This window comes from Podarcis melisellensis (assembly GCF_964234715.1).
Source record: "Podarcis melisellensis genome assembly, chromosome: Z".
NCBI classification, from domain to species: domain Eukaryota; kingdom Metazoa; phylum Chordata; class Lepidosauria; order Squamata; family Lacertidae; genus Podarcis; species Podarcis melisellensis.
The window spans coordinates 31,790,682-32,079,039 of NC_138547.1; the positions used below are offsets into that span (position 1 = coordinate 31,790,682).

The following is a 288,358-nucleotide window of genomic DNA, read 5'->3' on the forward strand; positions in this document are numbered from 1 at the left end:
TGATACACTATTATTGCATCAGTGACACTTTGCAGAATACACCCATTAAAATACAGAAGTCTAGAAGGGCCCGTGCTGTGGGAGATGTGGGCTTTGGCTATCTGTTGGAATTTCAAGCTGTGTCTCTCTCCATCAAAGCTTAAGCTGTATATTCGTTCACATATGCAAATATCACAAAGAGACAATAAGCCTCCAGTGATCTCCTTCCACAGGAAACCTAACTTCATCAGGTGACAACTCCTGGAATTTTTCACTGCTTGTGGTGCTCTGCAAACAATATTCTGTGTTTGTAAAACTGCTCTGTTAACACTGCAATTTTGTGACTGCTTTACTAGCAAGGAAAGCACACACACACACACCACTTACATCCTTCTCCTTGAGAACAAAGAGGGAGAACCAAACAGAGGAGATCAAAGGTGCAGTAGATAACAGCCAGGACTGATGGGAGTAGTGACACTGGCCGTTTTCAAAATGGAAAGAAGGAATGGGGTCCTGTCTGATGTTTGGATCATAAACCCTTCCCAGCAGCCTTTTGAATGGGGACTGAAAGAACTCGAGAATGCCCACCAAAGCCAAGACTGTACTTGGATTCCTCTGATCTCACCTGAGCATCAAATTCAAGAAGGATGCTGACAAACTGAAAAGGATGCTAAGAAGATGATAAGGGATCTACAAAGCTAAATCCAATGAGAAAGGGCTAAAGAAGCTGGATAAGATTGTCCTTCAGACTGAAACTCAGCTGTCAGAGAATATGAGTTTTTTTGCTTCTTCTTTTAAACACAGCGGAAGAAGACTTCAAAAGACATGGAAGTACTTGCTTCAGCCTCGCAAACCGAAGAGGGGATGAGGGCTAACCCTCCCCACTTAAGATGCAGGACAAGGCTGTAGAAATATACAATTCTTCTCAAAATATCTAATAGGAAAAAATATATCCAAAATAAGGGTAACACACACACACATACACACACACACACAGAGCCATAAGGCTTCTTTGACTGTAATCATGCTGGAGACTGCCAGCATAAGAGAACAAGGGAGACGTTCATGGTGAGTTCTGGCACCGCTTTTTTTTTAGAAAAACAGCACTGAATGGCACCCATTCTAAATATGTCCTTTGGCATAAAAGGTGTGGCAACCGATGCTCTATGCTAATCTCTTACAAACAATAGTAAAACTTGAAAGCCATTCATTTACCAGAGCAAGGTGGCTTTTGTCAGTTATCCTTGTGATTACGCAGAAGAAGTAAAAAGATAATAAAGGCCTGGAGTTATTCTCTCCCCCACATTTCCCCTCCACTATAGAACTGCCAATATTCCTTCCAAGAGAAATAAGGAGATAGACATAGACACTCATTGCAGACATCCTTCCATAGTTCAAAAGCAACTCTCACTGCAAGATGCTCACACAAGAGAATTATCTATTTCCTTGTCGACAAACTCATCCCTTCCGCCCCCATGAAGCATGGTCAGCTACTCCTTCCCATGCCTCAGTATCATCAATTTATTAAGAAGTCCACATAACATCTTCAAAAGGTATGGCATCCCTGGGGGGAATTAAAATTCATCCCCTTGCTGACAACACAAGAGGCAGCAGGTTTAATCAAGACTGGGGATTTCTGGGTCACTACAACTAGCTCTGGAACGCAACATGTAAATGCAAAATGCTTTGCAAAATGTCCATTAGCTGCAAAGTCAACATTTTCAGCCATGCACCTGTAATGTAGCTGGGCAAACATCCCATTATCAATGGAACAGATGTTTTCCGCTTTGTAAATTGGCCTATTATCAGCACGGTAAAGAGGTTTAGTCACTGCTCACTCAATAATTCTGCTGCGTTTCCAGTCAGCCCCTAAGAACTATGTCTGAGCACTTCATGGGGGACTCATATAGTCAGGTGCATAGAACAAATCTGTGGGGGGAAAGAAGGCAAGAAAAGGAAATAAAGGACCCTTACTAGTGACCAGAGCTGTATCAAAGTATAAGATATTGGTTAGGTTTTTACTGAAGTGGCTATAAGAGAACTGCACTGACATCATTGTCAATATGTGCTTGTACAGTAATGCCCTGCCAGTTGGAAGTTGCAACAATGGAGACATTAGCAGGCTCACATGCTGCGTTGTTCAAAACAAAACAGAAACCAAACATAATAATTTATCCTAGAAAATGGTGGAGCAAATCAGAGCATTCCATGGCAGACTTCAGGGCACTGGAAAACCCCAACTTCATGCACTAATGTAAACTTAATGAATATCTCTGACATTCCTATCCTAAAACATTACGCAAAGTTTGGAAGCTTTTGCTTCCACTTTTTATTCACCTCACCTTGCCATGTAATTTAAACAAGCTGGACAAAATGTGGTTGATCTTAATGATGGTTGGCGGAAACAAGCCAATTTCAAATCACAATTTGCAAAGCTTTCCATTAACCATAGCTAAGCTTTACATTAACCATAGCTAAGATAAACTTCAGTTTATCTCTTCCAAAGGAAGATTTCCTTTTCTCTGTTTTTATACTTGCATCAAATAATTTTTTTTAAAAAAATTGTAATGCATGTGTATTAAAATTATTCATTGAAAGTTTTGTCAGAAATTGGTGCAGGGCCTAAGCAAATTCATTGCTCACTATTAGGTTTTACAGCAGCAAAAAGTGGCTTGTTAATCTTTCCAATTTTACTTTCACCAAAGTCAGTAGTTGAACCATAGGTTCCAGCAGGTTGATGCTCAGTGAAAAGAGGGCAACTTTGTTCCTAGACATTTCAGGAAGGAATCCTCACATGAACATGTTGCAAATTGGCCAAGATTCAAGTTAATGGAGGATATCAAATACAGGTCTCCAACCTTGCAGCAACAGGCCAGAGGACACTCAGCTGACCTAGTTTTCAATTCTGTGCCTGGCAGCTTCCTCTTGGGCACAAAATTGTATTTGTGGTAAATTTGCTGCGCCTCCCTGCTGATGCTTTTAGGCACTCAAAGCCAGCTCAGAGGCTGCTGGATGTTATAGAAGTGACTAAGGAGTTAATTTTTCTCAAGACTAAGTGATGGAACTAGAATCTGGGACCCAGAAACAGCATGTTCAATTAAGCAGACTCAACCCGCACCCCTCCAGAGAATTCTGTGGTGCTGTCCGCTAAAGCAGGCACAAACACACTGGCATGCTTCTAGAGTTGCTGGTTCGAATCCCCACCCCTTTCAGGACAAAACATGAGGGAAGGATTGTAGTGGAGTAGCAGAGCACATTTTTTGCATGCAAAATGTCCAGGCAGGACTGGAAAGGCCTTCTGCCTGACACCTTGGAGAGCAGTTGCCAGCAGTAGCCATATGTCAGGGACCGCCTGGATGAAGAGGAGTGGTGGGAGGGCAAAGAACATCCTAAGGAAGCAGCAGTGGTGGAAGACTCACAGCCAGGATCAGGGTGCACTGGCGGAGGAACAGGGGTGCGGGGGGAGCACACCGCTCCCCGCAGTGCGATCCCGGTGGGGTGCCATTGCGGCTCCCCCCCTGTGCACTGGGCACCATGGCCCCACAGACGGCACGCTATACCCACAGGACACACGTCACATCCCTGCGGGCAGCACACCACGCCCCCAGGATGCACACCTGCCTGCTCTCCGCATGAAGGTCCGTCACTGTCAGGGTGGTGGGATTCTGAAGACAGGTCAGAGGAGGAGGAAGGCTGGGAGGCGGAAGAGGTGACAGGCTCAAAGGAAAGAGAAGAGCCAGAGGCAGAAAGCGCTTCTAGGGCAGCACAGAGTGCAGAGGGAGACCTGAAAGAGAGGAGATGGGGACAGAAGCTGCAACAGCTTTGCAGCAGCTGCCTAGTCCCACTGTAGTAAGCTGCCCTCTCCATTTGACTCCAAGGTCCCACAGGACTTTGCATGTAGCTGAACAGAAAGCTCAAGAAGCCTATGGGGGGGGGGTTCTCCCCACCAGAGTTTATTCCAGCTTGGGATATATCTGGAGGAGGAGGAAGCAGGGGGTCCCAAGGGCAAGTCTTGGCAATGTCACAACTGAGTGCAGCCATGCCTGTGCACTCGCTGCTTGTATACTATTTTCTTGAATGAAACACTGGCTTTCCTTTGAGTCTCTGAGGCTCCATTCTGCCCTGCCCTGACATCAGAGGGCACAATTTCATTAAGTGCCCACCCTGCATATCCAGCAGTAATATGAGCATTGGCTGTGCAGCAAGTATGATTTCTGGAGTGGCGGGGGGCACCTCCCACTTGCCCAACTCATATATTTCTGGAAGAAGCAACGTGTAAGTGAGAACTACAGCAAAATGTGGTGGTGTGGAGGAGCGCTCATGTTCAGAATTCCAGGCCGATAGCCATGCTCTTTTTCGGGACATTCCATTCCACCATCACCACTACCAGTTTTCCATTGCCTTCCCCCAAGGTGCATCATTCAATGCCTACCAAGCATGCTTGGTTCTCATCCAGCTGTTCTGGTCCCCACCCCACTGGGACTCCCCGAACTCAAATATTTTGTGTGTGGTATGTCTCCAAACCATGGTAGTCCTCATAGCCTGCTGCTATGGATGTATCACGGATGGTGCCATTTTGATTACATAAGGGGTGTATTCAGACGTAGCAATCTAGGATAGCTCAGTTGGTAGAGCATGAGACTCAGAGTTGTGGGTTCAAGCCCCATATTCAGCAAAAGATTCCTGCATTACAGGGGGTTGGACTAGATAGCCCTTGTAGTATCTTCCAACTCTACAATTTTGTGATTCATATATGCCAATAAGGGTTTGAGAATGCGAGATTCCATGATTCTATTATTACAGTGATAGTTTTCCTGAATATACTGCTAGTGCTCCTATCCCAAATTCTAACTTTCCTTCCAGAATGTAGTTCCTGTTGAATGATGGAACTTTGACTTTTCAGTTGATATACTGTGCCATCATATCACACTAAATTTTAATTCGTGGGAAGGAACTGTGTGCTGGAATACCGTACCAAATTTCAGCACGTGAAAATACAGTGCAAAAATATATATAATGTATGCGGTTTTGTGGGTTAATGGGCTTGCGTGCTATTTTTGTGTCTTCTGGGAGCAAATAACACAGAAATAAGTATTTAACCTCCTGCTAGATTCAGCTTGTTCTCCAGAAGTGTTTGTGTGAAAGAGCACATAAAACGTGGAAATTATTATATAAGGGAATGTTGAGAAAATATTGAGTCTTTTAATATAAAGGATATATGACTATCACCATAAAATTCCCATTATTCTTCCCTAGCAAGTAAGCTGACGTGCTAAAATATTAACTGAAACTTCACATAGTTTAGGGCAGGCATCGGGCAGGGCTTTTCCAGTCAGGGTCCACATACCCTTCTGGCATGCTGGTGGTGGACAGTGCCAGAAGCAAAAGTGGGCAGTGCAGCCCACCTCAGTCATCCCCCCAAAGGCCTTAACTTCCGGAGGGGCCTGCACAGCAGAGGACAATAGCAAACACAATTCCAACAGCTTTTCCGTACTGCAATATGCAGAAGAGTCAGCCAAACAATATTATTTTTGCATTCGCTTGGTGAAGCTAATGCTGACAGACAACCCATCATCTCCCCCTGATCTGTTAGCGTATTTTACTGTCTTGTTAAATCTCACAGATGTGTTTGCATGTCACTGTTAACAGAGGTTTCCTTCGGGTTCCGATGGGTTGAGGAAGAGTTTTGAGTTTCCACCCTGGCAGGTGGTTGAGGTTATTATAAAACCTTGTGAGCCACAGAAGGTTGCTGAGAGGGTTTATGGTTTACCCTACAACATCTTTCTTAAAACATCTTTCCTCAAAAACAGGAAAATAACACCAGTCCTTAACACACCCACACCCACACACCAATTTCTTTCAGTAATGACCCCCCTCCCATCCCTAACAATAGCTTTAACTACCTATTTAGCAGCAAACAGTAATTATAACATATAAGTGAACCACTTACAACCCCTCCTGCAAACAAGAAGAATTCAGATAAAGGACAAGAAGGGGAAGCAGGGAGCAGCTGGGGGGGGGGGAGAAGTTAGATGTGTTGGAACATAAGAAGTTGGTAAAAGACTCTGCCAATCTAGCAGTTCAAAAGCACGCAGTGCAAGCAGATAAATAGGTACCGCTCTGGCGGGAAGGTAAACGGCGTTCTTGTGCGCTGCTCTGGTTTGCCAGAAGCGGCTTAGTCATGCTGGCCACATGACCCGAAAGCTGTACGCCGGCTCCCTCAGCCAATAAAGAGAGATGAGCGCCACAACCCCAGAGTCATCCGCAACTGGACCTAACGGTCAGGGGTCCCTTTACCCTTAGAAGACTCTGCAAAAATCCATAGCTGGGCAATATATGGATTCTTTCCCTCCAATAATTCTGGACACTGCAGTTCGCCCTTCATAGAGTTTCAAATCCTAGCAACACTTAACAAGCAATAGTGCTCAGATTTTTTATTTATTTTTTTTGAGGGAAATAATGTGCTTTAAAGGTTTACAGTGGTACCTCGGGTTAAGAACTTAATTCGTTCTGGAGACCCGTTCTTAACCTGAAACTGTTTTTAACCTGAAGCACCACTTTAGCTAATGGGGCCTCCAGCTGCCGCCGCACCACCACCGCATGATTTCTGTTCTCATCCTGAAGCAAAGTTCTTAACCCGAGGTACTATTTCTGGGTTAGCGGAGTCTGTAACCTGAAGCGTCTGTAACCTGAAGCGTCTGTAACCCGGGGTAACACCAGCTAAAGGCAGACACCATAGCTTCTCTATCAAGGCAGCTTTTTCTCCCTCCCCCGCCTCCTCCCTCTCCTCTTCTTTGCGCTGATGAAGTGTTGTGGAGGACTCAATTTCTTGCTTAGCATTTTGTGACATTTTGATTGGCTCTGAGTTAGGTCCTGACTCATATTTAGGAGGGGGGGATAGGGCATTCAGAAGTGGAACAAAATGGAGGGGGTGGATGGCAGGAGGTGCCCCTCACTTTGAGTACCAATCGTCAAGTGCTAGCTTTGTGTGACAACATTTGCTATACTGGGACCCTGCAGAGTTCGATAGTGGCCCACCATAAGATATTATGATAAGCAGCCATATCCTGGATGACATAGCAGCACCCACACAGCTTTCTTAATTACTTATATCTTCATTATTAAGGGCACCCTTGCCCACCTGGAGATTTAAGCCCTCCACCTGCCACCTGAAGTTAGCCAAGCAGACCTCAAGACTTAATTTACAGAGCCTCCAAGTGTCCCTATTTTGCAGGGACATCCATGATTTAGAGAAGCTGTCCCTGTTTCTGATTTGATCCCAGAATGTCTCGCTTTTCCTTAGGATGTCCCTATTTTCATGGGAGAAATGTTGGAGGGTATGGAGTTATCCGACCCCCGAGCCATCTGAAGGCAATCCTGTATAGTAGTGGTGTCCAAACTTTTTCAAAAAGGGCCAGATTTGATTAAGTGAAGGGCCGGGAAGGCCGACCAAATGGCCAACTAAAGTTGTTAACCTTTTAACTTTTTTTTTTAGGATTGAAGTAGTTGAGGTTTAGGATTTTACCCCAGGAAATAAACTGCCACAGGGGTCAGATTAAACCAACCGGCGGGCCAGATTAGGCCCCCGAAACGGACTTTGGACATGCCTGCTCTAGGTTGCTCTTTTTCTCCCAGCCAGGCAGAGAAACGTGACAATAGGCAGACAGCAAGGAGTACATCTTTGTAAGAAGAAGCAAAACATGAAAATTAAGTGAAGAATTAACATCGGAATAGTTTATTGACTAATTAAGAAATGCAATGTGATATTAGATTATTAGCACTCTGCGAAATTCAGAGCTTGGGAAGCCACCCAAAGATATAGAATTTGGCATTTATATTTGGCTTTTTTATTGTGTTGTAATTTGGAATGTTTTAATGTGGTTCTTTTTGGATTATTAAAATGGAAAACAATAAATATTATATACAAAAATAAATAAATAAAATAAATACTCAATGACCTGCCTTTCAAATAAGCAGAAATGAAGCAGCTGGTTGCCATGGTGAAATTGTGATGACACTGTCACTCTGTAGTGGCAGTGATGAAGTCATAAGTCAGATCAAGGGGGAATTTTCCTCCAAGACCCTGCCTACCAGTTAACAGTGACATGAAATGATGCACACACTATATCTTGTTCATGTGCTTAGTTCATAACTTTTCTCTTAGTTAAATAAATAATAATGATATTTTATTACTTATCCCCAGCTACTATGGGCGGCTTCCAGCAAAATATAAAAAATGTCAAACATAAAAAACTACCTGATACAGGCTGCCTTCAGGTATCTTCTAAAAGTTCTGTGGTTCTTTATCTCCTTGACATCTGATGGGGGGGGGAGCATTCCACAAGGAGAGCGCTGCCACTGAGGAGGCCCTCTGCCTGGTTCCATGTAAACTCACTTCTCTCAGTGAGGGAACCGCCAGAAGGCCTTCGGCACTGGACCTCAGTGTCTGGGCAGAACGATGGGGGTGGAGATGCTCCTTCAGGTATCCTGGGCCAAGGCCGTTTAGGGCTTTAAAGGTCAGCACCAACACTTTGAATTGTGCTTGGCAATATACTGGGAGCCTTTAGGATTGGTGCTATATGGTCCCGGTGGCCACTCCCAGTCACCAGTCCAGTGCTGCATTCTGGATTAGTTGTAGTTTCCAAATCACCTTCAAAGGTAGCTCCACGTAGAGCACATGGCAGTAGTCCAAGCAGGAGATAACACTTGTCATCTTAAGCGCTGTGCTTCTTTCTTCCAGTTCTATGCGGTGAATGCGGACTATGGCAAGCTGAAAAAGGAGCACCCAGATTTCTGAAGAGCAAATGTTCCCCCTCTACAAGCTGCACAAGATGAAGTGGTTTAGATCTTCCAGAAGCCATCCGCACAACTCATATGCTTAAATCATCCAGGAAATCTTAAAATTGATTGCACAATTTGCTTAAAGTCAAAGAGTTCAAGAGAAGCAGAGAAGGGAGTGCTGGATACTGACTGCTGGATACCCCATGCCGCTTCCGTTAGAAAAGGGGCATGGTTTAAGTAGCCCGGTCGCCCCGCCCCTTCCCATTGTGCCCTGCCCCTTTCCCTGCAAGGGTTCAGGTGAGTGCAAATCGCCTTGGGGTGCAGCAATCTTTGGGGGAGGGGAGGATGCAATGCCAGTGGGATGATGGAGGGGGAGATAGCAGGCAGGGAAGCTGCTGGGTAGGTGGGGGAGGGAGAGCGACCCTCCCCCCCCCCAAAAAAATGAAGGGAGGTGGAAACAGGAAGAAAGACTTTGTATCTCATGCCATTTTGAAATGTCTTAACTTGAAATGCCAATAAAGGTATTTGTATTGTATTGTATTGTATTGTATTGTATTATGATTAACATGGGAAGTGGAATGGTAAAATGTTAATGAGGCGGACACGATACTTCTGTAAACTGGCATGCCCCTTCTTGTGGGCGTGGAAGGAGGGACTTGCGGGTGGACAAGCGACTTTATAAGATGTGTTTTTTCTGATGAAGCTGCGCCTGATCTTGGGTTACCCCACTTGCAAGTGTGTATAATAAAAAGGTTTCCTATTTCACCCATTTTGTCCAGATCACTTTATTTAAAAGGATCGAGAGACCTTAAGTCAAAGGAACCAGTTTATTTATCTCTCACAAAGGGCAAAATAGATAAATAATACCAATCCCTCAACTGCCAAAACAAACAGTCTTGCAGCACTGTAAAAACTAACAGATTTTGGGGAAACTTTTTAAAAATGGGTCAGGGGGCCTTGGTGGGTGCTAAGGAGGGTTTCTGAGGGTGCCATGGAGTCCACACGCCACACGTGTCATAAGGGGGGAGGGGCTCCTCAGTCATCATTTCTTTATTAACAAGTGCCGCCCCCACCCTTGAGGCCTAGTTTCCCCAGCCCTGTCTATGTATGGTCTCCTGTGATGTCACAAACAGACATAGCAACTGAGGGGAAAGAAGCAGTTTCTTATTCTAGAATTCCAAACACAGGAGGGCAGGAGGGGGACATTTTTCAGCCCAGTGGTTGCATTTCCCTCCACACGACACTAGTCAAATGTACAAATGAACAGAGCAATGAAAGCAAGCCTTATCTTTGCACAGGAAGGTGTTCAAGGAATGACATGCAGAGAGAAAGCACCAAACTCAATTAAACCTATTAAGAAATAGGTTGTCCAACCCACTGAAATTCAGGAAACTCAGCTGAAATTTATGAAACGCTTGTATTTCTGCATGTGTTTATAGCATCCATATTGCTATTCGGAATACTCTAAATGGGGGTGGGGACCTCAGCTGCACACCCACCTCCCTTCATTTTTTGGAGGGGGTCTCCCTCCCCCACCTACCCAGGAGCTTCCCTGGCTGCTATATCCCCATCCATCATCCCACTAGCATTGCACCCTCCACCAGCCCCAGCCAAGATTGCTGCGCCCCAAGGCATTTTGCACTCGCCTGAACCCTTGCAGGGAAAGGGGCAGGGCACAATGGGAAGGGACAGGGCGATCGGGCTGCTTAAACCACACCCCTTTTCCAACGGAAGTGGCATGGGGGGGTCAGTATCTAGCACCCCCTTCTCTGCTTCTCTTGAACTCTTTGACTTTAATAGGGAAGTTTTATTACAAAAAAATTTTTATTATGTTTTTATATATGTTGGTGCAACCCAGTAAGATGTGTGGCGTATAAATAGTAAAATTATCCTTATGGGATGGGACGTCCCTATTTTCATCAGAGAAATGTTGGAGGGTATACATTTCAGACCCGGAGGCTTGGCAACCCTAGTTCCCTCAAAGACTTTTGTCTTCACCTGTGTATTGGGGAGGTGAGGAAAATGACAAAATGGCACAGAATTCCCAGGCGCGAAAGCAAACCTTTCTGATCCTGGGTGGCAAGTGAGCTGGGGAGGCCGCCTTTCATGGGGTCGAAGATCATAATTGAATCACACAGTTAGCTGGCCACCATGAAAGGAAGGCACAGAGAAAACCTCAAGACATTAACGATAACTAACCCCAACCCGGTGATCATTAATTTATTCCCTCAGATGCTCTCCCCGCTTCCCTGCCCCAACTGTGGGATAGAAATGGCCTCATCTGCATGACAAAAGGAGTTTGTGTGTTTTGTGTTTGTGTGTAAGGGCATCCAAGCAAGAGGGGTAGAATTAAAATAGTGTGGCATAAGCTCAGCTTTCATAATTGGCGAACTTGGCGTTGTTGGGGCCTGACAAGCTGGCAACGTGTGAGTAATTATCTCATTAACCTCAACCAAGCGAAGGCAGTGAAGGGGAATCAGGAGCACATTCCTCCTCCTTTAACTAAAGATTCCCTCCTTTTTCCCAGCAGGTTTTTGAAGGGCAAGTGCTTGCAGGGTGTGCAAGAGAGGGAGAGGAAGACTGTTCAAGAACCCAAAAAGTCAAGGGACAGCTGACTACCTTTTCTGGTGTGTGTGCTGTTTTGGGGTGGGGGGTGGGGAAGGCAAGAGGCCTCACAGGAAGCAACCCACAAGGGCAAGTTGGGAACCCGGATGAGGCGCCTCAGGGCATGTTGACTGCACAGGAGGATTTTATTTGTTTGCTTGCTTGTTTCGAATACTTGACACCCCGAAAAGAAAACTTCCAGGGCGACTTACTCTACCTCGTTGTTAAAACAGTAAATGGATATAACACTAGTAAAATAATGGTGAAAAACAGCAGTGTCTGCCTTATGGCTTTGTGTGCCTGCGTGTAAAATGATCCAGCAGAATTAAACAGCTCTGGGGTTTACCGCATCTCATCTCCAGTTAGATTAGAATGACATATATGGGTCTTTTTTCCTCCTGTTTTTTCTTCACAACAACCCTGAGAGGGAGAGTAGGTTGAGAGTAATGGGTCACTCAGAAAGCTTGGTGGCTATTTGAGCTCAGGTTTCCCCGGTCTTTAGGTTATTTGCACATTATATGGCTTGAAACACAGTGAGGTTGCTTTTCCGTTGTGTGTTTCAAGTTCCATTTTTGTGTTTCCTGGGGGGGGACAGAATATGCGTGTTTTCAACTGATGCCCATTACTTGCATTGCTTCCCCATGCTGTACTGTAATTCACTGAAGCTGAGCATGTGCGATGGCTAATTTGAAATGTTACACATCTCATAGAATCATAGAATTGGAAGGGACACTGAGGACCATCTAATCTAACCCCCTGCAATGCAGGAATATGCAGCTGTCCATTATGGGGAATCGAACCTGCAACCTTGGCGTTATCAGTACCATGCTCTAACCAACCGAGCTATCTGGCTTCTACTTTACCACAGCTTATATTATATTATCATAGTGAATGGAAGCTGCTATGAAGGGAAACGCAACAAATAGCAGCATATCTCAAGAAGCCACATCTGGATGGTTGGCTAATGTCATGTGTATCTCACTGCAAACACCAGTGGTGGGAGCACACTGGAGTTAACAGTAATGTGTACACAACCACAGCTCAACACTCTTAATTGCTCACCATATTGGCTATAACGTAAGATTTGGTGCCATGCAAGCCTCTCTGAGGAGAACATAACAGAGCTGAAAAGCATATTACACTCAAAACGAGTCACCACTTGCTTCACCTGTGTAAATGTACCTTCCAGGGAGAAGCCTCTGGAGATCACCAGGTTGGACAGGTTTACGGATAGTAGGTTGTATCATTTGGGCATTGCAACACTGGGAAGCTGCCTTCGGCTTTAATAATCCACTATAAAAAACAGTGTGACATAGTGGTTAGAGTGCTGTGTTAAGTGTCTGGGAGACCAGGGTTTAAACCCCCCATTTAAACCCTAGCCCCTGGCCCAGATAAGATCATGATTGGGGGAACCTGGTTTTGCCTCACTAACCAGCAACCTTCCTTTCCAAATTTCTGAGACATTTGAGGGTTCGGAGTACCACAAATACATATGATTCACATTGTGGCTGTTAAATGTTCAGAAAAAGTCATAAGCCCAAGGCAGTATAAGTTCCTCAACTAAGCTTATTCAACATTTGTCACTGACAACAGCTCACTCATAGGAACACAAGAACCAAACTGACTGGACAATGCAATAATGATGCCAAGCATGAACTGACCGTCAATTGACAGTTGACAGTTGAAAGAGCATGCGCTTGCCATTAGAACGTTCATCTACCAACGTTTCTACAATTGGTTAGAACGCACCTTGTAACATAAAATGCGTTAAACCCAATACATAACAGTGGCTACAGCTGCACACTACGCATTCAGTTCGCATGCAAAGCTATGTGCATACCAGCCCCATAGCCTGCAAGTGTCCTGGAAAAAGCAGGATATCCAAGTTTTTTCCTTTGAGAGCACAGCAGCCATTTGGGACGCCACGATTTTGCACCGAGATCTTTCCCACCCACCCCAAAAAAGCACTTTTCAGAGCCGCAATATCATGGAGCACTCCAAAACAAATGTTTTTGGGCAATGTGAAAGCATGCTCCCCCCCACAAAGTGTGCCTTTTGGGCTCTATTATCTCACATGGGTCATGTGACTTGTGCAGGAGCACGGACAGAAAGACATGAGTCCCAGTTTTGGAATTCAACATGTTAGGAGGGTATGCAACACCTGTATGGGTTCTCTGATGTGAAGTTGTACACACATGCATCAGTAAACACAAGGAGCCCCTTCACACACCAGCCGACTGTGTAGATCAGAGCTTTCAACACTCTTCATGTTGGTGACACACTTTTTAGACATGCGTCATTTTGTGACGCAGTAATTCAGTTTTACTAGCAAAACAGAGGTTAAACGAACCCCTTTCCCGCCCCGGGAAGAGCATGGGGAGTGTTTGCACGATGTAGCTACACACTGCAGCTGACACACTAATGTGTCATGAAAGCTCTGCAGTAGATGGTGGTTGGTGTTGCCACTGCAAACACTGGTGACAAAGGTGCAGTGGCGTAGCATGGGGGTGCAGGGGGGCTGGCCACACCGGGTGCAACATCTGGGGGTTAGGGTTAGGGGGCGCAAATCCACGGGTTAGGGGGCGCAAATCCATGGATTAGGGGGCGCAAATTACTTGCCTTGCCCCGGGTGCTGACAACCCACGCTACGCCACTGCAAAGGTGATCCACCCCCCACAAAACCACCCACATTTTATTTCATTGTATGCTGAGCGGTCACTGGACTCCCCCACTGCAGTAAAATGTAGTGATGGCCACCATTTGTGCCAGGTCAACTCCTCAGGACAGTTTCCCCTTCCTTGCCCCAGACAGCAGCCATCTTGGTTCTAGTAAAATGGCTACTAATGATTCAGGAACCTAAGCACTGTGTATGGCATCACCCCCACCCCACCCCACTTCCCCAAACACTCATTTAGAAAAACAGGACAAATCTAACCTTCTCTTTTCCATACTGGGCCCGGCATCATTAGCACACAGTGCAGTGTCCTGCAATAATTGAGTCATGCATTTTGTGTTATGAGTAATTCTTTTCCCAATTAAGAGAGCTTTGTGTTTGCAGCTTGTTATTGGGGGTAATTAGCACCTTTCCCTGACTTGGCTTAATTAACTTCTCATGCTTGCTTCCATGTTGAGTATTTTTTTGCTTCAGAGACAGGCAGTATTGGGGCTCCCTGCAGCATTTAATTACCTCTCTTACTGCACTTCAGAACGGTCCGTTCAATAGTTGCCTTCCTCGTTCCTTTTTATGTACTTTAATCTTCATTTTTCTTTTCACCCTATAAAATGGTAGATGTGACATTCCTAAGGGCACATAAACATGAAATATTGGGATGTGCATAATCTGGATCAGTGTGATGTCATAATAGAGACATGCTAAATTTAAAAACAGATTGTAAGTGTCTCTGTGGAAGCAGCTTAAGGCTTGAGACAATAGCTCTGTCTCTTGATTTATTTACAAGAGTCTTTAATCACCTCATGGCTCATGTATTGTAAACAACTGTTTGATGTACAAAACCAGGGATGCAAACATGAGCATGAAAACTGCACAGCAAATTAATAAATCCAGATTAAACAGCCAGCACGTGAACCTTTTGTTTCTAAAGCAAGTCAGCCCTACGTTAAATTTTTTTCTACATGTAGCTACATTTTAAAGTGTTCCCCTGAAAGCAGGGCCATGGAGAATAAGTGAAGTTCGAAATGACCCAAAAGGTCATCCAGCCAAGCCCCTCCCGGTGCAGAAAACCTGCTCCTACAACATCCCTGATAGGCAGCCATCCACCTTCTTATTAAAACCCTTTTAAAAACCCCCCAATAAGAATCCATAACTTTTTGAGGCAGTCTGTTCCACAGTTCCCCAGCTCCTACTATCAGGAAAGTCTTCCTAACGTTCAGCCGAAATCCCCTTTCGTCATTTGAACCTGTGATCCGGGTCCTAGGCTCAGGAAACCAAAGGAAACCCATTTTGCTATGTGACAGCCTTTGGGATTTTGAGTATTGTGACTCTGCCCTGCAATGTCTAGTCAATCAGTCCAGGCAGATTAATCAGTGTTAAAACTTGATAAATGATAAATGTGCCCCTAGTTAATCAAGCATCTACCTACCTACCTATCTATGATAAAAATTGCAAAGGGCAGGATTTTCCTCAGAATAAACATTCCTCATATTTCCACACACAGGAGGCAACCGTGCTTGTTTCAAATGGGCAAGAAAGATTTCCCATTGGGAGCTTTTCTTTGAACACCGAAGCCCTGCAGAAAGCTGAATTGACCTCCCCGTGCATTATCAGATATGTGGGGAGGTCAATCCTGCATTGTTTTGGGTGCAGAAGATTCCCAAGCACCCAACAGCCCGCTGGCACCCCTTGGAGTTTCTTACTGCTTGTGTAGTGTGCAACAACAATTTTATTGTTGCAACTGCTTCCCTTTCATTGTGCCTGCATCTGCTTGGCCATGATGATACTGCCAGAAGCTCTTTTATTCCCTGCTGCCTGTCCAGTCTACCTCTGCCAGCAGCATCAGGATTTGTAGGGCCAGGGCTCCCCCCCCCTACCCCCCACTAGAATGACCTGGAGCGCAGTTCTGGCGCTCTTTTTTTACCCTGCTTTGTCCAAGAAGTCCACTCACCCAGCAAAGAAAATCCCCGAGGTCACATGGGCACAAGGGGCGGGGGCTGAAGTGGCCTGAGCAAGGGGGAGGAGCAGTTAGCCCAGCGTCTTTGGTTTCAAGATGGCGCCGGTGTCTGGGTTGGCAGCTGAGGCAGTGAGTTCAAGCCAGGGATATGGGCCGTGATGAACCAACTGCTTTAGTCATGGGTTGGCCCTCTGAGTCCTGGGGCAACTGTACTGTTAGGTACAGTCATACCTCGCGTTGAAGTAGCTTCGGGATGAATATTTTCAGGTTGCACTCTGCGGCGACCCGGAAGTAACGGAGCGCATTACTTCCGGGTTTCACTACTCGTGCATGCGCAGACACTCAAAATGACATCATGTGCATGCGCGGAAGCGCCGAATCGTGACACCCGCAGACACACAGACGCAGGTTGCGTTCGCTTCTGGATGCGAACGGCCTCCGGGACAGATCCTGTTCGCATCCAGAGGTACCACTGTACTAAGCTTGGATCCAAGAACAATCGGCAAGTAGGATCCTAGAATGCAACAACTGAATGCCTTGCAGGAATAAACCAATCAGGCTCCAGGAGGAAGTTAATCAGCCTATTAGGCTGGTAGGATCATAGAATGCAACAACTGATTGGCCTGCAGGAATAAACCAATCAGGCTCCAGGAGGGAAGCAGAATCAGCCAATCAGACGGAACTCATTGTGTAAATAATGTATATAAAAGCCTGAGGTTTGGGTGGGAATTAAAATCAGTTTGCAAGCTGCAGTAAAGAGCATGAAATCATTACAGGACTCTGAGTATATTTCATGTACATTGTTTCCTACTCCATCTTCAGGAGCAGAATGATTGTACCTCTCCATTACAGTGCGAGTGCTTTCCAGGGAACCCCCCTGACAGCGTGGCACTGAGTCTGTTGAACGGATGGTTCTAAATGGGGCAAAATAACTGTGGGACATCAGATGTTTCCAACTGCCACTTGATTGCACAGCCCTGCTTCGTTTGCTGTGGGCAAACTTTGAGCTTTAATTACCTTTCTTCAGAATCGCCTCTCTCCCTCATGTATATCTTTTTATTTAAATTCTTGCCGGCCAGGAATAAGTGCTGCCGGATTCTGCTCCCAGCTTTGGGGGGAATGCACAGGAAATGCTGGTCATGGAATCCTCATGAAATACCACCCTCTGTATACCAAAAGGAAACCGAATTCTATGAGTTCCAGTCCTTAGGTAGCTGAAATAGTGCTATCCACAAAGAAGCAGGTTTGGGGGAGAACCCAAAGAGTACAAAGGAAATCTGTAGGAAATAGACTGTGGGGATGTGGGGCTAAGGCAACAGACCAGTGGAGACTGGTCTTGCTCAGTGGAAACTTAATGCTGACTTTTGGTGATTGTAAAATGGTGACGAACAGGGAGGGAGGAGGAAATGTAATGGAGAATACTTAGCAGAAGCATCCCACAGCTGCAACATTTTGTTGCAGATCTGGCTTGTTCCCTCTATTTCCAGTTTACAGGATGCAACTGCCATTGGTTGGGTTTGTTTTTTAAGCAAAAAAGCACATGGATCAATAGGCTTTGGGGATCACTGAGGTCTGTAGAAGTACTAGAAAGCTTTAAGAAAGCTTTAACACTTCAGGCAAAGTGATGCAACAAAAACAGCTCATAAAGGACCGAGTGTGCTCAGTGGGAGTGGGGAGGAAAACTAAGATGTAGGGGGAATGGGTTTGAGCAGACAGGGTGGAATCCTGAACAGGGGCTTCTGGGTGCATCTGGGAAGAGAAGGAGGTGGATAGACCCTGAGTGCGTCTTGCACAAGTCCTACCATAGTGCTGGCCCCAGGTTGTGTGAATTGCACAGTGACAACATTTCCAGGCACTCTGAGCCCTGCCAACAGGCTCTCCTGGCAAACCTGACACTGGAATCCTGAAGCTTAAACAACTCGCTCCTTTGGCATGGCTTCCTTGCCCTCACCTTGCGCTCAATTCCATTAAGTAAATACTCCCTTCACAGCCCGCTGGCTGAGGGTGACATGCATTTAATGAACAGCTGCAGGGCCCCTAATCACATTGGCAATTAGGGTTGTAATTAGAGCAACTTGCAAATGGTTTCCATGCTGATAAAACATGACAGAACGGAACATTTTCACTCACTGTCAGCTGCCAGACAATCTGCTATCCATCTAATGGCAATTTAATTACTATTCCATCACTACCTTTGTTTTCGACTGCCCTGCTCTATGGCTTGGGTGGGCTTGCATGAGCACAATCCTATCTGACAGCAGGGCTAATAGCTGTGAATGAGAAGCACGGGACCCCCTCCTTGCAGAAAGCTAGGTCAGCAGCTTAGGTTGGGGATGGTGATTAGATCTATCAAGATGCCTGTGCTCAGACATCAAGGAGGGCTGTCGAAATGCGGAGTTCTCCAGAAGGGTGAATTAAAGAGCAAGGGGAGGGATTCTGAAATGTCTTTGAAAGCAACCCAGTTGGAAGGCGGTGTAATGTAATGACCAGTTAAGGCCAGGTAAGGTTACTAATGGACACCTATGTTTTTAGGAAGCAGCATTAGCTTTTGGAACACATTATGATCAATGCCACAAGAACCACCGGTTGAAAATTTCAGGGAAAGCCAAGTTGAGGAGACATTTCCTAACACTGAAAGCTTTCCAACAGTGGAATAAACTAACACCAAAGCCGCCAATAATAATAGTAGTAGTCATAGTCATAGTAATAATAATAATAATAATAATAGTAATGTTGTTGTTGTTGTTTAGTCGTTTAGTCGTGTCCGACTCTTCGTGACCCCATGGACCAGAGCACGCCAGGCACCTCTGTCCTCCACTACCTCCCGCAATAATATAATAGTAATAATAATAATTTATTTATACCCCGCCCATCTGGCTAGATTTCCCCAGCCACTCTGGGCGGCTTCCAACAAAGTATTAAAATACAGTAGTCTGTTAAACCTTAACAACTTCCCTAAAGAGGGCTGCCATCAGATGTCTTCTAAAAGTCTGATTGTTTATTTCTTTGACATCTGATGGGAGGGCATTCCACAGGGTGGGTGCCACTACCAAGAAGGCCCTCTGCCTGGTTCCCTGTAACTTGGCTTCTCGCAGTGAGGGAACTGCCAGAAAGCCCTCGGCGCTAGACCTCAGTGTCCAGGCAGAACGATGGGGGTGGAGACACTCCTTCAGGTATACAGGACCAAGGCTGTTTAGGGCTTTAAAGGTCAGCACCAACACTTTGAATTGTGCTCGGAAACATACTGGGAGCCAATGTAGGTCTTTCAAGACTGGTGTTATGTGGTCTCGGCGGCCGCTCCCAGTCACCAGTCTAGCTGCCGCATTCTGGATTAGTTGTAGTTTCCGGGTCACCTTCAAAGATAGCCCCACATAGAGCGCATTGCAGTAGTCCAAGCGGAAGATAACTATAGCATGCACCACTCTGGTGAGATAGTTTGTGGGCAGGTAGGGTCTCAGCCTGTGTACCAGATGGAGCTGGTAAACAGCTGCCCTGGACGCAGAATTGACCTGCGCCTCCATGGACAGCTGTGAGTCCAGAATGACTCCCAGGCTGTGCACCTGGTCCTTCAGGGGCACAGTTACCCCATTCAGGACCAGGTAGTCGTCTACACAAGCCCACCTCCTGCCCCCCCAAAACAGTACTTCTGTCTTGTCAGGATTCAACCTCAATCTGTTAGCCGCCATCCATCCTCCAACCGCCTCCAGACATTCACACAGAACCTTCACTACCTTCACTGGTTCTGATTTGAAAAAGAGGTAGGGCTGGGTATCATCCGAATATTGATGAACACCCAACCCAAACCTTCAATGTCTTCAAGATACAACAAAGGAGATTCTGACTAAACATTGGGAATATCTTTCTAACTGTAAGGGACTGGGTTGTTCAGCAGTGGAACAGACTCCCTTGGGAGGTTGTGGAAACTCCTTCCTTTGTTCTTAATCAGAAGTTGGATGGCCATCTGCCATGGATGGTTTAGCTGAGATTCCTGCACTGCAGGGGGTAGGACTAGATCAGGGGTCAGCAAATTTTTTCAGCAGGGGGCCGGTCCACTATCCCTCAGACCTTGTGGGGGGGGCAGACTATATTTTGGAAGGGAAAAAAATGAATTCCTATGCCCCACAAATAATCCAGAGATGCATTTTAAATAAAAGGGCACATTCTACTCATGTTAAAACATGCTGATTCCCAGACTGTCCGCGGGCCGGATTGAGAAGGCGATTGGACCGGATCTGGCCCCCGGGCCTTAGTTTGCCTACCCATGGACTAGATGAACCTCAGGGTCCCTTCCAACTCGACAATTCTATGATTCTGTTTTGGGAGGTTGGGTAGGTGCAAGTTCACTGGAGGTGTATAAGCAGAGGCTGGGCAGCCATACAAGGGAGCTGTATTTGCGGATTCTTGCATGGACTTGATGACCTCCAATGCCCCTTTCAAATTCTTCAATCCAATTATTCTAATACTTACCAGGAGAACCAGGCAATGCTGTTTCCTGTCATTATCTATTCTCACTCCACCCCTTTGGTGGTCAAATTCCAAACCTGTTTTACTGCAGCTGGAACATTTGCAGAAGCAAGCAATGGGGTTTATCACTTGAGCCTGAAGCTGTTGCCATCAAAGATTGATGGTGTGTGTGTGTGTGTGTGTGTGTGAGAGAGAGAGAGAGAGAGAGAGAGAGAGAGAGAGAGAGAGAGAGAGAGAGAGAGAGTTTGGGAGAAAGAGCTTTCTCCTGTCAGGGCAATAAGCCACAGCAAGTTTTTCTTTTCTAGACAATAACTGCTGCTAACAAACATCAGCCCAGTCCTTCTGTTCCATTGCAAAAGCCCAGTGGGGGCATCTGTCAGAAAGCCAGTCAGAGTGTGTGAAAAGATTTAAAAACCAGGGATGTGAAGAAGCCACAGGGAAGACAGCGGAGGGATTGAAGAGGAGCGATGCCTTTAACTGACATCAGTCTCACTGTATCATCCACCCAGTCTTCTTCACTTCCTCCTCCAAGCTTAGGTCTGCTCCAAGTTCAGTGGGCAGATTTGGAATTAGAATTGCTTTGACAAATTAACAACCATTATGGGCGCAACACAGAGAAGAGGCTTGGTTCTTCCACTTGCAGAGGCTGTGCTTTATATAAAAAAAGCTGCCATATGCTCAGTGCTATATGGATCATCCAACAGAAAGTTCAGGAAAGGGCAACCCAAAAGATGGGAGTGACTTCCCTGTGAAGAAAGGTTGCAGCTTCTCAGACTATTTAGTTTAGGGGGAAAGTGAGGAAGATGTGAAAGGTTAGAAATGTGTAAACATTTGCATGGCAAGGAGAAAGTGGATAGAGAAAAGTGTCCCCCCCTCTAAAAACACCAGAGCAGGGTTCAGCAACCTTTTCCAGCTGTGGGCAGGTCCACCGTCCCTCAGAGCCGGACTATTTTTTTTGGTGGGGGGGGGGAATGAACAAATTTCTGTGCCCCACAAATAACCCAGAGATGCATTTTAAATAAAAGCACACATTCTACTCATGTAAAAGCACTCTGATTCCCGGACCGTCTGCAGGCCGGATTTAGAAGGCAATTGGGCCGCACCTGGGTCATGGGCCTTAGGTTGCCTACCCCTGCACTAGAACTTGTGGACTTCTAATGAAGTTGCATGCTGGAAGATTCAGGACAGACAAACGAAAGGACTTCTTCATGCAGTGAGAAGTTAAACTATGGAACTCTCACATGAGGGAGTGATAGCCACTAACCTAGAAGGCTTCAAAAGCGAATTAAACAATTTCCTGGAAGAGAAACCTATTGATGACTACAGTGGTACCTCTGGATGAGAATGGGATCTGTTCCGGAGCCCCGTTCGCATCCAGAAGCAAATGCAACCTGCATCTGCGCATCTGCACATGCGTGGGTTGCAATTCGCTGCTTCCGCGCATGTGCATTACATCATTTTTACCGTCTGCACATGCACGAGCAGCGAAACCCAGAAGTAATGTGCTCCATTACTTCTGGGTCACTGAAGCGTGCAACCCAAAAATACTTATCCCGAAGCTACTGCAACCCGAGGTATGACTGTACTAGCAATGATGGCTATGTTCTGCCTCCATTGTTGGACACAATAATGCTTCTGAATACCGGTTTCTGGAAATCACAGAAGGGAAGAGTGCTGGACTCCACTGGACTCCAGCAAAACTATACCAGAAGAAAATAACAAGTGCAAACAACTGCTGGAGATGTGGGAGTAAAAATGTGAACTTAGTATATATGTTGATTAACTACCTGATGATAAGATCATTTTGGTGCAAGGTGAGGATATTTATAGCAAGAGTAATAAAAAGAAATTGTTACTTAGCGGAATTAAATTTAATTCTAAATTATATTCCGGAAGCGTGGGAGATTTCAAGGGGTCAAAAAAAATGGATGTACTGTTCTATATAGAAGCAAAAAAGCTTGTTTTGATGAATTGGAAGAGCCGCAAAAAGATTCCATTGAGCACGTGGACTGATAATATGGACAGATTAGCTACATAAGAACGAATTGCATGTTGACGCAAAATATAAATGGATAAATATGAAGAAATCTGGAAGGAATATTTAAGCGGTAAGGTGGATAGTGGTGGGAAGTAGGGGGAGGAGAGAGAGGCGGGAAAATATTGTTAAAAAAGGTGTAGTCATATACCTAGTCATAGGTATATCAGTGTATTCAAATCTGAATTGTCAAATTGTGTTATTAGTGTTATTATGGTTTTTGTTGTATGTGTCTTTTGCGGGTGATGTTTGTATCAAAAAAATGATTAAACAAATTTTAAAAAGAAGAAGGGAAAAGTGCTGCGATTTCCCCTTGGGGCATTTGGTCGGCTACTGTGAGAACAGGATGCTGGACTAGATGGGCCTTTGGCCTGATCCAGCAGTGCTCTTCTTACATTCTTATGTTAACAGGCATGGGGTGCTTCCAGATGACTTATTTATTGAGCTTTTTTATGTTTGCAGGGAGATTATATGATGTTGGCTATTTATCCTTATTTGTCTCTGGGCAGGTTAGATGATGTTGTGTCAAAGCAAGTGTTATGCAGTCATCCCCAATGAATTTCCCTATCATTTTCTTTACCACAAAAATATTTTTTGGGGAAGTGGGTATGTTGTGCCAGGCTGTCATAAGCAACATTAATTGCACAATGTGAGCTTGCTAACAAGTGATGGAATCCCACCCCAAAATAGTGACAGTCTGGAAGCGCCCATGCTGTGTGCAGATGGAACCAAGGAAACTCTGCTCACCCCATGACAAAAGCACAAGTTCCTACTGTTCCTACAGTATAAATTCCTACAGTATAAATGTGAAGGGGAAATGGAGTCACCAGAAGACTCCAACATTTCTGTTGGGCCCGCCACTGAACAGTGGAACAAACTAAGGAGTACATACTAGATAAGAAGAGTTACTAAAGCAGGGGTCGGCAACCTAAGGCCCATGGGCTACAAGCGGGCCATGGGGGTCATTTAACCGGCCCCCAAGCCGCACCCGAACTGAGCTGACCACTCGGCGAGTCCCCACTAAACCAGCGCAGCACTGCACAGGGACTTGCTTTCACGGCGCTGAAAATTGCGCCTGCACAGATGCCGAAAATCGCATCTGCACAGACGCAGACGCCGGAAATTGCAGGTGCGCATGTGCTCACGATCCGGTTCACGGAGGGATCTCCGCTAGAGTGAACAGGCCCAGGCAAGGTAAACCATGTCGACCCCTGTACTAAAGATGTCCATTCTTACAGTTTAAGGCAGGAGCCAGAAGTGCAGGGCTGCATGTCACCTCTTGAGGATATTTATTTATTTAAGTTTAGTTCTTTAAGTTTCTGAAGATATGCTTGCAAATGTATGAGCAGTTTCTGGTGGAGATAGCTTAAGGACCAAACAGACAATGATGGGATGTCATTGTTCCATGCAGTTCTTGGTTGTGGTCCCTGAAATCCATTACATAAGAGATGCCAGGAAATGAGCCTTGGGCCTTCCTTTCAGAAGGAAAGCATGTTCTCTGGCACTTAAGTAAGCAGCATGCTGTTTGCTATGCCTGTCGTCCAGCATTTGGCCTGGGTCCAAAACACAGAAGCTGCCACTTGCACACAAAAGGCGACTGATTTCTGATGTTCTTCAATAGCTTTGTTGGAGGACTTATTTGCTTGGCCTATTCTGCAAGGCAACAGCAGCCAGTTGCAAAAAATGCATTGCTTCAGAATGTCAGAAGAATGAGAACAAGCACTCCGTCCTTAGAGCAGAGACAGATTGCAGGAGTTGAATCATTCATGCCAAACTGTTAGGCTACTCTGAGTACAGACCAAGCCCAAGAATGCATAGTAACTGGGAAGCTGGCTTTAAGGGCCTGGGATGAATTAGATATTATGGAAGGTCATATGAAGCTGCCTTGAGTCAGAACATTTGCCCCTCTGTCTCTGTATTGTCTACATTGACTTTCCAGGGCCTGGAGATGCTGAAAACCCAGTCATAGAAACTTCATGCATGTTGCCTTGAGCTCAACTGTGGAATAAAAGAGGAGCAGTAGCTCAGTAGTAGAGCATATTTTTATTAGCTTGACATGATAGGCTTGTTCACACATTACACTTAACACAGGTACCACCTGTCTTAACACATCTACAGGTATTTGTGTGAAAGAGTTTGCACTTATGTGTATAGTTCAACTGTTGCGCACACTTGTTGAATGCTACATATGAATAACTATTTTCGTATGAAGGTGCACAAATTGTGCACTCAATAAATGTAATGTGTGAACATTCTTATGTGGCACATACAAACAAGGACACTGAGAGAGGTCTCTGCAGTGGCATGAGGTAGCAACTTTCCCTCATACACCTGAGTTTTCTAATCTTAGGAGTGAAAATTGGTTTCCTTGCAGTCAGTGCCAGGCATCTTGCCAGGAACCCATGAAATAATGGGTGCCCCAAAGCTTATTTAGAATGCTTTTTGCTTTTGCTGAAGAACCTCCAGTCCCCAAGCTTAAGCAGAGATGGGCAAAGGGAAGAGATCCCTCTGCCACCTTTGGGAAGGGCTGCAGCTCAGTGGTAGAGAATGTCTCACACGCAGAACTTACCAGGTTTAGTTCCCAGCATTTCCTGATAGGGCATTCCCAGCTGAAACCCTGTAAAACCATTGCCAGACTGCATAGACATCCATTCCTGAGATCATTGGTCCAATGGTCTGTCTCATAAGGCAGCTTCCTATATTCCTATGTTCACCTCTTACTTTTAGAAAGAAAGTTTGGAGATGGCTCAAAGTTACCTGGCTTTTTCTATATTAATCCTTCTTTGCCCATCCCCAACCAGAGAGAAAGGGGTTGAAGTAACCCCTAACATCTTGCCACCCCTATGCAAAATGTGCAGTTGGGTTCTTCATAGCACAGGAGCCTCATTTGCTGCTGTTCTGAGCTCAGCCCTACAAACAGCCTTTGAAAATGCCGTGGATTCATCCCAATAATAGCAGCAGCTATTTGATCCTTTGCCTCATCTCAGAGATTAATGTTTCATGGGAGAAAGCCCTGAGCAAAGAATAAAGAAGAAAAAAATGTTTTATATTTTGTGTGGGTTTGCACCATATGTTCCCAACTTTATAAATATTTTACAAACTTATGTTCAACCAGGCTTAGGTGGCATCAAGGCATCTCATCCCCCAAAACAGCAGGAGCACCACTTCTCCCTCCCTCCCTCCCTGCTAGCCAGCCAGCCAGCCAATGTCTCATCCAGGGAAGACAAAGTTCCTTTCACTGATTGCTTGCATGGCAGCCACAGCCCAAACAGTGCCTGGATGGTTTGGGAATGCCATCCAAGAATATTTGACTGAGCAGGGATGTGACCCAGGAACAGCACCATCTGCATCCCCAAACACCTGCATACCTGTGAGGAGGACAGGATCCTGTCAATCAGGTCAAGAATCTTTATTAAGCAAAGGTCTCCTTGTTGCTCAGAACAGCCTGACAGGATCTTTTATAGTGAAAGTGGAGAGTTACTCCTTATCATATATCTTTCTCTGGCCTATGTCTTTCTCTGGTATGTCCTTCCTCCTCTGTGGCCAAGGAATGGTGGTGGCACTCTGATGGGATTACAGACAATTGTGGGCTCAAGAACAAACTCTGGCTGGTCTAGGTGTGTGTGTGTTGCCGTACCTGCTCTGGCTCTCATATGACTTTCTGGGGCACCTCAAGCTCAAGAGCTCAGATGCTGTTCTTTGTGGTTATGCTGGTGTATACATGGGACAGTACATTAAGCAAAGGTGGAATGTTCAGCCGGGTCAGGGATGGGGGGACCTGTGGCTAACCAGTGCTGTGGGATTTCAACTCCGATCATTCTCAGCCAGCATGGCCAATGGTCAGGGATGCTGGAAATTGTACTTCAAACAGCATCTGGAGCGCCAGAGTTTTCCTGTCCCTGAACTAGGTGAATGGAGAGGAGGAATAAAAAATTAAAAAATAGTCCAGTAGCACCTTAGAGACCAACTAAGTTTGTTCTAGGTATAACCTTTTTTGTGCATGCACACTTCTTCAGTTATGAGAGAGGAGGGTTCATCCTTGGATTAGGATGGGCGAATAAGTCAATTTTGGTTTTTCATTTTTCCAATCTTAAATTCAGTTCTCCACTTTTCACATCAGTCTAAGACATTAAAAAAGGCCATGAAAAATCATCATTATTTTAATGCAGATTTCTCCTAATATACACATTTGTACATAATTTTGTCTGATATACTCATTTTCCCCCAGCGCCATTTTCCCTAAAATAATGCACTTTTGTATGTTACTTTCACCAATATGGGTATTTTAATGCAAATTTTACCCTAGTAAATGCATTTTGCAAGTGCACATTGCAAGGCTGGAGAACAACATAGCAAAATCCAGAGAGGTACAAGTTTTGAAGGATGGCTGTGTTTCAATACTTGTATTGTTTAAGAAAGTGTGGAACAGGTAGGCTTGCCTTTAAATTCAAAGTGAAACAAATTTCCCCACCATTCCTCTCTTAGATTAGAGACAAGTGAAATCATGCATCCACTTTCTTGTGCAGTGTCTGTTATTACAGAGGGTGGCGATGCCAGGTATGATTTGACACTTGCAGAGCCAGAAATGCCCAAAAGCTTTTAGTGACACCGCCCATCTTTGGGCACCCATTAGTCACCTTCATCCCAGCAGGAAATCAAGGAAGGATACATGGAGTAATGTACATTTCAGTGGCGAGTCTGAGATGGAGGCACACTCAATATGTCTATGAAACGTATCATATTTTCCTCTGGATCAAGCTTAAGTGGAACCTGTTTTTGTGCTACAAGCGAGATGGGTTTGCACAGCTGACCAACCCTTGCATCAGTCCTGAAACTTCCTACTCTTGTCCTCCGACTAAGGCTGTGCACCCTGTTGATAGGCTGGCTCTTCTGTCAGTCATGGTTCCAAATGCCCCTCCTTCTGCGAGAGGTTGTGAAAGTGTAACCAAAACCCATGCACATTCTCTGTCTCTCCCTCTTGTGTGTGAAGCCCTTTTAAAAAAGCACTAAACAAAAACATGGATGCAAATAACCAGTGCATGGAAATAGAGCAAGCATAGCAAATAACCCCCCTGGAACATGAAATGGTGTGTGTGTGTAACATCTTTTGATCTTGAGGCTGTACATGTGTCAGTACAAGAGGGAAGAGAGGGAAAGGCAGAGCTCTTCCCATAGGAACAAACCTACACCTGTTCTTGTCTCCTGGTAAGCCTGCATGTAGGCTGTTTCTGCCAGCAAGATCCAATCCCTCTTCTCCTCTGTGGCTCTCCTATGTGTGCATGAACAGGGCTCTGAGACTGGTGGTGAGGATTTTTGAGCATGCATCTCTTGATGTGTGAAAATGTACACTAGGCTTTGCGAAAAAGAAGACCAAAACGACTCCTCTGCCCTCATTCTGTTCTTATATGAGGAGCTTCTCTGAAATTACGATCCAGCTATGGAGAGCACATTCAAAGAAACATCTATTGGGAGAGACATATCCTTTCCCTGCCCCTCCCACCCATCCTGTAAGTTCCAAAGTACCCAAAAAGAGATCACTTTGAGCAACCCTCACACTTTACCTATGGGCTTCCCTAGGGAACCTGGTTGGCCACTGTGTGAGTTGGGATGCTGGACTAGATAGGTCTTTGGGCTAATTCTGCAAGCCTTTCTTAAGGTGGGCAGAGAACACAGCTTCATGTATCAATGCTAGGGGAATTCAGATAACCACACACCCCTGTATGTGAGCAGGATGTGTGCCTGGGCTAGCCCTGCACCCAGTAGTGCTTGGTGTGGAGGGGCAGTGGCACATACTTAAAGGTCCCATCACTGCAATGTTCTAGGAGGGAAAATTGATGGGGTGGGAAGTGCATGATGCATACATGTGAAAGGGAGTACTGTGCCAAAATCCCTACCACCTCACCTCTGACAGAAAGGACTAGTGACTCGTGATGGGAGGTCACGTAAGCGCTGCTGCCCTTGCACACCAGCTGCTACTGCCAGCACCCTCTCACCCTTGGTTGCTGTGCTTCTACAATCCAAAGCATGTCAGGAGCAGTTCAGTGTGTGCACCAATGTAGAGCTTCTCAGCACAAGTGGGGAAGCAGGTGGATGCCCTCTCCTGCAGAGGAATTCTACATGTGCGTACATCAAAACAGGGCGGCTTACGGAGCTTTATCCAGCAGGCCCTAAATCTCTTGCCCCTTCTCCTTTTTTAAACTTAATTGTATGTGTGTGTATTTTACTCTGCCATATGGAGCAGTTGGGGACATACTGCAAAGTGCAGTGCCCCAGGCATTCACCATATTATTTTCCCAGAAACATCTATAATATAAAATAGTACAAGCAAATTTGTCTCATGGGCATCGTGCCCTTTAAGTATTTAGCAGCTCTTCTGCATCAATCCAAACATGGAGCCCCTTCTGACATGCTCAAAATAGGCTGTGCTGCCACAGGTCACATTGAGCCAGCATGAAAAAAACACCAGAGTTGTTGTTGATTTCAACACGAGGCCTCTGAATCATCCCTCCTGTTTGGATACTATCAGATGTTGACTGTGGCTAGGGGTTGGCAGAAGGAAATTTGCAGAGTACTCCAGGGAAAGCTCAATGATGAGAAAAGTCCCAGTACTCATATACTAAGAGGTAAGGGCTCACTAAGACCTCTTTGAAGGAAAAAGATTTGGTGCTCTGAGGACACTCCTAGTTGCCTGCTCTGATCTGGGGATGGGGAGTCTGGAACAAGAAGGATGCTATGGATATTTAGGAAGCTGCTTTAAACCCAGAGCTGTCCATTTACCTCTTTGATCCCGCCAACATGGAGTGGGCAGAAGAACACAGGAAGTGTTGAGAACCAATTGGCGAATGTGTGTGTGTGCTTGTGTCCACACAGTCCCATTTAACACTGGTTAATCTTGGGCATGCCTTTTGCCAGCAGGGGATGAAATGTCTGCACCCGAAATATAACCACACAATTTAGCCCAAATGCCCAATGTTCTGCTGCACACAAAGACACACCTGGAACGTATACATATATATTATATATTTTATGTATATATATATATATATATATTTATATTTTATATATACACATTAACAAAAAAGCTGCAAAACCCCCGATTATGTTACATATGAAAAGAAAGTCCGACAGGTTTCACGGTAACCAAAATTTCACCACATCCCCAAAATCAGATTACAATGCAGCTAACATGATACAAGTAGCCAAGTGCAGCACAGGGTCAGGGGTCAGGGAAGAGCCAATAGATGTCTCCAGGGAGAAAAGCTCTTTAAGGGGGCTCCAAATTATTCCACTTCTTTGACCCTACCAAAGTAAGCAGGGGTTGAATGCAGAAGTGCACCCTGTTATGACTGCAGGAAGCACTGAGGGCCTTGCTATTGGCCGGGTGGTGTGGTGTGGTGGTGCTGTTTCATGTTTAACGCTGGGCTGTTTCCACCAATCAGACAGCTCCCTAAAGAGTGGGCTATGCACTGCTTGATCAATAGCATGAGTCACTTTCCAGTGGTTCTGCTACATGGAAACGCCATGCAATAGTTTCCCCCCCCCCCCATGCCAATAGTACACAGCCCTCTGGTCCCAGGGATTTCTGTCATGGACACAGACTCTCTCATAATCACCACTGGGTGTTTCCACGTCAAGAGGATGCTACATGTTAGGTGTGGAGCAATTAACATGCAGGCTGGCTGTTAGGGACTGAGGTTGCACCCACATTTAAAGCACATTTTACATGGTTTCCCCCCAAATAATTCTGGGAACTATAGGGTGCTGAGAACTATAGCTCTGTGAGGAAGGGTAATCAAGAGCTTCCAGGATTATTTAGGGGAAACCACATGCTTTAAATGCATGGTGCAGTTTTGGCCTGAAGCTATAAAGCCAAAAGCCGATGGAGAAATAGTGATGGAGGAAGACGCAGGTACCTTTCCCTTTCCCTCATATATTTGCTGGTACAAAACACAGCTGCAGCTTGGATCCCAACAGACAAGGCAAAGGAAATAGGCATTTCCTACTAGCTGGACCAAAGTCATAAGCATCACCACTCAGCCATCACCACCCATTGCCTCTTCCCTTCCGCTACCTGCCAGAGGACTGGCTCTATCCAGAGCCACTTTAATCAGTGAAAAACTGATCAAGTGCCATGCTAAATGATCCTTGTGCTCAGGCCCTAATGGAGGCCACGTGCCCTCTCTGATAGTCCTCATCAGAGCTGCTGGGGCGATCAGAAAACAAGGCTGCCCTGTCACCGCAACCTCAGCCAGCCACACATGCAGGCATTCTGAACTGGAATGTTGTGACCAGGCGCTCAAAGAGAGAGAGATAGAAGACTTGAAGCACCAGGTGATTTTTATTTGTTCTCACTGCATATGGCTGGAGAAGGAAAGAGGAAGTCAGGGTGCAAATGGTTGTGTGACTGGCTTGTGATGCTTTCAGACGCCCAGCCTGTTCCTTCTCACCAGTGGTCTGAGCAGATGTTTATTTCCCAAAGATGCTTGCACACAGAAACACAATTTCCCAGCACATGACAGGGAGGTGTCATTTGCTTGCAGCTGCAGTGTGCTCTCCTGCTTTCATTAAAGTAGCCAGCCTCAAAAACTCTTTAAGAGATGTAGAAAACACTGTGCAAGGGAAGCGCTCCAGCTCGTTCTGATCTCCTGCTCCCAGGAGAAGCTATTATCACCCTACTGCCATTAGCACAGGCAATTCAGAGTTGATGAAAAAGCATCCCTCACTGCAACCACAGCAGCCAGCTTCAGAAAAACATTCCCCGCTTGCCCCGAGAGCTGGAATCAGTCGAGGCCTTGGGTTGGACTCTTGGACCGTTTGGAGGCGCTCTAAGGCCTTCTTAGCCAAAACCCCAAGAGCAGCTGCATGGGCTGTGAGATGCTGCAATGGACAAAAGAGGCAGAAGGACAGAATGACAAAAATGGGGTCCCAAATAAAAGTGCCTGTGATGTAGGGAATCAAGCCTCTTGCATGGCAGAGGGAAGACAGGCAGTGCAAAGCAGTCCAGACAGGTTGCAAAAGGTCATGTCAGGACCCCCATCACTGGTCACCTCTTGACTTTAGAGCATGCATTATCTACAGTAGCAGTCATCTACACTGCCTCTTTTCTTGTAAGCCCAAGCCTTCAGTAAAGCAGCTCTAGTGTTTAGGTATGGGGCTGTGGCTCTCCAAATACTGCTTGACACCATTCCATCAACCTAGACCATTGGCTCTGAGGTTGATGGAGTCCAATGTTTGGAGTCCTGCATCCACCCCCCCCCCCCCCCGCGCAAAGAACCATTCATTGAGGTTGTGAAAACCAAGCAAAATACAGACTGGGGCTTTCTTTAGGATGACTCTCCCTTCCCCCCAACCCAGGAAACCTGCCGGTCTAATTAATCATATTTTTCAAAAAAAAAAAAAAGTTAAATAAATGGTAAAGCATATCTTTTCCTGTAAAGGCCTTTAGTGTTAATCTGCTCTTACTGGGCAGATAATTCATTCTCCCCACTGCAGTGACAGGCTGCTTGCTATGTGAGCTGCACTGCTGTGGGCCTCAGGTAGGCAATCCACAAAACAAAACAGAAAACAACAAAAAGAAAACAAAACCAAAAGAAAAAACCAAAACAAGCATGTTAGAGAGACAAGTTCTGGCACATTTTTTGTGCACATCCAGGGAATTTGTATGGAGGGGCATTTAGTCCATGGACTCACCTTCCAAAGTGGTACTGCCTTAGTTAGGATTGCCATATTTCAAAAAGTGAATGTTGAGCTTTTTCTTTCTTTCTTTCTTTTTTGACAAAGCTGTTGAGCTTCCAAATGCAGTATTCCAGGTATGTCTGCAAAATTCCGGGTGTATGGCAATCCTATCTTAGGGAGGTCACTAATCCATTCCCCCTGGGAGCCAAGGATGGATGAGCTGGAGGTCACTCCTGAATCCTCCAACTTGGTCTGCTGGCAAACAGAACACTCACTTCTCCCACCATGCCTGACACACACCTGGAACGCCATATTGTGTTAACACACAGTAGAAGGGGAGGGGCAGGGAAAGAGAGCAAATTCTTCCCTTCAAGAAGAGAAAATTTTCAGGGGATGGATGAAAAGGAGAGGAGTGGAACACCCCTCAGCACAGATGCTGCTGTTCAGATAAGATATCCAACTCCCTCCCCACAAACTCTGCATAATTTACTCTGACTTTAGATTGTGCTGTTTCTTGATGCAAATGCATTATTACGTTTGAACAGAGCACTTCCTTATCTTGCATAATGTCCCAGCTTTAGTAGCTCAATCCTAGCACTGGGAATTTCCAGAAGGTGTTCTTTTTTTTTGGTGTGTGTGTGTGTGTGTGGCAGGGGAGGGGAATGTTCCCAGAAAGTGGGTAATGCAAGGAGACATGAGGATCTGTTGTGGTCCAGAAGCACAATTGGAGGACACACAGCAGAGAAAGAAAAGCCAAGAATGAGTATTCTACCTCTCAAATTGTGGCAATCTCTGCAGATTTTTTTCGCTCCCATGCTTTCAAATGTTTCTGTGACTACTATTTGGTGGCTAGTTACCCTTTTATCCCCCTTTCTCAAAGAAAACTGAGATACTCAGAAATTCAAGCCAGATTATTGGATTCTGTGCAAAACCATGCACCATGGAATTGAAGGTGATAAAAGAAGAACTATATATTAGCATTAAGGAAGGTGATCCTGGATTTCTAAATGCAAAATCATTATGGGGAAGTGGATTCTTTTCTTCTTCTTTTGGCGGGTGTGTGTGTGTGTGTGTTTTCTAGGTTCACTTATTCCCTAGGTAAGTAGTCTTCACCTTTTCCAGACCCAGGACCCATCTTAACCCAAACATGCATTTGGGGATTTAAAAAATAATAATCTATATATATCTATATACACTGTCATTTATTTGCATGGTACTGGTGCTGCTGTTGTGACCCATCTTAGATCAGATCCAAAAGGGAATCTCAACCCACCAGCTGAAAACCAATGCTCTAGGTCTCCTTTCTGGAGTAAACAAAACAAAACAAAACAAAACAAAAAACAAACAAAACAAAACAAAACAAAAAACACCTCTGTTTTTAAAGCTGAGGTCCATATCAATAATACAATTGAAAGAAAAACTTGGAAGGCAGTCATGCCTTGTGAATCTGGCAGATAAATTCAGCAGCAAACACAAGAGCGTGCCTCAGGATCCTGCCAGTAGCCCTGAGGCAACAAAAACTAAATTTACTTAAGCCCACTTTAAGGCCATCTAAGCACCGTTGCTCCCATCTTACAGTTACCAATTTCGCAGAGAGGAATGCCACCCACTTGCTGGGCACAGGGTCTGAAACTGACAGGAGTTGAGCCTGTACATTCCACTCCTAGGATTTGTTTGCTTTCTTCTACTGCTACAGGCCACAGAACCAACACCAGCCACTCCCGAAAAGAAAGCATAAACAATGCCATCTTCCCTCCGCTTACGCTGGGCAAAGGGGGAATACCTTTCACTCTGCTACATCCAGTGCTTTTGCCTAGAATTCCCACCCAAAGCCTCTTCTTTGGGTTGCTGTGTCTTCTGGCACAACGTCTCTGGAAACAATAAGGAGCTCCTGGCTGTGCTCTAAAGGCTCTAGTTTACTCTTTGCAGACTGAAAGCCAATGACGACATTTGCTACACACAGGATATGGTCTTGAAAGAAGCAGGTGCCACTGGACAAAGAAGTAGCCTCTACCAGTTGGGATCCCATATTAACAAGTAAACCACTGGACTAGAGTGTGCGCTAAACTTTCCTTCTTATGTTTTAAATGTGCGCGGGTTTTTTAAAACAACCACCTCCTTTCCCCTGTGATGAAGCTCCTGCCAAACTCAGACAGATGCTTGAAATAGTCCCTGTTGTCCAGGGAGCAAAGGGAGACACCACTGCATCTCAGAAGCCAGATATGGCACAGTAGTCATGGTCTTTCAGGCTTCGTGGACTGCGCCACCCCTTTTCTGAACGTAGCATGTTCCTTGTGATACTATGGACTGTTTCATACGTTCACAAAACCCTTTCAGGAAAGGCACTTCTGCTCAGGGAACAAAATAAATCTGCCAGTAAAATTCCACATGGGATCACCAGAGCCTACTCGGGGTGAACATGCACGGACTTGCTGCGACTCGCCAAGGCTTTCCAGCATGTACACATTCCATTTATACAATAATCCTCTGCAGATGATGCCTCCATGTCTTTTATCACAGTGATGAGGAAACTGTGGCTTCGCAGAGGTCGTTGGATCCCAGCTCCCATCAGTCCCAGCCAGCATGGGCAGGGATGTTGTGAGCTGTCATCCACCAAATTCTGCAGAGACACAGGATTCTTATTCTCAGTACAGAGCTCTTTCAGATGACTGGGTGATGTATGGAAGATTGTATGTAGGACTTTGCTTGTTGGTTCTGGACCTGAAATGGCGCACCCCAGGGAGGTGCTTGCCATATGCATGCTCAGTGCAATGCCTGAGGAGCCAACACAGCAGTACTTGTGTAGGTCCTCACGTGATCAGCGCTCCAATGGCGTAGAAGGCCTATGGCCCTTTGCAGACCATGTGCTGAGTTCCCAGACTCAGGTATATAGCATTGTGAGTGGGTATATCAGCTGTGGTCCCATTTCCTCCTCCACACACAGTCCAAACGCATGGAGGCAACACCTGCAGGTGGGCAAGACGACCCATCTCTAAGATACCTGTGACGCTAAATATGTGTGACAATCTTGTCTTTTCTAGGTAACAGCTTGGGTTCCAATTCTGTTTGGCACCCTCTCAAAATGGCGGGCTGGGAACTACTAGGTGTTCCAAGAACACTCTTTCCACACAAAAGAAAAAAGAAAAGAAAAAAAAGAGAAAAAAAGGGTCTTGCTTTTCAACTTCCTGGCAACCAAGAAGGGACCGACCCACCCAAAGCCCTGCCATGACACCCTTTTCCCCACCAGAAATGAACAAGGCATGCCAACTCCCATCGGAGAAAATTCAGTAGTGCTACCAAACAAAAACAAAAACAAAATCCAGTTCACGAAACACCACCCACACTCCTCCAAGAGGGTGTGCCAAAGAGGTGGGTTTTCCTTAGGATATAAGCTAGCTCAGGGTGGCAAGATGCTGCTCACCACGATAGGAAGCAGAAGCCCACCTTCCAGCCTAGTTGCACAGAAGTTCCTGAGGCTTGGGCTGGAAGGGAAGGGCCTTTCTGACTCAATGGCAGGTTTTCATCCCTGATACGTATGGGGACTCTTGCGGTCGGCAGTTGCATTCTTGCTGCCCGGGGTAGTCTATGAAGTCTGGGGCGGGCAGACCTGATATGACCATTAAAGATTTGTTCCAAATCGTGAAGGTAGGGCAGACCGGCAGGATGAAAGATATCTCGAAGGTGTGCAGGTGGAGAGAGTTGGCTGGGTCGTAGAAGGACAGCACATTGTTGTCATAGTCCAGGAGGATGCCCAGGCGCTTCATCTGTGGGTGAACGTCCACCAGCATCTCCTTGTTGTTGTGCCGCACCACAAAGTTGTTGTTGCAGCGGGAGAAGACCCAGGAGGAGGAGTTCTTGCCAATCCACTCATTCTTGGGGGCTGATTTGTAGGCGATGCCAATTGCATACCTGGAGAGGCAGAAAAACAAACAAACAGTGGCATTCAAGAGACTAGCTGAAACAAGAGATAAGAACCACCATGGGCTGGTGATGCAATCTTAAAATTAACCATGTCTACCCAGAAGTAAGCCCATTCAAGTTACCTGGTTTACTTCCAGGTAAGTGAGTAGGGTATTGCTGTCTAAATCAATTCAATCAGTCTGGCATAGAGTCTAAGGCTGTGTACACACCTTACAGTTAAAGCATATTATTTCCCTTGAAGAATTCTGGAGATTGCTGTTTACCCCTCATGGAGCTGTAACTCTCAGCACCCTTAACAAACTACAATTCCAAAGATTCTTTGGGAGAAGTCACGTGCTTTAAACATATGCTGTGCATGCAACCCAGGTGCTGGACTTCAACCAGGGAAGACCAGATTCTAAATCTCCACTCTCTTTTTGAAAATGGAGAACCATCTCAATCGTGCAACTCAAATAAGCTGCTTGCTTTCATCCAACTGTACTGTTGTCGTCTCACCCGGCCCTACCTGGAGATGCTGGTAAGTGAACCTGGGAACTTCTCCATGCAAAGAAGACGCTCTGCCACTGAGCTGCAGTCCTTTCCCACTCTAAGCCTTTGTAGGCAGGTTACAAATCAAAACCCATTGATCAAACTTACCACTGAAGCAGCTAGCTAAGGCTCGGTGACAATACATGCAATGAGAAGCCAGCCCTTAAGTCAGCAAAGTGTAAACAGTGGGCTTGCGCAAAATTTGAAGTGGTTCTCTGGCCATGGACCAACCAGGTAGAACCCAGCACTTTTTGTTTCGGGTGGGGGGGACAAAAGAAGAATGGCTGCTGGCTCAGAGGAGGGCAATTCAATTGGAAAACTGGTGTGTGTGTGTGTGTGTGTGTGTGAGAGAGAGAGAGAGAGAGAGAGAGAGAGAGAGAGAGAGAGAGAGAGAGAGAGAGACTATGTTTCAGTGGTAACCATTGGAAGATGCAAGTCCACCCCCTGCCCACCCCCCACTGTGCCTTTGATCAATGCATTTCTGTGTGACACATGCCCCGAGGCTCGCTTTGAATCACAGCAGCCGTTCCCTGGCTCAATTAAATGTGCCCTCCCTCCCTGCAGCGCAGAGTGAGCAGCTCCGAGGCTCACGTACCTGGAAGAGTACACACACAGCCTGCGCTGCTCTCGCTGCCGACGTGTACTTTTAAATGAAGCCCTTCAGCAAAAGAGACTTGATGAAAACGGCATTCTTAGAGGTATGCGTTTTCAAAGCAAGAGCAGTTCCCAACAGCTTCTGCTGCCCCTACGCAGGTGTTGCAAAGTGGACTTGGCTGGCAGGGCCATTGGGAAGTAGCAGGTTCCTTGCTGATGGGCACAATAAACCAGCAACCTATGCCTCGACTATAAGTCTGGGGACTCAGCTCTCCGAGTAAACGAAAGGGAGACAGGCCCACTCCTTCTTCCTCCCGGGCACCGTGCCATGCTTATTCTAGTTTAGGCTCAGCACCAACAGCAGAGCCACTTACCAGGTGGAGGAGCCGACTGTCACTTCCCAGTAATGGCAGCCGCTGTCAATGAAAATGTTGCCTGCGGCACCATAGCATCCTGTCCCGCTGAACCTCTCGGGAGTGTGGCTTTTTTTCAGGGAGCTCTCGTCCTTCTCCATTTGGAGCCCATCGTTGGAGATCTTCAGCTTCTTGTGTGCCATTTTGGGGTCCAGTTTGAAGGGCTGGCCTACGAGGACCAGAAAGAGAACGAAGGTGATGCAGGGCAAAGAGAAACTTTAAAAAGGTACAGAGGACCCCACCCCTCCCAGCAGCTTGCTTGCTTTGCTTATTTCCCACTTTCAGAGCCCAAAAGAGGAACCCAGAGCTGCTTACAACCATAGTAATAATTATAATGATAAGTTTTATTTTAATTGATTTTAAGCTACTCAGGGAGCCTTTTGGCTGAAGAGTGGGGTACAAATATTCTAAACATACATGCATGCATACATACATACATACAAAAAACAAAACCAATTTAAGAGAAGATAGCTTACTAAAGGTTGAATAATCATAAACATGCTATGGGGATAAGACAGTAGCATAAATAAATAGGGGTAATACAGTATTTCTGGAGGCTGGATGAGAAGGCGTATGAGCCTCCTAAGACAAGGAGTTCCAAAACTCCCAGGTTTGTTTGTTTGTTTCATTTCCAATCAGAACTATTGTCCCTGTTGGCTTGGCTTTAAGGAAGGGAATGCAAGTGCCCACTTTAGGACTATAGAAGGCTCCCTATAACCAGCAACAATCTGGCTGCAGGTCTTTGAGCCAGCTGAAGTTTCTGAGCACTTTTAAAAGGCGGCTCCACATGTTACAGTAGACCAAAAGGATGTAACTAAGGCACGCTGGGATACCTCAAGTCAGTAGAGCATGACACTCTTAATCTGAGGGTCATGGGTTCGAGTCTCACGTTGGGCAAAAGATTCTTGCATTGCAGCAGGTTGGACTAGATGACCCTCATGGTCCCTTCCAACTCTACAATTCTATGTGTCAATGTGGCCAAATCAGGCATCTCAAGAAATGAGTGCAGCTGGCACACCAGCTTTAACTGTACAAGTGCATTCCCAGCCACCACAGAAACCTAGGCATCTGTGCTCAGGGCTGAGTCCTGGAGCAAGCCCAAATTGCAAGCCTGTGTCTTCAGGGGGAGGGCTACCCCATCCAGCCTAGGCTGAATCCCTATTCCCTGCTCTGCCTTCCAGCTGACCAAGAGCACCCATCCTGTTCCATTTGTTCTCACATTTCTAAGGATCCTGTCCACATCCTCAGGCTGTACAAATTGGAATGTATCATTAACACTGGACAAGCAGAGGCCAAAGTTACATCCACCAGACCTGTTCAACTATAGTGTCCAAGCCTGTCCAAGCCAGAAGGGTGATTTTGTCAGAGAAGTGCTGAGCAAATTGTTCACAGAAGGCCTTTGAGTGGTCTAAATTCTCCTTATGTGGGCCAGAGTGTAAAAGATCCCTGAGCACTGAAAACAGCTGTGCTGGACAGCTCCTCACTGATGCAATGGAGGCATAGAGAAAAAGGTTTATTCACAGTTCACACTGCTACAGAATAGGTCTTCAAAGATACTCCAGCCTGCATTCAGTTGAACTCATTCTGAGTTTTCCACCATCACTCTAGTTGCCGTCTCATGCAATTCATTGTCATTAGCTCCCCAGAGAACCAGGAAGCTGGTTTGGATCTACTTCATGAGAGGGGATGATCAGAAGCGATCATGTCCACCATCCTGGTCATTTCTCCATTCCAGAGATCCAACAGGGCTAATATATCTATCAAATCTTGCATGTGGTCTAAGTTTCATCCAGGTGGTCCACATGTGTCTGTTGATTTGTAGCTGAAGAAGGGAGATGGCACACGCCCATTGTATTAAACATTAATGTTGATTTTCAATTGTATTTCTATTGCTTCTTTTATTTCTTCCTGGCAGAAGTCTCTCCCCACCTGGAGATGCTGGGGACTGAACCTGGGACCTTCTGCATTGCAAAGCAGATGCTCTGCCACTGAGCTACAGCCTCCTCACATTTTTAAAGAGAGATCTTTCTGCTCTGGGGTTGCTAACAGACAGCCAGGGAGATATTTGTGCAAGGGACAGAAATGGAGATGGAGACCCAGCAAAGCAGGGGGAAGTCGGATCTAAGTGAGTTCCTTAAGGGCTTTATTCTCTATTAACATTAATGGGAGTTATTCAGGCACATTGCAGGGAGAACACAGCCCCCTTAAGTGCTGGTGTAATAGTCTTACAGAGCGGCAGAGACCATCAATGCATCATTTAGTTGTTCTCGCCCACATCCACAGTCACTCCCCACAACAGACGCTCTGTTATTACATCCTACAGGAAAGCACGCCTTTGCGGCTTCACAGTAATTTTTCCAGCACCGATGGAAGGTCTCGCCTTCAAGGGACTTTTCCTCACACGCAGGCTCAGGCTGCAGAAACCAATCAAAGGCAGAAAATGAGGGGCTTTTTTTTGTAGATTCTGCCAGGCGACCGTGGCAAGGCTCAGCCCTCAGCCATCAAAGTACACACTTTTCAAACCTGTGCAGAACACTGGGAGGGGGGGAATACTCCATTGCTTAAGACAGTGGCCCCGTCTGCACTACACATTTAAAGCAGAATGATGCCACTTCAAACTGCCGTGGCTTCCTCCAAAGAATCCTGGGAACTGTAGTCTTCAAAGAGACTATGAAGAGTCCCTTCATAGAGTTAAAATTCTCAGTGTGGCTTAGCCCCTCTTCCTCAGCCTCTCTGCTTCTAGGTTGTTCTTTTGCTGCATGCCTGGCACCCTTTCTACTTCCAAGTACCTGCTTCCTATCCAGCCACTGGGAGCTGAACCTCTTGAGCACTCAGATCCAGGCTCCTAACAGGTGAACCACATCACTTGCAGAACATTCCCTTACCGGTTCACTCATAAGAGCAGCTTGGCTGCATTAGGCCAAAGGCTCATCTAAGCCCAGCATCTTAGGTGGTCAACCTATGGGAAGTCTACAAGTAGGATCCGAGATCAACACAGCTCTCCTCACTTGTCGAAACAAAATAAAAAAATTCCTTCCAGTAGCACCTTAGAGACCAACTAAGTTTGTTATTGGTATGAGCTTTGTGATTACCAAGCTTTGTGGTATGAGCCTTGTGATCACTTGTGATTACCAGCAACCAGCATTCAGAGACATACTGCCTACCACAGTGCAGGTAGAATGCAGGAATCATGGCTAGTAGACAGGTGACCATATTCTTCATGAATTTCTCTAGCCCTCTTTTTAAAGCCTTCCATTAAGAGACAGAATGCAACACTGGTTGGAACTTTGGTCAGCTCCAGTAAAAGAAATTCTCATGACAGCAGTGGGGAATCTCCAGCACATGAGTCTAAACTATGCCCACCTGCCCCCTAAGGATGTAAGACGACATCATTTTCAGGTCTGTCCTGTATTCATGGCATGTGGCACAGTTTCCATGCCTCTGCAGTTCGTCCTCCATAAAAATCCACTTTATTCATCTTGCTGCCTGCTGTGGCAAAGTTACCTAACCTATGCAACTTATTATAGAAATTCTGTTAAATTACATTGCCATTGCGTTATTCCACCAAACTCATTTCAATGCAAAGGAAACACAATGCAAATAATAATAATAATATTGTATTGTTTGCAGAAGGCAGCAACCATAAATACCAACTCTTGTTTCCATCAGAATTCTATCTGCTCCGCACCTGACGTTGGTTCATGGGGGTGGGGCTGTTGGGCAGATCTATTTCTCCACCCACTTCACAAGATTCATTGCAGCCACCATCTCCACTGCAATCACTTTGGGAAAGACTGTGCAACCTGAGGAAAGCACCACCAGACAGGCTGTTCCAAGGGGGAGGGCGGGGCTGCCGCCCATCTGCCGGTTTTGGCCATCTGCAGCTGCACATCTCAAGAGTTCCTCAGAACCTATCCTGGTTAATATGCCACTGATGATAACGGGCAGGTCTATAAGCCCAGCTGGCACTGCAGCATGCCTGTTCCCCCTCGAGGGTGTTCTTGAGCTTTGTGGAGTTACTGACTTCAGTCGTAGCCAAGTTCTGCAAACTCTTGAACATTTATATGACAGGAGAGTGTACATGTGCATTTTCTGGAGGGGCAGTAAAAGAATACTTCTATTGCTCAACAGAAGCAGATGTGCAGACAAAGCCCACCTGAGCATATCTCTGTTGGTTTTCTGTGGGGGTGGGGAGCTGTCAGACTCATCTACGGAGGGTGGGGGGCTTTTGAGCATTAAAGCTGTTGAATGTTTATTTTATGTGTTTTTTTCTTCCTGTTATCAATGGCTTTTACAGACTTTTGATATTGCAAGAGTGCTTGTGCTCACACTCTTCCCTGGAGTGCAGGGAAGACAATATTTTAGGAAAAGATGAAAAATACTAAACACATAAATGAATGCAAGCCACAAGTACAAAAACAGGAGGTATGTGGCAGGATTGGATGACAGTGATTTATTTCAAGGAGGGGGAAACATATCTTCTAAATATGATGATAACTAGGTATCCTTCTCTCCCAATTACCAACAGCAAGAAAGATGTGGTGGTTCAGCAATAGTCACAAGGTGGCATGCAGAGAACAGTTCAAAGTGCCCTGCCAATTGCCCATGCATAATTCAAATCCTGCCTTCTGGGAAAAGCAAGCACTGGGAGTGCTTGAAAATAAGGCGCAGGCAAGCTTTGGGCTGGGTATGAATGGCTCAGTTGAGCAAATCTTGCTCCTTGAGTTCAGAATGGTCTCAGTGGAACAACTACTCTTTGCTTTCTATCCAGTTACCCCGACAGAAAATCAAATGCAAGCATCTGCAGCCCACCTAGGAACATCATCCCAAAGGAAAATGGCCAAGCTACCTATCACAAGATCCTGGCATCTGGCAAAGTACCCTTCTTTCTTGCAGATGTGTCCTGCAGGACCCCTTGGAACAACTTTAATTAAGAGGCCGGGTAACATCGGAGAGCCACAATAGTGATTGTGCATCTCTCCATTCGAATGCCCTTCTACTCATCCCCTCGGGGGCTGGAAGATGCCAGTACAGTTTCAATGGCCAAGCAATCTTCCTGGCGTGACAGAGGGGTGGGTGGGGGTGAGGAGCAGCGCTGTTTCTGCAACAAGACTCTTTATTTCAAATCAGCAATATAATCGCTAGGCTTGGAATTTCAGCAGCACGTTCTTGAAATCTCTTGCTCCTTATTTGACAAGCGTAGGAAGTCAAAAGCTGACAGATCCACAGCAAAGAATCTGAACCAAGCCTTTGATTGGGTGCTCAGTTAATCTAGCAAATGGAGTTTCTCTGTGCAGAGCACTTAGCTGCATCCTAATCTCTCAGCTGACTGGCAGAAAAGGCGGCTGGGCTAGCCACCCCACCTTACCCATATCCTTAATTCTCAGCAATTTATTGACGCATGTTTACTCCCCTCCGACAGAGGTGGTCTGTTAGCACTCGGCTTATCTGTCAAGCTAACAATTCAATCCTCTTTGGAGCCCACGCAAAAATCCAAGTGATTAAAATCATAAAAAGAGAGTGAGGTCTATGGTTTGGTTTTTCATCAAAGCTGAGCCATTTGTCTGTAACATGCGGGGCAAGTTTTATTTGGTATTTATATCCACGCAATGTGCCTTCTCAGGGAGGGATGGGAGTGGTAGGAAGCAATAAATCATTTTAAAACACCCAGTCAAGTACAGCAGGTAGGACAGGATTGAAACATCAAACAAAACAGAGAGAGGCAGAGCTTCTGGGAAATTAGGGGGGGGGTCCCCACACAAAACTCAGCTTCTGCTGGCCGTGCAAGGCTGTGCCAAATTATAAGACAGAGCATGGCGCACCAGAATTTCTTGTACAACCTGACACCTTCCATCTCTGCCTCTGTTCTCCCTACGTGCATTGCCTACCTTCACACTAGTGTCAAAAGTCTAGTGACTTGGATCCTCTTATAGATATTCATAGAAGAAAAGCTTCCTGTCTCCTCTTCCCCCCCTGCAGCCAGCTGTGACATCCCAAATGCCTCTGTGGAGGAACTGGGGTCCCTATTGAGTAAAGTGAGATAGGGAGTGGGGGAATTCCTGGAAAGGAAGGAGAAGAGGAAGGGCCAGAGCTCTGTGGTGGAGCTTTGCATGTAGAAGGTTCCAGGTTCGATTCCTGACATCTCCAGGGAGGGCTGGGAATGTCAATACTGAACTAGATGGGTTAATGGTCTAATTCAGTGTAAGGCAGCTTCCTACACCCCATGGGAAACGTCCCTCCCATGAACTTCCTTAATTTGAGGAAGTCAATATCATAATAATGGCACAATTACTGCATCCATCTAGCTATGTGCAGAGACCCTTGAACTCAGCCTTCCCCAACTTGGAAACCTCTGGATGTTTTCAGCTACAACTCCTATTAGCCTAAGCCAGCACTTCCACTGAATGGGTCAGAGTCTGGAACCTAGAATGTTCCAAGTGGAAAATTATGGAGAAACAGCACTATTTTCACCATCCTTTTACTCATGCCCAGTGTATTTCAGGCCCTTGGATTTCAGGCACCATGCATCTCTGTTCCCCTGGCGATTTCATCCCCTGCCTTCCCATCCCCTTTTGCAGCCAGCAGGGGTATCTTCGCCCTTGTCCCCACCTTGCTTTCGTCTACCATAAAAGAACTAGCAAGCCAGCAGTTGGGGGCCACAATCATCCTGCCAACAGAAGGAGCCCAATGCAGCCTAAATCAAGACACTAAGTGAGCCCAGCCTCCCTACACAGAGATCCATTGTTCATGGAGCCTCAGTATTGGCCAAATATCTAGGGACCAGGGCATCTCTAGGAATGAGTTCTGAATAACTGGCCACTTTGTAGAAATTGCCGAGATGGACAGGGTTCCCTAAAGGTGACACACACTGCAGCTAAGACTACAGCTGTGAGCAAACCATACATCTGTAAAGGAGCCTTGAATGCAACCCATTCACACCCTGACTTCCCCTCCTCATTTGCTGCTTGGAAGAAAGGCATGCCTGGAGACACGTACTGTTTGTCTTGAGCCTGGCGGGTTCGCTGTTCCGGCTGCCAGCCTGGTTTATCGCCTTGACAAGGAAGATATATCTTGTGCCACTCTGCAGCCCATGCACTGTGTAGTGATTCTGCTTGATGTTGGGGACGATCATCCAGCTGTCCATAGAATTGTAGAGGCCTGCAGGAGGGAGCACAGAGGATATCAGAAAAGGTCTGCAAAAGGCCCATTGAGACTAGCATCCTGCCTCCTACAAGGGGCAACAAGGTGGCTTTTGGAAGGAAGCAAGTAAGCGCCAGGTGCCCCTCGGTGCTCATCCCCCAGCAACTGGAATTCCAAAGCATCCTCTCTCAGGATACAGAAGTTCCAATTAGCTAGAGAGGGACTGATCAACCAGTTTCCGGAGCATGTCAGTTTTGCAGGTGTTCAACCGTTAAGTTATTTCTATCCTGTTTCGCACCCATCCCCATCCTGCTTTTAAGCCTGCACAAAAACGAGCATTTACATGGCACACATTTTGCCCCAAAACGTGCATTTTGTACACATTTCTCCCTCAATGCAAGATTAGCCTGCAAGATACGCATTTTGGAACACTTTTTGTTTTTGTTGTTTAAAAAACCTGATACCTGCACTGGAAAATGTGAAGAGTGCCTGCACTGTCAGTATGGGAAGTGTAGATTAAGGCTGGTTCACTTAAAAACATAGACCAAATTACATTATCACCAGCATCCCTACAGTTAGCTATCATGGCCACTGCCTGTTGCTGGAACCTACCCCCCCCCCCAATAAATCTGTCTAATACGGAGAGTGGTCTAACATCTGGTAACAGAGACAGAAAGCAATGGAGGAGGCAAGTGCAAGGCAGGCTGAGAGTGTGCATCTTTTCAGCTGATTTAATCTCTTGCCTAGAAGGTTCAGAGGAGCCTGCAGGAGGGAGAGCGAAAGAAAAGAAGCAGCGGAGAGTGGCTCGTTTCATTATGCCATGGGAACTTAGCTCATTAAGGCCAAGCTGGCCCAGCCTAAAGGGCCCCTTGGTGGCCAAACAGGCTGGAGGTCACATCATTGGCAGCCTGTTGTCGTAACTCTTGCTTGAGAAGAAAACATGCAAGAGTTCTGGAGACGGATCAAAAAACATTCCAGGGAGGGCTGCTGTTTCCATGCTCTGCTTGGGAGGCTCCCAGAAACATCTGGCTGGCTACTTTTGGAAACAGGATGCTGGGCTGATCTAGCAGGACAGTGAAGCATCTATGAAAAGTCGGCAGGGAGATAACAAAGCCAAGAAGAAGATAAGATGTGCAGGCTAAATGCAGGAAGTGGATTATCTGGCTCTGCCTACAACCTGAAGGGCCCTGGAAGAAGTGCAGCAATAGGAGATAACAGCTGTATTATTAACTGCCTGGGTTAGCAGACCCAGCAATACTAATTTCTTCCTTCCCATTGTAACTCTGGATCATAAAACACAGTGAGACCCAGAGGGTGATACAGCCATCAAGCTATGTATGCACCTAAAGGAATCCAAGATCTGGGTGAGTTCTTAGACCAAAAAAAAAAAAAGGGACATGCAAAAAACGTACAAGATTTTAAACTGCAAAATGGAAATTTCAATACGATTTTAAAAAGCCTGTTTGTTTGTTTGTTTGTTTGTTTGTTTGTTTGAAAAAAGCAACATCTGCATCAGTAGTATCTTAGTGTTAGGCAGCAAAAGATCCAGTAGTAGCTTAATACTGATTTCCCTGTCAAAGGTTGAAATACTAATGATGTAGGTATCTTGAAAAGAGTGTGATTCTTCAATTCTATTCCCATTTATCTAGGATTAAGTCCCACTGCACTCAATGGGGCTTAGTAGACATGATGCATAGGGTTGTACTGTATCTCCCTTTGTTCTCCTGGGCACAAATGGATGAGTGCAGCGTCCTATGTAGAAGTAATGCTGCTCATACTTTCTCAAGGCAAAGGGATATGGGATAGACACATGTTCGCTTTTCAGCCTGGGTGCAAAATTGTTTTTATCTAATTCCCAGAGCCTGTATCTAATTCCCAGAGGCATGGCTGCAGGAACTGTACATAAGTGAAGCACTTTATTCCTTAAGTTAAAGGTAAAGGTAAAGAGACCCCTGACCATTAGGTCCAGTCGCGGACGACTCTTGGGTTGCAGCGCTTATCTCACTCTATAGGCCGAGGGAGCCGGCGTACAGCTTCCGGGTCATGTGGTTAGCATTACTAAGCTGCTTCTGGCGAACCAGAGCAGTGCACGGAAATGCCGTTTACCTTCCTGCCGGAGTGGTACCTATTTATCTACTTGCACTCTGACGTGCTTTTGAACTGCTAGGTGGGCAGTAGCTGGGACCGAACATTGGGGGGTCACCCCGGCACGGGGATTCAAACCGCCGACATTCCGATTGGCAAGCCCTAGGCTCTGTGGTTTACAGAGAGCCACCCACATACCATTCCTTAAATTAGGGTGGCATAAACACTCATGCAGGGTGTTTGAAAGGTTGCTGCAAATATAACCTGGGTTAATAATGAGAGGGTGTACAAGCTGGAAGAGTTCAGCCTTGGCAAGGAGACAAGCCTTAACCCAAAAGTAGGTAGTCCAAAGCTGTGTATTCAGATAACACAATGCTGGGCTCCAAAGCAGACTGGCAAACGCCCCACTGTAGTCGTGATCCAGAACTGCTATGTCCTATCTGGGAGGCAGTGCTTGTGTGGCAGAAAGGCCTGCATGGAAAAGTGCTGCTTTTGTCTAGCACAGCATTGCTCTGTGTAAAAGAAGAAAGTATTTCTAGAGAGACTTGATGTTTGCTAATGTGCGCCCACACCTAGGAGCTGTAGTTTGTTAAGGATGTTGGGAACCGTAGCTCTGCAAGGCTTTAAACTACACTTCCTAGGATGGTTTTGTTTTGTTTGTTTTTTTGAGGAGGGATATGCTTGAAATGTGATCTATATGTATGCTATGGGTATTAAAAGTTAATGGAGCTGCAACCCAATTATCGGAATGTTAACAGTTATATCAATTAAATTAGTTATCAATTAAATTGCACAAATTTGCATGCTAATAGAAACAATATTTCTGAAGTATTTTCTTTGTTTTCAGGTGGTGTGCATGTACAGGAGGCAGTTGCTCGTCTGGCAACAGCTGAGAGGTTGCCTCTAAAGATGGCACTAGCTACTTCCAGTTTTTATAAGCACTTGCTTAAAACATTTTTCTAAAGTCCCTGCTACTTGATTAAACGGGAACACCTTTTCAGCCATTCCAAAGGTTTTTAAAAAATTGATTAACCCAACTGGTAGGACACTGAAGTCCCTTGTTATATATTGGGTTTGAACTAGCTTTGCGGCTGGCTCTCTTGCAAAGATCAAGTAGTAAAACAAAATAAAGGGGCAGATGTCGAATTCTGTTAAGGGATCTGCTTTTTTTAGTCAATTAGACTAGCTAATTAACAAACTGATAATTGTACACACCAGTGTGCCTGGAGTAAGCTTAGTGGCTCACAAAGGGGGTGGGGAGAGATTCATTGCCTTTCCTACAGTACTGGCAGGGCAAGTCACAGCTTTAAGTGGAAACAAAGAACTTGGCTTGGCTTGTGCGTATATTTTCTGAAAATTCTCACCAAGCCCTGCTGAGGTCCTCTTGGGGTTCTGTTGCAATATGACATGAGATTTCTCGGAGGGCGAAACTGGGTTCCACAACAGTACCACTATTTTTTATTTTGCTCTAGGCTAGGAATTTGAAACTTGGGGGCTTCCAGATGCTGTTGACTACATTTCCCACCATCCCTGGCCATAGGATTGGCACACTAAGGGAGTTGTAATCCAATAACATCTGGAGGTTCACAGGTTCTCCATTCCTGCTCTACAAGGCTGTGGGCTCAAGAGACCCAACGGGAAATTTCACACAGGTAAGTGAGTGGCAGAGAAAGACGGAGTGCTCTGTTTCTTCCAGAGAGGCACAAGTTCCCCATCCGTACTCTAGGTCAGTCTTCCTCAACCTGGTGTCCTCCAGATGTTTTGGACTACAACTTCCATAAACCCCGACATCATGTCCAAGGGTCAGTTACAGATCATTCTCTGTGCCAAGCTGAGAAAAGCTACAGTGGCCAGAACCCTTAAAAAAAAACAACTACAATTCCCAGGATTCGCCATGATGGTTAAAGGTATGAGAGTGCTTTCAATGGTGTGGATATGACCCGAGCTTCAGAACAGGATGGAAAATGGGTTTCCTGGCCTGACAAGGTAGAAGGTGACTGTGGTCAAAATTTGGGACTACAGAAGTAGAGGAAAGTCAGCCGATGAAACAGTCCTGTAAATGGAACTACTGGCCATACTTTTTGCATACCTGCCTTTCTGCCTCCCCAAATATAGGATACAGAGATCAAGACATGGAACCATAAGGTGCTAATTCCTTGCTCACAGGCTACATAGTATGTTAAGCGATGAGGCATTGACAGCTGTCACTTGCAACCTCTTGTTAATCCCTTCCCTGCCAAACAAAGTTTCCGCAGGAGTAATTAGACAAGAGAGACATTTTCTATAAGAATTGTGATGTGATTCGGGGAGAAAAAGTAAATCGATCCTATTATTATTAGCTGACTGTAAGCGCACCTCTAAATGGGCTGTAATGCATGCTTGCTAGTACAACTCCCTGAACGGCTGGTCTCCAGAGACTAGGTTTCATTACATGGAGTGATTCACTGGACCACCCACCACTGTGTACACGCAACAATTAAATTGGGTTGTCAACCCTTCAAGAAGCAGAGTGAAGAGCAGAACTTCAGACTCTTTCCTCTTCTTCATCTGGCTGCTTGGATTTGCGCTCCCTGGAACCCTTATTGAAGCTTCTTCCAACCTCACACTTCCCCTCACTAACACACCCTCTCTGCTAAGGTTGCCTTGGGAGTGGCCAATCATCAATGGAACAGAAGGTATGCAATCTTTCCACTGGTGGAAAGAGAGAAAGACAAGGAAAGCATAGAAGAGGGTCTGTTCATTCCCACAAGTCCCAAGTACAATCTGTTCCCAAATATTGTAACCATTATTTCCTCGCACTAAATTGGTGTACTGCTCTACAATGTTATGTCTGCACCACAATGGCCACATGCACACCATACAATTAAAGCACATTCCCACCTCCACCTCCAAAGGGAAGTGGTGCCGGGAATCGCAGAATTCTTTGGTGTATGCACAATGGATACCTAGTCAATGTTTCAGCCAGCCAGCCATGGATTACACACAAGCGTTCAGGAAAAAAACGGTACAGACATTTCAAGAATGTGCCATTTCAGAATGCAGATAAGAATTCACATGTTCAAACACTTCTCCATGTTGAACCTCTCCTTGAATACAGGAACATAGCAGATCGGGGTGAGGATTCAACCATGTGGTTTACTCTACCTATAGTCTAAAGCAATATATTCTTTTGAGGACGACACTGTATTAATTTCCTCCTGAACATCTGAACTGACTTTTTTTTTAAAAAAATAGTTTTTATTAAAGATTTTCTTGTATAACAAAGAAAGAAAAATACATATGGCATCTTTTCACGTTATCTAAAGTTTGCAAATGAAAAGTTTGCTTGCTTGCTTAACGAGAAAGATTTTTAACTGATGAGAGATAGGCAAGGAAGGGGAGGGATAAAAGGGATATGCAATGATAGAGTTTGAAGCTGGCTGTTCTGTGGACATGTTTCATTACCGATAAACAACAACTGTCTTGGGAAATCAACATTCCTGCCCTCTCTCCATCACATCCTGTTAACCTGCGGCCGCTACACTTCTCTGCCCAGCAGTTTAACTCCATTACTTTCTTGATGGGCTATCTTGGAGACAAACTATTACAGACCAGAAATAAAGCAAGCTACTCAGAGATTTGCCTTTACAATATTAAGTTAAAATTCTTACGAACAACACCACCTTCTTTCCATTCTGTAATCACAGTCATGCAATATTCTAGCCTTGCTAAGGGGCCGATTCACAATCAAATTGCTGTGCTGAGACTCTTGAGTTGAGTGCAGAAGCCACTGAATGATGCCAGCTTCTCCAAGCGCCAACAGAACTGTGTTTACCACAGCACCACTCAAGTTTTCAGAAGCTCAGTGATGGTACAGAAGGACCAGGTCAAACAGCAAGCCTCCGACAATCCCTTTTCCATGTGTCAAACTTTGCATGCACCCCCCCTCAATCCACTTTCAACATGCCGATATTGTTGGGTGAATTTCCTCTGGTTTACACAGCACAGAATGTAGTTAGAAAATAAATAAATAGACAGCTTAATAAAGAATACCTCATGCGTTTTTAGGTTTGCTTCAGATATTTATTCTAGTCATGCAGTTGCTCTGCGGGCTTTGCTCAGAATTGATATCTGCTTGTATAAAGCAGAAGAGACATGGCTCAAAGCCAATTTTAACCATGGTAAGTAAAGATTCCCATAGGCAACCATGTTGAGCAGATAACCTTCAAGCAGATCCTGTCATTGGGCCATTGAGGGTAAAGGTTTACTTGGTAGTCTTGCTAACACTCACCCTTATAGCCTGACCCAGGGCTTCCTCCGAGTTTATATACTCCAAACCTTTCAGTGTGTTTCCCCATCATCATCATCAATCATCATCATTATCATTGCCACCACCAAAGGTTCACCCACACTTCCTTTTATGTTGCATTTCTAGGCGCAGGTCTGGGTTTCCCAGGTCCACATCTAAGTGAGGTATGGTTTCTTGTTGTTGTTTTTTGATCCCAGAACTTTCTCTGGGAAAACCTGTGTTTTACCACTGACTGAGAGCAAATGGAAATCAGGTTTTGAGCGGGTTGCTGTTGCTCCAATTCAGTGGCAAAACACAGCTTTTCTGCTCTAACTACTCAAACATAGGCCTGGAAAGCCTTTGCCTAGGAAGTGCAGAGCAAAGCTAAGTGTGGCTGAGCAGCAGGACTTGAACTACTTAGGGGTGGGGGAGAGAAAGACTGTTCTACTTAAGATCCCTTGGGACGTCCTTTTTATTGTGCATTCATGATTATTTGTTTTCATGGTTGCATTGGGTCAGTTATACATGAAGCCACGTTCGATACTGTTTGTGCCTGCAAAGGTTTTTGGGGTACACATACAGTATTATTTCCAAGTGCTGCATGCCACATAGCCTCCTGCTGAAATCCTGACACACACCATTCCACTGTTGTTGATAAGCAGTGTCCAGTGCACAGCGGAATGATGAGAAGTATGAGCCAACATGCTCTATACTACTTTATTTACAGTTCAAAGCTGGTAAGTTACAGAAAAACATTTTCCCTCTGCCGGAGCAGAGAAAGCGTCATCTCTCCTCTAAGGCACGGAGAGAATCACAAAGTGAAACTGCAAAGAACAGTGAAAAACAGGAAACCAGTGTACGTCATATCCAGTCTCCCGTTCCCGTGGGAAAACCTCCAAGAGTACAGACTCTGTGGAATGTAAACACCTGTCTCGTGACAAGCACTTCGCTGCACAGAGAAGAAAGCAGAAACCAACATCCTCCCCCTTTCTGTGAACATCTCTGGGCAGCGTGTTCGTACAATATCAGTACAAACCCAACTTCTGCACATAGGTACAGTGTTGATCCCTTGATACAATCTTGGACAATACATCAGCAGGAATTTCATTACCTGGCATATAGGACACCGTTACGAGTCCCTTCTGAATATGTTCCCTAGCATGTTGCAACTTCAATTGCAAGTGCTTCGTGCTTTGCTTACAACCTTCAGAATTCAGCAAAGCTAAACATGCTTTGTTGTCCTGGTAAACCTGGATTGGACATTTGACAGGAATTTTCATGTCTTTGCACAATTGTAACAACCATTCACAATCCCTAAGTGAATAAGACAGTGCATTCAGTTCAGCTTCACAAGTACTTAAGCTAACTGTTGTTTGCTTCTTGCATGACCAATCAAATAGACCCTGATTGTACTTATAGCAAACTCCAGACGTACTTTTCCTGTCTGTAGAGTCACTTCCAAAACTTGCATCTGCAAATATCTCAAGACCACCAGACTTCTGATTGTTAAATCTCAGCCTGTAATGCATAGTGCCTTTCAAATACCGCGCTATGCGTTTCAGAGCTTTCCAATCCTTAACAGTAGGATTGTTGACTTGTCTGCTTAGCAAATTACAGCTTACAGCAATGTCTGGTCTTGAACATCTGGCAATGAAGTTTAGCTTGCCTAGCACACTTCTGTACAGTGTAGTGTCAGAAAATGCTTCTTCAGTGTCACCTACCTGATAACCTGTTATCATCGGTGTGTCTACAGGGTTAGCATCCATCAGGTTTAGCTTGCTTAACACATCAGCAATTTTCCGTGACTGGTGTACTAGAATGTTACCATCTTGATCTCTCTCTATTTCCAGAGATAGGTAGTTGTTTACCTCACCAAGATCTTTCATGTCAAAGTGCTCTTTCAGTTGAGCTAGGGCGTTATTGTACATTGTGACATCTTTCCAAAAGAATAAAAGATCATCAACATTAAACAAACAATACAGTTTCTTTTGCCCCTCCTCTTTGACAAATACACATGGATCAGCTTTCCCTTGCTGAAAACCTAGAGAAAACAATACTTCAGTGAGTTTTGTGTGCCAACACCGTGCACTTTGTTTGAGACCATAAAGGGACTTTTTCAGAGCACAAACAAATCCCTGTTTTACCTGTACGCCATCAGGTGGAAGCATATAAAGTGATTCATTTAGAGATCCGTACAGAAAAGCTGTATTCACATCATGGTGACTAATGTGTAGATTTTCTTCTGCAGCTAGCTTGAGCATAAGCCTAATGCTCTCATACCTCACTGTGGGTGAGTAGGTCTCATGATAGTCTTCACCTGGTACCTGAGCAAATCCTCTGGCTACCAATCTGGCTTTGTGTCTGACTATCTTGCCATTTTGATCAGTCTTCGCTTTGAAGACCCATTTGCTTCCAAGCAATTTCATTCCTGGAACTACTGGAACTAGGTCCCATGTTTTGTTCCTTTCCAAGGAATCAAGCTCAGCCTTCATGGCATTTAACCATGGCTCAGCTTCCTTTGAATCCAAATCCTGGATTTCTTGGAAACTTGAAGGTTCAAAAACCTTCTTGGAGCTTTTAACAGCTGTTACTGCTATCTTAGCAAACTCATCAGCAAATCTCTTTGGAGGTCTGCCTTTTGTGGCTCTCTGTGACCTACGAATTAGCCTTAAGTCTTCAACACTCTCCTCTTCCTTCTTAGGAGAAAAGTGACCTATTGTGAACAATGGTTCCTCCAATTCTAGATCAGAGCTTTCAGAGGGTCGCATAGAGGCTTTCGCACTCTTGAAATCCTCTGAATCATCCGATTCAGTTTCAGTTTCAGACTCAGAATCAGAACCTTCATCAGTGGGTGTGGGTTGTTGCGGTTGCTTTTGCTGTTGACTATCCTCAGTCTCATCACTGTCATCAGGATAACATTGGAAAATTCCCACATTCTCCCCCCACTTGGCATTGTACTCAACACTTCTTGTGAGCTTAATTTCCTTAGAGTCAGTCATCATTATTCTGTAAGACCCTTTCTGATAACCTAGAAAGATACCATGCAATCCACGCTTGTCTAACTTGGAGTGTTGTGGTGAGTGAACCCACATGTCCGAACCAAAAATTTTCATGTGTTTGATGTATGGCTTCTTGCCAAACATCTTCTCATAGGGGGTACAACCAATCGCTGAAGATAACCTGCGATTATAACTGTAAGTGAAACATGAGAGAGCTTCGGCCCAATAACTCTCTGGAAGATTTGCATCATGCAGCAAGGTTTTTAACCCTTGAAGCAATGTTTGATTTACTCGTTCCGCAAGTCCATTCTGCCATGGCGAGCGAGGACTAGACAAATCGTGTTGAATTCCTTTCTCAGCCAGAAAAGCTTCAAACTGCTGAGAAGTGAATTCTCCCCCGCGATCAGAGAAAAGAATTTTTATCTTCTTACCATGCACATTTCCCAACCAAGCACAGAATTCCTTGAACCTAGGAAAAGCCTCTGATTTCTGCTTGAGATTGTACACATAAATATATCTGGAAAATGCATCAATAAGAACCATGAAGTACCTATTCCCACCCAAAGAGGGCGCTAGTGGTCCAACCAAATCAGCATGAACAACCTGGTATGGTTCTGTAGCTTGCCTACTAGACACCTTACCTTTCGCAGCCATTTTCACCTTGTTTGCTGCGCATGCCTTGCACTTCATGTGGTACCTGCAGGGTTTAATAGTCATACCTTCAACCAAGGCAGGCATTTTCGATACTGCCTCAAAATGCAAATGACCAAATTTTCGATGAAAATCGTGAATACATTCTGCATGCAAACTTTTGTTAGAACCTGCAATGCAACAAGTGTCATCCTGCACAACATCATCATAATACAAAAGAAACAAACGACCAACAAATTCAGCATACAATTGATAATCATTTTTCTTGGTGATGATGCATCTATTGTTCTTAAAGGAAACGTCAATCTTCCGCTCCATCAGCTGTCCAACGCTAAGCAGATTATGTTTCGCGTCCGGCACATAAAGCACGTCCTGTATCGACAAGTCCAAACTGTGAAGAACAACAGTTCCGTAGCCTTTACTGGGAATTGTGTGGTCATCCGCCTGGTGAATCGCACCTTCCTGCGGTGTAAAAGACACGAACAGTCGCTTATCGTTGCACATGTGATGCGTTGCAGCTGAATCAACAACGAAGAAAGATCTAGACGTCTTCTGGACCTCTGCAACCTCTGCAACCTTTGCAACCTTTGGAGCGTAGCGTGAGACCATTGCCTTGTGCTGCGTTGTCCTGGACACCGGACCTTTGCCTTTGCTCTGGCCTTTTCCACGCGATGAGCTTCCACTGCGCTGCTCTGTCTTGGCCCTGGGATATTTGCATTCCCTCTTCATATGGCCTAGACGTCCACACGAGTAGCATTTCACTGCCTTCAAAGCTTTGGCGCCATCTGGTGGTTCCACTGCACTATGGGATGACGACTGTGAAGTCTCCCCCTTTCCCATGCAGCCAGCACCCCGCCGATCTGCTCCATTCTGAATCATGGCAGTTTCACAGGCTACTGTGAGTTGAGCATTTGGCTGATCAGTGGTATCAAATTCCCCACTTGCTTCATCCAGCCTTCTGCAGCTAGCCATTACTGCTGCTTTAAATCAAGCTGCTTTAATCCAAAGGCAATTTCAAAACAGCCTCTGCCTTTGAGCCTGCGCCTTTCTGTATGCTACGTTGCTTATCTGCAGCTGTTTCAAACTGCATTCCAAAAGCAAGCTCAAAAGTGAAAGTCCCCAAGTGCTTTCTCTATGCTGTGCTAAATTCTTGCTGCGTCATAGAGCTGCAGCTGCACTTTACTTTCGTTTTCCCCCAGCACAGCGTCCCTTTGAGCCATTTGCCTGTGCCGCGGCAAAACCGGCTATAAAAGTTCAAAGTCCAGCCATAAAGCCATTAATTAGAAGCTGGCAGGCTGCCCGGAGCAGTAGCACATACCTTCATCAATCATTTTGACGCGCAGAGCAGATACCGTGCGATCCGTCTCTCAGCTGCTTTTCCGATACTTTGCCGGCACTTTGTCTCCTTGCTCCTTTGTTCCTCTGCCAGGAGCCCGACTTCTGAAGTCCATCCTCAAAACACTGCATTTTTCTGGGCCCATAACCAAATGTTGTTGATAAGCAGTGTCCAGTGCACAGCGGAATGATGAGAAGTATGAGCCAACATGCTCTATACTACTTTATTTACAGTTCAAAGCTGGTAAGTTACAGAAAAACATTTTCCCTCTGCCGGAGCAGAGAAAGCGTCATCTCTCCTCTAAGGCACGGAGAGAATCACAAAGTGAAACTGCAAAGAACAGTGAAAAACAGGAAACCAGTGTACGTCATATCCAGTCTCCCGTTCCCGTGGGAAAACCTCCAAGAGTACAGACTCTGTGGAATGTAAACACCTGTCTCGTGACAAGCACTTCGCTGCACAGAGAAGAAAGCAGAAACCAACATCCACAAATGTTGTGGGGTTTTGAGGGTGGCGGGGTTATATCTGTTGTATTACAGTGCAAGAGCATCCTTCTAGATTACAATAATGTGGCAACACTGAGTAGTCACTTAAGAAAAAAATGTGGACATTCCAGTATAAATCCACCACTAATTTACTATTCGTCAATGGTACGTTGCAGAATATACCTACAGAAAAATCAGTCTGGAGGGGCCCTTAAAGAAAAGAGTCACACATACTCCATATACCCTTTCTCTCCTTAGGAATCCCTAGTCGCTTACTGAATCTCTTACTGGACCTCTGTCATTTCAACAGCTGTTTGCTTCAGCAACAGCAGTCCTGACCTATCTCAGTTTTCTGAACTATAGCCTTGGTTGCTCTGGATCCAGAGGATTTGCAAAAGGTGTGATAAGGTGAAAGTATAAAACACAGGAAAATACTGCAGGCCTATCTATAATGAGTTGAACTTCATGTCCAGGAAATAGATGCTAGCCAACAGCTACTTACTGATGAAGTTTGCCTGGCCAGTGAAGATGGTGTACTGGAGCTCATACGAGCTGACGCTGAACTCATCATCTGAGATCCAGTGGACAGTGATGGTGTCATGAGAGGCAGTGCAAAGCTCTTCACGAACCGATGGTGGGTTGGGTGCTGTGGGGGCAACAGTTGACATAAGAGGCAGAAAGTTAGCAGCTTCAGTGATGTGCTTTGACAATGCCTTAAAGAAGTCATGTTAGCCACCAGAAAATATAAAAAGCACTAGAAATGGAAAAAAAGGTTAGAAGTGATCCACTTTGATCAAGTATGTTATTTGAACAGCCCAGCACTGTGGAAATTGTAATCAATGAGTCAAAAGTCAGGTGAGCAGTTTACTCTTGCAGATTGAGTTCAGGGAAGACTTGTTCTGTCAGACTGCAACAGAAGCTAGTTTGGTACAGCACTGATTGGCTTGCAACCATTCCATAGCAACCCCCCTCCTGCTCTGCAACTCTTTTAACATAACTTTTCCTTTTTTTAAAAAATAAAATGATGGACAAACATTTAACAAAATACATGAAGGACTAAAATAAAATATAAGGGGTGTCCACAGTAAGTATATAGAGGTGGGGAGGAAAACAGAGGAGTGAACCATCATGATGGTGGGGGAAGAATGGGGCTGCCCTCTCAACAATTCTTCAGAAGGCTGCAGGTAGCTGGGAATTTTAAGTTCTCACAGGATGTCACTTTCATTCACAATGATAAAAAAGACTCATTTAAGCAATGCTGCTCTATGTAATTACATGCTCCTTTAATCAGTTAATTGACAGGCTCTTCAGCTTCTAAAGCTAGACATCTAATTTGCTTAAAGTTGTTTAACTGGCAGATTTCCAAACATATCATTTCCCCAAAGACCTTATCTTATGCCATTGTTACCTGTGATATGTAGGGATAACACAGGGCATTCAGACACCAGAGGAGAAAAATCCTAATGGCATCCTGTATGTCCTACTAGTTAAAAACAGAGCACAATGCCCTGGGAAGTTCTCCTGTGAAAGTCTTAGTGAAATGAACAAGAGCTGTGCCAGACTACCATTGAGCAGACCGGCTTGTAGCTCAGTTTAACATGCGGAAGGTCCCATATTCAAGCTCTGGCATCTCCAGTTTAAAAAAAACACCCGAAAATCAGATAGCAGGTGATATGAAAGACCCTCACCTGAAAACTTGGAAAGTTACTGTCAGCCAGAGGAGCAAATACTGCATAAGGTAGGCCAGGTATAATGTAATTCCTGTGTTCCCAAAAGATTGTGTCCTTGCCTCAGCATTGTCTGAATTTCTCAATAAAGGGGGTGAAGAATTTGGGGCTTCCCATGTGGATTACTGCAATGCATTTCATGTGGGGCTTCCCTTGCACTTGACCCAGGAGCTGCAGTTAGTAAATAATGCTGCAGCACAGTTGTTGAAGAGCAAGACCCTTTAACATCTGTGCTCAGAGACCTGCACTAGTTGCCTATTTGCTACTGAGCCAAGTTCAGTGTGTTACTCTTGGTATATAAAGTCCTTAGGGAAGCGGGTGGCGCGGTGGTCTAAACCACCGAGCCTCTTGGACTTGCCGATCAGAAGGTCGGTGGTTTGAATCCGCACAAGGGGGTGAGCTCCCATTGCTCTGTCCCAGCTCCTGCCAACCTAGCAGTCTGAAAGCATGCCAGTGCAAGTAGATAAATAGGTACCACTATGGCTGGAAGGTGAACGGCGTTTCCGTGCACTCTGGTTTCCGTCACAGTGTTCTGTTGCACCAGAAGCAGTTTAGTCATGCTGGCCACGTGACCTGGAAAGCTGTCTGTGGACAAATGCCGGCTCTCTCAGCCTGAAAGCAAGATGAGCGCTGCAACACCATAGTCACCTTTGACTGGACTTAACCATCCAGGGGTCCTTTACCTTTATATATACCATATTTTTTGCACTATAAGATGCACTTTTTTCCTGCTAAAAAGTAAGGGGAAATGTGTGTGCATCTAATGGAGTGAATACAGGCTGCACAGCTATCACTGAAGCCAGCAGAGCAAGAGCAAGAACTGTGCAGCGCCTCTTGTTCTGCTGGCTTCCCAGCAAAGCAGGATGAGGGATGGAAGGTGCTCCGTAAGGGCTCCCTTCCATTCCTCACCCCTCTTGCTCTTGCTCTGCTGGTTTCAGCCATAGCAGCGCAGTGCCTCTTCAGCGAAACAGGAGGAGGAATGGAAGGGAGCCCTTACAGAGCCCCTTCCATCCCTCATCCCGATTTGCTGGGAAGCCAGCAGAACAAGAGGCGCTGCGCAACTCTTGCTCTGCTAGCTTCAGCGATAGCTGTGCAGCTTGCTCTGGCTTTTCAGGGAGGTGGGAGAAGGGATGGAGGGCAGCCCGTCTGTCCCTTCTCCCACCTCCCGGAAAAGCCAGCAAGAGCCACTCTATCTTTAAAGAGCTGCGCCGAGTGAGCATGTCTGCGGCTCTTTCTGGCTTTTCTTGTTTTCCTCCTCTAAAAAATAGGTGCATCTTATGATCGGGTGCATCTTATAGAGCGAAAAATATGGTATATATAAAGTCCTTCATAGCCTGGGACCAGATCATTTGCCTTACCCCATATATGCCACCTTGACCCCTTTGATCTGTAGAGCTGGCATTGTGACAGGTGCCACATAGTACTTTTTGTCTACCACATTGTCATCAGGCAGGCTTTATTTTCTGGCTTTCCCTGGATAATGCCAGCTCTCTTAGCCACTTGCTTCCTTTCCCAACCCCTCATTGGTGGATCTACTACCATCCATTTAACTCCAGATATTAACACACTGCTTAATTTTCTCTCTCTGCAGCTTCAGTCCACTGGGAAATTTCACCAGAATCCATCCGTGGCCCCTTGCATAATGCGACAGATGGCTGGGAGGGCCTCCTGTCCACGAAAGACAGAGAGATCACATATTAAGGCTGAAACAATGAAATCCGACTCAAGACATTTGGACATAATCAGGTTAATAAACTAATTAAAGCCAAGCTGTCCTGTCAAAACTTGTGTGTGAATGTCTCTCTGTGTGTGAATGTGTGTGTTTTAATAAAAGGAATTTTAAAAAACCCTGGGAACAAGTCACATTCCTCTGCACTATGCCAATTCTTACATGCCCTGCTACAATAAACTATTGGATTTACAGACTGAGAGGCCTAAGGACTTCTGTAGAATTTCTCCTAAAAGATGCATGCTTTTAAGGGAGCCATAGAGAGGCTGCACTGACTAGCAGTGGCTCTTCAGTGTCTCAGGCAATGAGCCCTAGGAGATGTCTTTGACTGAATATGCGACATTCTGCATGCAAACAGGTGCTCTGTCAGTGAGCTATGGCCTTGGTCAATGTCCAACAGAATGAGGTGATATGGTAGACTGAGCACAGGCCCCCTCAGAGGCCCAGAGAGACCCGGGGCCACGTACAGTTTTGGAGGCCCCTGATCATAATAAAAGCTTTTTTAAAAATGGCAGCACTTGAAAACAAAATAAGGCACCAAAAAAGAGTAAATAGCTTGTTTACATAATCAGCTGATTGAGAAGACATGCTCATCACAATCTTGTGCCATTGGAAGTGACTTTTCAGATCAAAATTTAGAGACATTTTTAGCTCTTTAATACGACAAATTCTACATCAGTTTACAAAAAACATGTATGTTTTTTACCAAATTAAAATGTTTGCTTAAAGCATTTGCTCATATTTACAGTTCTAAGCTGACAGAACACATCATGTTTTAGCTTGATGTGCATAAAAACAGGTTGCAAAACTTATTAAATCCCCCCACATTAAGAAGTGTCTAAATTTGAGGACCCCTTTGAGGTTGAAACCTAGGACAAATGACCCTCTTGTCCCCCTTGAGTTGGCCCTAACTCTACCATCTCAAGATGAAAGTGAGGAAAGACCCATTTTGAAATGCTCCTATGCAGAAACCCAGCACAGCAAGAAGAGGACTTTGCTTATAGTATTCTACTTGCAGGAAGTATTATATGTAGGGAAGGATTCAAAAACACCATATGCCCACCCATCACCTCAAGTAGATGCAGGACATTTGCATACGTGGACCAGGTCCTGCAGGCCTGGATAATGAACTTAAGTGGCACCTGCTGTTTGGAGTAAACATCACCCACCTACTCCATTTCTTGGCTAACAAATACAGCAAAGGTGTGTGGCTATGAAGCTGCTGATGTTACCAGCTCTGCAGGTAAGCAAGCCTCCTCTGCTTACCAGAAACCTATTGCTACTACGGCTGCCATGAAGCAGAACAGAGTCTCCTCTTAAGGATGAGTCAAAAGACATTGTTAGCCAGCCCCTGGGACTCTCTTTCTCTCTCCATTTGTGCTTGAGTCTGGTGGAAGGGAATCTTGCCCCCTTCCACAGGATTTCAAAACAAGCAGAAGACGAGTCAGATAACATTGTGTTCTGCACTGGTGGAATCAGAGCCCCCGTGAAATGCCAACTGAGCTGTAACATTGGTATTACCCAAAAAGCATAAGAAAGAAATGATAAGGAAGTCATATCCCGCCCCCCAGCCCCCAAATTTCCACTGACAGGTTTACAAAGAAAGCAGGTCAAATTGGGAGTGGGGGAAAGTTTGGGGATGTGCGGAGGGTGAGCTGGGATTGCAGAATCGGCACAAACCTGTTAGATAATCCAGCCCCTCCAGCAGTTTCTTCTCTCTGGAAAAATCTAAAGCAAAGTTTTCAAAGGCATCATTTAAATTGATATCGGGTATCAAAACTTGAGAGGATGCTGTTGCCATGGCGACCCTGAAAGACAGAAGAGAGCATCAATATACATTAGGTGGTGTTTGTAACTCCCAGGCGGCACTTTGATTTTTGATTAAAGAGCTGAAAACAGCCTGGCAGTGATATAACCACCAGCAGGAAGAGGAGGGGAGGAGAGACGCCCAGGCTTCAAATGCAGGACCTCAATTGCCCGTGCAAGAGTCTGGTAGCTGGAAGATTGTGTAATGAGCTCCCCTCCCCAATTCCCAAATCCTTCCTTGATCTCCACAAGAGCCATATGCATCCCATTCGCTTGGAGAGGTGGCAGAAATCAGAAGCCCTTGGAGGCTCAAATCCTCCAGATCAGTAACCATCACCTTTTCAGATCCTGGTACCACATTTAACTTCAACCTATAATACTTCACTTTTAATATTTTTACCCTACCTCTTCTGTGCTTCTCCTCCTCCTCCTCCTCCTCCTCCTCCTTCTCTCTCTCTCTCTCTCTCTCTCTCTCTCTCTCTCTCTCTCCCACAATCTTTCCCACTGTTCCCCCATCTTTATGTCTCCCTTCCTCTCCTTCACTTAAAAACTTTATAAAAGAATATAAAAGAAGAGAGTGACCATGGTGGAACTCATCTTAGAGCAGGTTATGACCCAGTTTATTTAGGCATTTGGACTAGATGACTCTCAAAATTTATAGCAATGTCAAATACTTGTCATGTTCCCCTTCCCCACCAAGCTCCCAATACCTTAACCCTCACTATGGGATGTTTTGAATCCCTATATTTGAGTCCTAGCATTGACTACAGGGGGAGGGGCACCTGCCTTGCCTTCAGAAAGTCCTAGGCTCAACCCCCTGGCAATGCCAGTGAAAAAGGATCTCGAGTGCTGGCAAAGCATCTGCCTGGAGGCAGAGGAACCTACCACCAGTTAGAGTAGAATAACTTTTTCCAACTTGGTACCCTCTGATTATTATTTTTTTACTACAATGCCCATCATTTCTGAGCACTGGTCATGCTGGTTGGAGCTGACGGGAATTGGAGTCCAACAGCCTCTGGAGGGTACCAGGCTAGGGAAGGCTGGAATACATATTGCTGGATTTAATGGGCCAGTGCTCTGGGCTTCACGCATAGGCTCCATCTGTGCTAAACATGTGCTGCTTTAAACAGCCATGGCTTCGCTTCAAAGTCTCCTGGGAACTGTTGGTTAAGGGTGCTGAAAACTGCTAGGAAGCCCCTATTCCCCATCCCAGAGCTACAATTCCCAGAGTTCCCTGGGAAGAGAGATTGATTGTTTAACTATCTGAGAACTGTAGCTCTGGGAGAGGAACAGGGGACTCCTGTCAACTCTCAGCATCCATAGCAGACTACAGTTCCCAGATTTATTTTTTGTGGGGGAAGAAGCCATGACTGTTTAAAGTGTTTGATACTGCTTTAAATACATAGTGCAGATGAAGCCATATTTTACATCCAGGGCCTGGGACTGATTCAAGAGTGAACCATGTCTCAAACTAACCCATGCTTCAAAGAAGAACTGCAATCCAATGGACAGCAAGAGTAGCCATCCCAAAATCTGTGAACATATGAAGTTAGAAGGAAAAGGAACTCTCAGAGCATTTACCTTCTCACAACACAGGATAACTAAAAATCACTCCTATGTTCCAGGGGTATAAGGCAGGGTTTCCCTGTTCCCTAACAGCCTCCCAGAAGGTGTTGAACCCCTACACCTTTTTTGTTTTTAGATACTACCCAGCAACTACTGTGGCATGCTCATGGGATGACAGTGAAGAGGCTGATCCTGTTTGGCAGCAATCAGCCTAGCATATTCGCACTAGCGCTTGCGGTCTCTTTCCCCGGCCTGATGGGGGGATGGCCCACTTCTGCATTCTCTCTGATCTCTTTGGCGTTTTGACGCTGCTGCAAAAGCAGCTCCCACTCCAAGCTGTTAATTTGGCCGAGCTGGAGGCGCTCTCGTGTACTTAAAGAAAGTTCACATTAAATCTGTAAATAATTGAAAGCAACAAAACCCAAAACTCCTCCTTCCCTTGTGTGATAGAGTCTGGGGGGGAAAGGAGAAGAACTGAAAATAAACCGAAGTGCTTGAAAAGATTCAAGGTCATGTACATACATCCGTGCAAACGTGGATACCTGCCCAGAGGAGCCCACTACTGCCACTGGAGAAAACTCTTGTTGCTATAGTATCACTAACACTAGTGATTGCTAAGGATCACTAACACTAGTGCCTGCCCTCTATGCAGCTTCCTCCCCACCCTTCTTCAGATTCAGTCCTTTATTTCTCTAGCAAACAGATGAAATCCGCCAGGGCCCCTGGGGGAGGTAGTCTCTGGTGGGGTCTCCTCTGCTGTCACTGGGCCTGGGTGGGTCTTGTGGGACACTTAAAGGGTGGTTAGATGTAGCTGCCTGATGCTGCTGAGTTCTGGGCCATTGGCGGGCAGGGCAGGCAACCAGCAGTCCTGGCAGCTGCCCAAGGATGGCACGTGCTGATGCTGGTTCTGAATCCCTCTAAAGAACACCTGCAGCTGCAGCTGTCATCCCAAGACCATTGTGCTTTGAACCCTAAGAAAAGCTTTAGGCCCTGGGGCAGGCAGATGAAACACAAACATTGAGGCCGCCGTCACCAAAACAGCTGCTTTCAGTTTTAACGGATCTTGAGCATTGCTTTAATTCCTGTGACATTCTGTCTGAGGCACTGGGTCAAGGTGAGGAGACAGCAGGAGTATGGGATTCTCATTAAATCAACCATTAAATCCTGAATCGATTTGCAAATACCTGCCAGATTCTGCCACTTCCACTCCCTCCATCTATGGTGGTTCCATCCACAGAAAAGGGGCTGTAGGCTCAGTGTTTGAGTGCATATTTTTCATGTAGAAGGTCCGTTGATCAACTCAGGTAGTGCTGAGAAAGACCCCTTCTTGAAACTCTAGACTAAGAGCAGCCAACATGGTGCCTGATCACAGGCTAAGTATCTTCAACCTTTTCAGACCCACCTTTAACCCAAATGTCCACTTGGGGACCCATTTCTTAATCCTTTGCCATATATCTGTAGGGTGCTAGTGCTCCTGTTGCGACCCACTAGTGCAGCGGTTCTCAATCTGTGGGTCCCCAGATGTTGCTGGACTACAACTCCCATCATCCCTGAGCTCTGGCCTTGCTAGCTAGGGGTGATGGGAATTGTAGTTCAACAACATCTGGGGACCCACAGGTTGAGAAAGGCTGCACTAGTGGGTCCCAACCCACCAGGGGAAGACCAGTGTCATAGGCCAAGCCAGCTGAGACTGATGGAAGTTGTGGCTATATTTGATTTTTATTTTATTTATTAGATTTATATACTGCCTAAAGATCCCAGGGCGGTGTTCAATACTAGCCTTGCCAGCTGGGACTGATGGGAACCGCATTCCAATAACATTTGCAGACCAATACATTAGTTATCCCTGCCCTAGGCACTGTGTCCTGAGCTAGATAAATTAGTGGTCTGACTTGAGGTAAGGACTATTTCTATGTTCAACAAGAGGGACAAAGCTCACTGGTAGAGCATGTGGGCATTATTTTGTGGGCAAGATAGGTCTGAATGCTGTCCCAGTCATTTTAAGGAGTAAAAGGCCATACCTCTCTGCCACGTTCTTTGCTGTCTGCAGGAACCGTGCGTGGTCATTCTCCTTCAGGATGTGGTCAGCCTGGTTGATGAGGACAGTCGACCGCTCCAGGCACTGCCGGCAATTGGCTACCTGCTGGGCCAGCTTCCTCAGCTTCATCACCTTGGAGAAATGGCCAGATGGGGAAAAAACAACAGGTTTTGCTGAAGCAACAACCGAAGCCTCATTAGTGCACAGGGAAGCAGGCAGGTGACATTCAAAGGCAGTGGCTTATATCACTGAAATACTGGCAAGCACATCAAAAGTAAAAACCATGGGGTGGGGAGAGAGAAATGAAGTGACCTCACAAGGGAGGTTGCAGAATGAACAAGCAGATGAAAAGAACTACCATGGGAAGAGGGGAAGTATTGTGGTATCCCCAGGCAAGGTCTTTCTCTGTGAGGAATTTAGGCCTTGGAGGCCCTACTGAAAGAACAGCTCTTAGAGGCTCTGAGGATATCCGCATCTATATGCTTGGAATCAGAATAGGCCACCTCAGCCCCCTGCTGCTCACTCAGTGTTCATCTCTCCAGCATCTTCAATGGCAATGCAAGTCAATAGGACCAAAATTGTATAGGACACAGCTACTCCACCACTGGAAATCAACAAGAAGAAATACATTGAAATGGTTGCTGTATAAAACTGGTTTCCTTTGCCCATTTCATGCCAAATTTAAGGCCAAAGAAAACATGGAACTATTCATGCACCTAAGAACCCCCAACCCACACTTGCTATTTACATTTAAAATAAAGCAGTTCAAGTGATTGCTAATTGTGCGAATGGTACCACATCCTAGTCTAGCCTTCTGCCAGCCTGTTCAGACTGACTGACCTTCAAGTTTCATCCTTCCTTGGCTGCCTTAAGCTCAAGCAACGTAGCTGGATCTCTATCGTTTTGTCTCTCCCTTTTAGGCTGTGTCTTCTGTGTTAATTATTCATTATGCTCAATTAATTATGTACATGTGCCCAGAGGCAGCTGCACATGAAGTCCATTTCAAGGAAATATGGTTTAAAAAGAGAAAAGTTCTGGACACACACCTGCTGGAAAATAGCTACAGGTGCACAAACACCGCACGATTTTTTTAAAAAAGTACTGACACTAGAAAGTGGACAAAGGTTGGATATGAGCTGCCCAGTCATGTCCCTGGGAGACAAACATGAGAATTCTCTTCCTGCTGCAAAAGAACTCTTGTCCCATTCATGCAGCAGTTTGGTACATTGGTTAGAGGGCTGGGCTTGGAACAGTGGAGACACAGCTTCAAAATCACCCCTTGGTCATGAAGATTCCTGGATAGCCTTGGGCCAGTCACTACTATCGCGTAGTGACTTTCAGCTCCTCAAAGGAAACACAGGATATAAAACAGGTGGAGAAGCTATTTCAGCCCATGGTCTGCATTTCCTTATGCAAACCGGTGTCCTCATATCAATGGTGGGCAGGACGAGAACTGCCCTACACCCTCCCTTTCTGACACACACATGGCCCCTCCCCATTCAATTATTTCTCTTGTCCCCTTCTCTCAATAAATCCATCCTAATGCTGTCTATTTTTTCAGACTGCAGTAGCAGCTGGACAGTCTGAATGCTGAAAAGGGATGCACTGCTTGACCCACACGAATGGCTTGTTCTGATTCCCTCCCCTGAATTATTTGGGTACTTCTGTGTGCCGTGCAGAGCCCAACCAAGCCCAAATGATAGCAGCTCTCAGCGCTCTTCCCTGTCAGCTTCTAAATCAGAGCTGGAGTAGCTGCCCTGGGGCAGCCTGTCAGTTTGAAGCCCTTCTCTGACAAGTGAAGGGAAGATGGCAGAGCCCCCACCGGTGATGGGCAGAAATGCTGCAGTATCTCTCCCTCCCATCCTCCCCGCCCCACCGTCTCTCTGGATGCCTGTCACTTCCATCAAGAAAGGGTATAATTAACCCCTACCCTGATGCCAACCTCATCACCAGAAATCCATTCCAAGGATGCACTTCCGCTGCACTGATCCAGCTTTCTCTCCTTTTTTTGCACTCTCCTGTTCAGGAATTTACATTCGGGTACCCAAGATTTGCAAAAGCAAGAACGAACCACCAACATTTCCAACTTCAGAAGAGTAAAGGGCAAGAAGGCGTGCTATATCCGATCCTTCCTCACCAGTCCTCAAGGGGACCACCCTGTAACAAGAAATGCTGTCTACCTATTACAGCAAGTGGGGAACCTTTGACCCAAGGGTCATATGTGGTGCTCCAGGCCTCTCTACCCAGCCCCTGGGGCTCTCTGCTCGCCACACCCCTTACACAGCCTCACTCTAGATCCTCCAGGAGTGTTTTTGCCTGGCTGGAATGTGTCCTTGAACACTGATCATGCCTCATGCTTACCTGGATGGAAGTCTGAGAGTCTGAGAGGTATGTATGAGTGTGCATTCAAAACCCATGACTTTTGCATGGCTGGAATGTAGTCTGCTGTATAGAGGCAAGAAGCGCATCTATTGCCCTGCCTGCTTTTACTGCTGGCTCCAGATAATGGTCATGGGGGGGAACAGCCCTCAAAACAGAAAAGGTTTCCCAGCCCTGAATTACAGAGAATGAAATCCCCAATGCAACACTAGCACAATACCTTTTTTAGGCTGAATATGTATGTCACAAAACAGTGAATAGACTTTAGAATTCACATATATTCCACCATCACATTGTGATAGTTTAATATCTAGCCTGGGAAAGAGTGCTGCTGAACTCAAAACTTGCTTAAGTGTTTGTCTCTGATAAAAGAACCAACGAGTGCTGTTTTTGGATTAGCTCTAAAAACAGAGATGGGGATCTTGTGGCCCTGCAGATGCTGCAGGAATACAATTCCCACCATTCTGACTATTGGCTATGCTGGGGCCTATTGCTTATGCAGAGGTAGCTGTTAGCGCACAAGTCATGGTTGGAGGCTCAATAAATCCAGTGGGTGGGGGACAGGGAGCTAGAACCAACAACTGAAATGTCAAGAAGCATTTAGTACGGAGAGAGGAAGAAATAATATAGGGGGGGGGGGGAATACATTAAACAATTGATTAAACACTAAAATCACAAACACCCAAAGAGTGCAGGCAACACATATACTAAGAATCTTACACAGATGTAGAATTTAAATGGGGAAACCTCAAATCTGTGAACTTCTTCTAGGCAAAATAGCCCTGAAGCCAACAGACTCGGGTTCGACCTAAGAGAAACTTCCAAATTACAGTTCAGGTTTCGTAAAGGTCTCATCTGGTTTGACTCTCTCTTCTCACACACATCAAAAGAATGGAGGTTGAACTATATCAAAACCAGGAATAAACCACCTCCAAGACATGGCACTAGTGTTAAAAGACCTGCTACTGGGCTCCATTCAAGGTTCTTGTACCAGTGTACTAAGTCCTGAACAACTTAGACCAGGATATCTTAAGGGCTGTTGTAATTAAAACTGGGATATAAATTCTTTAAATAAATAGATTTGCCTATGATGATGATGATGATGGATGGGACCAAACCTTTGTTTTTATTGCATGGGTTCATCCCACAGTTTCAACTTCCAGTTCAAAACAGGGACCATACTGCCGGGGAATTCTAAGATGTGACTAAATAAATAAGCAAGCCTCACACGCTGCCTGAATCCTTCTCTTTCAGAGTGAAGGATGCATGGAAGCAGGCACAGGTTGTGCTGATAGCGGATGTGCTCTGGGATCGAGCTGTGTTCACACCAGATGACAAGTTTGATTTATGACTGATATTTCTGCCATTACTTTGGCCTGGGGTAACAGTGCTGCCCAGTAATAGCCCTGCCAAACTCAACTAGCAAGAATTTCATACATGCAGAGTCACTGGCTGTTAAGTCAGAGCTGTCTTGTTCGAGCTCTGAGATGGAATGAACGCTGGTGTCAAATGTGCTGTGAATTCGTAACTGCGTACTGCAACACCCCTGGAGGGTTACGGAGGAAGCAGCACAATGGCAGGCTCCCAAGAAAATGCTTGCCGGCCACAGGACTGTACGTCCTCCACCACCATCACCACTGTAATGCATTTCAGCTCAGCAACAGCACATGCAGTGATGGTTTTCTTCCTGGAAGAGCAATTCCTTTGCAGGAAGGAAGTTGCCGTATCAATGCCTGGCACTAGACTAGAAGGAAGGTGAAAGGGAGAACCTCTGCTGGACAGCTACTGTCAGTCACTGTAGGCAACCCTGGGCTGGATGGACAAAATAGTCTAGTGTGGTATAAGGAGAAGTCTGAATTTACAGGGAGCAGGGCTGTACTTAAGAGCTTGGGCTTTCCTTTCCTAGGATATGACCTATTTTATATCCTGCAGCCATCCCAGCTTGAAGGTGCTTTGCATCAGCAATCACCACTGGAACCACTACTGAATGTTGTCTCTACTACAATAGGGTTCCAATGATTTGGGGGGGGTGTGCTTGAGGGTGTGCAGCTCCCCTTTCTGAGATGACAGAATGGGGAGGAAAAAACCCAAAGCTAGCTAAGTGCAGAGGTGCAGAGCAATTAATGCCTTTCCCATCTCCTTGCTGCCACGCTCTGCTCCTGCCAATCTTCCCCTGCTCACCTTCATTCATCATTACTGGAAATGTCAAAGCCGATGCCAAGCAGGAGCGAGAGGGAGTGAGAGAGACGCTCATTCCAGCTAGCAGCAGGCAGACCAGAACTTCAAATGGTTGTTTGCACAAGGAAATGACTCTCCTGCTGGGATTTAATGGGCTGATGGATGGTTCGTTTATGCCCAGACTCATCAAGAAAACGATCAGAAGGAAAGAAGGGGGGAAGGAGGGCTTCCAAAAAGCAGAGGCTGCAAACACCTGGCATGGTGAGGAGGTGAGTGGCACAGTGCCCAGCTCTCCCTCCTCCTCAGAGTTGGGTTGCTGGGCAGGGAAGGCCCTGCAAGAAAGGTAACAAGGGCAGAAGCAAGAGTTTTTGCCTTGTCATTTCTGGAGCATCATAGGATTAAGTGTTGGACATTGCAAAGTTCGGATTTCTAAGAATCGAGGTCCAGATTCCTCACTAAAAGGCAGCTTCTTAACTCAGCAAGTTGCTACTCAAATCAAAGCCAAAGCACATTAACCCCCAACCAATCTCTCACTCTGTTTTTTTTCCTTTGCACCATCTTCACATATCAGAGCTATTTTGCTATGAAACACTACTCAGGATCAACCAGCAATCTCACTGAGCCTCTAGGGATTGCTGATCAGAAGGTTGACAGTTTGAATCCCCACAATGGGGTGAGCTCCCGTTGTTTGGTCCCTGCTCCTGCCAACCTAGCAGTTCGAAAGCACGTCAAAGTGCAAGTAGGTAAATAGTTACCGCTCCGGCAGGAAGGTAAATGGCATTTCCATGCACTGCTCTGGTTTTGCCAGAAGCGGTTTAGTCATGCCGGCCACATGACCCAGAAGCTGTCTGCGGACAAATGACGGCTCCCTCGGCCAGTAAAGCGAGATGAGGGCCACAATCCCAGAGTCGTTTGCAACTGGACTTAACGGTCAGGGGTCCCTTTATTTTTACCTTTACCCAAGGCCAGGTTGATGTATGCATTCCCAGCTAAAAGACAACATAAAAATCCTGTGCCAACTCTGCCCCCCACCCCAGCTGAATTCTGCAACTTGGATAAATTATGCATTTTTTTCTTAATTCTTTGTAGACTTTATTTAATTCATTTTGGCTTTGCTAGTCATGGCAGGGAGATAATAATGGGAGCTGAAGCCTAGCTCATGACCACTGTCAATCTTATTTAGCCAACCCTCTGGCTCCTGAGATTCTACTGGAAATTCACATGTAATTTCAATCAAATCTTTGCATTCATAAGGAGTGTGTGTGTGTGTGTGTGTGTGTGTGTGTAGCTATAGATATAGATGATATAGATATAGATATAGATATGAGAGAAAGTGATGAGAGAAAAAAACAGAGTTCTTTTCCAATACACAACCTGCAATTTTTGGGTACTGTCTATATAATTAGGGGACACACACACACACACACACACACACACACACACACACACAAAACTCTGCTCAAGGCCTCTAAAAGCACTGTCCATGGTGGGGGGAACAGCCTGTGACAGGGCTTTTATGTTTCTCTCCTCATCCTTGTCATAAATTCACAATTTTAGACTCTGCAACATATGAGGTGTAATGTCCACCCAATATTGCAGAAGGATTAAAGGAAGAATAAGATAATGTTTCATGGACTGTAAGCAGCTACTCTTCTATGAAGAAAGGGGTCCTGTGCACTTAATTAATAAATATGCACCTTCTTTCTTTCTTTGACTTGCAGCCCACTCCATCACAATGGGTTGATGTGGGTCTCAGAATGCTCATTATTTGCTACCTCAACCCACCCTTATCTCTGGCCATCAAAGGCAAGTTTGATAGAAAAGATCTGCTACCCTAAATATGAGTCTTAAATGCTGTGTACACACCATATATTTAAAGAATCCTGGGAACTGTATTTTTTAAAAAATAACTCTGTTATTGGTAAACTACAGCCCCCAGGATTCTTTGGGGGAATCCATGTATGGTGTATCTTCTTCTTCTTTGGCGATCACTCATAGCCAAGTAAGATTGTCTTCCCTGAAAAAAAGTCTTAACCATGTGTCCGTAAATGACTGTGGAGGTCAATTCTGGATGATGAATACACAGCCTTTTATTTCCACCTCAGTGGGAAATTTCGAAAGATATACAGCCACTGAAAAATAAAGAAATTAATTACACAAGCAAATGGTTCACAGAATTAAGGGTGACGTAACAGGTCATACCAGAGTGCAGAGGGGCAACAGTAAATTAGGCAGCATGGTCCTACCTTTGTCTCTTTGATCTTGACGGCAATCACTTGCTTGCGCTGACGGATGATCTCCATTAGCTCGTCGCACTCCTCCATCAGTTTGGCCTCATGCATGGCTGTGTTCACCTAGCCGAAAAACAAGCCAAATGGGAAGAATGGAACAGGATTTTGTTTCTCATCTTCATGGAGCAAATGCTTCAAGGAAGAAAGCCTTGACTTCAGGTGTTATCCAATGCACTCATTCTATTAGCGCAAGGATTTATGCTTGCTGAGCAGAACTTTCACCCACTCTCCAAATCTGCTCCATAGGATTGGTATTGGGGAACCAGAACAGACTGGTTGTGTGCCTGTACAGGGACAGGAAGTTCCACTGCACAAGTGTGAACCATTGTTGATTTGGTCTTCTGCTAGAGTCACAGTCTTTTGGTTAGAGGTCATCAGCAGCATAAATATGGATCTGGATACCTCCTTGATATTTAGGGCTTATCCACACTTACAATTTGCCCTGCTACTTTCATGAGAGCTCCCATGATTTGCCCATGCTTAAACGTTCTGTGTCTGAGCATTGTTCCTTTTTTGCCCTGGAACTCTCCCTGTGAAAACCTGTTCTTTAGTGCTCAATTGAAACAAATGTCAATTTGGGTTTTCTGCAGATTGCGATTGCCATTTGCACTAACTGAGATTTAAAGAGCAAGTTTCCATGGCAAAAGCTCTGGAGCAAAAAAAAGGGGGGGGGTACTCAGACATGGAGCTTTAAAGTGCAGATTGTGCCTGGAAAGAGTGGAGGGAAAGTAACTGGGCATAAGTCCTTACAGCTGTTACTACACTACTGAGTTACATACCAGTCCTTTGGAACTTGTCTTCTAAGGGACTGGCTTCTAAGAGCACTCATGGTCTAACATCTAACCATTAAAGATAACAAGAAAGAGCCTACTGCTGTGATTGTGCAGCACACAGAGGACAGGACTCAGCTGGCAGCATATGAGGAGGTGACCTTCTGTAAACACAAGAAAATGGGAAGATATATGGACTTCTTATACAAAGCTATTTGCTTGAATGTCTGAGTACTGGGGTGGGGTGGGCCACCAGCCATTCCCCCCTTCTCCCCCTAACTCGCACGCATAGTACACATTGTCTTGATTTATTCAGTTTGTATTTTTTGACTGCAATTGTTTCTGTTTCCTTTTTGGAAAATTCAATTTAAAACTATTAATAAAAAGGGGAGAAATCCTTGTGCCAATGGAATGAGTTACTTAGTGCTACATGGGATAAAGTCTCTTCCTCCCACTTTTTGGAATGGATGGACAAACAGACAGCTAGGGAAACAAACAACCTACATAAGCCTTGGCTTGCCACTGACGCATCACCACAAAAGGGGAATATATCAATAGGACAAAAGAGTGTGTACATTTGGATGATATTTGCATGTATTTATTTTAAATGTATTGATGCAAATTTAGAAGAATTATAATTTAAATAGAAATACAACATATCTCACCATATTGGCGAAGATTTTGACCAGGTGACCTGTTTTGCTTGCTCAGTTTGCTGTCCAGGTGCTGTTGATCGAGAACTTCAAGACTCTTTATTTTTAAACCAGATTTGGAGCAGACTGCTCTTCAAACAGAGGACTGTCCTCAATAAAGCAGGACTCATGGCCACCCTAGATAAGGCTCAGGAGGTGGTTATTTTGAGCAGAGGAGTGGTGGGGGAGAGAGAACTCTTCACTCTTTCTCTACTAGCTGTTTTCCACACTCAAAGCTGTGCAATGGTACCCCTGTGGTATATTCCAGAAGTATGTGTGAGAGTGATTTTATTTGTTTATTCGGCACTGTTACAGGTGCCACAAAACATTCATCTGGCTTACACGAAGTCAGTTTTTTAGTGTGGCAGTAACTGAACTTTCTAAGTTCCTGAAATTTTGTCTCCCTGCACCTGCTGAAATCCATTTTTATTTAGGTAAGTCTATCCAGCTATGCAGAAGTTGCATGTGTTTCATTTCTTTGAATTACTGTTGATTCTAATCATCTTTTGAATGCCTGATTTTAACTGTTTCTTATCGATAATTTAAATGTTCTATTTAACATTTGAGGATGTCTTACAACTTTGAGGGTGCCTTACAACACTAAAATGGTATATAAATTTAGCTAGGCAAATAAACAAATGAAATTTAAGGTATTCATAAGCTGCTTTTCAGGCAACCCTAACATCAACTTTTAGTGTACTTTTTTAAAAATATTTTTTAATAAGAATGTTTAAAGCATCAATCAAAACTGTATAATAAAGCAGCAAGATGAGGTACAATGAAAAGAGCCGGGCTCTCTCTGCCCCTTGAGGAAAGGTGCTTCTGGAGTAGCCCTGTGGCAGGAATTGGGGAAGTCAGAGGCCACCAAAGAGCCCCTCGTTTTATTGTAGGTGCATCCTGTGACAAATTCTTGACACAATAATAGTGCATTCGTGGTGGATTATTTCTGTTTTAGTTTGCTTGCTTGCTTGCTTGCTTATTTATTTAATGTATCTATATCCCTCCTTTCTCCCGAACTGGGATTCATGGCGGCTTACAGCATTTAAAAATGACATTATAAACTGCAAAGTAATAAAAATAAACTAGATAAAAACAATAATTAAAATACACCAGAACACATTTAGAACCAGAAATTAAAATACAGTTTGCCCTGACAGCAACCCAGTGATCAGCACCGCCTGCACCTTTCATTTTCAAAAGCCTGTCTGAATAGGAAGGTCTTAGCCTGCTGGCAAAGGGATAACAAAGAGGGAGCCATCTAAACTCTCTTGGGAAGGAATTCCACAATATGGGAGCAGCCACAGAGAAGCCTCTCTCTTGTGTCACCACCAGCAGTGATGCTGATGTTGGTGGGATTAAGAGAAGGTGCTTGCCCAAGGACCTTAGCACTCTGGAATGTTTGTATAGGGAGATGTGATTTTTCAGGTAGTTTGTTCTTCAAGGCTTCCCCAATGCTACCATATTATTGGTGTCTGGAGGGGCGATAGTGCAAAAAAGTGGGGCAACACCACCACCCAGAACTTTTCTAGTATGGTTAAGTCACAGGAAGTTACAGGATATGCACTAAATGAAAATGAAGCAGTGTGACTACCCCAGAACTTTTGCAGTCACCAATAGTGTGACCCAAATAGCATCATGACCACATATCATGAATGCACAGTAAAATGGACCTCTACGGGGGCCTTCCATACGAACAGCATAAGTGAGACAGGGGGCCAATCTCTAGGCTGTTCTTTCTATCTTCCCCCACAGGGCAATAGATTTTGAGCCATTGGGAACATCCCCTTGTCCCCCACTGCCAATCTGCTCAAAACTGCACTCCCCCATGGCTGCTTTTCATTGAAAATCAATTTGTGCTTTGTTAGACACATTGCTATGTAATGTTTAGTTTGCCTCTTAGCCAGCTTTTCATTGGTCTTCTTGTCAAAAGTTGAGTGCTGAGGGGAAATGAGAAGGCAGTTACACAAAAGAGGTTATTTTTGTTGTTGTTGTTTTGTAGTCATTTCTGCAAAATGTGAGAGAAGAGAGGGTTTTCTTAATGAACACTGTGGGCTATGGTTCTGGCTCTTACATAAGGGCACTAAAACATGTCTGAACCTCTTCTACCCCACTTACATGACTGCTGAAAATTTCATTCATTCATTACATTTTTAGGAGCAATCCCTTTTACAAGGTATCCCTGGTGTCTATCCTACATTTTGTCCTCCCAACAACCCTGTGGGTAGGTTAATCCAAGACACAACATCTGATATGAGATCACCCAGTGAGCTTCATGGTTTGCTCAGGTCTCCCAGGGGTAAGTCCAAAACTCCATCCACTACACTGAATTGACCCTTTTTCCCAGACATAATGTTCCTGGTTATTTTCCCAATTTCTCAACAATGATTATTCAAATGTGAATATGTGAAGTTCCCTGTCGCAGCCCATGCACAGCTTTGCATGTTCTCTGCTGGTGCTCTAGCTTCAGTGGCAGATAGAAAGCCATAGTTTTATATGGGTAAAACATGGATGGCTCCTGACATCACATTTGGAGCCAAATTAGCTGCAGGAAAACAGGAAGGTGCCTTAAACCAAGACAGACCATTAGCTCAGTAGTGTCTACACTGACAGTTTCAGGCAATGATCATTCCTAGCTCTGCCTTGAGATGCTGAGAATTGAAATATTGGAAGACACAAGATTTACCCACCCAGGAAGAATGGCAGATGAAGTTGATGGACTACATGGAATTGGCGGAAATGACTGGCAGAATCCGAGACCAGGGAGAAGAGTTGGTGGAAGAAGATTGGAAGAAATTTAAAGCTTACTTACAGAAATATTGCAGAATTAATGAATGTTAGAAAGATGTTGGAATGAAGTTACATGGCTTTAGCAGAAATGCTATAAAGAATTAAGTACAATAGATTGTAAATGGATTAAAGGGGAAAATAAGGTTAGAATGTATTAAGATAAATTATAGGACAGAAAATTGAGGAAGATGAAAAGGATTTGCTGAAACAATTAATTGAAGTGGAATACAAAAAAGGGAGGTGTGAGGATGTCGCTGAAACAAGTAAATGAAAGATAACAATATTGAAAGTATTGGATGTGTTTTCTTAAATGTTTTTGTTTTGTTTCATTATGTATATGTAGTATTTTTGTTTTTGTATTGTATTGTATTGTTTTGTTATGTTTAATTCTTTTTCTTTTCTTTTTGTAACTTTAAAATTTTTAATAAATATCATTTTAAAAAAAGAGAGAGATGCTGAGAATTGAACCCACAGCCTTCTGCTTATAAGGCAGATGCTCTACCACTAAGCTACAGTCCACCCCCACCCCACCCCCCGGCAGGTGTGCATTAACATGGCTAAGTTTGCTGATGACACCCAGTTATTCAAGCTGGTAAATATAAAGTGGGATTGCAAAGAGCTCCAACAGGATCTGTCCAAATGGAGTGAATGAACCTTAAAATGGCAAATGGGATTTAACGTACAGTGCAAATAAAAAATACTTCCTGATGCCATGACAATAAAAGCATCTTTGAATTTAACATGCCCCCGCTGTGTGTACTCACACGCTGATAATTATCGGGACTGGAGCAGGCAGAGAAGTGGAGTAATCTTAAGTGTGGTATTGATGAAAATTGCTCATTTGAAGCTTCTGTTTGCATCAGGAAGTAATCCCACACTGACCTTTCATTATATGCTGTGCTTAATTGACCAGTGGACAAAAAATTAAATGCCAAGGCAATACTAGTCTGGAATAGAGAAGGTGCAGCAAAAAAGGGAAACCAGGTGAGGGGAAGAAAAGGGGCAGGAGAAAAATAATAGCATAGCTTTGTGCAATGGAACAGAGAAGGAGCAGATTCGGCATTAAGGCTTCACCTTCTCTGCAAAGGGCGCCTAAATCCAAAGTCAGGTGTGGTTGTCGGGTAAAAAGCAGTAGGGGAAATAAGAGAATTAAATTATTTTAAACTGTTATTGCACCTTTCCTCCAAGTGGCTCAAGGTGGCACATATGGTTATCTTCTTTTTACCCTGATAACAACCCTGTGAGGTAGGCTAGGCTGACAGAATCTGCCCAGCCCAAGGCCATCTAGTTAGCTTCATGGCTGAGCAGGGATTACAACCCAAGTCTCTCAGGTCCTAGTTTTAACCACTACACCACCAAAGAAGCAGAGATACGTAGTGGGGTTTCTCCCCAGCTTTGAAGATATTTCCTGTTGCCTCATTTTCTGCTGGCTTTCAGGCCTTTGCATCCGACAACTGGCAAGATACAAGCTCACTAAGATGGAAAATGTGCATTTCCTTGGCTGCACAGGCTGGAAGGCGTGATTGGCAGAGCTTAAAGCTTCTAAATGAAATGGAAAAATGCAGCCCGGGGTTGGAAGGGATTCTGAAACTTCCCAACTGAAAGAAAATAGCAAATCCCATTTGGTGTGCTCCTTATAGGTCTTCAGGCAACATGCAGCATCTGGTGCATGGGAAGAAGCGGGGGAACATGCATGTATGCACTCTCTTTCAATGTAAGTGCCCAGAAGTATCAAATGTTAAGGACTAAAGAGAGATTTGGCTGCCTAGTACTTGCAGAGGGAGAGTCAGATATTCAAGTGATGCTTGATGAGCAACATGGGCCCTGTATCTTCTCAGGAAGGGCCTCTCCATCACCTCTCTGCAGAAGGACAGTGACACAGTGGCAGAGCATCTCTTTTGCAAGGTCCCAGGTTCAATATCTGGCATTTCCAAGTAGAACTGGGAGAGAACCCTTTAGAGTCACTGCCAGTCTGTGTATGCAGTGCTAAGCTAGATCCATAGATGGATTTGCGGATTTGGATTTGGATAAGCTAGATCCATAGATGGATTTGTGCAATCTACACACAACAGGATCAATGGTCTGACTTGATATATGGCAGCGTCCTATACTCTCTGCTTCTGCAATTAGGCCAAGCATCCTAGGAAATTCGGCAGAGGGCTTCAGGTTGCACTTCCCTGGAGTAAGCAGTCCTTTAGACCAGTGATGGAGAGTCTCGATTCCTGGAATCAAATGTGGCCCTCAGGCCTCTCTGCCTGGCCCCGGGATTCTCCACAGGCCACCCCCCTCAGCAGTCCTGTTTTGTACCCCTTTTTAGTGTTTCTGCCTGGCTGGAATGTGTCTTTGAGCTCTGGTAATGGTCTTGCTTGCTTGGATGGAGGATAGAGAGCGGTCTGTGAAAATGGGTTAAAACTACCTTATTGCACAAAGAGAAAAAGTATGTTCTTTGCTCTGTCCACTTTTGCCTCTGCCCCACTCACTACTGGCATGCAGCCCCTAGGGGGCTGCCCAGAAAAAAAGTTCCCCCACCCTTGCTATAGATGCTATAGTGTTTTGTGGTCTGGAGGGCAAACCCTGTCACTGGAAAGCTGATTCCAGAGTTGAACTCTGATGCTCAAATCAATCCTACCTTGCTAGCCTTCCCTTCTCTTTGTCTGCCACAAGTGACACGGGAAAGCAAAGGGCTAGCACTGTTGCCAGAATGAAAACAGCTTCAGAAGCACAGCTAAAAGCCAGAAGCAGTTAAGAGGGGGGACTGTTTCCCCTTTGGCTAGGCTGCCCTCTCAGCAAGACTAACGAGAGGAAAAGGCTGCTTGGATCCCTTTCATCTGCTTCGCTTTTGATCAAGTTGCTGGGTAAGCAGAAACACAAAGTGCGGCAGCCGCTTTCAATGGCAGTTCATGGCCCAGGACTCAGAGCCACTGGAAGATGATGCCTCAGCAGGAGGAAGATGAATCTCACAGGTGGCTCGGAAAGCAGCTGAGTAGGAGGCAGTATGACCATATATATATATATATATATATATATATATATATATATATATATGCTTTCGTATACACATACACACACACACACACACACACACACACCAGGAGCTGCAGATGGAAGGAACCAGCAAGTTTTAGTGGCAAGAATGCTGAAATCTGGGGGGCAGTAGCCAGGGTTGAAATCTTGCTCAGCTGCCAGGCCAGAGGTGAGTCAATGTTCCTTAGCCTGGTGCAACATACTGTTAAGGGTTTGTGGGCACCCTGACCTCTTCTAGGCTCCTGGGCGCTGGGGCTTAATCAGTGCTTTGAGAATTAAGGTGAGATGACAGGTGTTGGCTTTAGCAATGTGGAAATGCAGACTAAGCTGGCCTTTCCTGCTGGAGCAACACCTGGGCATAAGCCATTAAGAAATGCAAAGATGTTGATGCCCAGTCTTCAGCACATCAAGGGAGGACCCTAGAATCTGTGAGTTGCCAGGCTTACAGTGGGCAGAGATGGGTTTAGGATTCCAGCTTGCATGACATAGGCTGAAGGAAAACGAAGAGTGGCTGCATGGAGCTTGGGCTGTCTTCCTTTTGGGAAGAGGATGAATGGAGCGAGAACACAATGTGTGCTGAGTGGGAGAGGCTGCACCACTGTGCCTTGATTTTCTAACAAAACAGTCTTGGGTAAGCACCTGGACTCTCAGCAGAGATTCAACAGCAATATCTCAGCAGAGTGCAACAGCAATATCTTATGTTAAAATAGCCTTCCACCAACTTGCTCTCCTCCAGGTGTTTTGGGCTATATTAAAGTGTTGTCTGGGGCTGATGGGAGTTGTAGTCAAAAACATTTGGAGGGCACTGGAAGTGGGGATTGGTCCACTGGTATAAATGGAGCACCATCCCACCAATCTCAGTCCGCCCTCGGCTGGTCCTCACATGCGTCTTACTTGCAACTAGACCAAGCGGTGGCATTGCCTGTTAGCTTCCTCCACCGTAGTCCCAATCTTGACTTAGAAGTGTAGGAGGATGGGGATGAAACTTGAATGTTTAATTGCCTTGCCTTGGTTCTGGTTACACCAGCTGCCTCCCTGTCTCTGGGTACCAGCCACTTGATACCTAGTTGGAAGAGGCTGTTTTAAAGAAACCGCTGTACCTCTGTGAACAACTGCCCTGTCCAGTATGCCCAGAACCACAGATTGAAGCATCTTCTAGCCTAAGGCACTGAAGTATTCTCAGCCTCTGGATCTGTGCCCTCCACCCAGGTTGGCTATTGAACCTTTCTGGACAGGAAGGGCTATAATAAGACTTCCCGTCTGGGATAGGACTTTGCTTGAGAAACAATGGTCTTCCTAGATGTGGTGGTGTTTTGATGTGCTCTTTGACTCTGGCTTGGCTCTGACTCCTGAATTGGTCCCTCAACTCTTGACTCCCCAGCACAACTCTTGGCTCCTGGTTTCCAGCTTCTGGATTCCTAAGTCTATGACTTAATCCTTATACCTTACAGATCCTTTGTCTGGGAAACTAAAGTCTTCCTCTCTCCTTGATTCTACTCGTCTATTTTTCTCTCTGAGTGATGCCCATCCAATATGCAAAAAACCATAAGAATTACAAAAAATACAAAAATAATAAAACCCATTCAATTCAAAATTTTAAAACCCATTGGCCAGAAAACATACCATAACCAATTCTACCTGCAATCCAGCCAGAGGAAAAAGAGAAATTATTCAATGGAAGCCAACTGAAAGAGACCTTCCAAATGTCTGGAGTCTAGCAACTCACTGCAAACTACAGGAAAGGAATTCCAACACTGTGGAGCCATGACACCAAATGTCCTGTTTCTCATGGCCACCAACTCCACATATCTAGGGGATGAGCACAGGATGGTACAGGTGCAGACAGCTTAACAAATAATTGAGGCCCAAAATGCTTAGGGCTGACCATTGGCCTTAGCTAGCTGGGACTGAAGGGAGTTGTAGTCTACAACATTTGGAAGACACAATTTTGCTTACCCCTGGGCACACCTTTCAGGATATTCTTATCCTCCATGAATTTATCTCATAGTCTTTTACAGCCACTCAAATTGGTGGTCATCACTGCCTTCTATGTGAGAGAGTTCTATAGTTTTTTCTATGTGAAAGCGTGAAGTACTTTCCTTTTACCTGTCCCAAATCTTCCAAGATTCAGGTTCATTGCATATCCACAAATTCTAGTATTATGTGAGAGGGGAAAACTTTTATCTATCCCCTTTCCCCATGCAGTGCATAATTTTATGCAACACTATGATGTTGCCTGTTGCTTGCCTTTTATCTAAAGTAAAAAGCCCCAAATGCTTCAAATGTTCAAAAAAATAGTAATTAAACAAACAGAAAGCGCAAAGGACTTTACACCTGGAAGATACATGTCGGGGAATGCAACTGAGCAGCTGAATTTAAGTATGGGCAGTGCACAGGAGTTAAAACAGCACAGAAGGTTTATTAAACTGAAATAAGCAGGGAAATGTTGCCAAAGGCCACTAGGCTGGCTCAATATAAGGCATTTCCTTATATTTCTATAAACCACACCACTTCAATGGCACATAACTGCCCTCCTGTCAGTAGCCTCTTGGGGCCAATAAATTCGTTTGTGAGATTTGAAACTGCGTGTCCTTCCCTCCTGCTTTGGGCTGGCACTTAACGATTATTTCATTTACTGTATTTAGCTTTACAGCCTGCCGAAGGGTCTCGGGACACACATTTTGACCACTTTATGGTGAGAAGTTGGAGAGAGTTGGTGAAGGGGAAATGAGGCTTATACCTCTTCCACGACGAGCTTTGTCTGAAAACGAAATTGCTGCAAATATTAAATCCTTTCCCAGAGGACAGAGTGGCAGAAACTGGGAGATTTTTACTAGGAGGGGACTGGCATTGCTTTACAAGAACAAGACATTCCTCAAGGGAGTGGTGGGCAGAGACAGTAAAAACTGTAGTGGTGGCAGAGATAGCACTGACATCGAGGAGTCTTGTGGTACTCCCATTTATTTTGCACCCAGTGCACTCCCAGCACTGATTTGGGAAGCAGTGTACACCCAACATGAGTCGCAATCCATATCCATCCTGCAATTACCTGGGTGTTTCTTAGGAAATATACAGATGCATTTGGATGCGTGTTCTCCCAAGCCAGCTTCAATCCAAATTCAGAAAAGTAATTCCCTAACTGCATTTTAAGGCAGGAACGCATACATAGCCAAACACGTAACACATTTATTGAGGCATAAGGTTTTGTGAACTACAGCCCATTTCATCAGATGCATGAAGTGCTATCGTGAGTTGCAGATATAGTACATACTATAAGTGGGGAATTGTAAACAGTGAAGTCAGAAGTAAATGCAAAAAGAGTAAAGACAGCAATAATTACATTATTTACGTGTTTACCCAGAAAGAAGCCCAACTGTGTTTAATGAGGCTTACTCCCAGTTAAATGAGCTGAAAACTGCAATTTATGTTGATTAATCCATTAGATTAACAGCTTTTTGACCAACTAAAAAGGCATATATATATTTGTTTTTAAATACAACTTATAAACCTGCATGTAGAACAAGTATCATTTTAAGGAGAGTTCTGTCCTGTGCTAAAGAGAACATGCAATGCCTCTGCTAATAGGATCTTGACTGAAACAAATATGTGCACTGTTTAAAAAGTATGCTATCTTCAGAACTATCAGTTTTGCCCTGCTGCATGCAAATCATCAAAATATCTACAACCAAACTGATTTAAGATTTCTTTAATTGTGTGACAATCCCTAGGTGTTATTTTAACAGTGCTATCATTGCACACTGAGCTTTATAAGGCAAGGGAAGACAATGTTTTTGCTGCTGGACTCCAAATCCCATCAACCCCTGCCAGCATGGCCAAAGATATGGGATAATGGGAGTTGTAGTCCAACAGCATCCAGAGGGATGCTTACTACCCCAGTTATTGGGTAGGTTAGAAGTGGAACAGCAGGACCTTAAAATTTAAATGTTGACAATAAACAACAACAACAAAGGAGAAGGAGGAACGGGATCAAACTAGGTTAGAATGTATTGTGGTCTTTGTTCCTGGTGGGAAGAAGGATTAATTGGTCATGACAAAGACTTTTCAGGAAAGTTGTGTTCTGAGGAAGGATTTGGGCAGAGAGAAACATGGAATCACGTCAATCAGCCCACTATCCGCCAAATGTTCTTTAAAATTTACAAAGTGAAAATGAAGACTCTGGATCTCTTGACAGTTAATGTATCATTGGTCTCTGTTAAAGTGATCATGTGTACCCACGCCCTTGGCATAGAACCTGTGGGGCCGTCCAGACTCAACTCCCATCAAATCCCAGCAGCATGGCCCAATGGTCAGAGATGATGGGAGCTGGAGTCCAGTAACATCTGGAGGGCAACAGATTCCTCATCCTTCTCAGACAAAGAGCATTTTTTTACCACAGCCCCAGCAACCAACAGGCATTGGGTAGCCTACTGGAAACTGACCAGTGGCTGACCACTGGACCACAGGCTACTTACTTACTTTATTTATTTATTTGCAGGTTTATAAACTGCTTCACTGAACAAAGGTCACTGAACAAGCAAGATCACAGCGCAGCTTCATTTGATATACCTCCGGTTACAGATGCTTCGGGTTCTGTGATTTCAGGTTGCGCACCGCACCAAACCCGGAAGTACCGGAACGGGTTACTTCTGGGTTTCAGCGCCTGTACAGAAGCGCTAAATCATGACCTGTGCGTGTGCAGATGCTGTGGGTTGCGAATGTGCTTCCCGCACGGATCACATTGGCAACCTGATCGTCCACTGTATATATTTTCTCTATCCACTTTCTTGATGCTATGTATGCTTTTATGAACATCTATTATGTCACCTCTTACTTGCCTTTTTCCTCTAGCACCTCTCCTTCCCGCCTATCCTACACCCAAGTATCTGCCACTTGAGGCAGCTGCCTCACCCTGCTTAATGGTTGGGCTGGCCTTGTTAGGAAGATAACCAGTGGGTGTGCATGCAGAGGTGGGGAAGGTGGCTTCTCCAGAGGAAACTAATTCAAGTAAACTAAATAACCAGTTATCGAATTGGATTCCACTGCAATAGATCAGTATCTCTACTTCCATTATTAAAAAGAAGAAGAAAAAGCAGCAGCTTGTTCAAGGAACCGCTTCTTAATTTAGTAACTGAAAATCAATAGCCCATTAAGAAGAAACTAATTGCTATGGCTTCTCCCAGTGTACTGCCTTGGTAAACAAAGCAGCGAACTAATTCACTATTAATTGTTCTGCCTTTGGAAATGGTACAGCATTAAAGTGCTCTCTTGCCTTCAGATGTACTAGATGAGGGTTCATTGTTGATGAAGTCATGGCTCTTGCCGCTTAATAGCTACAGGGAAGTATTAATCTGTTGGCATCTGGTTTTTACAGGGTGTAATGAGAGGGCTGGGAGCAGCTAGAAAAGGCATGTGGTAGGGGAGACAAGACACCCTTAGAAAACCAAACAAAAGGTGCCTGATTGGCATCTTCTGAGACATAAAGGCTTTCAGAGGCTGCCTCCCAGAGCCCTCACACCTCCTTCCCAAGGCCAATGATACCCACTCTCCATTTATGTATTTGTTCCCCCACCTCACCCCCGTAAACCTGAGATCATGTAAGTGAAAGCGGTGCAAGTTCCAAGTTTACTATAATAATAAATTTTTTAAGATGTTCTTATCATGTCCATATTTTATTTTAAATTGCATTGTTTTGCTGCTTTACTGTCTGCTGCCTTGGGCTCCTTTGGGAGGAAGGGTGGGATAGAAATTTAATAAAGAGTAAGAATTTCCTCTTTCCTCCCTTCCTGCTTCGCATGCTGCTGCCTCCCTCTTGCCTTGCTGTCTAACCAACTTCCACTCCCATCTGAGCCTACACACTGTGTAAAAAGGAAGGTTCTGCTTCTCACGTCTGTTGGTAGCACAACTCGTGCCTTGTGTGCCAAGGTCCCTAGTGTACTCTACAGGGTTGTTGTGAGAAACGTAACTTCTACCCTGAGCTCCCTGGAGCAAAGGAGGAGATATAAACGTAATATATTTACATAAGGACCGCCAGCAATGGTAGGAGTAGAGCAGCAGCGCTACAACTGTAGAGCAGGCAAACTTTCGCCTTCTCTTCCTGTTCTACATTTGCTGCTGCTCTCCCTGCAAGGAGAGGAAAGCCCATGGATGATCCCTGGATGAGGACCCCCCCCCACGCTGATTCACAGCAGCTGGACTTGTAAAATGTGGGTTGTTTTGTTTTGTTTTATATATTTACTTACTCTTCCATAATGGAACCTGAAGCGAGGCACAGGTCCATCCAGATATTGAACAGACCTGCTAAGCTTCAGCAAAGGTGCTGGCCTTACATCCTGGGTTACTTGGAATATGTTCAACAGTTGTCCATGATGGTGGAACCAGCTTGGAAGGGTGTCGCTTCATAGTCTTGCATTACACTGCAGAAAGTCTGGTGAGTGGTCTACAGTGTAGTTTTATTCCTACCCCCCCTCAAGCAACTGCTCTCCCACCTGATCCGCAACACACATACAAGACACACCAACATGCCCTCACCATCGCGAATTTGCAACCAACACATACCTCCACCTGCTGACAGATCTGTATCAGTTTGGCCATCTGATTTTCTAGTTCGCTATTGCGTTTAACGAGGTTGGTGAGGTTCATCTCCAGTGTTTGCTGCAGGCACAGAAAGGAGAGGGGAGACAAAGGGGGGGGGGGAACAGAACAAAGAATAAACATCAATAAGTCACAAACAACAAGATCAATGAAACAATGAGCCCTGGAGGCTCAAATGCAGGGCAGCGAAATATGGGCAGTTATATACAACAAAAATATGCATGTCTTCTTAAAGCTCCACTTTCTCCTGCTATTGGCTGAGCTGCTGTAATGGAATATTCTTTGGATGTGCTAACTTCTGAGGGTAAAGGTTTTCGAGCATTAAACAATTTCAGTTCTGGAAGGAAGTGAGGGGTCAGTTGGCAAAGGAGGGAAACAAAAACCTACACAATGTCATATGAACTGTGGGCTGAGTGCTAGGAAGCCATGTAAAAATGGTCCAGGAAGAGGACAGGGATGTCAGAAGCGAGGAAAGGAAACAGAGTAGACAAAGCTTTGAGAAGAATTTAAGAACTCCTTACAAAAAAGAAGTAGTCAAGATGACTGAACTACGTAGCCCCCCCCCACTGTCTATTCTGACGGTTAGTCTCAGCAGAAGTTCTTTTCAACCCTAATTAGTCCCCTTCTGACCTACAGACTTCAGATTCTCCCTGGATCAAAAGATGTGATGAAATTACATGGTGTAAAAATACAACGTAATAATAAATGGATCTGAGATATGCTTAATTGGTAAGATTGAGGGAAAGAGGGAAGGACAGGCAAAGGAGAAAGGTGGTCTGAACCTCTTCTTTTTTAAGACTTCTCAAAAGAACTAAGAGCAGAAATAGGGAACCTTTGGCCCTCCAACAGTTGCTTTGCTACAATTCCAAGCATAGACAATGACCAGTTGTAATTCAGCAACATCAGGAGGGCCACAGGTCCCCCAGATGGGGCCAAGAAACAGGAAGGAGTACCCCACAACCTGACAAGGCCCAACACTGATACCTGCCTTGGGTCCCCATTTCAGCCTTCCTCCCCCACAACACACACCAGGCAGCTGAGTTTAGGAGTGGCCATTTTATTTCCCACAATGCCCCAGACAAGGCTTCTCCTCAAGAGAGTCTGGGAGTTGCCAGTTAAGTTTTCTCACAATCCCCTTGATGCTATGTCATGTCTGCTCCATTATGGTCCTTCCGCTGCCTGACACTTCTGAGTCACAATGTACGCAGAGTTAAAGGAGATTAACAGAGGGCAGTTTACTGAGAGCTCCCTCAAAATTTAGAGTCAGCCCTGCTTTGATGCCTGTGAGTCAGGAATCCACAGGAATCAGAGGGACCCAAGGGAGATAAAAGGCGAATCTAGTTTTTGATCTCAGTCCAAGGCTGCAAACACACCATTCAGTGAAAGTGCAGTTATAGCATACCCCACAAAAATCCTGGAAACTGTAAAGGTAAAGGTACCCCTGACCATTAGGTCCAGTCGCGGATGACTCTGGGGTTGCGTGCTCATTTCGCTTTATTGCCTGAGGGAGCCGGCGTCCCGCTTCCGGGTCATGTGGCCAGCATGACTAAGCCCTTCTGGCGAACCAGAGCAGTGCACAGAAACACCGTTTACCTTCCTGCTGGAGTGGTACCTATTTATCTACTTTTACTTTGACGTGCTTTCAAACTGCTAGGTTGGCAGGACCAGGGACCAAGCAACGGGAGCTCACCCCGTCGTGGGGATTCAAACCGCTGACCTTCCAATTGGCAAGCCCTAGTCTCTGTGGTTTAGACCACAGCACCACCCGTGTCCTCTGGGAACTGTAATTTAGCCCTAATAGAGCTGCAATTTCCAGGATCTTTAACAAACTACAGTTCCCAGGATTCTTGGGGGGGGGGGTGCTTAGTATGTACAAAGCCCAAGCTAAGCCTTCTTTAGGTGCGGAAATTCCACAATGGGTGGAGGCATGTAGGCCTCAGCCTCTCACCATCACTCTGGAGCGGGTGGGGATGAGGAGTTTGATTTTACTTGTGCGAAGTAAAAACAGTGACATGGGGTGGGGGTGGGGAATCAAGACCCCCTCCCCAGTTCTTTAATTCTTTCCACAGAAAATGTTCCATTTATATGTAAAAGAAATGAAACATATCAAACTTGAGGATGGGGGAAAGAAACAGATTTCAGGTTTTTAGGCACCTCCCTTCTCCTGTGTTACCATCAAAAATGTTGGAAGTCGGTTAAGGCACAAGAACTTTTGAGTTTGTTAGCAAACCTGGCTGTGATTCCTATGTTTAAATAAGGGGTTATGTGTGGTTCTAGTGCTGTAAAATATAATTGCCTCCCATTTGTTGCTGTAGAAATTGCTTAGCATTCATGCTTTGTTGCACCAGTAAATATTCAGATTATGCATTTTATTCCTGTCTGCCCCCCAGCTACCAGAATGTGGTCTTTGCATTCCTGTTATCTCCAGTCAGGGATGTATACACAGTGTGCTAAAAAGAAAATAAATTCTGCGCCAAGGCAACACAGCCTTTGGTTTCCGCCTTGGTAAATTGTTTTCTTTTCTTCCACAAAGCCATAACCCATCAACCTTCGCAAATCAACATCACAAATCTGATAAAGCAGAGTATTACCTAGGAAACTTCACACTACAATGAACCAGCTAGCTTCCTCCTTTTTATTTTTGAGATTATTAATTGTAACGCAAACACATCAATCAGAAGAAAACCTGCAAGGTTTTTCTATCCATCTTTTACAGCTCTGATCTTCTTCCATAAAGAAGCTCCTCCCTGTTAAGATACTTTGAACCTTGGATACATTTAGGCACACTCATCTATCTCCATAAACACCACAAGAGTTAATTTAATGTGTGGAAAAGAAGAAGAAAGATGGAAGGGCAGAAGAAAAGTAGAGAAGAACAGAAAGAAAGAAAGAAAGAAAGAAAGAAAGAAAGAAAGGAAGGAAGGAAGGAAGGAAGGAAGGAAGGAAGGAAGGAAGGAAGGAAGGAAGGAAGGAAGGTATTACCAGATGGTCCTCAATATACTACAACTTTTATTCATTCACATATTGAGTTAACATTGATAAAATATTTAAAAGCCAGCTTCAATTGCCATGACTGCAAGAAATCCAGCATCTGTCAGGGACTGGGCAGAGAAGAAAAGGTGGAGACAGCCTCTGCAGCCTGAACCTTCCAGAGAAGAGGAAGAAAGTATAGATTTACAACAGTGGTTTGCAGGAGGTCATACCTCAGAGGTAGATGAGGGGCAAAGATGGGAGAGGAGGAGGGGGAGGCAGAGCCGGAGCAGCTGGCTGACATGTTACCACTAGAAAGCATTCCAGATGCCCCTTCTCCCAGAACCCGGGGAGCAATAAAAGTAGGAGAGCAAAGGGCTTGGAGACAAATGTCCCTATGTGGCCACCGTAAGGTGAGTGGTGCTGTTGACGATTGAGGAGAGAAGGGGTGGTGGTGATTATTCGGAGCATCATCATTACTCCAAGAGGCTGCATTTCTAAGCCTCTCTGTGTGAATATTGAATAAAATACCTTGGTAAGAACTTTCCTTGTCTATCTATTTCTGGCAGCCTATCATGGAGGGATCTGATTCCCTGATGCCTGACAGCATCACATGGATCTGCCGTCTTGTTCATATTCATTACAAAGGGGATAGCCATCTTGGAGCCCTCCAGGTAGATAGTGCTAAACTGCAACACCAACCCATCAGCCCCAGACAGCCAGGTCAGTTGTTGGGGTGATGACACATACATCCCAAATTAATTTTGCTTTTAGCTCAACAGATGTTACTACTGAAAGCATTGTCAATCTAACAAAGCATTTGGGTCTGGGTAGAAACAAAATGCCGACAAACTATAAAACACAGCAAGGTGTGAAGATGAGACATGCAGAACCAGCCAAGAACCTAAATAATCTATCACAGATGATTTTGAAAGGGTAGGAAAGGAAGAGCAGAATGACTGACTGGCTAAAGCAGGGTGATTTCGGCTCTGACTGGTGAGGAAGACCAAAGCAGCCTACATAAAAGCTCCAAAATGGAATCATCAAGTATTGCTAACACAAGAGATGAATTCCAAGATCAGCTTCCCCTCTGGCCCCCCACCGATCCGGAAGACATCCATGATTTGATCGTTAAACTCAAAACAGGGAAAGCACCTGGGCCAGACCTGATCCCGGCAGAAGCTATAAAATACCACGCGGACTGGTGGGCCAAAGTCCTGGCGACCATCTTCGATGCCGTTAACAACTCTGGAATGATCCCGGAAGTATGGAAGGACGCTGTTATCGTTCCAATCCACAAAAGGGGCTCACCAGATGACCCGGGGAATTACAGAAGTGTCAGTCTGCTCTCAATAGTGGGGAAACTGTATGCCCGCTTCCTGCTGAACAGACTTATCCAATGGTCCGAAGAGAAAAAATTAATTGGGCCCGAACAAGCTGGATTCCGCCCCAAACAGTCAACAATTAATCATATTCTAATTTTACAGCATCTTGCCTGGAAATATTCCACCCCAAAGGGTGGCCAACTCTGTGTGGCATTCATTGACCTAAGGGCAGCATTCGATAGTATCCCCAGGAGCATCCTCTGGGAAAAACTCACCCGCTGGGGCATCGACAGAAGGCTTCTCTGGCTAATAATCAAACTCCATGAGAACTCAGCGGCTAGAGTGAGATTCACCCCGGAGGGTGATCTCACCAATTCAATTCCCATTAACAGAGGTGTCCGACAGGGTTGTATATTGGCTCCATTCCTGTTCAATTTGTTCATAAGCGACATGAGGACTCCCCTAATAGAGGCTCAAGAAAGGATTCATGCACCCCGCCTAGCACTTTATCGCTGCCCTTTGTTACTATATGCGGACGACGCAATCATCCTTTCCTTTTCTAGAGTAGGTCTCAGGAGGGCCTTGAAATTTTTTGGATCATATTGTAACGCAAATTCCCTTACAATTAATTATGGGAAATCTAAGATACTAGTTTTCTCAAAGAGCCGGAAACTCCATAATTGGAAAATTGATGGGAGAGCCATCGAACAAGTCTATAAATTCCAATATTTGGGAGTTTGGTTACAACATAACCTTAGATGGAAGGCCCATGTAGCCTATGTTACAAATAGAGCCAAAGCTATCTCCTTGGCGATCTTGCGATTCTTCTTCACCGATGGGGCCCTTCATATCCCATCGGCGTTGAAAGTCTTCAAGGCCAAGGTGATTCCGACAATTGCTTATGCCATCTCAATTTGGGGGACTTTTGTCAATCTATCTCACCTAGAGGTTATTCAAAATCAGTTTTTAAGAGGGATATTGAAACTGCCCAACTGTGTAAGTAATACAGCGTTACGCATGGAACTTAACACTGTATCCCTGGAAAACGCTCTGTGGAAGCACATACTTTGTCACTGGTTATCTCTATGGCACAATCTCCCAAACTTGTACTTGATACAATGTATGTGGAGAGATGATTTCCAGAGCCCATGGGTAAAAAATTTACAGCTGAAAATTACGGCAATGGGAATCTCCCCATCCAAATTACTAGAGCAGGACATAGTTCCAGCTAAAAGAACAGTAACCTGTAAACTAGAGGAGATGGACTTGCAGCAGAAAATGGTCTTGGGCAATGGTACCTGCTCACCTCTAAACCTTGGTTTATTACCCCTCTTAAGGCTCCCAAACTATTTGAATTCCTTAACTTCTTCGGCTCATAGATATGCCTTTATAAAGGCAAGATTCAACACCTTCCCATCGAACGTGCTGAGAAATAGATTCTCCAATGGACAGTTATCGCTCTTATGTGATTGTAATTGTGGGGCACCGGAATCGTTGCATCACATAATTCTTGATTGTGCTTTTCACTTATCGGCCAGGAGCAAGTTTCTTGCTCAATATCTTAAGGGAATTGCCGATGATACGACTGAAGCCAAACTGAGATATCTATTAAATGATGATGACCCCCTAAGATCACTCATGGTTGCCAGATTCTTGATCAGCGTCCTATCCCTAAAGAAGAGAAACGGACTCTTGTGTGGTTCGGATAATCCCTTTAAACCATGATCTATGTTTTAGGATGTATTTAGGTAATATCACCATTGATGTCTTCTATTAATTTATGAGCAGAGAGCGATGTTTATGTTACAAATTTATTGTAATGTATGATGTTGGTCTTTTGTTTTTGTTTTGCTTTGGTTCTTGTCTGTTTTTTTGTAAGTTTTGGAGGTTTTAAATTTGGAGGTTCAAGTACATTATGGTGGTATGGGAAACTGTCGTGTGATGGGCCAATGGCCGTAATAAAGATCAATCCAATCCAATCCAATGGAATCATCAAGGGGTGGGGTGTCTAGAGAATCAGTGTGTTACATATTCTCCCTGTCCTTCGTCTTCCGTTCCATCCAGCACTTCCTTTATATCAACCTAACAGCATCAACAGATGGGGATGAAGGCGCGCGCACACATACACACACACTGGAACAGGGAAGGTTGGATAAGGATAGCCAGGCCGAAAGTTCCCCTGAAAAGGTTTGTGCATTTGATTGCTGCTCTAATACCACATTCCACAAAGCTCCTTCGTTAAAAAGAAAAAGCTTTTATCCCTTCAGGTGGTGCTGGGTGTCATAAGTAGGAAGAGTGCTATTGCATTCAAGTTCTGCTTGTGAGCTTCCTGTAGGTGTTTGGACACCATGAGAACAGGAAGCTGGACTAGATCTAGAAGGACTCATCTGACATTCTTAACTGGGAGACAGACATTGCAGTGAAAGGGAGTGTGCATTTGGCCTGTACAAAGAACCCCCAAGCATAGTTTCTATGGGGTGCTGAAGTGTGGCAAAGTGTGCTCCTGAATGCCAGCTGTTGGGAATCACAACTGCACTCAGGTCTTGCCTGTGGGCATCCCAAAGTCCCAATTTGGCCACTAAGGTAACAAGGATGCTGTACTTAGATGGGTCTTTGGCCTCATCAGGCAGGGTTCTTAGGTTCTTACGTAAAGCATGTCCAGTTGAGGACGGCTCCAATAGCCAAAACATGGACCAATAAGATGACTGCTGTCAGAAAAGATAGGGAAGGCTGGGACCAACTCTCCCTGACACAATCTGTACTTGAATAACAAAAAAACATTTCAGTGTTATTTAAACACTGGAAGAAGCAAAAGGAAGATGACATTTGACTCCCTTCTGCAGCTCACTGTCCAAGTAAGCCAGGCATGTAGAGACAATGAGAGCTGTGCATTCTGGGTGCCTTGTCTTCCCTGATGTCGTTCCACTTTCAGTATAGAACTGTGTCTCCAGTAAGGAGCAACTCTGGGACAGATTCAGACCAGCAACTGAGGGGGTAAAACAGATGTATGCAAGTGGTGGTCATTCAAGGGAAACAGAGTCCTGCATTTACTCAAGTAAGGTAAAGGTAAAATGTACCCCTGACCGATAGGTCCTGTCATGGACGACTCTGGGGTTGCGGCACTCATCTTGCTTTATTGGCCGAGGGAGCTGTACAGCTTCCAGGTCATGTGGCCAGCATGACTAAGCTGTTTCTGGCGAACCAGAGCAGTGCACGGAAACGCCGTTTACCTTCCCGCCAGGGCGGTACCTATTTATCTACTTGCACTTTGACGTGCTTTCGAACTGCTAGGTGGGCAGGAGCAGGGACGAGCAACGGGAGCTCACCCTGTTGCGGGGATTCGAACCGCCGACCTTCTGATTGGCAAGTTCTAGGCTCTGTGGTTTAACCCACAGCGCCACCCACGTCCCTTATTTACTCAAGTACAAACAAGCAATATGGCTTGTTGTCGATATCATCCTGCCTAGCCAGACCTTTCTTTACCCATGTTTCCATGGAAAACATGAATATCAGTCTGTTTTTAGGGGGACACCCATAAATAAAATATTCACAGGGTCCCTCCATTTGTTGTGCATTCGTGATTATTTGTGCTCATGATGGTATTGAGGTAGTTAGACGTGAACCCACGTTTGATACTGTTTGCGTCTGCAAAAAAATTGGGGCGGTCATATGGCTTCAATTCCTATCAGTGCATTTAGTGCTACTTCCTGCTGAAATCTTGCAACTTTTCTTGCCACAAATGTTCCAGTTTGGGTTTTTGGCACCACTTCATATACTGTTAACATTTGGTGGAGCTGGTCTGTTTGCTTGCTTGTTTTCAGCAGGGGGCTGGTCCACTGTCCCTCAGACCTTGGGGGGGGGGAGAGAGACTATATTTTTAAAAAATATATATGAATGAATTCCTATTCCCTACAAATAAACCAGAGATGCATTTTAAATAAAAGCACACATTCTACACATGTAAAAACATGCTGATTCCTAAACCACTCACAGGCCAGATTTAGAAGGCGATTGGGCCTTAGTTTGCCTACCTATGTTCTAAAGCTTGCATTTGACACAGGTGAACACTTTGCTACCTGCACCATCTTTCTGAAACCAGTTTACTGAATGTACACTGGTGTGGGCTCCCTCCAAAACAAACTACATATAACTGTGCAGTAGAATATGAGTCACACCAACATGGAGAATGCAATGGAACCATTTAAAGCAAGAAGGAATGGACAGGAGGAGGTGCTGAACCCTGCTTCCCTCCAGACATTTCCCCCCCCCCCCAAAAAAGGAGAAAAAATAGCAGGGGGAGACTATTTTGGTGTGAAAAGCAGAGCCCCCCCCCATTTTGCCACCTGTTTTGTAGGAACTTGTCACCAACCCAATTCTAATATATGGCCTTGCTATCCTTCAATCTAATTAGCTGGTGAGTGGGTGGGTGTAATTACTCAGATCCCCACATCTGGGCTTTCCAACCTGGTTCCTTATTTCAAGGAATGACTTCCTTATTTATGAAGCTTCTTTATTTCTGAGATGAATCATATCTGCAAAAAGCAACTTTAATTTAATATGTTACTAGGACTGCATTTTCTAACGAAGTGCTGTTAAAGTTCTGAAACAAGTAATGCATCATTTTCTTGCATTGACACGAAGTATTTCTTATTTTGGAGCTCTTCAAGTAACAAGCCTGCCCACCCGTCTAAACTTATAATATTTTTCTTCTTTGAAAACTAGTGACTTTTCATTAATTACTGCAAAGCTAAGATTCAAGCACGTGCAAATAGAAATCAAGATTTTCTTATGTTGCACCTGTGTTTTATGAAGTCCAAATAAATTTGTTTTAAAAACAAAAGCAATCATTTTTTGATAATGTGAGCCTGTATAGGCTTTGCTTAGAGTTGATCCATTGATATGAATGGCCACCTCATGAGAAGAGAAGGCCACCTCATGAGAAGAGAAGACTCCCTGCAAAAGACCCTGATGTTGGGCACAAGGAGAAGGGGACGACAGAGGACAAGATGGTTGGACAGTGTTCTCAAAGCTACAAACATGAGTCTGACCAAACTGCGGGAGGCAGTGGAAGACAGGAGTGCCTGGCGTGCTCTGGTCCATGGGGTCACGAAGAGTCGGACACGACTAAACGACTAAACAACAACAAGTCAATTATGTCCATTAATTTCAGTGGATCTACTCTTGAGTACAACTTGGGATTGGGTACAACCCTGCTTTTTTATCTAGCTTTGCTTAACTACATTGGCCCATGCATTAGTAGCCATGTGACTGGATTATTGCACTATGTTTTGTCTGAAAGCTGCAACTACTGCAGAATGCAGCAGCACACCTTTTGTACATAATGTTTGTGGGATAACCAGTCTCACATAACCAACAGGCTTAAATCTGATTAACACACAAAGGGATTAATACCTTTCACGGCTTGACTAGATCACTCCCCCTCACTTTGGGAGGAAGATAATCAAGGCCTTTGTTCACCCTCAGTCAATGCTTTCCCCCCTAGAAAAATAGGTGCCGGTACTCGCCATGAAGTTGTCACAGTAAGTGCCACATTTTTAACAACAACAAAAAGAAGTGCTGGTATTGCATACCCTTGAGTACCCCCTGAAAAAAGCACTGCCTGAGAAATGCTCTGTGTAAACAGATATGAGCTGGTTGCTTCAAGCTCAGACCACATGACTCTAACAAGCCACTATTGAGTTCCTATACAGTGGTACCTCGCAAGACGAATGGCTCGTAAGACGAAAAACTCACAAGACGAAAGAGTTTTTCATTTTTTGAGTTGCTTCGCAAGATGAATTTCCCCATGGGCTTGCTTCGCAAGACGAAAACGTCCTGCAAGTTTGTTTCCTTTTTCAATGGATTGATTTTCAATGCATTCCTATGGGAATCCGTGCTTCGCAAGATGAAAAATTCGCAAGATGAAAAAACTCGCAGAACAAATTAATTTCATCTTGCAAGGTACCACTGTACCAATAATTTAGGAACTTTCACCACTTTGTAACTAAGCCAAGATTTATTGCCTATGTAACTTTTTCCTGAAATGCACATAGGAGAGTTTGTAAGTAAATCATTTTTAACTTACTAAATGTGTGTGGGGTTTCTTTTTCTGTGCTAAGGGAAGAGGAGGACTTTGGAAGGAACTTAGAATGGGCCATTTTATAAGTCTAACAGCCTATATATTTCCATGCTTCACTTTGCTGCATATTTTGTTATTTTAAATCTCTGCTGGTGCTCTCACCAAAAAGTACTTGCCCCAAACTTGGATCTAGGCATCCAGGAATTCTCCTTTTACCTATTTTTCCCCTTGCCACCAACAATCTGGGGATTGCACTGGCTTCCTACACATTACCAGTCCAAATTTAAGATTTTATAGTTAGAGCATAAAGTCCGGAAAAAATATAATTGGAACAGATTACACGTTACTTGGCCTTTCTCACAAACCTTGTCTCCATAACAACTCAAGGCCCTACATGGCTTTCATCACACTTATTTCTCTTCTTTTATATATCCCTCCCTGCTTTTATATCTTCACTCTTGAAACCTCACCACCTTCCATTCATCGAAGGTCTCTTGCTCTGTCAAATGGCATTTTCTTCCTTGCTCCTCTACGTACTTTGAGCTACCCCACATAACACTCTTGAGATCCCTTCTCCAAAGCCTGTGGCACAGCCCTCTTAGATCTCATGCCTTACTATAACTCAGACTGTAACTAAGTCTAAGCCAGAGGTTGGCAAAGTTTTTGTGGCTTGGGACAGTACACGGATCCGCATATGCCATGGCGGAATCGGAGTGTGTGTGTACACGCATGCGCAAATGCCATTTTCGGCACTCGTTCCGGTGCGGAAAAGGTGTGCACAGCTTCCCATTGGCTGCAGGAGCTTCCTGCAGCCAATGGGAAGCCGGCCAGCATCGCGGAAGGCAGTCCCCGCTCTATTCCGCACCGGTTTAGCACGGCGCACAGAAGCTGACTGAGTGGGCAGCGGGGGTCCCTGAGCAGGTGTCGGGGTCCATGGACCGGTTAAACAACCCCCATGGGCCGCTTGTGGCCCATGGGCCTTAGGTTGCCCACCCCTGGTCTAAGCACATGCAACTGAAACAAGCTTCATTGTTTGCCCTTGCCTCCACCTCCATTCCTCTGTTATGTCCCCTGTACTGAATTTGAGACTGTAAGCTCTTCGTGACAAGGAACATGCCCTCTTGAACGCTGTAAGCACCATGCTGACCGATGGCACCAAATAAAGAATTAATAACTACACACAGACGCACTGGGGATCATAGAATCATATGATTCTCCTCCAGTGAAGGAGAGGTCTCCATCTTCTGAGGGAGTCCATTCCACTTGTCAAACAGCTCTTACCATCAGAAAGTTCCTCCAGAGGTTTTACCACTGTACTTGAAGATGCCTATCACATATCCTTTCATAAGGCATACACTCCAACTTTCTGTCTCTCTCTCTCTCCCCCCCCCCTTTCTCTGACACACACATACACACACCTACAAACCATGACAATTGCATTTCTCCACAAAAAGGGAGCCTGGGGGTATGAGATGTTTGTGACTCATACCCCTCCTGGCTCAAAGTGGCTTAAGCAGAAAACACTAAGTAAGTCTTGCGCTGTTTTATTCCAGCCTTCCGTCCTGAGTGACTAATCAGAATAAAGAGTCAGTCTCAGGTAAGGAGTGGGGGGGGGGGAGAATATATATTCAGTTCACGTTCAAAGGCAAACCAACCTAATTTGCACTTCCTGAAACAATACACAAAAGAAAACACAGCCGTCATATGAAATATGCGCTTTGTGGTTTTCTCCTGCAGTTCTACAGCCAAGAGGTATGCATAAACATACACATACCATGGTCTGGTGTACACAAAGAGGCATGTATTAGCAAACATGCTATACAAAAATGCATTATATTGGGGGGTGGGGCTGCTTGGCAAAAACATGTGTATTAGGGAAAACTGCATACAAAAATGTGCGCATTAGGAGAATTTCATATTAACATACAGATAAATTTTCATGAGGGGTATTTAAAAATCAGTCTGCAAACTGGTGTGGAAATGGGGGGGGGAATTGAACTTAGGACGGGGAAAAGCGAGAAACTAAGAGAAACCAAATGGTAAGCATGATAATAAACTCTGGGGGGAAAGCACAAAGCAATCTGTTGTCAATAAAAGGTCCAGGGCGATCCACCTTCAGGAGATGGAAGGCAGATTCCAGGCTCGCTTCTCTCTAGCGCCTTTTGTGCGAACCACTGGTCGGCTGCCATCTTTCCCACGGAGTGCTCCTTTATGCAGTATTAATGAAGCAAAAATGCAGCCCAGACTAGCATGGGAACAGCCCATTTGAAACAATTTAAACTATCTGCGGACACACAGTGGACGTGTATTTCTAGCTATCAATAATTAAAGTGACATTACATTTCCATTTTTAAAAAATACACATTCCACTCAGAGAGAGAGAAATACATTTTATAAGAAACCACTCGCAACCTGTTGTGCCATGTGTCATGAAAACGATCTCTCATTAATATTGCATTGTCCAGAGGCAAAGGAGGATTTCCCTGTGGAGGTTTTTTATTTTAATATACTCAAGTTTGTATAGAATGGAGGCTCTTCAGTTATGCCTCCCAGCCTCCTAGCAAGGAGACTCCATAAAGCAAGGTAGACTGTAGCTTCAATTCCTGGCATATTCCACTATATTAAGTAGGAGAGCTATAGGCCTGCTCTCCTGCCTCTATAATTAGGGGTCTTGGCGATGGATCACATGCATAAAGAAGGTTCCAGGTTTAATCCTGGGGTTTTATAACCTCTGATTGTGAAAGAATAAGGTAATGAAAAAGATCTGCATCTACTGGAGAGCCACTGTCAGTCTGAGCTTACAGGACTGAGATAGACAAATCCAGGACTGCTCTAGAAAGTTGCTGTTTTGCAGGTTCTATTCCAGGCATAGGCAAACTTAGCCCTCCAGATGTTTTGGGACTACAACTCCCATCATTCCTGACCACTGGTCCTGTTAGCTAGGGATGATGGGAGTTGTAGTCCCAAAACATCTGGAGGGCTGAGTTTGCCTATGCCTGCTGTATTCAGTCATATACCAGCCAATTCAGGTTGCACAATTAAAGTGGATTTGGTGCTCTTGTGCAACAAACTGTTTGCAGAAAAGAATGTGATATGATAATGCCCTCCCATCATATGTCAATGAAATAAATAACTATATGACTTTTAAGAAGACATTGAAGGCAGCCCTGTACAGTGGTACCTCAGGTTAAGTACCTAATTCGTTCCGGAGGTCTGTTCTTAACCTGAAACTGTTCTTAACCTGAAGCACCACTTTAGCTAATGGGGCCTCCTGCTGCTGCTGGAGCCCGATTTCTGTTCTCATCCTGAAGCAAAGTTCTTAACCCAAGGTACTATTTCTGGGTTAGCGGAGTCTGTAACCTGAAGCGTATGTAACCTGAAGCGTATGTAACCTGAAGCGTATGTAACCTGAGATACCACTGTATAGGGAAGTTTTTAATGTTTGATGCTTTACTGTGCTTGATGTTTAAATTTGTTGGAAGCCTCTCAGAGTGGCTGGCACAACCCAGTCAGATGGGCAGCATCTAAATAATAAATGATGATGATGATGCAGTAAGCCAGTGTTTCCCAACCGGTGTTCCGCGGCACACTAGTGTGCCGCGAGACGTTGCCTGGTGTGCCGTGGGAGTCACTAAGGCCTGTGCCTCCGCCCCGCGGAAAGCCTCTGCCTAACTTGGGTCTCCTCGCTGGCGCTGGCCACACACACTCACTCCGAAGTAGGACACGGCGCCATCTTTCCCCCCCCGTCGAACTGCAAAGGAGAGAAGAGGCTGGGCTGGGAAGCGGAGGAGCCCTCTGGATCCGCGCGAGGAGGAGGAGGAGGAGGAGAACGCAATCTGCACGGACGCTTAGAAAACAAAACAAAAAAATATGGGGGGGGACATGCTCGTTCTTAAGCTGGGCGGGGGAGTGTCTGTGGATCGCGGCGCCCGCCCGCAGGAATCTCTGCGCACGGTGCATAATTCATGGGCAGAAGGTTACCTATTCCTTCCCGGGCGGTGGGAGCAGCAGAGCGAGCGAGCGAGAGAGAGAAGCAGGGAAGCGCCTCCACCCACCCCGCGCCCTCCTTCCCCCCCGTGCGCACGCTTGGGCTCCGATCACGGGAACGGACGGGGTGGGGGGATGGACGGTGGCGCTTAGCCGCCTCGGAGCCAAAGGGGGCAGCCGCCCGCCCGCCTGCCTCCCTCCGCCGTGCGTGCGTGATGACTGCCAGCTTCCAGGGGCTGCCGTTTAGTCACTGGTGTCACTGACGCGGGAGGGGGAGAGGCGCGCCGTTTAGACGGGCAAAACGGCCAGGAAAAGGAGGTTTGCACAAACATTACGGAAGTTGCACCCAAGGTGATTGCGGGGCGGGGTGTAGTTTGAAGGACGATCTTGCTTTCGGGGGCCCAGGAATTTCCCATCTGCTTGCTGTTGGCGGGAAGGGGGGGGGGCTTTTTGGAATCAGCCAGTCATTTTAAAGTGCTTCCCGACAGAGACAATTTTTGGGTCGGGAGGAAGGGGGGGGCTGTGGCCCAGGTTGCGCACTGAATAAAGTATTTTATAATTTTTCATATTTCTGTTTACTGACTATTTCATAATAAAGTAATTATAAAATACTTTCTTTGTGTTTATTTGATTCCTATTAAAGAGAGTTACTTTATATATAGTCAATATAGGCACAGAGTTAATTTTTTAAACATTTTCTAATGGTGGTGTGCCTCGAGATTTTTTTCATGAAACAAGTGTGCCTTTGCCCAAAAAAGGTTGGGAAACACTGCAGTAAGCAATGTGGAAGTGCCTCCCATTAGCTCTGGTTCTATCTACTTCTGGTCTCCGTACCGTCCACCCCACCAGTCACAAAATATCCTGGTATACAGTGTCGGCCTATGTGCACACCTAACAACTGAAAGTAGTGCACTAGGGTGGGGACGGGGACATCAATCCATTTCCAAGGCTGCTAATAGGGTTGGGAACACTGTGGTACTCCAAGCAAAATCCTGCCAGCCCCAAAATATCAATGTCAAGTCTACACCAGATTCAGGAGGCATGAGTCATGACCTGTCACCACCCTGGAGAAAGAAGTGAGGTCTCCATGTCCCTAGGCAAACTGTTGTGTCAAACTTCAGAGGTGGGGCAGGAGAAGAGAGGAATACACTGGGCTCTGAAACCTTCTACAATAGCTTTCCCCATCCTGTTTCTCCCACCTGCCAATAAGTTTTGGACTCATCAGGTCAAGCTAGTATAGTGAATGGTCAGAGATAATGGGAGCTGCAGTTGAACATCTGGAGGGCATCAAATTAGGACAGGTTGGTCAAGAAGACAATACATCATTTGTGTAATTATCAGGATTCTCTCTGATCCTTGTTCCTGTTCTAATATGAATTATTTAAAGACTTTGCCAACTCTGTGACAATGTTTAACCAAGTGTATTTATTTAAACATGCCCCACGCAAGCAAAGGGGTACATAGTATGTTTGCTGTTTTCACTGAGTTGAATCTGCTGTTCTAAACAAACCAATATTGATCTCCCCCCCCTTTTTTTAAAGCCAGCTGGTTACGGTCCTTTGCAATCATGTTTTCTTACAACTCAATGTTATTAAGTGCATAATTTGACTAAAAACACTGAACATTTCACTTGCTAATTATCTCTCTCATCGCCAGCTTGGCAGCTCAGAAGTTTCAGCTTTGAAACAGGGACAGATATTCTTTAATGTTCTAATGCAGCTAATGAAACAAAATTCGTGGGGAGCATTCTCCAAGAAGCAACATACCCAGGCAAGCACACAAAAATTTGCAAGGGACCTGCTTTTCTTCATGAATGGCTTAGTGCAAAGCAGCCTGTTTTATGCTGAACAGCAATTCACTGCAAGCTAACAGCCGTTTTAATGAAAAACAGATTCCTCCAAGTTGTTTGAGGCTCATCAAAATCAGAAACAACAACGAATCTCTCTTTGGGAGTTTGTCTCACTGCTCCACATATAGTACAATTCTCCTTGCCCAAGCGCAAGGAGGGGGAGGGTGAATTCTGTCACCATCTATCACAAATCTAGGGTGACCAGATGTAAAAGAGAACAGAGCTCATCTGCATTTGAGATAATTTCAGTGTGAGATTGCTTAATTGAAATTGCTAGTGCAGTGGAATTGCTTGCGCAGAATTCTACGGCCAGATTGTTGACTGGGACCAGAAGGTCTGAACATATTCCACCAATTATGTTCTGATAGCACTCGGTACTGATTAGCATCTGGTTCAATTCAAAGTGCTAATTTTGACCTTTGAAATCCTATACAGCTCAGGATTGTAATACCTCGAGGACTGTGTCTTCCCATATGATATGAACCAGCCTGACCTCTACAGTCTTGATCAGAGGCTCTTTCTCCATGTGCCATACATGAGGGAAGTTTGAAGCGTGGCAACATAAGAAGGGGCCTTTCCAGTGGTGCCCCCGCCCCTGTATGCATAATTGTTCTCCTGAAGGAGATGAACATGGCACCATCCTTGTCAGTCTTCAGGCATCAGGCTAAGCTCTTTTTGTTCCCCATGGCTTTCTTTGCCTCCTTGGTGGTGTTCACCTTTTAGAGGAGGTGGTAAGACTTGTCCTTATTTGTGTCATTGGGCAAACGTTTTATGTACAGTCATACCTCAGGTTGAATGTGCTTCAGGTTGAGCGCTTTCAGGTTACGCTTTGCGGCAATCCAGAAGTAACGGAGCACATTACTTCCGGGTTTCGCCGCTTGCGCATGCGCAGACGCTCAAAATGACATCACGCGCAAGCGCGAAAGCGGCAAAACACAACCTGCGCACATGCAGACGCACCGTCGCATCATACATTCCATTCAGGATGTGAACGGGGCTCCGGAACGGATCCTGTTCGCATCCCGAAGTACTACTGTATTGTGCATTATTCACAGTTTTAACCCCTCCCCCCTGTTTTGAATTGCTTTTGTTGTACAGGCAACTCCTGTTTCGTGCGCATTCAAAGAATGCACAGCCATACATGTGCGGGACATTTTTGGACATTTTCGAGGGTGTAACGGGGGCAGAAGACTCCCCACTGCAGACTGTCGCCAATTCATGGAAGGCACTTGAGACAATTGGGGGGAGGAGCAGAACTAGCGCTCTCACCCCCACTGTGATTACTCGCACTAGGATTGTAACGCCTATGTAGGGCTACAGTCGCCTCATAAACAGAACTCTAAAAACTGACAATGCTACTTGACCCATTTCACCCCAGAGGCTTGCTGCAATGTGAATTCTCGAAGCCGTTCTAATTTTCACAGCCATCTTTCAAGGTGCTTCCTCAAAAAAAAGAAAAGAAAAGACACTGTAATAATGAGAATCAACATTTAGTTCTCAAAAAGGGCTCTAGGTTCTCCTGATTGCATATAAAAACTCAAAAGCACTGTTCCAGTAACACCTAGAGGCAAGTAAAAAGAAGACTGATATCTGTTTCTGAAATCTCATTATTTTGGGCGGCAGGGTGCGGGAGTCTGCCTTGGGGGTTTGGAGCTTTCAAGAGCGATAGCGCTAAAGACTTCTCTGCGTGCTGAGGAAGGCAAAGAGATAAGAAAATATATTCAAATCCTTGAGACTGTACTCAGGTGTTTAAAAATAAAGAGGCACCTAAATATTATTTAAAAGAGCTCCACTGGACTGGCGACCAATTTATTCCCAAGCTCCAACTTGCTGTTTCCTTCATAGCCCTGAACAGTTTGGGGCCAGGATACCTTAGAAGACCACCTCTTCACTTATGAACATGCCAATCCCCCTTAACATCAGCTGGTGACCTTTCCTCTTGCATTTCCCGCCTATGTCTGAAGCACGTTTGGCTAGAACATCCAGGTTCCTGTCAGAATTATTTTTATTTTATTTTATTATACCATATTTATATGTTCACTCACAATACAGCAATCCAATACTGTATTTTCTCTAGGTGGCATAAAGAAAATTAAAGTAATAAAATACAGTTTCAAAACACCATAAAGCGGTTCTTTTTCATAAGGAAGAAATAAAATGGGAACGCAAGAATAGACAGAGAAGCCAAGGCTATAAAAACATAGGTTACATGAAAAATTTGGGTGAATAAAATTATCTTGGCCTGGTGCCAAAAACATAGCAATGACACCAAGTTAAACCCTATGGGATGGCAATTCTAAAGCTGGGGTGCCATCACTGAGAAGGCCCTGTCCCTAACAGCTATCTGCTTTACTTCACTTCCTGCCATCTGACACCATGGGCTGGTTCAGACATAAACCCAAAACAAATAGCAGATTCCAATTTTGGCACGCTGGGAAAGCAACGAATCAGTTGGCCAGTTTTAATGAAATACAGTGGTACTTCTGTTTACGAACTTAATCCGCCCCGGAAGTCTGTTCTTGAACCAAAGCCGTTCTTAAACCAAGGTGCGCTTTCCCTAATGAGGCCTCCTGCCGCCAGTGCCCTTCCACCATTCCATTCTTAGACCGAGGTAAAGTTCGCAAACCGGGACACTATTTCCAGTTTTGCGGAGTTCGTAAACTGAATAGTTCGTAAACAGGGCTGTTCTTAAACTGAGGTACCAAGGTATTAGATTATATTTTCCGGCTTTCTTAAAAACCAGGAAGGGAGACAGGGAACTGTGGCTTACAAGAGCATGTGAGCCTAGGGTTCCTTAAAGAATCATTCACATAACCATGGTTTGGCATTCATGTCTGAACCACCTCTGTAAGTATTTTGTCCTCAAATGCTCACACGGGTGGGAAACCATTATCAGGCTGCGTTAATCTACAGGAAGTCCCATTCCAGTAGCCGGCAGGGTCAGAACCACACCCACATACAATCACAAGCAATCACACACATATACTATATCCAATGCACATAGAAGTCCATGTTTAATTATTATAATCTTCACCTTCCATTTTCTTCATATGCTTTTTATGGAGTTTGTGGTTTGTTTATTCCTTTAAAAAAAAACCTCTCCTTTTTTCTGCATCAATTGTGCAAGAGGCAAAAAGAAGGCAAACTCAAAAATGCAATTGTATCCCGAAAATTGCATGCATCAAATTACAAAATGCATGGGCAATTTTTGCATATTTGCAAGGAACCTAGGTCTCTGCTGAAGCATTTCACTATTGCAGAGGAAGGAGCTACATTTGAACACTTTGCACAGCATCAAAGGCCTTCTCCTTCTCAGCTGCTGACCGCTGAACAGCTGACGGGCAGGAAGGGGCTCCGAGGGCACAGCAATCCTAATAGGTTTATCCCACCAAAAGTGATTCCTGACAGTCTACAGACACTTAGGGACGCCATGAGAACCTGCAGCAAGCTTTGTCACTTATAAATAAAGGAGCACCTCATCTGCTGGGTGTTAAGCACACATTTAGCACATCACAGCAGACTGTTTGGAAGCAAAGAGTTGTAGCCAACATATAACACTTGCGAGTTGGGAGACCGGCAGGAGGGACCAACATTAATAAACTGCCAGTAACTAAAGCAATGGAGGTTAAAGAGAAGTGCCAGGACTACAGCTGAGAAGGACTCCAAGGGGACTGTCGGCCAAGCCTTTCCAGCAGAATGTCTGGGAGGAAAAATATGGCTTTAATAAATGCAATGACATGGCCAGAGGATGCTCCAGTAAGTAAGACCAATCATTTTTCAGGAGCAGAAAGAAGGGGCCTCCAATATATCACTGGCTCGTAATTTAAAGAAAGGGAAGAGCGCTTTTGTACATTCTCCTAGAGCCCTTTTGGGAGAGGCTAAATGCACAAAAGAGGGAGACCAAATGCCTTGTGTGCTGTGAGGCAAGTCTGTGCACATTACACCCTGTGCTTTAAACATATAAATTGGGGGCACTGGGGAGGGGGAGTTACACCTAGGAAACCCAAGCTGTGTGCAAACGAAATACAGGTCAAGTTCTGCCATGGGTAGAATTAAGACACAGTAAACCAAGGATAGATGTGTTCTCTCTCACTGCACTACTCTGCTTATTCCGAGGTATGGGGAGTGGTCAATTATTGCAGGATATTAAATAGCTCTCTGCCTCCTGTCCATTGAAAATCCTGCTCAGGCTCCATTTGGCGTCTGACATTTACAGTGCCTCCATATTCCAACCTCTCATCATGAACTTCAAGACAATATCCATGGGGGTTCCTATGTGGTTTCTCATCCAGGCAGTGATCAGACCAAGGCCTGATAAATTTCACAAAGGAAATTTTAACATGTGCTCCCAGACCATGTGGCCAGAAGCAGCTCACACCACTTCAATCCTAGGGACTAGAAATTAGAATGAGAAGTGAGTTTCTCAGGACTTTGAATTAGGTACCCTGTATCATTTTCTGTACTTGGGTGGTACAATCACAGAGTACATGTAAGCCTGGCTTATGGGCTTGGTGATTGCTGAGCAACATCCAGCTCCTTTCATTGCTTTTCTTTAGTGCTTGGCAATAACAAGCTCTTCCCCCCAGTAGTTGCTCCACTTAGAGCTTCTCCCTAGTTTGTTTCTCACTTGAATGCACATGCTTGAAGCAAAGAGAGTGCACACACACACACAAACCAAGAAGGAATCAGATCCACGACAGCCAGCTCAAAATGTGACTACATATTTCAGCATCCAAACCAGAGAGGTATACCCACGCCCTCCTACTAAAGCCAACAGTTTATCTCCATTTCCCTGACATTAGGGATGGGGAGAAATAATTCACTTTGCATTTAAAGGCGAACTTATTGAATTTGCACTTCCTGAAACAATATGTGAACCAAATTGCTGCCACCTTCTCCGAATTTTGCACCTTCTCCAGCCAAGTAATGTGTACAAAGATGCATATCCTAGGGGAAAGTGTGCAGATTGTTATAAACCACCCCACTCTCTACCTACTGGTAGCAAGATTCCAGCAGTCTTGACACTTAACCAGGGTTTGTGGTTCTTTGGAATGAGGCATGGCAGATACAGCTGTGTCTTTATAAAATATGGTTTATTCATACATATTTACGTCTGACGAAGTGGAGAACTTTACACCCAAAGAGCGTCTCTTGTTGTTCCTCTCATAGCTTCAGCAGGCTTGGTTCCAGAGTGGAAGCCACGTATGCTACTCAGCCTCTCCCAGACAGAATTGAATGGAGTTCTGGCTCCTCCCCCCTTCCCAAAAACCCTTGCTCAAAAACCTCTGTTTAAAAGGGCACATTTTTTCCTGTGGTGACATCACACCCGCTGTCACCCTGGCAACTGACCCCTCCCAACTCTACTATTGCATTTTGCTAACTAACATTGCAGCTAGGGGAGGAACTCCACACACCCTTATTGTCTGATGCTGAAAGTCTCAACTTTTGTCAGGGTAATGAATCTGTCATCACCTGTCTTTGCTCTTTGATGACACCTCCCTAAGCCAAACTCCTGCGGAAGCTGCCTTGACTTATTTTTTTAGGCCTTGCTAAATCGGTTGATCAAACCCCACCTTTATTAATTTCAGAAATTATGGGGAAAACTCGGGACCCAGGAATTTTCAGGTATTCTTGCTCCCCTGCAAACCCAGTACAATACAAATGCATGTTACTGAAAATAACATTAAAAATGCATTAGGGAAACTTTGCAAAAAAAAATGTGCATATTAGGAGAAATGCTGAAATAGTGCTGAACAACAACACAAACTGAACTGGAAAAATGAGAAATCAAAATATCTACCAAACAAGGGCAAAGTCTGGTGCAGCAACTATACATGGGAAACAATCCTTAATGAAAAGGCAACTCCATCTGCACTCCAATGCAGTTGTGTTTACACATGTGAAGTAGAAGGACAAAGTTGTGGCTTAGTGGAACAGCACCAAGGTGCTTTTTTTTTCATGCAAAAGGTCCCAGGTTCAGTCCCCAGCATCTCCAGAGATTCCCTGCCTGAAACCCTGGAGAGCTGCTGGTCAGTGCAGTGCAGAAAACTGAGCTGGATGAACCAATGGTCTGACTCAGTATAAGGCAGCTTCCTATGTTCTTACAAGCATTGCAAGGGATGCTGTCAGTATGTGCTTCATGTCACTGGGGAATTTGCCAGTCAAGGTGCTACCCATCTAGGGCTGTTTACCCATATGTACAATGTAGCTGCACTGGAATGCAGAATGAAGCAGGAATTATTCTGTGATTTATTTATTTTTTTAATCAGCTCTGGAATGGACAACATTTCTCAGCTATTTTTGCTGTGATCTCAAATACCACTCGAGAGGGCATCTAGGACTGCAGGTTAAAGAAGAACAGTAGCTGCTTCAAACCAAATTCGCACCTCAGCAGGTAGCCACAGGTGTCGCAGTACCTTGGGAATTAGACTTCCCCATAATTTTTGGAGGCACTTGTGTATCTTGTCATGTCAATGAAGTGCCTTTGAATTGAAATTGATTTTAACAGGGCAAAGAGGAGAGACAAAGAGTGAGAAGCCAAAGCGTTCTACAGAATGGCAATGTTGTACAGGGTGCCTCATTGAGCTTTTGACTAATTAGCACATATTGGATTTTTGTCCCATTAGTGCTTTCCATACAGTTTCTGCCAGAGAGCTACCCAGCAGTTCCATTCTTCATCCTGCTTAAGTCAGAAAATGCATGCCCTTCTTGATATTGGGTCCGGGTGGGAAAGTGGGGAGATAACAGACTCTAAAGTAGGAATAGGAAACTCATGACCGTTCAGACATTGCTGTACTACAACTCCCAGCATCCCCGATCACTGACCAGGCTGTCTGAGGCTGGCGGGCACTACAGTCCAACATCTTGAGGTCCACATACTCCCCACCCTTGATAAGAACGTAAGAGCCAGTGGCCTGATCAGGCTAGGACTCCCTCCTAGCCCAACCTCCTGTTCTCCAGTGTCTGAGTGCAACAGCAATACCCTGACATGCATTCTAATAAGCTGTGCTTATTTGTTGAATTTATGTTTTTACCGCTAAGTTTTGTTTGCTTTCAACACCATATTTTTCAGATTCATGGATTATTTTCTAGATTGCTGGATGACCTGCTCTGTGACCATCTATGGTGAAAAGCACTTGGAAACGAGTATCTCATAAAATAGATCCTCATCTCCTGCACCCCCCAGCCTACTTTACAAGATTGTTGGAAGGATTATTGAGATAGCGTGTGTGTAGCATTTGGAAACAAGCTATGTAAATGCCAGGTATAAAGTCAACAACTGTCCTTATTTGCTGCTGCTGCTGCTCTGGGAAGCGCAGAGCAGTGTTAACCCTCCTTTCCAACCCCAACCCCCCAAAGTGGCAACTTCTTAGGCATTCTATCGGGGCATTCAGCTAATTAACTGCACAGCTCCCAAACCATGTCAATGAAAGCAGATGGGTTGGGAAAGCCAGATGGAGCAGTTCCCAAAGTGCAAAACCCGATTTATCTCCTCCTCACGTGGCAGCGAAACTGAGTAGTTCTCCTGAGCACCGTTTCCCTCTCTTTTCCTCCCCCCTGCCGCCCACTCTGGCCCCGTTTTTTATTTTAATGTTGTGCCTTGCAGTCTCCCACACCCTCCACCCACCCACCCAAATTAGCAGCAGAGAAAATGACATATCGATCCACCTGAGTCTCACAGACGGAGGGGTCAATTTGATGCAGGCTTATTTTTTTTTCCCCTAGTCAGATTCCCCAGCTACTCGGAAGAAAGCCAAATGCTGATATAAACCACGGCATCAATAATCTTGCTTCCTTTCCAGTTAAAGCCCGACACTGAGCAACAGTTTGCTGCCTTTCTGCGTGACTGGCTCTTACAGGATACAGAATTAAAACAACACACCACAAAACTGGAGGAAAGCTCCAAATGCAGGCAGAGATTAAGGGTCCCTCCAGACATCGCTTTTATTGTGCATTCACAATGGTTTGCGCTCATGATGGTATCGGGGCAGTTATACACGACAGTGCTTTCAAAATTTATTTGCACCTGCAAAGGTTTAGGGGTGGTCATGCGCCTGTTTCCAATCAGTTTGTGTCTGTTCCCTTTTTATACCACAAATGTTCCAGTTTATCTTCTGCCCTGCTATAGTACAGGAGTGACCCTCCAGAAGGCAATGATGGGGTAACATTGGGGAAGTATCACAGAACAACTAAGAAAGTCAAATGATGTGTGGATGGTCCAACATAAATCCATGGCTAAGGCACTTCTATTGCCCTCTATCAAGCACTCATGGTGAATACCTATTTATCCAGCTGGGAAAGCCTGTCGAAAGAAACTGTCTTCAACTGTTTCCTGAAAGTGCAGAGAGTGGGCGCCTGTCATATATCAACAGCAATACTATTCCACAGAACAGGAGCAGCCACACGTAAAGCCCTGCTCTGCGTTACTGCAGGAGATTTTTGGAACTTGCAGAGGAAACTCTCCAACAGACAGAAACAATCTACTGGGTTAATAAGGGATAATAAGGTGGGCTTATTATCCTGTACTTGGCTAAGCTGTACTTGGACTGCATTGGGACTTCTTTCATATTTCATAATGAAAATTTTCACAAGCCGAAATTTCATTCTGAAGTGTCAAGATGCTATGAGATCTTGAAACACCTTTGATTTGTGCTTGGAAAAAGCCTCCCACAACACTACAGTCCAAATCTTGTTCCCTACTGCCTGCCCACAGCTATTTTAAAGAAACGGGAGATTTGATCTTGAATTTCAAATGCCACATCTAATTCTGGACTCGAACCTCATATATGCAAAGCATTTGCTGTGCAATGGCCATATGGTTGCATGCGTTCAATATATATAAGGATGCCTTGCTTTCTGTACTTCCCATTCTTGTAGAATGACTTCAGGGTTATCAATGGCCCTTCCAGGTTTCTTTTGTACAGCAGAAGGTTCAGGAAGGATCCTTGTGGCTGGAAGCACAAGCAAGGGAAAAGAAGCTGTAAGCCTTTTATGTTCAGATGCTGCTGCTGCTGCTGCTGCTGTTGCTGTAAGAGCAGCAGCAGCAACAACTACTCTGGAGCTAAAACTTGTGAGCCAGAGCTGATGCTTTCATCAATAAGCAATCTCATCAATGGGCTACTGAGCTGGCACATCTGCTGTTAAAGAAATTAGACCATCTTTGCACATCATGAAATATGGTTGATTGATCACCTCTCTAGAATCTGGCAGTTCTCCAAGGCTTAAGCACAAAAGAGCCTCATATTTGAATCAATCATTTGTGCAGGAATGAATACACAGTCATGAACACTTGAGAAGGTGAGAAACATAGGTCAATAGCAGAACATATGCTTTGCATGCCTTAGGTCCTAGAATCAATCTCCAGCATCTCCATGTAAGGGACCCAGTAGCAAGCAATGAAAAGACCTCTGTCCAAGACCCTGGCGAGCTGCTGACAGTCAGAGCAGACACAACTGGCCTAGAAGGACAAATAGTCTGATCTAGTACTGTAGATGGCAGCTTCCCAACAGGGGACTCTGATTTTGAAACAGAGCAGATTGCTTTATGATGCCCCCATGCCCTAGTTCCCATGCGCATACATAACATGTCAGCAAGTTGCGTCTCACTTTCATCTACTAATTTGTTGAGACAAAGACTTTACTATGAGAATAGCTGAAAATGCACATTCATTCCAGGAAACACCATGACTCTGGCTGCTTCTCCTGCTGCGATTTCGGCAGTTCCAAGAGGATACTGTCAAGGATTGCAAAGACCTCACTCTGGAAGATGAAGGCAGTACTCACGCACATTAAAGCGATAAGCCACTTCAGACTCAGAGCACATCCTTTTTTGTTGTTGTTCAGCCAGGTCCACAACACTGTCAAGCTCTTTGCAGATAAATTTATTCTCCCTTCCAAAGCAGAACTCCAGATTTACACCTTAGAGGTCAGATCTAGAGACAGCCACAAATGGCATCCTGTCCTTAAAATTTCTTTGGAAGCCCCATCTTTTGTTAAGGTTTGTCTCATGGCCAGCTCTGGATAGTGATCTGATAATATTCCACAGTACAATTCCAGATCATTGCCCTATGATATTCTGTAGGATGTAGTGCTATGAGCACAATTTCCCCCAATGTCCTAAGTGATTTTATAGGTCTCTACAAGTGCAAGCAATCTTTTGGGTATCCTGGTCCTAAGTTGTTCAGGGTTTTGTATGCTAACAACAAGACCTTGAATAATGGCCCAGTAGCTGATCTGCAGCCAGCACATTTTCCAGAGCACAGGTGCAATATGTGCAGACCAACAACCTGGCTGTTTATTACAATAATAGTAATACACAAATTTGATGTTTCCTCCTTTTGGCTTCTGCAAGATCCGCTTACAACAACTTGGCCGAAAGACAGCAGTGAAGCTATCAACAACAGCCTGATTCCAGGCAGCTGCAGTGCCTACCCAGAAACAAAGGTACAGGACGCTGAACAACAAAATGAAAGCTAAATCCCACTTTAGGCAACATTTCTGCTGTGAGTTTACCCTGGACTTTTGCCTGAAGGCCTGGGCTAGGGGCCGAAGAACATATAGCCTTGCGTTCTTTCCAACCACACACCCTCGGCAGTTAACAGAGTGTCCTGGGCAAGAAACACTTCATTAATCAGCTTGAGGGAGAGTTGGCTGGCAGCAACACAAGGGGACCAATTATGTTCCTCTTAAAGTCTGCTCATACTTTTGTTTATTGGGTGACACTTCAAGAATAGGGATGCCCAAGGGGTGCTTAGCAGAATCTCATTACCTAAAGTGTGGCAGTTCGGATAGCAAGGACCTCCAACCTTCTTCCTCAAACAGTTGGTATTTTTTCCTTTATGTTTTGGAGTGTCTTTTTCCTGGGGAGGGGGCATGCATGGGATTTTTTTAAAAAAATCATTATAAGGAGAGAAAAACAAGACACAATTCACCAATAAGGGGGGGGGGGACAGGCTGTGGAGCAACGATAAGCAGAACATTCAGCTCCCGCCACAAAATCTCCTGAGGTTCTGGAGAACTTGACAAAGTGCTCAAGTTTTGTCAGAAGGACCAAAAGAGATGCCAGCTACAAAATTTACTTAGAAAATAAATCCCCTGGCTTGGCTACTCCAAACACACCTCTAGGGACCCTGCTCTATCCCATTTGAATATAAGCGCATAAGAACAACTCTGCCAGATCAAACCAGTGGCCCTTTATCCTGTTCTCCAGCAGATGTTCACTCCACATACCCCCTAAAATCTGTTCTGGGGGTTCCCTCGAACCCTCTGGAGTAGATCTGGGGAGGGCATAGGGTGCATATGTGGAGAGGAATAGGAAGGGGGAGTATGGGTTGTGAAAGCATAACTCCTTGTGCTAACAGAACAAATACACTGGCTGACACCCTGAAGCAGAGAGTCTCTCTATTGGTGGAGGCTGCCCACATTATATATGATCTCAATTTTGCAGGGTTCTAAATCAGGTGGGGTGCCTCCACAGACAGAGGAGGCTCCATGTTTCAGACTTTGCAGTCCAACCTATGTAGAGTGGTGGGCATAGCAACATGGGGCAAAGTTGAGCATGCTATTCCTGCCTTGCCCTGTTCATGAATAGGACATTTGCAAGTCCTGACTTTCCCAGGGCTTTGGAGCTATACTTTTCTCCCCGACGCATCAAGCAGGTCCTGCTAGCCTTGGAGCAAAAAGACTAGCAAGTCATAGAGTAACTCCACAAGAGTTCTAGGGTATATTTTCAAAAACAAGCAGCTGCTCTGTTGGGACTGTAGAGAAATTATTCTGTTAAAAAATATATATATCTTGGAAAATTAGTAGTGGGTGCCTTGAAAGTCATTGCAGTGGGGTGTTGTTTTGAATGTTGATAGGCCTCAAGAAGGCTCGGAGACTCCAAAACCAGGAGAAGAAGGGAAACTGAAACTTCGTAAAAGAGATCAAAACCACATTTGCGTAGTTTAAAATGCACACAATGAATTGGAGAGCATGGAATCAAAGATACGAATAAGACAGCTGGAAGGAACCAGGCAACGATGAAAAAGTTTTGGTAATGAAAGTGAAAATCATCTTGGCAGGTGAAGTCAATGAAATATTTAAAGGGTTTATGTCAAGACTATGAGAATTTGCATGCACGTGACAAAGAAACCAAGGCTGCATCCGCCGTGCCTATTTATTGTGACATACCCATATTTAGTTCACTCAGTTTTTACAAGCCAATTACACGAAGCTGTGAAAAAAACACTCTGCCTCTTATCCCCCCGCCATTCAGCTTCCTTCTTCCCCTATGCCCCCAAGCTCAGAAAATCCAACTTTTTTTGTTTTAACACAATGGGACAGCTGCAAAATCTCCCCAGATGTAGCTGACCAGTTGAATCACAGAATCATAGAATCACATAATTGTAGAGTGGAAGTTCCAAGATGGCGAACGGCACTTAGTCAGCGTGAGTGTGAGCTCCCTGATTTATCTTTTAAGACTGTTTTAATGAGTTTTAATGAGTATAGAAACCTATTAACTTTTAACTTTAGTTTTTAGTTTTTAGTTTTAGTTTTAAATTAGTAAGTAGGAGGACGCCTCTTTCTATCGGGGAGACAACCATTGACCTTGAAACTGCGGCGGCTGCATGAAGAGAGAAATGACTAAGCAATTATACAGCCCTGCTTGTGGGAGAGGAACTGGGAAACGTACCAGAGATTCTAGAGATTTAGACGACACAGAGGAACTGAGATGCCTGCCTCTTGCTAAACAAACGAAAATTAGTGAATCTGAAGGTACAAAGGATATTTTTAATGTTCCAGTTTCGAACTCTTTCACACTGCTAGCAGAGATGAATGGCGAGGAGACCATTGTGAGAGAGCCTTTTGATAACCTGCCTACTAAACCTTCAAGCAAGGATAATGCTGGTATCCACCCGAATGACTGCGCTAGAGCCCGTGAAAGCTGCATTGATGAGATACTATTTGAACACTCGTCTACTTTAGAGCTAGTTGCAAAAACGGTGGACTATATCTTCAAATACATAAAAGACATCCGAGGATCCTTGGAGAAGATTATCTCGCTTGTATCCCGAACAGGTAAAGACAGTTCCCCTGATGTATCACCTGAGATGAAATCTATACAATTGTCCAGAGCACCCGTTTTACCTCACACCTCCTGTACAATTTCTCAAGTTGTTGGCAATCAGAAAAGTGAGCAAAGTGAGCAAAATATGAAGGAACAACACTATGCACCTCCTTACAAACTGCTGCTCCAAGCTACTAAAATTTGCTTAACGGTTTGCCCCTTTAGAGGCAAGGTTATAAACTGGCATTATAAGAGTGATATAAGGAGACACCTAGCGGAGCTCCTGGGGGTAATCCCTAGCTCTATTGACCTGAAGCATTCTGTCCATATTAGCAGCAGACCTCAGAGGCAGAGAGTGCTGCTCTCCTTTAAAACTAAAAAGCTCCCTGTACTTATTATGTCCTCAAGAAGCCTTCTAATTAACTATGGAATCTTTGCTACAAGAGTCTTTTCCAATACCAAGATCTGCCCCCTCTTACCAAACTGCCTGCTCAAAAAGGAAGCAGACAAGTCTGAGGGTTCGCCAATTGCCACGACTCCAACTCCCCTGGCCGCAGATCTAATTAGCTGGACTGACCCCCTCCTGCCTCCACTGACAAAGGCTACACATCTGGAGAATTCTACGGAGCGTGAGTTACTTCTATCCTTCTCCCAACTGCCAAAACTGGAGCGAACGGAGATAATGGACAGATTGGATGAATTGCTACTCTGTCTCCGTAATTCAGAAGATCATGTTCAGGCAAATAAGATGAATTCCTCACCAATTGAAGAGCAGTCTACACAAGCCCAAGTGGAACCCGTTTTAACGACCTTTGATCGGCAACCTGGCTGTACACGGCCTCGGGATGTCAAGCCTGGGCAGGATATAGTGAAAGATTCGACAACCCTCTGGTCAAATTCGGAAGCTGTGGCAAGACTGAATGCTCTTTTGGAGGCAAACCGAAAAGGATGTCTTCCACCTGCCTTACACTGCATGTTCCCTACAGCAACCGCTGACCCAAAAGGCCCACCCCTCTCAATTTTAGAGCATACCTTAAATGCAGAGTCTATGGACCTGTCGCTAAGTGATACCCCCGTGCACCAGAACCCATCCCCGCAGCCACCAAAAATTAAGCCTCAATCCATGGCTGCTGCTGCTGCGGTAAGTGGTGTTTGGAAATTGCCGGGTAAGCAAGCTACAATTACTTCCTTCTTCCAGCCTACTGCCCCCCCTCGCCGCACGCATTTCCAGGTGGATTCTGCCGCGTCGGCTCCGCAAGGCCCAGCATGACTCGAAGGGGTGACCAGGAGATCACTTACTTTCTTATCCTGGAATGTAGCTGGCATTAAACCTAAGCTGATGGACCCATCCTTTGTCGCCTACATAAAAGGCAGTCGTATTCTTTTACTGCAAGAGACCTGGGCTTGTGAGGGCTTCTCCCTATCAGGGTATAAGGGCTTTTACCTGAATGCACACCAGAATTCACTATCACCTGGTAGACCACAAGGTGGACTGGCTACCTTTGTTTCTTTGGCCTTAAATCTGCAGGTGGAACAAATCGACATCCAGTCGTCATCCATGCTGGGTGTAAAGCTACAAACAGCGGAGGAAGTGTTCGTGGTGATTAATGTTTATTTGCACCCAACCTACAAGAAAAACCTGGTGGACCAAAGATGGAGGGGAATTCAACTGACTCTTGAAACTCTCCTAGAGAAATATCCTGAAGCCTCCTTCCTAGTTGCAGGAGATTTCAATGGCCGATTGTCTCACTCTGATAAATCATTATTTGCTAAATATAACAAATATCCCCCACTACCCATTTTAACCTCAGACCTTTTACCCAGGAATTTTAAAGACAGTGTTGCTACATACGCAGGTTTTAAATGTAGACAAACTTTGATGTCTCTTAATTTTCACCTTTTAAACGGAGCTCTCAGTTCTGACTACCCTGCCGAATTTACTTTCTGGTCAGGCTCCCGAGCCTCTACCATAGATTTTATTTGGACATCAGTAGACCTAATTCCCAAAATTTCTAACTTTAGGGTGGTAACGAGGCTGGAAAGTGACCATTTTCCATTAGAACTCTCTCTGACCCTGGATGGAGAATTGGCTACCTATTCCTGTGTGCCTATTACAAATAACCAGCTTCAGATGAGGCCCACTGCCTTAAAATGGACCGACAATTTGGCTCAACGGATAAATGAACTCCTTCGGTCTGACCAACTGCAAGAGACAAGGGACTCCCTTGTCCAGGCAGTTGAGCCACTGCCAATGTATGACAAATTAGTAGATCTGCTAAAACCTTCGTTGACTAAGGCCTCGGTAATGAATAGTAACCATTTCTCTCATAAAAAGTGGTTTGACGAGGAATGTAGACTCTTCAAGAACAACCTATATAATGAATTCTTGGCATATAGGGCATCAAATGACCCCGCACCTAGCAGTCACCTTATGAACCTCAAGAGAAGGTATAAAGCACTATTAAAGGAAAAGAAGCTTGCGGCAGAAAGAAATGATTGGAACAACCTTCTAAAAGCTGCAGAAAATAGAAATCCCTTCTCCTTTTGGCACCAAATTTCTCAATACCTGGGTAGACCGTGGTCAAGGATAGAACCCCAAATTTCAGCTGACACCTGGGAAAGCTTCTTCTCCGATTTATATGCAGCTCACGCTGCCAGCGGAGAAAGGATAGAATTGGCCCCCTTGCCTGAGTGGGATCCTGTTACCTGCTCTGAAGTGGAAACACTTATAGGCCAATTTGAGGCGGGCAAGGCACCCGGAGACGATCTTATCTCCATAGATGTTATTAAAGCCAATAAGGATTGGTGGTGTCCACCCTTAGCAGCTCTTTTTACTTATATAAACAAAACAGCACAATTTCCTCCAAGCTGGAACTCTGCACTGATTGTGTTAATCCACAAGAAAGGGCCACGCACAGACCCGGCCAATTTTAGACCAATTAGCCTGCTAAATGTTATTGGGAAAATCTATTCAAGATTTTTACTTAACAAATTAACGACCTGGATGGAAAGCAACAACATCATCGCAGAGGAACAGGCGGGTTTCCGCCCTGGAAGATCAACAACAGACCAAATCTTGATCCTAAATCACTTGGCCACCAAGTATGCTGACAATGGCCTAAAAGCCCTCCACGTCGCCTTTATAGACTTTAAGCAGGCCTTTGATCTAATTCCCAGGAACCAGCTATGGGCAAAATTGGCAGCGACATCTATCGACCGCCGCCTTCTCCTGCTGATTATTAATTTGCATACAAATACCTTCCTGAGGATTAGGCTAGATAGCAAGGGGCTAGTCTCCAATCCGGTTGCCACCACTAGGGGGGTAAGACAGGGCTGTTTGCTTGCCCCTGCCCTGTTTAATTTCTATATTAATTCGCTAGTGGTGCATATGGCAAATACTGATTTCCATCCACCAAAATTGGCAGGACGAGCCTTGAATGTCCTGCTGTATGCGGACGATGCTGCCCTATTAGCTACGTCCCCCATCGGATTAAGGAGGATGCTTCGAGCTCTTCATGAATATGCTACCCAACATGAGCTCCAACTAAATTATGCCAAGACCAAAATAATGGTCTTTGCCGCTCGACCGAAACCTAATTTATGGTCAATTAATGGTATTCCTTTAGAGCAGGTCAGCTGCTTCAAATACCTGGGTCAGGTTGTTAGATCAAATAGGTCCTTCTTGGCGCACAGAGAATACATAGCCTCGAACGCATCGAAAGCAGCCTTGGTGATTAGAACCCTGTACTCTAAGAAACAGGCACAAACTGTCAAAGTTGCCCTGCGACTCTTTAAAATGAAAGTCCTCCCTCTTCTACTGGTGGGCATTGCCTTGGGCTCACGTAGGGACTTTGAAAAATTGGAATCTATCCAAACCCAATTCCTCAGGGCCATACTCAGGATCCCCCCCTCCGTGGCAGGTGCGATCATGAGACTGGAAACCGGTTGCCAAGCCTTTAGGTATGTGGCCCTGAAAGCGAAGTTATGGCTTTGGCTTAAGCTTTGCTTCAGACCGGTGGGTTTGGCCCCCTTGATTCTGAGGGATAACTTTAAATCTCCATGGGAAGGGGAGATAGTGGAGGAAGTGCAGAAGTGCGGGTTGTCCTCCCTTTATATAGAGTCCATGACGTATAGCCACGCAAAGGCGATGATTGCCCAAAGATTAAGGGATATTGCGAGACAGGAGGACATAGCCCGTGTAAAACCTGGGCTGTTTCTGGGGGAGCAGATGTACCGAGCTACTCCGGCTCGCTACCTGGCGGATATCCACTACGTGGAATACCGCAGACTATTTACCGCGGCAAGGCTGAATGTTCTCGACTCGGCGGTTCTGAAGGGAAGATATGGAGGAGTCCCATATGACCAGAGGTTATGCCATTGTGTGTTGGGTGAGGTAGAATCCACAGAGCACATTTTAATGAGCTGTCCCTTCTACAATGATTTAAGACAGTATCTTATAACCCCATACTTACCCCAGCTTAGTCCCCGACAAAGAGGAAAGCAGACAGCATATCTGCTAAATAAGCCTTCTAGGAAAACATCTTTGTCAGTGGCTAAATTCCTTTTCCTGGCACTCAAGCGTCGGAAACGTACAATTGAATGCCTTGATGTGGGTTATCTGTGAGAGGTTTAGTGCTGTGGCCCTACCTTATTCATGTACCCCTATGATGTTTTAGTTCATAATTCTGTATTGTGTTTTATTTCTGTGTTTTTATTTCTGACTATCGGTCGAATAAAGAAATTGATTGATTGATTGATAATTGTAGAGTTTGGAAGGGATCCCACATGGGTCATTTAGTCCAACCTCTGCAATGTTATTTGGATTCCAAAAGTCTAGAAGCAAGAGTTGCTATTCCACTTGCAGATTAAAGCGCAACAGCAATGCTCAACTGTGCCTGCTAAACTGATAAATTGTCCACCTCTGGAAACACCCAGGGATGCTATCTAGAAGAGAAAGGCTGCTATGAAAAAATTAATAGCTTCTACAGCCAGAAACTCGGCAAGTTCAAGATGTTCACCTCCTCCAGGGGAAGCCTGGAAATTTTGCTAAGGAAACAGAAGACCAATTCGGCAGCTACTCTGAGCAGGAAGATTCACTTGGAAAAAAACAGTCCCATTGATTAGTACACTTGGGAGTCTGTGTTATGTACATGCAAATCTATTTCACAGCTATAGAAGAATTCATGGCAGATTCTGCAAAACACAAATGTGACAAGGTAGCTCAACAAGCACAATCTAAGACCACATTTGCCGCAGCAAAAACAAGCTAAAAGAACAAGGTTGTGCAAAGCTTGCAAGAGGGCTTAACTGTTAAGGTACAACAGCATTACCTTCCCAAACCTTCTGTGGCCAAGATAAAGAGAAGTGATTAACCAATCCCAGACTCAAATCTCCCCTGGAAACGTGGCCCCCTTTCTCCCATTTGGCCTTATTTCCAGACTCAAAGCCAACCTTGTGGGCAGGGACATTACTTACAGGGGAGAATCAGCAAGTTAGCAAGGCTAATAAACGGGGATTTGCAGGAGAGCATTGGTGGGTGGACGGACCCACTCATTCGCCCCCTGCAAATCTCCATCCATCACTCATCATTCGCCTTACAAAGCAAAGACTACAATCAGGTCTCTGTGACACATTATTCTGCCCCAAGAAGTATAAAGTTTTTGAGTGGTCATGGGCCAGAAGGCAGCTGCAGTAATGTCCAGGGGATCAATTTTATGTTATTTTAAATTTTATTTCATTTTGCTCCTGCCCCTACTCTTGAAATTTGCGAGACATTTGTGGTAAAGGAAGGTGGTACATTCTGCAGATCAATCATGCTTGGGCTATTAGGAGCTAGACAGTCGACTGACAATTTATAGTGTTACAGTTTGGCTTTAAAATATGGCTTTATAGCATGATTGTCACTACTTAGGCTTTTTGTTTTTTTGGCACTGTCCCTGCCTTCTCTAGTTTTACTGGATTTTTAAAATTCATGCATTACAGCTTATAAATTGGCATTTCTTTCTTTTTATGGTATTTTAATATGATGGCCTTGTGACTTGCACCATTAATAAACTGAACCAAATAGCCTCTCCTCCAGAACAGAGACTGAGCCAATAACAGAGTTGGAACTTCTTTCTTTAATCAAAAAGTACTTCTGGGTTGGTTGGTTGGTTGGTTGGTTTGCTGTTGTTGTTATTGTTGTTTTTTGCCAATGCCCAGTTTTGCTCCCCTACAGCAAGGAGTCAAGGAGGAGTTCTTCACCCCTTGCACATAATATCTCTGCCCCATCCAACTCACATCCTTTGGGGCATTAGGAGCTGACACACAGGTGTGGGGGTAGGTGATGGGGACTTACTTCTCATGCATGCAAAGACAGGCTGTGGCAGATTGAGTGGACAAGACCAACAGTGGGTCCAACGATCAAGAAGGTGCTTTCTGCAAATGCCGTAGAGGGAAGATGGGGCTCATCAACCTGGGAAGGTAGTCCATCTAGGAGAAGGAAAACTCTGATCCTAAACCTTTGCAGCTAAGGACTTCCATGCACACTGCTCAGGCTTGCTAATGCAGTGGTTTGACTTCACCCCCAGAGGCACACTCCATTGTCTCTTGTGGCAGACAGATGTGAACAATATTGGCTAGCTAATATGCTGGCTGAATAAATGGTGCTCCTTTCCTAAAGCCATGAGTGCAGCAATCAAAGGCCCCCTCCCACCTGAAGAGGCATTTAATGAAGGGCTCTGATGTTATACATCTGCTTGTCAACATGTGATGTGCCCACTGCACTTTTTCAAAAACCAAAAAGGAAAAAAAGAAAGAAAGAAAAGAAAATCCTGGAAGATGACTCAGAAAGTACAATCTTCTCATAAACAATAGGAAGCCGCTCTGAATTAAATACACAAATTTAGCATGGGGGGAAATGTAAAACTCATGCATTTTAATAGATTGGGTTGAGCGTCAATGAACAGCGACAAAAAAGGTACCCTGTGATCTGGTTGCAGATGCTCTGAAGGAAGCTTCCTTGCCAGGGGAACCAAGGCTCCTCTTACTACCGTGCCCCAAAATTCACCTTTCTTGGATTCAGCATGGCATACCTTGAATTAGTCTTTCATACACTAATTAGCAACTGATGGCACCATGATAGTTCCTGACTGACTTTTCCTTAATGTTACTCATTAACTGCAGACTGGGGGGAAGAACAGAAGCCAGCCTCAACCTCACCTCTTCTAATAAAAATGACTGCTTCATAGCTGGAAACAGGTTATAGTGCCCATGCAATTCAGAACCAGCAGGATTCCCTGCAACGTCTGAAAAATGACTTTGCATAAGCCAAGAGAATGGTCAAGCTATGGAGGCTCCTAATATATTTATTTCTCTCTTATTTAAAACGGGCTGGATTGCATAAAGGGTGGACCTCCCTCTTTGCCAATTCCCCAGAAACAAACTGCCCTACGCGCACACAAGCTGCTATCTGCCATGGCATTAGCAGTTGCATGGTCTGTATTTGGCTAATAGCAGATTACTGTGGGGGCTTGCAATGGGATATTGGCACAGGGGAAAGAGTAAAAGCAAAAACCCATTCCTGCTTGAAATCCTGGTGAGTCTGGTGAGCTGGTCAGTGTAGACAGCAATAAACTAGATGGACCAATATTCATATAAGGCAGCTTATTGTGCAAAGTGAAGGACACATTTTTGCGCAGATAGCCATACAAGTGGGTTTGAAAAGGAAGGAAAAACACACAAGTCAAAAAGCGTGGCCCATCTGCAGGGGGAGGTCCAGCTCAGAATCCATACATGCATCAATTGAGAGGCAAGGGCAGAGAAGGCAAAAAAACCCACATCTGTGCACAGCCTTAGAAGCCAATTGTGTGGTGATGTGGGAGCACCTGGAGATCTCTCCCAAGCATAAGCAGCTCCCACAATCCCCACTCTTTTGTTTGTTAATTGTTTTAAACTCTGGTGAAAATTGCACCATTGCTCATTCTGGAATGCAACTGAGTCCCGCTTCCTTTTGTTCTATAAATATGCAACCTTTGCATTTTATATTGTCAGCGCTCCCACAGCAAGAATGGATGGGTGAAAAAAGCAGGAGGGGAGAGTCCAACCAACCAGGTGGCTCTGACAAACTCCATCCACAAGTAAAAGCCCTAAGCCTGATGGGCAGGATTCTGCTCACACAGCTTTTTCTTCTTCTTGGTAGCAAAAGGATCAGTTTTAACAAGGAAGTTTGCCCCTCTTCAGTCTGGTTCCATTTCAGCAGAGCAATGCTAGGCCTTTGTGGACCCAGATGCTGTTTGTGGACACAGATGCTATTCTTGTGCTTTTGACGGGCAACATTAGGATTGCATCTAGCTCAGACCCTGTAGGCCCTGCAGAGAACCCACAGCAGTGCAAAGCCAACCCAAAGAGACCCATCTCAGGAATGCTTTGTCTGAGTACCCCAAGAAACACTTGGATGGCATTCCAAGCCGTGCCTTGATCCCTGATGCTCATCTATCCCCCTGCCCCTGGATTTCAGCAGCAAAGAAACACAGGAAGCTGCCTTATACCGATTCAGAGCACTGGTCCATCTACCTTGGTACTGGTAGTGGCTGTCCATGGTTTCACGCAGGACATTCCATGACCTACCTGGAGATGCCGGGGATTGAACTTGGGACCCTCTATATGCAAAGCAGATGCTCTTCCACGGAGCTACAACCCATCCACTCCAAAACTTATTGAAACTCAGACTTACTGAAGTAACCAGACTCCTCTGTTGCCACAGGTCTACTTGGGATGGCAGGTCTATACTCTGAAGGAGGAGGAAGACCCACACAATGACCCAGCAGAAGACCAGGCAGAAGCAGAATTAGCAGTGGCTATGTAAATCTCTGTTTCCTCCGAATCTTCGCTAGGTTAACAGCTCCCTTTTGAGGTTATTACTAATCTCCAGCACCTTTGAACCAGTTTTCCCCGGCTCAGTTTCTGCTCCTGCTCCACCTTCAGCACCTGATCGTGAACATGAGGCAGTCCACCTCCCACCATCACTTTCCAGAGTGTGGATTTTTTCTCTTCCCTCTAACTAGGTCATCCAAAGAATCTGATTTGTAGGAGATTCAGGACACACAAAAGGAAAGCCCTCCTTTTCACAATGCATCATCAACTTATGGAACTCACAGTCACAAGATTTGGTGACGGTGGACTTTAAAGGCAGGGGTTAGATAAATTCATGGAGGAGGGTAGGTTGAATCCATCCAGGCTTTTAAGTGCCTATAACGACCCTTCAAACCTCAATTCCTTCCTGCCCATCACTGCTGTCTCTGCTTGTTTCTCTGCTGTTACTGTGGTTGGCATCCCTCTGTCTCAGGAGACAATGGAAGAATGTGCCTTCAGGGGTGCAGATACTCAAACCGTACCCCCATCAGCAGATGTCAGCATCTTAAGAAAACACAGCAGCTGCAATTGGGACTGCACATTCCACAGGTGATAACCTGCCGCCCCGCCCAACAGGCTGCAAGTGAAACATGTGTGCTGAGGTGACTTGCCTGAAGTTGAGCAATGTTTCCCAACACTGGCAGAAAGAGCAGTGGTGGGTTTTAAGAGAAGCTCAGAGTGTCCACAGAGCAGGTCCCCCTGCCCGCTAGGTGGCCTCTTGCATCTGTATCAGGAGAGAGGCTTTGCTCAAATGGGCAGCAATCACAGCTCAATCTGAGTGCACATGTATGTAGGAGGCCCCAAATTATATCCAAAGCATCTTTAGTTTGGGCAAGTGAGTGTGCGTTTCTGTATTTCATCGTACCTGCAATGGTTTATGGCTACAAGCAGCAAATATTTATCATACTATAATCCTTCATCTACTGTACCCCACACTGTTCAGTGAACTTCCCCGTCACTGAAAAGCCCCTCTCTTTTTTTTTAAAAAAATGTGAATTTGTGCACAGGGACAACAGAGCGCTTTAATCCACTTTAATTGCAGAAACCTACGTTTCCTGGTATGTGCTTGAATCCATGCTGCAAAATATTGACAGGCCAGAGATGACCTGATTCACTTGGTATAAGACAAGCTTCCTGCGTCCTTTAAATGCCTAGCTATCTAGGAGGACAAACATGTCCTTTCCTGGCACGCAACAAATAAGCTTAGTGGCAAGGATAATGTCAAACGAAATTACGCCGGTTTTTAAAACAGCAGAGAGAGAGAGAGAGAGAGAGAGAGCGCACATGCTAAGCAGACGTGTAATTACAACTGTGGCGCCTTGATCAGATTATTAGCAGTGCTAATTAAGCAGATATAAATAGCAACATCAGGCTCAGTTTTCCAGGGGCAGGGAAGGGGGGCAGGGAGGGGGGAAGTCTTCTAACCTGCAGTCCTCCCCTTCTATGTGGAGACATTCCATGCTACATAAGAATAGAGGCATACGCTTTCCTTTGAGCACCAGAGATTACCAGAGAGGCACTCACTGTGCCAAGTGCAGGCTCCCACCAAGTGCCAAGTGCAGGCAATACAGGCTCCCACACGCTGCTGCAGCTCAACATCATCACTTATTCTAGTCGGAGGAAATACCACAGAGCTTGCGCCTATCTGGGGCTCCCCACCCCACCGCCCTGCAAGACTCTGCTAATCTCAGAAACTGTAATGAGGTAGATAATGACCTGATGTGATCTGGAGCTAGCTAATGTGCAATAGGAATTTTGCCTGATGTGCAGTGGAGCGGAGACAGAATGCTAGCTCCCTTACATTGCTGGATAAATCCAGCAGGGGCATTTCGGCACCCACTTCCAGGCTACATTCGTCCTGCGATGTATACTGTATATAGAATCAGACGCCTACTTCCCAGAAACTCACGCAATGTAAATGTGGCCACCCTACACAAAATCACACAGACTGGGGGCCCATCAGCAAATGCACAGAGGAAGTGAACACAAAGCTATCTCCTCCTCCTCACTCCTATATGCAGCCTTTATATAGGGGGGGGGGAATGGTGGCTTGAGATGGGCTCTTTCTCATTTATTTATTTAAAGCATTTTTGCCTTGCCAAAAAAGGAACACAGACAAGTTTATAGATCAATAAAAACTGCAAGCACCAGGCTTACAATCTAAAATAGACAACACAAAAGGAAAAGGGGATCAGGAGGGAGGAGGAGAAAAAGAAGCACCACCAAACTCCACCCTTGCAGAGGAGTGACTGTATCCCTCAGCTGGAAACCAGCTACAGTTTATTTATTTTAAAGAATTCTGAATGACCCTTCATCCAGACAGATTCCAGGAGGGCGATGGACGGAATAATGAAATGAAAACAAAGAGCTAGAGCTAAAAATCCAGCAGACACAAGTAACCCCCAATTGTAGGGGTGGGAAATCGGTTCCAATTGACGAGCCAGTTGCTCCCTCTGCTGCTGCCGCTGCCAAACACACGGTGGGCCAAGTATGAGAGGTGGGCAGAGCCACCTGCCTGCCAATCCCCTGGCATCACATTGACATCACGGGAGATGCTTTCATCAATGTGGTTTGAAATTAAGCCACACAGGGACAAGCTCCAACAACCAGCTGATCACTAGGGTTTTGCAAATGCCACAGATCAGACAGCCCAACCCTGTTTTTACCTGCTCCACAGTTTATGTTCTTCGCTGCTGCCTTAGTGCCCGGGCAAGCAAGCAAATGTTAACTTGGTGCCAGAAATATTCATGATAGCAGCTAATAGCAGAGCCACCTTTTTTTTTGTTTAACAAATTTATATCCCACTTTTTCAAGAGATGTTCCTCGGACACTAAAAAGAAAAGAAAGAAAAAAACAAAGCAAAAGAAACCTAATTAAATGTAATTTAAATTCAGAATTTAAAAACGGGGCCCTCCCCAAACTGAAACTGACTTTCCTTTGTAGCCAACAAAACAAAGTGTGGTGTGTGCTTTGTTGCAGAAGGGCACGTGTGTGATGCCCAGGACAGTTTCTCTGTTTTCCAGATGTGTCCATGGGCTCAGAAGAGTTGGTGACCTTTGACTTAAGCATACAAAATTTCTAAAGCTCCCTTTACAGTTAGCTAGACTGCGACAAAGAAATGGTCTCCAAGGCCCATTTTAAAAGTATTGAGGGTTGGGGCTTGCCTGATCACACAAGGGACTGAATGCCACAACTGTAGGGCCACTACCAAGAAGGCTCTATTCCATGTGGCCACCAGACAACCACCCAGGAACCTAGGCAGAGCCTCTGAGGGCCCAGGCAGGCTGATATAAGTGCAGGCAGTTCTTAAGTACCCTGGTTCCAAACCATTCAGGAGTTTAATCAAGCCCATACATGCACTGGCAACCAGAATTACCAGTACAATGTAAATGCACTATGCTCCAAATGCCCAGCCCCAACCAGCAGCCAGGCAGCTGTATTTTGTTCTAGGTTACATTTCCAAACTATCTTTGAAGGCAGCCCCATACTGCAGAGCACACTGCAGTAGTTCAGACTGGGTTCCACTAGTCCATGGAAAACAGACACAAGGTCAGTTCTCTCCAAACAGGGTTGCAGCTTGGACTGTTATATACTCTACCATTATGTAATGAAAAGGCAAAGCTCAGCACTCTGAGAATCCTGGATTCCAAAATTAAGAAGAGCAAGATGGCAAAGGTGGTGTCAAATGAACGCAGGCATCTCAGAAGTAAGGCTTCTTTCTAAAAGTCATCAGGGAACAAGGCTCCAGTACCCTACTTAATTTCTGTTGTCCTCCCCCTCACTCCCTTTAATTCGTAGAAATACAATAAGCAAACAAAACTGCATTTGCTAGGTGGAAAATGTAAATCAGTCTTCAACTTGTTTCAGTCCAGAATGTTTCTTTATTTGTACTAAACAGGAGTGTGCACAGCTAGACCTGGCAAAAAAAGGAGATGGGGGCTTTCAGCTGCAGAGACAACTCTGCTACCCTCATTTGCATCTTTCCAGATTGTTTATTGCTGCCTGATCTCCGATCCAAAAACAAGAGTGCCTTTTACTAAAACCTTCCTACTACACACAGTGGCTCAGGAGAACCCCAAGAATGAGTTAAGAAGAGGATGGATTCCTGTTTGTTAATTAGTGCCCTGCAAGAAATAAGACTATGACAAAGAGGAACAATTATGCCTAAACTATTGAAGGCCCCCCCCCTGGGAACACAGCCTCAAATCTGCTCTTGCCTCTGCAAGGCTACCCTTCTACGTGCTGGGAACTGTTGGTTCATCCCAGATGCAAAACACCACATTAGCCTAATTTGTGTGCAGACATGTATCCCCTGCAAAGTAGCTCCAATGAAGTTGTTTCAGATATTGCACAACAGGGAGCCTAGGCTTGCCACAGAGTGGGCTCTTGACAGTGACTCGCAGGACCCCCTAGAGACTGGAGTTGCTTTTTGGCTTTCCCCACCACCACTACACTATGCAACATGTCACTGATGAAGTAATGATGTGTTAGCAACAGATTCAGATTAGCAATGGGCAGTGCATTAATGGTGGACATCCCATGTATCTCATTCTACTTTGTGAGTTGTTGTATGATGCCTCCCCCAACAGATGCTGGACCAAAAAAAATATAAACATGGACATTTGTGATGTTAAATGATTTCAGCAGGAAGTGACGCAACATGTCCCGATTGGAAACAAAGCAGAATATCTGCCCCCAAACCTTTTTCAGGTGCAAACAGCATTGGAAGAGGTTTCATATCCCCACTCTAATACCATCATGACAACAAATCACGACGGATGTACAGTGGTGCCCCGCAAGACGAACGCCTCGCAAGACGGAAAACCTGCTAGACGAAAGGGTTTTCCGTTTTGGAGGTGCTTCGCAAAACGAATTTCCCCATGGGCTTGCTTCGCAAAACGAAAATGTCTTGCGAGTTCCTGCGGGTTTTTTCCCCTTTCCCCCCCTTTTCCTAAGCCGCTAAGCCGCTTATCAGCTGATCCGCTGATAAGCCGCTTAACAGCTGATCGCTAAAAGCCGCTAAACCGCTAATAGCGCTAATCCGCTAAGCTGCCAATGGGCTTGCTTCGCAAGACGAAAAAACCGCTATACGAAGAGCCTCACGGAACGGATTACTTTCGTCTTGCGAGGCACCACTGTACAATAGAAAGGGCATCAGGAGGTGTGCTCCCTTACATTTTTGCATTATATGTTTGCTTGCTGCACTCACACATTTCAGATGAATATTTAAACAATGTAATGTGTGAAGAGGCCATAGGAAGCAATTAGAACTCTTATGCCGCCATCTCCTCATAGAATTGTAGAGTTGAAAGGAACCCCAAGGGTCATCAAGTCCAAGCCTTGGCAATGCAGGAATCTCAACTAGTTCATACATGGCAAATAAGCATCCAACCTCTGCTTTAAAATCTCCAAGGAAGGAGAGTCCACCAACTAATAAAGTCCATATACATGCTGATGCCAAACAAAGTTTCCTCTGTAATAAAGCAATTCCAACTTGTCAACGAGATCAAATCTGATTCAATCAATCCTCTTATTTTTGCATTATTTATGCTTCTCAGGATGAAGTTGCATGAACTGGCCTTCTGGATTACAGGATGCTGTGTTCAGATTTGTGGCAAACTAAGGCCCTTGCTTACAGTAGTAGGGTGGTATGGAGGCTGTTGGCAGATCTTCAAATGGTAAAGCCCAGTATGCTTCAACCCTGAGCATCTGGGCATCTTAAATGCAACGGCAGAACATTCAGTTGCGCTGATTGCACCAATCAGATCTGGCCTTGCTGTTCTTGCATTGTCTTCTGTTGAAATCTCTATCCTGACAGACAGCCAAATTGAAGGGAAAAAATATATTTCTTTATACCAGAGGCAAGGAAGCTTTTCTGTGCTTTTCATGGGTTATGTATGAAGCCAGGTTTGTGGTTTGTCTCACTCTCAACAGACAATGAACTGTAACCAGGTTTTTCTTGCTTTATCCCTCATTGTGTCTGGGCATAAACCAGGAGCCTATGTTTGCATGCAATGCTAAGGCAAGCCATGGCTTAACTCTGTGCAGTCCAGCAGCAGAAGGATTAGGGGAAGAGGGAAGTGGTCATGATTTTCATTCTGAATACCCACACATTTGCTTGTTCTCACTAAGTCACAGTTTAGCTTAGTATTACTTGTGAAAGAGACCACTGTTCCTTTCCCTCTTTGAGCATCAGGCACTGGGCAGAAACAAAGACTCTAAGGATGTAGTGTCCCTCTGCAAAGTTAGCAAAGTCAGGAGGCACACTTGGCTGGTGTAATTTAACACAGTTTTGTCATTTTCTGGGCAGCCACCCTTGAAATCCAGACCATTCCAGGCAATACGGCTGGCCAGCTCCAGTGCCACTTCCCATCCCCATGCACTGCAGGAGTGATGGCTGCAGGTGGACAGGTTTGCCGCCAGCCTAGGATGAAACCAAGTGTGCCTGTTCACTCGTGCGCACGCTCACAGTGTTCTTTTGCTGCTGCATAAGAGACTTGTCAGCACAGGAGCGTCAAGATCAGGGAGAGGAGCCCCGAGGCTGCATGCCGTTCGTGCAGAGCCTTGCCTCTTCCCACCCTGCTTTGCGGATATGCTACAGAAGCACACTTGGCAAACACCCCAGTAGGAACTCATTCAAAGTGTAGAGATGGCACTGGCACTTCCTGAAACCAGGGACCCTTGGTCACCTAGGGCTGTACCAAGGCTGCTGCCACCTTCTTCCTCCTTTAAGGCATTATGCCTTGCAACAAAAACTATCTAGTCCAGAGGTGAACATACCTTCTTCTATTGACAGCTACATTCCCCCAGGGGTATTGTGCTAAATCCACAGAGGACATAGCTGTCAGCTTACAGGCTTGAAAATAAGGGACCAGCAGCCTCAAAATAAGGGATCAGCAGCCAAAATAAGGGATTTTAGTCAACCAGCAGCTAGACAAAGCCTCAAGCAGTGGTTCCCACAGCGCAGCAACCCGGCAAAGGGGATGCAGCAAGGAAAACCACCGTCACCTCTCCGCTGGGAAGCGCTGAGCAAAGGCGAGTCCCCAGGCAACGTGACCAATTTGATCGGCACAACGCATGCAAGCTCCACCACCCAGTCGTTCTTAGACTCCTTATTAGGTGAGCAACGCAGCCAAGTAACACAGTTGGAGCCTCCCTCCTCCCTGGCCAGCAGGGAGGGAGGGAGAGGAGCCGCTTCCTTTGAAACCCAGGAAATTTAAGGGACATCATCAATCTGGGGCAGAAGCAGGAAATGGCGCTGGGATAAGGGAGTTTCCCGCCAAATAAGGGACGGTTGACAGCTATAATGAAGGATGAGGCCACCAATGTTCCCCTCTCTCGTTCTGCAATCCCCTTCCTGCCTCCTTACCATCCCCATGAAAGCAGGCCATTGCCTGCTCCTAATTTACTCCCCAGGTACACCACCACTAGAAAGAAGTTCTATAACACCCTGCAGCTCCTCCCCACCAACCCCCATGAGCGATGGCACAATAACCTCCTAGCTGATGCCACAAAGACGTCATTCACATCTGGATGTGGCAGGTATACCTTGATGTTGACCTCAGTTTCTCTGCACAGCCGGACGGCCTTCTTTCCTGAGGCGGGAATGGCCTTATGATGTCCAAATAGTGAGGGGAGGAACTCTGAAAATGAGAAGTCTCCTGGAAAGCAATTAGGCAGGATGCCTTCTAATTCATGCAGCATCACTTTCCATTACCCATGTTGCTTTAATGGCCCACTGATGCATACAATGAAGGAGCCAAGCGGAGGAGGGAAGTTCAACTCCCGCTGCAGCATCGCACCACCACCCAGGCATAGCCCAGAGGAGTGCCAGAGTGATTTCCAGGATGCCAAGCCCTGGAGTCCATGGACCGCATTCCCCTGCAAGGGACACCAGCTCTTATTGGGAGAGGCGTTTCCTAAATATCCCAGAAGTTAAAATGATATTATGTGGGCTGGCACAGTAAGATGCTAATAAGAAAACAAGAGCAAAACTGTATATATGCAACACGTTAAGTGGACCCAGGTTTCTCTTTTCAGCATAGTTGTGTTTTTATCCCGCGCTTCCTCCAAGTTGCTCAAGGCAGGGTACATGATGTTGCTGCCCCCCCAGTACAATTTAATCCTAATGAAAGCCTGTGAGGCTGAGAGAGTGACTGTCCCAAGACCAATGAGTATGTTTCATAGCTGAGCAACAATATGAACCCAAGTATTCTAAGTCCACAAGCAAGCCAACACCATGTTTGATGCTCGCTACAGAAAAAGAACAGGTTGGATTGTCTTCCTTCAGAAAGAAATCAAGAATAGGCAATGTAGCACAATGGTCTAAGAAGATGAGCTGTCAACCAGGGAGACATGACCATGTTGGGTGCATTCAGGCATCATTCTAAACCATAGTTTAGTTAGCATGATAAAAACAAGGAGAAGTGAACCTCGGGCATTCATGCTGCTGCCTTTTTCTAGTGCAACTGCAAAGAGAAGTTCAGAAGCTTTCTGTTCCATCTCAGATTAATTGCAACCTGTCATGTCATCCAAAACTGACAAAATATGATTAATCTTAACTATGGTTTATTCTAAAGAAGCAAAGTTAAATCTATGGGTTATGGATCTGGCCTGGCACACTAAACTGTGGTTAATTGTATGTACTGGCAGATATGAAAGGATGAGGAATTTGATTCAGTTGGCATTTAAAGGTAACTTAATCCAATTTGCACTTTCTTAAACAGTATGCAAACCAAACCAAAGACATCCTTTGAAATTCATACTTCTCCAAATTTTACAGTGCAGTTCTTCAACCAATTACATATACAAAAATACATATACTGGGGTTAAGTGTGCATATTAGTGAAAATAGCATGCATATTTGCATTACATTAAGGAAAACTGGTTTACAAAAATGTGTGTATTAAGATGAAATTGCATGCAGTTGAAGAAATGTGCGCACAAAAATCTGATGAATTTCCATGGGGATTTTAAATAAATTGCTTACTAATGTGGAAATGTGGAGAATTGAAGACTGGAAAGATGAGAAACAGTGAGAAAACCAGCACTGACATATTCGCCCATCCCTACCAGCAAAGTGAAATCTGACAGCAAGTAGCCAGTCCATCTCCTGAGACATGGAGAGACCGTCATTTCAAGGTACGTCTCCTCTTGACTAACCAGTGCAGTTTCTCAATGCAGAAGCTGCTGTGGATTTCCTCTCAGTAGGGAAATTGATCAACAGAATTACTCTACACAAAATATAATCTTCATCTGTTCGGAGTTAATCTTTGCTAGCAGGGATTTTTTTTTGTTTTCTCAGGCGGCACGCTAATGTGCACACTGGCAAGCAGGGCTGCGATTCTCTGTCTTTTGTTGAAATAATAAGAATAAAAACCTAGTGAGGCTTTACAACGCAAGTCCCTTGTTCAAGAAGTCAGCTTTCATTTTTTTTTCTTTGAGAAATACTTGAAATCTTTTTTTTTTTTTGTAAGAACACTATGGAATATATCTCTTGCATTAGGGATACATCTGCACCACAAATGCAAATTGGTTTTATGGTTGTGTCTTCTCCTAAAGGAGGTGGGGAAATAGTTCCTGCAGCTTCCTCAGCTGAAATGTTCATGATGGTTGTATAAGGCCTCCCAGATATGTATACCCTGCAGACCTGCCCTTTAGTGCTGTTTATTAAAATAATGCCAGGAATCTATGAAGGCGGAAGCTGCTCGGGATCTGCTTAAAGGAACAAGCAACTTAAGAAAGAGAGAGGGTTGTGACTTTTCATTGACTCCATCCCTCCTTAAAAAGAGACATATTTCCCTCCCCAAATCCGCTGAAAACTTAATACAACACATACATACACACACACACACACACACACACACACACACACAGCACCTCAAATCCCATAGCTTGGAGAACAGAATTCAAATCTAAAAGAATAGTCCATCATTGGAGATTCTGAGCCTAACTTTTGAGATGATGAAGAGGAGGAGAAATGAATGAGGCCCCATCTGTACTACAAACTTAAAGAAGTATCACACCACTTTAAACAGTAATAGGTTGCTCTGAAGAATCCTGGGAGCTGTAGTTTAAGGGTGCTGAGAAGTTAGAAGACTGCTATTTCCTCACAGAGCTACAACTCTCAGAGTTCTCTGGGAAGAGGTGTTGATTGTTAAGCCACTCTGAGAATTGTAGCTCTGTGATGGAAACAGGGGTCTCCAATAACTCTCAGCACCCTCCACAAACTACAGTTCCCATAATTCACTTTCTAGTAGAGAAGCAAGAAGCCCTTCTTTTGCACAATCCAATTTGATCTTCCAATATGGCCTGCGTTAATCAGCTAATGCCTCTTTGCAGTGAAAGGAAGAGTATATGCTTTCTAAGCTAGTGAGTTTGCAATGCACAACTGTTTGCTGAGCTGGTTTTACATAAGAACGTAGAACCCTGCTTTCTTCTGAGCCAGACAATTGGTCCTTCTAGTTCAGTACAGTCTACACTGACTGGCAGCAGCTCTCCAGGGTTCCCAGTACCCCCTGGAGATGTCAGGGATTGAGCAAAGGAACTACCTGCATGCAAAGCACAAGCTCAATCACTGAATTACTGCCCTTCCTCATTTTGGGGGAGCTCTGTGCTGGCTCCAAAACTTGGGAGCCCTCAGGCATAGCATCTACAGTGATTCCCCACCTGTAACCTGGGAGAGGGTATGGAAAGTGAAAATTTACTTCAGCAAATTTGCTTTCTTTAATACTCTTTGTGACGTGGAAATGACAGCACTGTCAGGGCAGTGAATCCTCTGCAAATGATCCACCTTCACCCTCTAAAACCAGGCCCAACAGCTAGAGAGTGAGGAAAACTGAGTGTGCTGAGGTTGAAACAGTGTTCTCTAACCTGGTGCCCTCCAGATGTTATTGGACTACAGCTCCTATCATCTTTGACCACTGGCCATACTGGCTGGATCTTATGGCCACTGTAGTCCCAAACATCTGGAAGGCACCAGAATGGGGAAGGCAGAGTTAAAATAGCTCTCTTCCCTGAGCACTGCGCCTCCCTGCTTAGCTGTGAAATGCACAGGCAAATCCTTTGTTGCCATCCCAAAAACAACATTCTCCAGACTACCCACAACAAGGACTGCCAAACCTCTAATCCAAGAATCCAACCCTGCCAGATCCCTTTTTTTGGGGGGTGGGGGGATGTGTCTTTATTTTCACTTGCTAATACACAAAAAGCAGTAACAACAACAGCAGAGAAGAACAAAGAAACAGAAAAGATTGGAGCAAGAAAGGAAGGAGAGGTGTTGCGCGGTCCCTTAGAGGTTCAAAAATGTCTGTTGAAGAGCTCCTATCTCCCTTATGCACAGGTCTGTTTATATTCTGTGCCTGTGACTCACAAGCACAGATCCAGCATAAATTCAGCGTTAACCCTTTGGTTCCTTTTGGAATTTTTTAATGATCTGTTTACACACGTAAGTTTGTCCTGTTTAGATAATCAGACAGGCACACTCACTATGGTTGGTGTGTGTGTGTGTGTGTGGTATTATATTATTTCTGTTTATAACTCTGCAAAGAAGTCCGTGGAGTTACTACCTCACTTGCATCTGCAATTTGTGCCACGCAGAACAGGTAAACAAAGAGAAGAACAAAAGAACCTGACCATTGCCAAAAAATAAATATATCCCAAAATAGGCACCATGAGTGATTTGGGGCTGATTAATATTCCAAAGCCTTTTAAATGTGCATGTTTTTTTGGGGGGGGGGGTTATATTGTTTTGTTGTTTCTGTTTTAACTATTTATTTGTGCTTTTATCTTGTGAACTTCCCTGAGATCTTTTGATGAAGGTATATAAATCCAATATAACCATATAACAATTTGCAAGCTGGATCCAGCATTCTTCCGGAATTCCTTGCTTTCCAATTCTGCAACTGACATTGATTTCCAATGAAACAACAATGCCTAGTATTGCCACGTATGCTCCAGATAAAAACTCCTGAAAGGTGTTTTTTTTCCTCTGCTACACTAAAAGAAAGAAAAAATGCTGGAGGGGATCCACTTTGGCCACTGCTAGGCTCAAAAGTCGTTCTCCAGCCTTTTTCCTGATGTTCTTGATCAAAGTTGAAAAGTGTGTTTGGGGAGGAGGGGAGAAGTTGCGTTTACAAAACTCGTTTTCCTCCCTGAGCTGCCAGCAAGCAAGTGAACCGTTTCCACTAACATCCTTGAATTTGGATACAGTGAGAAGAATTTTGGGCCAATCAATTAATTCCCCTGCATTCCGCAGATCGCTTGCAGTGCTCAGAATGCTTAATGCAGGAGACACAAGTCTGCTGAGAAGTCTGCCATGCTCTGAGTGGAGGCAATGTGCCTCAGTGTGCTCATGAACAGACACACTGCCCATCTTTTTGCTTGATTACACCTCAAGCCAAGCTGCCTGTCAAATCAGTTAACTATTAACTGAAAGGTGCCTACACTACCAGAAACAGACAGACAGAGAGACAAATGACTGCTTTGCATGCATCCACACGAAAACCTAATACAGATGCATGTTTTAACAACCTGTCCCATGCATTTCAACAAGCTTTATTCTCAGTTTCTGGTCAACCATGGCAAATTAGCTGGTGTGTTAATCATTTGGTTTCAGAACATTAACACCACCATATACAGTTCTTTCCTTTAGTCAAATCTAGATTCTGAATATAATATTGTTGTATGTTGATACGTTCTGATGTCCTTCAACAAAGCAGTCATGTGTTGAATGAAATCAGAACCAAATCATCAATATGCAACAACAATTCTCAGTTCCTGAGAAATTCTGTATACTAAATTTAGTATGAGCAAGAGATGGGACCTACATACAGATAAATATGGTCATAATTTTCATCACACTCTAAAGCAGGGATAGGGAACCTATGGTCCTCCAGATGTTGGACCCCCAGCTTCCATCATCTCTGACTGTTGTCAATGCTGGCTGGGACTGATGAGAATAGGAATTCAACAACATCTGGATGGTTACAGGTATCTCACCCCTGCTTTAAAACATATTAATGTTAATGCCAGATCCTATTTATTATAGTCTTAGCCCCTTCCTCTAAAGACCTTATGGACCTCACATACTATCCGCACAATGGTGTAGGTTCTGCTGAGAAACAGTGGCCTGGTTCATATATCATAGTGTGAACACAGCAGCATGCAGGCTCCAGGAGAGGAAATCACTGCCATTTTTCTCTTTCCCAGTCATTCTGCTGTGGTGCTGCTTTGAGCTAAGCCATGGTTTGGCTTAGGGAACTGTTGAAACCTGGGCTCATGGCTTATCATTCCAGGACAAATGATGAGCTCTTAACCATAGGGCAAACTTTTCTTAAAGCTCATGGTTAGGCAGGAAAGGACTAAACCATAAGCCTGGAATTGGCCAATATGCTAAGCCATAAAATGCTTTAGCACAGCTGAGCAACAGAATGACCAGGGAAGAGAAAAAGCTGCTCTGATTTCCTCTCCCAGAGCATATGCATTTGTGCTAAGCTGTGGTTTGGCTTAGCATGATGTGTGAACCAGATCACAGAGGTCATCCAGTAAATCTCATGGCTGAATGAGGATTTGAACCCAGGTATCCCCTGTCCACATCCAACCCTTGATTGGGGGATTCTTAGCTCCTGGCTCTCTCTACATGCAGGGAAAATATCCAGGCCAATTTACTAATCCTTCCAGGTGTCCATTTGGTGTCTTCCATCAACTTTGGCCACCTGGCACTGCCGATGCTTGTCTGGCAGACAGAAGGTAGGGAGGGAAGTAAGAAAGAAAGAAAGAGAATGCTGGTTGCGTCGATAATTTATGAGTCAATTTATTCCAATGATGCGCTTGACTGCAGCACCTCACAGAGGGCTCTCCTATCAGCAGAGAAGCACCAAGCCTGATGTATGAAACCGCAGCAAAGGACTTCTTGAAAATAAAATGCAAATATAGCTGTAAGGACGATGGAAATGGCAAAGCGAAGGCAGCACAGCTTGGCTGTTTCTGATGTGCTGTAATGGGAACAGGCGGTTCCAGCTGCTTAAAATGAAAAGATTGACCCACATTAGCCGTGAGTGAAAGTCGGAAGCTGCCCAGTGCACCTAGCTCAGTACTACTGTCTTCAATAATCCACAGTCTTGGGTATTTCAGACAGAGGTCTTTCCCAGCCTGGAAATACCAGGGTTTAAACCTGAGACCTTCTGCATGTGACACATGTACTAAAAACCACTATGACCTTCCCTCCCTGTTTGTCTTGAGAGGAGTGTGGATGAGTGAACAGCAGCTGGATTATCTCAGCCTATCTAATGCTATTTCTCTAGAAAAAGAGGTGCCGGAACTCAGCATGAAGACCTCCCTTGTTCTCTTATAATGGCAATGGTGTCTACCTGGGAGGTGCCGGAACTGAGTTCCGGTGAGTTCCGGCTGAAAAATGCAATTTTCCACGTCAGTGGCAGATGTGCCCACAAACACCCAAGCACCCCAAAACTCTCCATGCAATCGGAGAAAAGAAGCAAAGAAAAGGTCAATTAGGCCTGGGGCTTTCATTTGAAGCAGGCTACATGGGATGGGTACTAAGCCAATTGTTTGCCATGCATAGGGTACCCAGCAGGTCTCTTCACACGGTTCTGGATCCAATCTTCATTTAAAAAGATCTCAGATAACAAGGCTGGGAAGAACTTAAAAGGACAACTCACAATCAGACTAGGTAAAACAAGACTGCATTTCAGGGGGCTGGAATAGATGACCCCTTGGGTCCCTTCCAACTCTACAATTCTATGACTCTAGTCTAGACAGATGAATGATCCAGATCAGGACAATCTATGTATTTAGTTAAACTTTAAATTTTTAAGTGTTGTAACCCCGCTTTTTAAACTCAAAGGCTCCCAGAAGGCCTTACACCAGGCATAGGCAAACTCGGCCCTCCAGATGTTTTGGGACTACAACTCCCATCATCCCTAGCTAACAGGACCAGTGGTCAGGGATGGTGGGAATTGTAGTCCCAAAACATCTGGAGCGCCAAGTTTGCCTATGCCTGCCTTACACTTCCACCCAAAACGATACTGTCCCAGCACTCTGCCTCATGATCTAAAAAACACAACGTGAGAGGAGAAGGAAAAAAATCAAGCTTGGGCTTGCAATTCTTATAATAACCAGCTGGGGTGGAAACTGTGCAAGGAAGGCAGATAGAATATGCTCTTAAGTGACCGATGAGGGAGAGAGTAGAAAGCAGCTAGTCTTTCAGCAAAGTTGGTGGAATAGTCCTGGTTCTTTTTCCTTCCTCCGCTCTGCAACCTGATGGAATAGCTGCTACTCGGTGACAGATGGAGAGCCAAAAGCAGCTGGTTCCAGCCAATGGAATAAGCCTGCTTCTTTCTTCTCCATCCGTTCTGCAGCCTGATGGAACGGCCTCTGCTAAGCACAAGGCAGCTTCATATGCTCTAATTACAGTCAGACTGGAGATGTGTCATGTAGGATACAGTTAGCATGTGTAACTCACCCTTGAGAGACAAGGAGTTAGCAGAATTCCTCAGACAAGGCCTCAACAGCTCCAGTTGCTGGGAATACAGCAAAGGGAACTGAGTGCTTACATACTAATGTGGCCTGAAGCACATGAACAACAGCTGGAAAACTGCTAAGTGAGAGCACTGGGAGAACTCCTGTTTTACACACACACATCATCTGTTTAAAGTTCATCAAACCACAGACACTCTGGTCATACTCCAGTTAAAAAAACAAAAATCAATTAAGGCACTTTAATTTGCTTGGTTAGCATGTTTATTTTGATTGTAAAACCAAGCCATTCTGCTTGGAGAATCTAGTATTTCCCAGTGCAGAAATCTAACGCTTCTGCTCTGGCCTTCGAATGGCAGAAACAGAAGCAGAATGCTAACCAGTGCATGATATAATGTGAACCCCTGAAGGAACCACTCCTTGTATTTTGATGGTGAGGAAAGAGGTGCTTGGAGAAGCTGTTTGCTATTTCCAGTTTTATGTTCGCAGGGCCTTCACCAAGTCTATGCTTTGGAAAGCCACGCTTCTCAGAAAGATATGGAAAGACAGAAAGAAGAAAGTGTTGAAGGGGAAAGAAAGAAAATCAGAGCAGAGAAGAGCCAGCTCCCCGAAGTCAAATCCAAAGGGCTGTTTCCAGCATGCTTACAGAAATAGGCATCACCGGAGTCAGTTCCCATTTCATTGCATTCTTGAATTTCTGGGGCTGCTCCATTCCTACCACCTTGCCAAGAGAAAGAAGAGATCCTCGCAGTCTTGCCAAAAGGTGACAAAACAAAATGAAAACAAAAAGGTGGCCACAGCCAAACCCAGAGATTCACCTCCAATCAGCCAATCCTTCTGTGAGGACAATCTCCTGGCTATTCCCAGGAAGGAACCAAGCAGAGAAATTGTTGATTTTATGCACATTTCTAGTGCCAATGAACAAACCATAGACAGCCCACCATGTTTCTGCACCCTATTAAGAGCTGAAATACGTGATGAAGAAAAATGACTCTCTTGCCAAACTGTACTATTTCAAATCACAAGTGGGAAGAGATGGCATGCTTGACTGCTTCCCACGGAAGAACCTTGCTGGATCATGCCAGTGGCCTACCAGTGGCCATGCAGAGGCTTATAGGAAACTCAAAAGACGGACCTCAGCACAACAGCACTCTTCCCACTTGCGACTCCCAGAAACTGACATTCACAGGCACACTGCCTCCGCCGGTGGAGATAAAAGTCTCATTTCACAACAAGAAAAACAGGGAGCAAAATATATCCTGCACTTGCAAAACTAAGATGCTGAGGAGAAAGAAGGTTGAGCAATGTAGCCTCCCTCCTGATATGCTAGCTCACTATGTGCAAGGAACTGGACCAAGATTGGGGAGTTTCCAACCCACAGATGGGATGCAACCCTCTGAATTTCCCTATCCAATCCCCCAGGCCACACCCCTCACTGCCCAGCTCTGTGCCCTCCTTGAGGCCTTTTGTGTCCTTGAACTATGATAGTGTTTCAGCGTCCTTTAACTGTGACAGTGCTGTGATAAGGCTCGCCTGAATGGAAGAAGAACAGGTGTTGTTACTGAAAAGCTCAGTGCAGGTGGAACTTTGCACATGCCCATTAACCATGTGCATCATTTACCTTTGCTCTGAGCCATAATGCTAGAACAGGTGTGGTAAACCTTTGGCCCTCCAAATGCTCCTGACCGTGCTTTCTGGAACTGATGAGAGTTGTAATTCAGCAGCATCTGGTGGGACAAAGGTTCTGCACACCTGCAGTAGAGGATCACCGTGATGGACAAAGAAAGCTCAAGTGCGTATGCTAGCAATAATTTCAACTGAGCAATGCAAGCAGGGGATTGCAACCTGGCCTGCTTAATTCCAGCATCCAGAACACACCAGATAGCAGGTGCAACAGGTGTTGGCAAACTGATATCACCATCCCAGAGGCAACAGGCCTCCGTGCCCCCGAGCTTCACACTCAGAGGAGTTCTCTTCAGCAAAGTGCTTTCACCCGCCCTGCCAGCTCAGCTGAACGTCCTCCTGTGCTAATATCAGAGGAGCAACACATTGCTAGAGTGAGACTAGCCCTCCAGACTATAGCCTGTGCCGGGAGATGCATGTGTGCATTTGAGGGCAGCGGTTGCCCCTGGGCTGTCAGTTCCCATCACAGGCAGCTGTTACTAGGCATGTGGGAGATGCAACAGAGATGAATGCAACAAACACGCTCTCTGCTCCTAAGTAATCACTCAAGTCAGCCTCGCTGTAGCAAACAGAAAAGAAACACAAGCTAAAGTGCCCACCGATTCTTCTGTGCATGATGGGAACACTTTGCTCACCCACACGCACACCTTGCACCACAAAGAAAACAGTAGTCTCATAGGAGACCAAAGGTTTGCAGAAGTACAAGAACAAAACTTTTTAAAAGTGTGGAGGGAGGGAAAACCTAAACACCCACTGAAGACCAAGCATGCTCCTGGCTTGCTGGGACCCTGAACAGGAGCACTTTTCACTCCTGACAAAACAAAGTGTTATATCACTGTAAAATGCACACTGCCAGCATTGACTTACAAGAAGTCAGAGTAGTGCTTCAATCAACACCATTCATCATTTAATCTGATCTGGACCCACACCAGGTTGGCAGAATTCAAAGAACTGGAGGCTGGTTCATTTGGTCAGATAGGGGCACTGCCCCACCAACCTTCACCTGCTCTCGGCCAACCCCTACCTGCCTGCCTTCTTACATACCACCAGCTCAGGGGCGCCACTGGCTTATCAACTGTTGTGGAACTCAGGAGAGAGAAGGATGGGGGCAAAACTACAATCAACTGGCTCTGCCCGTCATTGGCTCTGGCTCCACCTACTGTGGGGCTGCCCACTTCTGAACCTAGCAGTCCCAAGAAGGGCCTGTCACCCCTGGTTCAAAGAGGTGAATGAGAAAACACCACTGCTCTGCACATGAGGTTGCCAGACTGCCAAGCTTATCACCTTGATTCAAATGGCACTGAAATGATGGAGGATTGCCATCCTCCATCATCTCAGGGTGCTGAAAACCAGCCTTAAAGCCTCCACGGCTGTCATGAATCCCTCCTCTCTGCAACTTCTACTTTGGAACTAAAGTCAGTGGAATTTGGGCTGATCTTTCTATTTACCTGGCTGAGGGAAAGGGAGGGGGGAACATGCCAAACAAAGGAGCAGAGCAGAGCACTTGACGTATCGATTTTCTGTCCCAATAATTCTGAGACTAAAGGCTTTAAGGAATCATTTTTTTGAAGTTGCCCACACGGACATGTTTTAAACCACAACAGCAAGCTGCTTTTCCAAACGCCAACCAGGCAGTGAAGAATGACTACACAGCAAGAGGCAGGTTGAAAGTCAACAGGCAAAGCAGGTTTGTTTGGGTGTAACCTTAAGGACACACACTGTGTCATTCGTTAGCACAGAGTGAAAAGATGGGGCAGAGGAAGACAAATTATGCTGCCATAGCTATCAATGGTTTTAAACAAACAGCCTATGCAACCATCCAGATATTATTGGACTACGATTCTCATCAGCCGGTGTGGTGTAGTGGTTAAGAGCGGTAGTCTCGTAATCTGGGGAACTGGGTTCGATTCCCCACTCCTCCACCTGAAGCTGCTGGGTGACCTTGGGCCAGTCACACTTCTTTGAAGTTTCTCAGCCCCACTCACCTCACAGAGTGTTTGTTGTGGGGGAGGAAGGGAAAGGAGAATGTTAGCCGCTTTGAGACTCCTTAAAGGGAGTGAAAGGCGGGATATCAAATCCAAACTCTTCTTCTTCTTCTACTGGCCTTTCTAGCTGGGGCTGATGGGAATCGGAGTCCAAAAACATCTGAAATGAATAGGTCTCTAACATATTGTTATTAGCTGCTTTTGTTATACTGTGTGCATTGCCTTGAGATATATATCATTACCCAAGAAGGACTCCATAAGAGTAACTATTCCACTGGAGGGCTAGAAACCTATTTTAAAATTCCTTGGCACAAGCATCCTTAGCCTTCACAATAGTGAGTAAGGCTTAACCTACACTAAGAACTCATCACAAAGGTTAAAATGCTCAAGAACTGTACTACTTTAGGACCCGTTCTCTTTGGATATTTGCAGGCTGCTACACAGCTGTTTCGAATGGGACACGGGTGGCGCTGTGGGTTAAACCACAGAGCCTAGGACTTGCCGATCAGAAGGCTGGCGGTTTGAATCCCACAACGGGGTGAGCTCCCATTGCATGGTTCCTGCTCCTGCCAACCTAGCAGTTCAAAAGCACGTCAAAGTGCAAGTAGATAAATAGGTACCGCTCCGGCGGGAAGGTAAATGGCGTTTCCGTGTGCTGCTCTGGTTTGCCAACATAGCTGTACGCTGTACGCTGGCTCCCTCGGCCAATAAAGCAAGATGAGCGCCGCAACCCCAGTCACCCGCGACTGGACCTAATGGTCAGGGGTCCCTTTACCTTTACTTTACAAAGCTGTTTCAGATAATGTGAGAAGCCTCCTGTCGCATGGTCCACCGTTCCCATGACAGTATCGCTCCTCTAGCCAAGGCTACCAAGGGCAGAAGCCACAAATGGGTTTCCCCAACATAGCCTAGTTCTTCTTAGGAGAAAAGGTGCCATGTTGCAGAAGCTCCCACGCTGCCAACACAAGAGGAAAACATGGCTGGGGGAACTCTTTAGGCACGGGAAACTGAATCTGATGTTGCTGAGTATACCCAGGAGTTACCTTTTCCAATTAAGCAAGAGATATGAAAATCCTACCTATGTTTCAGAGAGTCCATACCCATGCCAAATCCAACACCACTTTACAAAAATAAGTTTGCTTGTTAAAGGGTTCTATGAGCAGGTTTGGCAAAACCAAATGTTTTCCAAAACAAGGGCGTGTACTCATCCCTAGGAACTAGCATGACATTTCTCAGCATTCCAGCAACCAGGTCCTTAGGGCTTTTCCAGACCTATTGCTGTAGCTCACTTTTTTTTTTTTGCATGACCCCTTTTTACACAAGAGTAGAGCTGCTTTGATGAAAACTGCAACAGAGCAGATGGCAATGATAGGTAGTCCACGGTGGCCACTTGGCAGGGAATGAGAAGGTAGACTTGGTAGATTTTCTACTTTTGCTGAAAGGTAACATGCCTACAACGAGACTGATTATATAGCAGCAAAACAACTGGAAGGCAGAGTAAAGCCTTAACAAAAATGTATGTATTCTTCTCATTTACCTACTTTCGGAGCAGAGATCACAGGCAGGCGAGAAAAATAAAAATATTTGATTAAATTTCACTGTGCTGTGATTTCCTTTGGCAGGTGCTCTCCGCTAGATGTTGAGAGCCAAAGCACCCCGCACGCTCAGGCTCCCTTGTTTCCCCACTGCTCAGCATGCAAACACACAAACACCGATCAAAGCTCCACATGTCTTTGGGGAACTTTTACCCTACATTTCCCAGCTGGCTCAGAATCCATAGAACAACTGATTGGTTTCTAAAATGAATGCAGCTGAAGGATAACACAACTTTAAATAGCATAAGACTTTTAAAAAAGAGAGAGATGAGAAATCTTGAAGGTGGTGCATTTCAAGATGGCATGAGGAAGGGGTAGAAGGAAAAGTGAGAAAAATAGTGCCAAATGTTCCAAGGCAGGACTCCTGCAAGAGGACACTTGCATATTTTATTCCCAGTACCCCCACCAGGTAGGTAATTTTTTAAAGCATCCACTACTCCAACCCTCACCAGTGAGAAATTCTAGGGACAGGTTTGGCTTCCTCTTGAAGAGGAGATCACTGCCAACTTATGAAACTGCTGTAATATTTATTTAATCAGATTTATACACCATTTAATAAAACAAAATATTCTGAACAGATTACCTTAAAAATATTAAATATATAGAAGAAAATACAGATAAAAGTCAACTCTGAAAATAAGCATGCATAAAATTCATCAAAATATAGATAAAAGCAACAGGTTTTTAAAAAGATACACATATGAAAATTATCTGTATTTTGCCTAAAGATTCTTTCTCCCAGCAGGTAAAGAAAACAATACAGCAAAGGGGCAAATATTAACTCGGCAGGGAGTTCTAAAGAGTACTGAATGAGGAGTTCCTTGCAAGTGAAAGAAAAATTGTAAATCTTGAAAATTGCTTGTAATATTTGGTTTATTTACAAATACACTAGGAGATCGAAGGTAAGAGGCATGCAATATAAATACACCCCCAGCAGACCCTCTATCAGATTCCATCAGATTCCTGCAGCAATACTTGCCTAATTATTAGTTCATGAAGCAAGTGATGTCCACAATGTTTAAATGGGCTTTCTCAGGATACAGAGCAGTGCTGGCCAAACCAGGAAGAAGGAAGAAGGAAGAAGGAAGAAAGAAGAAGAAGAAGAAGAAGAAGAAGAAGAAGAAGAAGAAGAAGAAGAAGAAGAAGAAGAAGAAGAAGAAGAGGAGGAGGAGGAGGAGGAGGAGGAGGAGGAGGAGGAGGAGGAGGAGGAGGAAGAGGAAGAGGAGGAGGAGGAGGAGGAGGAGGAGAAGGAAGAAGAAGAAGAAGAAGAAGAAGAAGAAGAAGAAGAAGAAGAAGAAGAAGAAGAACACTTAGACAGATATTAAGCTGGTAACACTGAAGGTTTCTCAAGACAATAACCAGGAGAGCTTTAACTAGAGCTTAAAAAATTTTTAGATTGCAAGTCATCTGTTCAACAGGAGTGAAGGAGGAGCTGCTCAGCCCCAGAGAGAGTGTGAGAGGCAAACAGAAGACCTCAGGCAGGAAATACAAAAAACTGGGCATCTGTCCATCTCTGGTAATATTTGCATCAATCAGGAGGACTCTTGTAATGTAGAATACAAACTATTCAAAAAAGGCAAGTCATAACATTAGGAGAGGCAAAGATGGAAATCAATGTGAGTGACAGGATAATTTTGATCCTGCATAATCAGACGATAGTATTATTCCCTCCACAAAAGAGCACTAGAGGATGGAAACGTAACTCCAGAGAAGGAAGGAACTCTTAAACAGAATAACATTCTTCTTGGGCTAAACATCCCTCAGATCAACAGAACAAACAACCCAACCCAAAGGATGCACTTTTTGCCTAATGTGGGATGCCAAACAAAAAAGCTGGAGTGAAGCTACACATTGGAAAACATCAGCGCTCAGACTGGCTACAGAAAACTAAGGCAGACTCTCTCAAAATACAGGGTCAGGAACTGCAAATTAGAAAGGTGGAACTTGCAAAGTGAACTGACAAAGCTAAGGGAAGTAGAGGAGGCATCTGAGAAGGGAGTGAAAGAGGCAGACCTGAGAGAGGAAATCACCAAACAGGATTTGTTTATTTATAACCTAACCTTATTCCAAGGAAGTCAAGACTGTGTATGCAGTTCTTTCCTACCCCACCCCTTTTATCCTCACAACAATTCTTTAGAGGCATCCATCCATCCATCCATAGATCACAGGGCAGTTTGCCAAGTTTGTGTGACTGGTCTAAGATCACGCTGTGAGCATTTTGACTGACAAGGGATTTGAATCCAAGCCTCCCTGGTTCTAGACCAATACTCCAACCACTATGGAGTGTATCCAAATTGCCCTCAGGGTAGGCCCTCCAGCTGCTTTAGAACTACAACTCCCATCATCCCTAGCTAGCAGGACCAGTGGTCAGGGATGATGGGAATTGTAGTCCCAAAACAGCTGGAGGGCCAAGTTTGGTCATGCCTGGTTTAGGATTAAGACAAATTCATGGAGGATAGGGCTATCGGTGGTTATGTTCTCTCTCAACTGCTGGAGGCAGTATGCTTCTGAATGTCAGTTGCTGGAAACTGCAGGAGGGGAGAGTCTACATCACTGCTTGGGGGGGTTGTGGGTGTCAGCAGTGGGGCCCTGCTGGGGTTCAGGTCTCAGCAGGTGCCCAGCAATGCCAATTCTGGGCACTGGCCCTGTCTTTTTGTCTTCAGTTCAAAGCATCCTTCAGATGCCATGGCTGTCAAACTTCAAGATCTAGATTTTCTTCCCGTGCAAAACCTAGATTGCAAGAGCTCACTAAAGCCAAGAGAGCATACTCATTGGGAAATGAATCATGGGGTAAAAAGATTGGCCTTGAAATGGAAGTTCTCAAAATCCAATCTGAGCCATTAGCCATGCTGAATTCAAATAGCTCCCTAGACAGGGCTACACTGTCAAGGTTTCCTTTACGCTTCTACCACTTGGTCTGAGAGACCTCAAATATCTCCCAGCGGTCCAAACTTTTGAGTCTCATAGTCTTAATTTGCTTTTCCCCAGTCAAGCGTAATATATAAAATTCAGTAAAACAAATGGCACCAATGAGTAAACACGGCACTGAAAGCACTGAAATGTGTACATTAAAAATTACCAATCCTATTTTTTCTCCTTCTGAAATTTAAACAGGGTTATCATAATTACCTGCAAAAGCTTCCCAAGTTACTAAAGCCGGGATAAACTAGAATGAGATTTTGCCCTACTAAGGTAGAGAAAATACAGCAGACATATAACTTTATAGAAACTTTCCTAAAATTTAATTAAAACCTTCCTTAGTTGGTTCTCCACAGCTGAGAGATTGCAGAGCCCAGGAAGAACAAATACAAAAGTTCATATTGAGTTCTGTTTGCTTGCCTCAGACGAAGCATAAAAGCAGAACACCCAAAACAATAAAATAACCGATCGGCCAGTAAGCAAAAGAAATGCACACAAAGGAACCCCAGAGAGAAACCACAAAGGCAAGCAGTGCTCAGTGACAAACATCATCAATACAATGTACAATACGGGAATCAAAAGTGTATTTCATGTTCCTTTGCAGAGGCCCAAACAAAAATAGCTGCATCCAATTGCATGAAGCGGACAGCCCCAAATTTCAGCTAGCCAAACTTTTAAGATTCCCCGCTGTTATGCTCACAGGCTACAGCATGCGCTGTAAGAGGGAGAAGGGAAGCATAGCTCTCCTGTGGTTTTTGCTGCCGCCGCCACCAAGTAAACCCTCTTTAGCTTCCCTGGATGCCTTCACTAAAACAGCTCTTTTATCCTCTGCTAACTTTCTTACTGACCCAGCCAAGCTTGGGGAGTGTGGAGAAGCAATTAGGTGAAAATAAAGGCACCAGACCAAGGTTAAACCAATAATGAATTTAGTTTGCATTCTAACAGTTTTTGTAAAGCAGCACAGCTTTTCTGAAATATTATTTCTAAGTGGGTGAGTGGGGAGGGGACAGGTTTTTTTTTTAAAAAAAGAACAGTTCTAGCTGTTAAGTGTAGGACCAATGTTTATTTATTTACTGCCCTTGTGTATTGCCTTTCTGCCAAGGAGGCTTACCAAAGGGATTTTGGCAGGTGGGAAAGACAAAAGCCACCTGTCGATCACATGATGGCATAAGATGGACTGGTGGGTTGTCTCGCCCAACTAACAAGATTGTCCCATGGGATGGGGTCAGATTTGGCTTTTGGGGAAACAAAAAAAAGGTTCCCCACCTGTAAACCACAGATTACCTTAAAGGTAAAGGTAAAGGGACCCCTGAACATTAGGTCCATTTGTGGCTGAATCTGGGGTTATGGCGCTCATCTCGCTTTATTGGCCGAGGGAGCCGGTGTACAGCTTCCAGGTCATGTGGTCAGCATGACTAAGCCGCTTCTGGTGAACCAGAGCAGCGCACGGAAACGCTGATCAGAAGGTCAGCGGTTTGAATCCCCGTGACGGGGTGAGCTCCCGTTGCTCGGTCCCTGCTCCTGCCAACCTAGCAGTTCGAAAGCACATCAAAGTGCAAGTAGATAAATAGGTACCACTCCGGCGGGAAGGTAAACGGCGTTTCATGCGCTGCTCTGGTTCGCCAGAAGCGGTTTAGTCATGCTGGCCACATGACCCGGAAGCTGTACGCCGGCTCCCTCGGCCAATAAAGCGGGATGAGCGCCGCAACCCCAGAGTCGGCCACGACTAGACCTAATGATCAGGGGTCCCTTTACCTTTACCTAATCACAAACACCCTCTTTTTTGGGGGGGAAAGGTGGTGGACAGAGTGGTGGCAGAGCAGCTGCAAGCATCCCGGCATGACATGGATTATTGAGATCCTTTCCAACTTCTGTTCAGGCCTGCCCATGACTGCCTTTACAGAGAGCAGGACAAGGGAAGTGAGACCTTGCTTTTGCTTCTTGATCTCTCTGAGAGTTTCAATACCCTTGACCACTGCATCCTCCTGGACCGTCTCTATGGCATGGGAACTAGGGCCACTGCTGTTTTACAGAGGTTCTAGTCCTACCCATGGAACGAAGTTCAGATGAAAGCACTGGGAGAATGCTTTTCAGTCCCTTGGTGGTTACATTATGGGATGCTGCTGGGCCCCATTTGATCCCCAATGCTATTTAATATCTATATGAAGTCACTGGGAACAGCCACCAGGAGTTTTGGGGGTGGTTGCCATCAATATGCAGCTGACACTCAACTCTACTTCTTCATAATATCTGAATCAGGAGAGGCCACGTGCGCCCTGGACCAGTGCCTGAAGACAGTGGTGGGACGGATGAGGAAAATAAATTGAGCTTGAATCCTGGAAAGATGGGAGACGCTGTGGGCGAGTGATTCCCATGTCTGAGAAAGTGGTCAGCTGTCCACTCTGGACAGGGTTTCACTCCCCATGAAGGAGGAGGTATGTAGTCCGGGGGATGCTTCTAGATCCAGCTTTGTCACTGGAGGTCCAGGTATCTCCAATGGCTAATAGACCTTTTACCAGCTGTGACCTATCTTGGACTGGGGGAGCTTGACCATTGTAGTTCAGCCACTGGTGACTTCAATATTGGATTACTGCAGTGTACTCTTCATGCAGTTTCCCTTGAGTTTGATCTGGTGCAGAATGCTGCAGTGTGTTTGCTGGCAGGAGTGAGACCCTGTCAGCATGTAATAGCTCAAAGATCTCTGCAGGTTGCCCATTTGCTACAGGGCCAAGTTCAAGGTGTCACTATTAGAATACAGAGCCCTTAACAGCTTAGGAGAAGAGAACTTGCAAGATCGCCTTAACCCCATAGGTGCCCCCTCGACTGCTTTGATCTGTGGAACATGCTTTGTTGCAGGTGCAACACACAACTCATTCCACCCATGTAAGAAATTCTTTCAGTGTGGTAGTACCTACAATTTGCCTACTGATACCATGCAACTGCCATCATTGTGTTATTTTCAGTGCCTGATTAAAGCATTTTTTCCCTAGCCAAACGTATCCAGACATGTACATATTGACATGTTTTGATCTCTTTCAATTTAATGCTGATTGTAATTGTTTTTAAAGCAATTAGTGATGACTTTAATATTTCCTGTAAACCACTTATCAAGGTTTTGTTCCAATCAAGCAGTATATAAATTTTGTTAAATAAAATAAATAAATAAATATCCCCATAGCAGCAGTAACACAATTCTCCACTATAAAAGCATTCTTTTTCTTTTTAAACTTGCAGGAAGTGAAGAAGAAGAAGCAGTGGCAAGAAGAGAAAGGTGAGCCTTTAACATCTCAAGAGAAGTATGAAAAGTCAGATTAATCAAGGCTACAAGGTTTAAAGTAGTGCCAGCACCTTGGTCATAGCCATAATTAAGCAGACCGAGTTCAGGATGCCCAGTTCGGGATGCCCAGTTAATGTGCAAAGCTAAAAAGCAAACAGCATCCTGCTTTGTGACCCATGCAGAGAGAGCTGGTCTTGAAAGGCAGTCCTCTACAACAGCATGGGCGGGTGGGGAATCTGAAGGGACTATTGCTTTCAAGAGATACAGGAATGGTCGCTCTCTCACAAGACTCCCTGTCCAGCTGAGTATGGTTCTAGGTCTAGAGCTGTGGTTCCCAACATGCGGCACACGCTCCACAGAGGGGGACAATTTGATTTTTAAGGGGGACAACTTGGAAGCTTGTTTAGACCAACTTAATGGCCTTTTAGGCTTCCTCCAGGTGAACAGGAGTTCACTTTTTGAATAATAAGACTTATATGTCCCGGGGGGGGGGTCAGGATTTTAGAGATGCTTAGGTGGGGCATGGCCAAAAAAAGGTTGGGAGCTACTGGTCTAGTGCATGGAAGACAATCTTACTTGGCTATGAGTGATTGCCAAAGAAGAAGAAGGGTCTAGAGCAGTGTTTTTCAACCTTAGGGCCCCAGGTGTTGGACTACAACTCTCATTGTTTTGAGAAGGTTAGCCAGTGGGAGTAGTACAACAACGTCCAGGGACCAAAGGCTGAAAAACACTTGGTCTAGAGCAGGCATGTCCAACTCCCAAGAGACTGCGATCTACTCCCACTATAAAAAAATGGCAGTGTTGAGCTTTTTGGGGCAGGGTTGATCAGTTGTTGAGCTTCTTTTGGGGAGGCTTCATCAAAGTTGTTGCACTTCTTTGGGGGGAGCGATCCATCATGATCACACAATCAACCGCGATCGACCAGGGACGCCCCACGATCGACTGGTAGATCGCGATCAAACGGTTGGACAGACTTGGTATAGAGAATGTATGTCCAACGCGTTGACCACAATAGACTCAGGGATCATGCAATGATTTTGGTTGATTGCGGCCGCCTCAAGCACCCCACTCGGCCGCTGGCTTTGCCCAACGCCCGGTCAGCTGGCTGGCCAGAAAGGCATAAGGCACCTGCCTCCAACCCCTGCAAGCTGCAGCCCCAGCAGGGAGGTGAAAGTAAGCCGCTCTCCCTCCTAGTTCTGCATGGATGCTTAACTTTCCCCACCTTTCCAGCTCCAGCCTAGCTGCATTTATTTGAAATTAAGCCGCTACCCCCCCCCCCATGGAGTTCTTCCATCCAGTAAAGGGGGAATTGGACGCTTTGGGACATGTTGGCTTCCAGTGTGCACCAGTGGCCCTGAGAGGGGACTGGTGTGGGGGTAATAATTTGTTATTATTTTTATCATAATCATAATTTATTATTTATACTCCACCCATCTGGCTGGGTTTCCCCATTGAAATATAATATGGTTAAGTTGAAGAATGACAAAGAGAGAGTGTGGTAGATCACTGCCAGTTTTTTATATTGGATGGTGGATCGCAACCTGTTGGGTGTTGGACGTGCCTGGTTGAGAGTGTTTCTAGAAAGATTAGGGATTCTGCTGCTTTAAAGACCATCTCTCTTGCCCAGCAGTCTCCCTGATAAAGTGTGAGCCCCCCACCCCATATAAAACTGGTATATATGCAAGTCAGATAGGAGCTAGGTTAGAATTTTCTCCCTGGTATGGTTATTTTAAACAAACATACATACACTCATTTTCTTGCTAAGCTGACCTTGTCTGGATTTTACCCTCTCCTGCCCCCAAGTAATTATCTTCCCCTCCTGTAGATTCCACGAAGGTAAGCAAGAGACCAATAAATTAATGTCCACAGAGCTTGACCAAGTTGCAGAAAGGCTTCTGAAGTCATGCCACTCTCCACATGAGCACAGACCATCTCCCAAGGGCATTTGCTAATTGCGCCACTTAAAAGGAGATTCACAGCATGGAACAACCAATTATCCCAGTCATCCTCTCTGGAGGCAACCCCCCCCCTACATATCTGGTTCTTCTGCCATTATGGAAGAATCCTTGACCACCACCCAACGCATACATGCATGCAAGCATGTGCGCGTGCACACACACACAAACACTTTCCAAATGCATACCTGTTATTCTTATCCTTGTCCCATCACCAGCACTGCCCAACCCCACATCAGCCATGGGCTGAAAATAATGCAGTGTGCCAGAACATAAATATATATGGCTTCAGCCAAAAACCACCTGACAGTTTAACTACTGCTCTGCAAACATTCTTCCAAGCCTCCTTTCTCAATTGCTGTGTACAACTGACAAATTCCGCCCTACCTGCCAGCAATGATATGGGTCAGAGGGGAAATAAGAATGTTTGAAACCAACATCCATAAACCGGGCTTGAAGCTGTTGTAAGCCATGCCAGGTTATCTGTGCTGTACAGAATAGTATTTACAGGTTGTGTTGTAAGAGTGATCAATGGAGCCAGCTTTGTAAGAAAGCCAACTAAAGTTACTAGCCTACTAAGAAGCTAATAACCTTTGCTTCCATACTGCCTGCAGAGGAGCAGCCAGCTATGAATTGCAGGCCACTAGCCTCTTAGCAAGCTATTAAAAATCGGTGGACTAGCAAAGGAGATATGGAGCACTGCATCCAGGTTGCTGCATTTCCATGCTAGCTGCAGAGGAAGCAACTTTATTTCCTCTGAGGCAAGAATGGAAACAAATCAGTCTGGCAAAGGAAGGGTGGAGGAATCCTTTGAAAGCCTGCTCAGTCACATGGAATTCCAGTCTGCCAGGCTGGATCGAGCAAGCATCCTAACTGCAGAGACTCCAATAACCATCTTAGATGCACCTGCTGTGAAAGTCTGAAAATGTGGGCAGAGACCTGTGAATGTGAACCATTATTTTGTAAACCAGAGATATCAGCAAGAAAAAAATTAGACACATACAAATGTCATTGCAAATTTAACATTAGCTGAGGGTATCTCCATGTAGGAAACTATTTGTGAAATGCTTGCTTTGTGGAAATTTACCTTTCACCAAAACTATTCTACGTGGCAGTGCAGTGCAGCAGAAAGTGACGGAAATCAGAGATTATGTGCAGTGCACATCTCCAAACCAGTGGCGTAGCGTGGGGGGGGGGCAGCCACACCGGGTGCAACATCTGGGGGGGGCGCTCGCACTCGAGTGCTAAAATCCACAGGTTAGGGGGCGCAAATTACTTTCCTTGCCCCGGGTGCTGACAACCCACGCTACGCCACTGCTCCAAACTAATGGCCTACTTGTATCCGTCACTCCTTAGACTTGCAAATTCTAACAATGTCGGGTAGTCACTTATGCAACAATACTGGAGGGGGAAAGAAATGCATCCTTCAACATGCAACTTGGGTCTCTTTTCCCTGCCAAACAGTACAAGAATGAGATTTTTGTCTAGCCTTCAATTGTTCCAGCTGCTGGTTTCTCTCACAGATTAATGACCCTATTACTGTTTGGTTTCCTCTTTCTTGTAGAGATACTTATGCACCATAATCAAGTTGCCTCTTATCCTTTTCTCAAGACTTTTTCTCAGCCCTTGCCTTGCACTTGCAACTTCTCTTAGCAACCTTTTGACACTCATAGCATAGTGGCTTAGAGATTCAGCTGTGAATCAGGAACTCCATGATACAAATCTCGCCTCTGCCGTAAACTCGCTGCGTGGTGTTAGGCTTTCCCAACCCTCTGCCACCATCTGTAGTAAAGGAAATAATAACACTAACCTGCCTTATAGTGTTACTATAGGGCAGGGTGGGGAAGCTGAAGCTTACCAGCTCTTGTTGGACCACAACTACCATCATCTATTGTTCATGCTGGTTGGGGTTGATGGGAGTTGGCATCTAACACCATCTGGAGGACCACAGGTTGCCCGTACCTTCTGTAATAATTACAACTAGAAAATATATGCAAAGTGCTTTGAGCATGCAAAGCTTCATACCAAAGTTGAATATTAAGCATTATCACAGGAACTTCAGGAATCTGTCTTACAGTAAATCAGACTGTCCAAGATACCGGTCTTGAAAGACCTACACTGCCTCCCAGTACGTTTCCGAGCACAATTCAAAGTGTTGGTGCTGACCTTTAAAGCCCTAAACAGCCTCGGTCCAGTATACCTGAAGGAGCATCTCCACCCCCATCATTCTGCCTGGACACTGAGATCCAGCGCCGAGGGCCTTCTGGCAGTTTCCTTGCTGCAAGAAGCCAAGTTACAGGGAACCAGGCAGAGGGCCTTCTCGGTAGTGGCACCCGCCCTGTGGAACGCCCTCCTACCAGATGTCAAAGAGAAGAAGAACTACCAAACTTTTAGAAGACATCTGAAGGCAGACCTGTTTAGGGAAGCTTTTATTGTTTAATAGGTTATTGTATTTTAGTGTTCTGTTGGAAGCCACCCAGAGTGGCTGGGGAAACCCAGCCAGATGGGCAAAGTATAAATAAATTATTATTATTATTATTATTATTATTATTATTATTATTATTATTATTATCATCATCATCAAGAGCCTTTTTGATCAGGCCAATGGCCCATCTCATCTAGCATCATGTTCTCATGGTGGCCAATCAGATGCCATGGGGAAGCCCAAAAGCAAGCTTGAGCACAACAGCACTTTCCACACTGCTGATTCCCAGTAACTGACATTCAGAGGAATGGTGCCTCTGACGGCGGAGGTATAACGAAAGCTTCATTCTCCATGAATTTGTCTAATCCTCTTTTGAAGCCTTCCCAGCTGGTGGCCATCACTACTTCTTGTGTGAGCGAATCCCACAGCTTGACTGCTCACTGTGTGAAGAAGTAATTTCTTTCATCTGCCCTGAATCTTCCAACCTTCAGCTTAATTGGATGTCCCCAAGTTCTAAAGTTATGGGAGAGATCGGTGTCGTTTACACTGATTAGAAGTAGCTCTCCAAGGTTTCAGCCCTACCAAAAAAAAAGCTGTAGATGCACAGCACTGCTCCGCATACAAAGCAGGTGCTGGAGCAATGAGCTATGGCCCCTTCCCCTCTTACTGTGGATATCAGACTCAAGGATACCCAGCCCTGATAGAAGGAGCCCATCAACAGCATTTGAATCTGTTTCTTCTCCCTTTTTCATGCATTCCAAGATCAAATCTCCTAGTAACCTCATGCTGCTCTTAGCTTCTGGGCAATCACAGATACGAAACAGAGCAAAACAAGCAAGTCTACTAAGTAATACAGATCAATATCTCAAGATCAATGGAGCAGAACAAACAAGGCCAAACATCACCAAGGGGAAAAAAAAGGAATGCAGCACAGGATGTAGTTAACACTCATAAAAATAATATTGTGTCACCTTAAAGGCTTAATAGATTTATTGCGGTATCCGTTTTATGGGCTACAGCCCACGTCATTGGAAGTGGAAGCTCTGGTGTTTTCAGTTGACTGTCTCCACACACACACACACTTTCTTTCTTTCTTTCTTTCTTTCTTTCTTTCTTTCTTTCTTTCTTTCTTCTCTCTCTCCCCCTCCCTCTTTCACACACACACAAAAAATAGAAAGTGGAGGGAATGTACATTGTGAGCCCCAAAGGTCTGGAAATGAAAGAGGTACAGGCTGCGACAATTCTGTTCAAATGTTTGCATGATAAGAACCTAAGAAGAGCCTTCCTGGATCAGGCCCATGGCCCATCCAGTTTTGAGAAGAGATGCCTGTGGGAAGCCGAAAAGCAGGATCTGAGTGTAACAGCACTCTCCCCATTTGTGATTCCCAACAATAGGTATTCAGGGTCATACTGCCTTTGACAATGGAAGCGGAACATGGCCCTCATGACTAGTAGCCATTGAGTCTAAAAACGTTAGTTGAAAAATGAGCATTTATGAGAGCAGTCATTGATGACAGAGTTTCTAGCCTTGCTAAGTAAATTCAGTACCTATTTAGCGCAGCGGGGGAAACACCACACCACGTCACGCCACACCTGAAGGCTTAGTTCCCACTTACCTGGCTCTATCCCTTACTTTGATTCACCACTGCATCAGCTCAGCCTGCTCTCCCACAAACCGTAGCCCAATTTTGACACCAGCCACCACAGGTTCTGGCACATGTGTGTGCATGCCCTATACTAGTTTGGGGGAACCCTTCACAAATTCACTGCTGGAGTGGGCCAAAAAGAACATTTAGTCTTAACTCCTTTCCCAATGTATTCTCCAAGGATTCTTCATCACATTCCCTGAGATCATTGCAACAAACCGAACTAGGTGTGTGTGATGATTTCAAGCGAGGGGGCCTGAGCTATATGCTACAGTTTTTTTGGGGGGGGGAATTAAAATGTGCTAGGTGCAAATTCATGCAATCCTTTCTCCAGAAGCTTTATCAATTGTGGACTTACAATATCTAAATCCAAATTGGGAGAGGGGGGAGTGGGAAGCAGAGGTTTTACCTCCTCATGTGCTGTGCAAGAAATTCTTTTAAAAGCATGTCAATTTATCTGTCAAAATGACATTCAAATTACACTTTTTAAAGATGCATGTCACTGTCAGACAAGTCCCCCAATGTCACCTGCAAATCTGGAATGGCACAATAAGAGCCCTTGCTAGCAATTCAAAGCCCTGAACATGAAAACCAGGCTGTACTAACAAGTGGGGGGGGGGAGTGGGGGGGTTGCATATTGATGAGATTTCCCCCTTCCTGATCCTCCACACTCCAAGTGCACAACAGACCTGGGCAACTCTGTACCTCTGTGATGATTCTCAAGAATGTGGTGGTTTTTGGAATGCCTCCAGTTGCGACCCATTGCAGAATGAACTGCAGCATGCTAATTTGCATGCTGAATATTCATCATTGCCAGTAAAGAAGCATCTTGAATATTAAATCTCATCTATTTATGGCAGGAATATTAAATGCTTTATCAAAAGCTGAAGGTGGTAAAGCAGCCCAGAACACCTGGTGCCCTCATGGTCTCATTAGGAATCCCCGCCCTGCTGCAGAGCAAGAACGAATTTCCTGCATTGCATTCTTCAGTCTCTGCAGATTCTTTTACCCTTGCAGATATGAACTGGGGATGGAGGAGAAGAAATTTGTTTGGTCTGCATTTTAAAGCAAACCAATTTAATTTGCCAGCCCGACTTATGTGTGGATTCGAACACATAGATTATGCACTTTTCCTAATTTTGAAGAGGGGTGGTTTATGTGCACAAAAATGCCTGTTTTGTGGTGTTCTTTTCTTTCTTTTTTTAACAAAAATGCTGATTTTTTAGAGGGAAATGCTTTGAAAAGTATTTTTAAGTGTGTATTGTTATTGTTATCATTTATAACAAAAATGGTCTCAAAGCTACTTCATAGTAAGATATAAAGCAAACATTAAATCCAAAAAGAAAGCAATGTACAACACAAAACTTCTATATACAACAAGAAAATGAGGACAAGTCCTCCCAACCTCTCCAAAAATTGGTCACCAGAGCAGAAGGTAACTTAAGCTACTAAAGGTAAAGGTAAGGGTAAAGGGACCCCTGACCATTAGGTCCAACTCTGGGGTTGCGCACTCATCTCGCTTTATTGGCCGAGGGAGCCGGCGTTTGTCTGAAGACAGCTTCCGGGTCATGTGGCCAGCATGACTAAGGTGTTTCTGCCGAACCAGAGCAGCGCATGGAAAGACCTTTTACCTTGCCACCAGAGCGGTACCTATTTATCTACTTGCACTTTGACGTGCTTTCGAACTGCTAGGTTGGCAGGAGCAGGGACCGAGCAACGGGAGCTCACACCCTCGCGGGGATTCGAACTGCCGACCTTCTGATCAGCAAGTCCTAGGCTCTGTGGTTTAACCCACAGCGCCACCCACGTCCCAACCTACCAAAAGCCTGGGTTAAAAAGACAACAAAACGTAGCCTGGCACCTACAAACTGACAATGATAGTGACAGCAAAACTTTCTTAGGGAGAACATTTTACACATGGCAGGGAGATGAAGCCTGTTCTTGGGTAGCCAGCCTCGACACATCCCTCCGATGAGGCACACAGACAACAGCCTCTTACAAAGACAGCAGGGAAAGGTTGAATGCAAACTTTAAGCATACTTTAAGGGAAAGCATATCTATATTAAATACAAATTTACCAAGCTTGTTTTAAATAAGAAAATAATCAGCAAAAACAGAGCAGACTTATGACTGAGTGCACACACAACTGACATGGAACAGAAAACAGACTGATCCATCCTTAATGTGAACCCAGCTTTGCTATTTTTTATTCTAGGGCTCAGCAGACGTTTGTTACCAATCTGACAAACATAAAATGCAGGATCAGCTCTCTAGTCTTGACTCTTCGAACTTCAGACAAACTGGTCCGTCTTGTTGATTTTTCTAAATAACATCTGAAAGAAGTGTATGCAAATGTACATACATATATGTAAAAAATCTGCATTACAACAAACAGCGAATATTCGAAACAAGCGCAAAATTATTTCAGAACTTGGGGGAAGAGCAGGATGTGACACCGCAGGCACCAGCCAATAGGCACGCAGCTGGCTTTTCTTCCCCGATATGCTAGAAATTCCAGTATCATTTACCCCTTCGCGCATGTGCATGCGTGCACGCACATGCATGTGCACCCACACATCCCTCGCACCATAATAGCAAAATCTACGGGCGGCATTGGAGCAGCAAATGAGTTGTTTTCAGCCTACCTCCACTGCTTTCTGGGACATTTATTCCCAAGCAACCACCTGCAGTTCTGTATCTCACAATTCAGAAGAAAAGCCCACATTCTAAACCTGAGGAGGCTAACCGATGGCCCCCCCATATATTTCTGAACTACAACTCCCATCTGCCCCTCCCAGCATAGCCAACAGCCAGAGAGATGGTGGAAACACCTGGGCTGAACTTAGCTAGGCCAAGCTAAGTGAAATTACCATGTAAAATGGAGGCAAACTGTGCTTCCCGCGCACCTGGCTTAGAAAGATATGAACAATGCAAGAGTATTAAGTACTGAAGGGTATGGCACAGCAGCAACAAAGTCACATTGGGCCATTATGCTAGACAGCACAAGTGATGGCATATTCCTCCACATCCTTGTTTTTGCCATAAACCCTTCAGAGCAGGACATTCTTTTTACTCCTGGGTTCCTGCTCCCACTCTTCCCAAAAAGAATCAAGGGGTCCTAATCTCCCTCAAGTCTGCCAAGAATTTAAAGCTGGGGTGGGGGAACATTTGGCTCTCAAGCATATTATTGGACTGCAACTCCCAGCTGCCTTGACTACTGGCTATGTTGGCTGGGGATGATGGCAGAGGTGGTTCAGAAGCATCTGGAGGGTCAAATGTTCACCACCTGGACTTAAAGATAGAAGGAGTCAGGGAAGGGCGGCAATCTTCACACAAGGCACTTCCAAAATCAATCAATCAGTAAGTAAGACACAGTAGTCAGAAGATGCAAAAACTGTGCCAGAAGTCTAATTGCTTAGGAAACGGAGCTCCTAGCATCAAAACTCCCTTGCTCTTCACTTCCTCCCCTAAATTTTCCAGAACAGGAAATTTAACCCAACCAAAACCTGGCTGTTTTGCCTGTCTCCTGACCCTTACCACTGACTCCCACATTCCTGAGAGGTCTTGCTCTCATCATCTGTTCAAAAAAAGAAAGCATCAACTCAGTCTTCTCTCACAGCCAACACACACACACACACACACACACACACGCTTTGCCCCCAACTTGACCTGGAAATCAGGACTTGAAATTCCACCCCAAAACAATCCCCTCCCCAGAGATGCAGGGCCTTAGTTGCTGCCAGCATCAGAGCAAGCGTGGGATAGGAACAGACCCGGAATAATACCCAATCAGGGAGAAGTTGGTACACTATACCACACAAACACCACAAGGGACTGGAAAAATATAACAGGAAATAGCATTATTATCACCATAGAAAATTAACAGCATAACAAAAAGCAAGTTGGCTGCAGTCAAAGCCTATAAAAATTTACCAGCGGCTGCTCAAACATTTCCCAGCGGAAGGCATTGTTGGTACCTTGCCAGAAAGCAAGGGCTGAAAATATACCCAGCTTCCTGGTTGCTCAGAATCCCCCAAAACCGAGTTAGGCAATTTGAAATTTGATATATATTTTCAGCACTGTACAGGTGTGGATGCTAAATATTTCAAGTTGGCTACTACAGAAAACGATGCTGATATCTAGGTTTTTGAAATAGGTTTTTGGGTCTTTCAAAACCGCACACAGCAGCCCCCCTGCCCTCCTGACACTCAGGCCCATCCAGATTGGTGTTTTATTGCAAGTGTATACTGCAACATGCTATTGACACAATAATAATGTATTACTGGTGGATTTACCCTGCTTTATTAGTTGTTCTGTGATGCTTCCCCAATGTTATGAAAAGTTACAGGATATGCACTGATTGGAAATGACGCAGGGCCCCACCTCCAAACCTCTGCAAGCACAAACAGCCCTGAAAGAGGAATCATGTGTGACCGCCCTGAAAGCATCATAGACACAAGTTGTCATGCACGCGCAATACGCTGTTTGTGTGGTCAAGCAAAGAATGCTAACTCAGGACGGAAAGCAGAAGGCAATCGCTTTAGAATGAAGTCTGAGTTTCAGTAAATGCAGCCTGAGATACGCATTACAGGCACAAGAAATGCTGGATCCATTATAAAGGGTGAAGCTAAACGTCACACACAAACACATCTAGAATCCCCAAAGTGTTTTTGAAATGAAAAGGAGCTTAAGAAAGTGGCGATTTTTAGTGGGAAACAGTGACAAACTGCTTGGCTGACATAGGATTCCCAATGCACATTTCCAACAGTAAACTAAATATACAGTACATTTAGAGTCTGAGAAAGGGTGAACTGCAGCCTAGGGGAGATTTTCAGCAGAAAGTCAGCAGGGAAAGCAGTGTTTCTCAAACTTGAATCCCCAGCTGTTGTTGGACTACAACTCCCATCATCCTTGACCACTGGCCCTGCTAGCTAGGGATTATGGGAGTTGTAGTCCCAAAACAGCTGGCAACCCAAGTATGAGAAACACTGGATGAGAATTTAGGAAGAGTGTTTCCTTGTCAGGGTATCTTTTGCATATGTCTTGGTGTGCTTGGTCTAACTCCACTCCTTCAAACTTTCTGGCACTGCTCATATTTGACGAAGTCATAAAGACTTCCTGTATTGCAGCGGGGTTGAGGTTCCTTCCAATTCTACAGTTCTATTATTCAATTACTAGGTGCCTAATAAACAAACAAAACCCCTCAAAACTTCTCACAACACAGCTTGGTATATAACCTGCTAGCAATTAATGACATCACTTTCTACTGATATTCATTCCCTATTCAGAAGTTACTACATTCTTTGCCACAGTGTCTTCTTTGCCATAAGCAGTTAAAGTTAAATCCAGTGGCACCTCTAGCTACGGACTCGATCCATTCTGGGGTGCCATTCACACCCCAAAAAGTCTGTAACTAGTGTGCTGCTTCTGCGCATGCGCGGTGCGATAGAGCGCTTCTGCGCATGTGCGAAGTGTGCAGACCGCTTCTGCGCAAAGAACGCTTCTGTGCACGCATGTTTAGCGGAACTTGGAAGTATACACTTCCGGGTTTGCTGTGTTCACAAGCCGAAAAGACGCAACATGAACCTAACGAAACACAAGGTATGATTGTGTAGACATTTGCACCTTTACTCAGGACGTAAGGGGTTGCTGGTGTCGCTATTGGTCCAACCAAAAGTCTGAGACATCTGGTCAGACATCTGGTCAGACACATGGTTCAAAGAGAAGAGGAAGAGAGGAAGAGAAAGGAGGGGGCGGACAAGAATCAGCCCTCACTTTCTCTCTTCTCAAAGGTGAGGGGACATGACCTAGCCATGCCTTCTCTAGAAATGTAGAGAAATGTAGTCCTTAACGCTGTCTTTTGCCAACTAGCATAGATATGCATTGTTAAATTTGAGGGCAAAATCTTCCACAAAATTTACATGACTGCAGGCTTGCTTAAAACAAAACACTTCTACGCAGGCAAAAAATAAATAAAAATAATGGGAGTATACAGTAAGTAATAGAGCTTTTATCAATAGTTCAATTTAATATCTATGTACATCACTTCATTGTCATTGCAATAAATCTGTTGTACCGCAGGAAGTCTAAATGAGTTGCAGACAGCTTCGGGAACCAACAAGTAGGCTATAAATGAGATCCCGCGTATACCAAAAGCTGATTTCAGGAGTTTTCATCTATTTTGTTATTTTGAACTCCTGAGGCTTAGCAAGTCTTCAGGTTAGACATACAGATTAAAAGGACACTGCCGTATTTGTTATCTGAAAACTCTTTGTAGCAGATAAGGCATTTATAAACAGACATTAATACATTATTGGGGGGGGGGGGGGAGAAAACCTCAGACAGTCCCCATCCCCCCCTTGAGCAATGTTGATGTTTATTCTTTGTGAAGAAGTTCTCATGGTTATGAAGGATGACTGAGAAGACGAGGGAAGCAAACTCAGAGCAAGTTCTGTCTCTACAAGCAAAGGGAAATTGGACAGGGAAGAGAAGAGAAGCCAAACAGATGGCATTGGCTACCTTCTCTCAATGCCAGTAACTGTATTTACAAAGGCTGTTCTTAAAAAGTTCCACTATTCCCCAAGTGAACATGGAATCTGTGTGCCCAAAGTGCTCCTCCTATGATGGCTAGGCTTAAGCAAGCCCTCCCCAACCTGGTGCCTTCTAAATGTTTTAGACTCCCAACTTCCATCAGCCCCAGCAAGCATGACAAGAGCTGTTTTCCAAAACATCTGGAAGGTACCAGGCTCAGGAAGGTCAACTCTGGAGCAGCCATGTACACTTGCTGGGACTCTGGCTTCAGGTCTTGCACTACTACATTTAGGGCCCACTCACGCTTCAGTTGGTACCGCTGGTTTCCCCCAGGGAAAACCTGGTCCTTACTGCTGTATTGGAGCAAACATCAATCCACGGGAAACCCTACTGACGTTTGCTCCAATACAGCAGTAAGGAGCGGGTTTTCCCAGGGGGAAAGCAGCAGGGCAAATGGAAAACCACTCAGACCTGTGCCTTGAAAGCATGGGACAAGCAAAATAAAAAATGCTTTCTAGGTGCAGGACAAGCAATGTGTGGTCGAGCCCTTTGGCCAACTAGATGGTTTGTGAGTTGTAAGCATAAGTGGTTAGGAGACGAATTTAAACCTATTGCTCTTTCTGGGATTTATACCTGAAAGTTTGGTGACTGATGTGTTGTAGGGCTCCTTCAGCACGATCTCTCCCCAGCCCTGAGGTCTGAGCCACCGAGAGTCACAAGTAAGAAAACTGGGGACCTTTACTGGTCACACTGGACTAAGCTCTGGGCCTGTGCTTATTCCAATGCTGGTTAAGGCCCTTTTTTTCAGAAATGCTGACCTGATGTTGCTCAGGTACTGTCCGGGGAAAATTTAGGTGTGTGGCAAAGGCCCCAAAGAAAAATGGTGCAGAATGGAAAAAAGCTTCAGTCAAGAAACTCTGGCTTATGGCTAAGCAGGTATGGGTGTCTTTCTTAAGAGCAGAAATCTCTCTCTAAATGGACTGTGGAATTTGAGAATGTGCCTTTGTCAAGCTAGGGCAATGCACCAGTGTGAAAAAGGTACGCCTAGCAGGTAGCAGTTCTAAGTGAGCATCATGGGCTCAGATGTTTCCTGATAAGGTTCAAGAACATTTCAATTCCCTAAAACAATGGAAAATGGGTTTTACAGGTTTCTGTCCCTTGGGATGTCGTTTACCAATGGACAATCAAATTTTGGTTGTGAGTGAGGAGAGGCATAAACATAACACAAATGTAGTGTTATTTTTCTAGAAAAAGAGGTGTCAGAACTCACTATGAACGCCTCCCTTATTCTCTTATAATGGCAATGGTGCTCACCTGAGTGGTGCTGGAATTGAGTTGGCGAGTTCTGGCTGAAAAAAATCCCTGCAAATCAGGGAGTATCAGTTTCTTCACTTGCCTGTATCTTAAAGCTTCATCCCTTTTTCACACAAGCTGGGTTTTGCCTTTTTTTTTTTTGTACTGTAACTTATCTCTTATCTGGAAGACTTTTTCATTTCATTCTTGCTGCTTGTAAGAATTTTATACTGGGTTGAGTTTTCCTGTGCCTCAATAGACTTTTTTGTACAGTTTTGATTGATCTTTGTTATAACTTTTGGAAAAATTTCACTTCTCCTTTATGAGAACTGTTTCCGATGATTGTTACATAGAGATAGCTTTTTCTGTACTGTATTGGATTTTTAGTTGTTGCTGGCATCCATCTGTCTCGAGCATAGCTGTCAACATTTCCCATTTTTAAAGGGAAATTCCCTTATTCCGAATAGGATTCCTCGCAAGAAAAGGGAAAAGTTGACAGCTGTGGTCTTGAGAAACAATGGAGTGCGCCTCCGAGAGGGAAGTCAAACAGCTGCGTTTGCAGCACCAAAGTGACCTTCCCAAGGTGCAAGCCTGGGCAGTGTGTATAGAAGTCCTAGGCTGCCCAGACAACAAGGCCCCTCTCTCATGCTTGCTGATGTGGTCCAAACAAAAGCAGAGCAATATGTTTGGCACCAGCTTGGCTGCAGGAGTTGCCTGTAGAAGGCGTACAAAGCGCCACCCAACCATCTTAGGAGCTCTACTCCAGATTTGTATAGGGTTTATGCCTTAGCCTTTTCTTCTCTGAAGATATCCTGCAAGGCAGCGGAGGTTTAGGATCAGAGTTTTCCTTCTCCTAGATGGGCTCCTTTCCCAGGTTGGCAAGCCCCACCTGCCCCTCAATTCTCTCTACAGCATGTGTAGAAACTGCCTTCTTGACCATTGAATCCACTCATGGTTTGTTCTTGAAGGCATGTCTATATATTTGAGCATTATTTGAGCATAGATCCTAATGCAGAAGCCTGCTCACTAGATTTTGTATATCTTTTTCTTTTTCGGGTTAAATTGATGAGAAACTTGGTGGGAAGTCACAGCACTGATTGGCTGATTCCCTGTGATATCACAAAGCTTCTGCCCCTAGTTTCTCAACTAGCATGTATGGGTACGTGCTTTAAATAAAGCAAGGAATATTTTCATTTGAATGAATGTATGTATTGCACTTTAAAAATTAAAAAAAAAAATGAGCAGCCTGCCTGAAGCAAGGGTAGGGGGAGAGAATTGACAGTCACTATTCAATTTTTCAGTTTGAATACCTGTCAATGGCATTCCAGATGCAAAAGAAACAAAGACTCAGCCCCTGGGAAAATATGTACCATAATTATTGTTTTTGCCCCATCTGTGTGCACCCAGACTGTGCCAAAGCCTACAGTCCAATCGGTCCGGTTTGTCCTCATCTAGCAGCAGAAATCACCTGAGGCCTCCAGTAGGAACAAAAGGCCTGGAGACAAAAAGGTATCTGCCATTCACCCTTCCAAGCTAACAAGTTATTCCTGCTACTCAAGGCTTGTGCCCTCCAGCAGGATGGCTGGCTGTTCTCCCTCAAAGCGTTTGACCTCACTATTCAGCTTGGCGCAGCTCTTTTCTACTACAGGGGCAGTGTTTTGACTTTGAAAACTTTGTGAGAAGTTCAAGATGGGCAAGCACGCAAAAACAAAAACACAGAGAGCACTAGCCTGTAGCAAAGCAAGAGGCAACAACCTCAGTTGCCTTTGCAAGAAAGGAGGGTGACACACACACAACACCCCTGAAAAATAAAACTATAGTGTGGCTTCTTCCATAGCACGCTAAGTACATGCAGCTTAACTACCTTGATACTGCCATACTGGCATACTTACAATAAAAATGGGTAAGAATGAAGAGGAAAGTAGATTATCAGCCTACACTCAAAACGAATGCTTAAAGTGGGAATTTAAGTCACTCAGAGCTGCTATGCATAGGGATGTCAGAGAATTCCAGTGGAAATGGAAATGGAAGCAGAAATTGCTGCTGTTCATATGTTCTTCTGTACTCTGGAACAGAAATCAGTCTAGCGAGTATGATAGGTCTTTGTTCACATTGTTGCTGATGTTTTAAAGTCCCCAAACGATACTTAAATAATGACAGGGTGGTTGTTTTTGTTTACGTGTTTTGACATTTCTTTTACATGGAATGTAAGTTATGTAAACAGTTACATAATTTACCTAACTCACAGCAAGACACAGTATTTGGCTGAAACCAAACTGCAGTGGAATAGAAATAGCGATGATCATGACAAGCACAGGTCAGAGCAGGTATTGCTGCCTTCTTCTATCTCATGATATGCAACTGCTGGGTTTATGGCCCAGACACCAAGCCTGGCTCTGCGCACACCCTTTGGACAAAGCAGCATCTTCACATGGGTCACGTATCGATGACCTTCCTGGCATTTTGAAGGCCACTGCTATTGTGGAAATGCCACTCTGCCTCTTCGTCTGAAGGAAGCAAGAGACCCTGACATCAAGGGTGACACCCGGCACCTGCTCCTAAGCCTGAAGGCCCTGCAAACTATTGGCTGAAATTAAAAATCAAGCAACAGCCAGTGACAGCTTTATTTTTCACAGGCTGGGGACATATTAAGCCGTGTCCTGAATTTATTTCTATCCCAAGCCCCCTTCAAGCTATCTAGGCCAGCGAAATTCTAATTTGAATATGACTCACGATGTTAAATAAATTAAAGCCGATGGGTGTCCTCCCCAACAACTTTTCCAGCTTTTGTTGCTTAATGTCAGAGCTTCAAAGGCCAGCTTTCGAATGTACTTTGGGAGGTGGCGTTTTGCCACATTAACCCACTGGCTATGAAAGAATCACAAAATCATTGCAGTGCCTGGAGAGAGGCTCAGGCTTAAGACACACTGAAGTCTCCTGCTGCAGAATTGTACTATAATTGCTGTGCATGCAATCACTCTCTTTCGCTCTCCCGCTCCTCTTTTCATGGTGCATAGAGTTGGTGGTTTCACAGTTCCCCATATCTGCAATTCTCGTGGGTTCCTGTGCAATATAAAGTTGGCTCCCTGCAAACCAAGGTTTGTAGGTTGGGAGTCCACCTCGGGAATGAACACTCTCTCCATCACCTCTAGCGTGAATTCCCCTCTCCTTTCTTTAGAACTACAAACACGGTTCCCTAATACATTTACACTCATGTTAAGCACAGCAACATTAATCAGGTTCCCCTTTTATCCAGAATTTGAATTCAAGGACTGAAGCAGCTTTGCAAAATCTAGTCAGAATTTTTCACGGGTTACCATCAGTGCAGATATAACACTGAATCGTGGTTAGAGTTCACAAAAGAGAAAGGGGTTGGCAAAGAGGGCATGTATTTTAATTCGCTAACTGCAGTTTACACTGAGCCAGCTTTATGTCTCCACCAGGACAGGACCAGCTCATACATACATGTTCCTCAAGTGGTGATCTGTGTGCATGAATGAGCCATCATAGATTTAACTCCGAAAGGGGCAGCTTTCATATCTCCTAACATCCCACTAACTGCATTATATTTCCATGCAGATGTGCCATACAACCCACTGCCCATTGCTACTTGTTAGGCAGCCAAGTAGTAAGAATGTAAGAAGTGTCTGCTGGATCAAGCCAGTGGCCCATGCAGTCCAGCATACTGTTCTCACAGTGGCCAACCAGCAATGCACACAACCAGGCACCTGCAGCTGGCACCTGCATTTCAGTATTTGCCACCACCACAGTTGAAACAGGATGCAACATTTGACGCTTGGTCCTCACTGGATCTTGTAGCACAAACTATGCCCAATAATGTTTCCTTGCCATTTACTCCATTAACGGAAGCCCAGAAGGCACTTTCCCTTCAAATCTGATTGCCACCATGGGACTGCACAGGCTGCTGAATTTCCGGCTTTCCACTGGATGGAAACACACCTGAATCATCCTGAGTCAGACCAACCACAAGGCAATGTGAGGAAGCTGCTTCAGGCAGAACATTCTAAGTGAGAAGAGCCTGAGACAAGCCATGGAACACATGAGGCGGAATAATTCTCCTATTCAAGTTTCATTGGAAGACTACTGAGAAACTGCCATTAGTCACTGTTTGGCCTTTAGTTCACTCCAGACATTTCCCCCTCTGCCCAGCTCTTTTCCAGTATTAAGAGAGCCAGGAAAAGCAGAAAGGGAGAAATAACTGAGCTGTTGACTATAGTCAATGAGAAAAAAGGGAACTACAGTGGTACCTCAAGTTAATTCGTTCCGGAGGTCCTTTCTTAAGCTGAAACTGTGCTTAACCTGAAGCACCACTAGCTAATGGGGCCTCCTGCTGCCCCTGCGCCACCAGAGCACGATTTCTGTTCTCATCCTGAAGCAAAGTTCTTAACGCAAAGTAATATTTCTGGGTTAGCGGAATCTGTAACCTGAAGTGTACGTAACCCACGGTACCACTGTAGATGGAACAACGGTCTCACTTGCCAGGCAACTTCCCTTATCCTATGGTTTGTATATTATTACACTTATATTTCACCTTTCTCACCCCCCTCCAAGCTGGTTGTCCCCCCTCCCCAATTTGAGAGACAGAGACTGGCCCAAGGCACTCAGTGTGTGTCAATACAGTGGTACTTTGGGTTACAGATGCTTCAGGTTACAGACGCTTCAGGTTACAGACTCCGCTAACCCAGAAAAAGTACCTTGGGTTAAGAACTTTGCTTCAGGATGAGACCAGAAATCGTGCTCCGGAGGCATGGCAGCAGCAGGAGGCCCCATTAGCTAAAGTGGTACCTCGGGTTAAAAAAAGTTTCAGGTTAAGAACGGACCTGCGGAATGAATTAAGTTCTTAACCCGAGATACCACTGCACTGAGTGGGGATATAAACACTGATTTCCCAGGTCCTGGTCTAACATTGCTGGCACTGTACCACACTGGCCCAGTCACATCTTCTCATTTGGTCCATGCTAGTTTTTTTAAGGGGAGTGCCGGGGGGGGGGGGGGGAGAGAACAATGTGTGTCTCTTCTTTCCTTGCCTGGCTCCTTTTTTTCCCTTTTCTTTTTCTTTTTGCATGCTCAGCAAATAGCTTAGCATTGAAAGCAACCCCTCTCACAGTAGAAAGGAAGAAAAGCCGGTTCCTGTTCAGAGTTGCTAAAGAATTAGGACTAAAGATCAAATTAAAAATTAATGTAGATTATGAGTAAAAGTAATAGCTTGACCTAGATAAAAGAAATGCAGGGGAATCACAGCGGGGGGGGGGGGTTGGGGAAATCTAGGCTGGCAAAAAAACCAAAAAACAGCTGGGGAACTTGAAACTCTCGAGGCTGCTTCCTTCTGTGGAACGTCATGCCAGCTCTGAATACAACAGGTGGCACCCCGCTGATGCCTTTGGAAGCAACCCTTTCTCATGCTACACCCCCCCCCCCTTTGTTGAGGGTTTTAACCTGTAAACGTTCAAAACTGAAATCTTACCTCTGAGTTCTATAAGCCATCTTTAGTAGAGGGCTTTAAAACAAAACCGCCAATATCGCCGAGCCATTAATCAAATCTATGGTGCAACTCGACTTGGAATGTTGCGTATGGTTCCCCTGGCTGTCTCTTCTGAATGGTGAATTGCTTGAAAACACTGAGAAAAGGGCAGCCCAAATGATGATGGAGGTACTCAGGAAAATGGGTTGCAGCTTACCCAATCCTATTCAGAGTATACCCACTGAAATGAACATAAGAAGAGTCTTTCTGGATCAGGACAGCGGCTCATCTAGCAAAGCCAATCAGATCAGATGCTTTCCCAGTGGAAAGCCCACAAGCAAGATGTGAGCAAAATATCCTTCTCCCAACCTGCGGTTTCTAGGAATTGGAATTGAGAAGCAGTGGCACAACATGAAGGGGACAAGAGAGGCGATTGCCCCAGGTTAAAAATTCTGAGGAGCACAATGGGCACCCGCACGATAGGCTGCCACATCAAGGCCGCGTGGCTGAACTCCTCTCACCTTCCAGAGCTGCAGGGAGGCAAGCTGTGCCTAGGCTGACCCTTCAGGGCTGGGGTGGTAGCGATGCCTCCCTCTCCCTCGTGGCCAGCGAAGGGACGCACTTGCGCACTCCACCCCTGGGCTGGCCAAGAGGAAAGGAGAAGCCAGCTTGGCCTTGTGAACTGCGTAACCTGCCAGGCCTGTGGACAGGAGAGCAGGCACTTCGGAGACACACCAGCGCCAGAGCACAAGCAACTCACTCAGATGGGCGCTAGTTGCCTGCCTTGGCTCCAAGACAGCCCCTCTCCTCTCTTCCGCACCATGTGGCCTGGTGCCGCATGCCTTGGCCATGTTCTGCGCTCTGTGACGGGGATCCCACAACCCCCTATGACCCCCTACTTCGCCGATGACACTATTATCTCCCAAAACACCACCAACCAGCTGTGAGCACTGGCCGTCATTTCTCTCTCTCCACAGACACACCCTGAGAGTCGGGAGGAAGTTAGCATGATGGTTTGGCACCTCCTCCAAAAATGTATCAGATCATTTACTTCTTTTTCCAGGCACGGATTAAGACTCTTTTACACTCTCTCTTCCTATTCCCCCTTTCTCTTGCACTGGCAACCCACTGCGCCACTGCCACCACTGATACTTACCTCCATAAATTTGCCTCGTTCTTTCTTAAAAGCCATCCAAATCAGTGGCCATCACTGCCTCTTGTGGCAGCAAATTCCATATTTTTAAGAAGTATTTTCCTTGGTCTGTCCTGAATCTTTCAACATTCAGTTTCAGTAGATGTCCATGGGTTCTACTGTTGAGAGGAAAACCTTTCTCTCTTCACTTTCTCAGCACCATGCATAATTCCATACACAACAATCATGCCAAATTAGTCATATCCTTTCAGTTCAGTGGGTCTGGACCGAAAAGAACTAACAATGGATACAGCCCAATGAATTATACACTCAGTATAAATTTCTGCACTGCCACTGTGAAATCAGAGAATGCACAGAATCTGGCTCAAATCCAGGCAGCTTTCACAAGTGATGCAAGACAGACTTTTACTCATGGAGCCTTAGAAGAGCTCTGTGGCAGAACTGCATGGGCATATTTTTAGTATTTTCAATAATTCTACTTGATTCATCGTGACCTTTTTTAAAAATACAACCAAATCCAAAGCCTCAGAAATAGAGCTGGTTATCAATATGAATTAACACATCACGTTGCCATACCGATCCCCTCAGAGGGCAGGAGCTGACAGACACCTCCGCTGAGTCATACAGAATTCATCCTTAGGCTGAGATGTTCAAAGGAAGCAAAGGAAAAATTCAAGTTGCATTGTTAAGCTGATGTTTACCCAGGCAGTTTTGCCTGCTCCCTCCTCAAAGGACAAAGAGGCAGAAAACCCATGTTAATGCAAATGCTGCTAATTAAATTAAAAAAGGAGACTCTGCTGGCAAGATCTAAGTTACAAAAATCCTCTCTGCAGGACAAAGCACTCTCTCTCTCTCTCTCTCTCTCTCTCTCTCTCTCTCTCTCTCTCTCTCGTGTGTGTGTGTGTGTGTGTGTGTGTGTGTGTGTGTGTGTGTTGCCCCCTCAAGACACAGTCTCCAAGAATAAGCCATGACTGTACTGTGAGTACCCCTGAGCTACACAGACCCTTGGAAAAGGATATTAATCTGCCCACTCTTTTGGTGGCTATTAAAGCTTGTTTTATCTAGGCAGGCATTCTTTTTTATTTAAAGCCAATAGCAATATTTTGTTGGGAATTTTTTGTTATGATCCTGCTATTGCTGCATATGTGCATTTTTCCTTTTCCTTTTTAATGCGGCAGTTTTATTTTATTTCCTGATTTATATTTTTTTATTCCACAAGTGGTTTGAGTGTGCTTTTCACAAAAAGGTGGGATGTAAGTGTTAAAAACAAACAAGATTCCCAAATCCATATTAGGGCAATACTTTTAATAGCCTGATGAGAGCATTGCAAAACTTTGTGCAAACTTTTAAGTTCTCAAAAGTTTGTTGAAGTTGCTAAAAATGGTTAGGAAAGGAGACCCCAATTTCCCTCACAGAGCTACATTTATCAGAGTCTGAAGGGAAGAGAGACTGATTCCTAAACCACTTTCAGAACTGTAGCTCTGTAAGAAAAGGGGTCTCCTAACAACTCCTAACAACTCCAACTCTTAACAAACTACACTTCCCAGAATTCTTTGGGGGAAGTCAGGTACTTAAAATATATGGTGTGGGTGTGCCCTTTTGTGTGTGAAACAAAACAGCTGCATGCAGTGGCGTAGCGTGGGGGTGCAGGGGGGGCCGGCCGCACCGGGCGCAATATCTGGGGGGGCGCGCTCGCACTCGCAGCTATCTGCCCCTACTAAAATCCACGGGTTAGGGGGCGCAAATTACTTGCCTTGCCCCGGGTGCTGACAACCCACGCTACGCCACTGGCTGCATGTTGGAGACAGCAGCTGTCCTGTAAAGCAGTAACCATCTTCGACCTTTTCATACCCAGGATGCACCTTTAACTCAAACAGGCATTTGGGGACCCATTTCTTAATTTCTCACCATATATTTGCATGGTGGCAGTGCTGCTGTTGTGACTTGCCCTTGGATCAGGAAGTGACCTAGTCGTGGGTTCCGACCCACCATTGAAGACCAATGTAGTAATGTACTACAAGGTCACCCTCACTTTCAATATCCTCAGTCCTGACAACTATACTTGCTCAAGAACTTCACACATCATAAACCTATACTATGACAACTTACGTTGGGTTCCCAAAGAATCTTGGGAATTTCAGTTTGGGAGAAATAACTAAGAATCCTTGACCAAAAACCCTTCATAGAATTCCAGTTTCCAGTATCAGCCTGAGGTTGCTGAAGAGTAAGTAAAGGTATTATTGTGTTAATTAACATAAGTTATAATGCATGGGTGCCCCCCACCCTGTAATAACGCATGTTTGACCATCAGATGCTCTAAGATTGTTTGATTGCAACTCCCAACATCCCTTGCCATTAGTCACACTAGCTGAGGCAGATGGGAGTTAGGTCCATCAACATCAGTAGGGGTTCCCCATTCTTGTTATAATATGAGAGGTTTTTTGGATAGGGTTTATATATATATATATATATATATATATATATATATATATATATATATGCTTTCGTAGATTTTCACGGGTACAGGAATGCAGGTTTTGGTGTCCTCGGGTGTCTTCCCGTGTAAAAGTTGGGGTGTCTAGGCGACGTTTCGACGAGGTCTCACTCGTCATCTTCAGGCTGGTGCTTTCGGCTTCTTGTTACTGGAACAGAGCAGGATCTCAGTGTTTGAGTTCCTATAAATACTGTTGAGGGGGTGTGGTGTATAGCCTCCAATGTTCTGGGCAGAGAGGAAGTTCCCAGGCTAGTGTGCCTTTTCTTCTTTTGTTCCTTAATTACTTGAGGGATATCTTGAGTGATTTCTTGAGTGATATCCTGAGTACCACTTAGGTGGGTCATTAGGTGTGGATTAGTTGCTAAAGTCTTTGTGTCTTGACCTCTTGAACTTTGTGAAGAGTTTTTCTGAGAAGATGGCTGTACTGCACTTAGTTGTGCTCTGGCTTGGCTTCGTGTATAGGGGCGAGCTGTGGTTTTGTGGCCTGTGTCAGCCAGATCTGTGTAGGGATTGCAGGGGGGTGCAGCCACCTAAGTGGTACTCAGGATATCACTCAAGAAATCACTCAAGATATCCCTCAAGTAATTAAGGAACAAAAGAAGAAAAGGCACACTAGCCTGGGAACTTCCTCTCTGCCCAGAACATTGGAGGCTATACACCACACCCCCTCAACAGTATTTATAGGAACTCAAACACTGAGATCCTGCTCTGTTCCAGTAACAAGAAGCCGAAAGCACCAGCCTGAAGATGACGAGTGAGACCTCGTCGAAACGTCGCCTAGACACCCCAACTTTTACACGGGAAGACACCCGAGGACACCAAAACCTGCATATATATATATATATATATATACCATTTTTTTGCTCTATAAGACTCACTTTTTCCCTCATGAAAAGTAAGGGGAAATGTGTGTACGTCTTATGGAGCGTATGTAGGCTGCGCAGCTATCCCAGAAGCCAGAACAGCAAGAGGGATCGCTGCTTTCACTGCGCAGTGATCCCTATTGCTGTTCTGGCTTCTGGGATTCAGAATATTTTTTTCTTGTTTTCCTCCTCCAAAAACTAGGTGCAGAATATTTTTTTCTTGTTTTCCTCCTCGAAAAACTAGGTGCGTCTCGGAGATGACTGGCAGAATCCGAGACCAGGGAGAAGAGTTGGTGGAAGAAGACTGGAGGAAATTTAAAATTTATTTACAGAAACATTGTAAAATTTTTGAATGTTGATGGTCTGGTGCGTCTTATTTAGCGAAAAATATGGTGAGTCACTTTGAGAGCTTATTTAGCTGGAAAGTGACAAGTAAAAATACCAGTTTTAAGGCCTAATCAGCAGTATACATTTATAGCAGTTATCATACCATAGTCATGGCTTCCTTCAAAGAATCTTGGAGGCCTGTAGTTTGTTAAGGGTGCTGAGAGCTACTAGGAAGGGAACTCCCCTCAAACAGCTACAATTCCCAGAACTCTGTGGGAAGAGGGATTGACCATTCTGGAAATGATAACTGTGAGGGGAATTCAGCAGCATCTGAAGGGCATCAAGCTGCATGGCTATTTTTATAATACTCCATGACAGCAACAACTAAGTTTTATATGAATTCTTGCTCATGTTATATTTTTGACTCATCTAAGTGATAAATGGAATCCAATGTCTCTCATTTTTTCTTGTCTCATATTGCGGCTTCTAATCCAGACCATTCTCTCCTGCAGTTTTATCCTCCCAGTTCATCACATAACTCTTCTGTCGAAACAAACCTCCTCCCAGCATTTTATACTACCAAAGTAAATTTGCAGAAGAAGCTCAACCCAGACTTGTATAACCAGTTTACAAAGCAAATCCCTCTAAAGCCAGTGAGGGTTTTGTTCTTTGCTTTATGCATATCTCTTTCTCTCTCTTCTCTCTCTCTCTCTCTCTCTTTCACATCCCTGGTATTTGAGATGAAAATCCACAGCATAAAGTCCTTTTTATGATTGGAATGACATGCCTGTCGATGTAAAACCCAGCATGAATATTTCAGAGTGTTTTGCCAGTTTAAGGTGAACAAAATTTATTTGAAACTGGTAGTGACTGGAAACTTTAGTATGAAATGGGTAATGAGTCGAAGTCAGGGGGTGGTTCTTAGATTTACTGCCCACTGTTCAGCAGAAGGCAGCAGGGTGGGTTACAGCAATATATCATAGAGCATTAAAAACAGTTTAAAACAGTGCTAGAAACTGGGATAGGAATGCCATTTGGCTCCTGGGACCTAGGTTGTGGGCGCCAAAACAAAATGTCTAGCTGCTTCTCCCCCCCCCTTTTCTCCCTTTTTTTCTGCCCCACTACCAGACCAGGCACGGGACGCGGGTGGCGCTGTGGGTTAAACCACAGAGCCTAGGACTTGCCGATCAGAAGGTTGGCGGTTCGAATCCCTGCCACGGGGTGAGCTCCCATTGCTCGGTCCCTGCTCCTGCCAACCTAGCAGTTCGAAAGCACGTCAAAGTGCAAGTAGATAAATAGGTACTGCTCCGGCGGGAAGGTAAACAGCATTTCTGTGAGCTGCTCTGGTTCACCAGAAGCGGCTTTGTCATGCAGGCCACATGACCTGGAAGCTGTATGCCAGCTCCCTTGGCCAATAAAGCGAGATGAGCGCCGCAACCCCAGAATCGGCCACGACTGGACCTAATGGTCAGGGGTCCCTTTACCTTTTTATCAGACCAGGCAGTCCACTGGAGGGGGGTAGGAATGCTGCCTGGGGAATCAGGTGGTCCACAGGGTAGCACAGTAGGGAAAAAAAGGCTTTTGCTACCACTCTACCCCACCAAACATTTGATTCACTGAGCAAAGGGACAGCTATATATATATTTCTGCCGGGTGAATCAGGGGGTCTGCATATTAGCGCAGCCACAAGAGACGCGTCTTTTGCTAACACTCTACCCCACCAAACATCTGATTTGCGGCAGCAAAAAAACCTGTTTAAAAAACTTTTGTTGTTGCTGCTGCCAGGTGAATCAAGGGGTCTGCAGCGTAGCGTGGCCACAAGGAAAGGCGTCCTTTGCTAGCCCGCCAAACACCTGATTCAGCTGGCAGCAGCAGCAAAAAATAAATAAACATGTGCCTTTTGCTGCTGCACTGTTGGGATATCAGGTGTCTGGTGGGGGTTGTGCTGCAGAAAAAGACACACGTCTTTTGCTGCCGCCGTGCTTGGCAGAGCAGCTGGCTATAGCCAGGCAGGTGGAGATGCCAGGTGCCAAGAGTGTCTCCTGGATATCTCCATCCAGTCGCAAAAGGCGCCTGGCTGGTTTAAAACAAATTGCAATCGCCACTAGAGTGGCTCCTAAAATACGTCTGTCACATGTCAAAGGACAGAGTAGAGACGTGTCTCTTCAGCACATGAATAGGTTCCTTGTCTAAACAGTGTAACGTGTTACCTGAAAGTATAAATTTCAAGGCATCTTCTCCTACTACCATCCTGATCCTGGTATAATAAATCAGAAAACAACCCAAAATACTTTGTGAACCTGACCTCAAGGATTCAGTAGGAAATACTGAATAATAAAGCAATAAAGTGTTTCCTAAGAATACAGTATGCCAAAAGCGAGGGTAAAGAGGTGTGCCTTCAGCATTCACCGAAACCTGTATAATGAAGACACACCTCTATGCTAAGGGAGTTCCACAACTTAGAGGCTGCCACAGAGAGTGCCCTCTCCTGATCTGCCATCACCCCAAGTCTCTGAGGTTAGAGGAACTATCAAGAAGTTCCCCTCTGCCAATCTCAGCATCCAAGAGGGAAAGAAGTGGTCTTTCAGGTATTTGGGGCCTGACCCGTTCTAGGGCTTTAAAACACTAATGTGAGTGCCTTGAATTAGGCCTGGAAGCAAGCTGGCAATCAGTGCACTTATTTTAAAACTGGAGTTATGCAAGACTAAAAGTGAACCCCAGCCAGTAATCTGGCTGCTGCATTTTGTATTGCAATCTTAAGAGATGAAACCATGTGCTCGTCCACAGGTCCTAGCAGTTTTCCAGAAGCATGGATGTGCCTTATGTTTGTTTACATCAGAGGGGAGGAAAATGTTCCCTTCCTGATGCTGCTGGACTCCAACTTCCATCAGCCCCAAGCCAGCATGGCTGCTGTAATGTCTGCCTTTCCCGGCTTCATTTGGGCAGAAGGATAAACAAAATATAGTCATGTTGAGCCAAAAGAAAAGGACTCCAGAATCCAAAACTGGGCAATACATTCATTAGGAGGACCACCCAAAATATCACAAAGTTGTGGCATGCTTCCATGTTCTCCAGGACTCTTCATTAGGTGAGATGTTGCACAAAGCATGGGGGGCGGGGCGGAGAGAAAGAAGGAAACATATCACTAAATTAAAAACTACAAAAAAATGTTTATTAGGCAACAAGCCCCTATTCCCCTCAGAGAGTTACAATTCCCATAGTTCCCTGCAAAGAAGCATCAGTTGTTAAAGCACTCTGGGAACTGTAGCTCTGTAAGAGGGGAAAGGTGTCTCCTGCAAATCTCAAAATAAACTATAGTTCCCAGGATCTTGTAGGGGGAGCCATGACTGTTTAAAGTGGCACGACTTTGTTTTAAACGTATAGTGCAGATGCAGCCTCAGTTCTAAGATGGGAGAATGCTGGCTGAATGGAACACACTGTCTGATGAAAAGTTCTAAGAAACTCAGAAGCATGCCACAAGTTTGTGACATCTTGATTAATCCTCCTAATAACACACACTGCCCGATTATAGATTCTCTGGAGCTTGAAAATCCAGTAACTCAAGAATTTTCTTGCCTAGGCAAATGTTGTTGTCTATTACTAACAATATTTTCCGGTGCAATGAAGTTATTTTTCTAAGACAAATAAGAAACTCGTTTTCCCACCAGCATTTTAGCATCATAAAACCCAGGAAGAATTCTTATCTCTGGAGCGAGATACCAATTTGTTTCACTTAATCATAAAAAGCTGTCTCAACTGTAGGACTGCCCTCTCATTTACAAGAAGGTCTGGCAGCCCTAACCAAGAATCCTCCTCTAAGCACGGGCAGCATTCCTTTCCCTCCAAGGGAAAGATTATTATTATTATTATTATTTATTACTTGTACCCCACTCATCTGACTGGGTTTCCCTAGCTATTCTGGATGGCTTCCAACAGATATAAAGATAGAAAGGCAAAGCATTCCTGAGCAGGTGCAAAGTGCATTTGCACATTCCCACTGAACACTGTACAAATTGGTGTACCATGGTAAGGTTTCCACTGGGTAATCCTTCACATACCCATGAGTATCCAGAAAGCTTCCGAGTCACAAAAACCTGCTTTGAATCTGGCAAGATAACATAGCAGTTTGGGACAAGTCACAACTGCATGCTGAATAGTGGAAGGTGGGAGTGGGGATACCATATTACCTAATGGATTGGCACGTCTTGAAAGCGCTTATTATAAACCCAAAATTGCTCGTTGCCATTCACATATTTCAGACAGGGGAAACTAAAAGGGGGAAAGGAAAAGGAAGAGAAAGGAAAAGAAGAAATGAAAGTACACAAATACAGTACAGTGGTACCTCGGGTTACAGACGCTTCAGGTTACAGACTCCGCTAACCCAGAAATAGTACCTCGGGTTAAGAACTCTGATTCAGGATGAGAACAGAAATTGTGCTCCGGCAGCACGGCAGCAGCGGGAGGCCCCATTAGCTAAAGTGGTATCTCAGGTTAAGAACAGTTTCAGGTTAAGAACGGCCCTCCTGAACAAATTAAGTTCTGAACCCAAGTTACCACTGTACTCACCAAAAAAGTTAAGTACTTGCAAAGTTTGTTGCCCTCAGAGAGCTATCAGTGTGAGTGTTAAACCAATCCAGCAAGATTTTAATTACTTTTAATGATAACTATCACAGACAGAGATCTGGACTTGCATCTGAGGGACCTGGGATCAAGCCCTTGCCCAGCAATTGGTTCCCTCACATCATCTTGGGCAGTACTAAATGTACTTAGTGATTAAATGCACTCAGCATTTCATGAAAAATCTGCCCCTGGAAAAGCTGAACTCTGAGACCTGCCTAAACTATGCAAATCTAATGGGGCCGCAACCAAACTGAAGAAATCTTAGCTGATTAAACTGTATGAGTGCCAGGAATCGATTCATTGATTACGCTTGCATGCAAGTTCAAACAGTAGCTTTGGATCAAAGCCCATCCTTTTGGATCATGCACCTGTGCGTCGCAGTAGGCATCATCTTAGAAGAAGCATTCTCTCCTGTATGAGAAAAAAGGAGGGATGCCTCTGTAAAGATTGTACTTGCCACCTGCTGTTCTTTGGAAGTACCTGTACTAAATAGTTATTATGAGTACATATAGATTGTCACCACATTGTAAGCTGAGCAAAGGCTTTTAAGCCAATGTACTGACTGATCAGTCAAAACACTGCAGCCCTGAAATTTAATTGTGTTCACATATTTTGCACAAATTATTTAGCTCTGGTTAGCAAGGAGAGAGAGAGAGATGGAGAGAGAGAGCACAATGCTTACGGTAGTTTCAGCTAGGCATAGTGAGAATTCAACATCATCTGCTCAGACGATTGCAAGTCTCAATGAGTTTCTTAAGAACCAGAAACTTGTCTCACTTTAGTTTTAGCTTTTCTATATTTTTTAAAAAATAAATGCTTGCACAATGCAATTGTGCGCCAAACAATTGCCTTAACGAAATTACTGTCTCTCCGGCTCAGTTCTCTATCTCTGTGGAGAACTTGCAAAGGAGACCTTCCCAGTGAATCATCCCATGTGAGTCAAATTCATCTCCCATTGTAACCTCCACCATGTGAGGCAGCTGCCTCATGTTACGTCACACGGTCTACTTCCTGCCTGCACAAAGATTGTTTGATTCTTCCTGCCTTTTAAGCTATTCTGGGAGACTCTGGGCTCTGACTTGCTACCAACCAAAGTGAAGCTGATGAGAACATGGAACAAGGCCTTCTCCATGGTACTGCATAAGATCCTAAACTCCTCCTCCAGAAAGTTTAGTTCATTCCCTTCCAGCCTTCCAGACTATTCACATTGTTTTGTTTAAAAGTGCATTTGAGGCTGCCCCATTCCCAATTATTGTTTATAATGCTTTTGTTTTAATACTCCTGTTTTTAAACTGAGGTGTGTCTTAAACTCTGGGAATTGTGGATCCCTCCATGAGCAGGTGCAAACCAAAAAACATTACTGAACCAAAGGAATCTACAAGGATCCTGCAATGCAGTCAGCAGTGAACCAGCTGCTTCCTGAAAACATGAAACTGTTTGGAAAAGCTCCGCCTCTTCACAATTTGAAAGCATCAGACATAAACTTTCCTCGACACGGATGGCTTAAAATGCTTATTATGCTGTGTAGCTTAAATCTGACTTGCAAACATTCCCAAGGAGCTGAAATAATACTAGGTCGTCTCATGGTGCAACTCCAGCATATTAATATAAAGTTGGTCTGAACCGAATGCTTCTTCCAGGACAGTTTGGCTCCAAAGACTCCTACAGAGTAGACTCTCTGTCTCCACAATGTGTTCTTTCCTATTTTTTACAAAATTCAGGTCATAGGACAACCTGGGTTTCTCAAGAGACCTGGCCATCAAACCACCTTCTCTGATATGGCTGGGGAGCGCTTCCAGATTTTTCGGAACCTAGCATTATTTTGCAGATCCAGCCCCCTGTACAATGCATAAGAGAGAAAGAGAGATGTCTCGTTTCGTATGGGTCAAGAACCAGACATTATTCTGATTCCTGTCAGATTCAGCAGAGCCTCCATAGCTCCGTAAAAAGTCAAGCATGAAAAGATTTCAATAGAGGCCCAGGAAGCACACAGAGATGTCTGATCCCTCTGTCTCAAGAAGCTCAGGGTAGTTCATCAATATGCACTGACAATGTTGGCTTGAGTGAAGGGAGAACAGAATCCTTTCTCACCCCATAACAGAAGGATATATACTCTCCAGGAAGAAATAAGGTTCTCACAACAAGCACCAGAAGTTTCTCAGTTAATACTGCCTCTCTATACTGGATTATCAGATAACTCTAATACAGTATTCTTTATGAGAAGACAACATTTATTCTCACTTCTTTTTTACTTGGAATTTGTTACTTTAACCCACATGCAACTACTGCACTTATTCTATGTGCCTACCTTATAGTTTTGTTTTCCATCCTTTACTTTTATCTGCTTTTTAAAAAATAACTGTTCTCTCTGTTTTATATACACTATAGAATGAAATAAAAAATATTTATCCCCACCCCACCCCCCAAAACTAAAAAATCACTCTGCCTTTCTAGAAATGTTCACCTTGAAGATATAAGGCAGGGAAGGGATGCCTGATCCTGCAGGTGCCATAGGACGAAAACTCCCAACATCCCTGGCCATCCAACCTGCTGACTGGGGCTAACGGGAGTCTCAGCCCAACAACTTCTGGTGGTAACATCAAAGTCCTGGCCAGCAAGGAACTTGTGGGCAATTCAAAACAGGAAACAGATACAATGGACCAAGGAAAGCTTGCGATCAAAGCCAAAATGGCAACTGCCGTCTCCAGTACTTTCCCCTCAGTATCTGATAATGAGAGATATGAGCACAAGAGGAGTCCCACTGGATCAGTCCAATGGCTCTTCTAGTCCATCATCCTCTTCTCACAGTGGCCCAGCAGATGCCCATGGGAACCCCTTCTCTCTTAACTTTATTTTAATGTCATGATTTAAAGACACCAACAGAATGCCCAGTATACCTGAAGGAGTGTCTCCTCCCCCATCGTTCAGCCCAGACATTGAGGTCCAGTGCCGAGGGCCTTCTGGCCGTTCCCTCACTGCGAGAAGTGAGGTTACAGGGAACCAGGATAGGGCCTTCTTGGCAGTACCGCCCTCCCATCAGATGTCAAGGAGATAAAAAACTACACAACTTTTAGAAGACATCTGAAGGCAGCCCTGTTTAGGGAAGTTTTTAATGTTTGATGTTTTGTCATGATTTTAATTTTCTCAGACAGATGGGCAGGGTATAAATATATCTATCTATCATCATCATCATCATCATCATCATTATTATTATTATTATTATTATTATTATTATTATTATTATTATTTCTATCATCTATCTTTGGCTGTGACTACCAAAACACCCTATCAAAATTTATTCCATAGCTTATGTATTCCATAGCGGGACACTTCCTCTCACTTCATCCTGGACCAGGATTAACAGCACTGAAAATACTAAAATTCCAGAGTTTTGACAGGGCAGAGAATTCCTCATACAAAAAAACCAACAACAAAGGAACCCTGGGCATTTGCTTACATCCCTTTACAGCTCCATCCCTCCCCGGCTCATTCTCACATTGGGTGCACCTTGACCCACCATTCCCCATGCAGACCATCATATATACCAAGTGTGAGGAACCTATGACCCTTCAGGTGTTACTGGACTACAACTCCCATCAACCCTTAGCAAGCATAGCCAATAGCCAGTAATGATGGGAGTTATAGTGCAGCAACACCTGGAGTGCCAAAGATACCTCACACCTGCTATATACCCATAGTGAACTCAAATCCCTAAGTGCTGGTCCTTATCTATCCACACACAAAATGGGGTAGCTACAGGCTGTGGAGAACACTAAGGTTTCCAGATGTACAAAAACACACACACACTTTAAAAAACCTCAATCCAATTCAAGTCTCACCACCCACAAAATGGGTGACTGATTAACTGCTGGAGGGCAGAAAAAACAGCAGCAAACTGGGGGGAAGAGGGGAGTGAAATGCAAAATCCTAGAGAAAGGCATAGCTGGTTCGGTGGAACTCTGAACAGCTGTGCTCCACCACTGCAGGCCCCACTTCTACCCTTTCTAAAGTCCAAATATTTTTGCTGCTTCCCACTCTTGTAGTCACTACTACATGCAGACTTTTAAGTGCCTGGAGGCTTACTCTTGTGTTTTGCGGTTTGATCTCACAAAGAAAAAGGGGCTTAAGGCTGGGTGTGAAGATCAGCATGAGGGGGATGACTAAGCTCAGAACCCTTAGTCTTATGGTTCTGTATAACTCATAAAGGGGAATACCATCACAAACCTTTAATAAGGCCTTTCACACAGCCAACATGCAGTGCTAACCAAGATTCCCACACCCACAAATAGTACAGATTCATCTCAGTTAAACAAGCCCCTGACAAACCATGCATCCATCCCACTTGCTTGCTTGCTTGCCTGCCTGCCTGCCTGCCTGCCTGCCTGCCTGCCTGCCTGCCTGCCTGCCTCCATCCAGGCCCTGCAGCTTGAGGCAATGTCTGCCACTGCAACCTAATTATGGAAGCCAACACCTATTGAAACAGTCTGCATCGTTTCACACAGGAAAACCTTGCTTCCAGTTACCTGGTTAGTACCAAAGCCAATTCACATGACCAGATTGGTGTGGTAAGGAAAATGGGGGGTTGTGGTGTATTCATTGCTCTACCACAAAACCAATTTGAGTGCTTCTTCTGTTGTGGAGGGAGCGCGGCTCATAGGAAGAGACCATAGCTTTGTGGCATAACTATGGCAATCCCCATTTCAGAAGCATCCAGTAGCAGATGATGGAAACGATCTTTTTTCAAGACCCTGGACAGCCAGCCACTGCCAGTCAATGGATACAACTGGGCTAGTTGAGTAAACAGCCTGAGTCAGTTTACAACAGCCTCCTAGTGTTTTGATGCAAAAGATACTGAAAAGTGAGTTAGGAGATGACACAGTGGGTGAGGGATGCAACTGCGGTGACACAGCAGCTCAGAGCACGTTCTCCATATGTCACTTTGGGGCGTGTGGTTTTTGCAATGAATGCTTATGAACATACAGGAAGGAGCAAAACAGACACAAACCACACAACACACACAGCTGCTGCGGCTGCCTCAATCAGTGCCCCAAACCCCACCCTGCCCCTTCTTACCTTGAGCTTTTCAAACCGGTCACTCAGGGATGCCACCTGGTGATCCCGGTGCCGCCCCACCAGTTTGCATAAGGCACAGATGAGCTGGTCATCAGCCACACAGTACATGTTCACCTTCTCGTTCTCATGCTCAAGGCAAGTCAGCCCACGGAAGTGGGCGTCCGGCACAGGCTCCACCAAGCGGTGGCTGGTGAACGGCTTCTTGTTGGGGTGCGTGGCCCGCAGGCAGCGGTCGCAGTAGGACACCTCGCAGGTGATGCAGGTCTTGACAGCGTCGCGCGGAGGGTCCTGCTCACAGAACTGGCAGGCTATCCTGTCGCCCGCCGACATGGTTGGGCTGTGGCGGTATGGCCGCTCACGGCAGTTCTCGCTGGGGGAATTTGGCCCGCTCAGGGAGGCCTTCTGGAAGCGGTCGATGATGTTCTGCAAGGTCACATTGCGCTTGAGGCCCTCCAGGCCCCGATGGTTGAGGGAGATGACATAGCGGCAGGTGGGGCACTGGAAGGCGGTGATGGGCTCAAGAGGCTCTCCGGCGGAGCAGTTGGAGACCAGGATGCGGTGGGCACAGCTGGAACAGAGGCTATGAGCGCACGGCAGAAGGAGGGGGTCTTCAAACAATTCCAAACAAATTGGGCAAGTCAGTTCCGACTCCAGTGTTTCCATCTTTAGTTAAAGCAATCTGGCTTCAGCACTAAAAACGAAGGAGGCAGGTTAGCCACCTGGGAAAGAAAGAAGGGCAAGAGGGGACAGTGAATTATTTATAGACTTTCATTTATCGCCCTTCCTCCAAGGAGCTCAGAACAGCATTTTTAGCCTCACAATGACCCCTGAGAGAGAGAGAGAGCACTCACATCTGTGCTATACATTTAAAGCAGGATCATATATTTTAAGCAGTCATGGTTTCCTCTCCCACAAAGGATCCTGGAAACTGTAGCTTGTTAAGGGTGCTGAGAATATTAGGGAACCCCTATTCCACCCACAGAGATACATTTCTCATGATGGTTTAACAGTTGATACCTTTGTGAGGTGAAGAGGGGTCTCTTCACAGGTTAGAGCAACAACAAAAAAAGAATTAAGACAACTTAAAATCACAATTAGAATATGCCCTATAAAAGATCTATTTCAAGTGTAGACGTACAGGGTAACAAAGTGCATGTTCAGCATATGACAAAAACTATACAATGAAGCTGGGAGAGGGAATTCCACAACTTAGGGGCTGCAACAGAGGATGCTCCACCTGGGCCACCCCCAAATTTCTGAGAGTGGTGCAGCTCTTAAGAGATTAAAACCCAAGAGGGTATGCTGGGAAAGAGATTCCAGGGGCTGAACCTTCTGCATACAAACGTATGTGCTCAGCTACTGGGTTGCAATTCATTTCCCTTTGAGCTGTGGTCCCTAACCTTCACTGTACATCAGTCCGTGTGGCTAAATATTTCCATGTGGATATTCCACAAATTAAAGGATCTGAAGATTTCGAACTGACACATTTATGTAAGTTAGAGAAGGCCATTGATGGCCTACAAGAAAAAAACACAAATTTCCAATTCATATTAGCTCAGTCATAATGTTATGAAACTGTTGAGTGCAAGCTTTTGAGTTCCCCGGAACACTTCATCAGATGTTTAAAAGGCATTAGAGGGAAGAAGAGAGAGAAAGTCTGCTGCCGTTTATCAAGACACCTTAACCTGTTTTGCTGAAAGACTTAGGATATGGGAGGAGGTAGCAGACAACCAGGGGTACTTTTGCTTTCAAACAGAGCCCCAGCCATATGAAAAGTAGGAGCAAAAAAATGAATGAGTTCCCATTTCTGCAAATACAACACCCAGGAATTACTCAGATTTTTCTTGAAGTATGGAACAGGGGAGGGGGGAAATAAAGAGGGAAATTGGAAAGAGGTTATTCCACACATTCTGTGCAAATTGGCAAACTGTGTTTTGTTGTTGCTACTGCTACACGCCACCCCTAATCTCTGTCAAATGGAAGCAAGATTCCAGGGATTCCAGGCACTCACCCAGGGTTGTGTTTCCACTGCAAAATCAAGGCACAGTGGAGTTTGCTGTGTCTTAGAAACGTGGTTTGCTCACACACATTGACACCTAAAGCCTTCCACAGAGGGGGCATAGAACATGACACCCCAAGAGTGTCTCTTGTTGCTCCTCTCGTCGCTTCAACAAGCTTGGGTCCAAAACAGCAGCCAGCCACGGCCCCCAGCCTCTCAGAACAGCCTCTCCCAGCCAGCATGCATGGAGTTCTGCCCACTTCCGGCTGCTTCTTCCCAACAGCCTTTGCAGAAAACAACTCTTCCCCTTCCGCTTCCAGCATCCCTCGCAACCTCATTTAAAAAGCCTCCTGCAAAAATCACTTTTTTTTTTACTGTGATGACATCTTGCCCCTGTACTAATTCTGGAAGCCTCCCCCTTTCTTGTCCGATGCTGAATGCCTCACCTTTTGGCAGGATAATGACTCCGCTATCTCCCCTCTAAGGAAGTCAAGCCAGAGAAGCCTAGCTCCTGAGGAAGCTGGCTTGACTTCAAACCCCATATTTACTAATTTCAGAAAATATGGGCAGAAACTTGCACCCAGGAATTTTAAGGGATCCTTGGCTCCTGCAAACCCAGAACACTATTTATTTGACTTGGTAGCATAGCTGTCAACTTTTCCCTTTGCTTGCGAGTAATCCTATTCGGAATAAGGGAATTTCCCTTAAAAAGGGGGGAAAGTTGACAGCTATGCTTGGTAGTCACTTGTTGCCCAAAGGTGTCTAAGTGGTTTACAATGTATTTTAAAACATAAATGCATTATACTGTGTGTGTGTGTGTGTGTGTAAGTATTGGGAAATAAATAAATGAGAGAGAGAGAGAGAGAGAGAGAGAGAGAGAGAGAGAGAGAGAATTTATTTCCCAATACTTATATACCACTTAATTGTAATAAAACCTCAAAGCAGTTTACAAAAAATCAAAGCATTCAAAAATAATTAAGTCAATTATAAGTTTACATTGCATGTTGACATTCCACCCATCTGGGTAGTGTTGTCTAAGCAGAAATGTGTTTTAACAGGCTTAAAAAATAATGAAGGGGAAGGCACCTGCCTGATGTCATTAAGCAGGGAGTTTCAAAGTGTGGGTGCTACCACACTAAAATATCAGTGTCTTACAAATGTGGAGTGAGCGAGCCTTTTTTCCTAGCTGGAACTCACCAGAACTCAGTTCCGGCACCTCCCAGGTGGGTGCAACTCCCGAACAAGGGAGGTGTTCATGGTGAATTCCAGCACCTCCTTTTTCTAGAAAAATAGCACTGGGAATGAGCATTATGTGGTACCTGTACAAGTGACACTTCTGCAGATCAAAGTGGTTGAGTGAGCTTTTAGAAGACATCTGTATCGGGAAATTTTTAATGCCTAATGTTTTACCATTTTTAATGTGCTGGAAGCCACCCAGAGTGGCTGGGGAAACCCAGCCAGATGGGCAGGGGTACAACAACAACACATATGCACACACTCACACATACCAGGTATTCAGATCTTGATGAATGTGCCATGGGTGCCAGTACAAAATGTCTGCCACAGGCGGTAAAAAAAGGTCACAGTACTCCATAACTGAGAACACCATCGTAAAAAGCGCTGCACAAACACACATATACAAAACATACATACACCAACAGCAACATTAAGCTTTGGCAACCCTCCAACAGTACAGTGTCGGGGCACTCCCATGCAGAGGCATGCCAATTCGACAGTCCCACACCTGCAACCAGCTGGCTCAGGGATGAAGCCTGCTCTTCCAACTAGTTTCATAACCCTGTCATCTCTGCTTTGGTTTTTGCGGAAGCCACTTCCCATCCTTCAGGTCTATTGTGCAACCAACAGTGCAGGAAGCTTCCAGGATTCATTCACTTGCTCTGGTGAGGGTCAATGACTCACTATGCTCATGTCCCACTTTGCAGCTGTGTGCAGATACTCTTCTCCACCAAGAAAATAAGTAACTGTTGGGAAGTAGACATTCCTCATGTCACATATGCACGGAAGGCCATACAGGAATATAGGAAGCTGCCTTCTACTTACCATGAATCCACCTAGCTGAGCAGTCTTCAGCCATGCCCTTTAACCCAAACATGCACTGAGGGACAACTTTCTTGTTTGTTTGTTTGACCATATATTTACATGGTGGAAATGCTGCTGCCGCAACAACAACCCACCTTAGAATTCAACTATGACCACAGTGTTTCTCAAACCTGAGTCCCCAGCCGTTGTTGGACTACAACTCCCATCATCCCTGACCACTGGTCCTGCTAGCTAGGGATGATGGGAGTTGTAGTCCAACAACGGCTGGGGGGCCAAAGTCTGAGAAACACTACAATAGGGTGTCCACAACCCACCTACTGAAGCTCAGTGACCTAGTTCGGTATGGCCTACACTGACTGGCAATGGGTCTCCAGCATTTTAGTCCGGGGTCTCTCTCACAGCCTAGCCGGGGTTTTAAACTGGAACTGCAGTGGTGGAACTGCAAAGTGTGTGTTCTACCACTGAACCCTCACAATCCTTATTCCCCCTCTTATCCCCATCTCCCACCTTTTTAAAAATAATAATAATAATAATAATTCTTATTAAAGATTTCTTTCCATGCATTTCCAGAGACAGAGGGAGAAATTCGTTAAGAGGTCTCTGCTGCGCCGTCTCAACCCCTCCCCCTCCTTCCCATTCCAAGTTGTTGTCTTCAAGTACCTCCCACTCCTCTCTGAATCAGGGTGCTCAGAGGGAACCATGACAAACACAGCAGGCTGTTTGTTGCAAGTGGGACGGATCGCTCTGTCCCTCCTCTGCCAGTCTCAGCAGGCTAGTAGAATTTTTTGCAGGCTAGTTGCTTTTTGTGGCTCTAATTGCAAGACAGTGTCACCAAGACAGCTAACCTTCACCAAAGAGCATAAGGCTGGCTGCAGCTTCCCAGAGTTTCAGAAATGAGGTCTTTCCCAGTCTTACTTGGATATGATGCCAGGGATTGAACCTGAGCATAGCTGTCAACCTTCCCTTTTTTGGCAGGAAATTCCCTTATTCCAGCGCAGTTTCCCACTGCCTCCCGCTGCTATCCCAGATTGTTAGATACAGTATCCCGTAGATTGTCCCTGGGACAGGTGAGGCTGCTGATCCCTTATTTTCGAGGCTAAAGGTAAAGGGACCCCTGACCATTAGGTCCAGTCATGGCCGACTCTGGGGTTGTGGCGCTCATCTTGCTTTATTGGCCGAGGGAGCCAGCATACAGCTTCCGGGTCATGTGGCCAGCATGACTAAGCCGCTTCTGGCGAACCAGAGCAGTGCATGGAAACGCCGTTTACCTTCCTGTCGGAGTGGTACCTATTTATCTACTTGCACTTTGACGTGCTTTTGAACTGCTAGGTGGGCAGGAGCTGGGACTGAGCAAAGGGAGCTCACCCCGTCGCGGGGATTCAAACTGCTGACCTTCTGATCGGCAAGTTCTAGGCTCTGTGGTTTAACCCACAGCGCCACCCATGTCCCTCAATCCACCACCCGCATCCGACCTTCAATCTATGACGTGGTGCAATCCCATTTTCCAGGCTGCTGATCCCTTATTTTCAAATCTGAAAGTTGACAGCTATGAACCTGAGGCTTCAGGCATGCATAGCTGTGCTCCACTATCAAGCTACAGCCATTTCCCCTTAATTTCCAAATCTCCTATTCAAGCCACTTCAAAAAAGAAAGGAAAAGGAAAGGAAAGGCTTTCTTAAATCTTCTTCTATTGGTGGGAGGAAGGGGGCATAAGCTGTAACGCAGCCTTGCACAACCTGCCCCCCTCTAGATGGCTGGGGCTGAAACATCTGGAAGGCACCAGGTTGGCCAAGGCCAATGTGAGACCTACATCTAAGACACAGGCAGTGAAGTGGTTTATGGACTGCACCACTTCATAGATGGAAGGTCGGAGTTCATATACTGATTGCTTCCCCAGGCCAAATAAAACAACAGCAAAATCCCCACACGTAAAAAGAGACCAAAAACTATTCTAGCCTTGGCCTTCTCCTCAACGCACTACTTCCTCATGCACAGAGATTTTAAATTTTTATCTTTGTATGGAGAAGCACTGTATCATGGGAGTCCCAAACTTGCACTCTCAAGTGATACGGTCAAGGAACAGATTTAAATCTTTTTCAGCTAATAATGAGCCCACAAAAACAAGCTCTGCTTGGAAGACCTGTTACATTTCACTTCCCTTACCTGGAAGAACAAGCATTCGGCGTTTCTCTCACAGCAAACGGCACAGGGGGAAAGGCCCTGCCTCTTTTATCTGCCTCTGGTTCACAGCCAAGACGGATCTCTCCCTCCAGTATGCAAATATTAAAGGAGACTGGTCCTTCAAACACAAACTGAAGTGAAACCAATTGCACCACAAGCACATTTAACCACACAGTTTTTAAACCCATCTTTGCACCTTTAATGATTGCAAATAACTGCTTTGCATGTTTGTTTTTAAGATAATAGAAGTTAAGAGTCTCACCAAAGTGAATCCTCCAACAACCCAACACCCATTTCAACAAGACATTCGTGCAAAAGATCCCAGTGAGGCACAGACCGTAGAGGCCTGAATGCTTCGGATGGTATAGGCCACAGATGTAAATAATCTGTAATAAATACGTAATGAATTTTGTGTATTAAAAATAAAAAGAATGAGGCATGTTTCAAATGTCACGATCTTAAGCCAATAAATCACTGTTTACTATAGGTTGGACAGAAAGTGGATTCGGATTAAGGGTTGGGGAGAAATCCAACTCTCATTTTAATGGTTGGCATTTTCCAAAACAATAAATGAACCAAGACAGCTAACCTTCAAAAGCCACACTTCTCTATTACAGCGCAGTTCTCCAACCCCAAAAAAATAAAATTAAAAAGTGTATAAAGAGAAAGGGTGCATATAAATATATACATTAGTGAAAGAGGCCTGGTTGATGCACTTCCTTGCAAAGATGCACATATATGTGCAGTCACATACACCTGCCACCAAAACAAATGAACATGAACGCTGTACCTTTTTGAGGCTGGTTGTGACTGCACTTGGCTCCAGCTTTGCACCCTTTATTGATGAGAAAGCCCAATTAGACTGGGACAGGAGGCCTTTGTTTTTAAGAGCCCAGTGCTAATTAAATTCTCACCTCCTCCATCTTCTCAGAAAACCACAAATACATAAACTGGCTGCCAAAGTAAGTAAGTGCCGCAAATAATTCATCCCACCAGACCTTTTTGCTCCATTCCCTGTCGTTAAGCAAGGTAAACTACAGACAGAAGTACTCCATATGCCTGCCTTTCTTCTACCTATGCTAGGAAGATACTTCAAAAAGAAAAGGAAAAAAGAATGAACAGGAAAGATTCCTGCCACCTTCCCTACAGGTCCTTCTCTGGGACTATGGAACAGCATCAAACCCTGAAGCCACAGGAGTTGCTTCCTTCATAATTTATTTCAAGGATGTGAGGGAGACTACTTTTCACATGACCAGTGGTACAGGGATTCCTGACACCATCTTCATCTGTTTTTAGGCACCAGAGAAAGACTCTTCTCTTTGCCCAGGTTTTTTGGCACTTTTGGCATTGAGCTGGGATCTGCAAGTTTTGACTTTTATACGTCTAGCTGTGTTTTTTGATTTCTATTGATTGTTTTCAATTAGTTTTAATGTAAGTCACTCTGGGTCATTCGGGGGGGGGGAGCACCCAACAAATATAATAAATAATAAAAATAACACACAAAATGCCTTTTATGTGTACATATAAAAGGGACGTGGGTGGCGCTGTGGGTTAAACCAGAGCCTAGGACTTGCAGATCAGAAGGTCGGCGGTTCGCATCCCTACGACGGGGTGAGCTCCCGTTGCTTGGTCCCTGCTCCTGCCTACCTAGCAGTTCAAAAGCACGTCAAAGTGCAAGTAGATAAGTAGGTACCACTCCGGCGGGAAGGTAAACGGCATTTCCGTGTGCTGCTCTGGTTCGCCAGCAGCGGCTTAGTCATGCTGGCCACATGACCCGGAAGCTGTACGCCGGCTCCCTCGGCCAATAAAGCGAGATGAGCGCCGCAAACCCAGAGTCAGTCACGACTGGACCTGATGGTCAGGGGTCCCTTTACCTTTATATGTTAGTGAAAACATACAAAATGCATTATATTATAGAAGATAAACATCAAAGAGTACTTTGTGCAAACTTACTCTGGACGGACACACACATACACACACCCTCTGCACAAGCCACAGGGTGGTTTACTAGGCAAATACGTAAAAAATAAATCCACAAAATATTGCATATTCCTTTAAACACACAGAACAAGTCACATAACAATTACAAATAAAAAAAAGCTGTAGGAATCAGGTCTTTCTTCTTCCAACTTACCACTGAAAAGAACACATCTTATTTAACTGCCTAAAACTATAATAGATTGATAGTTCCATACACAAGGAGTGACGACTGTAAAGGGCCTTTACCAGGAATGCATATTAGGGAAAATTACTTGCAAAAATGTATATAGTATATAAGGTAAAATTACAGGCGAAAATGTGCATATTAGCAGGAATACGTGTGGAATATGCATACAATTTTTTGTGAGGTATTTCTTTTTTAAAAAAACTGATGTGGAAATGGGGTGAACTGAATTTAAGAATGAGAAAAAAATGAGAAACGAAATTCACAGATTGGTCCAGTTATTATATAGTATATATACACCACCACCACCCCGTCCAAGAACAGAGTACATGCATAGCATACGAACCAATTTATTAAGACTTCTATGACTGTGATCCTATGCATTGTACCTCCACTAAACTCAGTGGCAATTACTGCAAAGGTCCAGCTTCAACAAAAGGCTTCAGCCAGATGAAATGCAACCTTTAGCTTTTATAATCAGAAATGTAAAGCATATTGCAAAGATGTGTTGCCACTGTAGCAGTTAGCATAATGTGAGAAACTTATCAAAGGAAAGAGGTTATTCAGCCTCTCTCTGCTTTATGGGCAGGGAACTCTTTTCAGCCCAAGGGCCACATTCCCGCCTTGACAACCTTCCAAGGACCATATACCAGCAGTAGGTAGGTGGGGACCTGAGACAAAAGTGGGTGAACCAATAAAAGAAAATTTCACCTTCATACACTAGTTTACACACACACACACACACACACACACACACACCCTCTGTTTTAGTTAGTTAGTTAGCTAGTTATTTAATGTATTAGTGACTTGTTACCTAAAAGGTCTCTAATCAATTTGCATTGAAAAACATAAATGCAAATACATTGTACCATGGGGAGCAGGGGAGGGGGGAAGCATATAAAATGTGAAGAGGCTGTGTGGCTTTGGGTTAGTTCCAAGGACCAGAATAAAGAGATATAGAGGGCCAAATTTGCATACCTTCCAACGTTTCTCCGATGAAAATAGGGATATCCTATTCAACAACAACAACAACAACGATTTTATTGTTTATATCCCACCCATCTTACTGAATTTGCACCAGCCACTCCGGGTGGCTTCCAACATACATATATAAAAACATAATAAAACTTTATTAAAAACTTCCCTATACAGGGCTGCCTTCAGATGCCTTCTAAATGTTCTGAACTTGGTTCAGGGGTCCCATCTGCTCCAACATTTTTCCAGTGAAAATAGGTACCTCCTAAAGAAAAACAGGACATTCTGGGATCAAATCAGAAACCAGGACGGCTTCTGTAAATCTGAGACTGTCCCTGGAAAATAGGGACGCTTGGAGGGTCTGCATGTGTCCCCAGCCCAAGGTTTCCCAACTCTATCCTACTTGATTTTCTTCATTCCCTCACTTCCTCTATGCTAATCTTCCACAAAGAACAATAAAACTTGAAAGCCTCTTTATCACCACCTTTATCTGCCAACGCAAGGAGAGTCTGCCAATTAGCATGGCATTCTGGCAGATATCATCATGGTCCACTCCTTTGCTTTTCCTGTCTGCTTCACCACCACAAGAAACCATACGGCGTAAGGCAACCGAAAGGGCTTGTGCCCTTCCCCAAGGATTGGCTAGTGACATCTGCAAGACTTGTTACATCTCCTTTGCTAAAGTAGCCTCACAAGATTCTGGTTTAGCTGACAATGCTGAGTTTGGTGCTTACAGAGTTTTTTTAAACAAACAAGCAAACTGTGCATGGACTCAAGCGCAACTAGATTCTTTCTTTGTTTCAAATATTAATATGCCGCCTTTTCAGAGCAAAGCCCTCCAAAGGCAGATTACGTACTTAAATAAAATATAGAAACTAAAACATTTCATTCCAACAAAACAAGAGTGCTGAAACAGTAGTCTAAAAAAGATTTCACAGCCCAGCACACTCATCTCAAACCAGTTTAAACAGTGTAAAATACATACTGTAGTTAAATAATAAAAGTCATCAGAATCTCTCATCTAAAAGCAGCTATAAATAAATGGCTTTTCAAAGTGCATTTAAAAGCCAATGCAGATAGGGACAAACATAGGGAGGTCCACAAATATGGGGCCACCATAAAGGCAGTCCTGCTCTCTAGCGCCCACCAATCTAACTGATACAGTGATACCTCAGGTTACATACGCTTCAGGTTACAGACTCCGCTAACCCAGAAATAGTGCTTCAGGTTAAGAACAGTTGCAGGTTAAGTACGGACCTCCGGAACGAATTAAGTACTTAACCTGAGGTACCACTGTACTGATGGCAGGCCCAGAAGCAGGCCTTGGAAGGTCAGTATTAAGGTCTGGGTAGATTTGTATGGATACAAATAGTCCTTCAGTTGTTCCAATTCAATCAATTTTCTGTGCTAAAAGCCAAACAATGGCAACACAGCACTCATAAGTGACCATGGTCACAAAATGCAGCAAAAGGTCTGAAGGAAATCCAAGTGTCACCTGATCCACCTGCCTCCACAGGGCTACCTAAAGACCGTCTCGCTCTGAGGGGAGGACAAGTAAAGAGAAGCCCAGAACAGCCCTAGAGGGCTGTCCACCATCCAGCTCCCAGTGTCTCTGAGTGGATTCCAACATAATAAAAACACAGGAAAAGGTCAAGCAGTGATCTATATTCATTTTCTGTGCAAGTCCCTTGATACTCTTATGCACACCTTTTAGAGGGGGAAAAGCACTGGCCCACAAATACACCGAAATTAAGCAACTCATTTCTGCCCAAAATCAGTACATTCAACTCCACAGGGCCAGGTGAGTGTCTGAGGTGTGGGTTGTGGCTGTTATTATCTGCACATTTTGGAAAGACATGTGCAGCTGCACACAACTATGAGGGAAGGCACGAGTATGGTGAGTCAGCACTCAGAATTGTGCCCAAACAGACTGGCAGCCAGTATTAGCTATTGTAACCCAAGAATCCTAATGCCGTGGGGGTTGAGGGGTTAGGCTGTATCCCTGAGTCCCTTCTAATTGGATCCAGCAAGGATTTGATGGTTGGATTAGCCAGGTTAGCTCCTTGTTGAGCTAATAGACCTCTAAGTATGGGGCACCTGGCTATTAGTGAGAAGGATAAGGGTCAGATTTGAAATGTGTGAAAGAGATAGAAGCTGGCTGCAGGCAGAATCCTGTGAGGCAGAGCCATGCTTGATTTCTGCTGGAATCCAAGGCTGTGGCTATGGGGGAAGCAAGACCTTCTAGGGGTATTAATGCTATGAGCCTCTCCATTGTAGGCTCAGGCTGTATATATGTGTAAATAAACCTTATATCAGAAAGACGCCTCAGTCTCGGATGTCCCTCATTCCAAAGAAACCAAAAGCTGGGTAAACCTACCTGGAACCCCTGGAATCTTGGAGTGGAGTGCAACAATATGCTCCCTACATTTCCCCCTCAAAGTCAGCCCCACATAAACCATGTTAGATGATAGATGATAGATAGATAGATAGATAGATAGATGATAGATAGATAGATAGATAGATAGATAGATAGATAGATAGATAGATGATAGATAGATAGATAGATGATAGATAGATAGATAGATGATAGATAGATAGATAGATAGATAGATGATAGATAGATAGATAGATAGATAGAAGATAGATAGATAGATGATAGATAGATAGATAGATAGATAGATAGATAGATAGATAGATAGATAGATGATGATGATAGATGATAGATAGATAGATAGATAGATAGATAGATAGATAGATGATAGATAGATGATAGATGATAGATAGATGATAGATAGAGATAGATAGAGATAGAGAGAGAGAGATGATAGATAGATGATAGATAGATAGATAGATAGATAGATGATAGAGATGATAGATAGATAGATAGATGATAGATGATAGATAGATAGAGATAGATAGATGATGATAGATAGATAGATAGATATAGATAGATGATAGATGATAGATAGATAGATGATAGATAGATAGATAGATAGATAGATATAGATATAGATAGATGATAGATAGATAGATAAACTTTATTCACAATAGCCAACGACCAAAGCAACATAAAACAAACAATATATACAATTAAAAGGACAACAATGGGTAAAAAGGACACTCAGATGATCAAGATTATCATTCAGATAGTGGCCCTTAATCTCATTGCACCCTCGATAAACCTACAACACAGTATCTTTATATAGGCATAAACCATGTTGTAGTAATCCAGTTGTAACTAAGGCATCTGTCCCTATGGCAAGAACCCCAAATTGACCAATGTGCACGGTCAACGGCTGGTGTTATCAGAAGGTCTCAGGGATGGGCAGCGGAAACAGCTGGGATTTACTGCCTTGCCTATCTTCTTGCACCCAACTTTTTGAACCAACCAACACCAGGGCTTTGACCCAGCCATGCTTGTTTCCTTCTTGCATGGCTGCATGCATGCAAAAAAAGTTTTTCAATCTGCTAAAAGTCAAGTTCAAAAAAAATAAAATGAAGTCAGGTTGAAACTGGTACTTGTTTACTGATTTAATGTCTTGTGCCAATTTCTTTTCCTGGGAAACTGCCAACCCTTCCAGGCACCATTGTATGTTTTAGCACTGGTAACGCCTCAAAAGATCCACCACCTGGGGAAGAACATACAGAAGGAGGAGGGCACGCCCAAGGATAGTATCCGCGCAGGGCACCCTTGTGCATTAAGCTGCTTCTTGCTTGGAAAGCTCACAGAGCACTTTCATTCCCAACACTTTGATGCTGGCTTTGATGTCTGCAACCCGATGCGGTGTATGGAATAGCTGATTAGATTAAAATCTGCTCTGTTGACAGTAATTAATTCCCCGTGTATCAAAATGATAAAATATTAACAAGGCTTACAAGGCAGCAGGACGCATTGCGCACCAGAGATCAACCCCGGCAATAGCCCCGGCACAGAGTCATGCCGGAAAAAGCCTCTTAAAGCAGTAGCTGAACATTTCTGGGAGCAGAGAGGGAGACAATTAGCAGAATTCCATGTACATTGTCACAAAAGCACCAACACACACACACACACACACCCGTATGTCTAACTCAAGTGGGATTACTTTGGGAAGGCTCCCCTACTGGGTGCACAGATTCTAGATGAGACTAACCAGCCCTAAGAATATAGGAAGCTGTTCTATCCTGAGTCAGACCGTTGGCTCATCTAGCTCAGTATTATCCACCCTGACTCTCCAGGGTTTCAAACAGGGGACATTCCCAACCCAATCTGGAGGTAATAGGGACCCAGGACCTCCTGCACGCAAGACACATTCTGCCACTGAGGTACAGCCCATGTTGATAGCCTGCAGCCACCTGGCAGCAGGCAAGTCATTGCTGTACATTGAGTCAGACCACTGATCCATTTAGCAGAGTACAGTGGTACCTCGGGTTACAGGCGCTTCAGGTTACATATGCTTCAGGTTACAGACTCTGCTAACCCAGAAATAGTACCTCGGGTTAAGAACTTTGCTTCAGAATGGGAACAGAAATTGTGCTGCGGTGGGGTGGCGGCAGCGGGAGGCCCCATTAGCTAAAGTGGTACCTCAGGTTAAGAACAATTTCAGGTTAAGAACAGACCTCCAGAACGAATTAAGTTCTTAACCCGAGGTACCACTATATTACCGACAGTGACTTACCTGTTTTTCAAAAGCTCAGGCAGTAACTCATTCCTAGATCTGAGACCAGAGACCCATTTCATCAGAGATGTCAGAATCTTGATGCCTGCAAGCTACCTATCCAGCTACCTTGTCCCGATTCTGAGGCTTTCTACAGCCAACTCACCTGATTTCCGACTCACAGGGCTTGCAAACCCAACTCCCCATGCACTGGCTATTTTGCTTCCAACCTTTTGCTGCCGGGGGCCTTTTCCATGACCTCAGCAATCCGACCTCTCTGATGGGAAAGTAGGGCAGGGTGTTTTTGTTTTTCTCAGATGTAGTCTGTCCCTAACGAATGAACCAGCTCAGCGATACCTTTACTGATACACATACACACAAAATAATGAATGTTTATCAATAGCTGCCATTACAGAACAGAGACTGCATGTCAGGGCACATCGCCAGGCAACACCACATCTGCTACAAAGGCTGTGTGCTGACTCCGGATTTTCCACTTTGTCTCAGCTGTCCCCAAGGGACCTGTCATAATCTCTCATACTCTTCAGAAGTCTGCATCAGCAGCTGATCAGAGACATTTTTTTTATTTTAAAAAGTGTGCTCCCTTTCCCTTTTTCCTCATTTGTATCCCTTTGCAGAATAGGTGAATCCCCCTCCCACACACATCATCATGCATACCTGAGTGTACCAGCTGCAAAAAAAATACTTCCCCTTTGCTGCACCAAATTACCTCTGCCTTGAGCTCGCTAAATGGCCTTACGCAAGCCACCTTCGCCAAGCCTCAGCACCTCGGCCCCGTCATCCACCCCCCCACACACATCTGAAATAGAGGGATACGAATTACTGACCTATTTTACAAGGTTATTGCAAGGGCTCCTGAGATAATGACTACAAAGTGCTTTGATGAATGTAAAGTGCTATATAAATGCTAATCATCAATATTACGAAGGCAGGATCCTGCTCTCCCTTTGAAATATGCCAGGGAGCATAGCTGTCAAATTTTCCCTTTTCTTGCGAGGAAATCTATTCGGAATAAGGGAATTTCCCTTTTAAAAAGGAAAACGTTGGCAGCTATGCCAGGGAGGCTCTGCTCCCATTCTCTGTTGGTAGGTGCAAGGGGCAAATCCTTTGCCGTTGTGGTTCAAAGACTCAGGAAGTCTCGTCCCCCCCCGAGACCTGACAGTAAGTCAGTCAGTCAATCTTTATTTTTTTCCAATCATAAGTCACAGAGGAGAAGTCCTGCCTGTTTAGCCCAGCACGGCGAAAATCACAGCCCTGGAAATGCTGCTGTAACTACCACCATCCCTGGCAATGGGCTAGGTCATCTGAGGGCTCTGCTATAAGATCTGTTTATTCATCATGATTTGCTTGCATGAAGTTTACACAAAGGTTAGACTATGGCTGGGGCTTTATTGAGCATTCGTTCTGATTTGTTTGCAGGGAGGTTATACAATAGTGAACATCCGTTCTGAATTGCTTGTGCAATGTGCTACATTTGTCCCACACTTTCTGGTGCCATTTCACCATCACTTTCCTGACCACAGGAAAAGTCTAGTGCTTTAACTGCAGAAAACCTGCAGGAGGCATCCTAAGGTTGATAGGAGCTGGAGTCCAGAAACATCTGGAGGGTCGCAGGTTCCTCATCTCCCCCCACCCCCCGCCACGGCCTATGCTTTCAAAAGTTAGCAAACACTGCATTATTTAAACTGTCCTTCCGTCTGGATTGATTTCGGTACCCCGTTGACAAAAGGCCAACTTTTTACTTGGCTTGACTGTTGATTGTTCTCTCCTTTTTGTTCTTGATCATTTTGCTCTTTTTTAAAATCACACATTAATTATAACTGTACAGTCATACCTCAGGTTGAATGCGCTTTGGATTAAGTGTGTTCGAGTTGCGCTCCGCGGCAACCCGTAAGTAACGGAGTGCGTTACTTCCAGGTTTCGCCGCTTGCACATGCGCAGACACTCAAAATGACATCACGCGCATGTGGAGAAGCGGCGAAAAGCAATGCGCACGTGCTCAGATGTGCCGTCGCTAGTTACGTTTGCTTCTAGATGCGAACGGGGCTCCGGAACGGATATCCGGAACTCGTATCCAGAGGTACCACTGTATTCCACTTTGAAAGCAGCCTATACATTTTATTAAGTTAACTTAAAAATAAAATAAAATTATCCCTTCCTGGGGGGTGGGGAGACAACAAACGGGGGGGGGGGCATTAAAATATATTGTGAAACACTAGGTTCGTTCAAAATCCCATGAAGGAAAAGTATCTAGATACATATACAAAAACAAAGAGTTCCATGGCTACATTTTTTTTACCCTTTAATGAATTTTTAAATTGCTGCTTTACAGCATTTCAAGATTATTTTGTACTTTTTAATGATATGTTGCTCTGTCTTTAGACTGCACACAATATGTATTTATTTATTTATTTATTTATTTATTTATTTATGATTGATTGATTGATTGATTAAATAAATAAATCCAGATTTTGGTACCATAATTTTTATTTTAACCCTCCCTCCAAAAAAAATCCTCTAATAAGAATAAGGAGATATACACAGTTCCCCTCCCTGAGATGCTACGCCCAAGACATGCAACCCGCTATACTCATTCTGCGTGGCCTTTATTCCAGAACCGGAAAATCCCTTAGACAGCTCACCATTTAAAAAATGAAACTAAAATTAGTACACAATCATGAGGAATAATGGTTTGGCTTGTTGTCTGGACTCTGAGCCTGTAACATGCAGTGCCATATTTCAAATGCAGGCCAGATCATGACTTTTCTCCCTCTTGTAGCAGTTGTGCTATATGATTTTTAATTGTATTTTTATTGCTTTATTGTTTTTTGGGAGTATTGTATTTGACTGTATTTGAATCCCATTGGCTACAATATAAAATGCCATAATAAATAATACAATACAATTTAAGAGATAAAAGACGCACTAGAAAATGCATTTAAAAATCAGTATGAATAGTTAATGCATTGCACCTGGCGTTAACAGCTGCTGTTCCCACTGTTCTTCACTGGCACATTGCAAACCACCTGAAAGATACTTGCGCACCAGTGGTGGCCTGCAGACCACAGTTTTGGAAGCCCTGCTCTAAGAAACCCACAAGCAGTGCATGAAGTAAACCAGCCGCCGCCTCCCCTGTTGTTTGTCCTCAGCATCTGATATTCACCGGTATTCTTCCTTGGTACGGCCAGACTCTGTTTAAGTATCCCAGCCATTGACAAACCTCGCGTCCACTGATTATTCTACTCCCCTTTAAATGCAAAGCTACTGAAAAGTTCATTCAGATCATTTTTAAACCAACCAGCCTAATTCACACTTCCCAGATTAACACAGTTATCCCATGGACTGTGTTCATCTCTATGAATTTTGCAAACCGGTTGTTGGCACTAAAAAATGCATACTTTTTAAGGGGAGTATTTTAGGAAGTACACTGGGGGGAATGCACACACTTCAAATGCTGTGTGTGTGTGTGTGTTATTAAAAACAATGCAGAAAATGAGATGGAACAGACTTTTGTTTGAACATATGTGAAACTGACACAGACCTAGAAATACACCCAATCCATCCCTATTATAAAGTCATTTAAATAATGAGATCCAGGCTCATATAGCCTCAGCAATGCTGCTGCATCTGGTGTCCTCAGATCATTCAGTGTTCCCAGGCAGGTTTTTTACATTCCCAATTTGCCAACACACACAGTCACACACAGCCTCTCTCATCAAACAAGGGGTCATACAATTACTGAAAAGCTCTTCAGTCTCGTTTTTTGCTCACAATGCCAGCCAGGCCACCTTTTTATCCACCATTTCATCCCCTCTTGCTCCAAAAGGATATCATTTGTTTAGGAAAACATTATACTGCATTATATACTGGGATATATGCTGTAAAGATCAAGTACAGTATGGTTGTACGCATTCTACTCTACTCAGAATTCTACTCTACGCATTCTACTCAGAATAGATGCACACTGAAATTTGTGGGCCTTAGTAAAGCAATGTGTACTAATTTTAACTGGGTCTACTCTGAGTAGGATCGGATGCAGCCAATTATAATTTGTTCCAAAAGGAAGTTGATTATGCTGTTTGTTCTGACAACATCAAACCTTTCCCCTGATGGCATGAAAACAAACACTTCTTTGACTTGGCAAATGTGCTTGCTAGGCAGGGCTCCTAACAATAAAATGTTTCGGCTAATGTTTAGCAGTGATGTTTAATGTTCTGTTTGCTTAGTCTGATTGGATTAGCCCTTGCCGGGAAGCAAAGACTTTTTTTTTTTAAAGTAGGTCACACCACTCCAGATACAAGACATGCCACTTAGAAAGCCCAGAGAGCAATGCTCATCTGCGTTCAGTGGGTGCATAGAACACACACTCGCACACAAAAAAGCACCTTTTTTTTTTGCACAGCGTCAGGTGGTAAGATTCACAGTACATTTGTTAGGATTTCAAGAAAAGGCTGTAAAAGTCAAAACGGAGCAACATCCACAATCCGCGGCTCTCAGACAGACAGAGAACAGAATGGTACTTGACAGCAGTTACCTGTGCATGAAAGTTTTATGGGGAATGGGGAAAGGAGATTATGGGCTCCTTCCACCTTCTGATGCTTGCAACTGCCAAAACCAGGCAAACGAAACTTGTTAACTGCAGAAATCCTATGGATTCTACCATGCATTTGACAAAGCAGGCTCTTGTCCACAGTGGCTCATTAAGATGCCATAAGAGCATTTTCTGGTTTTGCTGGAACAGAGAGCACAGCTGCCCCACTAAAAATTTCTAGGTGTTGAAATTAAGGGGTAAGCCAAGTGGCCACAGGGAGAGGACTCCCTGCCCAACAGACTTTACTGAGATTCCCCTGAAGGATTCATTGAATAAAAACCAGCAGCTTTTACTCAAGTCTAAACTGGAGGTCAGCAACCGACAGCCCCTGAGCCAAACCCAACCTTCATGGGAAATCCCTGTTGGATTCCCTGTACAAGCTTCCTATAGGCATCTGGTTGACTCCTTGTGAGAACAGGGTGCTGAATTTGAAGGACCACTGGCCTGATCCAGCAGTGCTCTATACATTGGGTTAGCTTGCTGATCTCTGGGCCTTTCAAACAGTGGTGGGGAATCCGTGGGTTTCTAGATGCGGCAGGACTACAACCTCCCATCATTCCTGTCATGGCAGATGAGACCAATAAGAGTTGGAAGCTAACAACATCTGGAGGGCCACAAATCCACTACTGCTTGCTTTAGAACATACAGCTATCATATTTCAGGCATACTTGCTGCAACCAAAGCTGCTACAGGTGTGATTTAAACCAATTCCGGAGACTCTGAATTCTGCCAAGGAACATGGGGATAAACAGTAGTGAAGGAACTGATGTCTGTGGGTAAAAAAACCTGTCCACAGATTACTTTATTGTGAAAATTATTGTTACTGGGTTGACTTCACCCCCAGAAGCAGGTAACATTGCCTCTCTAAAGAGATAGATGCCAACAGCAAAATATGAGCAAAACCACAATTTACGCACATTAAGCATTCAACTTTACACATGTGTCAAAAAATTAAAAGGAGTGGAAAGAGGGCAGGATTCTGGGAAAGATGACTTTGGCAATCCCACCTACCATTGAACCCAATGGGTTCTAACCTTATGCTGTAGGTATGGGCCCTGGAAACAAGTTGTGGAACTTGGCCACATTTAAGAAGGGGCCCCCTCCCGAAAACTAGGTGCTGACCGTTACTGCATTCTTCGGAGGCCTAAGGACGTGGGCTAACTCACAGATTTTTGTATTCAGGGCAAAATAACAGTAATAAAGATCTCCCAGTTTATCTGGCGTTTTCATTTCTTCTTTGAGGAGAGAGGAAGTGGTGCTTAATTATTATTACCCTTTCCCCAATCTAAATCCAAAACTGCCATTAGTTTGGGGGGGGGAGGGAGAAGAATGAGAGGAAGAAAGAATACTGCAAAATATATTTGAGCTACCCTGCTTTCACACACACACACACACACACACACACCGCCCCATGTCTACAAGCAGTTTGCGGGGTGGGGAGTTAAATTGGATAAAGCACAAAAGACCTTCCCCCTGTGTAGTCCTTTCTAGTTCTTTGCTTGGGGCTGGATTAGCATTTATTCCCCCCTCCTCAGCCACAAAAGTTCCTGGTGTGTCTTATATACTACTAAGCCTAGATGGTACCTGCCCACAGGTTTATAATAATATAAAAGACACACAAGGTAAAATGGACAGGGAGGGAAGAGGAAAATTTCAAATCCCAAGTTCCAAACCACAGATCTCTCAACATTGCAATTCATTTGGCTCTTGAAAGACTGCTCCATGGCTGCTACTCCGTCTGCTCACTAAACACTTAAACTCAGTCTCCCTCCTCTCCCACCTAACACTCTCAAAAAAGCAATCCAAATACTTTAAAGTCTTTTTGCCAAGTTCTGCTTTCAAAACAAAAACATGAAAGCTGTACATAATGGACTTGCACCCTGACTAAGTTGCTAACTTGCACCCACCCCATTGATCTCAGAAGGATCTGAGTTCAACTAATTTACAAAGCAATCTTAACCACGTTTATTCAGAGGTCCTGTTGAATTTAAAGGGGCTTACCTCCAGGAAAGTAGAGTTAGGATTGCAGTCTTAGGCTGGATTCATTTCAATGTTGTGGGATGTGGAACATACAAATGCTGATACCAATTTGCACATCAGTGTTTGCAAGGATTATTTCTAGGAACATTTGCTTCATACAAGATATATATCTTTATATACATAGACACATGTTTTCAAATACAGTGGTACCTCAGGTTACATACACTTCAGGTTATAGACTCTGCTAACCCAGAAATAGTACCTCGGGTTAAGAACTTTGCTTCAGGATGAGAACAGAAATCGTGCTCCGGCAGCGTGGTGGCAGCAGGAGGCCCCATTAGCTAAAGTGGTATCTCAGGTTAAGAACAGTTTCAGGTTAAGAATGGACCTCCAGAACGAATTAAGTACGTAACCAGAGGTACCATTTTATATAAATCCAGTTAACACCAAACGGTGCATACAAGTTGGACCTACAACAAAATGTGGAATTTCAGCCAGTTATGCCCTTTCCCAGTATGTTCCATTCTCTTCCTCTCCTATCACACCCATATAGGTTTCCATTTCTCTCTCTCTCTCTCTCTCTCTCTCTCTCTCTCTCTCTCTCTCTCTCTCTTTCTCTCTCTCTCTCTCTCTCACACACACACACACACAAAATTTCCAAACCCATTGAAAATGCTCAGTTCTCATGGGATGTTGTTGAGTATCTGCCTTCCCCCTTTGGGATTGTTTCTCCCTAAGGTTATTTTTTAGGACTTCTACAAACCTCCAGGTGCCCATATGCCTGCTGAATCAGTGGAGGAGGATGCAACTGGTAGGGCAGGAGGGCAGAAAGGTCCACAGGGGACAGAGCCAAAGCCAAAGCCAGACAGAACTAACTCGTTCTGGTTTTCTCTCCATCCTCCTCCGAGCTGAGTTTTACCAAGTCAACACTAACACTGAGGCAAGGAGGGCACTGACAACCAGGACCACCTTCTGAACAGGTTATAAGTGAGGAGGTAGACAGGTGGGGGTTTCCTGGGGGAGGACAGAGCTCCACTCACCCTAATAAATCAGCCTCCCAACTACAGGTTCCTCTTCCATCTTCTGTAGGGGTCAACAAACTTTTATAGCAGGGGGCCGGTCCACTGTCCCTCAGACCTTGTGGGGGGCCAGACTATATTTTGAAGGGGGGGAAATGAACGAATTCCTATGCCACACAAATAACCCAGAGATGCATTTTAAATAAAATGACACATTCTACTCATGTAAAAACACGCTGATTCCCGGACCATCCGCGGGTCAGATTTAGAAGGCAATTGGGCCCAATCCGGCCCCCGGGCCTTAGTTTGCCTACCCATGATCTTGTGCATCAGCTGGGCTGTTTAGGCTCATTAGAACAAGAACTCAGATAATGTTTATTTCTGCAGTTCTTAATTCTCGTTGGTTTTTATGTCTTCATAACGCCTTTATGATTCCTGTTATAACATGAAGAGTTTCATTTCTTCAAGCCACTTATTTATCATTTATTCAATTCCATTTCTGAATCACCTCCCATAAAATATCTTGAAGCGATTTCGCAGTGACAAAACACCAGGAATAAAAACAAATTAAAAACAAAATGATTCCATTTATTTATATACATATATATAAAGCAATTCATGCTGGTTTATTGATCTGTGACCGTATTTTATATTTTATTGTTTAAGTAGGGTCAGTTTTTTACTGGGGCTAGTAGTAAGCTGCTTTGCGAGGGAGTTTTCTTTAAAAAAAAAGAAGAAGCAGGGTATACAGATTTAAATAAATAAATAAAGGATAGCTCCAGTTCACCATTTTACCTGCTATTCCAAAAAAGGGGGGGGGGGTTGGGAAGCAACACAAATTTAAATAAAAGCAGTTTGTTTTTAAAGAAACACAGGAAACTGCCAGGGGTGGTGTAGTGGTTAGAGTGTCAGTCTATGACCTCAGAGACCAGGGTTCAAATTCCCACTTGGCCATGAAGCTCCCTGGGTCACCTTGGGCTAGACACTAACTTCCCACAGCCTAATCTATCTCTCAGGATGAAATGGGGAAGAGGAAAACCATGTACACCACTCTAAGCTCCTTGGAGGAATGGTGGGATTCAAATGCAATCAATCAATCAATCACCAAATACGTACCAAACCAGACTACGTATTGGTTCAATTAGCCTAGTATAGTCTATACTGAGTGGCAGTGACTCTCCAGAGTATTAGACCGGGGGTGTCTCTTTACAACGACCCTGTAAGGTAGGCTAAACTGAAAGAGAGGGCCTGTCTAAAGGTCAGCAGGGAAAGCTTTGCAGCTGAGTGGGCGCTTGAACCCAGGTCTCCTTCCCTTAAGTCTAACACGCTAGTCCATTAACAAGGAATACAAGCTAGATAATGTCAATTGTGAACTTAGAAGGAACCACACAATCTCAAAATTGCGCACAGATCCTGTACCAAGGAAAGCTGAATTGTACAAGTGCAATCGGAGTTATTTTAGCTAAGCAGCTTTCTGCATGCATGAGCTGTATCAATTATCCCCATAAGGTGGTCTGAAGAAATAATCTTATTTGTTTGCCAAACACCCCAGCTTTCGACTTCAGCAGAAGCGCTCAAGCCATTGTGCAATATTTTTAAGACAAAACAAACAAAACACTAACAATCAGAGTATGCTAAAATAACGAAACAGCAGCAGAGAAAGATCACAGAACACACCCAATTGCTAATGGAATTCTAGGCTGCATCAACAGAAGTACTCAATAAAGGGAAATAATGGTCCCATTCTATACCGCCGGGTCAGACCCCATCCGAAGTACTGTGTCCAGTTCTGGGCACAACAGTTTAAAGAAGGATATTGGCAAGTGGTGACCTGTGCAGAGTAGAGTGACCAAGATGATAAAGTGTCTGGAAACCAAACCAGGTATGAGAAACAGCTGAAAGAGTTGGGGATGTATAGCCTGGAGAAGAGAAGACTGAGAGATTATATCAGGGGTCGGCAACCTAAGGCCCATGGGCCACAAGTGGCCCACGGGGGTCGTTTAACTGACCCACGAACTGCCCACGAACTGAGCCGCCCACTTGGCGAGTCTCCGCCCGCTGTGCTAAACCAGTGCAGTGCAGCGTGGGGACTCGTTTCCGCAGTGCTGGAAATTGCGTCTGCACAGACACTGGAAATTGCATTTGCGCAGATGCCGGAAATCACGGGCACACGCATGGTCCAGCCCACAGAGGGATCTCCACTGGAGTGAACCAGCCCAGGTGAGGTAAACCTTGCCAACCCCTGGATTATATGATATTCCACTTCAGAGATCTGAAGGGATGTCACATGGAAGATGGAACAAGTTTGCCTTTGCTGCTCTACAGGACCCAAAACAAAGGATTCAACTGGTAAGAAAGGAGATTTTGACTAAACATCAGGAAAAGCTTTTTAACAAGAGCTGTTCAACAGTGGACCGGTCTCCCTTGGAAGGGGTGCACTCTCCTTCCTTGGAGGTTTCCGAGCAGAGGTTGGATGGCCATCTGTCATGGATGCTGTGATTCCTGCTTTGCAATGGGGTTGGACTAGACAGCCCTTGGGATCCCTTCCAACTCGACAATTCTATGGGACTAAAAGCAATCCAAACAGGTGTGCCCAATGCTTACCTAAACAAACATTTCTTCACACAGAAAGGCAAAATACCATATTAAATTAAATTAAATGACCAATTAATCATTAAACATAGAATATGTTTTAGTTGAATAACCCCCTCTGAGCACAGGATTCAACCCACCGTCTGACATCTGTAACTCACTAGGCATTGCTATTTTTGCAAACTTAAGAACTAGACCCGGTGGGGGGCGAGACGGGACTAAACTACATGTAGAACTCATGCCTGCTGTTGACCTACATCTTTTCCTGCATCTCCCTCGAAACAATTGAAAAACGATGCGTAACATGATGTCATTCTGCTCACTTCAGTCACACACAGAGAGAGAAAACTGGCAGCCAGTGAAGCAGAGTGGAGGTGGGAAACACTGAGACTCATGATGTCACATCACGTGAGATATCAGGGAAATGTCAGGGGGGTGGGATACGATGTGGTAGCAGTCATGCATGTAAGGCAACACATGATCTATCCCCAAGTCCTAGGCCTACTGCCAAATGCCTGCACTGAAGCAACGCAATTGCAGAATCATGGGGAGTGCAAGCGAGTGCTCCTATAGGGTGTACGCACCCCTTGGTCCCAGCTGTGAGGATCTTGTTGCTTCCAGCTGGCCAAGAACCACAACCTTTTATTATTGTTTTCCTCGTTGTCTTTTACATCAGCCGTTTGTCTCCCGGATGGGAAAGCGGCAGAAACAAATCGCAGCTCTCGAAACTCCTTTCTGCCAAATGGGAGAGAGGCTTATAAACAGGCCTGTAAATCATCCAGCTGTGCGTAAGGACACTGGAACTAGAAGCGGATTAGAAGCAGTATCACAAAAAATATTATCATTTGGAGGCAGAGTCATGATGATGGCATGGGAAAGAAGAAGGGGGGAAAACACCTGCCGCTTGCCAAAGAGCTCCAGAGGGCAGATGGTGAGAGAGGGGGCAGCAGAGTCCCATTCCTGCCGCCCCCCCCCCATCTCCTGCCTTTTCCATTGCACTATCCTCAGAAATCAGCCCTGAGTGCTCACTGGAAGGACAGATCCTGAAACTGAGGCTCCAATACTTTGGCCACCTCATGAGAAGAGAAGACTCCCTGGAAAAGACCCTGATGCTGGGAAAGATTGAGGGCACAAGGAGAAGGGGACGACAGAGGACAAGATGTTTGGACAGTGTTCTCGAAGCTACCAGCATGAGTTTGACCAAGCTGCGGGAGGCAGTGGAAGACAGGAGTGCCTGGTGTGCTCTGGTCCAGGGGGGTCACGAAGAGTCGGACACGACTAAATGACTAAACAACAACAAACAATCCTCGGTTCACCCCAGAGACATGCCATCTCCAAATTCCCTCCCTACACTGCTGAATGTGGTCAAGGGAAACCAGAACAGCAGAGGTTTGGGGTGGTGAAGAGGATACAGGAGAATGATTTGTCCCTTGGTGGCAGGTGGAGAATGTTGGAGAATTGTGACGAAAATGGAAAAGATAGCAGAAGTTGCAGGTGTTCTCCAATTCATCCCATAACCAGAATGGAAATCAATCCAACGAACATGATCAATATTAGTTTTTGTTGTCTGCAAATGATTTGTAACTGATGGCATCCCCCACCCCTTTGCATTGTGTGTCTGTTGCACTGAAATGAATGCAGTGGAATAATTAATATATCTAATGAATTACATAACTTGCAGACAGCAAGACAAATAATGTAGTTTTTGATGGGAGGGCAAACTGCAGCGAAATGGAAACACACAATAAATACAGGGCATTACAGGAAATGTTACCTTCTTTTCAGGGTTCAAAATTAGCAGGGTGCCAGGCCTATTTTGCACCTAAAGATTCTCCATTTGCCATCATCTCTAAAAGTCTGGGTGCTATTTTTTGCACCTGGCTGACACAGAAGGATTACTGAAATGTATGGTGCTTTAAAGCCTTGAAGTACCGTATATGTTAAGGATAGACAATATGTTAAGGAGTTTAAGAATAGAGAGTGGAGTGTTTTGAAAACTGAAATATGGTACCAATATTTTCATTGTCAACACCAAATTAAACATGTTAATTAAACATAATTTCTGCTAAAATGTGATATTAACAATGTGTCACTTATGTGAATTGAAAAATAATTCATGCTTATCAAAATAATAAATAAAACATGTTGCTGCCTGCTGCCCCCTGCCCCCTGGTGTTTCGGCACCCAGAAGCCAGGTCCCAGAAGCCACTTGGCTCCTAGCTTTTCTAGCCCACTTTCTAACACTGCTTCTTATATCCCTAGGTTGGAGGAGAGAGAGGAGACATGAGAATCCAAAGTGGGAGCTGCAACAAAATGTTGCAGTGCATCCTAGCCTCCTAACAGGAGTGTTCCTGTTCATGGCTGCAGCCAGCCTGCTATGCCTCCCTCCAAGATACTGTTAAGGAGTCTCTATCTGGGCATTCCACTCTTTGTTCCTGAGTTTCCAGATGATACACAACATTTCATCGCTCTGGATACTCAGTCATTGGGCTGTATGTAGAGAGGGTAGACCCATTAATTTATAAAAAAATATATTTTGTGTACTTCTACCTATTTCAAGAGTTCCCTCAAGAAAGCTGACAGCCCACTTCTGATTCACAGTGGCCCCTTTTTGGCTCAGATCTTGTTGGCATTCATCACCCAAGTTTGATATTAGAGGAAGCAATAGTTAAATGTTATGGAATTCACTGCTGCAGGATATAGTGTTGGAAAACACCTTAGTTGCCTATGGTAATGGAAGATGGTTCTATCAATGAAACTATGATAGCTAACGCATAACATCCAGGGTCAGCTGCAATATACCTCTAAATACCAGAATCTAGGAACTAAGGGAGCGCTTCCTGGAGGAATATTGCTGACCATTGTTGGAAACAAAACGCTGGACTAGATAAACCCCAGTCTGATTCTTATGGACTTGTCCACACTGGAGCAAAATGTGGATTTGTATCAGCCTATCTCCCTATTAAATTAGGAGTATCCATATGACATCCTTCCTATCCCAGTATCGTCCCACACCTTTCCCCTTTAAATGCAGGGTTTTTGATCCTGGACATTTCACACTTTCCAATGACCAAAAAATCCCACACTTAAATGAGGAAAGGACCTGGGTAACACTGGGACGGAGAGGACATCATGTGAATGCTCCTAATTTAATAGGGAGATAGGCTGGTACAAATCCACATTTTGTTCCTGTGTGGACAAGCCCACTATCCGTTGCATGGCCAGGGAACCTGTGGCTCTCCCAATGTTGCTGGACTACAACTCCCATCATCCCTGACAAGTAGTAGCCATGATGACTGGGGCTGATGCGAGTTGGAGTCCAACAATATCTGGAGGGCCACAGGCTTCCCAGGCCTGGTCTATTGGTGTAGTTCATAGCGTTGAGAGGTATGTACATGTCAACTTGCCCATCACACAGCATGGAGACTGAGGATTTTGTTACTCCAATTCACCACCAAAGAAACGAAGCTGCCTTCAGCCGATGCTGGAAAAATAAGAGGTAAGTAGCTAAAACTGGGCAAATATGCCCCCATGCAAGTTTGTGGCTACCGCTCAGTGGTAAAACATATGCCTTGCATACAGCAGATCCCAGGTTCAAATGCTAGCATCTCCAGTTAAAAGGGTTCCCAAGAACGTAAGAACCCAGGAGCCTGCTGGATCGAACCAGTTTGTGGCCCATGTAGTTCAGAATCCTATCCTCACTGTAGCCAATCAGATGCCTATGGGGAGCTCTCAAGGTGGTTCTGTACTCAACAGCACTCTCCCCTCATGCAGTTTCCAGCAACCGGCATTCAAAAGCATACTACTTTCAGCAGTGGAGGTAGAGCATAGCCATCGGGATTACTGGCCACTGACAGCCTCTGTGAATTTGTCAAATTCTCTTTTAAAGCCATCCAAGTAAGTGGTGAACACCACATCTTGTGGGAGCAAATTCCAGAGTTTAACTAGGCACCATGTGTGGAGAAGTACCTTGTTTTCTTTCTCATGAATCATCCAGCATTCAACTTCATTGAATGTTCACAAGTTCTAATATTACGAGAGAGGAAAAAAAACATTTCTCTTACCCCCACCACGCATAATTCCATCAACATCAAAAAAAAGTATCTAAACACAGCCCTCTCACAAAACATGAGGGGGGTGTATAAGTTTCAGAGTGAATCATAGAGCTGTAGAGTTGGAAGAGATCCTGAGGGTTATCTAGTTGAACTTGCAATGCAGCAATCTCAACATGTGGTCCCCCATCCAACTTGAAACCATACCAGACCATACTTAGCTTTGCCAATGTGCTGGTCGTTTTATTGGTGCACCACTGACATAACAGATGATGTGAAAGACCTCTCCTCAAGACTCCAAAAGGCTGCTGCTAGTCAATAATAATATTAGCCTAGGTAGACAAAGACTGATCTGTTATAAGACAGCTTCCTGCATATTTAAGTTTGGATGGAGAACAGCAGCAGCTTGGTCAAATAACAGAATTCAATTATATCTACCCAGTGATAGCTCTCCCCATAGTCCCATTTCCTGGTGGATAATATCTGGCTTTGGATGTCATTGAAGTCAGAGTCTGGTTATTCTCTGCAAGAAACAACAAGACTAGAGCACACATTATAATGGAAAGTACAGGAGATTCTCTCCCTTATTTCTTTATGTTATGATTTGATATTTTACACTGACTATCATCCATCCTGAGTCTCAGGGGAAAATATGTAGGAAAGGCTTTAAAAGTCTATGCTAAGCATAGAGATACAGAGCATTCCACTTGAACCAGGAAGACATGGGTTCAAATCCAAGCTCAACTCTTTATTGGATGGGCTTAGGCAAGTAACCACTTCTGATTCTGCCCACACAAATATAAAAATGAACTTCTAAGGGGGAGGAGAAGATAAAAATGAGACAAAATAATCTACCTTTTGCAAACCTAATAAAGGAAAATGAAGAAACCTCACAGAAGAAACAGTACTTTGGGCTTTGGTATTGATGGAGTTACACTCCCTCTGAAGGAGCAGGTACGTAGCCTGAACCTCAGGTGGCCTTCTGTCAAGCTTAGGCTGGTTGCCCAGCTGTGTCCGTATTTGGACAGGTATAGCCTAACGTCTGTGGTCTATGCTCTGGTAACCTGTAGGTTAGATTACTGCAATGAGTTATACATGGAGCTGCATCTGAAGGCAGTTCAGAAATTTCAGCTGGTGCATAATTCAGTGGCCAGGTTGCTCACTGGGGCAAGATGGTTTGAGCATATTACACCAATTCCGGCCCGACTGTAGTAGCTGCCAATTAGTTTCTGGGTCCAATTCAAAGTGCTGGCTTTGACATATAAAGGCTTAAACAGTTCAAAACCACAATACCTCAAGGATACCCCCCCATATGAAACAACCTAGACCCTGTGCCCATACTGAGGCCCTTCTTCAACTGCCCCCTCCATGAAAGGTCTGGGTGGTTGGCATGACATGAGAACAAGCCTTTTCGGTAATGGCTCCCCATTTGGGGTGTGCTCTCCCCAGGGAGACTCACCTGGCACCTTCATTACATCTCTTTATATGTTAAGCAAAAACACTCCTTTTCTCCCAGGCCTTTGGCTAATTAAGTAATCTATGGCCTTTTAAACTATGGGGGCATTTTTTTTCATTTGTTACTATAGTATGCATGTTTGTGTTTTTATATTGTAATCCGTCCTGTGATCCTCGGATGAAGGGAGGTATAGAAATTTTATAAATTATATATATGTGTGTGTGTGTGTGTGTGCGCGCGCGCGCAGTCGGGGCCATAGCTACTCTTTCTTAAGAAGGACACTATATATCTCTACAATAATGCTTACAAGAGAGCAGTGTATAACTTCATTGATCCATGGGGAAGTGATGTCTTTTGGCAACTGGCGTTGCCATCCGATCTGTAACCTCGCCATTAATGATTTTACCATCAATTGTGGAGAGAACACAGCCTGGAAAAAAAATCGACCCTTCTTCTTCTCCAAGCCTATAATTCCTGTTTTCTGCTCAGCTGCCTACACAGTTCAAAATCTGAATTTCTTAGCAAGATCATTTGTTTTTCTGGAAAAATAGTCAATGGGTTCTTGTTTTGAAGAGCCTTCTCAATTCATTTTGCATGAAAGAAATGTGTGAAGATGTGTGCATGAGAACTGAGAGGGAGAGGAATAATATACACAAGTGTGTGTGTGTGTGTGTGTGTGTGTGTGTGTGTGAGAGAGAGAGAGAGAGAGAGAGAGAGAGAGAGAGAGAGAGAGATATTAATGCTTTGTCCATTTCCAAGTTTTATGCACTGGTAGTTTGTCAAAAAATGCACAAGGTCACGCCAGTACTGGGTGGGGAGAAGCATTTTAAAAAGCTTTCAAATTCACTGTATCTTTGGAAAATTTCGTCAGTACTTTTCCTTATGAATAATTATGAGTAATAATTATTGAAAAATAATTAAGGCAAGCCTGTATGATATGTGTGGAACCCAGCCAAGCAACCAATGGGTTTTCAAAGCCCCTTGTCAGCAGCATTTGATGCCAGCCAAGACCTATGACCCAGTAGGGGACTCTATGCCAAATCTTGGAGCCCCCTGCCCCGCCGCTGGTGCTCCTCGCAGGCGCTATCTGTTTTAGTGCTGTGCCAAAAAAATTCTCCTGCATTTTTCCCGACCATCTTCCTTCAATGAATTGAAGCACACACAGAGAGAGAAATCTGGTGAATTTCTCATGTGTGGGGTATGTGGTTATTATTGCGATTGCCATACTTTTGAGGCAGCCAGTGGATGTTAGCAAGTCTCCTTTCTTTCATTCTCACACTCCAATTAAAGTCCAGGGGTGGGCAGGAACTCCTCCCATGGGGCTTTTTTCAGATCAGAACCTGATCTGGGCAGCCGAGGAAGCTGCAAAGTGCCAGAGAAATATTCACTGGAAAGAAAGCAAGCGCGTGCATGCACACACAGCACTCTCTGTCACCTTGCAACAATACAGCGCATTCAAAACCTTGCACTGACCAGAAGGCTAAAGAAAAATTGAAAATTTCCCAGAGAGAATGAGGCAGAAAAATGTCTCCTTCACAGCGGAAGAAAGCTTTTGAGAAATTGGATGACAGGTTTTAGCGCAGCACTGGTCTATTTACCTGCCCTCTTAGAGCAAGCAGTGAGAGGTGCTAGAAAAAGGAGCAACAAAATCCGCACACTAAGGATTTACAGAATTACAATGAAAACAGAAACAGGTGTGGAAACTGCCAATGTTCGCTTCTTTGTTCCACGTCTGGTACAGAAATCAATCCAGCAAATATAATTACCATAGTCTTCATGGTTTTTGCTTTCAGGGTAAAATAATAATAATAGATTATGTCACTCCCCAATTTGTATAGTGTTCCTTCTGCACTGAAATTAATGGGGTGGAATAACATGACGGCAATGTAGCCTGCCTAATTGATGTAATAGATCGCAGAAATTACGTAAGCTATGTAATTTCACTACCGTGAACAATGAGACAGATAATGGGGTTTTTGGCCGAAGATGAACTGTAGCAGAACGGAAGCGACACCGCATGCAATGAATACAGGACAGAAAAGGAAGCGATGCCTTCTAACATCCCTACCACACACCTTGACTTGTTCCTCTGCGAGGTGGTGCAGATTTGGCTAGAGGGAAAGGCAAGCAAATGTACAGTCACAAGAGTCACAAGGAGGATGTGTGGACACACTCAGGGAGGGAGACACCACTGATAACTGCTTCCCCTAGACCCTGTCTCTCCCCGCCCCCATACAAATCCTAGATCCTGTACCGTCACTTCACTCTGCCCCTGAACTTGTGCTGTCCCAACCAAGGACATGGGGATAGTACCCAGCACGGGAACAGAGGCGGGTTATGAAGTTAAGATAGAAGTTTGAGCATCTGAACTTCTAGTCAGGCAACATGCAAAGGCCTCAATCTGACCCCCAAAAAAGATGTTATCCCCAAGCAGGGTCACCTGTTTTCAGCCAGGGAAGTCACTCATCGGTCAATGCCTTAAGCGTAGCAGTAAATCCTGAAGTGCAGGCACGCTTCATGACAATCCCCTTAGCTTCTAAGACTACACAATAATCAGAAGGAAGAAAAACTGGAAAAAGAAAATAATAACAATAACATTTATTTATTAAGAAGACGTCCCAGCAAAAGAAGAATGGACATGGAATGTGCAGAAATGGTGAAACTTACCAGAAAAATAAGAAATCAAGATAACAAATGTTTTATAAAAGAATGGAAATGATTTATTGAATATGTACAAGCAAGCTGTAAGCAGATAAGAACATTGGCAGGATGATTGTAATTACCTGCAGTTTCATAAGAGTATACAGCGGACGCTCGGGTTGCGAACATGATCCGTGTGGGATACACGTTTGCAACCCAAAGTGTTCACAACCCGCAGCAGCGCGTCTGCGCATGTGCGGGTTGTGATTCAGCGCTTCTGCGCATACACGGCCACCAAAACCCAGAAGTAACCCGTTCCAGTACTTCCGGGTTTCGGCGGGTCCATAACCCGAAAAAACGCAACCTGAAGCGTCTGTAAGGTACGATTGTATATTTAAAGTAGATGAATTAATGAACAAATTAATTTGGATATGCAGAAAATATTAAAAATAAATTTTAAAAACCGCAGAAAGAGGCGGAAGGAAGTCAAGTTTTGAAACGTTAAAATGTCTGTAAGATTATTGCGATGTTTAAAACTGAAAATCTCTCCAAACGAAGTCAGAAGACGTTTTCCTGAAGAAAAACAAGCAGGCCTTTCGAGCAGCAGAACCAAACCTGCCTGCCAGACCCTCCCTCCCTGAAACACCGCAGCCAACTTGGCTTGGCAAATGGAATTCCTCACAGCTTGTTCCCTTATCCTTTTTTGTACAGGGCAGGCCCCAGCATGTTAGAAGCAACAGGCAGAGGGAAAGTTTCTGAGCAGTGTGTCACACACTTTCTAGCCACTGAGGGTTTTTCCTTAAAAGTTCTGGCACAAACATCCCCGCTCCAGAGGAAGCAAACCCAGGCTTGAATTTTGCCTGTGTGTCAGATTCTCACAGAAAGGAACCAAAATAAGCCAGCTCTCAGGCAAACCAATAAAAGGGAGGGATACTTCACAGCCTTCGCCTAAATGAGCTTTCAAGGTTTACATATAAAGTTTAGGAGCGAGACAATGTGAGCAAACGCTGCTCCAGGGAGTGTTGCCTTGGAAGAATTTCAGAGGCTCTAAAGTGGGAGCTTTAAGTACTTGTCAGATGCCTGAGCATAAACAAAATGCTCTCATGCAGACGAGAGAGTGTGTTAATCTCCATCTTACAACAGCGACACGGGCCACCTGCTGTCACTCCAGGCCCATTCTGGGAAGCCCAACACAAGCGATGTGTAGAGTAGTCAGTGTTCACCCAATATTCCTCCAGCTCATCTTCTGCATAGAAATCATTTTCTCAGAGCTTGATCTTCTTCTGCCCTTCTCAGTCATGAACTGCTCTGGCTGCCACTGATCAGCTTCCGGGGCACATGTTCAAAGTGTGGCAGCTGGCATACAAAGTTCTTAATGCAACTTGAAGCCAGGTTACATGAAACCACCTGCCCCCTGCAGAGGCCTTACCCTGCCGAGATCACTTAAATCATTTGTGGAAATTCCCCTCACAACACCACACTCCAAAAAACATCATAGAGTGGTGAACCAAAAATGGGCATTTTCTGCTATTGCCCCTGTACTATAGAATCCCCTTGTCATATGCAAAATCAGCAGCCTTCACTTGCTTCAGATGTTTTGTAAAGGTTTGTCTTTTTGCCCAGGCCTTCCCTGCTCCACAAGATCAGACCCTATTTTTATTTGTTTGAATTCCCTGAATTCCTGAGTTCTATCCAACTAATTTTTACTCAGAGCACATCCACACATAATAAAAACTTGCCTTTTACCAAGGCTTTCACCCCTTAATTTAATGAGTTTTGGGTACTTGTGTCCTCTCTTAGTTGGGCACAATCTGTAAGACCTGTCTCTTATTTGTATAGATGTGTTTTTTTAATCAGCTTTGGTTGTCGTAGTGGGTTTCAGTCTGAATTTCTGGTGTTAGATTGAAAGCTGCCATTGGCCATGGTTCTCTAAGGGTGCAGTCTGGCATTGCTGTATATCTGGTGCCTCTATAGTAACCGAAAGCCCTCTGTACTCTGCATTGGAAATCAGAGTGGAAAACACAGTTCAATTTAAGTCCATAGGAAAGAGCCAGACTTAAGTCATGCTTAGAGCAGACCCACTGAACTTAAGGAGATGTAAGAAAAGTTTTGGTATTTCTCAGAGAAAAGGGCAAATTGTGGTCTCTACCTGCATTTAAGACTGCATATCTAGGACAAACATTATAATAAGCATAAAAAAGAAAGCATAGATAGATATACACAACCATGAAATTCTGAACTGTAATGACTGACAGACACAGCTGTCAACTTTTCTCTTTTCTTGTGATGAATCCTATTCGGAATAAGGGAATTTCCCTTTAAAAAAGGGAAACGTTGACAGCCATGCTGACAGATAAACTCATTTTGTTACTGAATCTCATGGGTGGGAGAACCTCAAGCCTCTGAAAGCAGCCCTGTAGAGCTCTCCATCAGGCCTTCAGGACTGTTCCCAGGTCATGACCAGTCTCAGTCCAAGCTTCCTATCCCCCTCAACGGTGCACCTTCTACAACAGCACTGGCTACAATTGTGGACAATGCCTCTTGCTTGTCTGGATGAAACAAGAGAGGTGGTGGGTTGAGTGCATGTAGAAACCTCTGATTTTGGGGGTACTGTAATTGGAATACAGCCTAATGTATGAAGATAAGTCGCACCTCTTAATCTACCCAGTTTTGCATCTGGCGTCACCTATTTTTGTCACAAAGACCCCAAAAGGTCATCCATGAGGGGATAAGCTGTTTGGGCTAAAAAGAAAAAGAAAAAAGATTCCCCACCCCTGAACATCTGTGCCTCTTTTATAAAAAGGATGAAGAACCTAGGGCCCTTTCCCAGACAGCATGGCCAACTGTCAGGGATGATGCGAGATGTATGGGACATCCACATCAGACATTTAAAGTTGATTCAACACATTAATGACTTCCTCCCAAAGAATCCTGGGAACTACAGTTTATTGGTGGGGGCTGTAGCTCAGTGAGGATGAAACTACTGTTCCCATTTAAACTGCTTTAAATGTATGACGTGGATTTGCCTGTTCTCCAGCAACATCTGGAGAACCGCAGGTTTTGTAATGTGCTAGTGTAATGATTCTAGGGGTTGCTCGTACGTAAGCCGGTGCAAACACCTGGCTGGGTTGCCTGAGTGAACCTTTTCTGTCCGGACAGCCACTCACCCGTGGCTGTCTCAGTCGCTGGCAGAATCCGTCAGTGGGCGTTTCTTAAACTTCTTCCAGCAAAGAAGCTCTTTGACGCCTAGTCTCCTCCTACTCTCTCTGCGCGGAAGCCTTCTGCACAAGGAGGGAGTAGGCAGCGGAGGACCCCTACTCTCCCCGCTGGTCCCCGGCAAGGAGTCATGGGACCGCCTCGCCACTTCCCCCATCTGCCCCCCTTCTCCACTGGTGCTACGCTGATTCTCTTCCCCAGAAGATGGGCTGCCTCTCCCCATCCCGGGACGCTCTCTGGAACCCCTCTGGATTTTGCTCTCTCCCTCCGGCACTGATGGCAGTTCCCTGACAGCTACCTTAATATTATACAAAACAAAAAAACCTCAAAACCCCACCCAAATATGTCCAGAGAACAGTATTGAGGATTCTCCAGCAGGATACAACAGTCTTGATTGAAATAAGCACATGACTACCACCAAATCTTCATCAAGGATCATATACTTCTAGCATTCAAGCAGTACAGCTTTGGGAGTCATAAACACATCATATCCAGCAATAACTTTTATTATGCCCAGTCCCATAAAGCAGCGCTTTCCAAACTGTGTGTCGCGACATGCTTTTGTGTCGGCTGCAGTGTGTAGTGGTGTCATGCGAACACTCCTTGTGCTCCTCCCAGGAATGGAAAGGGGTTAGTTTAATGTCTGGTTTGCTAGTAAAACTGAATTGCTGTGTCGTGAAATGATGCATGTCTAAAAAGTGTGTCACCAACATGAAAAGTTTGGAAAGCTCTGCAGTAAAGAGTAGAATTACTTCCGGTTTGCCCCAAAGGAAGCAGTTCTCATTATGGTGAACTGGAAACCTTCGAGGATAGAGGCTGAGCAAGCCTCATCATGGTCATGACCCAACCAGGCAATTCTTATGCTCTTAAGCAAGAATCTCTTAAAACAGAATTGTCACCCCTTAACTGATCCTGCACATGCACTCCCGGTGAAAAATGCAGACAGGAAGACCACATGGATTTATTTTTAAAGTAGACTGTGAGATTAAAGTCAACCCACCACAGCTCTACAACAAGGAGCGAAGAACTCTCATATCACTTGTAGTGAAAGAGCTGGAGATCTATTTCTGTATGCAAGAGGAACGTGGGCAGCGCAGAAAGTAAAGTATGCCCCATGAATAACCCATTGCAGAAATATTCAGGACCATTATTAGCCTTTCCAGTTGCCTGTGAATGCAGTCTAATTAGCTGCTCTTGGTCACCAAAATATTATTGGAAGAACTGAAAACCAGTTTTCAGGGTTATGCATCTGATGCATTATTTAAAAGACCCAGAAAATAATAGCATCAGTTCTCAACAATGTTCAGATTTCATCTGCAATACTCCCTCTGTTGTTCTAGTCATTGCAGTTCAGTGTGGTGACAAGCTGCTGCATTCACACGACAAGCCAGAGTGCCTACCTTACCATGATTTATCTGGAGAAACAGCATGCCCATGCAGGCTTCTTGATCACTCTTACTTTGCTCCTCTTCTGCAAGCAGGATAAACAAATCAAGAAGCACTGTGACAGTACTGTGACAACAGTATTGCAGAATGAACTGCCCATTGAAATATGAAATGCCCCAACTATATTGGCATGCCACCAGTTTCTGAAGATGCACCTGTTTACATCGGCATTCCCTTGATCTCTTGACCCAAGTTTCCTGTTTTAATTGCTGTGCTGTTTTAATGTTTCATTGCATTTTAAAAGCATGGATATTTACACTGTAAATGGTTTAATGGGGTTGTTTTATTGTTCCCTGGAACTGTTATATTATTTAATTATTCCTTATTTGAACAACATTGTGCAATTGTTTTTTATGTTTTGTAAGCCATTCAGAAGCTGTTTTGGCATTAAACGGTATATTAATTAATTATATCTGAACCAGGATCACGGTTTGCTGCTCTCCAAAGTCATGATCAGGAAGCCAATAAAAGCCATCAACAGCTTACTTGAAGGACTGCCTTATTCCATTCACACCCTTGTGCAAATTACTTGAAACAAACAATGTAGCTTATTGTACAAAACTCACATATACGTACATTACTAATGGATATGACCTCTGCTATTATTAAGCAGCATTTGAACATGATTTGGCATGGAGTCTACTAGTTTCGAACAGTTACTGTTGATTTTCGGATTCCAGTACCACACTTGAATCGGCGCCTGAATGAGTTTCTCCATAGTCGTACAGTCTACAGCACAGAGGCGACTTTTGCATATAGCCCACAAATTCTCAATGGGATTTACGTCCAGGGAATTCCCTGGCCAATCAAGTACCTGTATTTGCTGCTCTGTCATGAACTTCTTCCCCACTTTTGATGTGTGACAGGGGGCTAGGTCCTGCTGCAATATCCCAGTACCGCGAGAATACCTCTTTTCCAGCTCCGGAATAACTCTCTTTCGTAGAACAGCAATATATTGCAGCGACTGCATCATTCCTTCTGTTGGCTGCAGGCTTCCAACAGCATAATGATCAACTGACTTTCTGTGTTTGTTTTGAGCACAGGATTACGTGTAAGATACAAAACACGCTTTGTTTCAATTATTTTGCACAAGGGTATATGCCCTATCATCCAATTTGATCTGAGGAACTATGGAAGAGCGAAATGCTTGTTCTACACTTGCAATGAATCAATCCCTTAGTGTGGCAGCCTCTATGCTCTGGAACTCCCTGCCAATTGATATTAGGCAGATGCTTTGGTTGTACCTTTTCAGCACCTGCTAAAAATCTTTTTCTTTAGGCAAGCCTTCCCAGGTTTATTAGATATATTTGCTTCAAAACTGCTGGTTTTATCCATACCTGGGTACTTCGTATGTCAATTTGTTTTTTATTTTATCAATATTGTTAATCAGTATTTCATGTTGTTGTATGCCAGCCGCTTAGAAGGTTTCATTAAGAGCTATATAAACCTTGTATTTTATAATATTGCAGGATGAGCATTTTTAGTCAATACTGTTGTTTTACCTGTTAAAGTTGTTATTATGTGGTTTGTATCTAGCGCTAGTTCTGCTCAAAGTAGACCCATGGAAATTAATAGACATGGCTAATTTAGGTCCCTTCCTTTCCATGAGTCTACTCTGAAACACTATCTGCAGTAAGTAAGTAAGTACGGTAAGTAGGTAAGTAAATACATAAATAATCAACTATAAACCATGTCCTCTGGTTGGATAGCAACCATGTTTTCTTAGAGAACAATAAACCACAACTCTGCTTAAGCCGTAATTGGAGCAAATACTTCTTAGTTTATTGATCCGCTTTGCATGAAGGCAGGAACAAAGTAGGAGAGATTGGCAGCCTGCACTAGCACACTGCCCATGCCAGATAAGCCAGCAAGTGTGTTGTACCAATAGGTGGAAATGCAGCTACCATCTGAAGTCTTCCAGCCTAGCTAACCACAATCCTGTAACTACGGTCCACACCATGGGAGCAAATGTAAGGTTTGGAAGCTAGGGAAGTGACCATTTCCTGCCAGCCTCAGCAGAATTTCACCTGTGAAGTGCAAGAAGCAATCCCAGCCGCACTAAATTGGTTCTAATGCGATTATATAAAATGGTTGGGTTTTACATCCCCGGTGAAATACAGGGAAGTGTTTATGCAGGGAAATATTACTGTACAAACAGCGAAAACCTATCACAAATATATGTATTTGTGGTATCTCCTTACTGGCTTAATCCAGAATGGCTTTTCTTGCTTTTAGCACCACGCTGGCTTTCATCAGCACAAGCTTCTTACTGCGAAAATATAACCATTGTTCCACTCACACTGGGCAAGCAAAAAAAAACAATTCTTGCTGCCTATAAATGGCTGTGCAGCGCGGTTTGAATGGATGAGGGCTGAGTTCTGCTTTGTGGACATGGTGAAACCGTTAGGTGATTATTTGTGTGAGATCCAGATTTACGCAAAGCTTTCGAAAGCACGTTAAACAGAAGCAGGGAAATGTAGTTATAGGACAAAGAGGGAAGGAAGGCCTGCACAGAAAATCACCACATACCTCGAGGACAGCAAACGGCAATTCACCCAACCCTGAGAGTCAAAGTTTTGAACCTCTCTGCATTTTAATTTAACATAGAAGCTCCACCATCAGCACATGCAATCTTTCCTCAATCTGGAGAGACAGCGAAATAAAGCCCTCAGTTAATTTGTCTCCCTTCCTCAAATATCAGGACACGAACAAAGCACTATCCTCTCAAATTACTCAACATAGTACAAACTTGTTCTCTGCACCAAAAGTGCAAACAAAAAGCTGCAAGTGCAAAAGGTATCAAAGAAAGCTCTCTGGAAGCTGCTGTCATTCAGTGATAAGCCTGCATGTGAGTAAACAGCCTTTGAACGGCTTCTGTTTGCTTCAATGCATGGCTGTTGCCAGCATCCTTTTACACGGCTGATTCCGAAGCATTCCAATTTTAGCCATCCTGGCTTGTACTTTTACAGTTAGATCTCTCTCTCTCTCTCTCCCCGCACCCCGCCAAACACACACCCTCTGCCTGACTTTATTAAAAGGCGATTTTCTAGACCATTAGCAGCAGCACAGCCTAGCTAATACAGCTGCAAAATAGAGAATCAATGAGTGGACTCTGCGATTAACTTTGCTATTAAAAATGAATTTCAGTTCGTTATAACAGCTCACACGCTTATGAGAGCCAGGCAGGTATGCTTAATCCTTTGCAGCAATGAAAGGAGATAAGGTGCAGTCAATCTCCAATGAAGACTGCATCGCTGAGGATGCCTGAAGGGACAGAAAAGAACTTCCAGGGGGAAAGACATGCCTACTAAAGAGATGTAATATCTGTCCAGAGCAGCAGGTCTGGAACACAGGAGTCTGCCTTGCATCGTGTCAGACCACTGGCCCATCTAGCACAGTATTGTCTGCACTGAGTAGCAGCAGTTCTCCAGGGTGTCAGGACAGAGGTCTCCCCCAGCCTTAGCTGGAGGTGCCAGGGATTGAACCTGGACCTTCTGCATGCAAAGCAGATGTTCTGCCACTGAGCAACGACCCTTCCTGAGGTCTGCAGGGAGAGCTCTGTAAATCAAGCCAAGCCATCAAGGATGGCCATCTGTCACGGATGCTTTAGTTGAGATTCCTGCATGGCAGGGGGTTGGACTAGATGACCCTCAGGGTCCCTTCCAACTCTACAATTCCATGAATCTGTGTCTCACTAATGCTACTGCCTTGAGCATCCCTCTACTGCTTCACAACATCTGTGATCAGTTTTCCCCATAATCTTGATCACCAATGGAGTGCCTGCAGGCACATATGTGCCCATAGAGGCCTTAGCTTGTGCCTGCAGGGTCCCATCACCACCACCACCACGACACACACTTATTTTAGGCTTGACCGAATCATTCTCTTACAGTCAATAAAGTAGGTTGCAGTGGCTTGCAACAATAGTTACTTCTAAAAACACCTCTGGAAAATGGTTTTTTTAATGCAGCTTTCTCTATACTGTATTCCAAAGCGTTCTGCTTGGTGTGTTAACCATTTCGTTGCTTTATTTTGTGATTGGCCTTTGTATTTCGGTCATGCATATAAGGCGGCATAAAATAATATTGTTAATAAATAAATAACCGAGCAGCAATACGCAGAATCTGGGGCCTGAATCTTTCAATAGAAAGAATCCTTTACAATATCAAGAGAGCTTGGCCTTAGGCAGGTGGGGAAGGAAAAAAAAGCCAACTTTATTGGCTATTTATTTGTTAAGATTTCCTACTTGCTCTTCACCTTAAGAACCCAGGGCAGGTTACAAGAATGTAATAACACAATACTAAAATCAGTTAAATGAGATGACACAGCTCAGTTAGTTAGAGGGTGGTGCTGATAACACCAAGGTTGCAGGTTCAATCGCCGTGTGGGACAGCTGCATATTCTATGGTTCTATGATCTACCACGTAAAGAATAGGGTGAATCCTTAAAAAAACCATACAATTCTGATTTGTGATACTGAAGCAACTAAATAGTTGGGATTTTCCCACCTTTGGACTGACTATTTGGGGGTTCTTCATAACAAGCCAAGCTGAATCTATCTTTGGTGCCCCAGGTAGCTTTTCAATGTCCTCCAGAGAAATGCATGGGGGCAGGAGAGGTAGGGCACCCATATCTCTCTGGCTGTTTACCATCTACAGATTGTCACTCCTAGGATTGCTGCCTGGAAAACCTCAGTTTGGCTCTAAGTAACAGATGCAAGCTTTTGTTGCAGAGCGCCTGCCAGGCCCCTTTGACTACCTGCTAACTGGGAAGAGCCACAGCTCAGAGGCAGACTATCTGCAGAAGGTCCTAGGTTCAGTTCCCAGCATTTCCAGGTTGGGCTACGTATATCCTCAGTCAGAAACCTGGAAAGCCAACTGCCAGTCAGCATGCAGAGAAAGAAAAAAGAACCTCACAGAATGCAGCTCCTCAAGTTCTTCTATCTATCCCTTCAATGCTGATGGTGCTGTTTAGTCGCTCAGATTGAGGAGAGTGCACAAATGAATGCAGAAACTAGCTGACGTTACAAAGCTTGAGAATATTAATTAATTTACTTACTTACATACTTACTTACTGACTTTTACTTACTTACTTACTTACTTACTTACTTATTAAATCCATACCAAAGCAGCCCAAGCTAGCAAAAAAACAAGTGATGAAACAACTTTAAAACATCTTTAAAACAATTCCAATGCCGATGAAGACTGGGAAAGATCTCCACTTAAAAGGCTCGTTGAGAAAGAAGAAGGCCTTCAGCGGGGTGAAGGAAAGGCAGGAGAGATGGTACCTATCTAATCTTCAAGCAGAGGGACTTCCTCAGGCAGATGCCACAACAATTAAAGCCCGATGAGGAATGGTTACCTGTTGGAGGTCCTCTCACCTGCAGAGTGCAGGGATAAATTGGGCATACAAGGGTTGAGTCACTATTTCAGCTATCCTGAAAGTTCACGTCTTTCGTTGTGCCACTTTTGCCTCTGGCTCTGATCTCACCACTGGCAGGTGGCCCCCCAGAAGGTTGTGCAGAAGCTGGAAAGGGTTTTGCACTTCAGTAGACAGTAGTGAGCTAGATGGACCACTGACCTGGCTATGCATAAGGCAGTTCCCTATGTTCTGACCAAAGAGACCCTACAAAGCTCCAAGGATAAGCTAAGAAACAGCTCTCCACCACCAGTGGCCACAGACTCAAATGGCCGACTCAGAATAGCCTGTGGGTTTAGTCTTTATATTCTCTTAGCCCAGGGGTCAGCAAACTTACCGCACCTCAAGCCGGTGTCTCCAGCACCGATCGTGCAGCGGGCTGGAGGGCGGGGAAGCGCATGCCAATACACGTGCGCACACACTATTTCCGGCACACTTCTGGGTCGGAGGAGCACTGGAAATAGTTTGTGTGCATGGGCCTCCTCCGGCCCGGATGTGCACTGGAAATAACACTTGCACATGTGCCCAAGCTATTTCCAGTGCTCCTCCGACCCGGAAGTGGGCAGCCGCGCAGCGCAGCACCGGTAAGAGGGGGCGGCGGCAGTGGGCGGTGGGGGTTGCAGCAGGCCGGATAAACAAGTCCCTTGGACCTTATCTGGCCCGCGGGCCTTAGTTTGGGGACCCCTGTCCTAGCCACACCGGGAGGATGCTGAGCAGGGCGGTCCACTGCCCCACAGAAGACAGCAGCCCTCACGTCGCAAAATCTTGCAGTCTATCTTTGCATCATCCAGACAGCGCAAGGGGAGGAGTCAGCATTGTAAGAGCCCTGCCAAATCAAACCAAACCACCTTCTGTTCCAATATCCCGTTTACCACAGCAGGCAATAAAATATATTTGGATAGGAAGCCCTCAAGAAGAACATGAGGACAACAGTCCTCTCCCTCTGCTGTCCCCCAGCAACTGGCCATTCTGGTGGCAAATAACCATCTTGCCTTGTGGTCACCAGTAAACCTATCCTTTGTGCATTTATCTATGATTCCCTTTCATTTGTTTTATTTTATTTTAATTATTTTTTTTTAAAAAAATCTTATTTATTGATTTTTCACAAAAACAAAAAAACTACAAATTTTAACATAAACCGTAAGTTATTTTATCAATTGACTTCCCGTCCTTCCCTTCCACGCTTTCCATATTTACCCTTGAATGCTACATATTTCACCTGCACTATTCAACACATCCATTTAAACCTATTTATCTTTAAAAAATTAACGCTCCTATTTCAAGTCCTGCTCACGTTTTCATCTCGCTTTAGCAACACTTGAAATGCTTAATAAAAGTTCCTTAGTCCCCAAGGAAGTTTTTATCATTTGGGTCTCTAATCTTTGCTGTTAATCTTGCCAGTTCCGTGTATTCCAACATTTTTCCAAAGCTATTCTTCCTTTGTTGGGACTTCTCCTCCTTTCCATCTTTGGGAATTACAGTATTCGTGCTGCTGTCATTAAATACATAAATGTTAATAAATACTTTTAATTAAACTAAGCTATGTATAGACTAAACTATGTATAAGGCATTTATAAACTGCTTAATACGCTTAAGCTGTGTACCGTATTAAAGAAAAGATCGCTATCATTAAGACCAAAATGCAACCTAAAACCAAAAAAACCTTAGAATAAAGGCACATAAAAGTAAGTAACAGGGATTCAGGAGATTTTGAAGCCATCTAAGCTTCAGCATCAGTAAAAAATGAATGGTGTGGTCTTGGATGTAAAATAATTAAGTTGCTGGATAGGATATTAAGATCCAGGGCCTCCATGTTAGCACTGTCAAGAAATACTACCTGTTCTGCATGCAAGGCCAGTAGGACAGGCAGAGCTCAGAAGCCTCAAATCGCAGACAAGACAGTGATGCCAGGAGAACAGGTTTAGATCTGCTAGATACTAGGGACAATTATGATCTTTGGCCACCTGTGCTAAGTGATGCAGGTGCAGCCGGCTTTCATTCCCAGTCGGTGGACCAGAGTGAACACTCCTTGACTCTGGTCCTCCATCTATGCTCCATCTCCCAGCCTGCCCAATTGGCCAGTTCAAATATTGATGTGGGTGGGCTATCCAGCCGTCCAATGGCTGGCCACACCAAGAGGAATTTCACCCCCCAGGGATGGAGGGGAAGCCTGTGATAGGTCACAACTGCTGCCCACTCCCGAGCAGGGTAAGCAGCCATTATGGGACAAGGCAAGTCTGTACAAAAGGGACAGGCTCCATGTGAACAGAATCGGAACCAAATTGCCAGAACTTGATATAAAAAATGGTTTGCAGAGCTTATTGCTCACCAAAGGTCAAGCTGTGCATAATGTTCAGGAAAGAGCAAACCGGAAGCAATTTTCAACAGTATGGAAAGAAAAGAGTTATTTAGTCCTTCCCCCGTGCCACAGTCCAATCTGGTTCGTGGTGGGGTGTGGCAGCAGCTTTTTAGGCAAGGTATAGACAGTTGTAAGCAGGTGCTCCATACAATGTATAGTTTGATCCTAAGTTCTCCGTTAGCTGGGAGGGAACACCAATGCCACACAGAGCTCTTGCATGACCAGGATTGTGCAAAGTACAAAATGACGCGTATTTGCTCAATTTGTATAGTTTACATGGAGCACTGGATATGGGTGGCACTATAGTCTAGGGCTTGCCGAACAGAAGGTCTGTGGTTCGAATCCCCGCGATGGAGTGAGCTCCCATTGCTCGGTCCCAGCTCCTGCCCACCTAGCAGTTCTAAAGCACGCCAAAAAGTGCAAGCAGATAAATAGGTACCGCTCCAGCAGGAAGGTAAACGGCGTTTCCGTGCACTGCTCTGGTTCACCAGAAGCGACTTAGTCATGCTGGCCACATGACCCGGAAGCTGTCTGAGGGCAAATGCCGGCTCCCTCGGCCTACAGAATGAGATGAGCACACAACCCCAGAGTCATTTGCAACTGGACCTAACGGTCAGGGGTCCCTTTACCTTTACATGGAGCTCAGGGGTCATCTTTCTTACTGGAGGATTTGCATTCTCTGGGTGCAAAATCTTACTGTTTTATTGTCTCTGCACACAGCTCTGGTGAAGATCTGTGACAGGCACAGATATGCAACTGGCGTCATAAAGCAAAGGGGAGAAGATTCAATCTTTCTCTGCAACACTCACATTTAAAAACAGAAGCCAACGTTCAACTGCCGAGGACTGAGAAATGCTGTTCGTAGCACCCACGCTGGCCTTTCTGTGTGGGCGCAACCGTCCACAAAGCCTGGAAGCCAGAAAGAAGCCAGAAAGAAAATGCTAGCCTATACTGACTCCGGCCTGCAGCAAGCTAGTTGCGTGCCTTCACTGTGTGCACAAAGCACAACTCACAGTGCACCCTTACAAGTAACACTAAGAAAGGATTAGTAGTTGCACATCAAACACCTCTCCCAGCACACAGCAGTATGTGTACACAGTGCACTCACCAGGAAATGAAGGTGCAGAAATTCAGCATGGGGCAGCCTTTTCCCACATCTTTTCTTACTGCCATGAAAGGATTGTGGCAGAAACCATCACAGGGGCCTTCAAAAGATCTGGGTGAGTGTACCTTATCCCTGACATCTATGGATGATTGTAGTGCCAGATTTCCTTTCCCCACATTGACATGCATCTATTCCCACCCACCCATCTGCAGGCTTCAAGTTCCCAAGCTATGTTTTCGTGCTGTGCATACAAGACACAGCCATAAACACATACGGGAAGCTCAGACCTCTGCCTTCCCTACTGGGTTTTCTGCTCATTAATCAGCACAACTTAATGGAGCTGTTCGTTCAAACAGAATAAGCCAGAGCCCTCATTAAGCCAGAAGTGTATGAGTGCTCTCTAGGAGAAAAAAAAATTAAGAAAACAAAACACTAACTCATGCTGCAACCAGGCTTACAAATCAAGGAATTGGGGAGGGCGGGGATGTGGTCCACACCCAAGCTTCTCTATCATTCAGGGAATTGCAAGGGGCTTGAAAGACCATCTGGCTCAAATGTCTATTGGCTTCAAAATCAGCACAGGAGACAATATCTTCTCAGCTGGGGAACATGGCCTGAGCCATTTTTCTGCCAGAATACAACACTAAACTAGGCAATTCCAAGAAGACTTTTGAGAAGCTACCACAGCTCAGTGGTAGAGCACAAGATTTACATGCAGAAGGTCCCAGGTACAACCCTGAGCATCTCCAGTTAAAACTTTAAATGGAAGTTTAACCTCAGGAAGAAATTTGCATCAGAATCCACTTATTCAGGAAGTTTTACACGGAAACCCCTGCTAAACTGAAGGGGGTGGAAATGTCTCCATTTTAGCAGTGCCTTGCACCTGACATCATTAGGCGACTGACAGGTAGGCACACCAATCCTGAGCGAGGATTTCATCCCAGGTGCCTCCAGTCCAAGTTCAGTCCTCCTCCCCACTACATCACAACAGCTTCTGCCAGCCTTGGTGACCCCAACCAAAGTCTGAAAGGGAAGGAAAAGAAAAAGGTGGTATCTGCATTGAAATCATTCTGAAACATATCTGATTCTACCTCAAACCTAGTGGGCTTCTTTGCTTCTGCTGCCCCCATAAGAAGACTATCCTCAGAATCTAACACCCAAGAAGGCATCAACAAGAGAAGCTAGAAGGTTTTAAACAGCCAGCCAGCCCCAGAGGCTGCCTTTATGGCTCTGGGTTCCCATACAGATTCTTCTTCAGCAGGAATGAGGGAACTGTAGTTATCTAGATAAGAGTTTCCCAAACTTGGGTCTCCATCTGTTTTTGGCCTACAACTCCCATCATCCCTAGCTAGCAGGACCAGTCTTCAGGGATGATGGGAATGGTAGTCCAAAAGCAGCTGGAGGCCCAAATTTGGGATTACAAATCCCACCATCCCAGGCCACTAGCCATGCTGGCAGGGTCTGGTGTTCAACAGCAGCTGTAGGACCACAGGTTCCCCATTCCCCTATCAACAAATGCAAGGCCATTAGCACCATGAGTGGAGCTGTTATGGGAAGCCAAAATGAAGAAAGGTTTGGCTTTGCCTGAAAATCTAAATATTCTTCACCCAAAAAAAAAAGTGGTGCTCTGGGGAACTCCCACCCCTCTAAGCCAGAATTCACTCCACAGCTTCATTTGGGACTTGATCTTCAGCAAATGGTGAGATTCTACATGCATCAGCAGAAAACACCATTATTATTTTTTTCAAGTGTAACCAGAAGCACTTACAATCAAGAGCATTAGTCTCTCCTGGAAAATCCAGGACCTGGAAACCACAGCCTGGAGGGAACTGTCAGCAAATCTTGCCTCAGGCTTGTAAGTACTGCATGAGGTTCCACTTTATTTCCTGGGATAATTCAAGTCTTCCCCCATCAAAATTGACCAAAAGCCCCACTAGGGACCAGAAGCGTTTCTTTACAACCCTGCCTGATTGAGCAAATCAACTGCCTCAAGCTGGGAGCACACAACTGCCAAGGCAGAACAGGCGTGTTACACCATCTGCTGTTGACATGACAGTCCCGGGTCTTTAAATAGCCAAGGGTCAACCACAGGAGCTCCGAAAGCACGCATCTCTGTCCCAAGACACAGGCGTGCAATAGTAGCACACAAGACCCTTCCAGCTGTCACCTCGCCCATCCTTGTCAGCCAAGCAAGGAGGTTTCCATCATACTTGGCAAAGGGAATTGTTCCAAGAGAGATGTTGCAAATGAAGGGCCATAACTCAGTGGCAGAGGACCTGCTTCGCAGGTAGGAGGTCCCTGATTCCATTTCTGGTGTGTCCAGGTAGGACTGGAAACAGCTCTATTCTGAAAACCTATACAGCTGCTGCCAGTCAATTCAGACAATACAATAGCTGGAATGACCTAACGGTATAAAACAGCTTCCTATGTCCCTAAGAATACTTATCAATAGCAACTTTTTTATTTTTTTAAAAGCAGGTTTGCTAAACAACTTATCCCACAAACCCTCACTGAGAAACTTGCTGTTGCCACAGACATGACTCTTTCATGAAAAGTAGAGGAAGCATCTCAGGATACACTGCGAAAAAGAGTGACTCCACTTGCTGCCGGAGTTACAGAGATAATTTTCTGGAAGTACACTGGTCTTTGCTAATTTCCGCACAATGATTTCTTCCTAATCTCCCCTTGAATGCCTAGGAATTTACACAGCCGACAGAATGGCAACCTTTCTCCAGCTCTGTTCTGTTCAGGTTTCAGAAATGATAAGAAAAGGCAACATGAAAAATCTAACAGTAAATCTAACACAGCCCTTGTCAGTCTGGTGTCCTCCAGATATATCGGTCTACAATTCACCACAGTAACGGCTGGCGGAGAGCTACAGTCGAAAACATCTGGAAGACTCAGGTTGGCAGAGGCTAATCATACAGACACACCACTTTAAAGTTGTTCATCATCTTCCCCAGGGCCACTTTAAGACTCCACCTGCCATCATAAAGGCTTTCTGTAAAGGCAGCCACAGAGCAAAGCGCTGGACACACACTAGCCTATATCTCTTGTACATCACAACAGCACAGCTTGCATTCTGGTTCCGATCAGTCAAAATAATTGCGAAATCACCCTTGAACTTCAACAAGACTCCTAGTGAATGCTGCAGTTTGTGAAGATTCAACTCAAAAAATGCTTTTGGGTCAGCAATGTTGCAGTGGGTGGGGAGTTAAGATGATGATGAAAGGATTCTTGTTAGGCTCTGGATCAAAGTTCAAATGCTCAGCACCAGCTACTCTCTGGACACTGCACTCTTGAGGAATGCAAAGCAGTTTGAGGCTCGCAGAAATCTGTACGATATCCAGCTCCTTACAAGCCGCAGCTGCTATTTTGGACTGTGAAGTCCAAGTTAAGTCACCATCCACTGAAGACTGCCAATTCCAAAGTTGCTGATGTAAAGATGTGTTCAGGGAAGACAATGGCAAATTATACAAAGGCAAGAGGGATTGGGGGGGGGGTAGCACACTGCAACTCCCTCTCTTTACCTGCTGGGGTCAGGTAAGGCCACTGAGTAGCAGACAGAAGCTCTAACATGCAAACCTCTCTCCAAGCTTGCTGAATCTAAATAATCCAACAGCCCACAGCATCTGAGCTCCAAACAATATCAGAGATGTCTGTCACTAAATACTAATATAAAATGTGGAGTGAAACACATCACAGGTAAATATTTTGTTTCAAGCCTAAGTAAACCTGATAGCTTCGGAGATTTCCAGCTCTTAGGTTAAACCCTGAATATTCTGCACCATATCAAGTTTCTGTCTTTAGCCCACAGAAAACATGATATGTGCCGAAGCCATTGGCACCGTTAGTGCAAGCAAAATCCCTAGAAGGCGACAGCTTAAATCTTCTCAATTGACATCAAGCCACAGACCCAGAAATTGATTCTTCCAAAGTCCTCCACGACAGCCTCACACATCCACCGTGCTTTCCTCTGTCCAGACAGAAAATGCAGTGCCAAAGCAGAAAAAGAACCGGCTGTCTAAACTTCAGCCCAACCTGAAAATTTCACATTGCCCAAAACTGCAGAATTTAGTTAAGCTGCAGTTCAGTTTGCTACCCAAACCAGGAGAACAAGAATCTTAGACACCGTGGACCTTGCTTCAGTGACGCAACTGGGAACTTGCAAATGAAAGAGGACAGGATTAGATCTGAAGTGGGGAAGGCAGAAGAAGGATGCTGCAAACACATAGTCTACTCAGGATGGAAAAAGCAGAGAAAGAACCCAAGGATGCTGTCTTTCCTCTACAGGGGCAGCCCGCTAGCCAAGGGTGGTAAGAGCTGAAGCAGACCAACCAGTGGATGGCGTGGTTGGTCCACCACCCCTTCCAACTTCAGTGTCTCAGGCTAGCACCTGGGAGAGAAAACTTGTTTCAACTGGTGTTACCTGGCGGTGCACCTGCCCTCCCGTTCGGCTCTGCTGGCAGCTCCATTAATCCCCCCTGGCAAACCACCCACAATATTGCTGCGCTCCCAAGAGTCAGATGTGCACCTGGAAGAGAGCCAGAAGCATTCAGATGTGGAACCACAGCCAGGAGAGGGGAGCTCAGGGTCAGCAGGGCCATGGCTGGGGACACACACCTGCCACCATGTCAGAAGTGCGTAGGCACAAGTGTTCCGAAGTCTGCAGTGCCAAAAGGGATTGGCGGGGTGGCAAAGGAAGGGGCCACCTTACCGCCATCTCAGCTCTTTGGCAGAAAACTCAACTCTGCAAAATACTGAGGAAAATTCTGAAGCGGGGGCGGGAGGGGGCCGGGAGAGGGTTGCCCCTCTGCCAAAAGGCGGGGGCGCAGGTATATGCAAGGCCACTTCACGCTCACATCCTTACACATCACAAAGCAGCACATCCACGCTCCAAAATACGCACTTCTCTACCTTTCAAACAGTGCAACCTAAAACTGACACCCTCCCCCCCCCGCCCCGCGCGCGCGCCGCCCTACTAGCCATTCCTGCAGACCGGTTGTTAACCCCTTCCTTCCCTCCGCTTCTCCCAAGCCAAATCCAAGTACTCACAAACCCGTGGGAGCCGATCCTTTTCCCCGCCCGCCTGAAGGAAACCTACTTCCTCCGCTCTTGGTTATGCCCCCCTCAGTTAACCCCTCCTTGCCTGCACAAGAGGTTCAACACCTCTCTCCCATCTCTGGAGTGGGCCCGCCAGTCCGCGACGCCCAGCCTCCCCACCACCACCACCCCGCACGCCCTCCGCTCTCCTCTTGGGGCGATCGCCAGAGCGCAAAGGCCACCTCCTTTGCGCCGCGCTGCGCGAGCCCTCTCGTCGGGGCGGCGACCACCGCCCGCCCGTCCAGGTCTCGTTCCTTCGGCGGCGGCGTCCTTTCTACTTACCAGCCGGTGCGAGGAATCTCCGCGCCACCGCCGCTGCTGCCGCCCGGCTGTCATCTTGCTGGAAGCGCGGAGAGGAGGAGGAGGAGGAGCCGGCGCAGAGAGCGCGGAGCTGCCGGTCGGGGAGCGTGTGCGGGAAGATAGGGAGAGAGGGAGGGAGGCGAGGCTGGCCCGGCCGATGGGAGGAGAAAGGGAGGGCAGGAAGGAAGCCGGAGCCACAGCCGCGCACTCCTCCTCCTGCCCGCTGTTCCCTCCTCTTGGCCGGAGCGTCCCCGCCGAGCGAAGGCGAGACGCAGAGACCGTCCACTTCCAAGCGCGCACCGGCCGACGGACAATGGCAGCAGGGGAGCCGGCTGAGGGGCCGCCCTCCACGTGCTGGCTCTGAGGACGGCAGCCGTCGCTAGAGGGCCTTCGGGAGACCGCAGGAGGAGGAGGAGGAGGAAGAGAATCAGCGGACCGGGAGCCCTTCGTCGCGGCAGAAGCGGCGGCGTCAAATCCTAAATCAAACTCGCGTCGCATAATCGGTAGCATGACCTGGCGGAGGAAGCGGCCCCCTTTCATAATTACACATAAAACAGGTCTCGTGGCACCTTTTAGAGACAAGCAAGATTCACCACCTTATGCCAGATGAATTGTGGCATAAGCCTTTCCTAGACTGGAGTCCTGTCCAACAGAAGCAGGAAGGGCTTGTTATTACATTGATGTGCCACCTTTCTTCCAAACAGCTCAAGGTGGCCTACATAGTTCTCCTCTACATTCTGTTCTCACAACAGCCCTGTGAGGTAGAGAGACTCTGGCTGTGAACACACCATACATGTAAAGCACATGACTTCCCCTACGAATCCTGGGAACTGTCTACTGGGAATTGTGGCTCTACGAAAGGTTAACTAGTTTATATATACAGCCGTACCTTGGATCCCGAACACCTTGGTACTCGGATGTTTTGGCTCCCGAACGCCGCAAACCCGGAAGTGAGTGTTCCGGTTTGCGAACATTCTTTGGAACTCAAACGTCCAAAGGGGCTTCTGCGGCTTCCGATTGGCTGCAGGAGCTTCCTGCAGCCAATCAGAAGCTGCACTTTGGTTTCCAAACGTTTTGGAAGTCGGAATGAACTTCTGGAATGGATTCCGTTCGACTTCCAAGGTACAACTGTATGGTGTTCATGTAGCCTACAACAGCCCCAAAGTCACCCAGTGTGCTTCCTGGCCAAGTGGGGATTTGAACACTTGTCTCCCAGGTACCAGTCCAGTACTGCAGCACACCGATTCTCAACATCGGCTATCCAGGTCCAACAAAGTATTGCCTTCAATTGGGCCGAAATACCATGAAATGGAAAAGGCACAATAATCTGCAACTTCTGCCTATGGGCTCAAGTGAATATGAGATGACCAGAGTGACCAGTATCAACAGCTGTGGCCGTAAATTTTGTACAGTTCTTAAACTAAGGCTGCAATTCTCTACTCAATGGATTTCTGAGCAGACATTTATGGGATCGTTCTGTTGACTTCCAATCCTAAACACTCTTGCTAGGGCATTAAGTCCCATTGGAGACTTTTTTTATTTATTTAAAAATATTTATATGCTGCTCTACCTACATGCTTAAAAATATATGCAGTCATACCTTGTGTTGTGTTGCATTTGCTTCAGGTTGAGTGTTTTCAGGTTGTGTGCTGTGGCGACCAGGAAGTACCAGAAAGGGTTACTTCCAGGTTTCACCGCTAGCGCATGCGCAGATGCTCAAAATGACACCACGTGCATGCGCAGAAGCGGCAAATTGTGACACACGCAGACGCGGGTTGCGTTCTGCTCAGGAGGTTCCAGAATGGATCCCGTTCGCAACCAGAGGTACCACTGTAGTGCCTTCACGCTGTGTGTCAGCGTGAGAAACAGCAGGCAGGCCCAGGAGAACTGCTTAATAAGATAAGGAGGTGTTGTGAAGTGCTTCCCCACCCACCCCAACCCATTAAACAGGCCTGCAACAAAGTTCAATGGCGGGTGAGGCCCTTCCCACAGCAATTTAGTAAGCCACTATGTAGAATCCCTCTGCATCTACCCCTCTATTAAACATGCATGCAGGAAGGGGAGGGGCTCAGGGTGGCTGTGGTGGGATAGACAAGGGGGTAGGTGAGGCTTAAAGGGGGAGGATTTGGTCAGAGGATCAGAAGGTTGGCGGTTCGAATCCCCGCGACGGGGTGAGCTCCTGTTGCTCGGTCCCTGCTCCTGCCAACCTAGCAGTTCGAAAGCACGTCAAAGCGCAAGTAGATAAATAGGTACCGCTCCAGCGTTTCCGTGCACTGCTCTGGTTCGCCAGAAGCGGCTTAGTCATGCTGGCCACATAACCCGGAAGCTGTACACCAGCTCCCTCGGCCAATAAAGTGAGATGAGCACCGCAACCCCAGAGTCGGCCACGACTGGACCTAATGGCCAGGGGTCCCTTTACCTTTACCTAGGGGAAAGGACAGAGGGGTATGCAATGCTGGCGAGTAGGGGCAGCAGTCCTTATTTTAAAAAAACAACCAAGCTGGTATACAGCAAATCATTAAGCTAATGAACAAAGACAGTGAATCAGTATAATACCATAAAATAGTGATGCATATGCCATTTCACCTGACAGCAGTGTGTGCAGGCTGCATTGTTGGCATCCATCTGTCTTGAGAGGCAATGGATGAGTGCACCTGGAGGGGGGGGAGTCAAGGTCAAACCGTTGGGAAGTTTCAGTGCCTGCTGTGGCTGCAGAGACCGATACAGGAGAGAGATGTTTTGTTGCAGCTCGGGCAGATGAAAATGTTCCATGGCTTCTCTGCATTACTGATCAGGAAATGGCTGCTTGGGCAAATATATTGTAAAGCACTCGGCAAGAAGGGAGTACAGTTTGCATGCCAGTCTTCTGAGTAAACAGGCACAGGGTTGCACAGTAAGTAATTTGTGCACGTTAAATATTGCCCAATATTTAAATATAAGTAGATGCAAGAGACACAAAAGGAAAGCCAATCGAGACAGGGCACCTCCATAAGAGTGAACAGCCCTTGCAGGCCTGCTGGATCACGCCATCTGTATAGCAGTATAGCAGTATCCTGTTATAGCGGCCAATCAGATGCCTCTGGGAAGCCCGCAAGCAGGATCTGAGCGCAACAGCACTCTCCAGCACACTCACATAGCCATTGTAAGTATTTGGCACCGAGAGCCTTTCTGTTCTTTGACTGACTGGCTGATCAAGTAGAAGTCCTAGGAAGGAGAGAAAATCTGTTCCCTGGTGATCCCTGTCCTTACCCCAAGGGTTGAATCCTGCACATCAGGCATTAAGGAAAGGGCTGGGGCAGATTACCTCCAAGGCCGCTTCCAACCCGATGAATTTCTATAGCTAGCGCCTGCCCATTGGCCAGTTTAATATCCCATTATCTAGAAAGGAAAATTAGCAGGCAGCGGACCGTTCTGCCTCTGCTCACATTCCCAAATAATGACTGTACATCACTGGCTGCCCTAAGTTAAGGCTGAGTTAAGGCAGACCACATCCAAGCCACAATGTGGCAAATTTATGGGTGGTTGAAAGCAGATTTGTATTACACAGTAATTAAAAGCAACAACCCTTAATTCTAAAATACTACTTAAGAACTTAAGTAGAGCCCTGCTGCATCAGACCAATGGCTCATCTAAGTCTTCTATCCCATTCTCACAATAGCTAACCAGATGACTATGAGAAGACCACAAGCAAGACTTGAGTGCAACTGCTCTCTCCCAGCAAATGGTACAGTATTCAGAAGCATTCTGCCTTTAGCACAAATAATAAAGTTCGTAACAAGAGATAGCCGTATCCTCCATGAATTTTAAGCATGGTTTGAAGTCATCTGTGTTGGCGGCCACACTGCGTCTTGTGTTAGTGGATTCCATAATTGAACTATGTGATGTGTATACTTCCTTCACTGGAAGGCTCCAGATTTTAGTATTATGAGAAACCGAGAGAAACTTAACTCTGCACACTTTATCTGCACATGCATAATTTTATGCATCTGTTACACTTCACTTTTTTGTAACCAAAAAAAGCCTCAAATGTAAACACACAAAACCCCCTTTCTTCAGAAGGGAATTGCTCCAGTACTTTTGATCATGTTAGTTACCCTTTTCTGAACCTTTTCCAGCTCTGCAGTCTCCTTTTTTGGGGTGGAATGGTGACCAGAACTGTATTCCAAGTATAGTCACATCATAATGTTGTATACAGTGGTACCTTGGGTTAAGAACTTAATTTGTTCTGGAGGTCCGTTCTTAACCTGAAACTGTTCTTAACCTGAGGTACCACTTTAGCTAATGGGGCCTCCCGCTGCCGCCGCACGATTTCTGTTCTCATCCTGAAGCAAAGTTCTTAACCCGAGGTACTATTTCTGGGTTAGCAGCGTCTGTAACCCGATGTACCACTGTACAGTGGTACCTTGGATTAAGAACTTAATTCGTTCTGGAGGTCCGTTCTTAACCTGAAACTGCTCTTAACCTGAAGCACCACTTTAGCTAATGGGGCCTCCTGCTGCTGCTGCGCCGCAGCTGCATAATTTCTGTTCTCATCCTGAAGCAAAGTTCTTAACCTGAGGTAATATTTATGGGTTAGCAGAGTCTGTAACCTGAAGCATATGTAACCTGAAGCGTGTGTAACCCGAGGTACCACTGTAATGGCATTGTGATTTTGACAGTTATAGTTTTCTATCGCTTTCCTCAAGATCCTTTAAATGGAATTCACCGTTTTCACAGCTGTTGCATACTGGATCAGCACCTTCTAAGAGTTATCCACTATGATCCCCAGTCTTTTTCCTGCTCAATCACTGCCAATTTGGATCCATAAGTGAATATATATATATTAGGATTTTTGCCCCAATGTGTATACTTAGTTACATTGAATGACATTCACCTAATTTCAATGCTTGTTCATTAGGTTTAGAGAGAACCTTTTGGAATCCCTCCAACTTCTTTTTTGTTCTTACTACCCTGAGCAATTTGATGTCATCAGCAAGCTTGACCACCTCACTGCCCACCCCAAATGCCATGTCATTTATGAACAAGAACTACCCATCCACGGGGGAATCCACTATCTACATCTCTCTATGAGGACTGTCCATTTATTCCTACGTGCTTCACGTTTTTTAACCAGTCACTGATCCATAAGAGGACCCTCCTCTTATTCCATGACTGCTGGACTTATTTCGGCGAACAACTTAAAGCTTTTCGAAAGTGTTAAGTGCATAATGTCAACTTGATCACCTCTACCTGTATGCTTGTTGACACTCTCAAAGAACTCTAAAGGGTTAGTGAGGCAGGCATGACTCTTGTGGAAGCCATGCTGGTTCTCCTTCGGAACAATAAGCAATATTCTGAACACTCTTGATTTGTAACAAGCTTCAAGATAGCTTGAGGAAGCCACATGAAATGGTGCGTGGAGCATTTTCCTCCTTTCCTTTTCTTGCTACTTCCCCCCCCCCTTTCAACTACCTGATTGAAAGCATACAAGTGACAACAGAAACAAGCAAAATGCCAAAACATCCACAAGCATGGAAAATTAGGCTTTCCACAGAAGACAGGGTGCTTGTGTGCATGTGGAAATCTCTTATCATTACCTAGAAAATGAACTATTTTGTGTATGTGCAACTGAGATTTGTTTTTGCAGGTATTAGAGATGGAGAACTGGAGTCCAGCAACATTCAGAGGACCACAGATTCCACATGCCTAGTTTAAGAGTTCCCAACAATGCAGGGCTGTGGGATGTTTCGCAGACTAAGGGACAAATTCCCTTCTGGGTGCCACATGTCAATGATCACTGGGACCAAGGAAGCAAGTGGCATCATTATTGTCTAAACTAGGCACATTCCAGCCAGGCAAAAACACTTAAGGAAGGCGAGTACAGTGATGGGGGAGCTGCCAGGGAAGAGTCTCAAGGGCCAGAAAGAGAGACATGGATGGCCACATTTGGCTTCCAGTCTGGAGGTTCCCCACCTGTGCTATGAAGAGTCAACGTCAACTTTAACACCAGCCTGAAAACTTCTATGAAGTCTACTTAAATCTCCTCCAGGCCAGGAGGAGGAGGTGAAACAGTACTCAGATTTCAAGTAAGAAAAGGTGGGAGACCAATGCCTTTCTTTAGAAAACAAAATGGTGGTGGCAGCACTGCTGTGACCCATTTGTGAACCCCAAGCCACCTGATGAAGACCGGGGGACATATAGACAATTAGTGCAACAGAGTGAGAGCTTAAGCCTATTCTGTTACCCTTGTTTATTCATTTTTATTTAAAAAAAAATATGCAAGAAATTCCCACCAACATGGAAGCAGGCAGAGGTGATACAATTCAAGAAAAGCTCTACCCCTTGATTCTGCTGCATGAGTAGAGCATGTTATGTCAGAAAATGGTAAGTGCCATCACCCTTGGCCTTTGCCATGCTTGATTGAGCTGGTGAGGGTTGGTGTCCAGTGACACCTTAAGGGCCACAGGTTGGCTAATCCTAAAATGTACTTTATTTGTTTCTTCTGCTACCCTATATTTACATTTTGAAATGTTTGTTCTGCTGGACAACACAGCGTTGTTGACTTACCTTCCCCTAACAAATGTTGGTAACCTACTGAACATGAAGAGGGGGAAGTGTCAGTTGTCTCTGCTTGTAACTTTATCAGCAAAACACAAAGGATTTAATTTTGTTAAGCCCTGGGGCAACAAGCAACAAGGATGGGCAGGTACTGAGATGATTCTGTTAAAGTGAAAAGACTAAAAGGCTGCTTTACTCTTCTCTGCCTTACTCCTTCCCAGAACATCCATATGCTCAAGTAAGTATATATTTAATAACAAACATAATAGAGTTGCTGATTTTTTTAAGTTCCACAGATTTGGATGAGCTCCTGCTTTTCAGTAGTAGAATCAAAACAATTCCCTGCCCTCTATCCCAACACAGACATTTTGTGTCTGCACGTGATCCAAGATGATGAATAAATACTGCTTCGCACATTACCTGGGGTTGTTATTGAATGGGAGCTGCAGCCCATCTTGGCTCCTTAACAGAAGTACTTGAAATAAAGAGAATCTTTCTCAGCCAAGGCCCACATCACAGTCGTACATTGGAAGTCAAACGGAATCCGTTCCGACTTCCAAAACATTCATAAACCAAAGAGCGGCTTCTGATAGGCTGCAGGAAGCTCCTGCAGCCAATCAGAAACCGTGGAAGCCCCGTCGGACATTTGGGTTCCAAAGAACATTCGCAAACTGGAACACTCACTTCCAGGTTTGCGGCATTCAGGAGCCAAAACGTCCGAGTACCAAGTCATTTGGGATCCAAGGTACGACTGTATTCTGTTAGTGGCTGCCTACTGCTGGTGGGCAGACTAAGGGTCAACGGTGGGCGGAGTCAGAGTCAAACATGGGAGGAGCCAACCCCTTTTCTCACTCTGCCTTTTCTTTCTCTTTCTGCCACCCACCCCCTTTCTCTCCATTTCCCCCTCCTTGCAACTCACAAGACAGTATTCACAGGTCACATTAAATTAATTTGAGGGCTGGAAGCCCCACCCCCTGTCCCCGCTGTTATGAGGCTACCTTAGAAGCAGAGCACCACCACCATGGAGGCTCTGTCTCTAGCAACAGTTTTCAAAGGATCATGTGATTAACATAGCTGAGGCATAGCCCCAAGTGAAACTACATACTATTCCCACCCAGTACATGGCAATAGAAAAGGAAGGCAGACTAATAATTTGGAAAGCCCTCTGATTAAAGGACAGCTTTCCTTATTCACAAAGGCAAGTGGAAATTCTAAAGGAAGCCATCAGCATTTTGCTATATATGTCAAGGCGAGACTTTAAAATGAGATCCATGAAGTCTGTTATTATTCATCACTGCAGCGTAGGTGAAAACTTACGAGTTCCAATTCAATTTCTTTGCAATAAGCCTATCAGAAATAGATGAGATTATATTTTAACTTCTGAAACTGAGGAAATATGTTCTGTGCAGTTTAATGCATTGCAGTAGGGCTATTGGATAAATTTGGGTCATTGCTACAACCACTATTTGAAATGTATCTTTATTTAACGGAATCCAAATCCAAAACTAAGCAAGAGGAGATGGAAGAAAAAGGCCAGAATGCCAAATATTAGGAATATAAGAAACCGCCTTCTACTGAGTCAGACCATTGGTCCATCTAGCTCAGCATTGTAAACACTGACTGGCAGCAGCTGTCCAGGGTTTCAGGCAGGAGTCTTTCCTATCCCTACCTGGAGATGCTGGGGTGTCTCAGGTGACATGGAAGCCTCAGCATATACAGCAGTAGGTGCAGACCAGCCTTGTGTTATGCCATGGGCGACCAGCAATTCCCCGATGGAAGAGGAGACATCACTCTCTCTTTCTCTGCTATTTTCTGCCCCCCCCCCCTTTTGCTAACCTGCTAAAAGGCTAGTAGCCCAAATTTTGATGCTGAGTGTAGACTTAAGGGTTAGTCAGAGGTTCTGCAGACAACCAACTTTTCTGGGTTTACTTTGGAGGCATACGTCATGTTGGGCCTGAATTGCACCTCCATGCACATGTATATTTACTTAGGGTTGTATCCAACTAGGTTCTACTCAAGAGTTAGGGAAGGCAGATAAATTCTGTTCAGTTCACACTTAAAGATGAATTTAAAGGTGAAGTTTGCAGTTTCCAAAGGGGTATGTGAACCAGAAGCACATCTATCCTTCAAAATTCATGCTCCCCCGCATTTTGGAATGCTGCGGTCCAAGCAAACAGTGTTTACTAAAAGACATACATTAAGGTGAAACATGTTTTTGTTTTGTTTTTTATAAATGCATATATTCATGAAAATAATGTGCACAAATACATTCTATTAAGGCATAATCGCTTGCCAAAAAAAAAAAAAATCCTACAAAAATGTGTTTATGTCGTGGAACCGGCTGGATACAGAGAAGCGAGAGGCACCAGCTGGGGAACCCCCAAGGGAAGACGGCCAAGAGCCAGGGGATTGGTGGTGGGAACATGATGAGTGGTCAGAAGGAGCCGACTGGGAGGAGGAGGTGTCAGAAGCTGAAGAGGTAACAGGGTGTGGTGAGCAGGGAGAGGCTGGGGCAGACAGCAGTCTAGAATCAGAGGCAGAAAAGGAGGCTGAAGACAAGGCAGCAATGAGGCAAGATGCTGAAGAAGCCAGGGCGTCTCCCCCTGCTGCTGAGACCAGCTCCCCTTCCCCTGGTTTCCCAGAACCCGCAGGGGTATGAAAAGGGCAGAGCAAAGACAGGCAAGGCAGAGAAGTATCAGGTTGTTTGGAAAGGACACAGAGGAGGAGGAGACTTAGAGAGCTGTGGGAAAGCGGAGACCTTCATTCCTCGCAACTGCCTCTTTGGAGCAAGACCTGCTGGGAAGAGTTGCTGTGCTCACTGTGCCTGCATTATTTTGTTTCTAAGGGCCATGAGTAAGGTAGATGCATCACATGCTCTCAGACCACACTGGACTTATGAGCAATAACTTCAGAAAAGGACTAATGTATTTCCAAAGTAGCATCAGTGATGCTAGAGCCATTTTGTTAATGCTCTCCACCAGCAACATAGATAAGCAACCAAGATAACTGCCCAAGAATTGCAGAAGCACAAGAGGTAGTTGCCAGCTCAGCAAACCGGTCGGTTCACACGTGAGTGTTTGGTACTTAATGAGTTCCCGCATCTTGCATGTGTGAATGACCGATTGCATGTTGAACTCCATCACCTCACAACTCCTCCAAACCCTCTCTTTAAGGCTGAAGCACTATGAACGACAAATCAGGTTCTCTAAGGGTTGATACTTGCTCTGATTCAGCTTGAAAGAGGTTTTCATGGAGAAAGCTCCAGAGTAAAAAAAGGGGGGCACCCAGATATGGAGCTTTGAATTGCAGACTGTGCCTGGAAAGCACAGAGGAAAGTTAAGTGTGGGTAAGCCCTCAGTCACTGAGTCCTTAGAAATCATTTATGCACATCTATTTGGGAACCAGGTGGAAGAGGTAAACGTGCAAGTTAAATTTGAGGAGAAGCTTTTGACGTTGGAAGGGGCCGTGATCATTTGCCTGGCCTGACATAATTTCTAATGCACATTTTAATGATCTTATAAATAATTGAACTCCATTTCATAATATATTTAAATATTTTAAATGGCTTGAAATGCAAATTGTAAATTGTGGATGGGCTAAGGAGAAAATCAATTTTTAACGAACACTTTTAAAATGCAAAATGAATATGGAGTATTTCTTGACGTAAGATAGTCCTGCATCACAGGCATTCCTCTCCTCTCCAAGCCCACATTAATTCAGTCCATGGAGAAGCCCAAGTAAATACATTTTTAGAAGCATGTAGGCAACTGCAGAAAGGTCTGCCAGCCTAGAACCATCCGTTCCACTTATTAATGCACTCAGTTATGATCTCTCTCTCTATGCATGTCTTAACTTCTTTAGAGTTTTTATTTTTGAAATATTTGTATAGACCTGTAAAAAAAACAATGAGTGCTTTTCAGTATATGGAAATCATTGTATTAAAACTTGCAGTTTGAGTGGGAAGGGATCGTAGCTCAGTGGTGGAGCATGTGCTTTGCATACAAAATGTCCCAGGTTCAATTCTCTCCATTTCCATGTCTGAAATCCTGGAAAGCTGATGCCAACCAGTGTAACCCAGAGGGTGGTGAGCCTGTGGTCCTCCAGATGTTGTTGGACTCCAACTCCCATCAGCCCCAGCACTTTGGGCAACAGTCAGGGTGGATGGGAGCTGGAGTCCAACAACACAACAGGGGCCTCACTCCTGGTGTAAGCAATGCAGAGCTAAATGGACCACTGGCCTGACTCAGTAGAAGGCAGCTTTTTAAGTTCTGTGAGCGCACGTTTGCAGAGATGCCAAGGAAATGTTGATGCCCGAGGCAGAAAATCCAAATGCTATGCACACAAATACACGATTTCTTCCCACCTCCTGGCTTCTGAGTTTTATATGAATTTTGGAGGCCTGGTTTTCTATGTCTGACAGATTTCCATTCATCCCCCTATTGCAGTGGTTCTCAAACTTTTTATTTTTATCTGGGCCACACATTCAGAATAAAAATTTGCTTGAACCACACCAAACTTTTCACTGATCAGAAAACCAACGGAAACAGCTCCTAGCAGTTCTTGTTATGTAACATAGAACACAACTATCTTATAACAGGGTCAAGGGACATCCAGCAAATATAAAGCCATGCAGATACATAAGATCATGAATCATTCCCACATTCTTGATGCTCTTGCTCTCATTTTGAAAATGTATCTATCCACATTCCACACACACACACACACACACACACACACACACTGTATTACACTGAAATGTTTAAATGTTTCTTTGATTGTCCTTGAATCTACACCTGCCACCTTCTCCTGCCACACCAGTGTGGTGCTCCACACCCTTAAGAGAACCACTGCCCTATTTCAATCCAGGTGATGATATTCTTCAACAAAGAATCATAGAGCTGGAGGAGGCTAGTGTATGCCATCTAGTCCAACTTCCCTCCTTCGTCCAGGGGATCCAGAACTACAGCATCCTCAACATTGCCCTAAGATACTGTGGTGCAATGGGCCGGTGCTTCTGGCTGTTGATCAGAAGGTTGCTGGTTCGAACCTACCCAGGGACAGTGGCGGAAAAGATTCCATGTGCTGCTGGGGGTTGGACATGACACAGCATACAGAAGTCCCTGCTCCTTCCAAATCCTATTCAAGACTTGCATGGATCTGTGTGCAGCTGCCCCCCAGTGGTGAGCTGTGGACCATTCAATCTTCCTGAGCAGGAAAAAGTATAAAAGGGCTTCCTGCTCCAGATCAGCTTTGCTTGAATAGCATGGTCTTCCTGAGCTCTGGCATGTTCTTGTATATTTGGCCCTGCCTCCTTGTTTATTCTCTAGCTTGTTGTGTGGAATAGAAGAGCTGTAGCCCAGTAGTAAAAGCACCTGCAGCCCTGAGTGCTCAATGGAAGGACAGATCATGAAGCTGAGGCTCCAATACTTTGGCCACCTCATGAGAAGAGAAGACTCTGGAAAAGACCCTGATTTTGAGAAAGATTGAGGGCACAAGGAGAAGGGGGTGACAGAGGATGAGATGGTTGGATAGTGTTCTCAAAGCTACCAGCATGAGTTTGACCAAACTGCTGGAGGCAGTGGAAGACAGGAGTGCCTGGTGTGCTCTGTTCCATGGGGTCACGAAGATGAAAACAACTAAACAACAACAACAACAAACGCATCCCAAAAAATTCCAAGTTCGATCCCTAGCATCTCTACTTAGGTCTGGGAGAACCCTACCTGAAACACCTGTAAACCACAGCCAGGCAGTGTGGTCAATACTAAGTCTTCCCATGTTGTATGTTCTTGGTTCCTGGCTCACTTCAGACTACTCCTGGCAGCCCAGCAGGGGCCAGGAGGTTCCTAAGACAAGCAGTGTGCCTTCTCTGGGGCATAGGTTTTGACAGCTACCAACATTGCTGACACCAGTCCTGCTGCAAACAAAGGTACCTGTATTGTTCTCCATTCCCCCCTCACTGCCCAAATATTTCTTTAGAAACACTGCAGGGACTTGGAGGTCTTTGGCTTAGGTGTGTCCCAGAGGGGATGAGTGACCACCACCGTGGACGTTATTTCAAGTTGTTGTAGGTTTTTTTTTCCATGGGGATGCCTGGCTTCCTGGAAACAGCATGTCAGTTTGGGGATTGAGGTTGTTTCCAGCTGACCTGTTTATTGAGCATTCACTTTGATTTGTGTGCAGGGAGGTTACAGCAGGCTGAGCCAAACAACCAATGCCTGACATGTTCCAATGCATCTTCCCATCACTTTTCTGACTCCAAAAGCTGCAGGGTTTGGCATGGTGATAATAATGGTAAAGGGAAACAATTTTGATGCCCAAATCCACTTTAATTGCAGAACTCGAATTTGACCCCATGTGACTGAATCCCACCTGCAGAATATCAACAATCTGGAAGCAGCCGAAGGTCACATCCATACCCTATGTTTAAAGCACATGGCTTCTCTCCCAAAATCCTGGGAACTGTAGTTTGTCAAGAGGGTTCTGGGAATTGTAGTTCTGCTGAGGGGTAAACTGTAGGCCCAGGACACTTTGAGGGAGCCAATTGCTTTAAACATACGGTGTGTAGGCAACCTCAGTGTCGTGGCTGCAAGGACTTAGTGTCAATGACTCTCCCTTTTTAAAAGCATAACACAACAGCCATCATGCAGTTATTAACTCAGCATACAGTGACAGCTGCACAACTCACCACACACACACACACACACACACACATATACTCCAGCCGCCACCACAGCTTCGTTTGTAGAATGTGTTGGCAATTCTGGAGCAGGTGGGCTGGGATGCCTGAGGCCAAAACTATGCAGCGCCGTTCAGAATCACTGCAGTTGCTCTCTGCCTTGTTGTGTTGCTGCTCAATGAATGGATTTCCAGTGCCCCAGTTTTTTCATTCCTTTCTCGTTTGGATTAAACTCAAGCCTTTATAAGGCAGGAAATTGAGTGATCAGGATTTGGAAGAGGGGAGGATGGGAAAATGAGAAGTTTGGATCCTCTGGCAACTTATCAATGCTGCAGGCATTTTGGGCCCAGGTGCCTTCCCTCCTCCCCACCACCAAAAGAAAGATAAAGGAGGAACAAGATCTCTTCAAGAGAATGTTCCCAATTGGACTGAGGATCTCTTCAGCCCCTGTTTAGTTTGTCCTTTTGATTTGAATCAGCATCTGGGTTGTGAATGTCAGGGGTGAGGTCTAGCAAAGTTCAGGCCTGCTACTCCTTTATTATGGGGATGGGGGTGAAATAAGTGTGTGTGGAGGAAGATGTCACATTCCTTTTGCATACGGATGGAGAACTTGTGGTTCTCTAGATGTTGAATTCCTATTCCCAGACAGCAGCAAAGCCAATTATCCAAGGTCAGGGATGGTGGGAAGTGCAGGCCAATGACATCTGTAGGACTGCAGGATCCCCATCCTCTGCTCACTATACATTTGCACCCCATCCCCAAACTGTGCTGTTCTTCTAAAGTGATTTCAGACTTGGAGGCTGTTAATCCACCAAGTAGCCCTCCAGATATTGTCAGAATGCAGCTTCCAGCAGGTAGCAAGGCCAATGCTCAGGGAACTGTAATCCGGCAACATGTAGAGGGCCAGAGGTTTTATTTATTTTGACTGTGTATTGCATTTATTTATTTATTTTGAAAAAAAATTAAAGGTTTTCTTGGGTTTACAAAAGTACGTGCACTGTCTCTTTTTCAGCCTGTAAAATCTTTTCTGCAAATCATTTACGTTTGATATAAGTCATTAGTGTTTCATTCAGTGTAGGGTTGGGGAAGAAGAGAAGGAAGAAAGGAGGGGTGGGGTGGTGAAACTTATATTATTTTATATAGTGTACATGTGGGGGGGGGTGTCAGTGTGTTGCATTTCTATCCCCATCTTTCCCCCAAAGAGCTCAAGTTGTTCTCCTTCCCATTATCCTATCAACAACCCTGTGATGTAGGTTAGGCTGAGATAGTGACTAGCCCAAGGTCACCCAGGGGACATCATGGCTGAGTGGAGATTCGAACCCTGGTCTCCCAGGCCCTAATCTGGCACTCTAACCACTACACCACACTGGTTTTCTTATTCCCTGGTTTAAAATGATATGGTTATCAATTAGCATGCATTTTCTGCTATACTGTTCAGCTAATATATACATTCAAGGGTGGGGAAAAAAGCAAATGGTACACTCTCCTGCAACTGTGCTCCTTCAAAATGCAGCTGTCAAGATATGACTTGCGGGGCAGGGATGTTGTGTGTTTGAATGTACCTGCCTTATTTGAGGAAAATACTAGGCTAAGGCAGAGTGTTGTGAAGCATTCAATCATACAATCTCCTGCCTACGTTCTCCCTCCTGCATCAGATGACATACTCCTTATAAGACTGTAGTGCATCTTTTCTGAGCTTGTTCTGGCATCCATAAGGCTAAGGGTGTTTATCTAAAGCTTGCAACCGACCCAGAAGGACTCTGCTTCTTAAGGGCCCTCGTCAGTTTTCAGCCTGACAAATCACACCCATTATTTACTGTTACTTTATTGTACTTGTTCCAAACGTTCCTTCGCCAACTCTGGAAGCATCCTCAGTTGCATCTGCACCTTGATGTAAAAGTCTAGAGCAGAACACCTCCAGAGCACAGAGGGCTACATCATCTGCATAAAGCCTGTCTCCTTCCCCACAGACCCTCTCAGATATTAAGATCAGCCTCTAGGGAGGAGGAAGATCACCCAGTTCAGGAGGCGAACCCCTGAGGAACATGTCACAAAAAACAGGACTGTCAGGAGCCAATCTGTGTCTCTGGGGCTGCAAAAATTATTCCATGCCCTCACCTTAATCACTGATTCTGGACCAGAGGAGCAAGGAAAGCAGCTGAAGATCCCAGAACACATCAAGGTGGTTGTGGAAGGTGCAGCGTACAGAACAATTCCTCCCCAGAGAAGGAAGAGACGTATGGTGGTGGCAGGTAACTCCCTAGTGAAAAGGACAGAGGCAGTGGTGTGCAGAGAAAAAACTCATAGTTCCAGTTGTCTCTATACAAATATGCATTAGTGCACAGAGTATACTAATGCACAGGAAACAAGCAAGAGTAATTTGATATCCTAATACAGATTGACAAATATGACCTAATATGCATGACTGAAACTTGGTGGGATGAGACTCATGACCGGGATGTAGAAACCGAGCGGCATAGCCTATGCAAAAGGAATAGATCAAACAGGAAGAGAGGAGGAGGAGCATTATATGTAAAGGATGTGTACAATTGTGAAGACATCTATGACCTGGAGCATGGAAAGCAGATAGATAGTATATGGGTAAAAATTGTAGGGGAAGGAAAAAACAGTGACCTTAGTGTGGCTGTCTGCTAAACACCTCCAAGCCAAACTGAAGAATTGAATGATGCATTTCTAGAGCAAAGTGTCAAACATTCAAAAAGGAGAGAGATACTAATCATGGGAGACTTCAACTAATCCAATATCTGTTGGAATGCAAACTTTGCCAACGAATCCCTCAATTAACTCACTGACAATTTCCTTTCCCAGAAGATGAAAGAAATGACAATAGGGCCATCTGCCTTAGACCTGGTCCTCACTAACAGGGAGGAACTGATAAATGAGGTGACTGGGAACCTTGGGAGGAAGTGATCATGTCCTTTTGGGTTTCATTATACAAAGGAAAGGGAAAGATAAGTGTAGTCGGATATTCACTCTGCTGATTTCAAAAAGCTTTGGGAACTACTGGGAGAGGTCCCACGGTCAGAAATACTCAAAAAGAATTGAGTTCAAGATGGATGGGAGTTTCTTAAAGGTGAGATACTGAAGGCACAAATGCAGACAATTCCAACAAGAAAGAAAAGCAGGAGGCATCTAAAGAAACCAGTGTGGCTGCATAAGGAGCTTACAGCTGAGATGTAAAAAGGGCACAGAGTGCTCACTAATGGTTCCTTATCATCCTGGGGAAGGGGGAAAGTGACAAGTGGGATGCTGCAGGATTCTTTCCACGCCCCATTGTTGTTCAATGTCTTTATAAATGACTTAGATGAAGGAATTGAGCAATGACACCAAACTGGGAGGGCTGGGCACCTGGCTTACCAGTAGTACTTGTGAAAAGAATCCCTGGGTCTTAGTGGACCATAAGCTTAACACGTAGCAGCAAAAAAAGTTAATGCCCTTCTAAGCTGCGTTAATGCCCTTCTAAGCTGGCATGCAGGTGGCACTGTGGGGACGTGGGTGGCACTGTGGGTTAAACCACAGAGCCTAGGACTTGCCAATCAGAAGGTTGGTGGTTCAAATCCCCGCGACAGGGTGAGCTCCTGTTGCTCGGTCCCTGCTCCTGCCAACCTAGCAGTTTGAAAGTACATCAAAGTGCAAGTAGATAAATAGGTACTGCTCCGGCGGGAAGGTAAACGGCATTTTCGTACGCTGCTCTGGTTCGCCAGAAGTGGCTTAGTCATGCTGGCCACATAACCCGGAAGCTGTATGCCAGCTCCCTCGGCCAGTAAAGCGAGATGAGCGGCACAACCCCAGAGTCGGTCATGACTGGACCTAATGGTCAGGAGTCGCTTTACCTTTTTAATCTGCATTAACAATAATATAATGTCCAGGTCAAAGGAAGTAATAGTACCACTCCATTTTGCTTTGGTCAGACTACACCTGGAGTCCTGTGTCCAGTTCTGGGTGTCACAACTTAAGGAGGATATTGACAAGCTGGAATGTGTGCAGACAAAGGTGACCAGCATGATAAAGGATCTGGAAACCAAGCCTTATGAGGAATGGTTGAGAGAGTTGGATATGTTTAGCCTTGTAAAGATGAGACTGAGAGAGGATATGATAGCTATCTTGAAATATCTAAAGGAAGACATGGAAGATGGAGAAAGTTAGTTTTCTCCTGCTCCAGAGGCTAGGACCTGAACCAATGGATTCAAAGTACAAGAAAGAGATTCCAACTAAACATCAGGAGTAACTTTCTGTCACTATTCAACAGTGAAACAGTCATCCTCAGGAGGTGGTGGACTCTTCTTCCTTGGAGGTTCTTAAGCAGAGATTGGATGGCCACCTGCCATGGATGCTTTGGTTGAGATTCCTGCATTGCAGCGGCTGGACTAAAGGACCCTCAGGGTCCCTCCCAATGCTACAATTCTGTGATTCTTTCATTCTATGAGAGCCCTCTTAGTAGTTTCATCAACATCAGAAGCTGGTGTGTTGTGACCCAGAAGAGGATTTTCATTGTGGCAGCCTGTAAATTGTAGAATTCCTTCCTCACAGGGGTGTGTCTGGCACCTTCATTATGCAGCTTTCACTGTAAGAGGAAGATGCACTTTTGACAGTTGAGCTACATCTAATTTAGAACCCACTTTAGTTGTGATTTCAATTTGTTCTGAACTGTCTTTAATGCCGTAATTTACATTGTTGTGACCCACACCCAGTGACTCTGTGGTGAAAATCAGGTAATAAATCTAAAAATAATACTAGTAGTAGTAGTATAGATGTAGATACAGCACAGCAGTGGACAGACTTTGTTAGTTCGTTTTTCTGAGAAGCCCAAATTTCAATGCTATCCGGAGCCAGCTGCAAAACAAGTTGCTTTAAGACAATCTTTATTGAGCTTTCATCCTGATCTGTTTACAGGGAGGATGGATGAAACTGCACCAAGCAATTACTTTCTCACACTTTCCTGTGCATCTTCTTGTCGCTTGCCTTATCACAAAAATTCCGGCATTTGAGAAAAGCAGGGTTTGTTGTACAGTAACTCCAAAACAACTTTAATTGTGAGAAACTTAGTTTGCCAATATCTGATTGGGTTCTGCCCAAAAACAATGACAGTCCCGAACACCCTTTGTGTGCAAAGATCCTGCCTCTGTGTGCTTTTCACACATCATAAAAATCAGCAAGTGACAGCTTCCCCCTCGGTGAACAAAGAGCTGCTCTGATTTCTAAAAGCACTTCGCTCCTTGCAACTACTAACTAACTGATTCTGTGCAATTCAGCTTTTTATTTTTCCAGGAGGGTAAAGCATCTGCTCTACATTTTTATCAGGGAGAAATCCCTTCAGATGGCACCAAATCGCCCAAGAGCACCTTAGGGAATAGCTAATTTTGGCTCGTTTAAAAGTGCCAGCCCAGAAGGTGGCACACATGGAATGTTGCACATGTATAATTCTCTCTCCTGAACTTGTGTCAGTATTTTGGTGCAATCTGCTCTGGCTACTGCACCATCGAACCACTCATGTAAAAGGCTAGTGTCAAGGGTTGTTTTGCCTGAGCACTTGCTATGGGGCCCAGACCACAGCAGGAGGCCACTGATAACGTCCCCTTGGATCTGCTCCTTCTCTCTACAGAGGTGCTTGGTTCACCTGCCTCTTGTTTGACCTACAGGCAATAAGCAAGCAAATTACAGCAGCAGCGAGAAAGAGGAGCAGCAGCTGCCACTGTCTTCTTGCTTCCTGAAATGGGGCTTATTCAGACATTAACACTGAACACTGTTGATTTACACATCTGCTGGGAACACACACTGTGTTGAAAGCTGTGTGAACACTTCTTCTGTCTGGTAGCAATGATGGAGCACAGGTGGTGAAGCATAGCAACAATGGCAGGGAAGAGGTAAACTCACTGAGGTAGTGGTGTCCATTGAGGATGCCAACAAAACCTGGACCCATCTGCACCATACATTTAAAGCAGTATCATACCACTATAAACAGGAGTGACTTCTTGCAAAGAATATTGGGAGCTGTACAGAAGAGTCTGCGGAATCAAGCCAATGGCTCACCAAGTCCAGCAGCACCCTGTTCTCACAGTGGCCAACCAGATGCCTGTGGAAAACCTATAAGCAGAATTCAAGAGCAAGAGCACTCTCTCCTCCTGTGATTTACAGCAACCATTGCTCAGAAGCATTGCTGCCCCTAGAAGTGGAGGCAGAGCTTACCCATCACAGCTAGCAGCCATTGATAGTTTTCTCCTTCTAATATTCTTTTACAACCATCTAGATTGTTGGTCATCATTGCTTCCAGTGGGAGTGAGTTCCATAGTTTAACTAGGCACTGCATTGAAGGAGAACTTCCTTTTATCTTCCAACATTCAGCTTCATTAAATGTCCGTGAGTTCTAGTGTTACGGGGGGTGTGTGTGTGACTTTTCTAGACCCACTTTCCTCCATACGATGCGTAAATTTATAAACTTCTACCATGTCACCTCTTGTTTGCTTTTCTCCAAATGCTGCTCCCTTTCTCTATAAGGGAGTCACTCCCTCCCCTTGATCATTTTGCTTGCTCTCATTTTTCTTAACCTTCCCAGCCCTGCAATATCCTTTTCAACATGAGATCAGAACTATACACAGTATTCTAAATACGGGCACACCACAGATTTGTATAACGGCATTATGATAGCGGCAATTCTACTTTCAATCCTTTTGCGAATGATCCCTAGCATGCAATTTGGCTTTTTCACAACTCCCATGCACTGGGTTGACATCTTCATTGAGCTATCTACTGTGACCCCAAAGCCTTGTTCCTAGTCATTCACTGCCAGTTCAGACCCCATGAGCGTATATCTGAAGTTAAGATTTATTTATTTATTGGCCCCCCCCCCCAATGCATTTCTTTACACTTGTTTATATTGAACTGCATTTGCCATTTTACCACCTATTCACTCAGTTTGGAGATGTCTTTTGGAGCTGTTCGCAATCTCTTTTTGTTTTTAACGCCCCTGAACAATATAGTATCATCAGTTAAACTTGGCCACCTCACTGTTCACCACTGAGTCTAGATTCTGTGAGGGGAATAGGGGTCTCTTAACAACTCTCAGCACCCTTAGTGAACCACACTTCCCATGGTGCTTTGTGGGGAAGCTATGACTACTTAAAGTGCTGTGATACTGCTTTAAATATATGGTGCAGATGGTGTCTCAACATGGTGTACAGTGGCTCCTCAGGGTCTTAGACAAGTGTCTTTCCCAGACCTACTAGAAGATTCTATGGTTTAAGCCTTGGACCTTTGGCACGCAAATATTGTGTTCTACCAAAAAAGCTGTGTCCAGTCCCCACTTTCAGCTTTTTAGACCCTTTTGAGACTCAGACTCATTCCACTGGACCTGACGTGTCCACAGAAACTGGTTTATGTGTGACCAGGGCGGCGGGGGGCACCCATGGCACTCATTCATAATTCCAAATGTGCCTGAAAGTCTGAAAAGGCTGGCAATATACCCCGCAAGTGTCCCAGAAAAACAAAACAAAAAACAGGACATTCCGTTTTCTCACATGAGACCACGACAGCCATTTTGGATGCCGTGATCTCATGTGATTTTGCACCAAGATCTCTCCCTGAAAGAGTGCTTTTTTGGTGCTGCGATCTCATATGGCACCCAAAAACACGTGTTTTGGGGCACTGTGCAAGCATGCCCCCCCCAAATGTGCCTTTTGGTCTCCTTGATCTTGCCCTGGTCGCATGACTCATGCGGGAAGATGGGCAGGAAGATGCACATCCCAGTTTGGGGACCCAAGATGTTGGAGGGTATGTGGCAATCCCTGGTCTAGACAATAACTGCCCAGGGCCCTGTCCCAGTGGTGTAGATTGGGTAATTTTACACTATGGATTGAATGCCTTATGCCTTGGCTCCACTTAAAGATGGTAATCAGGGCTGCTTAGACACAGTGCAGCAAAATGGTGCAGTTTCCACCCCAAATGGCAAAGTGTATACTTTCCATGGTCAGCCAACTTATTCCAGCATTATCTGGGGATAAAAATACAACGGTGATATATAACAAAAACTTTGCAGGCCATTCAAGGCACTGAAAGTCAGCTCCCTGCCTAATAATGTACATTACTCCAATTGCTTCAAAATGTGCTCAGTGGGGCTCTGGACTTCTGCCCCCAAAGCCCTACCCTGACATCATCATCATCATCCTGGCCTCTCCTGGGCAGAGCCTCGGTTTACTTTCCTGCCCCAGCATGCCCTACCTCTCTGGACAAAGCTGGCCCAATTAGCCTAGCTGCCTTGCTGGTGGTTGGGGTAGATCATCTGCCAAAGCAAAAGAAAGGAGGACACCTGGAGCTGGGTCTCTCCTGATGTGTAAATGTCAAAGCAGAGCCCGAAGGGAGCGATTTACATAATAGCATTAGAATAATTGTGCTCATCTCTCCTTCCTCCGGTGCCTTCCCCACTCTTGCATCGCACAGCTCTGCTAATCTTGTGCCTGGCAAGCTCGCTTTCGGCTGACTCTGATTGGCGGGCTCTGGCTTGGGCCAAGGACATTCTGCTACCCTATCTGCGAGACAATTACATAGGGGATTTGTGGCCTGTGCTCAGCATCCTGAATGGGATCGTGCCGACATGCCTGAGTTACTGTGAGGATGGGGCTCCAGTTCCACTGCCTGTATAATCATGACAACCTTTTATTAGCCTGCATGCCTCTAGTGGGCATCCGCGTCAGAACTTCCATGAGATGCCAGGGATTGTGTAGTGGCTTGCCTTGGTCAGAAGATTTATTGCCTGTGTAGGTCTATTCCATAGTGGCTGGTTATTGTAATTTGCTTTCATGATGTATAGGAATTAGGGCGTCTTAGCAAGTAGATTCATTGCCACAGGCTCCATCATTCTGCATGGAACAACAGAGGCACAAACATACTGGGGAAAGCCAGACCACCCATGCCTGACTCCAAAGTTTCTTTAAGTATCAAGACGAAAAGATAAGAAAATCTTTTTTCTCTGACCAGTCAAGATTAACTCATTCTGCATATCACAATGGTAAATATAAACTTGAAGGAAAACGGATGTTTTGATTATTTCAGCCGTAATGGCTCTCAAATACAACTGATGCCACCATTTCATACGTACATACTCTTTTATTCGTTATTTATGTGTGCGGTTTTTTATTATTATTATTTTACAATGTGACGCATTTGAATTGAATGGGATTCGTGCTGCATCCTAACCCATGATCGGTGCATCTAGAGGGGATTAGGGAATTTAACAGGCAACCCTGAACACTGGTCAACGCCCCCCCCCCCCCGCGCAGCTACAGAAAACGTAGTGAAGGAAACAGTGATTGTGTACACACTCTGTCTTGAAAGCACATTCAAGGCACATCTTTCACTCAAAGAATTTTGGGCACTGTAGTTTACCCCTCGCAGATTTACAATTCCCAACATCCCTTACCAAGCTACAATGCCCAGAAGATGCTTAACATGCGCTTTCAATGCATTGTGTGTATGCAGTCACTATCATTGGTGGTGTTCCCACCAGAAGTAGCCAGTGGAAGGAGCAAAATTGGGGCATGGCTGTGGGGAGCCAGGGTAGAACTGGGACAGCCATGGATCTAATGGATCCAAACCTAGCTCAACTTAGGCCCCATCTGCACAATACATTTGAATCACTATTATACCACTTTAAACAACTGTGGCTTCCCCCAAAGAATAATGGGAATGGTTGTTTAAGAGTCCTGAGAGCTGGTAAGAGGACCTTTTCGCCTCACAGAACTACAATTCCCAAAGTTCCCTAGGAACAGGAATTGATTGTTAAACCACAGTGAATTGTAGCTTTGTGAGGGGAACAGGGAGCTCATAACAGCTCCCCACATACAAAAGAGGTTTAAAGACACTCTGAAGGCAAATCTTTTAAAATGCAGTATAAGTAAGCACTGATAACTGGGAATCACTGGCCTGCGAGCGCTCCAACTGGAGAACAGCCTTTACCAAAGGTGTCATGGGCTTTGAAGAAGCACAAACTCATGGCGAAAAGTAGAAACATGCTAAGAGGAAGGCACATTTGGCAAACCCTTGCCATGATCAACTCCTGCCCAGAAACCTATGTCCCCACTGCGGAAGACTGTGTGGATCCAGAATTGGCCCCCACAGTCACTTACAGACTCACTGTTAAAACCGTGTTCATGGAAGACAATCTTACTCGGCTACAAGTGATCGTCAAAGAAGAGGACGACATAACCTGACCTGGACCCTGGGATCCTCGTCTGAGGCTCTTCTTTATGTGCCTCCTCCATGGAAAGTTCAGAGGACGGCAACACAGGGACGAGCCTTTCCAGTGGTGATCTGAGTGTTCTTCTCAGGGAACGCTAGCACTGCCTGGCACTGTCTTTATCTATTTTTAGGTGCCTGCAAAGACATTTCTCTTTACCCAGGCTTTTGACCCTTAATGTGAAGGGTGGTTTTGTGGCCTCTCGCAGTGGGGTGGGATCTGTGACTCCTGCATTTTATCTGTATGGCTCTTCTTAGGTTTTGAAATATACTCAGATTTTCACGTGGTTATTCTTAATTGCTTTCAATGTAAGTTGTTTTGGGACATTCTGTGAGAAACATGACTAGCTAATAAATAATAATAATAATAACAATAATAATAATACTTGAAGAAGATGATGATGATACCAGGGACTGAATCTGCATTTATCTACGTGCAAGTAGTGTTCTTTACTTACTGAGCCCCTTCAGAGGGATTGTAGATGGATATCAAAGTCATCTTAAAGTGGAAAAGGGTCTCAAAGGTAATCTAATCCATACCCCCTGCCAATACAGGAAATTCACTACTGAACCATCCCTAATAGGTGACCATCTAGCCTTTTCTTTAAAATCTTTAAGGAGAGCCCACCACTTTCCGAAGCACTGTTCCACTGTTGAACATCTACGATCAGGAAGTTCTTCCAAATGTTTAGTCTTAATATTATGGGGTGGCATACACATATCAGTAGTAGCCTAAATCCTTTTTCTCATAAGTTGAACCCATTATCCAATGCCCTACCCATCGGTGCAACTGAAAACAAATCTGTTCCATTGTCTTTCAAATGTACGAAATCGTATCACCTCTTAATTGTCTTTCTCAAGCTCTGAGTTTTATTGTTGCATTTTGTTCAGCTTGACATGCTTCCTGAATTTGGAACCTAAGAGATGAAAGCCAAAGACTCTGCCTAGGCACACTGCTCCCAGCAACCAGATATTAAAAACTCAATGTTCACACCTGCACTATACCTTAAAAGCACTCTTTTACCACTAACAGTTGTGTCTTCCCCAAAAGGTTACTTGGAACTGTTATTTGTTACAGGTGTTGAGCACTGTTAGGAGACTCCTCACAGAAGTACAATTCCCAGCAGTTCCCAGGATCTTTGCTTTAAATGTATGGTATGAGTGTGACTCAAGCCCCCTGTTCCTTAATTTATTCATTTTGTTGCATAGAAGAGGGTGTAGAGGCTGTTTCTTTTCTTGCACCTGTATAACCAGCTAAGGGAAGACAGGGCTCATCAACCTGGGAAGATAGCCCATGTAGAGAAGGAAAACTCTGGTCCTAAACCTCCGCTGCCTTGCAGGATATCTTCAGGAGAAAAGAAGAAAAAGCTAAGAAGTAAACCCTACATGCAGGGGCGCAGGAAGGCGTCGTGACACCCGAGGCGGGTGTAGCTACATAGGGTGCATGTGCGGTGTCGTTACATATGACGCATGTGCTGTATGTAGTGACACTGCACATGTGCTGTATAGCAGTTTGCCACCGGTGCTCCTCCAGCGCCATACGGACGGTGCTGGGATCCTCTGCTTGCAGCCGCAAACAGAGGATGCTCTGTTCGCTGCTGTAGCAGCGACAGAGGGATCCCAGCACCGTCCATACGGCGCTGGAGGAGCGCCGGCGGCAAACTGCTATACAGCACATGTGTGGCGTCGCTACATACAGCACATACGTGCGACGCCACACATGCACTATACTTAGCGGTTTGCTGCCAGCGTTGGGATCCCTACTCACGGCTGCAGCCGCGAACGGAGGCTTCTCCACAGGCAGCTGCGTGATGGCCCGCAGGGTGACTTCTTGTCACCCCGGCAGACATGGAACCTAGGGCAAACCTCTCCCCCACCCCTCCGTTGCAATGCCACTGCCTACATGCCTCCTCTTTCAGCAACTCCTATAGCCAAGCTTCTCTTCGGACCACATCAGGTCGTCTGGGCAGCCCAGGACCTCCATACACACCGCCTAGGTTTGCATCCCAGGGAACTCACTTCCAGGGCTGGATTAACCATTAAGCAAAATAAGCACATTCTTAGGGCATCAAGGGAAGGAGGGCACCACAGAAATTTCCCATTGCTGGATTTTTTAACATTAATGGTCACAAATTGCTTAGCTGTGCGTTCATTTTCTCAGTTCAAGTATGGTATATTAAAAATCCCAACAGAACAACTATGCAACAAGGCAGGATGGGTGCCTTATCTCTACTCAATGGCGGACCAGCCAGGGTGTCAGCTTGGCAACTGTGGCCCCTTAAACATTAGACAATATGTTTAAAATGTTAATGATATTTTAGTAGCTTGAAAATATATCAGAAGTACCATGTCAAATCTATTGAAATGCTTATCAATGATACAAGGTTCAGACGAGTTTGATGCATAAACAAAACAAGAAGCAAATGTTTTACTTCAATGTCTTCTAATGTTTGAAACAATATTGACAGCATTTGCTTATTTCTATATATTTAAAACGACAGCCCCATTATCAAGTTATTGACAGAACAGGGGTTTAGATACTATATGTTTACTGCGTGGAGTTTACTAGATGCAGCTACACAACACAGCTGAAGGAACAGACAAGAACATTTGATAACGTTCAAAGCAAGGCACTGAGGTTTATAAATAAATGTAATGCAAGATTTCACAGTTGAGCATGGATGAAAATCAAACATTGGAAATTGACTCTTTGGAAACAGCATTGCCAGTTAAGAGGCAGAGGAAGTAGAAAAGAATGAGCTTATAGATAATGAAAGAAATTTCTCAGATTCTCTAGCTGATTTTCAAGTAAATGTGTTTAGCCTAAAAATGGGCCGCATTGTGCAGTCACTGGATTCACACTTTGTACAACACAAAAAGTTTTATGAAGATTTATCCTGCTCACACCCAGCAAAGTTTAAAGCGAATGTAAAGAAGGGCCTTGAAGAAGAAGCACTGGAAGGTATTATTAAACCGACTCCACAAATCAGCAAAGAGTAAGTAATGATGGAATTGTTTTATTTTGCTTTGAACTTTGCTGTATGATGGTGAGAATAAGGATTCCAGTTGCACCATGTGTAAAATTTGTAACAATCGCTTATTCTGTGTGCTAAAAATTCTGGCATCCAACAGACTTCATGACAAAACATACCATCACCTTTATGAACTTTATAAAGTCACCTGTGCACTATCAGTTACTCAAGTCCAATGTGAGAGGAGATTTTCAAAGCTAAAAGTCATAAAGACAAGGCTCAGAAATTCACTGTCTGAAGAGAACTTGGAATAATACATGTTGCTATCCATTGAGAAAATGAACTGTTAGATGAATTGGATGCAGAAGCAATTATTGACAGATTTGAAATCATCTAGTGAATTCAAACAATTACTCTGAATATAGTTGACTGTATGAAACATACTTTTGAACTTACCTGTTAATGTGTAAAATGTTCAGTACCAGAAAACTATTTTAAAATATCCACCATTTATTTATTTTACAAAAATCAAATTTAACAATCCGTACTTACATTTAGTATCTATTGTATACTGCCAGTAATTTGTACAATACATATGTATACTGTAATTACTAAATCTATATATATACACATTTATTTCACCCCAAAAAAATCTTCATTTTTCCACTTACGTATTTTTGGAAAATTTAATTTTTTTCTTAAAAAAACTAAATGAAACCCTTGTAGTTGTGCATGGACCCCCTTTGGCTCCTGATAACCAACATTTTTAGACCCAGTCCGCCACTGTCTCTACTAAGTACGGTATAGAAGCAGATGTGTTACATAAGTTTAGTTTTGAACATCTGATCAAAGACTTTGCAATTAGAAAAAACAGGAGAATTTTTCCCCAAACATAAATAAAGTGGAAGCATAAAAAATAAGCATTATTTTCCATCTTGCTATAGCCTTCATTTCATTTTTTAAAAAGTAAATTTTATTTTACAGTTTATTGTTGCTTAAATTTTAAATAAGATATACATGGGGCACCAACACCTTTAAAGTGCTTAGGGCTTCTAAAAGTCTTAATCCAGCCCTGGTCACTTCAGTGCTGCTAACACAGCGGTTTGACTTCACTCCTAAAAAGTGCACAGATAACCAGCTGCAGTTTCTAAAATTTCTGCTAAAGTTTCTTTTTCTGCATCTATTCACCCTAGGCATCAAGAGCCGAGACAACGCATTACTTCAGCCTTTGCCAACCTGTTGCTCTAGATGTTTTGGATTACAATAAGCACTGCTGGGAGTTGTGGTCCAAAACATTCAGACGGCATTGGGTTAGCAAAACCTGCAAGACTTAAAATGAGCTTACCTGGTGGGGCAGCGGCTTTTCCCCAGAGACTGACGAAGCGTAGACGGTGCTTCCCAGGGCAACGTTCCCTCCTCTTTCCCCAACGCAGGTTGGATTCCAAGCCAGCAGCAATTATCTTCTTTTACTTTCTCGTCCTCTCAGCACCCTCACTGCACTTCCAGTCTTCTACCAGAGCAAGATCCAGGGCTGTTCAAAGCTCCAAGCTCAAAGCTCTGTGTAACCTTCCTGAAACACTTCTCCGCCTCTTTCCCTCCCTCCCTCCTCTCCCCCGGGCATCAGACTCTAGCGTTCATTATGTAAGGCTGCTGAGACGCCTCCCACTGCCAGAGGTTTCCTGTCGGCTCTGGCCTTGATGTCTATCCTCCAGCATCAGATCTTTGCCTTTGCTGAGGTCCATGGAGAACCCAGTGAATAAGCAATACCAGATATCTTTGGGGTCTTTTGGAGAAGCCAAGAAAACCTCTCCCTGCTCTGCATACATTTGCTCTTTTCATCCCTCAAACTCCTCTCCCCCACTCAATCCTTCTCTGCTTCTTCCTTTGATAATCTTTCTTTTCTCCCTTCCATACTCAAAACGCTTGACACCAAAACCCTAAAATCTTGCAGCTCTCCACTACCTAGGCTAAAAGCACATGGCTCCCCACCAAATAATCATGGGAACTGTGGCTTACTCCTCGCAGAGCTACAATTCCCGGTACCCTTAATAAACTACAGTTTCTGGGATTATTGGCAGTTTGCTTTAAATGCATGCTGTGTATGCAGCTGGCAGAGAGTTTGGATCACCATGTAGGGCTTTCCCCAAGCCTGGTGCCTTCCAGATGTTTTGAACTAGAACTCCCATCAGCAGGACGGAGAATGCTGCAGTAAGGATGCATTCTCTGGTTTGCTACATCCTCATAGCTGGTGTTTAAACTAGGGTTTGGGGAAGCAAAATGCCTGCCTGTTATTTCCCTGAAAAGCAGAGATGAAGCCCAGCATATCCGCATAACCTTGATGTGTCAGCATTAGGAATCCCACCCTGTCTGGAATCCTTTGAGGTTTCTTTTCATCTCTAGGCCTTGATGTGATCAGCATTGCCCAAGACTCTAAACTGCCAGTTGAAATCCACTTAGGGGTCACCCTCTCTCTCCAGCGAGTTATTTTGGTTCCTTAAAAAATGACATTTGTCCCCACTTTCAAGTTGTATTTATTCTCTCCCCTTCCAAAGCTCTCTGCTGAAATGATCTCAGTGACCAGCGTGGTCCCTCTTGCTCCATAAAATCATGTCATTGCTCTACAATATATATTTTTTTTCTATTCACACCTCCTGGGCTGCTTAGCACCTCACTTGACATATGATGGAAAACTTCAAGAACCCAACCCATTCAAGAAGACAGCCCCTGGGAGCTAGAGGAATGGGATGTGGGAGGGAGCAAGTTGGGGTGTACATTAGAAATGTGCATTTTCTGAGCTCCTCGTCTACTGGCGACTCTGCCGAGCTCTGCTGACACTTCCTGTTTACTGAAGCATTTCACTTCTGCCATCTTGGATAATGTTTCTGTTCATTAGAGCCAAGAGAAAACATGCCATTTTAGATATTTTTGTCCAGTTCTCTAAGCAAGTATGTTTGCACTTGTCATAGCAACAGGGACTCCTCAACCTGATGTGAGCAGGAAGCTGAGACAGGCCATTGGCCCATCTAGTTCAGTATTATTTACACTGACTGGCAGCAAGCAGTTCTCCAGAATTTGAATCCCTACCTGGGAACTCCAAAGACCAAACCTGGGACATCCTGCATGTAAAGCAGATGCTCTACCACTGAGCTGCAGCTTTCCCCTGAATTCTATAAAGATCTCTTTCTTCATACATGGGGCAGTTATGGAGTCCAAGGTCATTGAACTCCTCCCCTGGAGAGGTTCCCTTGGCCCCTTTCTCCCTTGGCCTTTTCCAGGGGTCAGAAACCTTAGACTCAGAGGCCAAATGCAGCCCTCTAGGCCTCGACTTCTACCCCTTGGGAATCTTCCCAGGCTACCTGCCTCACCAGCTTCGCTTTGCAACTTCCATGACTGATTTTGCCACTCCAAAATGTGTCCTAGAGCTCTGATAACGCCTCTTGCTTGCTTGCCTGGATGGAGGCTGTAGTGGGGGTACATGAGTATATATAAACGTAGCCTACTGTAAAAGGTAAAGGGACCCCTGACCATTAGGTCCAGTCGTGACCGACTCTGGGGTTGCGGCACTCATCTCGCTTTATTGGCCGGGTCATGTGGCCAGCATGACTAAGCCGCTTCTGGTGAACCAAAGCAGCGCATGGAAACACCGTTTACCTTCCCACTGGAGCGGTACCTACTTGCACTTTGACGTGCTTTCGAACTGCTAGGTTGGCAGGAGCAGGGACCGAGCAACAGGAGCTCACCCCCTCACGGGGATTCAAACCGCCGACCTTCTGATCGGCAAGTCCTAGGCTCTGTGGTTTAACCCACACAGGCAAATTTTGCATTAGTTGCATTACAAGAAGTACCAGCAGTGGAGGAATGGCAGTTGAAAATGATGGACTTTTGGGAGCTAGCTGATCTTACCGGAAGAGTCCGCGACCAGAAGGAGGAGGAGCACCAAGAGGAATGGAATAAATTTAAAGAATATTTAACTAAATACGTTAAGATAATTTAAATAGAAATACTTGTGAATATCAGATAGGCCTAGGATTTAAATATGTGATGTTATAGAATAATATGTTTAAAGTTAAAATGAAAAGAAAGAAAGATGTTAATTGACTGAGTAAAATTTATGTGAAAATAGTTTTGGAAAACTGCTACAATGATTTATATGGAAACTCAGCTAGAGGGATTCGAGGAAGTCACTTAGCAATGTTAACAAATCTGGAATTATTACAGTTAAGATAAATGTTTCTTTGTTTGTTTGCTTGTTTTTTGATGCTCTTTTTCTATTTGTTTGTTATAAATTTGGAAAACTAATAAAAAAATAGGAAAATAAAGAAATAAATTTGCATTTGTTGCCCCTCTGCTTTTGCCTCCAGCCCTGCCTGACACTTGCATGTGGCCCCTGTGACATTGCCAAGAAGGAAATGTGGCAATCAGCCTGGAAAAAAATTCTCCACTCCGTTTGCCTTTTGGCAAATGCTGAAGACTTAAACAAAAATGCTAGCTTTTATCTGACTTGAGCTTCCTATTATTGTGATCAGCATTACTGGCCTCTATCATTTTAATGTCCCTCCGTGCACCCCCCCCCCCAGTATTATATTTTAACTGCTGCAAGCTACTTTGGGGGCTTTTTAAGCCAGAAGGAAAGAGGGCATCTTCTGGAAAACAAACCAACCGAGAAACAAATGCAACTCTCTTTGAAAGCCAAGTTTCTAGAATTACATTGAATTTTTTTGGGGGGGAGGGGGGTCTCCAGGACCACCAAACCAAAAGCAGGCAGTAGTGATTGAAGGCTTAGCTATGCAAGGGTGTTGAGGATGGGCACCTGTGTACTGTATAAGCATCTAATCTTGTCTTAACTACTTCTGCCTTCTTGGTTCATACATTCCTTCCTACAGTATAGATCAGGGGTCAGCAAACTTTTTCAGCAGGGGGCCGGTCCACTGTCCCTCAGTCCTTGGGGGGGCAGACTATATTGGGGGGGTGAACAAATTCCTATGCCCCACAAATAACCCATGTGCATTTTAAATAAAAGGACACATTCTACTCATGTAAAAACACGCTGATTCCCAGACCGTCTGCAGACCGTCTAGAAGGTGATAGGGAGTACTCACTGGAAGGACAGATTGTGAAGCTGAGGCTCCAATACTTTGGCCACCTCATGAGAAGAGAAGACTCCCTGGAAAAGACCCTGATGTTGGGAAAGATGGAGGGCACAAAGAGAAGGAGACGACAGAGGGCGAGATGGTTGGACGGTGTTCTTGAAGCTACCAACATGAGTTTGACCAAACTGTGGGAGGCAGTGGAAGACAGGAGTGCCTGGCGTGCTGTGGTCCATGGGGTCACGAAGAGTCGGACACGACTAAACAACAGGGCCGGATCCGGCCCCCGGGCCTTAGTTTGCCTACCCATGCTATATATAGACGCCGGTCATGCTCCCCTTGATCTGCCTTTAGGCTATCTATATTCTGGGTCTTGCACGGGGAGCTTTCCAGTGGATTACAGCCCAGGGTTAGGTTTATTATATGCATATGCAGCTTCCAGACTTAGGGGCACGATGCCGCTGAGAACCAGGTGCTAGGGAGCAACAAGATAGGGCTTCTGCTTTCAATGCCCTGCTTGTAGGCTTTCCAAAAGCATCTGGCTTGCCCAAGAGGAAAATGGGATGCTGCACTATGTGGACTTGGGGTCTGTTCCAGAGGGGCTCTTCTTTAGTTCTTATGTCTCCCACTTAGAGATATGCAAGAACTTGTCAAGCAAGACTGGTGTTTCACCTCGCTTTGAGCATTCACCCAAGAGGCAACATATGCAGAGGAGTTCAGAGGTGACGGATTGTACATGAGTGGAAACACCATCGTGCGAGAGAACATGCCCGTTCCTTTTGAACCCTCCACACTACCTGCTAATCAGTGTCAGTATTCTGGAGCTGGGCAAGTAGCGTGTTTAATATTGCATGCTCATGCGCCACTGCTCCGCACAGAGCAGCACTGATGGAACACTGACCTTCTGTGTCTCATAGCAAGTACTCAGAAACATGTTCATAATAAAGGTTCCCAAAGGCCAAGGACAGGATGGAGTGAAAAATGGAGCAGTCGCAAAACCAGCTCATGCCAAATTCAGGAAACTCCCCAAATTTTCCCTTTGGATTAAAGCAATAATGGCCTTGGAGAACAATTATCAAGAGTCCAGCTGCTTCAAAAGAAAACCCCCCTTCCTGCCATTAAAGGCTGTGCACTGTTCTGTGTAACGGAGGAGGAGGCTTGCTCAGAGGGGGGGGGGGAATACTTCTCTATTATCTTCTGCAGCTTGCCCATTAATCTGCTTCTTGCACCACGCAGCTGCACAAAGATACCTTTCTTGATGTACTGCCACGTCTACCCTAGTCTCAGCAGGTAATGCAGGATTTCATGATGGATTCTTAACAATCAAGGTAAAGACAACCACATTTGCTGCAGGAGCACCTAGGGCTGAGGTTTGATTCCTTCGCTCCTCGTCAAGGTTCTGCTTTAAGGCTGACAAGTCTGGGAGCCCTAAAAAGCAACTCCTCTCATGAGAGAAGAGTACAAGATACGGTTTTCATGCAAGACTGCCTCTCCCGACATCTCTTGAGCATAAATCACTATCTAGTCTGGCCTAATTTGGCAGCAAAGCTAACAAGTAGATGGTTTTCAGGGCAATTACTACTAAGCATGGTACTACTTAGCAAATGCCTCAAAGGCTGTGTACACACCATACATTTAAAGCACATGCCCCCCCTCCAAAGAATCCTGGGAATTGTCACTCTGTGAGCGGTAAATTGCAGTTCCCATGACTTTTGGGGAAGGGAGTGGGCTGGGTGTTTTATATGTATGGTGTGTATGCAGTCAGGATTTTTACTCTGGACTGGAGTTTATTCTGCATCAGAATGCATTGTTGGAAAATAACTTGGCACAAAGCTGGTGGAAGTGGCTGAAGACCTGATGGAATAGTCCAAAATGCCAGAGACAGCAATGAAAGTAAGCGTGGAGTCACCCGTGTGGTGTCCGTGGGCATAATGGTACCCTTATGGACATCCCCATGCATAAGCAAAGGCTCAGAGCCCCGCCGCCGCCGCCCCGCTATGGGGTGGTGCATGTGGTTCCCCTGCTCCCCTTTGAAAAGTAATAGAGCTGAAGGAGGATGTTGAAAGAGTGCCTCTTCCTATCACTTCCTCTTTCAGCTCTATGTACTTTTCAAGGCTCAGATCAAAACCTGAGCAGCTGAAGTGACCAAGAGGGTAGGTGGGCTATGGGAGGAATCTAGAGGACTGCAAGGAAGGAAACAGCATGGCTAGAGGGGAGAAGGTGGGGTGAGACAGGATTCAGGAGGTAAACAGAGCAGAATGCCAGAGAGAGAAGGAGCAAGCAAACCCACACATGCAGATTGTTACAGTAATCTGAGTCCTCTTGAAATGGAATATTTCTTTCCAGCAGGTTCCCACCAGCGCTGACCCAAACTCCCATCAAATATCACATCCATCTCCATTGACTTCTCTCGCTGCCATGACTTACGAACAGGACTTTTTGGCCTTAGGCTTTTCATTGACTGAGCATCCAAGCAGCAACTCAAGGTGTGTACCAAGGGATTAATTAAACAAGATGTGCAAGCCCATTTGCTATTTACCTGCCTGGATGCTACCAAGCCAGATGTTTCCTATCAAATTGCAGAAACCAATACCCTTAATCAAGCCTTAAACAGCAATGAAAGTTGTAATGTACACAATGACCTCAGAGTTAGAGGGGTGAAACCAGGGATGCAGAGTAGAAGACTGAATTGGCCTCAGGGCAATCCCCAGAGGGCCTTACGGTTAGCAAAGTCACTTAATTAAAGCAGATGGGAGTCCAGAGAGACAAGAAATCCAGCTAACACTTTGCTGAACAAAAGGGAACAAAAACAGTGAATAATTCAAGGAGAAAGGAACACACCGGTCTTTCTTACTTCAGGCCTTGTACGTAGCAGGAAGACATTCAATCAAGCCTATGGAGGACATTTCCTTCTACATAGTCAATCAGGGCATGTGCTTCTTCAGCAAAGATCATTCTATTCTGCCCAGTTTCTAAGCAACACCTCTACCTGTCTCCTCTTGGTTAGTTGGTTTTAACATAACCATAATTAATCCTTAAACTGCAATTTGAATTACCCCTGCTTTCACACTTCCAACACCTACCAGCTAGTAAGATCTGCAGCAGCTAGTGAAGGCTCAGACTGGTACTGAAACAACATTTGACTTCTGCTCTTTTGGAGTCACCAGCCTAAGCCCTGCACACAGGTGTCCAGGATGCCACTGAATCCTGTATCCCTCACCTTGCAAGAACTTGGACTTCGGAAAAGAACAAAACTGTGTGTAACAACAGACAGCTACTAGATGAAACACTGGCAAAACATGATAGAGTTGCAGAAAGACATTTCATCTTCATTCATCAGTGAGCTTAGAGTTTTGGCAAAACGTGTAATTCGCTTTCATCGCTACCCGTGAAATAAAACCCAAACACTAATGAATAAAATATGTTGTCAAATTCACTGCAAGCTTGAGCAGCGAAGAGCTGCAAGAACAGCTGCGGATCTGAGGCAAGGGTGGCAAAGCTACCACGATGAAACATTCATGTATGTTTACTTAGGTCCCTTTGCCTTTTCCAGGTTGCCAGACCAGCGAACTAGTTCAACCACCTTGCAGTTTCTGTGTGCTCCTGATACATGGATGAAACAATTGCTATTACTGACAGGGAGGCAGGCAAGGTAGTGATAAGAGGACCATCTGTTATAGGAGATCCTCAATAACAGCTTCACAGAATCATACAACTGCTGATAGATCCGCCACTTATCACAGAGAAAACCTGTTAAATGCAATCCAATGAACCCATTGCGTGAATCAGCAGCATCCATCAGGGATTTCTACATGATTGCGCCTCTTGCGAAATTATGATGGACAAACCTTCAAGATAACAGCGAAAACCATAGGAACTAAACTCTTGCGTCATTGACGAACTGTCATCAGTTTCAAACTTCACTAGTCATGGTGGGAGATTCAGGAAGTACTTCTTCATACAGTGCAATAGTTAAACCTATAGGATTTGCTTCCACATGTGATCTATGTTGCCACCAACTTAGATGTCTTTAAAGCAGGATTAGACAAAGCCAGGTTGGCCCACCTGCCCTGCACCTGAGATCATAAATGACAACCCTGTGTCTAACAAATTGCATGCTCTGGCAATCAGCTGGTGATTGGGGCTTCCATGCACGGTGCTATTTTGTTTCGTAAAAGCATATCAGAACCACTCCATATATATGAAATCTAAGCAGTGTACACTATGTGCAATTTAAAAACAATTCCATTAGAACAAAATACAACCTAAAACTCATATAACAACAGTATAAAAACAAATTGCAGCAATCAAAGCAAATAAAATAACAACACTTCAGGGGATTTACAAAGAGCAGGGTTCAATATTATGATCGAAGGAAAATTATGCAAAAGAGGGCCCTTGGCATCACTGTGATGCCAGGTGGTTGACAGGTATGTGTCACCAGTTACCTGTCATACTTGGCCTATTGTGGGCCGGGGTGTGTGTGGAGAAGAATTGGCTCTGCTGACTCAATCCAGTTCCTCACACCTGGAACAGAGTGTTCTACCATGTGGCAAAACCCCATCCGCTGTGCATTTGAAATCTCTTTGTACTTCGGCCACTTTGCCCACAAAGGCTACATCCACACCATATATTTAAAGCACTACTATACCACTTTGAACAGTCAAGGCTTCTCCCAAGAAATTCTGGGAACTGTCATTTGTTAAAGGGTGCTGAGAGTTTAGGAAACCTCTCTTGCTCTCACAGAGTTGCAGCGTCCAGAGCTCCTTGGGAAGAGGGATAGATTGTTAAACCACCCTGTGGCACTGGGGTGGTGGTCGTTAGGGGCCTCCTAATAGGGACGCGGGTGGCGCTGTGGGTAAAACCTCAGTGCCTAGGACTTGCTGATCGCAAGGTCGGCGGTTCGAATCCCTGCGGCGGGGTGTGCTCCTGTCTTTCGGTCCCAGCTCCTGCCCACCTAGCAGTTTGAAAGCACCCCTAAGTGCAAGTAGCTAAATAGGTACCACTTTATAGCGGGAAGGTAAACAGTGTTTCCGTGTGCTGCGCTGGTGCTGGCTCGCCAGATGCCGCTTAGTCACGCTGGCCATGTGACCCGGAAGTGTCTCCGGACAGCGCTGGCTCCCGGCCTATAGAGTGAGATGAGCGCGCAACCCTAGAGTCGGACACGACTGGCCCATACGGGTAGGGGTACCTTTACCTTTACCTTTAATACCTCTCAGAATCCTTAAACTACATTTCCCAAAATTCTTTGGGGGAAGGCTTAGCTATTAAAGTAGCATCACTGTACTTTAAACATAAGATGTGGATGTAGATGAAACACTCCTTCCCAGCTCATCTCATTCTGGGCCATTATGTTACTTACTGCTTTCCTCAGCTGTCAAGATCAGAGGTTTTTACTCCCATGCTACTTTTTGTGAGGTGGCCTTTGAGCTCTGCGCCGGGAGACGAGTGTGGGCAGAGCATTAATTAGGCAGCAGAGATTGGCAGGTTAAGCTGACAGCAAAGCAGGAAGAAAAAAAGAGGGGAACGGATGGCTGAGAGTCGTCAGATAGAATAAGCCATCCCGTGGCTGACCGCTTGCTCCACACTGAACATATTATCATTGCCGGCTGACACTCTATAAACTCCGTTCTCCGTGCATTTTTAAAACAGAAATTACTTTGCTTGACAAGCTCGGGAGCCTCAAGGTAGCTCCTGCAGGGCTTTCAGAAAACATTTTTCACGCTCCCGCCCATCCATAGCTGTACATTCAGCTGACTGTTGCCTGTGCCATGAGAGGGAGGGGAGGAAGCCAAAGAACACAGCCACCTCACGTCAGCCACCAACCAAAAGTTTTCCTTTCTCCTCTGCAAATTTATGGTGGATTGCCAGAAGAAATATCAACAACCTCAGCTACGCAGATGACACAACCTTGATGGCAGAAAGTGAGGAGGAATTAAAGAACCTTTTAATGAGGGTGAAAGAGGAGAGTGCAAAATACGGTCAACATCAAAAAAACTAAGATCATGGCCACTGGGCCCATCGCCTCCTGGCAAATAGAAGGGGAAGAGATGGAGGCAGTGAGAGATTTTACTTTCTTGGGCTCCATGATTACTGCAGATGGTGACAGCAGTCACAAAATCAAAAGACGCCTGCTTCTTGGGAGAAAAGCAATGACAAACCTAGACAGCATCTTAAAAAGTAGAGACATCATCTTGCCAACAAAGGTCCGTATAGTAAAAGCTATGGTCTTCCCAGTAGTGATGTATGGAAGTGAGAGCTGGACCATAAAGAAGGCTGATCGCTGAAGAATTGATGCTTTTGAATTATGATGCTGGAGGAGACTCTTGAGAGTCCCATGGACTGCAAGAAGATCAAACCTATCTATTCTTAAGGAAATCAGCCCTGAGTGCTCACTGGAAGGACAGATCGTGAAGCTGAGGCTCCAATACTTTGGCCACCTCATGAGAAGAGAAGACTCCCTGAAAAAGACCCTGATTTTGGGAAAGATTGAGGGCACAAGGAGAAGGGGATGACAGAGGATGAGATGGTTGGACAGTGTTCTCGAAGCTACCAACATGAGTTTGACCAAACTGTGAGAGGCAGTGGAAGACAGGAGTGCCTGGTGTGCTCTGGTCCATGGGGTCACGAACAGTGGTGTAGCGTGGGGGGTGCAGGGGGGGCCGGCCGCACCGGGCGCAACATCTGGGGGTTAGGGTTAGGGGGCGCAAATCCACGGGTTAGGGGGCGCAAATCCACGGGTTAGGGGGTGCAAATTACTTGCCTTGCCCCGGGTGCTGACAACCCACGCTACGCCACTGGTCACAAAGAGTCGGACATGACTAAACAACTAAACAACAACAAAGTCTGTCTATAGATCTGCGAACCACCTGAGATCTTGTGATGAAGAGCAGTATATAAATTTAATAAATAATAATAATAATAATAATAAAAACCATAGAATTGTAGAGTTGGAAGGGAATCTTTTGCCCAACGTGGGGCTTGAACACCTACAACCATGAGAGCCATCCCAGCCCTTTCTCTTATGTTGACTGCATTACATTGCCCAGCAAGCCCTCACTATATGTACTGAGGCTATCAGCATCCTGTTCTCAGGGACTGATGAAACTGCCCCTTTCTCCTCAGTTTTGCAATGTTAAGTTCAGTTCCCCACAATTAATTTTTTTAAATTTTGTTATAAAACAAAAACGGACAATACGCACAAAGTGAGAAACAAACAATAACAACAGAATAATGTGAGTTTAACACAAGGAGCTTTCAATAATAAAGCCGAAAGAAGAAAAAAACAAATCGGGAGTTAACAAAACGAATACAATTATATAATTATAAACAGGGTATAAAAACACAACAGAAAGGCTTTCATTTCTGGGTAAGTTTGCCTCCAGCTCTGAGCAGCGTTTAGCAGTAACAAGCAAGAAAGAGAAGCTTTGAGGAAACAGCCCCCAGTCTCAACCATAAACTGGAGGCATAAAGAATTCATCTCAGAGATAAATTCTGAAAAAATGTGACAAGGTTTGACAAGCATTTGTAATTTGTATAGTTCCTGTTTTGGGAGCTCTGCCCTTAATAAATAGGCAGCTTGTTATGGACAGAATTTGTCCATATATTTTGTTGCTGTGAGCTATTTCTCGTAAGAAATGAAATCCCAACGGTTAACTGAAATTTGCCCAAATGATGAATCATAGATGATGTACTCATCCCTTTGATAGACTGAATTAATCAATGTGCCTTCCATTGCTAGAGCGCAATCCGTGCTGTCTTTGAGTCGGCGATGCTGGACAGGAAATTTTCTCTGGATATTTAACCACGAAGCCTGCAATCGTAAGCAGACTTGCTAGGAAGCCGACAGTGTATTGAATGGCCCCGTCTCCCACAGTACTGTCTGCACTGAGTGACAGCAGCTCTCTGGGGTTTCAGAAAGGGGTCCAACCCAGACCCACCTGGTGGCGCCAGAGACTGAACTTTCCACATGCAAATTAGTTACTCTAACACTGAGCTATGGACCTTTCCCATCACTCAGAAGCAGATCCCATTGAACTGCGAAGGTTTTCTTCCAGTTTACAGCACATAGCCTCGGACTACACACGAAACCAAGGTGACTAGACACACAAAAGCAGTTCCATTTGGGCAAACAGGACATTGCTCCACCAAGTTCAGTATGCCCTCAGCCAGCTCCCACCTGCCTCCCTTCTTATTTACAACCAACCTAGCAGGTAACACTACTCAACAGCTCTCTCCTCCTCCTTAGTCTCAGAGTCATAGAACTCAGCAGAGAGGAGTGTGGGGAGAAAACAATAATTGGTTTGTTCTGCCTGCCTGCCATTGAGTCTGGCTCCACCTACCACTGGGCTCCCTGCCTTATTCCCTTCAAATCCTAGTGGGCATCAGCCACCACTTCAGGCACTAACTGTAGTCACACTGTTGAAGCTGTGAATGGCTGCACCTTCTACTATGTTCTGTGTTTTAAAGGTGGCCGCACAAAACACAACACAAGCAGAACTGGGGAACCAAAGATTTTTCTGACAGTCTGCACAAGGACTGGGAAACCTTGGCTCTGCATTCAGCGGCCCCATGTTTAGCCTGGAGAAGAGGAGGTTAAGGGGTGATATGATAGCCATGTTCAAATATATAAAAGGATGTCACATAGAGGAGGAAGAAAGGTTGTTTTCTGCTGCTCCAGAGAAGCGGACACGGAACAATGGATCCAAACTACAAGAAAGAAGATTCCACCTAAACATTAGGAAGAACTTCCTGACAGTAAGAGCTGTTCAACAATGGAATTTGCTGCCAAGGAGTGTGGTGGAGTCTCCTTCTTTGGAGGTCTTTAAGCAGAGGCTTGACAACCATATGTCAGGAGTGCTCTGATGGTGTTTCCTGCTTGGCAGGGGGTTGGACTCGATGGCCCTTGTGGTCTCTTCCAACTCTATGATTCTATGATTCTATGTCACATGTGGTGAGTTCCCATATGGTTTGCAGTATATCTCTGAGCAGAGGGGTATTCTTAGGCCCTGGACTGAACCCTGCCCACCTAGTTTTGTGGATGGATTTTAATGGGTAGGAGGGAATATATTAATTACAATTTATCCCTCCAGGAAGTCATGTGGGGGGGCTGAACAGAGTTTTAAAATCCCATCGTTGGCAGCAAAATTAAAAGCATGGGAATTAGGCTGCAAAGCCTCCTTTTGAGCAAATCCAGCTAATGAAGAAAGCTGGCTTCCCCCTTCTTACCCCACTTAACAAAGAGTCAGGCAACAACTTGTAAAGTAAGTTTAAAAATAAGATTTGCTTACTTTATAATCATGCATTGGATCACGGTAAGGAGGCAGGGGGGAAAACTAAGCAGACAAAATACCAGCTTCAAGCATCTGCCTGTAAAAGAAAACAGAACGAGAGACAGAGAGAGAAGAAGTGCTACATGTTCCATTCTCTCCAGTAAAGGAGGGGAAATGACATCACACAGAGCCCTCTCTATCAAATGTATTTCTATGATCTGAATATCTGCCTATCAGCCATACAGCTCTGTGGACTTTGCTCCTTCTCATGCTAACCAGCAAGAGTGCGCATTTGTTAGGTTTGGCTGATAATCTCTGACTAGTCTGGTCACTGGGCTGCTCTAGATAGGAAGAACTACAAAAGGCTTCTTGCTTGGGCTGAGACTTTCCTGGGGAACTCAGATCCTGCATGGCTCTGAGGTCTTTAGCTTTGACACCTGGCTCCCCTCTCACAGCTGCCTGAAGTCAAGACCTGAAAAGGCAGCCTGGTTCGCATATCACCAAACTATGGCTTAGCACGAAGGGCAGGGAACCTTTGGGGCCCTGTGGGTCAGATCCTTATCTAGCCCCACCCCATGGGTCAACTTTTGACAGGTGGGCAAGACAGCCCACCTGTCAATAGGGATGGGGGAGAAAGCCATATCAGTTCAGCTTTAAAGGCCAACATACTTACTGTATTTTTTGCTCTATAAGACTCACTTTTCCCCTCCTAAAAAGTAAGGGGAAATGTGTGTGCGTCTTATGGAGCGAATGCAGGCTGCGCAGCTATCCCAGAAGCCAGAACAGCAAGAGTCTGCTTTCACTGCGCAGCGATCCCTCTTGCTGTTCTGGCTTCTGAGATTCAGAATATTTTTTTTCTTGTTTTCCTCCTCCAAAAACTAGGTGCGTCTTATGGTCTGGTGCATCTTATAGAGCAAAAAATATGGTAATTTTGCACTTTCTGAAAAAATACGCAAACTGAATACACAGCCCTCCTTCAAAATTTCACACTTTTCTGGATTTTGCAAAACAGTTCTGTAGCCAAATGATATGTAGAAAAATGCATACAAAAATGGGGGGGGGGTTTACAAAATGCACAAAAAGACAGGGATAGGGAACCTGTGGCCCTCCAGATGTTGTTGAGCTACAACTTCCACCATCAATCTTCCACCATCAATGACCAATGTGGGTGGGTCTGATTGGAGCTGGAGTCCTGCAAGATTTCTAGTCGCTGAGCCAAAAGCTCAATATGCTTTAGCTGGCATCTTGGGCTAGGCTGCCCTACCTGGCTGCTTGCCTCCTTTTCACCTGCTTCACTTCCCATCTCTGCCAGCTCTCGTCCACCTGGTGTCAGCTCCTCTTATACGCTCCATTTAACCTTTGCTCAGCAGCCTCAAGTCACACGTGCAGCAAAGGTCTCTGAAATGCCAGTCCAGGGCCCTGTGAGAGGCATGTTACCATCACCTGGCCAGAAAGGACAAAGGAGAATGTCAAGTGTCTATCTCTACTGCCCCTGTATCTTGAGGTAGAGAGAGCAGATGTGAAAGGAGAAGGCATTCTATAGGAGGAAGAGATGGGAGAAAGTCTGACTGTGCTGTGAGGTTACCCTATAAGGTTGGAGTCAAAACTTGGGTGGGGTTGAAGGCAGGTGGAGTTACCTCCCTTTCTGCCCCACCATCCTAGTGCCACCAGGTAACCACAACCTGCTTGCCTTCTTGTCAACTTCCACCTTCCTTCTCAGTCTCGGTGTTGCTCTAGTGGAAGTCAACAGGCAAGAGGAGGATGTGGGCCAAACCAGAATTAGCTGGCTCTGTCTTGAAGCAGTTCTGGCTCAACATACTGTTGGTCTCCCTTCCTTGTGTCTCACCAGTCCCAATGGCCACCAGCCACCACTGCCCCTTTCTCTTCTTGACATCCACATGAAATTAGGCCCAGGGCCTCATGAAACTGAGCTGAGAGCCACAGGGCACTCCTTGGGTGCTTCTGGACCAGTGTTTGTCATGGGATGGGTGTTTCACATTTTTGAAGACCACTTCCACACTATTCATTTAATGCGGTATCAAACCACTTTAAACAGTCATGACTTCCCTCAAAGGATCCTGGGGATTGTAGCTTGTTAAGAGCACTGAGAATTATTAGGAGAGCTACAATTCCCAGAATGCCCCCCTGGGAAGGGGGACTGGTTGATAAACCATGCTGGAAACTGTATCTCTCTAAGGGAAATAGGGGTCTCCAAAGACCACCCTCAACAAACTGCATTTCTCAGGATTGTTTGGAGGAAGTATGACTATTTAAGGAGTATCATGGTGCTTTAAATGTACAGTACAGATGTGGCCCAATACTCTACACAGTGTCATGGCCATCAAAGTGCCTGCCCATATTGCCCCGCCCCTCACATTTTATTTAATCCAGATTTACTCTTCCCAGGGGAGAATCCAGTAATTATTATATTTTTTTAAGAACAGCAAGAATGATACAGTTGTCAACAACATGTCTGCAACATCTGAATGGTCTGTTTGCGATATGGAGCCCCTATGTGAAAGAGCCCTTTGATGACGATGATGATGATGATGAATTAAATTTACAAGTTGCTTTTTTTCTACAGCAACCCAATGTGACTTACAATATTTTAAGCATAAACAAACACGTACATACATTAAAACCAGCCTCCCAAAAAAAAGAAAAATCTAAAAGACAATTCTATTTTTTAAAAAAATTAAAGCATCCCACCTATGCAAAAAGACCATATTTAAAAGCTAAATGCCTGATAAAAAAAGGAATGCATTATAAAAATTTATAACGATGGCACCAGGTGAGCATCCCTGTTTAAGTGGTGTTTAAGTGGTGGCATAGTTGATGTGCAGACACTGAGATTTTATTTTTATTTTATGGAGAAGGAAGGCTAAGTTTGCCTTAATTCTTGCCACTATTTTTCTCTCCCCCCCCCTTTTTTTTTTTACAGTGTCGGTTCCTTAAAAAAGCCTCCAGAATTTATTTATGAGCACACAATTTGTCACAGTGCAGCTGCAAGTAGGATTTGTGATTGGGTTTTAAATTGGAGAAGTGGATGTTTTGTTGTCTTTTCCCTTCTCTGTGTTTGCAACCTTTATCAAGTTATCCCCCCCCCAGCCCACTGCCATTCTTTTAATATTGCATTCCCCAGCTGAATGGCTGAGGATGGTGTTGCTCTATTTGTGAGGATTTCACAGAAATCCTTTGAAGCAGCCTTGGCACCAATTAGGGCTTACAGTGGCTTTGGAGGCTTCTATAAATAACATTTCTGATGAGCCAGGTTCCTTTCTAATGCTTTGACACACTTTTCCCTTGGGTTGCTAGCATATATTTCACTCTGGGTTTTTACTCATTTCATTTACATGCCACCCTTCCTCTTAGAGGTTTCCCTTCCCATTTTAGCTTCACAACAACCCTTTGAGGTAGGCCAGGGGTAAACTAGAGATTTACTGGGGGGGAGGGGTTTCACATCCTGCCTTTTTATTGTGAAGATTCCTGAATAGGTATGGAATGGATCAATCTGTGTCACCTAAGGCCATTCCATCCTGTTTTTGCCTAAATCTGTGATTTTTTTTAATCTGAAAAAAAAAAGTTTTAAATTATGCATTTTAAACGCATTTATACACATTTTACTTATTTAAATAATGCATTTTAAAATGTATTTTCTCACAAAATATGCATATCTTAACACATTAATTCTAAAAATTTGCATTTTAAATATTGCATGGTTGATTTATTCATTTTTGAGCCAAGAAACTTGGGAGCGTGAAATGAGGTTGATAAGCAGGGCAGCATACACATCATACATGTAAAGCACATATTTTCCCCAGAGAATCCTGGGAACTGCAGTTTGTTAAGGGTGCTGGGAATGACAAACTACAGTTCCCATGATTCTCTGGGGGAAATCACATGCTTTAAACATAGCTGACATTTCAACCTGCGTATTAACTCAGTAAGTATGGATTACGTCAGCTGTATCAAAATTCACAGCTGAATTCCACAGGCATGCCTATTCCCAAAAGGATAATCATAATAAATTGTAGTTTTATATTTGTTATTATTGTTAAAAGTGGAAACTTAAGGATCAACACCTTATGGATCACCTCTCCCCATATGAACCCAAACCCTGTGCTTGTCATGTGAGGCTCTTCTCTATGTCCTCCATACCAGAGAGGTTTGGAGGGTGGCAACAAGAGAACGGGCCTTTTCTGTGGTGGCCTCCCAATTGTGGAACGCTCACTGCAGAGAGGCTCACCTGGAGCCTTCATTACATGTCTTTAGGCACCAGGCAAAAACATTCCTCTTTACCCAGGTCATTGGCTATTAAATAATCTATAGCCTGTAAAAGTGTTGGGGAGAGGACTGTTATCTTGATAACTAACTTATTATTAGGTTGTCTGTCAGTATGCTTTTAGAAGGATGTGGGTGGCGCTGTGGGTTAAACCACAGAGCCTAGGACTTGCCGATCAGAAGCATAGCTGTCAAGTGTCCCTTATTTGAAGGGACAGTCCCTTATTCCAGCGCCATATCCCGCTGCTGTCCCTTATTGATAGATGTCCCTTAAATGTCCCTTAAATGATGTCCCTTAAATTTCAAAGGAAGCAGCTCCTCTCCCTCCCTCCCTGCCGGCCAGGGAGGAGGGAGGCTCCAACTGTGTTGCTTGGCTGTGTTGCTCACCCAATAAGAAGTCTAAGAACGACTGAGGGGTGGAGCTTGCATGCCTTGTGTGTGGCTAGTTAATGCAAGCTGAGGGGGGTTTTGAATGCTGGACGTCATTTTGTTGCACGTGCTGCTGCAAACTTTGCAGTGCAAAGCCAGGCCGGGGAGCCTTCTTAAGTTGAGGCTCCATAGGCCTTGTGGTGCATGTGATTCAGATTTTATTCAGTTGAACCTCTGGTTACAAAGTTGGTTGGACAGTGTTCTCGAAGCTACCTGCATGAGTTTGACCATGCAGTAGGTCTGGAAGACTGGAGTGCCTGGAACAGGTGAGGCTGCAGGTCCCTTATTTTGGCTGCTGGTCCCTTATTTTCAAGGCTGCTGGTCCCTTATTTTCAAATCTGTAAGTTGACAGCTAGGCAGAAGGTTGGCGATTCGAATCCCCGCGACGGGGTGAGTTCCTGTTGCTCGGTCCCAGCTCCTGCCCATCTAGCAGTTTGAAAGCACGTCAAAGTGCAAATAGATAAGTAGGTACCGCTCTGGCGGGAAGGTAAGCGACATTTCCGTGCGCTGCTCTGGTTTGCCAGAAGCGGCTTAGTCATGCTGGCCACATGACCTGAAAGCTGTATGCCAGCTCCCTCAGCCAGTAAATCGAGATGAGTGCCACAACCCCAGAGTCACCCACGGCTGGACCTAATGGTCAGGGGTCCCTTTACCTTTACAGTATGCTTTTTGCTATGTTTTTATTATGTTTTTTATCCCTGATGTTCTGCAATGTGCTTTTAAGATTGTACACCCCCTGAGATCTTTGGATAAAGGGTGGTATATAAACTGAATTAACAACAACAACCTGCAACAAAATGTCGCAGTGCACATCCAGCTCCTAGCAGCGGTGCTGCTGCTCAAGGGTGCCAGCCCACCATGTCCCCCTCCAGGATACTTTGAGCCGGGGTGGAGAACTGCTTTCATACTAAGGGCCACATTCCTATCTGGGTAACCTTCCAGGGGCCACATCCAAGTGGTGGGTGGTGCCTGAGGAAAATGTGGACCAAACAACAAATGCACGCTGCTTCCTCAGCACACACTTCTCATCCCACACACTGCCTTTATTTTGCCTGGCTAGAGTGTGTACTTGAATTCTGACAATGCTTCTTGCTTGCTTGGATGGAAGACACAACGGGATGTGTGAGTGTGACTTAGCCTACTGCAGAAAGGTGAGATTTGCATCAGCTGCTTTACCTGCTTTCGCCTCTGGCCCCATGGATCCTGAAGAATCGGTGTTTTAGGATACCATTGTATTATACCACTTAGAAATCTTGTAGCAGCTTTCTGCACCCACACAGAGCACATTACAGCAGGCTGACTATTAACAGTCCATAGGCATCTTTAATTCCTTCAGTGTTTGTACTGGGAATGTAGAACTGAGAAGCTGGCTTTACCTAAGCATAGAAAGTGCTGATTACTGGTACTGCTTTAGAAGTGGACAAAAGCTGCCTCAATGGGCTACGGAGGTCTACCTTCTTTTCACAGTCTTAATCTTAGTCACACAGAACAGAACAGGCATGGCTCTGGCTCCTCAGAATCTGTGCAAATGGTGTCTTCTGCAAAACCCAGAATTTCACACAGTCATTTGTGGAAGAAAACACACAGATAAATAAAGAGAATATGGTACCCTCTCCTGGGTGGCATTGGGACTCCAAGACCTAGAATCAGAATTTTTGAGTTGGAAAGGACTCTGAGGGTCATCAAGTCCAACCCCCTGCAGTGCAGGAATCTCAGCTAAAGCTTCCATGATGGATGGCCATTCAACCTCTGCTTAGAAACCTCCAAGGAAGGAGAGTCCTAAATCTCCTGAGGGAGACCATTCCACTGCCAAACTGCTCTTACTGTCAGAAAGTTTTTCCTGATGTTTAGTTAAGACCCACATGAAATAGAAGGAAGGGGTTGTGGTCAGTTGGCTTTATAAGACTTGGCAACTTCTCTCTCTCATTGTGAATCTTTGCACCTGGAATATAGCACACCTCCCGGGATATCCTGTTTCCTTTGTACACTACTGTCTCTGTCGCTCTCAATAGGGAGTCACCTACCACATGTCTATTCTGGGGAGTAGAAGGAATTGTTCCATGCACTGTGCTTTCCAAAGCAACATCAATGATTTCTATAGTCTGCAACTGCTGTCCTTGAGACTTTCCTTCTTGTCTATTGGAGCTTATCTGGGTATTATTGGGATAGGTTACAAAGTCAGGAACCTTATGGTTCAAGTTCTTCCTTTCAACTTGCCTTCTCCAGACTGCAATTCCCCTTTTCTGAGATCATTTCCTTGAAAGGTAGCAAGTTGGTTATCATCCATGATCAGTAGTCTTGGATCTTGAAGGGATTAGATGAAGAATGGAAAACGGCTCCTCCAAGTCCATCTCCTCCTGTCTCTTCCTCCTTTTGAGGTGGGGGCGGTGGGGGCAGGAATCAGTTCTGAGCATTGTACCTTTCACAGTCACCTCGGGGTATTCTGAGGTCAGCAACTGCTTTCCTAGCTCCTCTAGCCCAGAATCCAAGATGAAGGCATGGAATCAATTTTGCCGGCCTAATAACACAGCTATGGTTTTCCCAGTAGTGATGTATGGAAGTGAGAGCTGGACCATAAAGAAGGCTGATCGCCGAAGAATTGATGCTTTTGAATTATGGTGCTGGAGGAGACTCTTGAGAGTCCCATGGACTCCAAGAAGATCAAACCTATCCATTCTGAAGGAAATCAGCCCTGAGTGCTCACTGGAAGGACAGATTGTGAAGCTGAGGCTCCAGTACTTTGGCCACCTCATGAGAAGAAAAGACTTCCTGGAGAAGACCCTGATGTTGGGAAAGATGGAGGGCACAAGGAGAAGGGGACGACAGAGGACGAGATGGTTGGACAGTGTTCTCGAAGCTACCAGCATGAGTTTGACCAAACTGCAGGAGGCAGTGGAAGACAGAAGTGCCTGGCATGCTCTGGTCCATGGGGTCACGAAGAGTCAGACACGACTAAACGACTAAACAACAACAACAACAATAACACAGCATGGCTCCGGACAGTCCCATTTCTGTGAGCCACATTCCTCCAGGGGTTCGTTTCTTGCAATGGGCGGTCTTCCTTCTCTATAGGGGCACCCTACCTATGTTGCTGTTCCAGCACAGTCCACTCATCTCTACCAAGAAACTCCGTATCATATCCTGTAGATTGAGGTTGTGTGCCTCAAGTTGCTGTACCTTCTTTTCCAGAAAGGCAACTCATTTTACACATTATCCAGCAGGAAGACAAACATGTCACAAAACCTAAAATATTGTTACACCTCACCCCAATCTCCAGCAGCGGCACAAGATTCCATATGTTTACCCAGGGTATGTGTTTCCTTTGGGGAATAAAGCACAACAGAGACTGCGGTGTCTTCATTATATATGGTTTTATTTTCACATATATACAACCTTCACTTACATGGAGGGATTGCAGCGCATTCATATCCAATGAGGGTTTGGCTTCCCCCATAAGGGCAGCATTGGATGTGAAGGATAGCAAAAAGCCATCCTCTTTCTTCGATCCTTCCTGTCGTTCCCAATTCACATGGAGTTCTGCTCCTTCCTCTCCTTCTTTCTGCTGACTCCCAGGACCTCCTATCAACCATTCAAGGTTGAAACTTTAGACCCAACCTTTGCCTCTGCCCACTGCCACCCAACAAATAAGGGGCCCTACGTCCCCTTGCCCAACAGTCTGACCCTCTGATGGTTTCCTTGATGGGCATCACTAGTCTTTTTTTAAAAATATGCTTTTTATTAGTTTTCTTACTTAACAAACACACACAAGAAATTAACAAAAATGATAAAATAACAAAAACAAAAACCATACATACATCCATAAATCCATACGTTCTTACAAAAGAACTTATGCCACCATGTTCTTAATTCCCATTTCCTTATCTTCCCCAACAGTCTTCCTCAATGCGGGTCTGTCTTATCTGTTTAATAAACTGCTTCTTTAATCATTTTGCCATTTCTTCTGTTATCTGAATACTATACTTATAATCCATATTGTGGTTTGCGAAAATTAATCAAAGCATGTCCAGGTTTTAAATATTCTTTTTAAATTTCCCACTTCTTTTTGAACTTTTGGTTTGGCTGTCTCCTAATTGTCTCCGCCATTTTTGCCAGTTTGAGATATTCAAATAATTTACTCTGCCATTCCTCTTTTGTTGGTACTAATTCTCCTTTCCAGTTTCTGGCAATTAGCCTTTTTTCCCCTGCTAATGGGCCATCCAACTAGCTCTGCCTCTTGGCTGGTTACCATAACGAAATCCAAGGGGGGTTCTGTGTTTAGCAAAGTTGAATCAAACCATTACAGTATTTCTGTTACTAAATCATAACAGATTTAGGCAAAATCTACCACCACCCCAATCATCACAGTAAGGTAAAAAGGTATAGGACCCCCGGATGGTTAAGTCCAGGCAGAGACAACAATGGGGTTGCAGTGCTCATCTTGCTTTTCAGGCCAAGGGAGCCAGCGCTTGTCCACAGAGAGATTTCCAGGTCATGTGGCCAGTATGACTAAACTAAGGTTATCAGATTTGTTTCCATGAATCCAGGGACACTTTTCAACTTCAATGGATTTTGCATGGGGACGGATCTGTAAATCTGGGGACTGTCCCCGGAAAATGGGGATGTCAGGTAACCTTAGACTAAACCACTTCCGGCGCAACAGAACACTGCGACAGAAACCAGAGCGCACAGAAATGCTGTTTACCTTCTCACCCCAGTGGTACCTATTTATTTACTTGCACTGGTATGCTTTCAAACTGCTAGGTTGACAGGAGCTGGGACAGAGCAACGGGAGCTCACCCCGTTGTAGGGATTTGAACCAGTGACCTTCTGATTGGCAAGCCCAAGAGGCTCAGTGGTTTAGACCACAGTGCCACCCGTGTCCCTTTTAATCATCACTGTATCATACCTAGAGAGCATACTGACCAGTCTGGACAAAGGGAAGAGTGCTGCACTGATGCAATTTTTAAAGCATCACCTGAATCAATTTCTGCCCAATTTATCCTCAAGGATGATGGGAAGTGGCAGCTGACTTTTTGCCCTTACTTTGTACATCTGGTTCTGGAGACAGACAGACACACAAAACACAGTGTCTCAGAGGGGGCAATAGCTGGCTATCAATGCACACAACAGAATTTCAATATAGCAAGTAAAAGAAGCAAACTCAGCCAGAAGGAAGGATCATTCCAAGGGTAGGTTTGTGTTGGAAAGACAAGGTGCCATTTGATTCAGAAAAAAGGGAATGTCTGTATGATGTCATTTTCCGCACTGCGAAGGAAGTGTGTCCCTGACCTCTGCCCCACCTGAGTAACACAACGGCACTGCAAATGGGCCTAGTTAGGTACATGCCACCAAATAGTACAAACCCAGACAAGTATTTATCAATAAAGATTTAAGAAATTGTTCAGAAATCAACTTTTGGGTACATTAGCATGTGGTGTAATGGCTAGAGTGTCAAATTGGGACCTGGGAGACCGGGGTTCATATTCCCACTCAGCCATGAAACTCACAGGGTGACCCTGAGCCAGTGATTGTCCCTCATTCTAGCTTACTTCACAGGAGAGAATAAAGCAGGGAAGGGTAAATAATAAATGTCACCTTGAGCTCATTGGATGTAAATGTAATAATTACACAAAATTACATGGGCATAGTATTCTAAAAGTTAGCTTTGGCAAGCAGCACTGAAATATTTATGTGCTGAAAGGCACCCTGTAAGACCCCATTACTAGACACGTTGTCATAATGAGACATACGCTTCGCACACACACACATCCCGCCCCCCCCCCCCATTTCTCAACACGAGGCAGGCTACCGTTGGTCAAACATTTGCAAGGCAGTGAGCATCTGATCTTTGTGCAGGAGCATTTGATTAGCTAGAGAACTGACTAGGGAAGCACATGGCATTTCACACGTAACAAGTACAACCAGTCCATCCGCCAAGAACCATTCACAGCCTACCTATGGGAAGGTAATTGCGGACGTGCACTCTTGCCATCTTGGGGCCACATTAATTATTGATTCCTGGAGAGCAAAAGTTCAGGAACAAAACTGCACAGGAATCAATCTTTCCTTTCTTGCTGATGACACCAGAGAGACGGAAGCAGATGCTATCCATAAAAAGGGGTGAAGAAGAGAGGGCCGAAGTGTGGACCCCAGGGCTAGTGTCAGAACCTGACATCCTTGGACTGCTGCCAGGGTCCCAGCAACCTAGCAGAGCCTACTGCTGACATCTTTCCCTCCAAGTCTGATGCACTGAGCAGCGCTTGGCAGCTATTTAAATATCCTACAATGTCCCTGGTATAGCATTAGCCTGGGGAATTGTGTGAAAATAAAATGAGGTCCCATTTCTTCCCAGAGCATTGAGGCTGGCTGGCTGCCGCCACTACTACAAGGAAAGTAAGCCCAACAAGACCCTAGCA

General features: G+C 44.9%; 1 protein-coding gene and 2 long non-coding RNA genes across 3 annotated transcripts in view; all 3 read right to left on the minus strand.

The window, feature by feature from the left end:
• Positions 1-8,353, minus strand: part of LOC309362052 — a 10,249-nt gene extending 1,896 nt beyond the window's left edge. The window contains exon 1 of the long non-coding RNA XR_014164740.1: positions 8,237-8,353. This is a non-coding gene — a long non-coding RNA (uncharacterized lncRNA). The remainder of the gene's footprint in view (positions 1-8,236) is intronic.
• Positions 8,354-31,880: 23,527 nt separating this feature from the next.
• MID2 (midline 2) lies at positions 31,881-236,829 on the minus strand. Its single transcript, XM_081897400.1, has 10 exons — positions 236,423-236,829; positions 185,129-185,847; positions 86,128-86,223; positions 72,255-72,362; positions 65,435-65,583; positions 61,722-61,849; positions 57,088-57,231; positions 44,619-44,780; positions 37,584-37,791; positions 31,881-36,075 (listed from the first exon to the last, which is right to left on the minus strand). The coding sequence occupies exons 2-10, from the start codon at positions 185,789-185,791 to the stop codon at positions 35,673-35,675; spliced, it is 2,061 nt and encodes a 686-aa protein (XP_081753526.1). The 5' UTR covers positions 185,792-185,847; positions 236,423-236,829; the 3' UTR covers positions 31,881-35,672.
• A 38,371-nt stretch (positions 236,830-275,200) lies between these two features.
• On the minus strand, positions 275,201-278,674 carry LOC309361669. The gene is made up of 3 exons (XR_014164586.1): positions 278,509-278,674; positions 277,251-277,329; positions 275,201-275,773 (listed from the first exon to the last, which is right to left on the minus strand). It is a non-coding gene; the product is annotated as an uncharacterized lncRNA (long non-coding RNA).
• Between the last annotated feature and the right edge of the window lie 9,684 nt (positions 278,675-288,358).

Excerpts from the sequence above, each read along its gene's own strand:
- MID2 (XM_081897400.1), bottom strand. The coding sequence starts at position 185,791 with ATGGAAACACTGGAGTCGGAACTGACTTGCCCAATTTGTTTGGAATTG. Across the intron at positions 65,584-72,254 it reads TCAAGATCAAAGAGACAAAG|GTGATGAAGCTGAGGAAGCT; the intron begins GTAGGACCATGC and ends CATTTCTCCAAG. Across the intron at positions 44,781-57,087 it reads TGGCCAGGCAAACTTCATCA|GCCTCTACAATTCTATGGAC; the intron begins GTAAGTAGCTGT and ends TCCCTCCTGCAG.